Source organism: Cheilinus undulatus, linkage group 13 (genome assembly GCF_018320785.1).
Source record: "Cheilinus undulatus linkage group 13, ASM1832078v1, whole genome shotgun sequence".
NCBI lineage: Eukaryota > Metazoa > Chordata > Actinopteri > Labriformes > Labridae > Cheilinus > Cheilinus undulatus.
The window spans coordinates 40,482,770-40,771,127 of NC_054877.1; the positions used below are offsets into that span (position 1 = coordinate 40,482,770).

The following is a 288,358-nucleotide window of genomic DNA, read 5'->3' on the forward strand; positions in this document are numbered from 1 at the left end:
GTGTATCTTGTTCATTATTGCTGCTCTGTTTGTTTGTCTCTATCCCCTCACAGGGTTGGACTGTGACAGAAATTTGGCCCAGGCTGTGAAGCTAGTGCGAGGAAAACAGTATTTTATGAAACCTGCTCTTTGTACAGTATGAAAACTGACAATTTCTGAACCCGTTCACACATAATCAGTGCTGCAGTTCTGTGATGCAGCCTTCAAGTTTAGATACAGAAGAAGAGAGGCATTCAGACTTGATGGATTCATCTCACCACCAAAATCAAAGCAAATAATAGGAGATAGAAAACCCAACCTCTAAGCTGTACAGGCTGATATACTGTATATTTGACCTGATCCTTTCTCTTTCTCTTGATGCACACAGATTGTATGGATGTAGGTTTATATAGCTCATAATCATGCCATTTATTCTTCTAATTGTTTTCCTGCCTCAGTGGTATATTTGGCATTTTTCACTGAATATTGTTGATGATTAGTTGAGAGAGTATGATGCCCTCTGAGGTCACTGCTGTCACCACTGATTGATGTGTAGGGCTGTCCATGGTGCTGATCATGTGATTGCCATGATTTCATGGCTTAACGGGTTTAACTATGTTCTGACCGAGGTCTGAGAACTGTCCCACAGTCACAGCAAGACTGATATTTTTTTTGCTCCCTGCCCAGTCCACCGGCCCACCACGGAAATCCCTGGTGTCCCCATACGTCACTCTGCCTCTGCCTCACACCCAACACAGCTTAATCCTGGCACACACAGAAAGGCTCTTAAAATATTAACAGATTTGTATAATGTGAGACACCACACACATTGCAATATAATGACAGATTAAACCATTTTGCTCTAATAGTGTGTGGCAGTGGTTCTCGACATGGGGTCGGGACCCCTCAGGGGGTCACGAGACACTGAGAGAGGGTCGCAAGATGCCTTCCCAAAAAAACAACAACAATTTGAAAGTGATTCCAAGTTGTATATTTGAACCATTTTATAGAAGTTTATACCTAAATATAGCCAAATGTAAATAAAAAACGTGTTCATTTGTTGATTTACACTGAAATCAAAGTAATGTTTAAAAAATATATAGGATTTAAGTATGCTCAGAACTGTGCATGGCTGTGCTTATCTATGCTTCAACCACCTACAGTGAGGGTCTTCTGTCTTTGGTAACTTTATTTTGGGGGTCACAGGCTGAAAGTTTTGGACAGCCCTGGTGTAAGGTGTGCAATGAGATGACAGACACACCACACCACACACTAGCTGCATTTCCATTACCCTTAGAAATGCACAAAATCTTAATAGTGCAATTAAAAACTGGTAATGGAAACACCTAAATTTAGAAAAACCTCTCAAATATCGCTAAAACATTTTTATGCTCTCATGCTGTTTTTCAGACGTTTAAATAAATATATTCCAAAAGTGCAATGGAAGCACTTTTTCCGCATTTACAAGTCACAGGACATGAAGTACCGTATCACAGGATCTGTACACAAGAGGAGCCGAGACTTTTCTTAGCTACACACTTCTAGCCTTATATGTGGCTTTTGCCATACATACGGACTTTGCCTCTGAACTATTGTCCGTTGCCTTCATCTTTTGTTCAAAATTATCAAGGCAACCGCAACAGGTTTCAAACGTCCAGCTTCCTTGCAGCGGAGTCTTGTGAGATGAGATTCTATGAGAATTGCTAGTCTCATGCCCAAAACTCCCTTCACTGGAAATGCATACAAAGCGCAATTGTACTTAGCCGAAATTGAACAAATATCGCTTTTATGTTGCGAAAAACTGTGGAAACCCAGCTAGTGACATATTTATTCAACACAGCTGATATCCACTCTTAAAATATATATTTTCAGTTACAGTACAACCTCAATGGCTCTGTTCCACAGTGTAAAAAACACATCTTTAAGTCGTATAAATACATTTTTTTGAGTATGACTTAAGTTAAAATATATAATTTACACTGCAATGCCCCATAAGTTAGCAGAACTCAAAACATTAGAGGCAACTGATTAGATGAAAAATTATATGTAATAGTCACTGACAAAACTGTATTTGTTTAGTAGCAGGTATCCACTCAATATCCACTCAATTTAGATTAACAATTTTTTTTAGGTTTGTAAACTTTCCTACACTAAAAACACTACACCTACACTTATTTCTATCACATACTTAAAATCTTGCATATCGATACCACTCAAGGTAGGGCAACTTAAAGGGGACATATTTTACCCTTTTAAGACAAGTTTATATCAGTCTCAGAGGTCCCCAAAACATGCCTGTGAAGTCTGATGCTGAACAAAAACACTCCAATATAGGATTTTTGTGTGTCTAAAAACTCCTCTGTTTCAGCCCTGCTCAGAACCAGCTGTTTCTGTGTCTGTGGCTTTAAATATTATTGAGCTGTCTGAGTCCACCCCTGACTCCGCCCCTCTCAGGAAAATGGATGATCCTCCTCTTAGCTGAGAGGAGGATGAGGAGAGGAGGGCAGAGCTATCTTCCAGGCAGGGGGGTCCAACCAATCCTGTGGGTGGTGCTAACTCCCCACATGACATCACGAGGGGAAAATCTGAGAACGGCTTGTTTAAGCACACATTTTCTGAAATATGGAGAAAGAGATGGTGAAGGGAATGGATTTTTTTCTGGTACTTGGGGGAACTGTGGAAAGGCCAACAGCACACATTTTTGTTGAAAAGCCTGGAAAACTGATTTTTGCATAATAAGTCCTCTTTAACTAACTACAAGTGACAATAACTGAAAGATGCAAATTGAACCAGGAAGTACACTATGTTCAGTATACCATGCCTTCTATATTGTGGTTACTCCCTACAGGAAGGACTCGTCAAACTGAGTTTGTAACTTCACTCATGGTGTGTCTAATTCCCAAAGGTATTTTGGGAAACCTCTGCAAATTAGGGTATAATTTTCAAATAATTTGAGTACAATGACAAAAAATACTTAAATTAATTGAGTACTGTTTACTTAGAACTAAAAGTTTGTTCTATTAACTCAGAAACATAGAGTTGAAATAGCTGTTTTGGATGTGTAAGTCTACACAACTCTTTTTTAAAAACCTTCAGCTGTTCAGTTTTGCAGTGCACTTAACAATCTTGCTTATGTCTGCTTCAGTGTCTTTGGTGTTCCCCATTTCGAATCCTAAATATTGAACATGTTTAATATTTATGATCTCAAGTCAGAATGACTCAAATCATCAAGTCCCTGAAGCCTCCACAATCTCAAAAACTTGTCGCAGTGTTAGATCAAGCTAGTGAGTATTTAAAAGCTTCTGTCACCACAATACCACAAAATTAACAACACCATTACATCTCTAGTGGTTAGCATGTTGCCTAACAGCAAGAAGGTTCCTGGCTGACTGCAGGAGTGCCAGGATTCTCATGCGTACATGATGTTTTCATATCAGAAATAAACAGATTTGATTGAATGATTTATGCATTATAGGGGCATGGCTGAAATGATTGCAACCCTGCTATTTGTATTTGTCAATCACTTTGTCTTTTTCTAGGTTGATCCCAAGTTAGTTAAATAGAGTTTTCAGTATAGCAGACACTGTGAATGGGACTCAAAAGTACCCTTTAATACATGAGTGACTGAATTCGCTCAGGCCTAATTCAATATTTTCAACAGTTTATGATGAAAAAGGGGGGAAAGATGTTAAAAAGTGGTCTGTGTCGTTTTGTATCCAGGAATGTTTTGCAAAGTGAAGAAGCTTCTTGCAGTACACAGTGAATGAGGCGTTTTAAATCATATCAGGTTGTGCACTATTAGTGATGGTGGCACATATGACCATGATGGTCTGTTTCTGTGACAGAAGAATACAGTGACTTGGTCGTGGTCCACTTTACAGAGGAAAAATAGGTATTAAAGTGCATCACTGACACCAAATTTAAAGGTAGGTCAAATGTTAATTTTGGTTTTACTACATTTTGGTCCTTACCTACTCTCCAGGGCAACATCTGACTCTTTGTCTAAATATTTCACTGTTTCTTTAGCTGGCGGCTTAACTGTATTTCTCCAAGACAGAACCAAAACAATAAATTTGCAGAGAGGACAGTTTAATAATGAGCCGAAACTCAGAATACTGCTCCATAAAACAGAGGAGGGCTGCAGATTCCAGTCATAACTCTCCTTGGGTTCAACATTACGAGTCAACTTATTCACATCATTGTAGGAAGCACTGTTTGATACATGGTTAGCCAGCAATAAGAGAGGATATTTCAGGTATTTTTATATACTGCTTGTTTTTGAAGTGGGGTTTGGGGTGCTTGTCCATCAAAGTGTTTTTGCACACTTAATAGTCAGCAGACTGGAAAAGCTGTCTGTTTCTGCAGGAAAGTTAGGATGTATATGCTGCTACACATAGGGCCATAACCAACACATACTTTAGTGATCAATATGAGTGAATGCAGACTGTATTCAGACCCACTTCACTTTTTCAATTTTGCTATGTTGCAGCCTGACGCTATAGGATATAGCCCTCCAAACAAGAATAATGTTTCCCCTTGTCTAAATCCAAATGTCTGTGACAGCTTGGGTTGAGCTGTCTGGCTCGGTTGAGGGTGCTATGACACTCGCACTTGACAACTGACTGCAGTTGTAGTGTACATGCATGCGTTTTCAGAAGGTGTTGTTTTCCCTGTTTACATGAGGATGGAGACAGGGGGGTATTTTGCAAAAACACACTCTGGAGGCTGTTTCCAAATTGTTCCGTTTTCAGGCACCAGAACGCCATTCTCGTGTAAACGGACAGCCAAAATGCCACAAAAGTTTTGCATTTTCACCTGAAAAAATTGTGTAAACAGGGCCTGAGTACATACACAAGTGGGCCTGGACAAGAATCAATGTTGCTTGTGTGAAAGCAAGCCAGTTGGGGGGGGGGGGATCCAACATGGAGTGGTTCGAATCAATGGAATCTAGTGTGAAAACCACCCTTTTTCAGTCTGCTAGAGAACTACAGCTTTGGAGATTTATTTTCCAGCAAGACAATGATCTGAAGCATACATCAAAAGCTACACAGAAAAAGTTTTTGTCATAAAAGTCAAATTGTATTAACCATGACTGGAAGGTTAAATCAATAATGGGGTTAAACATCCAAGGGGTTAAATCTTTTACAGGCACTGTACTTAGCTGTTTGTTCCAAAGCTGGGAAACGGGCCAGTTAAAAAGCCATTTTGCTACTCTACCCAACCTAGAAACAATTATGCACTTTGCTGCTAGTTGTTTTGGTTTCCAACCCAAAACTCTGATTTCAAATTGGCGCCTAGCTGCTAAAATGGTAAAGTACTCAGTAAACAAGTTAAGAGAGTGAAAACAGCAACAGTTGGCTCTAAAACCCAAAGCTTGGTGTGCCTATTTGCAGACCCTTGAAAACACAATAGCTTTATCAGCTTCATGAAGCCTGTTGTTTTGAGTTTGTTTGGTTTGCCAGAGTCAATCTTATTCTTGTTTTTTCATGGCTGTGAGCTCCATAAACAGTGAGAGTGAGAAATCAGTTCTTTTGTGATGTGAGCTGATTGTTTTATGACGTGTTTGTGTTTTTATAGCTCCATCTGGACACCGTAATGGGCAAAAAGTGCAGACACATACTCATCGGCACAGATAACAAGGTGCTAACAACAAGGGCAGAGGTGTCTCTCTCTTCTTGGATCTCCCCTGATGCCTTTTCATCTGCGATTTCTCAGGAAGTCCATTACTATTGCAGACGGGTATCGTGCTTCTGCACCACAATCAATACTCCTCCATTAAGGTGATGAACGGTCCGTTTCCCCAACTCTCTGCAGTCAAGACAAATTCTCAGGAACCACTGATCCATATCAGTCAATGTGGGCATGACAGCACAACACCCAGGCAGTGTGAAGGGTAAAGAGAGTTTCTGACCGGGAAAAGTCTGAACAACTCTTCCATCCTCTCTGCTGGATGCCTCCTGTGTAATGCATGCTGTCTTTTACCTGAACAGCCGTCAGCTCAGACACTGACATCCATTCATCAAACGAAAAGTGAGGGATGCAGGCTATTTTTTTTATTTCGATCAACTCTCTGAGGGTAAAACCTATCTTCAAGGCCTAAATCTGAAATGAGAAGACTGGAAAATGAAGTTATTTTGCTTGATATTTTCTTTCAAAATATCTATACTGAAGCTTTTATTTCTCTTGCAGGAAGATGTGAAGCAGAGTTCATATCCACGAAAAAGAAAGGCTTGATATATATGGTCCTATAACTACAAACTGGTTGTTTTCTGCAGAAAAAAAGTAGCTTTTTCAGTTTGATTCCCTCAGATCATTTTGTTCAAGCAAAACATGATCAGGTTGGTAACTTTTCACCCTTTCCTGGCATCAAAAAGGAGACAAGGTTGCTGGCAGAGAACATATTTCCCCATAGTATTCGCAGCAAACATTGTTTTTCCTGCTTACAAGCTGACAGCAACACTCAATGTTCTAGTTTTAATTTATAAAATAAATGCACAGTCACCCTTCAGGAAAAGGGAATTAGCTGACTAATTTTTAGAGGGATGGACATGTTGTGAAATCTTAACAAAGGCAGTGACTTGTTAAATCAATAAAGTCAGTGTTTTAGTTCTCTCTGAACACTGTTTTCAGTCAGCTTAATAGCTGAAATGTTCAACTATCTTTTGTTATCTAAGGAGGAATGCAGAGAGCAATTACCGGCTGACTGACAGGCTCACAGCTCAACTTGTAGCTCAGCCGGCAAACCGTAGGATGTTCAAACAAAGCTTAAAGTACTTTTGGTGAAAGCTTTAAAGCATACATTTTATTAAAAGACGAAAAAATTGAAAGAGCGTACCTGCAGACAAATGAAAACAGAGGGTTGTAGAGAAGATTTGCAAGTCACTTTATCTGCATATAGACTTGGAACCTTGCATAGCAGATGGACCGGCCAGACTCCATGTCAATCATCAGGCAAATCCATCTGGCAAAATCTCCAACCAACAATGCCTGTGCCAGACCAGAAAACAGTTCTGACCAATCAGTGTCAAGTGAAGAGAATGAGGCGGTAGCTATGGGTGGGATTTGGTTGTACTAAGTCGCAATGGCTGTTGCTTGTGTAGCATTAGCTCGGATGTAGCTATAGTTAAGTGGCACATTTCTGCAGCACTGAAATCTTTACTCCTCTGCCGACCTGCTTTAGCCTGGGTTTACAAGAGTTATCGGGGATGGTGGGCTATGCACAGGGATCTAGGTTTAGGATGATGATGGGGGGGGGGGGGTAATAATAATAGCTTTCCATGATGGATAATATATTTGCTCTTCTCTCCACCTGTTTTCGGCATGATTTTGCAATTGTCATTGGTGGGGTTAAGTCAGGGTGAAAATCCCCTATTTTACCTGGGTCATTCCTGTTTGAAGGCTTTGTGCCCCATGTCCCAACCAAAACAATAAAGTGCCAATGCATCCCATTTTTAAACAACCCAATTGTTCCAGATTTCAGCCAATGGAAAAAGGGAAATACCAATACCAAAATGCAACATACCTGCAACACTTCGTCTGTATTTGTCTTTATAAAATATGTCAACCAAGACTACAACAAAATCACACACCATGAGCTTGTCCTGACAAAAAAGATGTTCTCACCCATGTACTTCATTTTGCTTACATACTTTCACCCCATGCTCTTGTAGTTCTCCTGTGATCATGTGATCTCTTGTCTGCAGGTGTTCAGGGATGTGCTCCACTGCACCTCCCTCCAGTGGGTGAGGGCACACACTGTCAGTCAGAGCAATTACTGCCTACTAGGAATGATGCACAGGTGGAGTATGTGGAATTTGCCGGTAATGCCTTGTCCACACCTAGATAAGGATTTTTATTATGCTTTCTTGCCTTCCATACCTACGTGAACAGCATTAAAATGCACCTTTTGGAAAACTCATTCAAGGAAGAACATTTTTAGAAATGGTATACAAGGCCTTTCCTGATAGAGACATTGTCTGGATGGGAGCATTTGTTGCTCTTAAACCTCTATGTACTTCTCAGCATTGACAGTGCCTTTCTAGATGTGCTGCAGCACACTCCACAGGCACTAATACAACACCATACCATCAGAGATGCAGGCCTTTTGAGCTGTGCTCTGATAACAAGCTGGATGTTACCTCACCTCTTTAGTCCACAGGACATGACATCTGTGGTTTCCAGGAAGGATTTCAAACTTTAATTCCTCTGACCACAGAAGAGGTTTCCATTTTGCCACAGTCCATTTTTTAATGAGCTTTGACCCACAGAAGACAGCACATTTCTGGATTATGTTCACACATGGCTTCTTTTTGGTATGGTACAGCCTGAGCCCTTGCTGTGATTAACAGTACAGAATCATGCCTGTTTTTAATGCAGCGCAGTCTCTGAGAACCTTTTGCTAATTGACCTAATAAGTTGTAAAATTCCCCTCCAGCTGCATTTGTGAAACCTACTTTTCTTGTCTTTTGTTGCCCTGTCCCTACTTTTTCGAGATGCCTTGCAGCCGTTAAATTCCAAATGAGCAACTATTTTTTATGAAAAGGTAAAATGTCTCAGTTTCAACATCTGATTTGTTGTTTATGTTCAACTGTGAATGAAATAAGGTTTCTAAGATTTGCAAATCACATCAGAAACCCAACTTTTTTGGAATTTAGGTTGTAGATGACATTCGCTTTCATTAGCAAACTTCTGCAGACGACTGCTTATAAGATGATGGTTGTGAAAAAATTGTCTTGCAACTGTTGAACCCTGTGGTGATGCTACACATGTCATCTGGCACCACATCAACCAGTAGAAAATGGTAATTCCTTAGTCAGGTTTCAGCCTGTAGGGGGCAGTCACCATGCATATTTGTAACACAAAATATAGAACTTAAATACTTTGTATTCAACCCCTGAGATTTGGATCCTAACTGACCAACAATACTATTAAATAACTCAGTTTTTAGCTGCTAAAGTGATCGTGGGGTTCAGTTGTTTTTTATACTGTAGCCTTCATATTATATTTTTATCCTCTGAGCACACAGAGGTCATTAGAAACTGAAAAGATATCCTCATGTGCATGCTTACCATTTAATGTCTTAGAATGCTAATATTTGCTAATTAGCAACCCTAAAGGACAGTCTGAGCTTATGGGAAATTGTGTCAGTAGTGGTGTAGTCATTAAGATTCATCCTCTGGGCTCTGTGAAGGTCAATATAAATTTTAATGGCAATCCCAGTCTGTGTCTTTTTGTTGTATTTAATGCAGGACCAAACAGGTTGAGCGACCAGCCAACAGGCTGAGACGATTCCCTCCCTAAGGCCATTCTGCTCACATGGTTAGAAATGTCCATGGCCAGGTTTCAGAGCCCAAGGTCATGACCATAAATTACTTATTTGGTCAGAACAAAACTACAGCACTGCTGCCACACAGGGATCTCTGTGGAGTTGATATGTTTTTCTTATGCCTGGCTGCTGTGCTATTTTCCCAAATTCAAATTATTTTAACAGAGATTTAGGAAAAGAGCACGCATTCATTCACCTGTGACTCACTGGCTTCACCTGTGGCTCTCTCTCCCTGTAAAAGACAAGATTATTTTTCTTTTCATGACATAAAGTTCAGCAATTTGGATGTAAAACTGCCTAAAATGTACAAAAACATGATAACCTGCTTCATCAGAAGTTTGTACAAAATAAGGGAGCCATTAAAATTCTATTTTACTACATGCTGCAGCATATATTTTTATCATGAACAACTGACAGTCTTCATCCCCACCAATCAGAGATGCTTTTTGACACTTAAAGATTTTAGTTATTGTTGGCAGGGATCACAAATAAACTGTGTTTTTCTTAAAGAGGTTGATGTTTTCTGTACATGAACTAATTTCATTGCTTCAGACTCAGGCAGGCCTGCAATGAAAAGTGTGTGGGCTGTGCTCCTCTGTTATAGATATCCAAATGGTGTAGTGCAGCACTGTCAAATAATGCAAGTAAATTAAGTTTAACCATAGTAAAAATATTTCTCATAAATAGGAAAATTATGCTGCAAAAATACATTAAAATGCAGAGATATTTGTAAAAAAAAATGCTGCAACATTTGTTACTTGGCTAACCAGTTAAGAGAGGGGACTGTGTAATATTCTTTCCGGGGGCCCAAAGTCCCAAGCTACACCCTGCTGACTATACAGCAAATCCTCAAATCTGCTTTTGAGATATGAATGGGGATTTTACTTCCAGAACTACACTCTTGAGCTCTATATGCGATATGTGAGGAAAATGCCCTCTAATATTACTGCACTTCTTGCACTTTATGCACACATGTACATGGTATATATGCAGCTTTGACACTTTGACCTGATATAAATACCTATGAAATTAACATGAAAACATAAAAATACATCAAGTACAGCCAGCTGCACTTTCTAAACAACAAAAATGAAAAGCCTGTATGTGGGAAAGGCTGGATGGTCATTACTATTGTAATATTTGTCATACAGATAGCAGCCTAAAAAGAGGGGAAAAACACTTGAGTGTTTCAGAAGGTCCTTCAGGCCTGCCTGACTACAGCTTCAACAAGCACGTTGCTATATGCAGGTCGGATCAAGGTCAGTTCATGTTCTTGCTAGTAATAAACCACATTAGTAAAGAAAAGAAAAGAAAAGTGGATAAAGACCCACCTTTTTAAGGAAACTTTTCCAAGTTGTTTGGTTTGGTCTGCAGAGTTCAAATCAAATCAACAAAGTAACTCTAATTAGTTTCAACCAAAGCAAACAGGATAAGTGTGAAAGCACCCTGGATTGTAATGCTTTGTCATATTTAACATATGAGGTATGGCTACTAAAAGACAAGCCTGTTATTAAAAATCTTCCCCTTCTGCATCAACATACCGCTGCATTCAGGTCTTCCACTGATCAAAGCAGTGCAGTAGGTCTTCTTCAGACAGTTGTTTCAGACCACCTGTTGTTCTTTTCTTAACTTCTGACACAGACTCAAAACGTGTTCCTGCCACACACTAGCCGATTTTTTTAATCTGGAACGATTTTTAAACTGTGGGAGACCACAGACTTCAGGACAATTCCCAAAGATTTTTCATCTTTGGTCCTCTGAACGCACACACTACACGACTCAGCCAGACTGTCAGATCACTGCAGACCACACACCTGCCGACCTGCCTACGACCTCGCATGGTCACGTGACTTCAGAAAAAACAAAACAAAACACGGATGTCGGTCAATACTGTCTCGCTGTCTCTCTACAGCAGGCTGTCCTGGCATGCGTTACAGGTGAAGCAGAAATCATAATCCAAGGGAAAGACTCGGGATGAAATCATGGCTGAAATTAAGTTAAAGTTGTGTTCATGGTTGTGAGTGTTGAAAGTACGTATGATCTGGCTGAAACACTAACCGGTCTGCTCGCTCTCATTGGTTGTTTTGGGTACTCCGTCAGCGGCACTACGACTTAGAATCGTAAATATCAAACATGTTTGATATTTACTTGGGGTTTTTGAAGGCAACGACGCGATTTGGAGCAGTAAAACAAACGTGTTGACACCATACACATGCAGACTACTCAGACAGTCGTTTGCGACGAAGCTCCTCTTGGGATACACCCCCACGATTGTCGGGGGTGGCAAATCTTGCCCCAGATCAGGCTTAAAATCCTGTAGTGTGTGGCCGGCTTAAAGCGCAGATTTGATCTTGGGAAAAAGAAAAAAGTCACACGGTGCTAGATCAGGTGAAACGGGTGGATGATCAAGCACCGTGCTTGGTTTTTGGGCCAGAAGCTGCTTTACCAAGCACATAGTGTGACTGAAACCAGTTTCCCTCAATTGTGGTCGCTATCATAGGACATTTTCTCTCAGTTTTTCTAGAACCTATTTGTAAAAGTGTTAATTCACCGTTCACCATTCTCCTCCAAAATGACACCCTTGATGTCAAAGAAAACAGTCAAAATGGCCTTGAATTTGGACTTGGTTTATTGTGCTCTCCTCGCTGATGATGGTGTTTTCCATTGCATTGACTGACGTTTTGTCTCAGGATTGTATTTAAAGTTGATTTCTTTTCATTTGTTCCAAAATGTCTCAACAAATTTGATTTGTTTTGGGGCAGCTTTGGCACAATTTTTTGTCATGTTCAAATTTTCTTGCAAAATTTGCCAAACTGTCTCTTTATCACTGGAGACCATTTCTGCTACCATTCTTACTCAGAGTCGACTGTCATTTCGAACAATTTGTGTATTTGTTGATGTTTTCAGAAGTTTTTGATGCTCATGGGCATCCATGTCCATCATCTTGGATATCCTCTCTGCCTCCACTAAATCTTTTGTTCCATTCAAACATATTTGACATGCAGTGTTCCCCATACACCTCAAGGAACACACACTTCAATCAGGGGAGCCTTAATATGAGATTAAAAATGATTTATTTTACAAATTTAATGAAAGAGAAATGTGCAAAGTCCTTGGCAATTAGACACCATTGTGATAACTTCTTGTATTTGACAGGTTAGCGAGGCAAAGGGCAGGAATAGGATGCCCCTCTATGGGGTCCAGACACTGGTGGTGGTGTTGAGAGATGCAGGATCAGATAAGGAGTAGACTTCTGAGAAGCTGGCCTAAGAACCAATGAGGTGGCATGGAGGAGGAGACTGAGGTTTGCAGAATGAGACGAGCAAGAGACCCTATGAGGATCTGGACTTGATGCTGATTAAGTGAATGGAGGTGGCTGGGGTGGAGGAGGGTTGCAGCGTCCTCACAGAGCAACCAGCCGACTGTGAAAGAGAGTGATTTAAAATCTGACAGGTGCATGATGATTGGTCCAACAAGGTTGTGGCAGAATCTGATTAGCTGAGTACTTAGGAGAGTGAACGCCCATAATCAGCTGATCATCAGAGCAGGAAGAGAAAGAATGGAAAAGGGACAGATATGAGTGAGTGTTGACTAAGGAATACTCAACATTTAATTGAAACACTCAGTGTGGCTGTGAACCACATGTTTTTTCCTCATAGGAGAAGTCTCATTCTTTGCCGCTGCAAACTTTTAGATAAACAGTTTGCTATCAAAGATGCTGGTTATACAACAATGCTGTGTTTTTTTAGAGCTTCGGCAAATTGCCACCCTAACCTCCCTCCAACCTGTAGCACATTATAAATACTCATCCCCACAAGGGCTTGGTCAGCTTAAAGAAAGCAAGGCCATCTGTCAGCTGATGCAGTTGCCTGTAGATGTAAATGTAGGCTTGAATAGCTACCTGCCTCCATGTGATTGACAGGCGACCTGGACAACCAGTGTCCTGCCTCCTCCAATGTCAGCTGGGATTGGTTCAGACCCTGTGTGACCTTCAGTGTTGAGCAGGTCCAGCTGATGATGATGGATTTATGACATAAAAGGGAAATAGAACTGCAGCAGCTGGAACCAGACGGTGTTTGCCGCGTTTGATAAATGACTCTAACAATTAATCTGTGTTGCTGATTAATTAATGTGTCAATCAAAGCATTGTTTCAGCACTGGAGGATTACTTTAAAGTATTCCTGTCTTGTGTTGTTGCAGAGTATTGGATTGCAATCCCAAAACATTGCTGTGCTCCCTCAGCTCCTCCTGAACCAACTCTTAAGCTTCAACTTATAATATCGAAGCTCCCAGCTCTGCTTTAAAACGCTGCATTAAAATCACAGCTTGCCTTGTACTGTTTTGCATTTTGCATGACCATATGGAGCGAACAGATTGATCAATGGCAGGCTGACGTCAGGATGAAGGATTGATTAGTTTAATCTCCAGCTAGTGTCAGATGATCTGAATAACAATAACAGCCGCTCTCGCTTTCTCTGCAGCCTTATTAATGAAAGTATAACGTTGCCTTTTCACTCTGCAGATATATTAAAGCTGACAGAAGTGGAAGTCTGACATCTAGCCGGCTGCGACCCTGAGTGAAGGTTGTGTTTCACTCTGGGTGAGAGTTCCCTCAACTGGAGTCACCTTTCAAAGTAAATGCAACAACAGTGCCACAAGATGGAAAATTGCTTCCTGTCAAAAAAGAAAAAAAAAAAAAAAAGGCGACTCCTGTTTAGGAAATGCCCTTCAGCCTCCTCCAAACACAGGCTGCACCACTTCACTGCAGTGCTGCTCTAAGAGCAAAACAGATTGTTTACAAGGATCATCATCAACAGTTACAACTATCCTCTGGTCCTACTCTTCAGACCAGTACGATAATTCAGCTGCTAATCAATACTAAATGGTAGTTTTCTGTGTCTTGTTGGTTCCTATCTCTCCTGAACAGGACAGTCCAGGCTGATGTGATCCTAGAACTGATAGCAGACTGCTTAAATGGAGAAACTTAAGGTTTACACTGAAAATAAAAAGCACTGTGTTTGTGCTGTGCTAACAAGCCTTTGAAATATAGCTGTGTAACAGGGTGGCAGCCATGATGGATGAAATAGCCCAGGGATAATATGGCCTCTATAGAGTGTGGATGTAGCCACTTTGACTTTACCCATTGTTCTGTAAATCCTTTCTAGAGTGGATTTTTGCTGTTATTTTTAGTATTATTATTATTTGGAACCAGAAGTGACCATATGGAGATGTTGTAAGCAAGCCAGGTATGACCAGAGATCACAGGAGAACAGCTAGTTCACACAGGAATAGTATGTCAACAGTGGACGATTTTACCATTTGGGCTTAATTTATCATCCATTCTGGTATAAGTCCATGATATTATTGCTTCTGCCATTGGGTGAGCACATTAGGAATTTAAAAGGTTAATGTTTGCTTAAAGGATCTGTGGTTTTATTTAAAATTCTTTGGCTAAATGTCCTCAAAAGTTAACTTTTCCTCGTCTATGGCACCATCATAGCTCCGTGACCCACTGACCTCTCGGTGACCCTTTGCTCTTGCTGCAGGATGAGACATAATGTTGATATAGTGATGGTTTTTTTTTGGAACTTTCTGATCGACGGGAATTGACGCGGTTTGGCAGTGGCAGGCGCTGAAAATAGACCTGCAGCGTATCTTGAACGAAGCGGAGTAGACTGGTGCTCCGAGGCGCCACTGCCCCACTGGAGCATGGGTAGTGGAAATGCTCTGATAGACTAGAGAGGGAGCTATGTGCTTAACGCCAGAGGTTCGAGTGCATTGGTGCGTGGAGCCCTGACCAGTAAAAATGTCGCTTCAATCAGTCTTTGTACTGGTTTTAAAGTTAGAAATCGGATCACTGAGCCTCTGCTTCTTGTTATCCTGGTTCATTCCACCATGATTTGGCTCACTGTCTTTCATATTGCATGACCTGCGGTGACCTTTTACCTTTGATGAGAGTTACGTTAGCTGGAGATGCTCGCTAGGTAGCTTGATGCAAGCCTCATATCACCAAGTCTAACGGCAAGCGTCAGATGGAGTTGTGTAAAGCACACCGACACTGGACTGTGAAGCAGTAGAAATAAGTTCTGTGGAGTCACAAATCACAGGAGGGTAAGTCTGGGTTTGGCAGACGCCGGGAGAATATTACCTGCCTGACTGCATTGTGCCAACTATGAAGTTTAGCGGAGGAAGGATAATGGTCTGAGGCTGTTTTTCAGGATTTGGGCCAGACCCCTTATCTCCAGTGATGGCCAATCTTAATGCTTCAGCATGCCAAGACATTTTGGACAATGCTATTCTTGCAACTTTGTGGCAACAGTTTGGAGAAGGCCCTTTTCTGTTCCAACATGGCTTTGCCCCAGGGCACAAAGCAAGGACTGAAAAGACATGGTTTCATGTGCTGTGAAACACCTTAAACACCAAAACTGCCAAGATGACACGCTCAGGATGCTATGACTTAGTCACAGCCATGAACCTGCTTGGCTTGCTTGGTGAGGAGGATGCTCCTGCTTCTTCTGTGGATGGATCATCACTGGATGTTGATGATGATGAGGTGGACAATGTAACCTTTGTACCAGGAGCTGAGGACACTTTGGAGGAGGAAGAGGGGATGTGGAGGTGAAGGAGGTACAGGGTGAGCCTTGCAGGGTTTTTTTTTTTGTTTTTTTGTTTTTTTTTGCACAGTGGGGAAAAAGGTGTGATATTTATTATATAACGCCAATTTTTTACACTCCCAGGCTTTGATAATCCCACCAAAAAAATATATTTTTCATTTAGGGGTTGGAAAATAATTTACTTTTTGTGATTTTTTTCTTATTTTTAAATCAAGTTCTAATCACAAAAGCACTTTAAAGGGGTTGAACATTTATGCAATCACTTATTTTACCATATTTATTTTTTAAATTGGCATTTCTTTGTTGAAATCTGTCAATATAGATGAACTTATTCTAAAGATGATTTGAAGAAAGTTATGGGGTCTTCATAAGAAACTTTGAAGGTCTTAATACCCTCAGAGATTCAACTCTCTTCAAATCAAACTTGACAGGACAAGAAGAACTGCACTCTGTCTTTTCTGACATGAAATTCAGCATAAATATTCATCAGCTTCTGTCAATGACTAACACCACAGTCAGACTGACATTTCTCCTTCACTATCACTTTTTTATTACAAGGTGTCCAAAAAACAAACTAGACAGATATTTGTAGGATCAGTCATGGATATGAGAGAATACATTCACACTGCAGGCGAAAGACACTGACAGAGTAAAAAACCCAATTTCATCTGAGATTCATCTACCTTGGAATTTAAAAAATAAGTCCTTAAAAATGTCATGGAAAGGGCTGCATACTCAGCCAAGACATGCCTACGCCCCCATTCTACTGTCCCTCATCAGCCACAACATCATTCAGCAAATGCTGCTTTGTAGATTTAATTATTCATAACCACTCAAGGTAGACTTTCCAGGAGCTACTACAGAATAAAGACATATTTGGACATGCAAATGACATGAGTCTGTATGTAACTGAGCTGGTTTTACGAAAACATGGTTTCATATTATTAAAAAAAAAAAAAAAAAAAAAAGGACGGTTTAGTCGCAATCTCAGACAACAGCACTAGTGTTACAACAGCTCTAATTGGCTTATCTTGTGTCCTGTTCAGTTCTAATGGTTAGAGGGAATTTATTAGATTTTTTTTTTTTTTTTTTTTTTTTTTGACAAAGTATGGTTTGAAATGGGAAATGAAGATATGTGGTTATGCAGATGACACAGGGAAGTATGTTACCGACTTTGTTTTATTACAGACACAGTTTATTTACAGTCTCAGGCAAATGCACTATATTGCCCACAATTCTGGAGTGTCATACAACGACTCTGTTTGGTAGAGCTGCACATTTTTGCTGTGGGCTGCTAATGGGCAGGGGGGCAGCAGGCCCTGGATATACTGGACCGTCATGATCGGAAACCCATACTGAAACAGACCGGGGGTGGAACGAAAACATCTTTTCTGTCACAGAAAGCTTTCAGTGTTGCTGTCTGCGCTTAGGAATGCTGTCTGTTTCTGGAAAACGTGCTGCTGTAGCTAATTTTAAGCTGACCACTGCACTAGCAGCCATTGTATTTAAGCACTCACACAACAAGAAACCCTTTCCCCCTTAACTTTCTTATACTCATGCTGAAGCAGGTCCCCAGAAGAGTGAAAACATGTGTCCCAACATGAAAAGCTTTTAGGGTTACATATAGAGATGTGGTGCAGTTCTAGTTAAAAGGATGCAATGCTAAAGCTATATCTGAGGTATTTCCAGCAGTGGAGGCAGCCAGTAGAGGGCTTTCAGTACAACTAAACCCCGTCCATAGCGCAACTCTGTATGTATGGCTCTAGTTAACACAGTGGAGGCAGACATTACAGATGGCTTTCAGTACAAGCAAACCCAACTCTTTATGGTTTGACTCTGAAAGTGGAAGTAGCATCACTCAGTCAGTCAGTCAGTCAGATACAGACAGAGCCATCTGCAGGGCTGACCTCAGCGGTCAGCCAAAAAAGTGCTCTGATGGTTTAGTTCCTCCAACCTTTTATAGGTCAAGGAACACCGGTCAAGATCCTTTGTGGACTCCTAACTCTCAGAAAAACCAGAATGATTTTCTTCAGCCAACCACTGGAGATCAGTCATGTCACAGAAAATGACATCACACCATCTGACCAATCAGCAATGGCCCAGATCGTCTTAAATGTTCTGTTTTTTTCCAGAACTTGAAAAATGCAGTTTTCTGTCTCATTTGGTTCCAGAGAAATGTCCCTGCATAATTACCAAGGTAGGATGATGAAACTCACACATTATAGAGGTGAACAGTAGTGCTAAATGGCATGTTAGGTTTTGTTTGTTTTCGATTTGAAGCAATAACTGAAATTATAGCAGGAAAAATGAGGAATCATGTTTTTACAAAAACCCATTTAGGGATTTAAAATGTCGTCCATGTTAAGACATATGCCCAGTTCATCTAGCGATCACACTAAAGGTATAGTCTTGGTAAATAACTCATTATAATGTAGGATAATAGCTCTCTGTTGTGTGGAAGGATGTAATGACATGTTTGGACCAAAATTAAAGATTACATTTTAATAATTTATACAAATTTCAAGGTATAAATCATAAAAAATGTGTGCTTTTTTGGTCACTTTATTGTATATGAGCCTTATTTTGGCTTAAATTCATTTAAAGATTTAATTTGTGTTGTTTTTTTTACATTTTCTGCTGGAAATAAAAAACAAATGTAAATAGTAAAATATCTGTGATTTTAATGAGTTAATTAGTTTTATAACAGTATAACAATTTTAATTTTTGTATTAAACTTAAATGGCAAGAATCGTTTTTTATTTTTAGAGTCAGCCTCGTCACTGCTAAAATGCAATATTTGTGAATATTACAGGTCTCCTGATGGAATTATGAGATAAAAGTAATGATACCACTATCACTTTCACAGTACTCTGAAGCTGGTCATGTCTTTCCTCTGTAAGAAGTCAAAATCTAAAGACAAACTCACCATGTCTTGTAAAATTTTGTAACTAAATAGCCTAATATTTAACGTGCAAGTAAACATTTATTAGACTCTATGTAAGTTTAATTTCCATTATTAGTATTTTATTATGCATACATTTCATGATTTTTTAAGGCAAGGAATCGTATGGTTACTTCATTGGCCTTGTTTTTCACCATCATCATCATAATAATATAGATATATGAGTGTCAAAAGTTTAAAAAGTCTTGGTATGTCCACCAATAATATTCTCAGGCTTGAATTTGAATTTCAAAGTATTTTAATCAGTGCCTTTAAAGGGTTAAAGTATGATTATTTTCTCGGTAGAGAACAGAGGAGGGGGGTTGACTGGCTGCTCAGAGTGACTCTGGTGCTTCAGTAATAAACAAATGTTCCTTGCGCTTGGAGAACAGGGGAAAGGAATGTCCAAAAAAGGGGAGAAACCCAGGCACTCCAAACACAAAAATACTAAAAATGAAGAAGGAAATACTTCAAAAAGCTTTTATTGTAATGGCCAAATCATTTTAAAAAGCCAACATGCTTCGACCAAATCGGTTTTCATCAGGGCTAACAAATATTTGTGGTGTGGTCACAACCCTATACAGACTGCAGCCAATGACAGACAGTCACACGAATCAAAGAGAAGAGAAGCCAGGTGAGAGTCTTCACACAGGGCTCCCTAATCAGGCATTATGGTGTGGCCTCATCAAATACAACAAGCATAAACAGAAATATCCAATGAATAGGTCTGTGAGAAACAGCACAAACACACTGAAATACATTGAAAAACATGGTAGATCCAAATCCTCATTCAAACCAGGCTATCTTAAAGCATCCAGCCGATGGATCCAGAAAGCTTCTCTTTGATTGAGCTTCTGTTTCCTCAATACTAGGTTTTCAATACTTTCAATGCACAGGAAAGAATCGTTGGCATTATAGGATTCATTAAATTATCATTTGGTTCATTGTTTAATTGTATTTTTGATTACCTAGGTTCATTGTGTGTCTTAATTTGTTGCTGATTACTCTGTAACTGGTTTCACCTGCATTGCCTTTCTCTGAGTTTGTTGCTCCCTCTAATTGGTAGTCACTGGTATTGGGAGAGGCCAGACCATAATGCCTGATTAGGGAGCCCTGTGTGAAGACTCTCACCTGGCTTCTCTTCCCTTTGATTCAAGTGACTGTCTGTCATTGGCTGCAGTCTGTAGAGTTGTGACCACACTATAAATGTTTGTTAGCCCTGACAGAGACCGATTTGGTCGAAGCATGTTGGCTTTTTAAAATGATTTGGCCATCACAATAAAGGCTTTTTGAAGTATTTCCTTTCTCATTTTTACTGTTTGTGTTTGGAGTGCCTGGGTTTCTCCCCTTTTTTGGACATGATTATTTTCTCATCTACAACTCAAATATGATTCTAAAGGACTGTTTGATGAAATCTTACAGGTTCTGGCCTCTTTCATAAGTAGCCCTGATTCAGATACAGATCTGGTCTTTGGCAGTGTAACCTCAGTCTGACTAACCACATCTAAATACGTGGGATGTTGACGCTGTGGCAGTTATTGCTCTACCAAAAGCATCATTAAAATGTCGCCCTCATTATTTCCGGCTCATACAGAAAACTGCTCCTCACTTTCAACATGAAACCGTACGCCGTGCTTCCTTCAGCTGTGGCCATGTTTACATCTGTAAATATTATGCTTTTGAGTGACTTCTTTGTTGTTCGAGGGTCAGTTTAAGGTCACGGCTGGTTCTGAATGTGACACAGACCACATTTAAAAAGTGAGCAGCCAGACACGAGGACAAAACAGATCTGAGCCACGATTTCAGCCTGGGCGTTCAGGTTTGCAGTGCTAATAGCCTCAGTACTCATGGGGATGCTACACTAAGTAGTCAGGCCAACATTATGTGCACTGTTGAAACATTGTGGACTTCTACTTCACAGAAGCTTACCTGAAATATATATTTTTCTGTTTCACAGGAAAAAAACACAATTAGATGTAGCGGAAACAGAAGGTTCTAAGAATAACCAGAATAGTCTCAGTATGTTTCCTCCCACACTGATGTAATGTGGGTGGAAATAAACATTGTTCCTCCCAAAGGAACACAAAAAGCCTTTAAAATTTTTAGCATTTTTTTTTTTAAATTGGTGTCTGGTGTAGTTGGATGTCTCTTACTTTAAAGCGCATTTAGAAAAAAACTTTAGATGTGATTGATGAGATATGATTGCACATTATTTTATGCATAGTGCATCTGTTTAAATTAATATTTCCAATTATGTTGGCATTGTTATGCTTATTACAATACCATTATCTTTGTCTGACCTTTGCAAAACCTAATCTTATCATCTCATTTTTAATACAACTCTCATTTTACACTGACCATGTATTTTTTGTTGGCTCTCATCTATTATGTGCTGGAGTAGCTGTTTATAATCTGCAAACATAGAATATTATTTTTAGTCCTTGTTGTGTATTTTTGTTTACGTGTGTGGTTTGCTCTACACTGCGTTTCATTGTGCAGCCCTGTATTACAATAAAGCTGAGCTGTGAACCTTGAACCCTGAAAACAATTACAATATTGTCCTTCACACAGCCTCATAAATCTACCTGCTGCTTGTTTATGGTGATATATGATTTGGTTGCTTGTTTGAAGCCGTGTTTGATCTTTAAAATATTCCCTATGCCAGCGTTGCCTTGATACTGTGTTATGGTGCTAAAGTAGTTTTTAGATCTGCAGTCATGCTGCCCTCTTCTGCCTCCACACAGTAATGAGATTATTCCACTGGTGTTTACTGAATTCATCCTGTTACCACAGACAGCACATCGCTCGTCACTGGACCTTTGATCATGTTCACACTGACTCAAGTATGTTTTTGTTGATCTTTTTAAACGACGTTTCAATTTTTTTGACAGATATGTGCATTTAAATGCGCGGTACTGTGGGAGAAATGCCACATCAAAGCAATACATATCATCTTCATCACACAGCAGCCTCTTCTCTGCTCTTGTCATTTATTTATTCTGCTCTTATTTCATTTATTTAAGACTGAAGAAACAACCATGGCAGCTTCTAAGGTGGACATTTCAGTACAGTGCCTGTAAAAAGTAATCATCCCCTTGGATGTTTTACCCTTCTATTGATTTATAAATCAATTATAATTATTATAACTTGGCTTTATGACAAAAAAAAAATTAAAAGTAAAAGTAAAAAAGTCAATTGGTGCTAGTAGTCTCACAATTAGTGAAATGGGGATCACCTGAGTTCAGTGAATGTGTCTCAAGTGGTTGTAATAAAAAGACTCCAGACTGTGTCTGGAAGGTCCAGTCACTAGTCAGTATTCATGGCTACCATTACACCAAGAAGACAAAGGAACACTCCAAGCAACTCAAGCAACAGGTTATTGAAAAGTATAAGTCAGGGGATGGATAAAAAAAAAAATCCAAGGCACTGAACGTCCCCCAGAGTTCAGTTAAATCTATCATCAAGAAATGAAAGGTTACATGTGTAACTTGCAAAGCAGATGGATTTGCCCGTTTCTGTGTTTCTCACTGGCCAATCCATCTTGCAAAGCTCCCGTCTGAACCGTTTGTGCCCGGTTTGAAAGTGACAGGACCAATCAGCAATGAGGGGCAGTACTTTCAGGCACGGCGGAGTTGTGACGTATGCAAGCAGCGACAAGAGGCAGGTGCAACTAAGGCGGAAGACATTAGCGTGGATGCTGCTAAAGCGCCAGTTTTATCGGAACTTGAGGACATTTCTTTGTTAAAAGAAGAACAAAGAACAGCAGTGAGTTGTGTTCTTTTCAAAAACGACAAAAGCTGCTCTGATTGGCCTGTAAAGATGTGACAGACATAACGTTCATCCAATCACCCTCCAAGTTTTTTTTTCAAATGCTCTGCCCTTTCCCAATCGCTATCTAAGAGGTTAGCACATGTGTAAATCTGCCTAGATCAGACCGTCCTCACAAACTGAGACACGGCGCAAGAAGGCCACTTAGGCCACCAAGACACCCATGACTACTCTGAAGGACTTACACACTTCATCAGCTGAGATGGGAGGGACTCTGCATATAACAACTGCTACCCAGGAGAACTCAGAACAAATCTTGGCCAGAGTTCAGGAAAAGGTGACACCATGGTCAAATGGAAGAAAGTTCTTTGGTCTGATGAGACCAAAATGGTAATTTTTAGGCATAAGACAAGACGTCATGATAGGTGGTCACTACACATCACCACAAACACACCATCCCCACAGTGAAGCACGGTGGTGGCAGCATCATGCTGTGAGGATGCTTCTCAGTAGCCAGCCCTTGAAGGCTTGAAAAGGTAGAGGGCAAAATGAATGCTGCAAAATAATGGAAAAACCTGGAGGTCTATCTTATTCAGTCGAGAGAAGTACGACTTGGGGAAAGATTTATTTTCCACCAGTGACCCGAAGCATACAGCAAGAGCTACATAGAAATGATTTAAAGACAGCAAGGTGATGTTCTGGATAAATCAACGCCCAGACCTCAATCCAATTGAGATTTTGTGGGTGGATTTAAAAAGGGACAATCTTGGGCAGTTTTGCAAAGAAGAATAGAGTAAAATTGAAGTGTCCTGATGTGGAAGCCTGATTGAGACCTATCCACACAGACTCAGTGCTGTGATTACAGAATGGTCACATCAACATTACATCATGCTAATGTTATGAGCAATATGAGTATAAAGTCATAGCTCCATATTATTACCTGAACATGACATATTGTCAGTATTAAAGTGTTTCAAGCATTATGCAAGTATGCTTTGTGATTGTCGATGGGTTCACCTGCCACTGAGGTTATATAAAGTCAAATCAACAAAGTTTTTTGTTTTTTAACCTTTGGTGTAGAAAGCGAGGTTGGAAAAGTTCATCAATTAGGATGTGGATATCTCAGGTTGCTCTTTCAGACATCCTGAGCACATCATTAAACCATACTGAAGTGCTGAATTTAAGGTCAGAATTTTACCACAACACACAAAAACTTCAGGTGAAAGTTTGTCTCAGCTCAGCATCAGAAACCATAAGGTGTCTCTCCGACTGGACAATCAGCCGACCAATCAGGAGAGCCCCTCATAGGGCCGTTTGAAAGTTTGGTTCTCTGTGACTTTCTGAACGCACCAGTACAGTTTCAAATACTGACTGACTTCAGTCTGAAACTGGAGAACAGGTCTGACATAACCCTGCACAGAAAATCATCAACTTAGCCTCTCCAGCACCATCTAGTGGAAAAGTCATAACATGACGGCCTGTGGAGTCACCTGTTCACACAGTGTTTGCAAAAAGGTGCTGCTTTACAGGAATTGTCTGTTAAAAAACACTCCCTGTATAATGTGTGAAATCAAGCTCTTCTGGAAATTATTATTCAAAAGTATGTGAACACCTGAAATTTTCCAAGTACTTTTTTGTACCTGTCTTTCTGGTTTCTTAAAATATCTAAGCCACTGGTGCCAAACTCAAGGCCCGGGGGCCAAATCTGGCCTTTATGAATAAAAATTTCCTTGTTAAATTATAAAAATCTGAAAAAGTAAAAAGTAAAAGAAGGTAGAAAAAAAAGTCAGGAAGGTGGGAAAATCAATTAATGTTGTCGTTTTATATTTTCAATTTTGCATCTCACAATTCTGACTTAAACTTATGATTAGGACTTTTTTAATGTTTTGACTTTCAAGATTCACAATTCAAAATTCTAAGTCATATTTTTACCTTTTAAACTTGTGATTTTGACTTTCTGTCTCATTTATTTGCCTTTTAAAAACATTATTTTGCCTTTAAATTTCATGTTTTGACCTTTTGAACTAATAAGTTTGACTTTATCTCAGACTTTGAGACTTTAAACTTATCATTTTCACTTTTTTTCATCTCAAAATGATTTATTATCAGTATTATTTATATTTTTTTCATATTTTACTAATGGTGAAAATGAGGTTGACTGTTTATGTTTAAATGCTGAGCTTGTTAAGCTCTTAGGTAAGGCCTAAATTCAGAATCGGTGATTGACTTTCACAGTCCTAGCCTAGACAGTCCGGCCCTCAGGACTTCTCTTTGGAGCAAATCTGGCCCTGGACTCAATATGAGTTTGACACCCCTGATCTAAGCTTTCCAACTGTCATAAACAGAACTGCAATGAACCTGAGACTGCTTGTTGTAAAACACTGGATTTCATATAAAGTAGAATTTTTATGGAAACGGTGGTTCTAAAGGCCTCTTTGATTCCTCTTAGATCTGTTTACGTCTGGGAAGTCATGGTTTGTTTCTTTGTTTAAAAGTCATACAGACTGTCTGCATTCCTGTTTCTATACTGTCTCTCTCTTATTGAAGGCTTTTAACGCTAGAAAAAGAGAACATTTGATTTAATATTCACTTTAAAGCTAAATGATTTAACCTAAGCTGAACTGTGCATGCTGAGGCGGCAAAGAGGCAATTACTTTTCAATAACACTTTATCCTTCATTTCCAGACTTTTTTTTGAAAGAGTTGACACTTTACTTTGTTAGATGACCTTAAAGTGAGGTTAGCAGTTACACAAGGCCAATCAACATCATCCATTTATCTCTCTCTCCTCTCCACTTATCCAACAATCCTTTGACCCCAGTCCTCATCTGTTCATCAAATACTCTCAATAATAATATTCTACTCTAAATCAATTTCTTTTTTGATGTGTTCTTTGTAAAGATGTACTAAACACTAGAGTTACTAAAGTGGGAGGAGAATAATCTGAAATATCACATAAGAGTGTTGATTCACCGTTGACCCTTCTGGAACCCACTCCTCCAAAATGATACTCTTAATGTCAAAGAAAACAATCAACATGGCCTTAAATTTGGAATTGCTTTATCGTGGTTTCTTCAGCCGTGGTGATGATGATGATGTTTTCCAATGCATTGACTGCCGTTTTGTCTCAGGATCGTATTGGAAGATCACATTTTTATTGCATGTAATCCTAAAAAAGTTGGATTTTCTTCAGTTTGTTCCAAAATGTCTCCACAAATTTTCTTCTATTTTTTCCTTTTGATCAGGACTCAGAAGTTTTGGGACAGCTTTGGCACACACTTTTGTCATGTTCAAATTTTAATGCAAAACTTTCCAAACTTTCTCTTTATTGATGGAGACCATTTCTGTTGTCTTTCATATGAGTGTTCAATCATTTTAAACTATCTGTTTAATTTGTTGAACGTTTTCATGATTTTTTGATGTGCATGGGCCCCCAGGACATTCATCTTTAACATCCTCTCTGCCTTCTTTAAATTTTTGTGCCATTAAAACCCACATGACATGCAGTCTTCCCCATACACCTCAGGTAATGTACCAAAACATTTGACTGTTTTGTTCAATTTCATCAAAAATGTCAAGTTAATGCGTGAGGATAAAAGTGAGGATAAAACATTGCAACCCATCATTAAAAAGAGAAGAGCCAAGCAGCACACTGATCTTTAAAATAGATTTTATTTACCATTTTGTAATTCAACAGTTTACGATATACAGCGGACAGGACTAAGACATTTCAATGGATTTTGGCCCTAAAGGTTGAAGAACAAGAACAGACATGGTTAGATAGATAGACAGATAGATATGATCGAGAAGAACTGTGTTCTCTTTTCTCACTTGTGCTTTTCCTCTCCACTCCTCCAAAAACAACAGTTTACATTGGCAAAGCAACAACACAGCATTTGTCCACTGACACCTGGACATTTAGGTTTTCTCTTTTTTTTTTTTTTTTCAAAAATGGAAGTGTGACTCATCTTTGTAGTTATATATTTATTTCCCATTGCTTGTAAAAAATAAAATGATTTCTTTAAAGTGCTGAAAAGTGAGATTATGCTTTTATGAGCAGTAGTAAGAAATTCAAGAGGTAATGTTCTGTGATGGACAAAGAACCACAGAAACAAGGTGAATCACAGTTTTGTCTTTTAGTACAGTAGAGCAGTTGTGCTGTGAATTTCTGTAGAAAATGGTCTGAGCCTTCATTAGTTCACGCTCCTCAACAAGGACAACTTTCTGCACTAAGACCTAGGTGTATAATATTGGCATGCGATATTATGTCAGTGTTATAGACATGAGTCCAATATTTGTGTTGTTTTCAGCGTATATGGAGGGCCAAGTGACTCTTTTGGCAGCCAGATAGTTGTTGATACTTGTTAATTATAAACTTGGCACAAAAAGTAAGGAAATTTGTTTAGTAGATGATCTTCTTGGTCATAATTATTACATCGTTGTCAAGCCTGTTTATTTCCCTTTTAAATGGTGCCACATCTCTAAGGATCATGCATTTGTGGGATGAGCAGCAGAGCTAAGTATGTGGGTTGAACCCATGAAAAACTTGTCAGATCCTTTCTGCCAATGACAAACAGCTGATTCTGCCATGACTACCCTTCAGGCGCCAATTGCAACATGTGCACTGGAACCTGAATATGTGCAGGAATGTTATGTTCAGCAGTGAGTCCAGATTCTACCCATGGCGTTAGCTTTGATCATAGGGTCAAAATATGGAGAAGATGTGGTCAAGGCTATGCTAAAAGCTGCACCGATGGTGCAACATCTTTTGGTGGAGGCAGTGTGATGGTGTGGGGTGGCATCTCCCTCACCGGTAAAATGCGGCTTGCCGTCATTGGAGGAAATCTCAATGCTGAGAGATAACCAGATGACATTCTGCAACCAGTGGCAATCCCATATCTCCACAGCCTGTGACCGAACTCTACCTCCAGAATTTGGTAGTGGAGAGGATGTAATGTCATGCCAGCAGTCCTGACCTCAACCCCACTGAACACTTGTGGGATCAGCTTAGTTGACTTTTGACAAATGCTGGTTGAAGAATGGGATGCCATCCCACAGCAATGTCTGACCAGGCTGGTGACCAGCATGAGGAGGAGATGCTAGGCTCTTGTAGCTGTGTTTGGTTCGACTGAGGCTCCTGTTTGTTTCATGAATAAATTTTTAACTTTTCAGTATGTCGTCAGACTTCAATCATCCAATCCACCAAACAACATTGATGGCAGAAGAAGCTGTTTGGCAGTGGCAGAGAAGATTTGGCACATTTTTCATGGGCGCAACCCACATACTCAGCTCTGCTGCTCATCCCACAAATGCATGTTCCTTACAAATGTGGCGCCATTTAAAAGGGAAATAAACAGGCTTTCCAATGGCATATGTAAATAATCTACCAAACACAAATGCCCTTACTTTTTGTGATAAGTTTATGTCTCATTTGCCAAAATGTAACAGGTTAATATTCTATCATTATGCCCCAGAGTTGAATGAAAACAGAAGTGGTGATTTAAGCACATTTATCCTATTTGCAGAGTCATTTTGGTGTTTTGTTTCACTTATTTCATAACACTTTGTAACAATTAGACAGAAAAAGCCAAGCTGTCTGTATAAAGGGCCACTTGATATTAAAGGTAAACAGCGGTGTACTGTATGTTGGCACTGCACTGTGTAAAATAGAGCTTTATGTTCATGAAATACTGTTTAATAAAAAGCATCTTCACGTAGCCGCCAAAGTTCACAGTAAAAACTAACCATTCTTCTGTAGTTCAAGTTTCAATCCAAAGCTTTTTGTTTGGAAATGCTTCAATATTAGCTGGCTTTATCTTATTTTCTTCTATGAATACACCTTCATAAACAAACATAAAGTAGTCATTGAACATGGATAAACAATGATTAAAATCTGAAGATAAAATATGTAATTTTCTTTCTCTTCTTTTAGTAAAAAAATGTTTTTCTTTTCTTAAAAGATAGACTGTATATTATTAGCAGAATAGGACTTGGCTAGTTCTGAGAGATTAGAGGTACATTGACATCAATACTGACACTACTCCTGCGCTACATGCAGGCTCAGCAGTAAGAGCTAATCCACTACACACAGAGTACACAATACACCTGACGTCATTTTCTACATTACACTACAAGAAAAATGACAAATCAAAAACAAAATGAAACAATACCCGCCCGCCCTCGACCCGAAAATAAAACACACGAACCCACCCGAAAAAATAAAAGCAAAGGTAAACACGCATACACACAGTCCGATTATATATTTTTACATTACTGTACAAGGGGAGGAAGAGCTGTGGGGCCAGCAGAGATGGTGAGGGTTGGGGTATATAGAGAGATAGCATGGTGGCTATAAGCTTCACTTACTACAGCATGAATACATGAGACACTCAATCACAAACAGAAAACAGTCTGAGCTACAAGCTGTCCCAATAAACACTGAGAAGAAGTTCAACATCATATAAAACCTCATTTTGCAGTTCCTCTGATCATAAATTCTACTTAAGGAAGCAATGCTATACATATGGATTAGTAGATAATGTTTCTGTGTCAATGTATTGTTTCATAGAGCACCTGGTTTTACAGTAATTTCATCACAAATAAAGGCAACTACAAAATTTGTTATGATTTTAAATGAAACAGGACCTCTTACTCATGACTACTCCTTAAAAATCTCCAAGCCAGTTCAATACAACATTCCTTTAAAACTTAAAGTCTGCTTAAAATGTGTGCTTGATTCAGAATGCTCTCTGTGCTTTTAATTATCAGTACCTTATTTAGGCTCTGTGCTTAGCGCTGACATCAAGTCATGTAGGTTTTTAATGCAGAAGTCGTGTGTCTACGGGCCTCTTAGTATTCACTTCACAGTCTGCTGTGCTTTTACTACCCTGAGTGTAAGCGTTACCCCATCTTGTGGAAGAATAGAGCAACTACACCTTAATGTAAATCCACTGTCCTCTTCAAAAACCATAATTGTTGGGGCAGAAAAAGAATGTGCAGATTTAGCCTGACATTGTGCTGAAATGTTTCAGAAAAATTCTAAAAAGCCTGGCGTCGTATCGCTGTTTACATTGAAGAAAAATGTAAAATTCTGGGAAACATGATTTAAAAGAGAAGATTGATACCACTGTCATGTCTGCACCGAATGTGGAGCAGGAGCTAGCATCTGCTTAACTTAGCTTAGCATAAACAAATCAAAGCATGGTGAAAAAGCTAGTCTGCTTCCATCCAAACATAAAACAATCAACCAACTTGTAGCTGTTCAGCGTAAAACTCTATCCAAAGATGAAATATGTAATTCAGCGGCAACTGGTTAGCTTAACTCTGCATAAAGAATGGAAACAAGGTGAGCTAGCTTGGCTCTGTCCTAGGTTACACTGAACCTATTAGCAAGTAGTTAGCTTAACAACAAGTTGTGCCTTACTGCATCTCTTTAAATAGCTAATCCTTGAGATTGATAACAGGACAATTACTTAGGGCAGCTGTTTGAAGGTGAAACACTCAATTTGAGAGCAGCTGTTTAGCTTAGCTTAGCATAAAAACTTCAGGCAGTATCAGCTAGCCTGGTTTTCCAAGTTATTAACATATCTAACCTTAGCTAAATCTTAAGTTTGATGACCAGGACAAAAAGTTAGCAGAGCTTTCTAAAGGCGAAACAATTAACCCAAGAGCAGCCGTTAAGCTCAACATTAAGACAAAAAAGAGGAGGAAAAGTAGGCTTGTTTTCATGCAAAGTTTCTTATTTAGAACTAGGACCTAGTCTGTTTAGCTTAGCATAGACACTGGAATGAAGAAAACTTACCAATCCTGACCTTAGTTAATGTAACCTCCTAGCATCTGGTTATCTTAACTTAATATCAGTAAATGTAGATATGCAAGCCTGGAACCATCCCAAGGTAAACCATCAACCTATAAGAGCATCTGTTTCAGCCTAGCTTAGCATATATGATGGAAACAAGACAGTAAAGTAAAACAGCTTTTTCCAGCAGGTGGTTAGCTTAGCTAGTAGGTTACAAGTATTGAGACAGGAAACAGTAGAGGGGATAAGCTAGCCTGCTTATGTCCCAGTGTAAAATAATCAACCTACCACTAGCTGAGCTTAGCATTAAGACTGAAAAATAAGACTCAGCTAGCCTGACTCTATCAAAAGTAACTTAATTAGCTTCCCAGCATCTGGTGTGCTTAGCCTAGCTTGAAGAATAGAATTGAGTGCCTAGCCTTGTCCAAAGATAGTACAGTTAACCTTTCTATAGTTGGCTTAGCCCAGCTTTAAGACTGGAAACTGGGAGAAAAAATAAGCCTTAGTCTTGGTTTTAAGGTGATACACTTAAGTATCTGGCTGACTTGAACTGGCATTAAGACTGTAAAAAGTTAAATTCTAACCTTGTGTGTGGGAGTCTAAAGGCAATGCCCACAGCTGGTTAGCTTGGCTTGTCAATAAGACTGGAAACCGGGGAAAGAAAGAGCGCTTGGCTAGGTCCATTAAATTAAAAAAGACGCTAGATAAACAGTAATTTCTGAGGCTTACAGGTGCTGGTATATTTTATAAACTATGGACTCCATAAGGCAAGCTTTTCCATTCCTCATCAGTGTTTGTTTTAAAATTAAGCTAAGAAGCTGCTCGCTATGGCTATACATCGACAAAACAGATATAACAATGATATCAATCTCCTCAACTCATAACAAGGAAGTAATACTGTAGTGACAATGCTTCCCAAAAAAAACCTTTGAATCCTCAGATTCTCAGTGTGCTGTTTTATTATGTTTATCAAGTAATATGTTCTGTGCTCATATTGGAATAAAACCCTCCAGTTCTCCATTTAAGTGATGTTTTGTCAGCTCAGAAACAAAGACATACTGAAACAAAAAAGAGCAAAAAAATCTGATGCAATCTCAAAAAATCCTCCCTGGCTGTGAAGCAAGCATCATCTCTCTACCACCTGAGCAGACATAGAAACATGTTATCACAGACAGCTGTCTACGACACACAGAAACAAAACTCTTTTCATGTATTTGTTCTGTATTTAGACTGCCAACATGCTGCTACAAATGTCCTGGATGCTCTCCAGTCAGACGCTTGTGGGAAACCCAACCCTGCATGCTAAAGAGCCCCTCTCTGTCCTGTCACACCCTCCAACACAACAGCAACAAGTCACAGATGAGGAATGGTAAACATGGTTAATTATGATTCTGTAGTTTTTATTTTTTGTACAAAATAAACATATGCTGTCTTTATAATTATTTACTAAGTTACTTTACAATAATGAGAGGTAAAAAGGAGAATTATACTGAGAGAACAATACTATACAGCTACATTTAAAACTACATAATTCACTTAAGTTGATTTTATTCTTCTGGAAACAAGCTGCATCTCTCTGCTTCCTGTCTAGTCACAGCTTGGCTCAGAGCTTAAAAATAAATGCCTGTAAATACATTAAAGGTTCCACTGACTGACACCACACCAGTCTGAGATAAACAGTATAAATGTTACCAAAAACATGTGCACGACTCAGGTAACTCAGGTTATGTTTTTGGTAACATGCCTTAATGGGGCAGATTGCTACGACCCACGGGAGACACAGACTACAACACTTATGATCCTTTCACCTGCTTCTTTTCCTCTTTCGTACACCATATCCCAAGATGCATTTCACTCAAAAAGAATGCCTGGAAGACGTAAGAAGAGATGGCACTTCTATGTACAGAGTTGCATCCACCTGCTTTGTGTTTATGTGTAGGTGTTTTTCAGAGAAAGTTTGGTGGTTTCAGTCCCTATTTTGTAACAGGCCACCTTGCAGAGGCAAGGTCTCCACAGGCAAGGAATGACAACAAACCACTTCATTTGGACCCTGAGAAATGGGCACTGGGATCTCTTCAGTCAAAAGACGGGAACAAATGCCTTGTATGTCTGTGTGAATGCAGAGGAAGATGGTACAGTACACTTTACTGACATTTCTATTGACATTTTTAACGTTTAAGCAGCTTTTGTGGAAAAGTTACACATAAAGAAGATTTCCACAGATGATCAGCCCTAAGTGTCAGTTGCCATCTTGTGTGTTTGTTAAATATTTGTGCTCTGTAGAACGATTTAAAGAAGGAAGCAGCATAAAAAAACAACAGGCTTAGTCTTAAGCTGAGATCAACTATGGTTGAGGTCACTGTGTGCTGTAAAATGTACAATAGTGTGAGTGTATGAGTGTGAATGAGTTTATCCGCCCCTTTTCTGGCCTGTCTCCACCTTTCAGCATCGTTACACTGTAAATGGCCAGTACAGGCACAGTTTAACAGCACCTCACGTCATTACAAGTCTCCAGCTGTCGATCACTGCTGCTAGAAAGTCACCGACTCCAATCACACCCAGCTAACAGAATAAAGGAGAACAGTGTGTGTCTCTATGTTGCTGCATGCACAAAACAAACACGTGCAGCATCACAATCTACTGTACCTCTAACTGCATATGAAGATGACATGTACAAGTTTTACAAAAAAGGAAAGGAAAAAACAAACTGCATTATTAAATTATGTGTAACAAATTAACAACCCACCCATACGCACGCACTGACATACACACAAATCTTTTGGATGATGACCCAATTTTTTCTTCCTTTCGTTTTTTTTTCTTCGTTTATCTAGAGACAATACACAGATAGATAGAAGAGGTTAGGATAGATATAATAAGCCCTTACAATATGTAAAGGTCTCCAGCGAATGGGATCTCCCCCACAGAGGACTGTGGGAAAGTGGGGTGAGGATGGAGGAGAAGGGAGGGGGAGAAGAGGGAGACGGTGGCGCTGACAGAGCAAAGGGTGCCGTCTATGCGCTGGGGTTTGGGTTGTTGTGTGTGTTGGTGGAGCCGTTGCTTCCCTGGATGGTGAGGCTGATCTCATCTTTTCTCTCCTTCTCCTTTTCTTTCTCTTTCTCCTTCTCTTCCTCCTTCTGCTCCTCCTTCAGCTCCTCCTTCTCCTTGAGGGGACGAGCCTCCACCGTGTCTTCAGAGGCCATGGGGGCGTAGCGGCCTGTCCGGTGCTCCTGAAGGGCAGGGCCCCACTTTGGATGTGATTTGCAGGCGTTCTTCAACCGCTGAGGAAGGAGATGAAAATGGGACATGTAATTCAGAGTAAGGCTGAACAATTAATCAGAACTTAGACTGAATTGCAATATATCATATTGCAATTCAGTCTAAGTTCTGAATTGCAATATATCCTATTGCAATTTTCAGACTGTAGAATGTGCAGTATTTCTTTAACCTAAAATGTATGTCAGAACACCACTTTAGTACTTTTTTCAGCAGTAGAGATGTTATGCTCTACATTTCTTTTAGAAAAACCTACAAAAAAATCCAGTTTTTCTCTATGACAATGAGAATGACACAATTCCCTTTGATACAACAATTTGTGGCAATATATTTGCAATTATATATTTAACCTAGATTAACTTTCCAAACCCTGCTGGATCGCTGACCATCTCAGGCGGTATCCCATGTGTTATGTACAATATCTCAGCAACCATAGCACAGATCTCTATAAAGCAAATTGCAACCTGAAGCTTTCCTTTTTGCTGTTCTACAGCTTCTAGAGTTTATATCCCTTCCAGAACATTTTTAGTCCAGGTCCAAAGCGTGGTGTTTACTCAGAGCTTTGATACCACAGATCCATATTGCTAAATCAGTGATAATATGAATATTTATTAATTTTTTTTTTTTTTTTTTTACAAAAAACATAGTGGTGCTGCTATCAGTCCTCTAGTTTGACATTGGAGGTAAAAGACAAACTTTCTGTTAGCCTGTCAGCCAAATCACAACGCCCCAATTTCTTCTACAAATGTTTTCTTTGCATAAGCAACCAATCAGGGCCAGCCAAAGATCAACAAGAGACAAGATAGTTATATTTTGTAAAAGTAAGAAAAAATAACCCTCTACAGCCGTACATCTGAGCTCCCAAATCCTGAATAACACATGGGTGCAAAATGTAAATTGCTTTTATGAAAAAGGAGAAGAGACTAAAATGCACCAATGAATCGCCAGGAGGAGGGATGAGGGACATCTGATGAAAACAGTTATAGTATTATCAAATACTCGTATTTGGACTCAGTATTGTTGAGAACTCAAATGTAAGCAATCATACTTGGTCTGGAGAATGTGGCATTGGTGCATCCCTTTAATACAGGGGTATTTATCACTTGCATTTGTTGAAAATAAACAAGTTGAGGAATTTAAAAAATAATCACATACTAAATTATAATTCTAGGGAAAAACTGCAATTAGATTATTTTCTGAAATCGTTCGGTCCTAATTCAGAGCAGACTAATTATGAAGGGAACTCACAACAGAAGTTAAAATTAATCTAATCAAGTCCAATCTTAATGAAAACAATACCAACACACAAGCTGACTCATGTGAAACTACAAATATCAACTTTACAAACATACCAAAATGACAAAACTTAGAGTTGTTTCAAACAGCTTATAGTCTCTTACCATTGGGGAAAATCTGCTTTTTGGCTTGAAACAAATGCACATATTCTTTTTGAGCAATTCCACTTGGAATTCTGAGGAAGTTTTCAGCATTTCCTTTTAAAATTGCTTCAGATGTTTTTGTTTGTTTTGTTTAATAATGCCAATTTACTTGCAATTCATAACTGTTGTGGTGATTTCTTCTCCCCTCATGAATGCTCCTTCTCTGTAATTTTAGGAAACACCTAACCTCCTAAATGTGAAGGATGTCTCAAGGACAAACCTGCAATTTTTTTTCTGTTACTAAACTCAGAACTGAAACATTTGTGCTTGGCCTTGTAGATCTAAGAGAAACATCATCCACTGATAAAACTAGAGATGTGAAAATATCAAAGTTTCATATCATGATTACAGTGACCAAAGTTATCATGGCTATCAGCACGGATGCATCACTTCAACAGCTGATCTATCAGCTGATATTGGACCTGTTAACAAACATTGGCCATTGGCCAAATTATGCTGCATGGACACATCCCAAACACCGACTCTGGACTGTCATGTCTCATGCAATGGATATGTAAAACGACAAAATGTTGATACAGAGAAATAAGCTATTTTCTGATTGTTTCACAGGAAACACATAGACACACGTATTTAGAGAGGTGCTGGACTTTGTATGAAGACTACTGAGGTGCTACTTCTTGATCCACTGAATGTTTGTCTCAGCTCCACCCTCTGTCAGACAGTGCAGACAGATGGACAAAGAGTAGGTTAGAGAGACAGCTACAGTCTCTTCCTCCTTAGAACTTGTTCTTTACATCACATGCAGACTTTTGGTAAACAAACCTGTGTTGTGTGCTGTCTGGACTTTATTTACCTTGATATTAAAGTACTGCTATGGCAAACACATTTAATGATAATCAAAATTTAAACAGTGTGACTAGCCATGGAGGAATTTTAAACATTATAACCAGTAACTTTCATTCCTAGATAAAGCTGCTCTAGATTGCATCAGCCTGGCATCAGCGTCTATTCATCAGGCTTCTCTCAGATCATATTTCCTTAATATCACTCTGCTCTGGATTCATGTTTTGGCCATCATTAAATTTAAAATCCCTTCTTTCCTATCCATAAGGATTTAAAAAGCCAGGTACCATCATGGTTTAGATTGTGAATGTTACTCCTTGAGAATGACAGTGTTGAATGTCCAAAAGTAGCATAGGAGCTAAAGCCTTTAATTATCAGAGCCATCTTCAGTGAAATCATCAACCAGTGAGGGACTGGGAGCAAGACACCCTCTCTACCTTTAAGAACAGACTACATTTCCTTTTGCAAAAAACTCACAGAGGGCCAGCATAGGCTTTGACCAGCCCCTTTTCTTTTACCTATTAACGGCTTAGTCTGACAAGTGGATTTGATGCATTGTGTTCCTGTTTACTGCCCTCTCTGTGTCTATGTGGATGTACTAGTATACATTATATTAAATCATGTCATTAACTTTGTATCTGAAGAGCTTGTTCGATCTTGTCTAGATGTTGATGCAGACCACCTACTGATGAAGACCTCCTCAACTCCCTGTCTGTAGATTTCACTGTTTCTTTCTCCGTTCATCTGCCAAGATGTTTTTCTTTGTCCAGTTAATGTTGGATCTCTCTGTAGCAAATAGTACAGTTTGAATCCATTCAATTTGTAAAGAGTCACCATGATTTGACCCTGTAGACACAAACTGACTGATGACTACAGTAGTTTTTAGTTAAAAGCTGTGGTAGAAGCAGGCTTGCATGTTTAATTTCATGTAAACATATAAGCCTGCCAAACATCCCATCCCATACAAAGCAGTATTGTTGTGTATAAATAGCTGTGGTTAATGGCTGTACCTCTCTGAAAGTGGCTCCTGGTGACCTGGAGATCTTGTAGAGGGCATAGATAGGTATGCAGATCACTGAGGACAGAGCCATGGAGAAACCGATAGCCAGAGACCAGCCAGGATACACATAGTCATTGTAGGTGATGGGCTTGTACTGGATCACTGTGAATATCAGGATGAACTGCAAAGGCACAAGAAGGGAGGGAATGTGTAAGAATTTATGGAGATTACGTTTTTACATACAGAGTGGGGGGAAATTGCTTAATTGAAAACACAGATGTAATCATCTACAACCCCAATTCTGAAAAAGTTAGGGCACTGTTTAAAATGTAAATAAAAACAGAATGCAATGATTTACATCAAATCAGATGTTGAAAATACTAGTTTAGTTTGAATTTGATAACAGCAACACATCTAAAAAAGAAGGGATAAAGCAGCAAACAGCTGAAAAGGTGTTACTAATAAAAAACAACTGGAGGAGCATTAATTACGTTAACTGGCAACAAATCAGTAACATGACTGGTATAAAAGGAGCATTTTAGAGAGGCAGAGTCTCTGAAGGAAAGATGAGCAGAGGTTCACCAATGAGCAAAAAGCTGCATCTAAAAACTGTGAAACAATTTCAGAAGAATGTTCCCCAATGTAAAATTGCACAGACTTTGAATATCCCACCATCTACAGTGCATAATGTGATCAAAAGATTCAGAGAATCTGGAGAAATATCTGTGTGCGAGGCAAAAAGACAGAAGGATAATACTGCATTGACTGCAAATCACTGCATGGGCCCAGGACCACTTCCAGAAATCATTGACTGTCAACACAGATGGCCATGCCATCCACAAAGCAAGTTAAAGCTGTATCATGCAAATAAAAAAATCCAGAAATTCTGCTGTCTTGTCTGTACCAAAGCTCATTTAAAACAGACAGAGGCAAAATGGAAAACTGTTCTGTTGTCAGATAAAAAACAAAACAAAACAAAAAAAAAACAAAAAACTTTTTTTTGGAAACTAAAGACGTTGTGTGTCCTGTGGACAGGAACAAAACTGTAGTCACACTACAGGAGAGGAGAGGGACCATCCAGCTTGTTATCAGCACACAGTTGAGAAGCCTGCATCTCTGCTGGTATGGGGTTGCATTAGAAAAGTGAAAAAAAGAAGAGGGGATACTACACAATGGTAACTATGGCCCTGTCTCTACCTTTTTGAGATGTGTTGCTGCAATCGAATTCAGAATGAGCTGATATTTTTTTGAAATGGTGAAAAATGTCAGTTTCAACATCTGCTATGTATGTTCTATTGTGAATAGACTATGGGTTTAAAGATTTGCAAGTCATTGCATTCTGTTTTTATTTACATTTCACACAGCGCTCAAACTTTTTTGGATTTGGTTTGTATTCTAAAATCTGTTTCTCATAACATGGCATCCTGTGAGCTCAACTTCATCAAAACACATGTCTACACCGTGATAGCTGGTGTTGAATAGGAATTCCCTTCCCTTAAGTTTTTATATTTTTATTATAAATGGCAGGTAATAATGATTAAAAGTCCTGACTGCTCCTGAATGTGAGCCTGGTCTTGGTTCTATCAAGGGCCGGGAGTGCCCGTCATATATCTGTGAAGTGGAATGAAAGCACGAACAAAAGTGTCTGAAATCTGACCAGTAATCCACAACAATGCATTTCTTGGTTGGCTCAGCAGCTTAGTGGGCTAATGCCACTGCCTGCTTGGGAAATACCACTGATAGCAGCTGCACGCGTCCATTTCCCAGACTGAAAGATTTTCTCTTAGAGTTTTATACTGGAAGCAAACTGCAGCCAAACAGATTAGCACTGATTGCAGCTCAAATGTAGGTCAGGTCTCTCGCAACGTCAGCAACAAATGAACCTCGTCAATCAACATGTTTATTTTTTTCCTGCATTAAATCTGCAAACATGTTTATGTATCCGGAGCTTGGTTACATTTTGATTACAGGTTAAATAGCTGAGACTGCTCTCATCGGCCGTGTTTGGATGAATGTGTGTTCTTACAGAGATAATGACGGGGGAGATGAATCTCCAGCACACTTTGAAGAAGAGAGGAGGAGGGAAGCCCAGCATCATCTCAACGTCTTTGAAGTAGTTCCTGTGGCCTGCAATACAAACAGAAACATTTTTAAAAACAATGTAATGTACTTAAATGTGAAAGAAGTTTGTAACACCAACAACCATCTGGTGTTTCTGCAATACAAACAATTATGAGACAATGAAAGTAAAGTGTTGGGTCAAGAACAAGGGAAGGGGTGGTTTTCTGTGGTAGTGTGATTTGTTTTGACCTCCAAAATCAAATCAGTTCATCATTGAATCAGAGTGGACATTTCTGCAAAGTTTGGAGAAAACCCCTTACAGCATTCCTGAGATTGTGCTAATGAGACCAAACGACCATTACCCTTGGCTTCAGTTTATCCTCGAGTTTAAGCTGCCATTGGTGCAAAGTTTAAGAAAACCTTAAAGCATTCTTGAGATATTACGCCCATATGTAAGGGATGCATACAAGGCCCAACAACCTTGATCGTCAACCTCTGAGATGGAATCACATCCTTGATCCAGAGTGGACATGTGCAAGGTTTGCAATAATCCCTCAAAGCATTCTGAAGACATCACATTTATAAGCAAAGGGTGAACATGAGGCCAAATGACCTTTACAGATGAGGACAAAACTACTAGCTCACTTTGAAAATGCCACTGTTAATTACTTCACTGTTATTTATGTGCAATGTACAATGAATTGATGATGTGATACGCTTGATTGACCCTCTGGGGTCCCTCCAGAAAAACTCACACTTGAGACCCTTGGGACCCAAATGGGTCCTTTCAGTAAAAGTGCTATAAAAATATTATCAATTAATATATTTTCCCATTGCTTAAATCTTTTAATCAGCTTTAGCCCTAATCAGAAATATAACGTTTTATTCATTTTTTTAGATATATTTTACATTTTTATGTAGTTGTCATAATAGCATTCCCTATTTTAACAAAAACAAAACAAAACAAAACAAAAAACAAACATAAACAAAAAAACAATACAAAATATACATTTTGAATTGCAGAGTGGAATATCTGAGGTAAAGTCTTTACAGCCTTGTAAATGTCAACAAATTACAACACTAATTTTGTTGCATTATTATTTTTTTGAGCAGTACAGGTTTATTTCAAAAACTCACAATTAGGACCCTGGGAACCAAAAAGGTCCCTGCTGAAAGAGTGCTAAAAATAATATGAATTAACCCTTTTTTCCTCTTTCAAAGCTTAAATCTTCTCATTAGCTTCAGTTCCAATTAGAACTATAAAGTTTTGATTCATTTTGTAAATATTTGATATATATAAAAGGACCCAATTGGTTCTGAGATTCCCCAGAGGGTTAAGAATGAGCTTCAAAATTCTTAAACTGCATGTGTTTTTCTGCATAAAATCTGCACCATCTACAGTTTTACACGTTCATATTTCAGCACCAGGGACCAGGTTAGTCATGTCTAGTTGCCTGTGGGATACTGTAAAGGTAGGGATTCTCCATACTATCCTCACCGGAGGGTTTAATCTTTGCAGCCATCAGAATTTACTGTTTCAGACACAAGTTTTTTCTAGAAAGCTCCGTAATAATTCCCCCTGTGCAGATTTGGGGGATGACTCTGGCATGAATTTTATCTTTGATATCAGACAATTGGACTGTCACCTGTATGCTGATTTGATTTTTTTTTTCTGATTGAAGTAACTGACTCAACAATACTAAAGAATAGGGATACAAATACAGTTTAGTTGTACTATTTTCATGTCACATAAATTGCATACTAAGTAATTCTTAATAATGATCCAGTATCTGATAGTATAAACTGTTATCCTGCAGGACTTACATTTGTATGTCTGTCACCACACATCTTTCACTTTTTTAACAGTGATAAAGTGCATATAAAAGGGGAAAATCAATATCTTAATTCAGCTCTGCAGCTTTTTAAGGTGCTAAGTGTACAAATAAAAAGAAAAAGAAAAAGGGGTTTCTAGTCTCAGAGCCCAGTGAGCTGTAAGCTGGACTGTGCCAAGATCTCTGCCTTAGTTTCAAATTTTATTTACTATAATATTATTTTCCATGGGCCTGTTTACTTTAAGTTCTTCAGTTCAGCTTTGATAGTTTTGATTTTAAGAAAATAAACAGGAATTCAAGCAGTGACGGATGTGTAAGCGTTTAATCCTCTCCTGTGCTTTCATTTTCCTTTTGTCTCTGCTTGACTCAAACACACCGACATTTACTGTACATTTACTGGAGTCGCTAAAGCACCAGCTGGGTGAAAATAAAGTTGGTCTTACCTCTCATGTTGTGCTGTGCTACAGCCAACATCTAGGCTCGAATTTACACTAAGTGTACCAAGTCTAACAGAGAGCAGCGGGAGCTGTGCCCAGTCTTATCATGGGTGTTCACTGAAACATTTGCAGAGCGGTGAGTGTTGCCAAGTTACACATTTCTTACAAGTCTAACTTCCCCTGCCAAAATATTGGTGGATAACTTGTACAAATGCAAACCAAAATAAAATAAATCCTCATTTCTTTTTAATCCAAAGAAACACTTGTCATGGCCTGGCACAGTGAAGTCAGATGAATATTTATGATGTCTCCCTTTGTGTTTTTAAATGCCCCTGCCACGCTCTGCTGTCTAGAATTTAGGAGATTTTCAATCAAATGAATTGTCTTCTTTACCAAACAGGATATCTCTGTTTACATTAAATTGATGATTAAGAAGTAATAAAAGAGAAAAGATTCTAAAAGGTGCACGTACACTTTAATTTAAAAATAGTGATAGTATTTTTGTAATACTATTACTATTTCCTAGCCTAAGTTAAAAACTCAAATTCTTACCATAAATGTACATGATGCAGATGCACATGATGCAGGAGATGATGACCAAAGAGAAACTAGCAGCATAGTTATCCATCAGCAGCAGCCAGTAGATTCCTGCCTGCACACAGAAAACAGAGAATGAGTTCACTTTGGGTAAAAAGACAGTGCTAAAAGACGTGATTTTAATGTGTTTTCTCTTACCTGTGTTGTCAGCGGCACTCCTAGTAAGAATCCGACTATCGCCACTGACAGCGTTACTACAGTTTTGTTCCTGATGATCCAGTCTGTGCCGATTTCATCCACGATGGCCGTCACCAGAGTCTCCAGCAGACAGAACTACAACAACAGAGGGGAAAGGTTTATGGATGGATAAAGGTGGGTGTCTTGAAAGGTTCCTCATGACTGTATTTGATTTTTTTTTTTCTTTCAATTCGACAATTTAGGCAACAAGCGGTACAAAAATGACATTTTTGACTGTTCAGTTTAAGTCTCAATTTACAGGCTATGATTCGATTCACTGATAGTTTATTAAAACGCAAAGACACTAAATCCCAGGCCTCCTGTGAAGACATTCTGACACTACATTTATGGAAATAAGTCTCCATCTCACACACACACCTGCCCAGGTTTTCCATCCTCACCTGAGTGCCCAGTCCCAGAAGGATGAGCATGAAGAAGAAGAGCAGCGACCAGAGTGGAGAGATGGGGAGCAGAGTGAGGGCTTCTGGGTAAGCCACGAAGGCCAGTCCAGGGCCGTGGTCAGCCACCTCTGATACAGGGACGTTCAGGTTGTGTGCCATGAAGCCCAGGATGGAGAAAATGACGAAGCCGGCATACACGCTGGTCGCACAGTTGGTTATAGAGATGATGATGCTGTCTCTATATGAAGGAGAAAAAACAGTCTGAGTTCAACATTTGGAAACAAAGTGGCAAGTTTAAACCAGTCCAGTGAAGCTTTTTGGTGTTTATTTTTCAGGCCCTGTGCAAAAGGAGCATGGGATTATAAATGAAAAGTAGCCCAAAAAGTGTTTTCTTTCATGTTTTTTTAATTGTATGCAAGTTAGATGAAAAGCTTCTGCTAATGGCTCCATTAACAGTGTGTATTTATAAAATCTATGCATGAATAGACCATTGTCTGCTCACCAAAGCAGCATCATGGCACACAAGCACAGTCAAAAGAGGCCCTTAAGAGTAAAATCAGTTAGATGCACTTTTAACATTCAATTAGGTATAACACAACTATTTCTTCAACTCACTAGGCAGGAACTTTTTCAATAATTTACAATTTGATTCCTGTAATTTCTTAATTTGCAAATCTTTTCTGTGAAATCTTCCTTCAACTAGGAGCCATACAGTCCATAATTTGATTAGCTGAGGTTGATTTGCAGTCCTAGTGACAACCCCATATTTCTTAGCAGTAACACAACTTCTTACACCAACTCTGGAAATACATTTTCATTTTGTAAGCTGAAAGTGCACGGCCTGTGCTATTAGGCCCAAACCTAGGCTTGTAGCCCAAACTCTGCAGGAGAAGAGGATGGCAAAGCTTTGTCTATTTGGAATTAGATTTACAGGGCACCGATTGATCTTGCAGTTAGGTCATGCCCCATGCACAGAGGCTATGGTCCTTGAGGTGAGTGCCCAGGTTAGACTCTAAGCCTTGACTCATTTCATGCTCTCTCTTTTCTCTTTCCAACTCCATCCACTGTCCCCTCTCTCTCCAAGAGGTATGAAAAGCCAAAATCAAAGCAACAAATTTGCACAAGTAACCTAAAATAATGATATAATTCTTAAAGGGTTGAAATTTCTATAACTTGGTGGCCTCACAGCTGACAATGCATATCAGAGCAAAAAACCAAGCCATCAGGTCAAAGGAACTGCCTGCAGAGCTCAGTGATAGGATTGCTGCAAGGCACAGTTGTGGGGAAGGCTACAAAAAAATCTGCTGCACTGAAGGTTCACAAGAGCACAAGCTGCACTTACCGATGTGTTTTCCTTGTGTTGTACTTAGTCTCAGATGCATGTCGTTTTGCACTAAAGCATCTGCTAAATGACATTGACATTGTTGCTTTGAACAACAATGATGCATAGGCAGCGTCATGCTGTGGGGGTGTTTTTCTGTAGGGAGGGGAGACTAGTCAGGGTTGCTGGAAAGATGAATGAAGCCAAGTACAGAAAAATCCTCAATGAAAACCTGTTCTGCAACACTCAGGACCTAAGACTGGGCCAAAGGCTCAGCTTCAAAAATGACAATGACCTTATGCCCACAGCCAAGACAACACAGGAGACAACTCTGTGAATGTCCTAGAGTGGCCCAGCCGGAGCTCTGACTTGAACTCTATTGAACGTCTCTTGAGAGACCTGAAAATGGCTGACAGTCCCAATCCAACCTGGATTGAGAGAAATTGCAAAGAAGAATGGATATTTCCCCAAATCCAGGTGTGTGCTGCTTGTTGCAAAGAGACTAGAGGTTGTACTTGCTGCCAAAGGTGCTCTAACTAAGAAGTGAGTGAAAAGTCTGATTACTCATGTCAATGTGATGTTTCAGTTTTTTCTTTTTTTAATAAATTTGCATAGATTTCTAAATTCAGTTTTCACTTTGTCATTATGGGGTATTGAATGTAAATTGATGAGCATAAAAAAGAACTTAACTGATGGTGGCATCAGGCTGCAATACAGAATTGAAAAAAATGCACCGTAGATCTTTCGAGATTTAAAAAAAAAGGCGAAAAGTAAGATCAGTTTTGATCAAGAAGACTCAAACGTTAGTGCTGCACTGTTGGAAATTCAAAATCCATTATAATTCTCTACTGTGCATATAAGGTATGTCAGTATTTTCATCAGTTGCATTTTAAATCAATTAAAGTATTGATAGTGAATTAATATGTGTATAAAATTTAACAATCCAGCTGTTTAAATTAGTTCAAAGAGAATATATTTGAATAAAAGTAAAAAGTAAAATGTGAGGACGTTTTATTGGCTAAAACTGGACTAAATGTTCCAAATTATCAAAAAAAAAAAATGTTGTTTTACAGCCTTCAGTGCTACCAGATCTGCCTCTACTGTATAAAAACAAGTTGATGTTGACTGAGACTGAGAATCGAAATGTCTGTTTGCTCTATTGAAAATGCAAATCAGTACCTTCAGGTAGTTTCCCTTAAAGCTAGCAGTCGTTGTGACTTGTGGCTGCTGTAGACGTGGGGAGAAACTGTTTCCATCTCTCCTCTCTGACTCAGATTGGACGTTGACTCTGATTCAACTGGGGAGTTGTGTGGTTGCACTGCTCTTTGTTTTCCCCACATTTCCTGTTTCCTGCGTTATCGCAGAGGATGTTTTTGATGACTTTGATTTCTCTCACTCTCTCAGCTCCATCAGTCAAAACTGCTGCTCGGTCCTTCGCTCTCTGCACTTCTGCTCCTGCACCGATTGGTGGTGTTACAGGAGAGCAGAGAGCGGCTCCACAGGGACCAGGGCTGCAGAACACAAGCTGATTAGGCCGTCGTGCAGCTGTGTGTGCAGATAGCACAACCTCAAGCTCCTGGCAGAGGAACAAATTATATCTTCATCCCTCCTCCTCAACCCCTCCACCCCCTCACCCCCCTCCCTCTGTCAGCATGCGTGGACAAGCTCGGGAGAGTAAGTGACATCTTTTCCTCTCCTTATCTCCTCCTCTGTCCCCTTTCCTCCATCGTAACCTTCTCCTCAGCCACTTACTTCCTCTCTTGGTGTTTGAGTCTCTCAACACAGGTCCAAAAACATTATCAGTGTCTCCTCCCTCTTATCTCACCTTCCCCCACCTCTCTTTTTAGACCGTACCCTTGAAGTTTCTCTTGACTTCCTTCACTTCTCCTCTCACTTTGTCCATCACTCTTTTGCCCTGACTCATTGACAGGCACTTCAGAGCCTGCATGACCTCAAACAACTTCTCTTCTTCTCACTGGTATTTCCTTTGTGGAGTTGTTTTGAACTATATTGGTTACCCTCCTTTTAATTTTTCCTCTTCATATCTCCTGTTTTCCTGCATTTCCTCTTCTCACTTTAGTCTGCCTAGCAACTCTGAGCTGTGCAGAGAATCATTTGTTGATCTGTGTTGCTGCAGCAGAATGGACTGAAGAAAATGTGCCTTGTCATTTTCAAACAAAGAAAGGGGAGGCTGTGCACACTGCAGCACAGCATGTGCTCTGTGTAGGATTCAGAAAGCTCCAGTTTGTTGTATTTGTGCTGTAATGTCTGTAGCTTTTAAAGCATGCTTCTTCTAAGTAATGCAATTCAACTCCTTTTAAGTTTCTTCTGTTTGCCTAATAAGATCCCTTTGACAGCAAGAGTCAAGAAAATACTTGTGCTGCATGTGTACAATACACTTTACTGTGCACTGTAAGACTTGAAGTGCTGCACACATACAGCTGCTACAGTAATAAATTAGAAACATAAGCAAAAACAATCTACATGTTCACACACAATCCAAAGGTACACAGAGTAGCTCATGCAAATTAGGTATGTAACCGTGCCTATAAAAATTATTCACCCCTTGGATGTTTTACCCTTTTTCTGATTTGATAAATCAATCATGATAAACATAATTTGGCTTTTCTGACATAAAATGAACAATAAACCTCCTTAATGTCAAAGTGAAAACAGATCTTTGGTTGCAAACACAGCACTTGGTCTATGTGGATAGGTCTCAGTCAGGCTTAAGGTCTGGGCTCTGATTCGGCCAATCCAGAACATTCACCTTGTTGTCCTTAAAACATTTTTATATAGCTTTTGCAGCATGCTCTGTGTCATTGTCTTGCTGGAAAATAAATCTCCCAAAGTTCTCTTGCAGACTGAATAAGATTGTCTTACAGGGTTTTCCCATATTTTGCCACATTCATTTTACCCTCTACCTTATGAGCCCTCCAGGGCCGGCTGCCGAGAAGCATCCCCACAGCATGATTCTGCCAATGCCCTGCTTCACAGTGGGGGTGTGTTTGAGGTGATATGCAGTGTTTTGTGTCTGCAAACACTTTGCCTTTAAATGCCTGCAGTGTGGGCAGCTTACCTGAAACAGTTGTTGTGAAACTTGTTATAGGATGCCATAGTGATGAGCCCGCCCCAGGCACAACCCAGAGAGTAGAAGATCTGTGACGCTGCGTCTCCCCACACCTAAAGACACAAAGCCACATAGAGTCAGTAGAAGTAAAAAAGAATAAGAGATATAGATTGACCTAATGTGGGTGAATACCTTTGCATCAAGGACCTTCTGCCACTGTGGAGTCAGGTAGTACTTGATGCCATTGATGGCGCCATCCAGGGTGATGCCACGGATGAACAGGATGGTCAGAACCACATAAGGGAACGTGGCCGTGAAGTACACAACCTACAAAAACACAGGTCAGGATGGGTCAAAACAAAACCTACCAAAGTACATCAGAGTAAAAATGTTTTTTTTTTTGTTTTTTGCAGGTCTTAAGCAGCTGCTAGCATGTACCCTACTCTGCTGCCACTGTCTGATATGGTCCTTTACATAATGGTGCACCTCAGAAAATTAGAATATCATGAAAAAGTCTTTTTTTTGCTGTGATTTAATTCAGAAAATTCAAATCCCATATATTCTGGATTTATCTTATTAAAAGTGAATTATTTCAAGACGTTTTTTGTTTTAACATTAATGATTATGGCTTACAGCTCACAAAAAATCGAAAATCCACCATCCCAGAATACTAGAATATCGTTGAAAAGTCCAGTTTCTTGTCAGTAATTTCTCTTATTCTGGTTCAGCACACACAACCATCATCACAGGGAAGGATGACTTGACTACTGTCTAGAGCAGTGGTTCCAAAAGTGGGGGTCACAATACAGTGGAGGAGGGTCACAGGATGCTTTCCATAAAACAAAGACAAATTTCATGTTTCAGGATTTAAAATCATTAATTTGATCTATTATTTAAAGAAATATTGGTAAACTGAGTTCAAATTAAAATCAAGACATAGTTATTAAGTAATATTTGTGTTTGAATGCAAATAAAAGTCATAAAAAAGACCTAAAATGCAAGTTTTATACATAATGCTTTTTGCAATATTGTGCTCTTTATCCCCCTCAAGGCAGGATGGGGTCTCTGATCTCTGATGATGTTTTTTGGGGGGAGGTCATAGGCTGAAAAGTTTGGGAACCCCTGGTCTAGAGGACAATCATCGAAACCCCTCACCAGGAGGGTAAGCCACAGAAGGTCCCCGCTGAAAGGACAGGCTGTTCTCGGAGGCTGTATTAAAGCAGATTCATTAAAAGTAGACTGGAAGAGAAAAGTGTGGTAAGAAAAGGTGAAGCCTTCAGAGGTACAAAAGCAAATTTAAGAACTTAGGGGAGCTTCATAAGGCGTGGACTGGGGTCGAAGTCAATGGATCAAGAGCCACCACACGCAGACGGCTCAAAGAAATGGACTACAAGCATCGTGTTCTTAGAATCAACTCACTCCTGAACCACTGACAATGCCATAAGCGTCTCATCAGGGCTAAAGAGAAGAAGAACTGGACCGTTGCTCAGATGTTTTCAGATTAGAGTAAACCTTGCATTTAATTTAGAAATCAAGGTCCCAGAGTCTGGAGGAAGTTAATCGAGGCACAGAATCCAAGGAGTTTGAGGTCCAGTATCTCAGTTTCCACAGTCAGTGATGGTTTAAGGTCCCATGTCATCTGCTGCTGTTGGTCTACTGTGTTTCATCAAGTCCAGAGTAAATGCTGTCAGCCATATACTAGCATCGACCAATTATTGACTGCATAAATGAACATAGTTTTCCAGATGGTAGACATTTCTGTGTTATAAATGACTTTTGATTGGTGTTTAGTAATTTTCTTTCATTTTGAGGTGAATTTTTTGTAAACTGTAAGCTGTGATCATCAAGACTAAAAAAACTCTTGAAATTTTTCACTTTGTATGAGATGAATCTAGAATAAATGATATGTTAACTATTTCATATCCTAGGTTTCTGAGATGCACTAGTATAACAAAGAGTTCTGTCTAGACCTGCCCTCTTCGTAAAGTGTGTTGCGATAACTGTGCTATTAAATGGCACAATAAAAGAAAGGTTGTTGGGTTTGAATGTGATTTTGAAAATCTTCAGACTTAGTATGTGTTATGTTCGTGTTTTTGAGGCCGACCTTTCCTGAAGATTTAACGCCTCTGATGAGACAGAGGAAGACGACTACCCAGGACACCGCCAGACAGCCCAGGATGGGAAGACGGACCTCTCCAAAGTTCCCGATATCATCAGAGATGTTCAACACATAATGTCTAAGAAAAACAGAGAAAAGAACTGAATTAGAGACTTACATGGGACTTTCTTATCACAAAGACAATTCAAAGGAAACTCATTAAAAACATCAACAATTTCTAGTGCCTTTATTTCATGTAGCATCATTACTCTGACTCATATTGCTTCATTATAACTAAATAGTAAAAGAGTTTAAGCAGTGAAAAAGAGGCTCAATTCCCAAATTGAATCCAAAGAGACAAGGACAATATGTAACTAAAATGATGCATTGTTTGCTTTAAACTGTCACTAAAGGCTGCTGTTGCAGTGAAAATAACACTAAATGATACCAGAATGATAAATATCTTCATATAATCGTACAGCCTACATATCTTCTCATCTGCCTCAGCAGTATTTCTCTCCTGATGATTACAGTATTGTCAGCACAAAGAGACAAAGCAGGATGAATGCAGGCTTCAACAATGTGGATGATTGTTATAGATCTGGTGGTTTTAAAAAGGTTTGCTGTAATCAGGATTAGAGTTTATTACAAGAGAGAGAATCAGAGCAGCTGATGTGCCAGAGATACCTGAGGCTGGAGATTACAAGCATGGACAGGATTAGATAAACACCTGTCTGAATATGGATTTTAAAGGGCAAAAAAAAACAAAACAAAACAGGAAGAGCCTTTATATTCTCCCTGATTGTTAGTGTTTTTACCATAAATGCCCTCATGAAATGAAGACATTTAACTCAGCCATTTTTTTACCCTCAGATATTATATTTCTTATCTTTAGGAGCACCTGGTGTCACCTTGAGTTTACCACCCAGCACTAAGAGCATGCGTTAGATTTTCAGGGGCCAATCCACCACCATCCGAGCAGCAGACCAGCTGCCTTCTACTGTTGCTTTGCCCTCTTTGCATCCAAAGGGGAACGCACAACTCCTCTCCCACCTCAGAAGGGTGATACAAGCCCTGCTCTCCTAAAACTGAATCTTTATGCTGAAGGACTTTTAACTTGCTGGAAGTGTGGAAGGAACATTAATGGACTGACCTCTGCTCACTCCTTGCTCTAGTCAGACATCAGATTTAAATTAAAACCCCAGCAGTTATGAGGATATGCTTTGACAAAAATCATTGAATTTACACTGGTATATCCTGACTGTGAAATAAATTTTGCTTCTTTCTTTGGCTTTGTGTTCAGTGCATAAGAACCAAGGTAGAGGGTCAAGTACAAAAAGAAAGTATGAGGTAAAGCTGTGTTGGAGAAAAACTGTCTTTTGGATGTTGTAAAATGATATGGTATGATTGTATCTATGGTGCATGGCTGATTTTTCAGGCTACTGCCAGAGAAAACTAAAATATTAGCATGCATTCATGACTTTATACCATGGTCTTGGTGAATACTTGATTCTGACTGGCTCTGGAAATTCCATAGGTGTCAATTAACTCTTTATATTTTGGCCCTTATAGAACTTCTCAAGTAGTTCCTGTCAAAAAGTCCTTACACCGTTCCAAATTAATACAGCCATTACATGAGAGGTGTAACCATGGTGATATGAAGCAGTTATATTCTCCGAGGACAAATTTGCAAACTAAATAAATAAACGAGAGAGTTTATGATTTGATTTGATTTATTTGGTGAATATTACAACTTTGATTACTGGGAAGCTGAAAACTCGCTGCCAAAGTTACACATATTGGAGAAACGATGGCCTAGAAGCTCACTAAAGTGACCCAGTTCTCAACCACTTCTGAGCTTATCTGAGCCAAACAGTTCATGACATCAGCAACTAGGAGTTGAAAGGTTTGTGCCTCCAAAAAAGCTTTTTTCTCCAATGATCACACAGCATAAGGTCTAAAGATGCTCTCATGTCATGGAACTTGTCATAAATTGGTCCAGTGGTCATCAGGAAGATGATGTAATCAAAGCTGTGAGCCTGGACGGGCGGGGCACTGATAAAAAAGTGTGCTGTTCAGTCACCTGAGCATCTCTGCTATGACCAATCCATTATTTCCTGAAGATTGCACACCTTATCAGGCAAAAATCCTTACATCGTAGACGGTACTTCTCATTCAAGACACTTTGTAATCAAACTTTGCTTGCTCCATTGACAATTTTACTCTTTGCAGGCAATTTAGATCAGTTTTTCTGCTTTTTAAATCTTAAAACAAGACATCTATGTGGTCTTTTTGAGGGAATGTGGCTTCTAATGAGTTGAACAAAACAATTTGACAAGAATTTAACATCCACACTTCAAACATGTGTTTTTCTTCTACCTTCAGCTCTCCATGGACTTTCTGCCTTTATAAAGGGATGTAAGAGAAGAGGAAAACAAAGCTTAACGCTGTAGAGCCCAACTCTGATTAGACCTACACTGATTGTTTGTGCCATTAAAGCCCCATTTCACTTTCATCTTGCTTTAAAGTCCATGGATGATTAGCTGCAAAAGAAACTCCTTCATCAGACTACTCATAAACATAAGGCAAAGCCACTATTTTATTGCTGTATATTTAAGATATTCTACTATAAACATCAATCCATGGCTGGCAGCCTAGAGTCTAGAGCCTCTGCCGTGCATCATAACCCTTTCTGGTTCCTGTGAAAGTGACTGTGGGATCAAACTGTGGCATCTGTCTAATAGCATGCAGAGTGTGACGCTGCAGGCCACACTTCCTGTTCACACCACATCCACACACCGGTGGAGAAGGCTGCTATGCTGAGTGGCCATCGGTATTAAATAATCCCATTCATCACATCCACGCCACTGAAACAGCAGTAGGAGCAAACTGGCCTTAACTGTCTAACACCAGGATGCATCGATATGTGACTGCAGGAGCTGGGGGTCAAACTCCTACCCTCCCGTAGAGATACCAGACTAGACTACCTACAGAGCCACAGCTGCCTGAGTGAACAAATTGATTACTTGTCAGAAATGTGAACGGAAAAAAAAAAAAACTCTGAATAACATTTTAATTAAACACTCACCATCCACTAAATCCATTAGTCTAAGATGTAAATGTTTTATGTAAATGTTATAAGTAAATCAGTTCACTCTGAGCTTAAAATTAACGTTTGATTTATTAACTTCTGCTCCACCGTATCAGTTCCTTCATCTACAGTTCATTAAACACTTCCAGGCAGCTGAAACAGAGGAGTTGATTGGTGTTATATATCTACAGTGCAGGTAGAAATCCACTAGATAAGTTACATGCAAATGGGCTGCCTTCAACAGATTTATTTGAAATAAAATACTTTATCAAACACCAGCCCTGCAACTGTTTAACCTCCTGAGACCTGAGCTTTGTTTTCAATGCATGTTTAGTTTCCCTCACTTATCTGGGAAAAGTAGGACTTCATAAGTTAAAACATCTGCCTTGTCTTTTGGTAGGGATTTCGTGAATTTACACAAAGTCCCTGAAATTTCAAAGAGATAACCTTAAAATTCTGTAAAAATTCTTAAGCATATTTTTAAGTATCCTATAAAAAAAACACCCCACAATTCTTCAAATATTCAACAGATTTTTCAGTAAAACACTATTATAAAGCCTATAAGAATTTCCACCCTAAAAAAATGAATTTTGATTCCTAAAAATTCCCAAATTTCAAAGTGAATTTCTCCCCAAAATTTCTTAGCAAATTCCTAATAATTTGCAAACAGTGAAACAAATTCCCTAAAAATTCTGTATAAATTCTTTACAATTTCAAAAGACTACCCATGGGGGAGCAGGTGGCCTAGTTGTTAAAGGCACTCCCCATGTACGCGGGTGGCCCGGGTTCAAATCCGGCCTGAGGCCCTTTACCGCATGTCTCTCCCCCACTCATGACCCTGTTTCTGACTCTATCCACTGTCCTCCTCTATCTAATAAAGGCACAAAAACGCCCAAAAATAAATCTAAAAAAAAAAAAAAAGACTACTCATGAAAATACCCAAATGCACAAATTTTCAAAATCCCCAAATAAATTCAAAGCAAATATCCCTCAAACTTCAAATAAGACTCACCAAAATATTCAAAAAACTCCCCAAATTCCCCTGAAAATACTTACAATTTTCAAATTCCCCCAAACTCCACATTTCCAAGAAAATGCCACTTTCAAACACTTTCAAACAAATAGTCATAAATCACAAGATTCCAAAACATATCCAAAACAAATTTACCCCAAATTTCCAATGAAACTCTCCAAAATATACAATTACCCTTAATGTACATGAAAATTCTTAGATAAATTCCATATAAATTCCCTCAAATTACAAATTTATTTCCTTAATTTCCATGAAAATGCACAAAAACCTTGAACCAAAATCCCCAAATTCACATGAAAATTAAAAAATAAATTCAAAGCAAAATTCCCCAAACTCCCAATGGAATTCTTTGAAATATACAAACATATCCCCTAAATCTCCAAAAAAATACAAAGAACAAATTTCAAACATTTCTACTAAATTGTTTAAATTTCTGGAGAAACAGCAGAAATGATCACTATGTTGTAGGAAAGTTAAATTATAATGTCCGCTTCCATGCAGGGTCTCAGGAGGTTAAAAAAAGACAACAGACCTGAAGATAAAAACTGTATTCTAGACAAGTTGTGTCTCATTTTTGTCCCATCCAAAATTTCATGTACTAAATCTAGAATCTTATCATATCATATCATATAACATCTCAGCAGAGGCACTGAATGAGCTGATGCTATCATTAGCTAATGGTGCATGGTTTGAAACTTGACCCTGTTAAGTGATAACTATCAAGTGAATGAGAAAACAGGGAGAGTATTTATGAATGCCTCTTTGAGTGGTCTGATGAGCATATTTTAACATCTTAATGACAAATTAAACAAAGAGGTATCCTTGAGGACAGCTATGAAGTCATTTAAGCTTTTATACGCTTTGCCTGCATGGAGAAATGCCTCTTTTAGTTCAGTATCCACTAGTTTCTCTGTTTACAAGCGCCCTTCAGGTGACTCACCTCATTTGACTGATTCTCTAACATTTGTGTTAAGTAGGTAAATTTGTTCATCTCTTTTACTTTTACACACCCTGAATTTATTATCAACTTAAAGACCCTGTAAAGTGAAATCTAAAATTTGTGTCTTAACACACCAGATATGTTGGAGTATGGTTGCTGTAAACATGTGAAAACACTGAGATCTACATGTGACTGAATTCTGGATTTAGACCGTTAGAAAGTTTTTCACCTCTTTCCTGGCTTGGTTTAATTTCGCAGGGGCCAATATGTGGACTGGTGATGTCACCGGCCCACAGTGGGGAAAGACCCCGCCCCTCTAACACTATGATATAAAATAACAGAGCAGTTCATCTCACTACAGTCAGTTAAATGCGTTTTTTTGTTCATTGAGAGGTAAATTTGCCAAATCTATCAGCCACAGTGAATCAAAGTATCATAACAGAGATTTGAGCCAGAAACAGAATTTGTCTCTTCTCTGGCACAGAGCCAGGCAGCTTCACTCTGATCATAAGGTCAAAATAAGGTCAAGGGACAGGTAAATGGCGTGAGTGCTTTCCTCCATTCAGATTGTAGCATTTATTAAATTTGAGAGAATCATTTTTCTCCTGAGTGGGTGTGGCTTCAGCTCATTCAACAGACACGCCCACACCATCCTGGAACAGATTTTACTACCTCATAAACCTATAGATGTCTAATTTGACTGAAATTTGACCTGGGGTTCACAATGCAGTCACCTGTCATCAAACCTAAATACAAATATATTTTCATTTTACGGGGTCTTTAAATATAAAGCATCTAAAAGTCATACTCCATCCACTTGTAGTGGCTGACAAACACGTTGCATGTCTGCCAAAGGTCTATTAGATACAACCCAGATTTAACCCTTTTTTCTCTTTTCACAACTGCCTTTATTTGCAACATGCCTCATGTTAACAATAAATATACAAAGTGTTTGTTGATTAAGAGCATGACCTCTACCTGACAGGTTGAGTGAGACAGTGTCACACGTTTACGTTGAATATTTTTTCTTAATTTTTGTGATAAATTCAGCAACCTTTCCTCCCATACTAAAATTTTCACCAATGCTCCTTTACAGTTCCCCAAACATCCTGATTCCTTTGTGCTCAGGAAAGCTGACGCTCTGACTCTGAAACCGCTCCAGCAGAAGAGAGCTTGAGCAGATGTGGCATGAGTACTCACTTATACAGAAACTGGACGCTGTGCCCATTTTTTTTTCTGTGGCTATGTTTGCCGCTTTTTGACTTTATCAAGTTAAAAAAAATGTTCCAATCTTCCTTTCTGTGTCATTGATGAACTGCTGCCAATACTACAGCTGACCCCAGCACTCATCAGAGGAATGAATTAAATTTGCTGGAAGAGGACAGACTGAGCTAAATGTCTGAGAAGACTCATAAACCCACTTTCCTAAAATGCTGGGACGTTTTGTAAAATGTAAATATAACGGAATGGGATGATTTGAATACACCAAAACCCTAAATTTAGAGGAAACAAGAACAACACACCCCAACAACGCTGACACAGATAAATTGAATTTTGGAGAATAGTATGCAAATTTTAGTGTTGAAACCAGCAATATGTTTTAAAAAAGATGAGATGGAGTCCTGCTCACCACTCTATCATAATTCTAACTAAACTTGAATTTGTCAAAGGAATGACTTACTAGCCTTTCAAAAGTTCAGTGTCATCCATATTTTAAATCACCTTTTTAATAATCTGTTGACCCTTGATTCTAGGCCACAAAGACCAAAAAACATACCATATGTACAGATGATTTATAAATAAAGCATATTTCACTGTCATTGGCTCAAAGGGCTTTATGCATGTGAACTTAATACAACATACAAAAATTTACCGTAGCCATTAAAATCAAAGGCTTTATGGCCTGTTTAGCTGTACTTTAATGTAATGACATCCATCTATCCTTGTGTGCTGTATGAACAGCTATGGCAGGTGCCTCTAAAACAGCCCAGTTACACAAATGACCTGGCAATCAATGACCTACTGCTGCTTTACAGTTACAATCTTTAAATAAAAGCCTTAGGGCCTTAACATACACCTGAGGCTACGTGTTTATGTGGACAGCACAGGTGTCTTTCCTATGGTCCATCTGATGCAGTTGTCATTTAACCCCATGCACTCATGTTGTTTAACAGCAAATGAGCTTGTTTATTCCCACGGATGTCTTAAATCAAGGAGTACTTCTTACCCTGAGGATGCAGAAAACAGCTGTGCCTTAAGCCGTGGGCACACTGTGCCATTTTCAACAAATTTAGACACAAATATTGAGTCTCATGACTCACCTTGAAGAAAACAGCCCCCAAAGCATAATCTATAGTCGAAAGTTGCAGTGTGTTTCTGATATTTAGGATGCATTAGAATAACAGACGTACTTCACAATGACTAAGCTTGTTCCAGATAAAGAGGTTGCACACCTTCTTATCAGTATAACATCCCTGTATATTTGCTGACATGTTTGAATTCGTCCAACAGCTCTCCTCAGTGTGTGCTACATGCAGAAACACATGCACAAGCCCACACTGATGTGCTTTTATGCAAAAGAAGTTACATTTATGATTTATCTTACACACTTCTAAGATGGCACCAACAATTGTAATGTTGCAAACAGCTATGGATTCAAGCAGTGAAAATAAGTTGATAAATGTTTACAGCTGACCTTCATTAGATGTTAAGCTCGCGACACGTAAATTAATAAATATAGATCCTGTCTGAAGATTTTAAGAATCAGTCAAGTTACACTTTTGCTCCTCATAACAGCTTGGTATTAAAGGGAATGACAATGACACTGTATGTGGTTTTACCATTATGCAAAGGTAGATAATTGCCTGGGGCCCTCAGCTCCAAGGGGCCTCAAGGTAAAGCTATTACAGATAGGGCTGGGCAAAACATGAAGTTTTTAAGCTAGACCAATATCTTGGATCCCTCACTCTTTACGGATTCCTCCCACTTTTTAAAATGTTTGAAACATATTTGTGCAATTTAGACAATTTTGTGTCTTTTGATCAAAAATATAAAAGTAGTAAAGTTTCTTAACCTTCTGTTCAGTGGATCAAAAAATAATGATTTGAAAAATTTTGGCACAAGTAATTTAGCAATTGCAAAGGCAATTTATTTGAAATGTTGCCAATGCTTTTGTACAAATAATAGAATATTTAGGAGTTTGTCTGTGATTTCTTGATAACTAAAAATTGGCCAATATATGGTGTCTAGGACTTCACTGTTTGATTTTACTATAACTATACAGATACATAGGCATAGCTCACATTCTCAGTCCTGCTGCTCATCCCACAAATGCATGTTCCTGCATGCCTACAAATGTGGCACCATTTAAAAGACAAATAAGCAGGCTTTCCATGAACCTGTAAAACTCACTCAGAAAAAGACATTCCTTGATTAAGTTCAGCAAATGTACAACAAAAGATGTTACAACAAACAGAACCATGTTAAAAATTGTGTTTTTTGACCATTTTTCATCATTCTTAGTTTTGGTGTTGTCGTTCACACTGTGATAACTCGAAGTTAATGAAGTACTCTTCAGTGACTTACTTCCAGTATTCCTCACTGGGACTGGTCCTTTTGGTGCGGTTCACCACTTCAGTCACTCCTGCTACGAGGCTTGTTGTGGCGTTAGCCAGGCTGGCGTTGAGCTGGCGGCTGTTTCCCAGCACCCCGCTGCACTCTGGCGTGTTCCAAGGGTTGTTGCAGTAGGTCCATGGAAGCAGGTTTGTCATAGACATGAAGAAATAATAGAAGGCGATGCAGATGACCACATTGTAATAGATCCCAATGTAGGTGGACACCACCATCATGCCGTAGCCCACACCTGAGGAGAGAAGGAAAAGGAAAATCAGAGAAATTATGAGGGCTGCAGCCTTTATGGCTGATGTAAAGACTGATCTTTGATTTGGCTCCTCTGATAGTGTTAATATGTGAATAGTGTATGAAATTATTTGCAGGTTGATAAACACAAAACAACTGCATAGCCGCATAAATCCTAAGTGACCTGTTGACCCTAAGTCCATCAGTTGCACTTGAGCTTTTGTCTTAACTTTATACCTTCTCTTGTTAGTCCTCCTTTATTTATTAATATATCTTGAGATTGTTGGTAGCAGAAAATCAGCCAAATCACAAACATTAATGTATGGGCTCAAGCTAGACATTTTTCAAAAAGAAGCACCTTAATGTAAAGGATTTCATCCCTGAAAAATCAGTGCCTGTATGTGGTCTAATCAAACAAACACTCTGACCTTTAAACATCGGGCTGATCTTCCACACTCCCAGACACCCCAGGCTGGCGAACTGACCGAAGGACAGCTCGAGGAAGAAGAGGGGAATACCGCAGAACACCAGCATGATGAAGTACGGTAACATGAAGGCACCTGGAGGGGAGACGACAAGACGGAGAGAATCACTTTCTGATGCAAATGACAAAAAAGATGGCAACATTGTCCCATATTTTTAAGGGAAAGAAAAAGAGTGAAAGAGAACAGACGTTCTTGTGCACACCTGCAAGCCTGCTCTAAATATTTGTTTAACAGTTGAAAGGGAGGACTCTTGCTTTGCCTCCCAAGGTACCTGACTCAGAAGGATCCTTCCTACCGCAGAAGGACCCTGGCTTTGAGAAAGACCTTATGACATGAACCTAATCACAGATAAAATAACTTTTAATGGACTGAAAAGCAAATGAGGGTGCAAATAAAAGGTGTAAAATGAGCTGTCTGTGAGATTTTAAAATGACACGAGACATTAAGAAGCAGCATTATACTTTTTTGCCTTACTGTGGCTGCAGGGAGATGCTGTAGTGATTTAACCAGTAAAAGAGACAAAGTATGTCATTAATCAGAATGGATGCATTAATGCTGATAGCACTGTATTTTTTTTTACAGCAGAAATAAAAATGTTTACAGTCCAGTTAAAAAAATTTGGTCTGTGGCCACAGTCTATGGAAAGCACATTATAAAGCCACATAGATAAAATCAAGAGCGAGAATCAGGAAAAAGCAAGAAAAATACACTTAAAGTTTGAATAAAAATGGTTGCAATTACATGTGGCAAATATTTGCGCACAGGAATTCAGTGTGGTGCAAAACACATAGACCAGAATGTAATTTTAAAACGACCTGTAGGATATCTTCAGTCCACAGAGAGAGAAATAAACTGCAGAAAAAAAAGAAAGCACACTAAAGCTCATCTGCTCTGGTAACCTCCCCTGAGTGAGCAGAGAGGTCACTGCATGTGCAGCTGAGTCCGCTCAATGGAGCAGCAACTCTCTGGTGGTTCAGACTGGACCAGAAACCAGACACAAACCTATGGGGAACGTCTCTGTGTGTGTGTTAGTGTGTGTGGGTGCATGTGTGTGTGTTTTTATACAAGCATCAGCATGCGAACTAGGTCGGTGCGACCAGCTGATACTGTGCAACACCATAACCTTATCATTGTGTGTGAGCTGCTGGTGAAGCTCAGCTCTCCTGTGTCTGAGGTAATGTATGGCATACATATACTGAGGCCCTGTATGGAAATGTACGTCTTTAAATATGTAATACTCGTGCAAACATTCGCTGTGCAAACATACAGAAGTAGGATTAATGCCAAGGACAAATCTAAAACACGAAGCTGTAAGACTTTAGCTTAGCTCACAAACTTTGAAACTGTCTACCACAGGAGCTGAGAACTTTGTTTGATCAGGAGTGTGTCAGTTTTAATGTAACAGTCTGAATTTAATGTCTTACATTTAATCTTTTACTGTAAAGTATTTTGTTGTAGATTTTTTTCAATTGAAGACATTGTCCTCTCTCATTCTGTCACCCACAGCAGCTTCTGGTGAAAAATATGATTGGACATCTGCAATGTTTCTGAGCATGAGTGCTTTTTGATTATTAAGACAATATAAGATAAATATGAGAGAAAAAGTCAACTTGATGCCTACAAAAGAAAAAACTGGAAGTAATAAATGTAATTTCCACAAAAATAACAAATATATCTCAAACTTCCATGTAAATAAATGTAAGATTATAGTCTGTTGGAGTTCAAAATTATATTTACCTCTAATTCCAGACTATATAATTACAATTAAACACGTACATGCCACTAAATATGTCTCTTTATGTGATGCATTAAGAAAAGATGCCATTTCCTCCTGAATGTAGAAGCTACTTTACAACTGCTGTTGTGCTTTGAGTGTAGAAATAAAAACATCCTTATTCATATCGACGATCTTCTGTGCACAGCTGTTTCCAGGCAACAGTTTCACAGATTACCTGAGTATTCTCCTGATCTGTCCTTGAAAACAGAAATGCTATTTAGTATGTAAAATCAGAGAGCAGTTATACAAAAGTAGAAATAAGTGTCTTCTCTAAAAGTTGATCATGAATTGGTGAAAAATGCACTGTTTGCTGCTACCTTTCCTTGATACCTTGATTTGAAAACAGTAGAGATCTCAGAGGGCTGTTAAATCACTGACAGACTGTATCTGGCTGTCGTTGTTCTTCCTTATTAAAATCTTGACAAATATTTACTGTTTTCCTTCTTATTTTAGGTATCTAATGTCACGTGTTTTTGTATTATTTGTCAGAAACTTTGTGGACTGTGCCGCAACACCCCTGAACACTAGACTTTTAAACTCATTGAGATTGTTTCTGGGTTAGAAAAAAAGGAAATCCTTTTTTTTAAAAAAAGAAGGAAAAATAAAATCTAAACAGCTTTAGCATAAGCTAACATAGCTTTGCTAGCTATGTAGAAAGCATCAATATGTAGGCCAATGTAGTTACGTTAGCTTTAGTTAAAGCTAATGCAGCTTAATCCAGTCACCGTACTTCTGAATATGGGTCTAGCTTTAGCAAACATAGCATGATCTACTGTGGCTAACATAGCTTTGCTTGCTTTAGCGTAAGCTATGTCAGTTATGTGGCTACGCTACCTATGTAGTTTAAAGTAGCAAATGTAGCTTCATTTGCTTAAGCTTTAGCTATGATAGTTATTTGGCTATTTCACCTATGTAGCATACCTTGCTAATGTTACTTTGTTAACTTCAGATTTAGCTACATTTTGTATGTAGCTAACAAAGCTTCATTAGTTTTAGCCTTAGCTACGTAAGCTACTTTAGAGTGTTTTTGTATAGGACAAGCTTTTTTCCTGTAAGCAGACTATTAACTCAGCTTTATTAAACATTTTGTTATCATGTTTTGTAGGTCAGATTTTTAACTTTTAAAGGGATATTTCAGCATTTTTGAAGTTCAGTCCTATGAGGTACCTAGCAGTCGTAATGGCATTAGCCTCCAGTGATTTCAGTGAGCATCAATGGACTCACAGGTTGTACCGGCCAGGAACCTAGGCTATACAGCACGACTGATAGGTACAGTTTCTATGGGGAATTTAGCAAGTTTTTAGGTGAAAAAGGGCCATAAAACAATGTTGGCTTGAATGTTTGCACTATCAAAAGAAAGGTTCTGTGTTTTTGTCACTGTTTTGCACTGCAGGAGCATGTCACAGGTAGGCAAAGCCTGCATTGCAAAATAGTGACAAATAGTGACACAGATACTTTCTGGGTAAAAAATAAAGTGCTTCAAAATGTTTCCTAATTGTTGTTTACCGGTTAATCCTTTAAAAAAGTTGTGTTTACTTTTTATAAACAAGGGGAAAACACAAATCACCTTAACGGCTAACTATTCATTGTTAACAGCCTAAACATCACAAGAAGGTGGGGTACTTTACGTTTTTTTAATAGCTGTAAAACCCCAAGGTATTGTTGGGAGGTTGATTCTTTTTTCCTGGTTCTATTAAGTTGGTTTGTTCTCTAAAGTGTTATAATATTAGAATAACTCTCTGCTTTAACTCCTCTTTATGCACTGTAAGTTTTAATGTGCACTTAAATTCTCTAATATATTCATGTTGGAGCAGGCAGCACTTCACGAACCTTCCACCACTTTCACATATTTACCTCCTCCATTTCTGTAGCAGAGGTAGGGGAACCTCCAGACGTTGCCCAGGCCCACAGCGTAGCCCACGCTGGTGAGGACAAACTCAATCTGGTTGCCCCAGTTCCCTCTCCGGGAGTTTTCATCCTTCCTCACTGGCTCGCCTGGAACTGCTCCGTTCTACAACAAAAGAAAGAGAGAGGGGGAGGTAAGTTCAGGTGACGGGAAAGCAAATGTGTCTTTGAGATAATGCTGCAGCAGCAGGTCCAACAGCAGCATTCAGCTCATTAAAACACACTGCTTTTAACCCTAGAACTCCTGAATGCAAGCTGCTGAAGAGAAGAGCATCTTAATGGGCGTATTTGTCCTATTTCACCAGATCAGATTCAGAAGTCAGGTGTATATGAAGTGGTATTTCCACCAGTGTTACCAGGGGGTAAACAATGAAGAAAATAATTCATATACCATATTTACGGTTATTGACTACAGATAACTATCTCTTCTACCATAAAGTGTAGCATAAGGTGGGAGCAGTGGAGCAGACAGGATGTAAAGTGAAATCAGCGCCTTAAGAACAGCCGATAAGCATTTGGTCTTGTCGTCCTGATTTGGAGCTTCTCCTCTCCTCTCCTCCCTCCCTCCATCACTCCATCTGCTGGCATCAGATGGTCCCTCTCTCCTGACCTCCTCCGTAACCTCAGCTGGGTCTGTCTGTCCGTGTTTTTATGGATGCACATGAGCATACTCGTGATCCAGCAGAAATATATGTTTAAAAAAATGATGATTTCATCATTTGGACTGTTTCAGTGGAGGGCATTTGTAGGGTAGAGAGGAGATCGAGGACCTGACAGTTTTTCCCCACTAATAAGGAGCTGAAACAGTGATTTGATCTACTTTTTGTTCTCACACTTTAGATTGACGTGGAAAGGATGCCATAGCTATTAGGACAGAGATGTAAAAGAATCCAACGGTAGCAGTGTCTCAAGCAACGACAGAACTAGCAGGTGTTCATGTGGGGTGAATTTCACATTTTTCAACTTTTCTTTTCCCCTATGGTCTTTATTGACGAGACAGCTGAGGAGATGGGACACCATGTGTCAAAAGCTGAGGCCAGGAGTCAAACCTCTAGCCGCTGCACCAAGGACTTTAGCCTCTGGTTTATAAAAGGAGCTTGGAACAGACCTAGAAGCATGAATACATGCATGTTTTTCTGCAATATGGGATGCCTGAGGTTTATTTGGCAAATGTTTTAAATCTAGTCTTGTTCTTTTTTTGTTAAAATGTTCTTTTTTAAAAGTAAATCAACAAACACTAAAAAAAAAGATCCCACTTGAGTCTAATTTAAAAAATTATTTTATATATAAATATATTGCTGGGAAAATAAGTATATCTCCTCTCCAAACAACTTAATGAAATCAAGTTTCTTGTCATTTTTCTCACCTTGAAGTCACATTCGAACACATTATGATTATAGTTTACACGCATCAGGAGTCTCTTGTGCTTCAGCTCCTCCAGGAGGAGGTCTCAGCACTCAGAATAGGACCAGAAACACACACATACATTAGGTGCAAAGGCCTACTGGTTTGATGTTTTGAGTTGTCTTCTTTGGATTTGCCCTGAGAAAAAAAAACATTGAAAAACCTGTAAAGATGTTTAATTTACCTCCACCTAAAAGTCATTTTCCTAGGCCTACCTTGAATAGAACAATGTGTAACATCCTTTGGTTAACTAATTAGGTTCTATACTGCTGGGTCAAACATGGATCATCTGTTTTTACATTTATTTTTGGTCTCTTTGCCTTTGTTGGAGAGATGAGGACAGTGGATGGAGCTGGAGACAGGGTTGAGAGAGGGGAAGACATGCTGTGAAAGAGCAACAGGCCAGACTTGAACATGGGCCACCTGGTACATGGGCCATGACCTCACTACTAGGCCATCTGCACCCTGGATTCATATTTTTTTCTAATGAGATTTGATATAAATGTTTCTACTAACAGCAGGCATGGCTGAATTTTCAGCCTGGCATTGTATCGTGGTTTAATTTGATGCAAATACTATCTCTGCCATACACAGACGAGCCGCAGATTTAACCTACCTAATAGCTCCTGCTCTCTCTGTCACACTGCTTCAAGACAAAGACAGACCAGCAGATGAATGAACTCCTCCTGGTCTCTCTTCACTCATCTCTGCATGTGTCTTGACAGATTATCAGAAACATACATCTGACACTCTAGCACTAACAACTCAGTCTCATTCAGTCTCCTAAACTTACATTTAGTCAGAGATTTTAGTTTCAACGATCTGTCTTCAGCTAGTCATATTTTCCTCCAAATGGATCAAGGCTGGAAACAAACATATTTAGTTCTATTTTGAGTTGACTAAATTAGCATTTCAGTGTTACATACATAAAACGGCTGCTTGAAATTGGCTTGAAAGAGGTTAAAGAATATAGAGAGCATGGTTTTCACAATAAGAAAAAAAAAATCAATGTTTTGCTTTGCCAATAAAAATTAATAAAATCATCCAATAGTGGGTAATTTCTTGTGGTTTTTCATCATTTCTAATGCTATCACAATTACAAAGACAGTATTGTTTAAAAACACTACATGGAAAAATATCTATGTAAGGAAAATTTTGACAACCTAACCCCAGTCATCCCTGTGGTAATGATGTCAAGATGATGATAAACCATGCAGTCACGTCATAAAATAACATTTTACTTAAAGACCCTGTAAAGTGAAATCCAAAATTTGTGTCTTAACACTCTAGATATGTTGGAATACGGCTGCTGTAAAAATGTCAAAACACTGAGATCTACATGTGACTGAATTTTGGATTTAGACCGTTAGAAAGTTTTTCACCTCTTTCCTGGCTTGGCTCAAATTGGGCGGGGCCAATGTGTGGGCTGCTGATGTCATGAGCCCACAGTAGGGAATGACCCCACCCCTCTAACACTACAATACAAAATCACAGAACAGTTCATCTCACTACAGTCTGTGGTTAGCTGATATCACTGCCTTCATTTAAAGTTAACAGTCAGTTAAATGCTGTTTTTTGTTCATTGTGAGGTAAATTTGCCAAATCCATCAGACAGTGGTCTATGGATCATTTATAAAGTATCAAAACAGAGAATTGAGCAAGAAAACAGACTTTGTCTCTTCTTCTAAAGTCAGTGTTAGGTCAAGAGACAGGCTAATGGTGTGAGTGCTTTCCTCAATTCAGATTGTAGCATTTTTTTAATCGGAGAGGATCTTATTTCTCCTGAGTGGGCGTGGCTTAACCTCATTCAACAGACACACCCACACCATCCTGGAGGAGACTTTACTGTCTCATTTTTCATGATTTTGAAGCTGCATTTAATAAACTTAGAGATGTTTTATTTGACTGAAATGTGACCTGAGGCTTCATGACACGGACCTGTCATACAACAAACATAAATACAGATCTATTTTCACTTCACAGGGTCTTTAAATAATTGGCCCAAGCACAATCACTTAAGGGCAGAAAGTTGCTGGCCATGCATGCCTGAATGTCCTCAAAGTGTCAAATTTGAACCACTGGCTGGAATCATCACGCTTCAATGATAGGTACACTATACTTAATATCATCTGCATAACATAAAAAATGTATAGGGTGGTTTGTCATGACATTACTCATTGGTAGTGTATACAAGGTGAAAAGAATAATGAAGGTCAGAGCACAGAGCCTTGTGGAGCTCCATCCTAAACATGTGCAAACTGAGACGGATGCTGATGAACTTTATGATTTAAATAAGTTCATTTCATACCAATTTATTGTTTTAATCTTTGTGACAGGATATGATGGTCAGTTATGTTAAAATATTAGGATCTAATCGGACAAGTAGAGAGAGATGTCAGCTGTTTGAAGCCTTTTTAAATAATTTATAAACAGTCTCAGTACTGTGGTGGACTCTGAAAATCTTAAGTCAACTGCTGTTAAAAAGAGAGTCACATAACTAATTGGCCAGCGCTCTCTCTAGGATCTTCCTGAAGCAAGAGAGGGCGTTTAAAGAAGAGGTCTAATTATCGCTGCTTTAAATAACTGTGGTGTTTTACCCGCTGCTTAAGACAAAGTGAGGTGTTAGCAGCCAAGAAAGTTTGTTGACACTGAGTAATTTTATTCTCTTTTAAGTAGTCGTATCAAAATGAAGTCTGAACTTCTAATGTGCAGACGACTGATACATCATTTTTATATTTCATTTTTAAATGCAGCTTTGCCTCAGAAGCCTGAAGAAGGCAATCTGTTAACATACTAGCATCTGATGTTAGTCACACACATAAAAAGCTTCTGTTAGTGATTGATCATTTCTGTTGTAGAAAATCTAAGATTAGAAAATTGCATCTTAAATCAGCAAAACCGGGTAACCTATTTTTTATGTTTGAAATGCAGAGAGCTGGTTCTGACTTCTGGGACTTAATGGTGTCTTGTAAACTTAAAGTATGCTTGCTAAGCAAAGATGAAGGCATGGTTCAATGATAAAAACCTTACTCAGTCATTTATTCACGCTGCCTATGTTATCAGGGAGCAGCAGAGCCTGATTTGAAGGGGCTCATTCATTGAATAGCCTCACGTTTCAATAAGAAAAGCCTTGAAAGGGACAAATATATAAAAATTCTAGTCATGAAAACACTCTTTCCTTTGCTGGTGTATGTTCATTTTGCATATAAAAATCTCTCATGCCTATAACAGCACAAAAAAGAGTGTGGCATGCTTTGAGCTGCTCAATAATGAGAATTGTCTGCAGCCTTGTTTGCACAAGTTTAGCAGCAGATTTTATATAAGTGCAGCAAAGTTGCTCCATGTTTTGTTCTAATTTTGTGAAATGACAGCAGGACACTGAGTCCCAGCTTGTTCAGACACAAACATACACTCATCCGTCCCAGATGAATGTGTTTCTTCCGTCACAGAGTGGGTTTGCGATCTTGTTCATCAGCAGAAAAAAGTCAACAGAAACAACCACAACAACTGAAAACAGCATCCACATTTTGCCCCCACGGTGCAGAAGTTCAGCTCTGAGGCTGAGCCAAGCGTGACTAATAAGAGAGAAAAAAATATCAGAAACAAGCACAGAAAACAAACAGGCAAATAATATTTTCCCCAAATCTCTTTGATTCTGGCTGTGCTCCCATGTCAAACACAAAGCCTTTCTCCAGCTTCCTCGACCTCTGTTAGAGCAGGAGTGGAGGCTGCAGGTGGGACACACAAGAAGAAGAGTAAACACACATGTTATTGGTGAGGAGAGGCTCAGAGTGGAGCCGCGATCGCAGCGGTGTGTCAGGAGAAACCCCCGGCAGAGAGCCCGCCAATCACAGCGGGGCCCGCACCGCAGCGTCTCCGTCTGGAGTTGACTTTGGAAAGAAAGGAGCGTCACACTCACACACAAAGCGCAGCTGTGTGTTGGCTGTACAACTTGTACATCTGACTTCACTATCGGCAGCCAGGTGTGTGCCTCTCTGAAGGTACACACACACACACACACACACAAACACGCCGGATGACAGCTTGGCGCAGGTCTACCAACTGACAAACAGTGGGAAGAGCAATGACCCCCGAATCTTTGGCATTCACTCTCTAAACCTCAAACTGACAAGTTTGGGACAGGAACATAGTGTTCAGCAAGATGTTAAACCGAGTGGTAAAGGGAGAGAATTCAAAGAGCAGAGGATATTCTTTAAGTGCAAATAAACCAACCTCGTTACTATTTCACATTCATAAAAGTCACTTAAATTTATGTCATGAAAATTTTGGAACTTGGACCCTAAAACATGATTGGACAAAGTGACAGGACACATTTTCCTAAGACAGCATGAATATTTGGTCATTTCTTGAGGAATTTACTTGTAATCTTGAAGAAAACTCCTGCACACTGTCTCCTTTCATCCACCTGTTTTCTTTCTGCTTATCCAAGGTTCGCAGTTGCAGCAGGCAACATTTTTCAACTCCTCCTGGGGGATTCCAAAGTATTCCCAGGCCAGATAAGATATACAATCCCTCCAGCAAATTCTGGGTCTACCCTGGGGTCTCCTTCCAGTTGGACATGCCCGGAAAAACCACCACAGGGAGGCGACCAGGAAGCATCCAAATCAGATGCCCGAACCACCTCAACTGGCTCCTTTCGACATGAAGGAGCAACAGCTCTACTTTGAGATACCTCCGGATGCCGGCACTCCTCACCCTATCTCTAAGGCCTAACCACCCTCCTGGAGAATCTCATTTCAATTGCTTGAACCCTCAATCTTATTTTTTTGGTTCATGACCATAGGTGAGAGTTGGAACAAAGACTGACCAGTAAATTGAGAGCATTGCCTTTCAGCTCAGCCCCCCCCTCACCAGGGTACCCCCCCCTTACGTGCAGTACAACGTCTGCAATACTGCAGATGCTGCACTGATCCGCCTGTTGATCTCGTGGCCCCTTACCCTGGGGTATTTGAACTCTGAACTCCTTCGCTTGGGGCAAAGACATTCGCCCCACCCAGAGGGAACAATCCACCGTTTTTTCAGCAGAGAACCATGGCCTAAGACTCAGAGGTGCTGACCCTCGTTTACACTCAGCCACAAACACTGTCTACATAGCTGAAATACAGTAGTATTATTAAGTACTAACGTATTCCGGGGTATTGCAAATTTGCCATGGTATTGCTTTAATTCACATCATGAAGACGGTGCTGTGTAATGAGCGCACTTTTTAAATAAATGCCTCAAGATTGTGTGTCCATTTCCACCTGTAGCACCACTGCCTGTATGTGAAGATGCTTCAAAAGTGATTCAACAACTCCTGTCAATGATGATGGGCTAATTTGGCAAATGAATGCATGCATATGTAGGCATACATGCTTGCACGCCATGGCACAGCACAGCAGGCACAGGGATAACACCACGTCTTTTCTTGTCAAACTGTTAAAAATGCACCAGCGGCTATAATGTGATCCACATGAACGTGAATTTAATAACACTTTCATTCTTCTTTCTGGGTGTAGATCAGTGAGGAGAAATGTTTATTATTAGTCCTATGTGCTGCGTTGTGCAGCAGCAACGCCAGACACAATAAAAACCATTGAAAGCTTAATAAACATTTAAACTTATCTTCACAATAAGTTGAGTTCTTTTTCAGGTCAAATGTCTGAGTTCCTGTCTTTAGTGCGAGCAGCAACAAAAAACATGCAGTTTTACCCCAGAAAGCTTTCCTTTTCCCTTTTTATGGGTGGTCTTGCTCCATGACATACCCAAATCAATGCAATCACCTCTTTTATGAGCAACAACATCACCCAAAGTCTTTTCTCATAACAGGTTTAATGTAAGTTCTTCTGGCACAAGTCATGAGTTTTAAATCATACTGTTTCCTGGATTTGGTACTGATAAAATCTGCCTTGCTATGTGTTTGATATGAAGACATTGTAGCTTTTTGGGGGTCATCAACGCTAGTCTTTGGACTATCATTCTTTATTTTAATGTCATTTTATGCACTCTGAGCACATTTGTCATACTCATCTTAATTATTGACAGAATCCTTTAAAATTACCTCACATCTGATGCTCTCCTTTGCTGATGTCTTGAAGCATCGGGCCCAAACCAATTGCCTATCTTTGCCTAAAAGTCAAACCAACACATTTAGACAGTGCTGTCTCTCTTTGAGGGTAAAACATGCCTGAAGATATGTGGGGTTTTTTTTTTACAGCTTTTCAATCCTATCAATCATTTGATCAATGGAGACGGCATCCTTTCAGAAAACATGTTGTCAGAAAGTATTAAAGTAATGAAAATTTTGACAGTAATAACTGACATTAAAGTACCGTGGAGACGTTTGCATCAATCAGAGTGATTTATTTGTGTTGTACTTACTTTAAAAACAGTCCATAGTCATTGAATCATGATTTAAAATAATAACTCCTCTGCAGTCATCATGATTTATTTGGTGCACTGATGCAAAATGCAGCATGCAAAGTAAATTCAAACATTTTCCAAACTCGTGCAGCACTGTCACTATCCAATTTTAAACACATATTTTATAAATACCAATAATAACAGTGTAAAGTTGACAGAAGTTAATATGATAAGCAAAATGATGTGTTTTATGTCTAAACTTTGTTATCCAAAGTTTCCACTTTATGAGCTTTGACCTTCTATGAATTAACTGGCACCAGATGTGCTCACTGTCATTGAAGCTGAAACAACTCTAAATGCATGGATTGGCTAATTGACAATACCTAATTGGCAGCTGTTTTGAACATTGATTGGTCAGTGACCTTTCTTTATATAATAGTGGGAGTATTTGATTATCAAAGATAGTGCAGAGAGACATGTGAATATGTTTACATGAACACTCGTCCTCTACAGTAGGTGGTGATATGCCTTCTTTCATTAAGTTACTGCTGGACCTTCTTTTGGTTGATCTGTTGAGTCAGATACATGCTTGCAGACAGAAAACTGGCTGTATGTTGAACAGTGAAGCCATGGTAGGCTCCTTTAGAGAGGAGATTGATCATTGAGCTGAGGATCTGCAAAATTTACCACTGTTTTCTGATGGTGGCATCAATCTACAGTTCAGGCTGATTCTGGGAGCAGGAGAGACATACCGGTAGGCCAAATATATGCAAACCAACGAAAACCACACTGCCATTCGTCTCCTTTCCTTTACGCTACACTCTGTCTTTCTCTGCTCTGTGTATATCTGTGCCCCAATTTGATCCGTACACTGCAGGTTTAAACATCAAATATCAAACCTGTGAGCCGTACGCAGCGTATTAGAAACAGGGAAACTCTTAAACTTGATAGCCCGAGTCATACACAAAGAGTCTGAGGCCCCAGTGCACGATGAAGTCAGTTACACCACGACTATCACCTGATCAGCACCATGGACAGCACTACAAATCAATAACCTATGCCAACAGTGACAGCTCAGAGGGCATTAAACTCTCTTAACTCATCATCAAGAAATATTCAGTGAAAAATGTCAAATATACATCTTAAGCAGGAAAACAAGTTACAAGAAAAGCCTTTAATATGATAGAATGATGTTTTTTTTTAATTGTTTTTTTAGATTTTTATTTGTGGGCCTTTTGGTGCCTTTATTAGATAGAGGAGGACAGTGGATCGACTCGTAAACAGGGAAGAGATTGGGGAGAGACATGCGGTAAAGCGCCACAGACTGGATTCAAACCTCAACCATATGCGCACCCCAACTTATGAACTTTTTTGACCTGTATGCATTAAGAGAAAGCAGGTTGAGGAGGGCTAGTTTTAGGTCTAATGAATGCATTAATCATGATGAACAACAATTATTTACATTTTCACACGTGGTTCTATGTGTAGGCTTTAGAAAAGCCTAAATTTGCAACAAAAAATAAGTGTTTCATTAAGTTGATTTAATGTTTTATCAGAAGACTGTCTTTATGACTTAACAGTCCTTTATAAATAAAGTTGTTATGCAGATAGTTATGCAGTTTTTATTCCTGGTCCTCACTTTTATTACAAAATGTTTCATATCTGGGTTTTTAATGATGTCCTCCTAAACTGACATCATCATTTTTGTGCTTAGAATGTTCAGCTAGTTTTTGTGATGTTGGAGTTGCACTGTTGGCTTGTTGTTTGGGTTTTGTCTTTCTTGTGATGTTTTGCCATTGTGTTTGTTGCTTTGTGATTGTGATTCTGCTTATTGTCAAAGCACTTTGTTAACCTCTGTTTTTAAAGGTGCTATACAAATAAAGTTTATTATTATTACTACATTATTATAGTTGTTACTGAGCTGTCAAGGCCAGAGTCACTTTTGGATGTGACTGATGTTGGTCATGATGATGATGAGGAAAACAGCAGAAATCAGGTACACAGGTGTAATGTGCAGGGCTAGATGCAATCTTATTATCATAACCAACTCTTAGTACCAACCAGTAGGCGTGCACTGGCATTGCACGATCTGCATCATGCAGATCTATTCCTGCTGCCATCTGCTGGATTCTTTTGTTAACTGCACCATGGGGGATATATGTTACAAGACTGTCGTCACAGGGTATGGGGCCGTATCAATTCTGTTAAATCTGTATCGATATGTGTTTCGGTAAGGTGCACATGATGATACATTGCCATATCGATTTTCTGAGTGCAGGCCTAATACGATCTATGATCTTTGATGGAGAAGCCACATATATGTCTGCATCTCAAAGCCCTGGCTGAATGTCTGTCCCAGTCCATCCACTCTGTAGAACAAGCTAAGAAGCTCTGCAGTGCGAGGAAAGTGAGAGAAAAGCAAGGAAATATTCCATTCACTCATTATAACGTGTTATCTATCTGCTTCCTTGTTGTCTTTTCATCTCATCATGAACACCAGAAAGGAAAACAGGAATGGGTTGACAAGGGAAAAACGGTGCACCACATCGCACTGCATTGCTTGCATGCTGACAGGACACTACAATTTGAATCAGTGGCGCTCGCTCGCCATTATTGTCCAAATCCCAAAAAATCCAAATCCTTTTAGATGAACTGTGCCCCTTTATAAACTCAGTGTTAGGCAGGCAAAGCTCACCATTGCAAAGTAACTATTCTCCTTTTCGCAGCATGAATTAAAGTATTGGCTGAGGTGGGGCCAGGGGTCCTCCTGGGGAGGTCTAGCAGTAAGGGCATTTTCTGTTTCCATATAATTGCCAGACTCAGAGGCAATTTCCTCAGGAAATGTATGCAGAATAAGAGCAGAGTCTGTTGAATCACCTCCTCTGAGAGTCAGGAACAAATGAGATCAGCTGACTCTGTTTTCTGTGTTTAAAACTAATAAAATAATGAGCACTGATATTCAACAAATGAGAGATTAACAGAGGTGGATGTAACTCTTTGTAGTGGCAAAATGAGAGAACTGCTTTCAGAGTAATTCATATTAGAATAAGCCATAAAGCATGACTTGATGTCAATTCTTTGCAGTATTATTTTTGAAAACACGCAGCAGACCTTATCAAACTTAAACTGGATCTTTAAGACACCATCAGATCTTCAGACCAGTAAAGATGCCATAGAAATCTAAATGGTAAACATTTTATTGGCCTAACCCTCTGGGAAAGAGTTAAACTTTGTGTCTTTCATGACATTCCTGTTTCCCTTGAAGGACCTCCATGTCTGCTGCTCTTCGCCCAGGTGCTGTAGCCTGTGGTGTTGGCTCCCACAAGCCCCCCGGTCAGGCAGTCAGACAGACAGACACTCCTCTCTCCATCTCTCCATCTCTCCGTCATGTGCTTCTCTGGGACCATCTGGGCTTTATATAAGACCACACATGTACCCCCTCCTCCCATCTCTCCTTCTATTTAGTTTGCAACTTTGCTCTCTTTCCAAGGTCTCTCTGCAGTCACAGCATTGACTTTGCTGTCGCTGCTTCAGGAAAATAGATGCCATTTAAAAGAAACAGACTTTTACTCTGGATTAGAGCGAGACAGGTTAATTTTAGAGATAGATCTGTGAGTCAATCTTGGAGGAGTCTCAGCACATTACCAGTGCTTCTTCCATAAAAACCTAAAATACCGTCATGCCAGGTTTCACAGGATACTGCTGCTTACATTTGGAGATCATTTAGACGGGCCAATGGGGATGCAGGTGTAACAAATGCTTTGACTAATGATATATGTCAAGGTGAGCATGAAGCAGAAGAAATTCACTGTTCTTGCAAATGTCTATTTAACAATATGAAAAACAGACATCAGTTTGCTAGATGAGTAACGAATTACAGTCTAAGTTCAAGTAAACTTTCAGTAAAAGCATCTTGAATGATGTGACTGAACTGATGATGAGATGATGTGAAAGATGCGACTTACTCTACAGAGAAGCCAGATGTCCACAGAAAAGATGGAAACATCAGCAATCGAGGAAACAATGCCAAACAACGTTACGAACAATTGAGAAGCCATCAGCGTTGGACATCTTCACTGATCTTAAGATCCAATTAAATTACAATTATCCTATGAACAATTCAATTCCATTCAGTATCACAGTCGATCTTGGTGGGTTGCATTAAGATATGCACCATATTGGATTGCCACTATCACATATGCCTGTATTTCCAAACTCTTATAAGCTGACACAGAAACTGATACTGCTATATATAACAAAGCCTTGCATTCATGCAGGACATAGTAGTCAAACGCCCAACCGTGATCAGCTGATGGTTAGCTGATGCTAATTATCTCTTCCCAGCTCCCATAGCCAACCACAACTCTTTCTCTCAACACAGCAGTGTATTTAAATGTGACGTACTTCTCTCTAAACTGTGTTTGCATCAATATTGAAGCACCACGCTGCTGCTGCTGGCAAAGCTTACCCTCCTCCACCCCAGACTCCTCCTTTATAGCATAAAGCATGTTGAACCCGCATATGGGCTCTGTGCACGAATCGCTTCCGTATTTGGCATTAGGTGGCTCCCAAACTTCCGGTTGGGAGATTGAATGCAAAAGAGAACCGCTTATAATGGCAGATTCATTGTGGTTACTCGCTGTTTGATGAGTTACTCAAGCTGACTGTCAATGATGAGTAAATTTAGCTGAAGATGTACAGTGTAGCACACAGCAATGATGTCCAGGAGTGCTATTAACCCATTTTTGAAAACATCATTTTAGCACATTTGGATGCCATTATGATAAAGATTATACACAGACAACAATCAAAACAAACAAAAAAACCTGACAAATAAACGCAGTATAGGATGGTTTAGATGACGTTTTGGCTCAGCATGTATCATTGGGTGGAGCATAGAGCCTATTCAGATTCATGCTACTATGGATTAATTACTTTTGAACAAATTTTCTGGATATTTTTATGTATCGTCATAAATATATCTATCCATATGGGGTTTTCTAGCCATGTGCTCCCTCGGAAAGTCAAAGCATGCTGCTTGACTAACCCAGCGAGCATCTTTTGTGCAGAGCCTTCTCCAGCAAGTAAAAAACATTGCAATAAAATGGTTAAATGTATAGCAAGTGTTCCTGACTGAACTGACAGATGATGAGCACAGAGCCACAGGTGTTAAGAATATATTTCTTTCAACAACTGCTCATGACTTGAAAAGCTAAAGAACCATGCAAAGGTAGGAGACTACCACATCTCGGCTGAGTTTGACAGCAGTATGACACAGTTAAACCTGAAAGAGGATGCGGTAGAAACTCTTGTCTTGACAGCTTTGTCCAGCAAAGCTGTGAGGGGCAAGCCTGTTAAACCTATAAAGGTGTAGAACACTTCTGCAATGTTAATGAGGAATATAGCAGTGTATAAAATCTGCAACTGACAGTGTGGCTTCATACATCATTCCAACTGAAAACCAAACTCCTCTCTGATTTCCCTATTTGTCTCCACTACTACTACACATCTGCAGCCTGCCCTGCTTGTACTTTTCTCCACATGGTGCCTAAAGGTTGCCTCTAAGGTTGCAATGTAAAAAAAAAACTACAGCAAATGCCAAGGCTTTCATCAGTACATCAGTTAACACTGCATTAACTTAGAAAGCAAGACTGGAGAATTTACTTAACTATAAATCTTTTTTTTTTAACCTAAAATAACTTGAATATGCTCACTGGCTGTCACATTGGTTTAGAGAGTTAATGTAGCTTGGCAGTTTGCATCACCCAGCTGTGAAAGTGACAGAATGACAGGAACTGAATGCTCATTTCTACTACATAAACCAGAGATGGTATACGTGCAGGGTTAGGCCTATTCTCATGCACACGTCATATGCTGATATACTGTCTATGTTCAGCTGACTTTATGATCTGAGCATGCAGCATTTTTAAAACTGTACATTCTTGCATGAACTAAGCTGCACAATCGATTCAGCATTTAAAAAAGATCTTCTTGCAGGTTTAGAAGAGGAGCGACAGTTTGTGAAGCAGCAGTCGACAGGTTGCTAACTCGTCTCCCTGCCAAGCTGAGTTTGCAGTCTTCCAGCACAGTGTATAAAGAGTGAGTAAAGAGAGAAAAAACTCATCTGTGATGTGCAGACTCAGACTTGAAGTGACATAAGTGGGGATCAGTGAGATTTACAACAAAAATGTGTCACTCTACAAAGGCCGTAGTGTGTCTGGAATGAATGCTTTAACGCCTGTAGGAGCTGAAGTTGCATGAGAGCTTTGCTCTCAGGTTTAACTGCTCTTATAGACGTGCATGAATGTTAGCAGCCAAAGATTTGGGATTAGAGTGAAAGAGGAAAAAGTAAAGGTTGTGAATAGGTCATTAATAGAAGGCGGACAACACTCTAGACTATTTTAGGTCACTGCAATGATTGAGGAGGGCATGACCTGTTTCAGGGCTTGTGCAAATCCTCAAGTATGTGGTGCGAATATGAATAAGTGTCTGATCCTGATAGACTTGGAGCTTACTCAGTATGGAATTGCATAACAAAAATGTTTAATATTTACACTTCTGGATCAGGCTGCCTTTGTAGGAAAACCTGCAGTAGCAGATGAGACCAAGCAGACCCAGAAGCATCCTCTACTACAGGGCTTCCTAACCATTTTTCCTTGGAGCACCCCTACTTGTTTTGAAGACAAGATGAGCCCCTTCATGACCCGAACAGAAAAGTTATAGCTTCATATTGATGCCAAAAATATACATGCATTTATTGTTTCATGGATAAAACCCTGGAAGTGGCTCTTCACGGGTTTTTCTTACCAAAAGAGCATTGTATAATCGGTTTATTAAGTGCTTCTTCATGATTTTAGATCTTTAGCACCCCCCTAGGGGGTCCCGGACCCCAGGCTGGGAACCACTGCTCTATTAAATGTTGCAGACTTTTAAAGCTCACAATCATGGCATAGAACATAAATACAACTGTTCCCTGAGCCAAGAGGAATACTAAAAAAAGAAGACCAGCTGTTGGAGTGATGCCAACAAAACAAGAACTAAGCCTGCTAAAAACATCGATCATCTACCATGTCTATTTTACTTCTGATCACGAAACTTTCTGTGAGATCTCATGTCTGTGGAATCGACGTTAGGAAATGATAACTACGGACAGACACTGGTTAACCCTTTAAGACGCCCCCGTAGGTCTTAAAGGGCTACAACATTCTGTCTGTTGTCTATTATTCAAAACTGTTAAGTTTTCATTTAAGGGGCAGTCTAGTGTGTAGTTTCTATGAGGCCTTATCAAACAGGAAGTGAGAGAGAGGGAGGCAGCGGCCACAGATCTGAATTATCAATCACCCATTTCAACAATGTGGAGTAATGTAAAAAATGAAAAAAAACTGAAGATGTTCCGGTTCAGTTTCAGCGTCAAAAGATATTTTTCATGCAAGTGCTTTCCACCAATTATGGCACAGCATTTTGGGGACAAACCCAGCGACATACTTCATGACAGCCCCAGAGATATGTAGCTCAAATTTCTCAGCCACCCCCTTGTGGCTTGCTGCAGTATAAACACCATAGGGACTGATCTCAGACAGAAACTGCAAACATTTAGAAGATAAAAAGATATTTAAAAAATAGTAAATTGTTAATTAGACCAAAATATGTTTTTATTTCAGCTTCTTTGAAAGTCTGGCCCTCACAATGTCTGTCCAGATGAGGGCTGGCCCTTGCATAAATGTAGTTGATGACTCCTGGTCTAAAAGTTTGGTTGCACTTTGTGTACATGGGCAGCCAGCATTTAAATCCAGCCACATCATGATTTGTTTCTCAGTTTCCCTGTATGTGCATACTTCTTCAGAATATATAAACTAGAACTTTGGCACAATCGAAAACTAATAACACTGCCTGTACAAAACTACTGGTTTCATTTTTGCAGCATCATTGACTCCATTTCTTCCTGGATGCGTTTCCTCCTCCTGTGTTACCTCTCGATGCTGCAGCCTCTCATCCTCCCTCCTCTCTCAGCCCACAGAGAGCACTTCAGGTTCTGAGACTGGCAGCCGAGAGCATGCACACACAAAAACACACAAACACGGGGCAGTATTGACTGACAGCAGCAAGACCCTTTCAAACCGACAGCTCCTGACAGCTGCAGACATTTCTGTAAGAGACACCGTCCGCTGAAGTAAAGCCAGGACTACAAACTTCCTTTCTGCTTATGGCAACACTAACTCACAATTCAGGTTTCCTTCCTCCTCTTTGATGATGACTTTTAAACTTTAGAGGTAGTTTGGACAGTGTCAGAAAGGAGAGGAGAGATGAATCTCTCCGTTTCTTCACTGGATCGCCCTCTTAGCTCTCATAAGTGTGTCAAATGTCTTCACACAGCTGTGATAGTGCAGAGCTCTGCTAAGGCCTGATAATGTCCCTTACAAATGCGATTCGTAATATCTTGTAATTGCTGACTGTGTGTGTCATTTTCAGTCTCAAAGAAACTTCTTTAGCGACGCCTCCTAAAGAGCCATGACATTTCACTGACAGCTCACTGCGCTCTCATGAGGATGCCGTCTCTCCATGCACGTGAGCACGTCTCCATTAATGTACATAGGAGAGGATTGTTAAAGCAGAAATTATGTCACAACACATGAATCTATGCATGCAGACAAGAAATGTGTCTAAAAGCATCAGAAGTAGTGTATGAAACCGTCTGTGGGGGGTTTATTTGAAAGAGTTTAACAAGAAAAACAGCTATAAAAACAATTTTATACAAGGTAGGAGTGTGATATTTATATATCGCAGGCATATGCACTCCTCACAGCTGATTTCCACAGTTAATTACACTGCTGTCATCTCACACGTCTATGACGTAGAACAGCAGCTCTTTGAGGATAATACTGTAGGAGTATAAAGATTCATAGATCCTAACATATCTATACATCTCCACTTCTAGATTTATGGATAAGCCAAATTTTAGACAAAATGTGGAGAGCCAGGGTCTGTTAAAGAAATCACCACTTCCAAACGAAACACCCAGAATGCCCTGGGTGATTCCTCGTTGATTTTAAGTGCCCAGACGAAGGTTAACCAAGATGAACTTCACTGTACAGCTTGGTAAAAACAGATGTATGTCTGATTTCTGCTCTATCGTATCAGCTTTAACCCTATTGTCAGGTGCTGACTGCACTGCTGTTTGCATGCTGGATAGTGTCGTTGCCTCACAGCCAGAAGGTTCATGGTTTAAATCCTGGTCAGACAGGGCCAGTTCCCCCTGTGCATGTCTCGGTTCTCTGCAGGTATGTGGCTTCCTCCCACAATCCAAAGACAGGCTTGTCAGGGTAAACAGTCACTCTAAATTGTCCGTAGGTGTGAGTGAGATGGCTTGTTTTTCTGCAAATGTTAGCTCAGTGATTCACTGGCGATTGGTGTACCTCACCTCTTGCCCAGTGACAGCTGAGATTGGTTCCAGCTCCCAGGGACCCCAAATGGGCCGAGAGATACAAATATTGGATGGATGTTGGGTGTTGTGACATTCTTGGCAGAACATAATTTGCAAACACTTCAGAGGTCACGGCATGACATTTGTTTAGCAGTTTAACAAAGTTTCAAACTACACACTGATAAAGGTACAAAATCTCAAACTTAGAGGCTTCCTGATTTTGAAGGCTGACAACTGAATGAGGGAAGGTTGAATTGCTGTATTGTAGCATCTAATCAGCAATAGTGACATTGGAAGTCATAGGTTTTTCTTAGGACAGAGAGACTTACGGTTTCTTTGACAACCAGAAAACATCATGATTCTCTCTGGTGCCTCATGCAAAAAGGGAAAATCAAAGCTTTTCATTATATTTTAGTGGCTAAAATACTGTGTAGAAGGGCTACTTGACTGAAATTGCAACTTGATCAATTGCCCAGCACTATCATGTAGCCTTTTGTGGTTTCAACGTTCAAAGTTCAACCTTTCTTTTTTATGTTGTGGCATGGATAAGAGACGTCATCAGCAGAACATCACACCTGATCCAAACGGCCATGTGTACCCTCAAACAAACCATGTTATGCAACATTCTACCACGTGACTTTATTTAGTTTAAAACAGGCGTAAGCGAGCCAGGGTCACATGGAGGAACCACTGCCAAAAATGTGACAAAATTCACCATTTTTGGCAACGGCACACTAACAAGTGATGTTGAACAGGAATGGAGCCTGAAAATGTGGGAAGATAAAAGGGATTACAAGAAAAGGTGGTATGGGGAGGATGTTCAGGAAATGTCATGTCAGGACAGAATGGTACATCTGTTTAAACACTGTAAGAGGAAGGGTCAAACTGCGTTGTCTCTCAAAGAGTATTACTAGACTGTCTAGCTGAGGTGCTAGAATGAAGATCAATCTCACTCAGAGTGGGAACAATTCAAAATTGTGACATGTCCACAGATGTAAGGACAGTTGGAGGTGCCTCTGCTGAAATATAGACCTCTGTTATACTACACCTGCACACTACAGAGCTGACCTTTGAAGCAGTCAGAGACTCATTTGCATTCACACAAGCAGTTCAGAATGCAACCTGATCTCCACACTGGAGCTGAATTTTAGGTGCTATGCAAAGCTCTGCTGAAGGTGAAAAGGACCACAGTTTGATGCATGTGCCTTTCTTACATCAGCCGGTGCCACGAGAGCCTCTGACAGCAAAACACAACATGTGTACAGAGGAAGAACTCTCTCAAACACGTCAAGATCTGATCAATTCTGCACAGGGAATAAAAACACTGACGTTAAAGAACAAAACTGCTGAAAACTCCCCAGATTTTGGAGTGAGCTGCTTGAACAAAAATGACCACATATTTCACCTTGACTTGACCAAAAATTTTCCTTTCAGCCCCCTAGTAAAATTTTATTGTGAGGTCAGGATGAGCTGATGTGAGAAGACAGTAAGAAACATTCCAAGAAATTCCCCATGGGATTGGAAGTGGTGATGAGATTTATAGCCTGCTACTCTTGAAGGATTACTGTGCAACTGGTGCTGTCCCAGTGCACGTCATCAAACAACTTCATTATGTTTTCTGTGTTCTTTTGTTGGCATTATGACTCTGTTGAACTACATGCGGCATGTTGGACTCTGTTACCTCACTACAATGTTGTTTTTGACATCATGTCCCGCTTCCTGAGACCCCCTGGCCCCCTCCTGTCTAACAGCGAAAGTCTCGTGCTGTGATGTGCTGGGAATGTCCTGGTGTGCACAAGTGAAAACAGACTGTGAGTTCGTTCACAATCCTTATTCATTTTACCAAAGAGACAAAAGAGGTTTTCACATATGTGCTCCTGAAAATTCCTAGATGATTCAGGTGGACTTCCCCTGAGATCCTCCTTATCTTATTTTCACACATGAACCTCACAGTGGGAAACTTTCCCTGTTGAACAGAAGAAGGGGTGGGGGACTATATAATGCTATGATGATAATATTTTGGTTAGATTAAATGCTATGTGGCATCCTCTGGAATCCACAAGAGTGTAGAAGGACACTCTTGACACCTTGCAGACGATAAGCTCTCATCTGGTCAAAATCTCATTAGTCCAATAACTGCACAGAGAGATGGGGGTGCGAAGCAGAAGGTGTGAGAATTGGGAGCAGTGACAATGCAAACAAAGCAATATGTTATTATTAAGTTTAATTCCTGTTTGTTTTATGTGATTATGCTCTATAAAATTGGAAACAGCACATGGACAACTCGACATGAAGGTGCAGGAAGTGTCTCCCTCCGTCACAGCCTCTACCCATGCTGCCTGTGTCAATATTGACCACCAGACATGATTTGGGATTTGTTTCAAGGGAAAAGGCTGTGGAATTAACCAACAGGCTAAATTTGAATGGTAAAAACATCTAACACAAGCTTCAAAATCACAGAGAATAAGGCAATGGGCACATCAGTTGAATGTGTCAAAACTGCCTCCTCTCAAAAGAGAGACAATGTTCTTACAAATCCTCACAAATTTAAATAAAATGTTACAACCTGAATGAGGGGGCTCATCTGCCTGCTCTACTGGACCTGTCGGCTCTCTGTTCGAGCCACCAGAGAGAAAACCTGAAAAAGTCTGAGTTCATTTTCACATTTAAAGACGTCAGGCTTCCCAATGTTTCATTTTCTATATGTGATGTGAGCCTACATTTCAAAACTGCACTTAAAAAAGAAATTTGGGTTGTCAAGCTTCTGCTTGAATTCCCTTTATGTACTGATGTTACTGATGGCTCTCTTTAAGAGATATGGCCATGGGGCACGGGTGGCTCCTTTCCTGCATGTCTCTCCCACATTCTCTCATCCCTGTTTCAGTCTCCATCCACAGTCCTCCTCTCTAAACAAGGGAAAAGGCCCAAAAATATATTAAAAAAGAGAGACACAGCCACAACCTGCTTTTAATCATCTATGACAGTTATCATCAACTGGCAGCCCAGGGACTCATTAGGATTATTAAATCTAGAAAATTTAAGAAGGAGAGTTATGGCATGCCATTGTTGAACTTTTTTTTTCTTACAGTTGAAATAAACCTTCATATTAGCGACTTGTCAAACAAGAAGCACACAGGTAAAGTATTTCATTAATTTGGCATGGTAAATGAAAACTTAATGAATGAATGTGAATGTTGAATGTTTCACAAAACAGTCTGGGTTTGCCCCTCTTGAATGCACTATCACTACTGTGTGTGAGAGTCTGCTTGGTCTATAGCAGCAGCAGCTTTAGCGCTCTCCACCTGCAGAGCTCGGCTGCTCGCGCTGCACCAGCGGAGGTTTATGTTTGAGGAAGAGATATTCAGCTCGTATTAATAATGCCTGGATATCCAAAATTAGATGACTGGGCATGAGATATAAACCTTAAATCTACAGTCTAGTCCAGTTTCAGGCTGCATGAGTGATGTAAGTCTGAGACTTGTAGCGCGAGGATCCTTCAGGAGAAGGAAAAGGCATATATCAAAAGATTGATCTTTGGATTTTATGGATCAATATTGTAATTTTCTAAAAAGAATCGATCTGAATCGGAGAATCGATTTTTCAACCTCGTCCTTCTGAGAATCTTCACAGAAAAATATGTTTCCTGCATGTGTTCCAGGACTCCGGAAATATGTGGTTAAAATACATCAATCACCCCCTTGTGGCTGGCTGCAGTATAGTTAATAAGGGCTGATCTCACTGTTCAAGGCAAAAGTTCCATTAATTTTGGATGGAAATAACAATTATTTACAAGTACATGTTAACTACAAAAATAATGATTTTCTATTGATTTCAGTTTATTGCAGCATTTTATAAAAGGCATTTTATTAAAGGTTGCAATTATTTTAGTATTCAAAAGTACATTGGAAGTTTATTTCAATGTCTAGCCCCCAGAGTATCTGTCAAGAAAAAGCTGGTCCTTGTGCAAATGGAGTTGATGAGTCCTGATCTATGAACTAGGACAAGCAAGATATCAGTTAAAACACATTTGAGCTGGTAACAGTGTTTGTTTGTTCCTGCTGTGCCAGCAATTAGCCTGCCCCCTGACATTAAGGTGCCTTGCTCTTTATCAGCAGGGATTAAACTGACATGTTCTCTGTCTCAAATCAATGTGTGGTACTTTTAATAAATAGCCCAGCTCCCTTCCAAAGAAATCTAGCCTCGACAGTGGTGATAAACTTTCTAAATCCAAAGTCACACTTTCAGTAGTTTCCAGCTGTTTTACATGTTAACATCAACTTCAACCCAAGCTTTAGACTTAAACTGTTCCCTCTAAAAGACTTGTCAGAGTGGTTTCTCTGCAGTCAGATCTGAGTACTTAAGGCCCTGATGCTTCTCATCCTTCCTCTTAAAATTAACATCTATTTGCACTTTGTCTCGTAGTCAAAGCTTGGTAATCCGTTTTCTTTACTTTAAATAACAATCATAAGAATGTAACCAGAAAGTGTAGACTCCCCTGAGGTGGTATGTGTAGTAAACCAATTAGCTTAAAAAAGCCTTAATATCCTTCCAGAGAGATGAGCAAAAAAACATGTTTTCATTTTGAAAGACTTCCACCCCGCTAATAATCTGGCCTTCAGTTATTCAAAGCGGCACACGTAATCTCCCTCGCTCCACCTATGCAGAGTTTAGTAAACATGTCTGTCTGCACTGACTGAATCCACTCGGCTATTATGGGACAAAAAGCCCACCGGATCCCCCCAAAAACAGGCCGCTCAAAGCTCTCTTTATGAGTGGGCTGTGAGGTGAGAGTAATAGGCCTAAAGACAGTGTCGACCGTGGCTTCTCAACCTGCTACCATTGGGGCCACATACCAAAGGATCCCATTGGGCAGGGGCTGAATAAATCCCCCTCCACGGCTGATTAATTGAAACCAATGGATGGGGTGTCAGGAGGAGGAGAGAGGAGGAGGAGAGAGAGAGTCCTGTGAGATGAAGGGTGGGATAGATGGCCGCACAGAAGCCAGGGGTCACCTAAAGGTTACATCAGTCCATACATTGAGGACACTCAGCACATCAGGAGTCTTTGGTTCATTCTTAATACCGAAGCAAATCTGGTGGTTTGGTTTTCTTTGGCCAAGAAATCAAAACTGGAAAAATTTTAATGTGCATGACTGTGGGTGTCATATAAAATCAGCTAAAGACTATAAGATAAAACAACAATTTTGAAATATTTTGAGGAGAAATCAGAAGGATTTTCCAGCAAAAATCATATTTCTATGAAGTGTTCAGGCTTTTACAACAAGACAGTCAAAGAAATGTGCATTAGTGATGTTCCCAGAGGCTGATATTACCGTTTATAAAATGATAATTTAGAATTAAGGGAGTCTGAGGTAAAGATTATATTCAGAAAATAGTTACACTGAGCACAGCACAAGTCAAGCTGGTTATACACCAGTTTAACAATGTCGCTATTTTCCAAATTACAGCAAACTTCACTGATCCTCCAAGATGCCATACACGCACTGTGTGTTTGTTTATATCCAGGCAGTAGCAGTAGTGGGAGAGCAGGTCTGTCAACAGGAGCTACAGCCCATTGGTGGTGGGTTGCTGCATTACAGCAAAGACACAACATTTATCAAATCTACCAAGCACATCCTTCAGCTGGACTTATACTTATAGCATAGGAGCAAAGCTACGCTGTAACGATCTACGCCACTGTGAGCACCACATACTTCACCACATGTAGCTCTGAAATACTCCACCTAAACACTACTCGGCAGTGTGATAACGGTTCTAGATCCCACTTCTGCTGCCACTTTTTCAACTTGTTTGTGTACAGGAAACCATGGCAACTGAAACCATATTACAGTGGGAGATGATTAGCATCGGTTGATCCTACTGCAGTTATTGCAGGGGAGATGGAAAGTACAACATCTGAATCAGCTGAGGCAGACCACTGAGAAGTTTTTGCACGATTGCAGCCACTGAGAGAGACATGGATGAGGAAATGCATATCTGGCATTTTCTGATGTCAACAAGTAGACTTGACTAGTTATATCGCTGTCTGTAGCCATTCATATCACTCTTGAGTAGTGCTGCATGATTGGGTAATAATGCATTATTGTGATTATACTGGACAATACTGTGATTTTTAAATGCAGCCTTTCATGCAATTCTGTAATTGCACACCCTGACATCACAATTGCAACTGCAATTGGATAAATCTTGTAGCACTAGTCTCAATTAGACACAATATTACTGTAGACTTTACTCAGAAACTGGCAGTTACACTTTGCTAACCAGCAAACTAATCACAGGGCTTGCACTCTGGACATATAGATATGGTATAGAAGCATAAATTAGGATTTAGTCTCCACATGTGGAAATTTTTATAGAGTGCAAAATCAAAGCATAGTAGATAAAGATGCACAGAGAGTGGAAAGGACAGATACCAGTGTTTAAAGGGGACATATTCTACCCTTTTAAGAGAAGTTTATACTGGTCTCAGAGGTCCCCAGAACATACCTGTGCAGTTTGTTGCTGAAAAAACAGTCCAACATAGGATTTTTGTATGTTTTAAAAACTCTCTGTTTCAGCCCTGCTTAGAATGAGCTGTTTCTGTGTCTGTGGCTTTAAATGTTACTGAGCTGTCTGACTCCGCCCCTCTCAAGAAAATGGATGTGGCTCTCCAGCTGAGAGGAGGATCAGGAGAGGAGGGCGAAACTTTCTTTCAAGCTGGGAGGGCCAACAGAACCTGGGGGTGGGGCTAACTCCCCACATAGATCATGAGGGGAAAATCTGAGAACAGCTTGTCTTTGCACACATTTTCTGAAAGGTGGAGAAAGGGGGTGGGGGGTGAGGTATGGATCTTTCTGATTCTTGGGGGGATTGTGGACAGGCCAGGGGTGCATATTTTTGTTAGAAAAGCCTAAGAAAAGTGATTTTTGCACAATATGTTCCCTTAAAAATCATAATTGAGTCGATGCCAACGTTTTTTTTAATCACTTCTTTGGTTTCAAGACTCCTACTTTGCCAACATTTTCTCTCATGTTTGACTATTAAAAACTGATTAGATTTAGTCCAAAGGCCAGCTCAGTCCATATGAATTTAGCCATATTTTGGCCACACTGTGCGACATAATCTCTGACCCCTCCAAGATGCCCTACATCCATGATTTGACAAGACCAGCATGTCAGAGTTTATCTTGCATTGTCCGTCTAGTTTGGCACCCTGACCTGATGTCAATAACATCCATCCTCACGCCTACCAATAGGAGAGCATTTGTATCATCATTTTTCAGAGTGACATAATTCAAGTCCCATATTGTTTTTTTCTTTTCAGAGCAAAAGACTGCTAGCATTACACCGGGCACTTCTGTTGTAGCTGGTGATCTTTGACCCATCTCTACGATGACCTGTGAACCCGCACACAATGTGTTGTCTGTGTTGTGGCCAGTCTGTCAGCCAAGACTGGACAAGAGTTTTGTTGGATAGTCTGACAAGGTGCCATCGTAACAGATGAAAAATTATAAAGTCTGAGCCGGCCTCAACTCCTCTTCTGCCCAGTAAAAAATCCTATGTTTGATTCAGCAGCCACATAAACGAGACATCTGTATAAAATTTACTGGACATGTCAGATCATAATTGACTTAAATGTGTTCATACCACATCATCTAGCTAATGGTTGATGTCTGTAAGCAAGGCCAAGATAAGCCAATACTGATGCAACACTGACGCATCAGTGCATCCTTAGTAAAAGCAAAGATGGAGTCTTAGGGATCAGGAAAGACTTCCTCTGATCTGTTTCCTAATGGCTGTAACTTCTAATCCCTGGTACATATAAATTACCATGCCAAGCATGTGAACAACACCGCTTATTTAGCAGGTGTTTTGGGGTATTTTTCTGTTAAGGAACAAGTTACGTAGGGGCCGCAGGTCATGGATCATGACTTGAAAGTGCTGAATGAAGGTGTGATTCAGATCAAATCTCACCAAAGATGTGAAACACCTTCTTAAACTATGTTTCCCAGAGGCACTTTGCCTGAGCTGTGGTGTGGAGGCAAATGCATGCCTGGATACTCCAAAGGGCCCCGAGTTAACATGCAGCATGACAATTCCCTTGAGCACACTTGGACACAATAAAGACTTCAGTTCACTTCAAGTGCTTGTTGGATTGTCAAACAGTATGTGAAACCTCTTCACCCTAAACCCTTCAATTTTAGAAATGGCTGGACCACGTCTGACAAAAATGTAGGGCTTGTCCGACAAACTTTAACAACCAGACATACTTGACAATCCCATGAGTAATTCCACTTCAAGTAGCAACTAGCCAGGCGTGCAAAGAGGAAAGGTCTGAAGCATTTGAACTTCATTCTGAAGCCATTGTCATTCCTCACACAACTTTTTCCATCACCTTTTCTGTGTGTGCAACAGAGTACAACAGCATGAATCTGAGAGGAGACTATTCAGAGGTGTCATCCATTTCCCTTCTTTGCTTTGACACCAGAAATGTTGTTCAGGCTTCAAACTCACAAAAAAGATCGATTCTGCTCCTGCTTGTTTCCTGGGAAGGCTTTAAATAAGATCATTAGTTTGAACACTATTACTTATCTAAAACACTCACCATGTTTACAGGTCTGTGCTTAGGCTGTAAACATTACTGACACCAGTCTACCTTGTTTAAAAGACTAAGTACTAAAAAGATAAGAAGAAGTTTGATGATTCAATCCTATTTTAGAATAAGATCTATTATAAGCAAAAGAGACCATGGCTGAATTGCAAAAATGCATTGGCAATAATATGATATCAAATGCTGCCAATGCATTTGTGCAATTTAAAGGGTCTGTATGAGTTTGGAAGCACTTTTGATGATGCAAAATTAGAAATTATCTAATCCTGTATGCAAAGGACTATTTTTGATGCTGTGGTATCCAACCATCGCTCATTATTATTTGGAATCACATCCAGGGGAAAAAAAAGAATTGCAAATACGTGCAAAGAGGGGTGAAAATATGTGAAAATTAGCTGAAAAGTTAAAGTTTAAAGGTCTAAAAGTAGCAAAAATGTGGAAAAAAATGGTGAAAACACTGCAAAAGTAGGTAAAAAATGGTTTAAAATAGGTGTAACAGGGTTAAAAAGTGACAAAAATGGGTCAAACAAAGCAAAATTAGTAAACAGCATACTCAGTCACTAAGCATATCTTAACCTATATAGATTGGTTGTACTAACTTTATATTGCCAGCTAAATGAAAGTGGCCCCACCACCCTTTTGGGGCCCTCAGTAGTGTAAGTTTGGACACCCCTGCCCTATGTAAAGAACCAACATGCCATGCATCAGTCCAGCTGGCATTTCATAAATCCTAATAGAAAGCTGTGAAAACACCGACTCTAGCTTCACTAACAACATGTGAAGTTTAAATCACCAAAGTGACAAGAAATCAGGGATGCATCACATCCACACTCAAGCAGTCCAACTCCTCTGTTTCTCTGTGGCTCGTCTACATGTTTTACAACTTGCTTTCCAACATTTTGGTCTTCTGTTGAGCTTAACTTGGTCGTTTAATCCAGTATGCAAATAACCTCCAGAGTTCTCTTGTCTTGCTGTCTGGCTGTGGTCCCATTCAATTTGTCTCTGTTTAGCAGCATTTCCCACAAGTGGAAGTGTACCCTGATCACAAATAGTCACTCAAGAGGCATTTAAGGTCAGTTTTTTTTTGTACTGGACCTTAGCTGCAACCCAATATGACTGAATAAACACAGAAATTTCAACTAAACAGTGTCAATCAAATCGGATGTCAGCTAGGAAAGCAATTCAGTTAAGCAACAGGTCAAAAGGGAGTAAACTGCTTTAAAAATGGACCTGTGAGCCTCACAGATAAATGCTTTTGAGGCCAGTTTGTGCAGAAGCCAGAATTCACAAGATTAAGTCTGTCAAATGAAATCCTTTGGGAATAATCTGCTCTATCTTGTGTTGAATAAAATCAACACCTTTTCACTGAAAAAAAACCACAGCCCATGAGGATCAAATATTTCTCTCTGTTCTCTAGTGATGGGAGCAGATCCGACAACCTTTTTTCAAAGCTGAATCTCCAAGGTTGCATTAAACAACTACTTTATAAACCTTAAGGGACAACAATCACTGCTGTTCCTGTCAGAACCTCCAAATCATTCAGTGCCTTACCTTGACACAATTCTCCATGGTGAGAAACTTGATGCAAGAGCAGCATCAGCCTCTCAGATAGTCCCAATAGCCTGATGTCTGACCACCTTCTCACCTTCCTGATACTTATAGCACAAAACTTACCACCCTGCAATCCTCAAATGCCTTCCCAGGGGTGTGGAGGAGGGGGGGTAGATGTATGGACATCTTTGTAAGAAAGAAAGGAGGGGGTGGGGTTAAAAGGGCCAAGAAGGGCCACTAAGGCTGGGTGTGGCTGGGGGCAGAGAAGAGGGGAGCATGCATTTGATGTGCTGAATCCACAGGGATTGGAAAATTCCTGCACTCATGTATGCATTTGCTTGAGTACATATGTTTACGTGTTCATGCATAGATTATCCTTCTTATGTGTGTACTTTTTTTGCATGCAGCTGCGACAATGTGAGAGTTTCATTTCAAGAAGGATAATCATAGATTGTCAGTGGATTTCAGCGCTGTTTCAGTATGTCAGCTCCACACAGGATCCATGAGAACATCATGCATCTATTATTATGGTTTGGTAACCACTGCAACTCCACAAAGAGGACCAATCTGTTTTGACAGTCTCTCTAAATGTCTATTGTCTTTGAGCGCAGGACGACAGCGCCCTGTCATGATGGAGATTATCTTTCACTGTAATTCAGAAATAGGCCTTTCTCTAATAAAACAATAGGATTACATGAGCGAGAGAGTAGGAAAGAGAGAGATTGGAAAAGACAGACTGAAATAGAGACGGTTACTGAGAACTCTTTGACAGAAAAACAGAGTGACTGAAGAGTGGAGAAAGAAAGAGTTAGAGCAATGAGGAGCAGAGATGGCTGATGTATGCAGACAGGCAGGCAGGTCTAGAGCTGGAACGGCTGCAGTCGTGTGCACCATCCTCACCCCTCCATCCCTCCGCACTCCCTCGCTTGTTCACTCATTTGCTTAACAAGTTCATTTGTGCATAGGCCTTCATCGGGTATGGCTGTCAAGTGATGCGCGAGACTGGCCTGCGGAACTGTTGGCCCTTGCAAGCTGTTCACCTGCATCCCTCGCCCCCCCCGAACACACTCCAGCTCATCCAAACACACACACACAAGCATGAAACACACGTGCACATATGTTTCAGCGAGCGCAAGCGCATAGACAAAGTGCAGGCATCCAATATGGCCAGTAGTGCGAGCCAATGATGTGTGAATACTGGGTTCAAGCTGCAATATTTCCACGACATCAGCTGTGGAAAAGAATAGAAAATGTTTTTTAATGTCTGTAGGACTAAAACACTTGGTTTAACTATCTTCAGAGATGTTCAAACTTAAATCGTTACATTTATAAGAGGGGATATGCGATATGTGATTTCATTGGTTCAATCTGCTCTGCTCTATTGACTGACATACATACATCTTTTGAGGCCAAATCAATAGATGATATCAATAATGGTTTTGATATAAGAAGAAGAGGCTTTGTGAGTAGAGCTGGGCGAAATGGCCTAAAATTTATATCCCAATATTTTTAGCCCATATCATGAGCCTAAAAATCATTTAATTCAGCCCTGCATTAAATGCCAAAGATAGAGTGACTAATGTAGACTCTCAGTGTTAGTTCATGCAGGGCATGGCAGTCAAACGCCCAGCAGTGATCAGTTGATCCCAATTATCGCCTGCCAGCTCCCACAGCCAATCACAGCTCTTTCTCTCAACACAGCTACGTATTTAAATATGACGTTCTTCTCACTAATCCTTTTTTGCGATTCATGCTCATGCACCACGCTGCTGCTGCTAGCAAAGCTTAACCTCCTCCACCCCAGCCTTCTCCTTTATAGCATAAAGCTCATGCACCCTCTCCCTTCTATGGATGAATTGCTTTTAAATTAATTGTACAGTATTCAGTATGCATTGTCATAAATCTATCCATCCATACGGGGTTTTCTAGCTATGTATTTCATGATAAAAAGGGATATATAGCTCAACATTTTCCTTCTGAAACCTGAACCACTGCCAGATGACAGATCCAGTGCTGTTTTTCCATCTAAACTAAATTGTCCATCAATGTACCGTCTCTCACTAACTCACTTTGGATGTTTGTTTACAATATTCCCTCTCCCTCATGCTTTCTCCCCTCTCCTTATGAAACAAAAATACATATGTGCAGAAGAGAGTTTTCTGGATGGGCGGGGGAGTGTGCTATCTGCTGTTAGAGAGGCGTTTGGAGAGTAGCAAAACTGCAGAGAGAAGTGCATGCTGACGGCTTAAAACTTCCACATAATTTATACTTGATCGGTGCCATATAGTCATTTTATACATCTCACATGACAATACACTGTGTAAACCCACTGTAAAAACACTGTAAACTGTGTAAACTGTAACCCCCCCCGTGTGATTATAGCTGACTAACAATTAAATAGTATAACTAGGTCAGTCACATGAAGTACCTCCTTCTGACATTTTTGTGTTGTTAGATGAAAACCACACGTTTTCTTGTTTCCTTGACTAATATGCAGCAGAGTGGGAAATAAGCACCTGCCACCAGCAAAATGCAGATATTTTTGAGCAGGTGAATTTGCTCAGATGACCAAACAAAGTGCATTTGAAACCTTTTCCTACTTGTTCCCACTGACTCCCTGTCCATTAATTTTTTAACGTCATGATTAATCTCGTGCTTTATTGTTCTTTACAACACACTTTGTTTAAGTGATGTCAGCATCTTCCTGCAGCCACAGTGATGTTAGATGAGCCCCTGAATGTCTCATTTTACTTTAACAAACTCAGACAGCTCAGGGGACAGTTCAGAAGTCATTTGCACCTTGTGTGTTATCATGTTACCTTTTTACTGTTAATTTTCATTAACATCCATGACAAATTCTTTTTAATGTGGTTAAGGCCATGTTATAATCTTCAATCTGCTTATAATAGCAGGTCCATACCTACAAAGGGATTAAATTACCCTTAGTTTAACTCAAAGGGTGTTTTCCTCATGCATTTAACCTACTAGTCTAAAGAGGAGAAAATACTTAAAAACCAGTCAAATTCCTCTCAGGGTCACTGTGTCAGCAGGTGTGATGTGAGCCTGACACTCTGTAAAAATAGAATTAAAGTATTTAGACAAACCTTAATAGTGCCTTTGTAAATGAGCATTTGATTATTCTTATCTTTGCTTTTAATACGTTAGTATTTTAATGCCATGAAAACAAAGTACATGTTGCTCCATACTGCTTATTTCATTTGTGTTTTTCATATAAAACTTGATGAAATTATTTTTAAAAATATATCACTTCTTTTTATTTTCAGCAACTTAAAAAAATTCCATAATATTACTGATCAATGTGATATTTGAGATCACTATAAACATATTATAGAATTGTTTTTATGACTTGAGTCACATTACACTAGGCTGCCACTCAGTCACAGATCTGAACACAGCAACGCCTCATCCTCAGGCTTGTTAATGCTACGGCCACATAAAGGGACTGTGAACAGAGCAGATGAGCTGCTGACTGTTCATTTTTCACAGCTTCACCAGCACATACGGGAAAGTGTGCTGTGAGTCACAGGCAGCTGAAGATGGTGAGCTGTGTTTCACATAGCAGCTGCAGTCGTAGGACAGAATGCATGTGACTGGGAACATCTTAAGAAAGAGTTGGTGACAAAGGTCACTAGGAATCCACAAGTTTCTTAGTAAAGATTCTAAAGAAACATTTCACTCCCCCTGCTTCCTCTAAGCATCCCTACTCCTCCGTGTGTGTCACAGTGACTGTGAGAGGGCTGCACCAGTGTGTGGTAACAGAGGAGGAGGTTTAGGTTTAGATAAACCGTGCATTCAGAAAGGGTTCAGGCACCCCTTTACTTTTTTATGACTATGTTCATTCTTATTCTCATTGATCTAGACTAAAATGTGAACTTTTTCTTTTGCAGCAGAGAGGTTATGCTCTTAACATCACGCAAATACTAAAGTGTGACTTTTTAGAACAATTTAGAAAAAAATCACCTTTCTTATTTTAGTATGTTCTAAATGAGAATGACATAAAAATGATCTCTCTTGACACCAATTTATATAGAATTTGTTATATATAATCATAATGTTGACATTTCTTGTCACCACTAAGAGGCGCTATGATAAGTGATTAATCTGTCCATATGAATGTTTGTTGGCATGGACCCTTCACAAACACAGGAGGTTTGAGTCCAACTGGACAATGCATAGCTGAGTTATAAACAACTTCCGGTTTGTCAAAAAACATGCATATTTGTCAGCTCACCACTGCCACATCTTTTGACTTATGAAAAAGTCTAAAAGAGCTTATCATCAGGGTCTTATCCAGCTCTAAGCCATAGGTCAAGTTGATCAGATGAAATCCCTCAGACTAGTACAATCATGTATGACCCCTGGAACACCCCAAAAACAGCCTGATTTTAGCTTATTTATTAAAAAGAAGTGGATTTTCTGCTAGAGTTAGAAACATATATATACATACAATATCATCTATTAACAGTGTTCCATAAAAGCACAAAAGGTGGCGCTATTTAGACAATTCCTGAGGGCCACTTTTGAAAATTTTTACCAGCCTTGCTGATACATATTTTTAAAATTTTTCATTTTTTGAGCATGTTTAGTGGCCAAAATGAGCCAACATGAGAAATATAAAAAACCTGAATGATTTCCATTGGGCTCTAGCACCATAAGGTGCCCGGGCCCCAATTATTTATTGATTGTTTGTTAAAAAAAACACTTCCCTTAAAAAATAATCGCAATCACAATTACATTATTTCTCAAATCGTTCAGCCCTTGTACCTCATCATGACAATGTGAAAACAGAATTTTAGAAATTTCTGCCAATCTATTATAAAGACAAACCAAAGAATCCCATTGGCATAGGTTTTAAGACCCTTTGCAAACCCTTGAAGTTCAGCTCAGATGATTCATATTTATCTGGAACTTTGCTGAGATGTTTCCACACATTGATTTGAGTCCACCTGTGGTCTACTTAACTGATTGGACATGATTTGGAAAGGCACACACCTCTCTATAGAAGGCCCCACAGCTGACAATGCATGGCAGAAAAAAAAAACAAGCTATGAGGTCAAAGGAACTGCCTAAAAAATTTGCTGCACTGAAAGTTCCCAAGAGCACAGTGGACTCCATTAATCTCAAACGGAAGAATTTTGTCAGAACCAGGACTCTTCCAAGAGCGATCAGGGAAGTGATCAGGGTAGAAGTGTTGTAGTGGGAGAAGTGACCAAGAACCCGATGGTCACTGTAACTCAGTGGTTCTCAACGGTTGTAGCCTCAGGACCCCCACAGTCTCTTAACCATACCACATTCCAAATTATTATGCAAACTGGATTTTAGTGTCATAAACTTCCAATTTTTTGTTTTTCAATGAAACTCATGGATGGTATTGTGTCTCAGGACTCTGTGGATCACTGAAATTAATCTCAGACACCTTGAATAATTAGTTTGCCAGCTGAGCCGGATTAAAGGAAAACTACTTAAGAAGGACGTTCCACATCATTAAACAGGCCACAGGTTTCAAGCAATATGAGAAAGAAAAAGGATCTCTGCTGTTGAAAAGCCTCAAATAGTGCAGTTCTTTTCATGACACCTGCTGGACTCCTGTGTCTGGCATATAATCAGATATAGTTGAGGAAATCATGGGATGATTTAACATTTTGCTCTGGCACATATTGATTGTTTTGAAATAACTCTAACTAGTTAGTTTATAACTTGAAGCTTTACTAGAAATAATAAAAAAATATTCTACAGTTGTTTCTACTTATTCTTGGCCTGTTATGATGTTATGTGTGTTTGCTAAGCTACTAATAATTACAGTATTTGTTTTTAAAGTCTTTTTCTCTCCCAGTTCTCTGTATATCAGTCACAAACATCAGCCTCCATCATCTTTCTCCATCTCCTCTTTGTCCTCATTGTTTCATCCCTCCTTACTTGAGGCAGCATTAACAAGAATCATCTCTGAGGATTTGCCCTCAATCCTCCTCACATAAATGCTGCTTCAACAAGAACACACAGAAAACACATACACGCAGCACACACGTGCCGCCTCGACAAGCATTATCAACCTTTCCTCTGCTAACACGGTGAGCGTGTTTCCTCATGAGCCTTCACCATCAGCTCTTTTCTCCCCTGGTTCTTGCCTCTACAAATCCATGACAAAGCTGATGAATAAGCTTCATCAGCCCTTTCTCCTCTCCTCATTTTACAGTTTAGCTTTAACTTTCACACCTCTCAGAAAAGTTGCACCGCTGCGCTGTAAATGTGTGCAGGTCAGAGCAGTGAGTCAGAGCCTTACTACTGATTAATGAGGGATGTTAAGAGAAAGGTTTAACTTTAAATCAAATACTATTCCATTTTTGGCATCAGTTAATATTTTATTGTTAATATTCAGACTTTAATCTCCCTTTTTTTCCATAGCTGTTACCTTTAATGTCTGAAAAGGTAGAAAGGTACTACAGTTTCTCAGGGAAAATGAAACCTTTTTCACCTATTACTATTATGTGATCCAGCTAGTGCCATAATTAAACCCTAATCAGAAAAATCTATAAAATATCTGCACAAAAAGATCTGTAAACACCATGAATAATACAAGAGAGCTGCCAAATTCTGAACTTTGTCTTTTTAATGACAGGATTTGACATCCTGGTTTCAGTTATGCACCATCGCCACTTCTGACTGATCTGAGTTTCTCTGTTCCTTTTTTCAGACAAAATATAAAAACTTGAGGAGGTTTCTGACCCTGTGTAAATCCACTCTTTTCAGCCTTTCCTCACAACACTTTGTTTTGGTGTCTCTTTAAATGCAAGTCAGCTCCTTCTAACTCGCCAACCGCCAACCGTGTGCTTCCATGGCCATGAGTGGAGATACCAGGTGAGTTCTTCACATTTTAAGTTTCAGTAGATACCAGGCCTGGGCAATTTGGTCCCATCATCATATCATTACTACTAAATAAAAAAAGATAATGCATTTAAATGCATTTTAAGGGGTTATAGCCCCCTTTTGCTCCTAAAACAAACCTGTGATGGCACACTAAAAGGCATGTCTGAGCATAAGATCACAGATTTTAGCACCACAGCTCACTTCTTTAAATCACCAAACAAGTAAATCATCAGTTTAAGCACATCTTTAAAAAAGTTGTTGAAGCCGTTGCTGCAGCAGCGCTGGTCTAAAGACAGCCGTCTTGAACTCAGTGGACACGCTGTACAAAGCAAACACTCGCTTCATGTTGCTGTTATTACAGACAACAAAGTTAAAATGGAGAGAACACACCTTTTACCTCATTACTGTGCTTCACCTCAATCACACAGATACAAACAGGTGACGTTAGGTTTGTTATCTGGCTGATCTGTAGTGTCAGAATGATTGTGTTGATGTCTGTCACATTTTTTTTGCTAACGGTGTCATTGTTTCTGCCTCGTGCACACATGCCTTTAAACTTGTGATAATGGTGTAGCTTAAATCAATTCGATGGCAGAAATTTTACTGGTGATGGCACTGATACTGGTTTACTGCTCACCACTAGTAGATACCAAAGTGTACATGCAATCACATTAAAATCTGGGGTTTGTATGATCTCTACGTAGATGGGAGAGACATCAGCAGCTTTTCAGAATCATGTAAACACAAAGGCTTATTAGGGTCACTTATAAGGGTCAATTGAAAAAGTAAAAGGGTTCTGTTCATGTTTGAGAAGTACAGAAGTCTGGAAGTCTGAAAACTTGAAAATGTTAACTTTATTAAGTATTAAATTTCCCACATTTAAAATCATAAATTTGTGAGAAACAAACTCAAAACACTCAACGTGGCCTCCCACGTGCCGTCAGTCACCCAGGACTTCCACTGTGTCCGTCTCCAGTCCGTCACGGCTACACTGCAGTTTGACTGGGTGCCACACCGTCTGTGAACACTCGCTGACTGTGTTTTCAGTGCGCAGCACGGAGCAGCACCACTGGACCGCTGGGTTCACACGGTAATTACAGAATCACGTCCAGTTGTGTGGCCAATTCAACTGAAGCGCTCAAAAATTAAAACTAGAAGAAATGAAAAAGGGGTCAACAAGGCCTCCAGCCACGACAGGATCTGCAAAATTAACAGGATAGAGGAGCTGTCAGTCAAAATATCCACACCCACACAACTCTGGGAAGAGGTCCAATCATGGTCTCAATCACACGCCATTTCCCTCAAGATCTTCACAATAAAGGCCCATAGCTGCTATTTTGCTCAAGTGCTTTTATTGTGAATGTGTACATCAGTAACTCAGGTGTTCTCAGTAGCAGCTTGGCACAACTCAGCAGGAGAGAAATGAAACTTTAAGCTACATTTGCAGTTACAAAGAAGGGATTTTGAAAAACTTTGTTCTGTGATCTAATGCTCAGACATAAGCGGAGTTCCATCCCAGGCATGTTTTTAGGGAGCTTTAATGTCAACTTTGGTTGATATAGAGCAGATATAAGAGATTAGCAATAATCAGAGTTATCCGTACCTGTGCCCATCACTGTTCCTGACCAATTAAACCACCTAGTAGCTGTTAGAAAACAAATAGGGAATAAATGAAGGCTGATGTATAAAGGTATAAAGGTGCATGAATCCTTTCACTCATGAGCACCAGTGATGCCATCCTTACTCAGCCGAACTGATAATCACCGTTAATAAACTGCAGAGCAGCAGCAGAAGAAAAACAACAGGCTCCAAAAGAAGGAAAAATAGAGAACCAGTCAGTCTCTGGATCGTGGGCAGATTCGGTTAATATGCTCTTCTTGGAGCGTGAGCGTTCTCCCACACAAACTGAGACTAACAAACAGGCCTCAAACTGCAGAGATATTCAAATCAAATAAATGAACATGTGCATTTTAACAAAGAAGAGTAGGTCAGTAAGTCAGCCAGTTAGTGAAGAACATTTGCGGTAAAAACTTGCTTGCAGCAGCAGAGGCTTTTAAATGGATCTGCCCTTTCAAACAAAGAGGCTGCTAAGTGAAGAAAAGGCAACACTTCTCTTTTCATGAATATTTATAACCTTGAATATGCACATATTGTTTTGAATAAACTGTTTTAAATCTTCTAATAAAGGGATGTTTAAGGGAGTAAGTTTTGTAAGTGCTTTGTTGCACATTTTTAGATTACAAACAGATCTGCTTCTACTCTGGCTGCAGGTTTGTCTGCTGTGTTTGGAATGTGGAAGCATGTGTAGAAATGCCTGTAATAGCAGAGAACTCTCTCTAAAAGGATCACTGATATCTGCATTTCATCATAGCCTCATTTTAGCTCAGTTCTTACAACTAAAACACTCTAATCATTAACGTAGTTGGTGTGAGAATGACCTTCCATAGTAAAACCTCTCAGTGCCAGAAGTGCATTTAGCACCCCACTAGCCTGAATCTGACGTGGCTTTCTGCCATTTCCCAGAGGAAGGCAGGTCTGAACCCTTCACAATAGTCCGGTTAGTTCCGGTTCATAATGAAGAGTTCCAGGAACTTGAATAATTGGGTAACCACACCAGAGTGGTACAGTCAAAGGTCGAGGCTCCAAAAGCAAAATCAGCAGTATGATTATCTTTGTGCAAACAGCATGCATCAAGGTAAACATGCCAGTGACCGTAAATTGGGTTGATTGATAAGTAAACATCCATCTGAACTTTTGGTTTCTGTCTTACTTACTGGCAGACTGTTGCTGAGCTTGCACAATTGGGAATCAATTTACAACTACTCAAGCTGATTTTTGCAGTTCCTTCATGGCCTTCAAGCACGCCATGCTTTAAACATAACCAGTGTTAATATAGACTGAAGTGTAGTCTGCTAACCTTTTTCATATGTTCATATAAAAAAAGGTACATTTAAGGTAAATATTAACAAGATCTTGCACCAATGTTTACCGTCAGCAGAAAGGAGAGAATGTAAGGTGAAGAGAAAAATACTGTTTGCATAGCTTATCCTGTTCTGGGTCACGTAGGACTGGAGCTTATCCCGGCTGCCATTGGGTACTTCCTGGAATAGTCACCAGTCAATCACAGGATTGACAGACAGAGACAAACGACCAGGCATGCTCAGACTCACACCTACGGGCAATTAGGAGTGACCAATTAACCTAAAAAGCATGTTTTTGGACTGTGGGAAAGAAGCCAGGGTATCTGGGGGGAGCCTTCTTGCTGTGATGCACCAGTGCTAAGCCCTGCACTGCTATGCAGCTTCACTGTTAAGACAAATGTTAGTAAAAGATGGGTTCTCTCCACCTAAAGTTTGATGTCTGTAATAACAAGTTGACTTAGCTGGGGGTTTAATATGAGGTAGGCTCAAGATGGCTTGTCTTTAGACCAGCGCTACTGCAGCTACTCACATTACAACTGTTTAAAGGTGTGTTTACACTGATGGTTTGCTTGTTAAAAGTCCATGATGATTATAATAAGCCACTGTGGGGATAAACAAGGTCGGGGAAACAGCTGTAAACTCTGAAGTTGCATAATTTTGCCAGTGCTGTTGCTTAAGCTAAGTTGAAACAATAATAACAAACACGGTACCACTGACAACTCCTTCAAAATAAAAGTCTGTAGTTGTGGTTTTCCCAGAGTGCTTTTATTGTGAAGGCCCTCATTGGGATATATGGTGCTTTTCACAGCTTTCTGATGCATCTCAGCAAACAAGGAGTAAAACATCAAACTACCGGTTCAGTGAACAATGAGACTCATAAAGACCTTTTTCTGTGATCTTATTCTCAGACATGACTTTAGTCTGTCATCACAGGTTTGTTTTTTGGGGGACTGTACCTGAACATACATTTAAATGCATTAGCCTATCTCTTTAAATTTTGTGATACCATGATATGATAAAACCGTTACCATGAAGGGAAAAAAAACTAGAGCGATTTGATATTTAGGCCATATCACCCAGGCCTAGTGTGAAGTACGTTGTGATCATGATATAGATAGGCAAACAGATTAGTAGGGCCAGTGCTACATTTGTGTCATAACTCCCGAAGACTTGAGCTTGGTTCATGTGTCTGCTTGTTGCTCCCTCCTGACGGGTTAAAATCACAGGGTTAGCCCTGAGGTTAGCTTCAGTAGAAAAGTCTCCCTTGAGTAACATTCAAGCCACATTCACATAGTGATGGCAAAAGTTGCCATGGAAAGAGGCCATCCCATTCATACACATTCAAACCACATACAACTGATGCAGCAGTGAGAACAAACTGGGGTTGAGTGTATTGCCTAAGGACACATAGACAGATGACTTTGGCTGCAACTGGCAGCCAAGGATTGGGCCCACAACCTTCTGGTTGCAAGATGGTCCACTCTACCTACTGAGCCACAGTCACCTCGTTATGCCCTGTTTTGTTTCTGTGACCCGTCACAGTCACTGATTTGCAAACAACTCTCGCCAAAGAACGGTAAAAAACAGACATTTTCCTCTTCCCATGGCAACAGGTAGTTTCTATCAGGTTTCTATCCATCCTGGAGACAGTGCACTTCCTTGTGCTGGAGACTAGGATGAACATAGAGTCATATATATGTACATAAACATCAGTTGTATAGCATAGTTTCACATAAGTAAGTAAGTAAGTTTCAGTGGTAACAAGGGGCTAAATCCATGGCATCTATCATCATGTCCTGCCTCCTGAGACCCCCTAACCCCACCCTCACACTACTAAGGCGATATGTGTCAACTTTTCAGAAGCTTATTGCCCAAAGATCTTCGGAGTGCATGTGTAAAAACTGTTTTTTCTTGCCTTGTTTGCCTGTTTCCCATCTTGGCCTTAAGGCAGGGTAAAAGAGGCCTGTTCACACTAGTCCTCATATTAGAGCTTAAACTCTACTCGTGTCAGTCCTGGTGGTTGAAGGCTTCAGGTCGGAAAATGTGGCTCTGTGTCACTGAGGGCCACAGCAGGTTGCCCCTGTCTCGACCCCCACATTCTTCAGAGGGTTGTTGTTGCCTGAGCAGAACTCTAAATACTGACCACTGCTCATATGTGCATTTTACTGTCAACCTCTACATGCACGTTACCACGACTAAAACAGTAAAGACTGAACTTTAATCTCTCTTTTTTCATGAACATAAAACTTGTGTCTGCTTGTTATTTATTTTGTCTAATCCTGCTGTGATGCATGTAATCCAGGTGGCTCTTTAAAGCCGCTGAGTGATAATGAACGAGCAGTTGGATTAGCTTCTGCTCAGTGTTGTGAAATGGGGCATAGGGTTCATGTAATGCATGACTAGCCTATTTGTTCACGTTTTATTACTGATGTTTTGACGGCTCTATCGACCCCAACATCCCCTCCATTGTTAACTTTTAAGCAAAAAGAGAATGAAAACAAATTACCCCTATAGATATGATTAGATAAGAGTCATAAAGCTTTCAATAAAACAGTCGGCACTGAATCACCTCGAGGTCTGACCTCATTAACTCTCGGTCAGTCTGTCTCTCTCTTCCCTCCGGCCTCCAGCAGCTGTCTGAAAGCCTCATTTTTAGCACCCTTATGGTGAGGAGCACCTTCAGAGGGAAATGCCTCACAGTTTCTTATTTCACTGTTATTTTTTTTTAATCTTTTCAAACATTGATATCATTAGAATCAGTCTACCTTCAGACTTCTGCCTAACATGTAGGATAAGGTACCACAAAGGGTTAACAAGGTATACATTTTCCAAGATTATTTCGCAGCTAAATTGGGCTACACAATAAATAAAGTCACTTGTAGGGAGATTTATGAAGGTAAAAGTTTTGAAGAAAGATGGAGGTAGTAGGGAGGGAGCAGCACAGCACACAGGCCTGGTAGGAAAGCTGTGACAGCATCAGCCAGAGTGGACACAAGCACACGGCAAACACACATCCAGTCTGAAACCTGTGCAAGTGACAAGCTGCCTTTACGTTTAGCTTAGCATAACGGGTGTGCCAACATGGATACATTTGGTTTATTCACTTCCATTTTGGATAGTTGTTTTTCATTTGGGCATAGCCAGATAATTTGTTGTTATTTAACTCCCATTCATAAATCCATCTATCCATTGTGTGAATATACCCTTTGTTGTTTTTGAGGTTTGGAGGACTGGGGCCGGTCTAATGTTGGGTGAAAGGTGGGGTGAAACCTGGACATACTGCAAGCATACACTGAAAAAATAGAAGCAGCCTCAATGTCTTCAGATATTTCACAACTGAAGGGGTTTCTTGAGGCCTTTACATGCCAAATACTGCCTTAAGTAACTTTAGCTCAATCTGGATACTAGGGATGGGGATTGAAACCCAGTTCTGTAAAGAATCAAACACCTAAAAATCAATAATGCTGATCGATACCCTTATCGAGTCTCACAAACAGTCATTATGTGGGACTCTATGATATCACTGTAAAAACATTTTGCAAGGGTAACATGAGCTTTGCTGTGCGGCAAATGACTTTAAAAGGAAATAAAGGAAATCACCTGGTTTACAGAGAAAAATTGCCCAGGACAGTATCTTACTACCATAAGTGGCAGCATGTATGTCTGTCTGTGTTGATTTGCACACCACACCGTTGCTCCAATTGTGCTCAATACCTCTCAGAAGGCTTCCTGGGTGTACTGGATGTACCATGAAAAAATAAAAATAAAAAAAATTCCACAGATTTTCATAAAATCCTATAATGTCAGAATTTGGGGACTTCCCCTGTGTTATGTAGCCACTGTGGAATGTTATTGCATCTTAGTGCCAATAGAGGGCACCAGGGAAATAGGCAAAGGTTGGGTGATAATGCATCAGGACTAAGAAAGCTGGTGCAGGACTGTAACTCTGGTGATCTGCTGAAAATGATGTGAGATCATTTGAAAAATAAAAGAAGACAGGATACGACGGAGGTTGCTGTCAGAAGATGGACTGACTTTTAAAAAAGCACTCAAGTCTGCATAAGCAATGGATGCAAACTGAGACACTGTGGATTTACGTGGCATGAAGGAGCATAATATAATGTTCGGTGAACAAGGTCATCGATGCACAACAAAAGCATCAGTCTGACACTGGAAAATGCTACAGATGCAGTGGAGAAAACCACCTGGCTTAAGACTGCAGGTTTGCCAATGAAAAATGTCACAACTGCAAAACGTCACGATTAAAATGATATATGGCACTTAATGTAATCCAGTGTAAAATCCAGTTTAGGTCTTTCAGGGTTAAAGGTTTGTGTTTTGTCATGACTCCTTTGTTTAAAGTCTATAACGATTTAATGAAGAGGGCTCTGGTGTTAAACGAGGTTTAGAGAAGCAGCTGTAAACAAGGGAGCACCGCTGCTAAAGCTAAGGTAGCAAAATCATAAACCTGCTATTTCCAACTATTTTTTCAAAATAAAAGTATTTAGATGTTATTTTGATTGAGCGCTTTCATTGTGAATACCCACATTGGAAAATGAGAGGTGTTAGTAGCAGCTTGAAGCACCTCAGCAGGAGAGAAATCAAACTTAAAACTACAGGAGGGACTTACAAATTCATTTTTCTGTGATGTTATGCTTAGACGAGTATAAGATCATCATCGTTTAAGATGTATGGGGGGGTTGTAACAACTGTATGTGCATTTTAATGCAATCTCTTAACTTTAATATATCACGATGTTACCTGGCTCTTCTGTTAACATGGACACCATTTCTCCTCTGGTAATACCTTTGAAAAGAGTAAAAAGACTCCTCAACACTTTAGACTGTATCATTCACACCCACAGTGAGGTGTAACAAAGGCGGAACAGTCACATCTTGAACACGCTGTCCAAGGAGGCTATTTTCTTCCACTAATTCAGACCATCAGTCCTCCAATCAGCTACGCAGCTCTGGACTCAGATAGCCAGTCAGCTGGTCAGCTATTGGTCCACCTCTGAGGCTGGACATTATCCGACATTATTTCTTGTAACTTATCAGTCAAGCTTACAATCATGCGTCCATCCAACCGTGCTCGATTGCCAGTTTGCTGTTGTGTTGTATTCCTGTGTGCGTCTGCAAGGCAGCTGTGAGCCCGCGAGCTAAACTTAGTGAAGTCAGAGAGATGCTGAGGGTTGGAGCCACCATGGGGAGATGGACTCACATACATGAACAAACACTCTCTCTCTCTCTCTCTCTCTCTCTCTCTCTCTCTCTCTTTTCCACATGTGTCTGCTCTCTTGCTTGCTAAGCCTTTGTGCAGTGAGTAAACACGGCTACTTTGCACTTCCGCTCCATAAACTACACCTGCACCCAGAAAGATGAAGATAGATGAGTTAGTGTGAGTGCGGGCCCCTGCTGGCTACATGTAATGTACTGAAGTGTATTAGTGATTGCCATAGCACTTAACAAGACATGTATAGATGCATCACACTACAGATGAGTTCAGAAACACTTCCTGGATAGAAGTAAAAAAAGCAGCACATGCTCTGTTCATCTGCTAATTAGGGTTATTTTAGGAGAATGTAGCATCACCGTGCCAAACCGATACTGCCACCGTGACAGCCTGCAGGGCAGACAGGCTAAATACATCTACATGTGTACTTAAAGAAGACAGTAAGAGAAAAAGGTAGGTGTTGGATGAATGCCTCCACAGCGGAAGAATTTGTACTTTTATACACAACAGGCCTCATTAGCTTTTTGGCACGGCACTCTGTGATCCAGAAAATCTGCTTATAAACAAAGAAATAATTTGGGTCAGTTTGTTAGAGCCATTCATTTAGGACTATTTCAGAATGAAATTCAAAATCAACTCCGGAGCAGTGCATCTATATAGGAGACATGTATGCACAGTTACGATAAAAACAATGAGTAAAACTGGCATAACTGAGCAGTAAAATAATGAATCATTTCCTAAAATTACAAAAAGTCAAAGCAATGACTCCTGCCGATGACTGGATAAGGAAATTTCATCCGATCTGATCCCTTCTTTCAGTAAAACCATGTCAAAGACAATTACCAGCACTCACTAAGAAATTACCAGATCCATCTGAACTCCTTATTACTCCAATGATTAGTGAAGCATGCCTTTAAATCACACATGACCTCAGACTATTGTCCCAACACGGTGAGGTCGGCCTACCACTGAGAAGTACGATGTGACCCGTGTACTGACAGAGGAAATGAAGGAGCAGTGCTGTGATTGGGGCTTCAGTCCTTTAAAGAGAAGAAAAGTTCTCCTGAGGCAGGATATTGGGTTGTTTTCAAAGAAAGGTATCAGCGGAGAGTCAAAGAGAGCAGAGACACTCGCAGAAGAGGGAGATGTGATACATGGGGAGCACACTGGTGCCAATTCATTAACTTTAAACTTTATATTTTCAAGAAATTTTTATTCATTTAGATTAAACAGAGTGATGCAAGATTGTTATTAATGCTACTTGGAGAATCAAGCAGGCTCTGTAAAGCATGCTTTGTTTCAGTTTGAAATTTTATGACAGTCAATTCCATTATTAATTAAAGCCTTACAAAATCTTCATAATTAGCATCACACTGACCGATGACCTGTGCACACTGAATATATGTGTCACAATAAATCACTTCCCTGCAATCTGCTGTGGTAATTTTTCTTAGAACTTTTATCTGAATATTACTTAACACAGTAATTTCCTGTCATTTATCAACGTTGATGCCTTTAATACCCGTCATTATATCCTGTATAGCAGGGATTATCAGCTGGAGGCCTGGGGGCCACATCAGGACCCCCATGTCTTCCCGTCCGGCCCTGGAAGATTCTTAAACTCGGAAAATTTCAGAGGGAAAAATATGTTTTTTTTATTGTTCAACCTTTTTCTTCTCCAAGCAATTTGAAAAAAAAAACAATGTTGTAAGTGATCATGTCAAAGTTTAAGTAAAGTAGTCGAAATACATTTCAAATACAATTGTTTCATTTTCTTAAGTTTGAAGTTTCCTGAACTCAAATTTATTAATCACCTTTCAAAACATATATTTAATGTGTACACTCAAAATTAAACTGGTTTGATGACACTCATTGAAATTAAATCCAGCACACTTTTTATTACTCAAAAATGTTAACTTAGGGTCAAACTTCCTTCGATGGCCTGACCAGACTAAATGGTGTACTGTGACCCAGAAAGTGCTCCAGCACAGTTCAGCACATCAACCCTGCAGTGTCGAAGTGTCTCACAGGCGAGATGCATCTAACTGAGCGAGTAACTTCACTCATGGTGCAAAAGTGTCCAACATCCGAAGGCATTCTGGGAAAACTCTGCAGATTAAGGGAGGATTGCAAGATGAGTATAATGACAAAAATACTCAAAGTGACTAAAATGTGTCTATTAACTCAGAGAAAAAAGAGCTGAAATATCTCATATGGACATTTAAGTTAATTCAACTCTATTAAGTGAGGTCAGGTGTCGGAAAATTAGATTGTCTCATTCTGATACTAATTTTTGGAACAAGATACAACATTTCCTTGAGAGCTTTACACTTTTGGACATTTAAGAAACATGATTTAGAACCTCCCTACCTCTTTTTGTGAAGGTTTCACATAACTCTATCATTGGAATTTCTCTCTCTCTCTCTCTCTCTCTATATATATATATATATATAAATATATATATATATATATACATATATATATAATTCTCTTTGTAATCCTCTGGGTTGTTGGCTTTAAAGGCCTTGTCTGTCATCTGGTTCTTTTAGTGATTTGCTGTCAGTCTTTTATTGGACTCTTTAATGACTCAATGTAATAGTAGATGAAAGCTGCCACTCAACAAACTCTCCGGAGTAAATAAAGGCTGAATGAGTAACTGAATTCATTTATGACCATCTTCGACTTGATGAGACTGTCAGGGATATAGTTGCTCTGAAATTTTCAGAGACATTTTTCATTCATCATATTTGAACCGCGTGATATAAGATCTAATGCTAACTAATGCTGTAAAATCAAGTATACCCTGTAATTCATGTTTTATTGTAAATGAAAAAATACTGGGGACTCTGTACCTCAGTTAAAGAGCTGGCTGACTGATCTGAAGATATGGTATGGCATAATGGGCAACCTGAAACCATTTTTCAATATTTGGCAGCCATTTTTGGATCATCTTATCCTAAAACATCTTCATTTAAAAAAAATAGCATCAAGGCTTAGCTAGTGTTTACACTTTAACCGATGACCTACACAAAATAAATTGTGTAATATTATTTAACTGTAGCTTTCTGAGGTGTTCCGAAATCAGAATATTATCTAACTTAACTTACTTATTAATATGAATCTTCATCTAGGAGGTGGAGTTGCTCTGCTGCACCTGACCGTGAGGTAAAGCTGTGGATTAAACCTGTTCAGGGGGGTCTGTTCATTTTCTCACCAACTGTGGGTTTACTTTGGGTAACAGAGAGCACGCATGAGGACATCGAGGCTGCGAGAGCTCAGCTGTGTTAGAGCAGAACCTGAATATGGTAATAAAGATATCCAGTAAAAACTAAGATTCTTTTCTAATGTAATCAGAATTATTATCATCTTTGTTGGTCATGTATACTTGTGAATATTAGGACTCTGATTATCTTTGCTCTCTCCAAATGATAATATACTGCTGTGGTTAGAGGAGCAAAAGTCTTGCTTTTAAATACCAGAATTATATGTTATGTAACTGTGTATCAGGTGGGTTCATTTAAATGAGGTAGATCGATTTCGGAGAATCTAAGAGCAGCGTGCAGACTATGAAGACAGGGGAGATAAGTAATCTTATTCACAGCAGAGTGGGTGTTGTGTTACAGGGTTTTTCTGACCATCAGAACGCTCTTTACTTTCTAAAGTGATCTACATTAATAATAATGGTGTTCTTTCATTATTAAATACATTTTTTTCTACCTTATGATTTTCTTCAACCCTTGTGTTTTTCTTTGTATCCGTTTGTTGTCCTTGATTTCAACTCAGTCATACAAGTTTAACAGTTTAATTTTACATTTATGGCTAGTACGCTACAATTACATGAAACTCCACAAGAATGCTCAATACTGGATTTCCTAGAATAACCAATACGCTGATATTTACAGATTCATTTTTGCTGATACTGATATCAAAACTCAAACATTCTTATAAATTTCAGACCTAAAATTAAATACCTTATACATGCTGGATCCATCTCATACTAAGGGGAATATTCCAAGACTATTTTTGTTTTAGTCTTGATGTTTAAGGCTCACAGTCCATAAAAAAAAAAAACACCACAGAATAATCTCAGAATAATAGAATATTGTCCTGTTTCTTGTCAGTTTTTTCTCTCACTCTGGTTCAGTACCACACAACCACAATCATGGGGAAGACTCCAGACTAGATGGTTGTCCAGAGGACAATCACTGTCACCCTCTATAAGGAGGGTAAGCCACAGAAGGTCACTGCTTAGAGGCTGAATCAAAGCATATTCATGACAAGTTGACAAGTTGGTTAAAAAAAGAAAGGAGCACAAACAACACGGATGACCTCAGCCTTCAGAGGATTGTCAAACAAAACAGATTCAAGATCTTAGGGGAGCTTAACAAGGAGCTGAATGAGGCTGGAGTCAGTGGATCAAGAGCCACCACACACAGACGGGTCCAGGAAACAGACTACACGTGTTAAGTTCCTAGTGTGAGCCTTTCCTGAACCACAGACATCATCAGCATCTCATCTGGGCTAAGGAGAAAAAAGAACTGGACTGTTGCTCAGTAATCCAAAGTCCTGTTTTCAGATTAAAGTAAATTTTGAATTTCAAGGTCACAGAGTCTAAAGGAAGACCTGAGAGGCACAGAATCCAAGGTGCTAAGTCCAGTTTTTCTAGTTTCCACAGTGATGCTTTGAGGTCCCATGTCATCTGCTGTTGGCCCACTGTGCTTTAGTCTGTCAGGAGATTTTAGAGCACCTTATGGTTCCATCTGCTAAGAAGTTTTATGGAGATACTGATTTCCTTTTCCAGCAAGACTTGGCACCTGCCCACAGAGAAGCTAAAACTACCAGAAACCGGTTTGCTGACCATGGTATTACTGTGTTTGTTTGTCCAGCCAACTGGTCTGACCTGAACCTCATAGAGAATCTCTGAGGCATTGTCAAGAGGAAGATGAGAGACTCAACAACACAGACTGAAGCTGAAGGCTGCTATCAGAGCAACCTGGGCTTCATAACACCCCAGCAGTGCCACGGACTGATTGCTTCTCTCATGTTTGCAAAAGGAGCTCCAACTAATAACTGAATAACTAGTACTCTTAATACTTTTTTTGGGCTGGTGTTTTTTGATATTCTAATATTTTCAGATAATGGATTTTTGGCTTTTGTGAGCTTTTGTAATCATCGAGATCAAAATAAAAAAGCCATGAAATATTTCCCTTTGTAGAGATGAATCTGGAATAAATGGAAGTTTCACTTCTTGAATGAAATCACAGGAAGAAAAAGAACTTCTCAAGTTTTTTTCATTTTTATAGATGCACCTGTGCATCAATTGTAAATGTTGGGAGAAAAGTATGTTTTCAGCGAGGAATGGGGCCTGCAAAGATGACAGAAAATCCTCTCAGCTGTTAAAAAAGAGGACAGATTTGTGGGTATAACAGTAAGTCTTGTCTGCATAAAATAAGCTAAAACGTGTTTGATCATAAACTGCATTATCACAGTGCATTTTTAAGTACTCTTAAATGTTTAATTAATAAGAGAAAGGTCATCAAAGTGCTTTAAGTTTAGTGTATTCACCAAAGTTTGAAAAATGCCTGGATTATTTCCTTCTCAAAGACTCACAGCGACACAAGCGTTGACCCGCGTTCACACGAATCAATCAACGGCCTCCCTCCTTCCTAGTTTTACAAACTTCAGTGGAACAGTGCGGTGTTGATGCTATCTTTAAAGCAGAAAAACAAACTGACTGGCCTGTGGAGATAAACTGTTTTCCTCTCTGTGTGCCGTTTGAGGTGAGTGAAGGAGCCACATCAGGTGAAATAAAAGCAGGAGGAGGTTTATTTCTGCAGAGTTTTGTCTCTGTTTGACATTTAAGATAAAAAAAAAAAGTAAACTGCAAAGATAAAACAGAAGATTTCGGTCAAGTTTGCCAGAAATCCTGCAGCCAATGTCTCTCCAGAATACCGCCAACCCCCCAGTATTAGACAGGCGTTTTAAGCACATTTTTCAGAAATTAAAGGTTTGACTTATTTGCAGCTATTGAAAAGAGGATTATGATTAAATTCATGAGAGATTTCTTTGATTGTGGTCGGTAATTAAGGACTAAATTTTGCACCCCTACACAAGTGTGTAATTATGTCCCTCCACAGTCCTGTCAGTCAAAGCTTTGGGATAAATACGCCGTGCGTTTGTCCACAAATCTAAACAGAGCAGAATCTGGGGATTAGCATGTGGACTGCTGCAGAGCTGTTTGTTGTGAATGATGCTTTGGGGAATTGTTCTCTCTCTACAGACGCACACACCTGCATCTGTGCTGCTGCTGCACCAACCCACACTCACAAACCGCACCTGGTGCTGACAAACACACAGCTCCAAATATCTCCAACCTTCCACCCACAAATTTTGTTTGTGAGCACTTCAAGCAGCTGAAAGCGTTTGTGTGCTCGCACCTTTAATTTTGGTGCATATGCCTCTGTGTTTGTGAGCGAGCTGACTCAGCCTTGACAGTAGCAATCGGAAACAGGAGACAAGGACTTGGCGAACAACACAAGCCAGCAGCAAGGTCGGATGCACACGCACGCACTTTTTGTCTTTACCTGCCATACTGGGAATAACAGTATATCTTATCTTGAACAGATCAGAGGATTTAATTGTTTCAAAGTGTTTCAAAGTCAGTCAACAGTTTGGAAAAGAAAGCAGAGCGAAGGATGTATGTGCCAAAGCGTGCGATTAAAGCGGATTGTTGGGGGGCGAAAGGGGTTGGAGCGGGGGGCATAAATATCAGCCTTTTCTGGACACTTCTGCTTTTCCACTCTGTCACTCTCTTTCACACACACGGCGGACCGGCCCACTTCCTTACCAACCCCATCTCTCACAGCGCTGCCCGGACTTCCCACTGCAATTACTTATAAAAACTTTTCAGGGCCGCCACACGTGGTCTGGTTTTTAAAGAGCTGCATCCCCCTCCTCACGTGGTGCGGGGGGTATTGAGTCGTCACAGACCCCCTGAATGATCACCGAAAAATAAGGCGGCGTAGACAATAGCTCGTCTTGATGAATTCAATTCTTTCAGGACCCTGTACCGTTGTCCAGGCAGCTCCGGGCAAAACAATCGTTGCTTTGATAGTCCAAGAAACACACACAGTTGCTCCTAGAAACTTCCTCTAACTACTTCCGAATCGGGATCTAAAGATAATATACATCTCACCGGAACTTGGGATACATTCACTTTTCTCATTCCTGAAAGTCTCCTCTCTAACTCTTCCAGCTTCCGGAAGTCGGCGTGAGGCGCAGCTAATAAAAACATGAGCGCACACCGGCTCCAGAAAGAAAACAAAAACAAAATGACAGCATGAACTGACCTGGTCTGCGGTGGAAGCGGCAATGGTGTTCGAATCGGACATGGTTTGACGCTGTGACCCAGTGGTGCTTCTCTGCTGGCCACTGTAGGCTCCTTCATTCACACCTTGCCTTTCAGTTCCGCAGCGAAAGAGGGGGGAGAAAACACAGTATACCCTCCCTTTTGCCCTGGCTTGATTAATGCCTGAATTACTTTCACCTCATTTCATCTGATGGAGCTCTGCTTCCTCTCCGCCTCTCTTGCTCATTCGGCATGGTAGCCCACTCTCTCTCCCCCTCTCTCTCCTCTAACTCTCCCCCCTCCCTTCCTTCTGTGATTCCAGCTCTACCTCCCCTCCATCCATCCCTCCCGCCCTCCCTGCTCTTACTTTTTACTCACCCCTCCCTCTCTTTCTCCTCTCACTCTTTTACTTTCTCCTTCTGCCCCTTTTTTCTGTCGTATTTCAGGAATATGCGCCCTCCCTCCCTCCTTCCTTCCTTCTTCTCCGTTGTCCCCCCTCCTCCTTACCCAACTCCCACCACCTCCCCTAAAAAAAAAAAAAAAAAAAAAACACAGGAGAGATCCCCAGTCTTTTCCCTCTACCTCCACAATGAATGGCTCGTTGTCACTCCAGCACCTAGGCTGAATACAGAGCAAGTAAGCGGGAGAGAGGAGGGCCGATGGGGGTGTTGGGATGCGGGTGATGCTGAACTTTTCGTTAAACTGGCCGGAGTAAAGTGGGGGGAGGTCTGGAGCACCCATGGGATATGGCCAAGCTCTCTCTCTCCTTCACTCTTTCCCCCAACAGATTAAAGTTAGAGACAAAAAAAAGTGAGGAGCCCACAAGAGAGGAGCCCACACGCCTTCCATCGGACCCCCAACCCCAAACCCACTGCCCCCCACCCCCTCATTCTCCCTGTCTCTCTTATTTCTTCCGTTTGTTTTCACGGGCAGCTGCTGCAACTCTGCAGACCACCAACAACTTCTCTTTCAGTGGCACTTGACTCTTCCAAATCCTCGTCCGTCTCTACATCCTGACATTGCCAATGTTGCCCCCCCCCAGCTCCCACCCACCCACAACCACCACCACCCTCTGCCGTGTCACACCGAGAGGCCGGCTGAGCCAAAGCCCACCTCCTTCGCCCTCGTCCGCGACGTGCTCACAGAGTTACAGCCTTTCAAATTCAAGCGCTTCCCTCCTGAGCCCCTGTTGTGTGGCAATCATTGTTGCGCTTGTTTGCCACCATATGGCTAATGGCCGCCCCCGACAAAAAGAGCGAGGAGAAAGCAAGGAAGTGCATGTATGACGATAAAAGTGCATCAACAATGGGGCTGAGTGATTGAGAGATCAACAAAAACATCACTCATGCAGCAGACTGAGACGCCGTCTTTCAACACGTCACTCCGCGTCAACGCTCTGATGGGGTGTTGTGCGACTAATGTCAAGAGTTGACAAGCAATTGGCGACCGGCCTAATGGGTGTTTGATAGCCGGGGACAATGACCGCTGCCGCTTGAGTGGAGGCCCTCCAGTTATGTTTAACATGAGACAAGCAACGCAGACAGGATGCTATTCATTTGTCTATCAATTCAGAGCATTAGAATCACACAGGGGATCCAATAAAGGAATCATTACCATATACCCGCCCTATTCAGAGCGTTGAGAGGAAGCACTGAGGGCAGTGAAAACAAGTGCTCTGGACAAGTATCAGACATGTTGACTCATTTATAACAGAAACCATTGTCTGACAGTGACGGCGGCAAATACACCAGAGATGCTGTGATTCCTCTTGAGAACTAAAATATTCAGATACGTTTAGTCCCAGCAATGTTAACTACATTGACTAAAACTGTGATAAAAAATGAAACCATTAGCTAAAAATAGATCACACAAACAAGTTTACTTTTCATCAAGGTGACTAAAATGAGACTAACCCGATAGTGCTGGACTGTTGGATGTTAAGGATATTTCTCCACTGTGGACATGAGGTATGCCAGCGTTTAACGAGGATCTCCTCTTCAAGAGGATCTGGTGGCAGATCTCTATGATGGGGCCTTTTGGGCTCATCTGTTGCAGACCTCTATCATGGAGCGAATTGACTGTGGGGCCAGCTGATTTACTCTAAGCATGCTATTGGCTAATCGCACTCTGCAAGCAGTTTTTTGGAACCCTCCTCCACCCAAGCTCCTCTTTTCTTCTGCTTCTGACTTTCACTCTGTTGTCATTGATGCCTGCTCTGCTCTGGGGTTTTTGCTGCTTCTCTCCCTGCCTCAGTCTTTCCTTGTAGAAGCAGGAAAGGCAGAAACATCTGCTCTTCATGCTTGATGCTTTCCACGTAGGCTTGCAAGGGGGATCCCAGATCGGTCACACCACCAAATATACAATAACGGCAATATGTGAGAGCTAATAACTGCTGACAAAGACAAATATTTAGAACTGCAAATCATGTGTGTTACTTGACAAAGGGGTCATGATTGAACTGCATTAAAGCCCAAAACTCAGTAACAGTTTAGATTACCAATATTGCTATCAAGTCTGGCAGATTGACAGATGATGTAAAATAATTTAATCATATCACAGAGCAAAAATGCACATCAGTTCTTGCAGAGGGAAACAGAGGTACCTCCAACTGTCAGCTTGGGTAAAAATAGACAAAAACTGGAGCTGTAGCCCCCACTCGTGACACTGGCTTTAGCTCCTGCGGGACAGATATCCTCCTCATCTGCTCAGATCAGCCAAAGTGGCCTAGCAGGTTACATGTACATATCTTGTTCTTCTAGACTGCACTTATAGCATCTCATTCTTATTGGTCCATTTTTACACTATCCCATGCTAATTTCACACCACTGCTAGTAAGTGTACCATGTCAATTTACAGTAACGTGTCACTTCAATTGCTACTGACTGCACAGACTATTTGTTATGTATCCAATTCAATTTTATTTAGTGTATGCTGCTTATTCTTATTCAATTCCATCATATTTTTATCACCTTCTCTTCTTTGTTGTTGCGACAATCCCAAAATCCTCCCTGGGGATCAATAAAGTAGTATCTTATCTCATTTTATCTAAACTTATCTTAACGAGCTGACAGCAGATTACATGACGATGTGTTCAAGGTCAGCTCAGTAAAATGACTATGAGGCTAACGTTAATGAGATATCATGATGTGTTTAAATAAGGGCTAATTATGATTAATTTAGGTTCAAAACTGTTGAAGAAATTTTGTAAATTGCTTTAATAGCATGGTTTATTGTCTTTGATTAAGCCACTGCAGAGTCTCCCTGCAGCCTCAGTGATGTAAAATAAGTCCACCACTGCACCATCATGTGTGGTTTCAGTCTAAAAAAATCACAGACAGCTCAGTGGAAAAGTCAAAAATTGTCTGCATATTGTGATAATAAACAATTACCTTTTAACGATTCTCTTATTTCCTTTAAATAACAAGTTCTTTTTCTGGGCTGATCTATCCAAGGTTCCATTTTTTCTTTCAAAATAAAAGCAGGTTGATTAAATCACAATATGGCCTGCTGCAATTTTCAAATCAAAGAAGTTGCAATATTTCTTTAACCTAAAATTTGAGTCAAAATATCAGTTTAAAACTTTTTTGCCAGCAGAGATGTCATACATCACATATCATGCTATAATTCAGAACCCATTTTTTAGAATAGTCTACAAAAATCCTACTATCTTTACTTTTGTACAATTTTCTGATTAAATATGAGGATGACATAAAAATTATCCTTCTCTTCATCACAATAATTCATTTCCAATTTGCAATAAAAGTCTAAAATTATAACAATTAGATATTTTTTCTAAACAAAATTCAGCCTTAGTTTTATCTAATATTGTGTTGGTTATAATATAAAATGATTTACTGCTTGTGTTTGTTGGAAAATACATAAAATGAGGAATAGCATATCAAATCACAATTGCAATATTAGAAAAAAAAATGGCAATATGTTTATTTTCCCAAATCGCTCAGCCCTAGGTTTAGTGCAAAAACTCTTAAATTAAATTTTTAAAAATTACAATGCCTAATAGTGGAATCACAAAGGGGAGATTAATCATGACTAAACAAAGAAATTGTGAGATTAATCGCAATAATCACAATCTTTAGGCAGCCCTAGTTGGAATCTCACAGCAAAAAAAGATAAATAAAAGGAAAGAAGATTCACTTTTGAACAACAAAACTGACTTTAAACAGTTGTGAAGACCAGAAAATGTATTGGGCTTTTTTCAGAAAATAAAATAAATGAAATTATGACCTTTTCAACGTTGTGCCAAATTCAAGTCAACTTCTACCACTTATGATAAAAAAATAGTGTTGTTTCGTGTTTGCACCAAACTATAGAAAGTTTCAACAGTACTGTCCATCAGGACTCAGATAGACAATGAAAACCAATCACTGTGTCAATATAGAAAAATGAACAATCCCCATTTAACTTTATTTTGAGACAGCCACCTGTGACATACACTTGAAGTGTTAACATTGTTTTTTACTTAGCTACAGATTTTCCAGATCCAGATTTCTTCCAGAGACCCCAGAGTAAAAGCTGCAGGTAATAGTCAGGGAAATTCACCAATAGTGAAACGATGGAGCTGATGACTTCTACATCCTGCTGCATCCCCTGTTTGATTCTCATGCATGTAATGAAGCTGTTTCAAACTTTCTTCTACTTTCCAGTATGATGGTTTAAGCTTTGTAGACATCCAACTACACATCAATACTCACTTTAAATCCCCAATTTCATCGTATTATCCACAGAATGAGACTCTGCTGCTTTATCCATCTTGGATATCTTGCCAAGATTACACTGACTTACACGGCGTCATTTTTATGTCATGGCTTGCCCCTGAGAGCCCCCAACTTCCTGTCACCACCACCATCAAAGAATGCCTAAGGGCTGAATTTTCAACGGTGTTTCAAAGGAGGTGTTTGTGTATCATGAAGCAGGTATGTAGGAGGTTTATCTGTAGCCTGAAGATGAACAATTCCCACACACTGCTCAGCATCATGACTATTAGAAATCACACACATCAGCCCTCACTGAAACCACTGTCACTTTCAGATAAATGGAGATCTGTACGTGTCTCAATCACTATCTTGGACATTAAGGTGGATCTAGACCTGAAATATTTGATCAGTTTAAAAGGAAAAGTGTCATGTTAATCAAGGTTTAAAACTAAATATCAATATGAACACAAGCTGCTCTAAAACAGAAAGGAGATACAGCAGTTACTTCTAGTAAAGGGAGAACAGAAAAATAAAGCAAGTGCCCCTTTTGATGCGTTTTCATACTACAGTTGACTCACATTATTTGGTGATACTGAATCCATGGTAAACTAACTAACATCAGAGCTATCATGATTGCTATTGAGAATTGAAAATACGCACGCTGTTGTATAAGAGGGCAAGAATGTGATGATAAAATGTGAACTGTCCACCGTCAAAACCAAGACACTAATTCAAAACCTGTAGGTTTCTTCAGCAGCTGAAGATCACTGAACTCTGAGTTGGGATTTAGATTTTTGCCATAATCGCCCAGCCCCAGCATATGGGTTAATATCTCTTATACTCAGATGTTTTTAAATTATTTACAAAGAGTAAAAAATGAAAGGAAATTTAAAAACTGAAGCAACTCTACAAGTTACTGCAACAACAGACACACTTCAAAATAAAAGTACCGTATGAAAACGCAGGTTGCCTAATCACAGAAACAAACTGATCAGGCTTTTACTTTGAAAAACCCAATGGAGGTTTACTAACCTCTCATGTCAGCCTGGAATGAATTGACAGATGATACACAGACAGCGGTGCAGAGATCTACAGAGCCCCAGACATGACATGGTAGGGAAAAAAAAAAAAAAAGTAATTGTGCGTACGAAATACTAATACATAGCCACAAAATATCAACTTGTGGCCACGAAATAAGTATTACGTGCACACGTAATACTAATTTGTGGCCATGAAGAAGGTATAATGTGCACACGAAATATTAAATAATAATAATAATACCATTCCTGGACAGCTAGGTAAGCAAATCAAGCGCACCTTCCTATCCTGGTGTCCACGTCGTACCTCCACCGGTAAAGCAACCTGGCTCTCAATATTCTGTTTAAATGCCTCTCAGTGGTTCCTTGCAATGCCAGGCTTTTCAGAATGTCATTGTAGCTCATTCCCAGCCTAAAATAAAATTCAATCGTACTATCCCTGTCCATCGTGTAGCTTTAGCCCCTCTACTGCTGCTACCTTAGACCTTAGAGAAGGTGTGCTCAATTTGCTTACCCAGCTGTCCAGGAATGATATTTCTATTATTACTAAGTATTTCTTGCGCACATTATACTTATTTCGTGGCCATGAATTAGTATTTCGTATGTACATTATAGCTATATTGTGGCCACAATTTAATTTTTTTTGACCATGTCATATCTGGGGCTTAACACAGTGTGGCTGAGGGTCACCTTATTGAAAAGACAATTTGCAAAAGACCAAACCAAAGATTTAAAACAATATCAAATATGTCTGATACTGTTGTAGCGCCAATACTGAAGACAGACTGCCTTAGACCTAAGGACTGAATTCACAGCTCGCTGCAACTTTAGCAAGAAACCATAAGGTGATATAAAAGGTTTTACTTCATATTTCTAACTAGCCCTTAAGTGCCATTATTTTCAAAATATTTTCAAAGAGCATAAAGACATGCTTGACCTCTTAATTGTTGTGTTTTGGTCTTAATACTGTAAATACAGTGACTTTGGTGGAAGGCAATGTTTGGCCAATCAACAGTTTATTCTCTCAGGCCTCTTAGAATTTGTTCACTAATGTTGCTGTCAGAATTAACGGCAGCAGCACAGCAAGAAAGCTGTGTGGAATTTCTGTTCATGTAAACTGTGAGACTATAATTCTAAAAATATCATTAAAAATTAAATCTTTTCAGTGTTGAGTCATCATAAATGTGTTTATGTCTTCAGGGCATTATTTAACTGCTATGACAAAGAGTTAGTAAAACACAGCCGTGTTTGTGTTTGTGTTCTTCTTAGACCTAAATGGTCGATCATTAGTTCCTCCACAGGGATCCAACCACTTCTTACTAGCACAGCCTTAGGAGGGTATGTTGGCCTCAGATTAGGTCAAATCTAATGAGAAGCTTCACAAGTGAACCCACCCACACATAAACACACTGAACCAGACTTGAATCATGCAGGCATTAAATACAGGAACGACTCAGTATGAATTTAATGGGGACAAACCCATCCTAAATGAATGCTTGTTGCTGCTGCAGCTGGCTGTTTGCAAAGAGGGATGGACTTATTTGGTTAACTAATTGGCCAATTAGGTGAGGTCATTTGACTCTAATTAGAAAAGCACAGATGCTTCTGCTGATAATAACAACGACTTGTTAAAATCCTCACTTGTCCTGTGCTTGCTACACTGGAAAAATGGCCTGTGAGGGAGAGTAACAACAGACAGAGGATTTTCACTGCAGTATGAAGGAACAGCAGCCAATCAACGTTACTGACACCAAGAGGCCGAACTGTTCTCTCACCTCACTACTAAAGTACACCTCCACGTCCACCCACTGCACACAAGCACGTCTTTATGGCACGCACAGGAGTGCTTATTAAGTGCTGGAGGAATTACATGAATCATGCAATCATGTCTGAGGGATGAGGATGGTTCAGTTTAGGTCTGCAGCTATCTTTGTGCTTGATAAATCTATCATGTTTTTATGGATTCTGTTCACACCACAGCAATAACAACCTTTTCTTTTATGCTTCTGTATGGTGAGGCACAAAGATGCAGTATTGATGTCTGACACAGCCTGATGAATTTGTGAATTTTGACATTTTTAAGAGCACCTAGCTCAAGTTTAGCTCAGATGCCTTTATCCTGAGGCTACCTGCCTCATCCCATTGGCTGCAGGTCTGACTCCAGATCCTGTCTGGTGCATGTCATCCCCTCACTTTCTGTCTCTCACTATAAAGTCAAAAAAAAAAAAAAAAAAAAAAAAAAAGGTTGTCAAAAAAAAGGCTGTCAGTCATTTTTAGCAGATGAGGTCTGAACACAGAGCTTTTATGAAAAATGCAAATGAAAACAAAATCTGTTTTCCAAGGATTTCTCCATGTAAACCTCCCCTTAATGTTGCCTTTGTTTTCAGAACATCTTACCTGTGAAATACTGAAAGCGTTGTTTGATTGAACATATCAAAACAGATATTGTGAAATTAGTTTTCTCTACTTTTTTTCAAGCAGAAATATGTGGCATTAGTCCATCTATATTTCACAGTATCCTCTCTGATTTCCGTACCATCGCTGTCAAATCAGATTTCAAACAGGAGTGTGCAGAGAGCGTTAGTTTGACTGCTAGCAGCTCTGCATTTGAACAAGCCAACATCAACAGACAAGAGCAGAGAGACAAACAATGAGAAGGGCACGGAGCAAAGCACTGATAAGGTCAGGATGGATTCCTCAAGGCTTTTCTGTCAGCTCCCCAGCACATGCCAACATCTATTACAGCTGAACCCGAGGCCAAACACGGCTATCGATCCCAAAGTCCATCACTAAACATACAACAACAGAGCAACAGATAGTGACTTTTAACAGCCTTTAAAGGGAGGGGGAGTGATCAAATTTAAAAAAAGGGTAAGAGACTTGGTTGGGAGGTTTCCCTTTTAAGCTCCAGCTCTGACAAACCAACTTCCTCACTGATGAGCGGAACAAATTTGAAGTAATTTGGAGATTAATGTAGCCTGGCTCCTCACCGGCCTTTTTACTAGAGTTTTAAATTAGCAGGTAATAAAATGTTCCTCAGCATGATTTCAGACACATCCTGCTGTTATGAGACAGCAGGGTGGAGTTTTAGCCATAGAAGTGGATGCAGGAGATGGATAGCATGGTAACACTGCTGCAAATTAAACCCCCATTAAACACCCATGTGTGCCCCCCGACATGAAACACCAGAGCTTGCAGGGAAACTGAAATCTTGTCCTCATGTAACTTTTAAACCGTTCACACATGACTTGATTTATTACATGCTGGCAGAAGAAAAACCTTTGGCTTGAGCAGAGTATCAGTGTGGAGCTGCCCACATGGCATCTGAGCCTGGCTGCCAGAGGTTGTTTTTGCATTGATGGAGTTGGAGCAAAGTACATCACAGTCAGGTGTAATGAAGGCTTTTACTAAAGGAGAAAATCAATGCTTAGACTGGGAGATGGTTGGAAATAACTGTTTTCGATCGGCCACTGGTGCCAGGCAGACATGACACAAATGGTGAAAAAGCCACTATCAGTACTACCTTGCCGTCAAAATAAAAGCATCCAACTGGTCAACAGCAGAACACTTCAGGAAACAAACTAGGGAAAATGAAGCTCTGTTCTCAGGTGTGATTTAGCATGTGTGTTTATCTTTAATGGCTACAAGTGAATGAAAGACACAATTCACTTTGACCCACTTTTAATGCATGCACAGCGTGCACATTATGTGATCTGTTGTGACCAAAAAAGAGCCACAAACACCACACCAACACCATGAGATGGATTAAATCTGTATATGCCCCCCCTTTGGTCTCCATGTTTAAAAGCAAGCGCATCTTTTCTGAAACATTACTGTCATAGCGCTGTTAATCCACATACTCTAACCCTGCTAACAACAACAATGGCAGATTACATGATTGTGTTTGTACTGCAGAAGCTGTCAAATCTTCTGCTCCTCTACTTCTACCGTGGTCATGAAGAACAGCAGACATCACATGTTCTTAGAACCATTGCAAAGTGCAACCAGATTTTTATCACTGTTAACTATCTGTGGAGCCAGTTGGTGAGTCAACTCTTGCCGAAGCCTGTCAGGAGAAGAGTAGAAACCTCTTTTCCACCTTTCAGTGTGGTTTTTTGCCCTTCTTTAAGTAAAGAAATGTCCCGTTCTCATAAAAATGCTGCTATTGCTTTATCTCCACTGTCTCTTCACTGGCATCCATTGATTACAGGCTTCCAGTTGCTTCAACTAAAATATGGTCATACATCACCAAATCAACAGTGGATCATTCTTTAGTAACAAATCCTCATTTGGCATATCTAACTTTAAGTTGGCGTTGCCTTAACACCTTGGTTCCCAACCTGGGGTATGGGACCCCCTTAAGGGGGCGCCAGACATTTCAAGGGGGGCACGAGGCTCTGTCTGCACTGAGGTTGTTAAAATTAGATTTTCACATATTAACGTAACTCATGGTATATTATTTATAAATAAGCCATACAGTGGTTGTTGGGTAAAAGAATTTGTGTTTATGGCTACTTTATTTGGATTTACACTATTAAAAATAAATAAATAAATAATTTTGGCCACAAAGTGTCACTACATTTTTTTTCTTGTCGGTCTAGCGGACCTCAAATTTTCTTAGATACAACATAAACAAAAAGAAACAAACAAAAAAAACAAAAAACATGTTCATCACTGTCTAAATCAAACTGAGTCCAATCCCAATAGAAACATTTGCATAGATATCATTAATGACCAGTGTATCTCACATTGAAGCCTGTAGACATGCTAATTATGTTTTTAATTATCCCTCTTGCTTTCTAGGGATATCTGCAAAGGTCACATTTTCAGGTAGCAAAATCCAGAATTGCTGGTAAACCTGGAAGAATCACATCTTTAATTCATTAGATGTAGGATCTTTGCCTTAAATATCTTTAACTAGTTTATGAGAGATTACTGATAGTTCAGGGGTTGAAATATCCAAATGTGTATGTTGTGGGTTTGGGTTTCTAAGTAGAGCAGGGATAAATGGACTGGGCTGGGGATCAGAGTGGACTCAGACATGAAGACCAGAGTCAGAGGAAAGAAACTAATCTCCTTTACTTTCCCCTCATTTCATCTCCTCTTTCATGTGATCCTCTCCTTTTTCAAAGCTCTCTTATCATTGTGGGCAAACAAATTCAAATATCACTCCACACTCATGACAGATATATATCTCTCAGGCCTTTCTTTTATGAGCTGAGGAAGTTTGGTGTCCAAATAAACACAATTAATATTCACAGTGTTGTTTTTAATGAAACTGTCTGTTGCCCAGTGCTTATTTGTGTGATTTTTCCACAGTTTGAAGGTAATGCCTGTAGGGATGAGTGGGACTGTCCATCTGTCTTGAGCCTACAAGTATTTTTTTTTATTGTTCACAACAAGAGCAAACTGGAACATGCTCCATCTGACATAAAAATTCATTTTTGTTGTCAGGATAAATCTGAAGAAGGTAGGAGAGTTGTGGTTGATCCACAATCCATAGTCTGGCAAACATTAACAGTGTTCAAGATAAGTTCTGGACATTTGTCCAAACCAGTTCAGACTACATAACAAGCAAACAAGTGGCTTGCACAACTTACAGTCTACTTTGAAGCGAGCACACAAATATATCCAACCAGCGAACCATCGACATGCATGAGACAAAAGGAGCAAACTCCAAACTCTCTGTGGTCGAGCAAACACAGATCACAGCCAGAACTTCTAGGCAGGTGAATATTGGCTGAAGTCAAGACTGGAAAACACCACAAGGGACCTCGAACGTAAACAAGTCAACTCTAATAGAAGAGGCGCACCTTTCTGCTGTTGTCTACTCCATGACAAAATCTTTATGCCATCTTGTCCTCTGACTGCAAAGCCATGTTCTTAAGGCATTTTTGGTATTATAAAAAACTCTAAGGATGATACCTCAGCCATGATGGGCCTGAAAGATATAGATCAATGGAATGCAGCTGAAGCAGTAACAATGATAATATGTCTATGGCAGTAAGAGGTACACCTCAACATTACCATCAATAAGACCCCACAAACAGACCAGGCGGTATGTTGGAATATAAGAACTATAACCAATGCGAAAAAAGCTAAAGCTAGCGGCATGACTGGCAAACCAGTCAACACACCATGGTTCATCACCCTAAAACAAAAATTAAACTGAAATTAAAAATAATACATGTCTGGGAAAAAAGTGATTTTTTTAATGTTTTGAACTCATTTAAAGAAATCTTTGAATATAACCATGATTCTTATATGAACATTTTTTCCCCCACTAGAGTATTGTGTAGGATGTGGCTCACTGTACAGACAGATCTCTATCAGGAGACCTGGGTGCCAGGACAAACAGGACAAACAAGTATCCCTACTAACCTCTGCTTTAAAAAAACATCAGGACAGCTAAGACAACAGATAAACTGTTTCTTTGACTTTGTGTTCATGTATGTGTCTGGCGGCGTCATAAGCGTTCTTTTAAATACACTTGTCTGTACGCAACATGTGATACTGGAGGACACCACTAGAGGGCACACCAGAGAGCTCAGGCCATATACAGCGCCCATAAAAAGTTCTTCACCCCCTTGGATGTTTTACCCATTTTTAATTCTATAAAAAAATCATAGTCAATATAATTTGAATTTTTTGTAAAAAAAAAAAAAATAACACCCTCAGTGCCAAAGTGAAAACAGATTCTACAAATTAATGTGAAATTCAGTGTGACTGATCTAATTCAATAGAGGTCCAATTGGTGCTAGTAATCTAACAATTAGTAAATTGGGAATCACCTGTGTGCAGTAAATGTGACTTTAGTATAAACGCACCTGTGTCTGGAGGGTCCACTGGTTATTCAGGATTCCCGGCTACCATTACACCATGAATACAAAAGAACACACCGAGAAACTCTGAGAAAAAGTTACTGAAAACCATTAGTCAGGGGATGAGCAGAAAAAAATCCAAGTCCCTGAACATCCCCCAGAGGTCAGTTAAATCCTTCATCAAGAAATGGAAGGAATATGGCACATGTGTAAATCTGCCTAGATCTTAAAAAATGAGTGACCGTGCAAGTAGGAGGCACGTATGACTACTCTGAAGGAGTAACAACAATAGTTTCAACAGCTGAGGCAGGAGAGACTCTGCATCCAACAATTGTTGCCCTGGTTCTTCACCAGTCAAATAGGGTGGCAAAGAAAAAGGCCACTGTTACGAAAACCTACATTAAATCTGGACTAGAGTTCACCAAAAGGCATGTGGGAGACTCCATGGACAAGTGGAAGAAAGTTCTCTGGTCTGATGAGACCAAAGTGGTGCTTTCTGCCATCAGACAAGACACTACGTTTGGTGGACACCAACCGCTGCACATCACCACAAACACACCATCCCCACTGTGAAGCACAGTGATGTCAGCATCATGCTGTGGGGGTGCTTCTCAGAAGCAGGCTCTGGAAGGCTTGTACAGGTGGTGGGTAAAATGAAATCTTCAGTCTGCAAGAGAACTAAGGCTTTGGAGAAGATTTATTGTTCAGAAAGACAATGACCCAAAGCAAAGAAATGGATTTAAGACAACAAGGTGAATGTTCTGGAGTGGCTGAGTCAACCCAGACCTTAATCCAACAGAGAAATTGTGGGTGGACTTGAACAGGGTTGTTTTCCATGCATCCCTGAGCTTGAGCAGGTGTAAAATCGCAGTTTCCAGATGTGCAAGCTTGATTGAGATCTGATTTTTTTTTCAAAAAACCCAAATCATGTTGACCATTGATTTATAAAGTCAATAAAAGGGTAAAACATCCAAGGGGGTAAGTACATTTTATTGGCATTATATATCTCTGGCCTAAGAAGTCAAAAACAGACTCCCAATAAAAGGCCAGCCATTTCATTTAAATGTCTATGATATAAAACCATTATAAGGGGGAGCTTTGAAATCTTATAATGTGCTCACAGTGAATCAGGCTTTAACTAACAGAGTAAATAAAACTGTCTTTTAAAGTCACTGCCTTGCAGCAGGAAGTCTTGTGTTTCAACAGCAGTGAATCAACCTGCTTTGCACTGAATGTCTTAGGGAGCCGACAGTAATGTCTGAGCTTATTACATCCTCCTGGATCTATATATCTGTCCCTTACAGCAATTAGGTTAATATCTGTTCACCTCTTGTTAGCGCAGCATGCCTGTGATGGGACGTCTGACTGTGAAAGGGGCCTCGGACTGAAGGAAGTATCGACAGTCCTGACTCTCTCTTCCCTCCTGAGCGGTTCACGTGAGGGAAAGCTAAGAGCAGAGGGCAGAACAGCTGAGAGGACATATTATAAGAGAAGTGAAGTGAAGACAGGATGACATAACTGAACGGTGGAGCAGCGAGGAGAGAACTTCACAGGATTAAGGTTCACATTATAGGACGAGCACCACGGGAGCCACAGAGCAGAAGAAAAGGGGAGAGGCACAAAAAGCTCAGTTTTGCAACAGCAGGTCGGCTTTGTCCGCTGCAACAAAAGGACAAAAATGTGTTGAAGCGCTGTTGAAAGGGAAAATCAACCTTTCTTGTTCAGTCCGAAAGAGCTCGCTTCTTAATTGGAAGTGAGGGAAGAGAGTGTTTCAGAGAGGAAAAATGGGGGAGAAACATCAGTGGCAAAGTGAGTAAAAAGAGAATGCAAAAAGAACAAGATACAAAGTACATGAGGGATGTTTGTCCTGCTGTCCAGCTGACCTGAGCTGAACACGACCCGACATGGCCACTCTGGGCACCCAAGGGAGAAAGACGAATGACGGAGAGGAAGACAGGAGAGTAGAAAGAGAGAACAGAGAGAGATTTCCAACGCTTGGTTTAACCTGAAGTTTCCATGATAATTTCTCTACCCATCCCTCACTGCTTTGGCTGGGAGGGCCCCAGCTGTTCGGTCTGTATAAATAGCGTGAGGCTTCGGCTCGGACCCCCGGGGAGAGCGGGGCTCATTGGAGAGAAGGCATGGGAACAAATCGGGCCGGAAAAAGCACACAACATACACATTTTGACAAACATATGGGACCATTGCTGAGGATGAAAGTGAGGAACATGTGACTTAAGTTGGCCTCACGTGGCAGAAGTCACTGTCGCGCTAGAAATGTGACAAGAGAAAGAGCAGAGAACAGAGAGGGATATGAAATATGTCTTCTTTGTTTATTCAGGTGATTAAATATGGTCCAAGATCCCGATCAAGGCTAAGGCAAAGACGTCATCCCCACAAAACAAAGAGCATTTCATCACATCGGTTAAACAAAATGAGGTTTTTAAAACTGCTCTGTTAGGCCACTTTTTACTTAAAATCTTATCTTGAGTCTTAGATATTCATCTTACTGCTGTTACTAAAGTCAAGACCTCTGAAGCCAACATAATCCAAAAGTCCTTAATGAGCTCAGAAAAAAGTGAATGTTTATGTCTCCATGATGATTATGCAAACTCCATCTGCTGATAAAAACCATGTGATATGATTCAGAGCAGCGACTAAATAGACCTTGCAATGACATCGTTCTTAAAGTTGTTTTCAGGTCAAACAGAGTGAGAAAGAGATGGATGGGTTTGACTCTGACTTAGAGCACTTAAAAGATATCTTTCATCCTCATCATCCTCATGAACCACGGTAATTTTTCACTGAAATTCTGCAACAGCTTTTATTTTCTGTTTTCAGATAAGTTTGTATAAACTGATTTTCTAAACATTCGATAAAAGCTCGACCTTTGACCTGCTTCACAAATAAAGGCAAATCATAATCTACAATCAGTTTGATGTCTTTTTTTAAAACAAAGCTTTATCTATCACTTTTCTGCAGCTTCTTGCTGTCAGTATCATCCTGGTCTTGTTGGGGAATAACAGCAACCACCTAAAGCTACAATGATATAAAATCATTGAGCAGTTCATGTCAATACAGTCTGCTGTTAGGGGATGTAACCGCCTGCACTGCAAGTAAACAGTCAGTTAAGTGCTGTGTTTTTCTTCATTGTGAGGTAAATGTCCCAAATGTAACAGCCGTGGTGGCCTAGGGGTCATTAAAAGTATCGTAACAGAGAGATTTGTGCCAGAAAACAGTAAATTTAATCCCCTTCCGTCTCTGCTCTGGCACGGATCCAGGGAGCTACGCTCTTAACGGAAGCATTTTTTTTTTTAAACTTGAGAGGATTTTATTTCTCCTGAGTGGGTATGGCTTCAGCTCATTCCACTGATGCGCCCACGCCATCCTGGAGCAGATTTTACTGCCTCATTTTTCCTGATTTCGAAGCTTGATTTTATAAACCTAGAAATGTTTTCCATGACTGAAATTTGGCCTGGTGGCTCATAACTCTGTAGCATATAGTAGTCATACAACAAACCTAAAAATACAGTTAAAATAGGGATGTGCACAGTTAAACAGTTAAATTTAAAATTAGACGCAGCAAGATTTACTAAATATGAGAAGCTCAGCGGTAGCTTAGCGGTTAGCGTGTGGTAAGTTTAGCAAGGTATGCTAGTTTTTTAATGTAGCAAATGGAAATACAGTGGTATGTCAAGGGTTGATCATGTATAACTCAACTAAAGTGCAAAGAGGCAGCATATCAAAGCACGATATTAATTTGCAAAAATGAATGAAGGCTGGTGGAGCTAGCTGCTAATGTTAGCCACACTGTGGCTAACAGCTATCAGGCTCACATCATACCTGCTGACACAATGACCCTGTGATGAATTTCTTTAGACTAGTCAGTTAAACGAAATTTAAATGAGCCTTTAGCCAAATGGGGAAATAGACACATAGGAACTTATTAAGTGAAACATGGAGTTTTTGTGGTTATAGAATGTTTTGGGGGGGGGGGGGTTGTAAAAATTTGGGGGAACTTAGATGGAAATTTGGGGGGAATTTATTTAGGAATTTTCATGGAATCTATATTTGTGCAGACTACTACTAGAAATAAAGAAATTAAGTTCAATGTTTCATGCTTAAAGGTAGTTTTACTGTGTAATACAGTACAATAGACCTATAGTCCTCTTATACAGACATAATTTGTGGAAGAATTCAAAAATGCAGACTGAACAATAGGTCAGGTCACAGTTAGGGCTGAACGACTTAGGAGAAAATCTATTTTTTTCCAGTATTTCAATTGCAATTTAATGTGTACTTATTTTTAAACCCTTCATCTTATGAGTTTTGCTGGAGCCTCCTGTCAGTGCTGTAAGTCTTAAATTCCTTCACTAAGGCAGCCTGTGTGGTTGCTCTTCTTCCTCGATGACTTTATTTTCCAAATAACAGCTGTTCCCCTATGGCCCACTCATGTCTGACCACACCAACATCCAACTTTCCCATTCTACACAGATTATTTCATCAAAAAGATGACTCCAACAGCGCTAAAGACTCCATGTGTGGAGAGACTAAAGAAGGAAAGAAAGAAAGAGAGAGAGAGAGGAGGAGAAGTGATAAATAACACAGAGGAGGTGTGTAACAGGCAGGAGAGGGCCGTCCAGCCCTGAGAAAAGCAGACCCCCCTTCGTCCCAGGCTTATAGCTGCCATTCAACACTCACACAAACACAGTGCCAGGGAGCAGGTTGGGTTCAAGCGCAACAAATTACCTAAATATGGTTCTGAAAAGGCCTTTGAAAGGAGTTCAATTGGAAAGCGTTGAAAATGATCATAATACTAAAGGAAACGGAGGGAGATTTAGGAGCCCTGTTGTGTGGACACAATGTCACAGCCCTGTCCATAATTTCACTGACTTCAGAAAGAGGAAGAGAGTGAAGTCTCCTTTTTTCTGACTTGCTTGTATTTTCTGAGCAGTCAGAGGGGGGGAGAGCCATTAAACCAAGAAAAGAAGGGGAGAGGAAGAAAATCAGAAAAACAAAATTTTCAGCTTGAGTGGTTTTTCCGAATGAAATCTAAAGGTCCAGAAGACAATGGCAGCTTTTTTTTTCTTTGCTGTTTGTGTGTGTACTGAGGGGGGTTGGTCAGTGGTGGGTTACCTTTTAAAGGGTGCCCAGCAGTGGACGTGTTTGGCATCCATGGCTCTTGTCGCTCAATTGTACGCTCGCCACAGTGGTTGTCGTTAAGTTGACGTTGGGCGCCGCCCGTGCCTCCTACGCCTGCTTGTAATTTTTTCCTCCTCATTCAGCGGGTCGGTCGGGGGGTTGAAATCAGAAATCACGTCTGACTCTTCTCCCCCCACCTGCCCTCGCAGCTCTCTCTCTCTCTCGGCTCACATCTGTTTGTTGGCCTCTCGCCCCCCAGGCGGTCAACACGGTTGCTGAGCACTGCTGTTAACTAAACTGGCTGACTGGCAACTCAACATGGTTCTTACATAAGTACACAAACCAGACATAAACTAGACAGAAACGTTCTGTTTTCACCTGTAAAAGGTGTACTCTAGTCATGTGGGACACCTCACGGTTAATCAAGAACACTGGGGGTGGAATCTATGAAATTATACTGAGCAATTTCATAACGGTGCATGTGGACGACGGCTCCAAAACAAAACACATTAAGAAAGAAAAGTAACTTTTTAAAACATGGCTCAGCATCCCCACTGAGACCAAAACCGGCCCCTGAGCCACAGTCTGCACTGCACAGTTTTGTCACAGCTCAGGAGCAAAAGTCACAGCCTTGAGTCACTCAACAGATTGTGTGCTTCTTACTGTTAAACCAAAATAAAATGGAACAAATGACGACACTTTTTTCCCCTTTTCTGTCTGAGTTTTGTTCTCAAAACTGCCTCTTAGTGCTTAGATTTTCTCTGTGTTTTTACTGTCATGTTTTATTAGTGGGTTTTGTCATGTTTATTATTTACTGGTATTGGAAACTGACTCAGGGGCTGCACTGAGTGAGATTGAGGACCACAGGAGGCCCCTGGGGCCGCCAGTTGCCCATCCCTGCTTTAGTTGCTTGCTCAAATTTCCTGCACTAAATGCTCAAATCATTCTCCACTTATTTATGTTTCTGTTAATTTTTCTCACTGCTGGCGTACAAAACTTACTCTGCATGCGCTCAGAACTTTATCTGCTACTGCACACTCAAAGCTTTCTCTGTGCATGCTCAAAACTTTTTTCTGTGCAATCTCGAAGGTTTAACTGTGTGCTCAAAAATTTATCTTTGCAAGGCTGAACTTTCTCTGTGCATGCTTGAAGCTTTCTCTATGCACACTCGAAACTTTTTCCATGCACTCTTGAAGCTTTAAAGCTGTAGTAAGCAATTTATATTTAGTGTCGTAGGCCCACAAAAACAACACAAACCGTCAGGGTCTTGTTATTGAAGCAATCTAACAGAATAACAAACTTCTTAAATGCCTCCTCGCACTGCACTCTCACTTGAAGAAAACCAGCAAGGGGACGATGCTCCAGCTAATGAGGAGGCTAGTAATCGCAGCCAAACACGGCTCAGGTCAGAGGGAGCATTCCTATTGGCCGCTGTTTTAGGTGCGCTTCCGCCTTTCAGCTCAGTAAGAAGTTGACACAATTGCGGAGTTACTGGCGGTGTTCGGTCCTATGTAGAATTTGTTCATGCTAAGACGAGGTGCTTTCTTGCCTGTGATTCAGCCATTGATTGACAGCTTTGCCACTGTCAGTATTCGATTCAGCGGACAGGCACATTCGTGAGGAGGTATGTGAGAAGAGGGGCGGAGCTACGGAGCTCAAACATGGAGAAGAACAGGAAGGGAGGGGGAGCAGAGTTGATTCTACATGGCTCTCATCGAATGTGACATACTCAAGCTTGAACTGTGCACTCAAAACTTTGTCCGTGCACTCTTGAAGCTTTAACTGTGCCCTTGAAACTTTCTCTATGCATGTTCGGATCTATCTCTGTGCTCTCTTTGCACGTCTAAAGCTGTGCACGCTCAAAACCCACTTCCCCACAACAGCACGCGGGCTCGATCATAAGGTGTATTGGTGTATCGGCCATGACCTACAGCTATTTGCAGTGGTGGACAAGATGCTTTTAAAGGTTTGTAAACATGTTGGAGCCTTCATTTTTGAGGGGTACCGATTTTTGCAATTGTTGCACCAAATTAAATGTTTTATAGTTAGTCTAGAGGTAGCTAGACCTTGGTCAGTGCTTCAAAGGCCTTGTAATCAGGATTTGAAGAGACGTCTGTGGCAATTTCAATGCCTCAATTACTTCCAGAACCAGAGCCACCAAATAAGTGGGCGGGCACTGTTGAGCTCTATAGGGAAAAGGTGCAGGATTGACCAATCATGTTTGCTCTGCCCTTTCTCGCTTTGATGTTCTTTAAACACATGTGAGAAATATACATTTCAGTAAACGTTGAAATTCTGCAGTTTTCTGATGAAACCCTAAGGATTTCAGGGGTTGTTTGCACAGAATATTTCAGTTTTGCAAGGTTTTTAGATGGCCCTAGGTCTTAATAGGTTAAAGAGCAGAAATGTTTTGAGTGCACAGAAAAAAAGTTTTAAGCGTGCAGAGAAAGTTTTGTACATGTGCAGAGAAAAATCAGTATTGGAAATGTGAGCAGGCAACTTGAAATTTGCAGAAAGCAAGCAGACATTCTTAGCACAAACAGGGAAAATGTAAGCTCAAGGAGGCAGTTTTTAACACAAACACAGGTTTCCATGTAAAATTTAAAGATAAATCTGAGCCCAAAATCAATAAATGCACTCTTGGCCTTAACAACAGTCATGTCACTTATTTTTTGTTCGTGATGAGGTTTGTGTGAATCTGTTATATGCATGTTGATGTGCTTTAGCGTATGTGTGCAGAAATCTGAAATATGTCTGTGAGCTTATGGTATGTGTGGATCTAATGTAAAGTGTGCCGTGTGCATGTGTGTGTATTTTGTGAGTGTGACCTCAGGGAGGTTGCGGCTGTGGGTTCCTCTATTCCTTCCATTTAGTTTCCACTTCACAGCCTATAGCACACATTAGCCACACAACCCCAGGGAGATAGTGTGTACATGCACGCACACACACACTCATACACCCACATGCATGCACGCACCCACACAGACACACAATGTTCCCCACATAGGGGGTTCAGGGTAGTGGGGGGGTGATTGCTGTCTTATAACATTCTTGTTATACAACAAAGTGACTTCTGCTGCTGCATTGTTGCACAATTAACACAGAAAACAGGCCATCAAAAATGATCAATATTTGTAAGCTGAACTCATGTGACAAATCCTAATTTGAACTGTTATATTTATGACACTCACCCACACAGCTGCCTATTTAAACTAGGATTACATATTAACTGGTACTTTTAGGTTAAAGTTGCGGGTGAAAAACAGTCTATGTTTAAATGGTGCATTGAAAATTAAACAATGAACAATTTAGTCAATTTAAAAAATAATCAGCCACTGTTATAACCATTGACATTTTACTGAAGTGTCTATCATGTGAAATTCCCTTTGGTTTGTCACCTTTTTAACCCTCTGAGCCCCATGCTATTTTTAACCATTGTGTCTTGCCTGGACTTATTGTTCTAAAAAGCTTGTAAAACATCAACCCTATGGTGCACAGTCAAGCTCTGAACATCCTTTTGTTCAGGACAACTTGGACTTTAAGAATATGTGTGCTGCAGTAACGTAAAAAAAAAAAAAGGCATTATAAAGACAAAAGAAAAAAAGAATCGGAAATTAAAACTTAAAAATCTTGATGTAATACAGACTGTAAATATTAATGATCAAGGGTTTTTCCCACAAAATTGCTTCCCAATCCTTCTGGGACAAAAAGTCTTCAAAATATTCACATTTTTACAAAAAAAAAAAAAAAAAAATTCTTGCTCTTTTGGGAATTTGAGTCATTTTTCAAAGCAGTTCTCTCCATTTTGAGTCATTCAGGCTCTCTTCTCCAGTTTCAAAGTGTGTGCACATGCACTGTTTGGCAAAGATGACAGAACAGCCTGACATTGGTTGTCACTGTCACAATGCATACTAGGATACAAACAGACAATATCATGACAGTATTAGCCACAAGCTGCAGGAACAATCGAAAAAGGGGTTATAAGCAGGGGTGGAGAAACTAATTGCATTCACTCAAGTTACTGTAATTGAGCAGCTTTTTTGTGTACTTGTACTTTTTTAAGTACTTTTTAAAATCACTACTTTTACTTTTACTAAAGTATATTTTAAGGGAAGTATTTCACTCAGTGACATTTCAAAAAGCATAAATTACTGAGTGAAAAATAAACACAAGCCAAAATGACGAGGTCTAAGCCTCCTGCCAACAACAAAAAAAAAGTTACAAGTTTGAATTCAACAACACATGGCGGTCAGTAGCAAATAGCAAGAGAATGATTCCACATTTCGTCCTATTGCATTTCACTTAAAGTTAAGTCGCACCTTATAATAATGTTGTTGGAGATCCATATTCTCTCATTTATATTGCACATTAAAAATGTTAAATGTTAACATTATAAAAAGATCATATTTCACCTTGAAAACCCCTTGGGGATCACAAGTAGCTACTTAGTACTCAATACTCTATGTCAACTTTCATTGACTTACTTTTTACTTTTACTTCAGTCAGGTACTTTTTCCACCTCTGGTTATAAGTGTAAAAAAAGACATTCAATGTCATTATTACGGGATTTAATCTTTAAAGACTCTGGAAAGTCAGGTAGTTCCAGGCTCGCTAGGAAACTTACTTTAAGAGCAACGGAGGCATGGATAGCATCATTAGAATGGCACAATGGAGGGCTCTCAGATGAAAAACAAGCAAGTGGCTATGATTTATGGTTTAAAAGTTATTTTAATTTGACTAACATGGATCGGCAACGCTGCAGGGCCTTTCAGACTGGCAGGGCTCTGTGCCAGTTCCTGAACTTAATTCTGAACCTACCAGCACCTTTAAACTGAAAAAAAAGAAAAAGGTTCGGAACCTGAAAAGTTGGTTCTCAGCTGGAACCAAATAATAGTTTGTTCTTCCTCGCGAACCGTGACAACATTAGTGGGCGTGTTATATTCTAGGTTGTGAAGGAAAAGGTGGTCTGCTGAGGAGACAAAATGTTAGTTGTGATCTGGGCATTAACAGATTTCCAGAAGAAGCTAGAGAGTAGAACAAGGAAGGGCAATTTATATGCCGAACCTGTGGAGGAGATGGCGAAGACTGGGTTCACCCTTTGCTAGACTAAACCATAAATAAACTCATCCCACTTTGGTTCCACTTTAACTGGTGTGACTGGGGCTGGTTCACCAGAAAGCACCAGGGCTCTCAGACTCCAGAATGAAGCCAGAGCCAGAACTGTGTCTATCTGAAAGCACTATCAGAGGGTTAAGAGAGGGCAAAAATCCAAAATGAAGCCAGATCAGTTTCACATGCAACACTGTGGAATTTCAGTTTGTGTCCAAAGAGAAATTAAGCACAATTAACTAGAGAAATTAAGATTAAACACATTATTTGGACTAATCATTTGATAGCCTTAGTCTGAAATTTAAAAAAAAAATGCAGGAGTTGAATATTTGTGGTAATGTGCAAAAGAAATACAGTCTTTATGTGTGCTGATGTGGCAGGTTTGCAGGTAAAGACAGGATTCACCAACCAGGATCAGAGACACCATTGCGACACTCTAGGATTGCGGGTAATGCAGTGCTGTTGCCTGAGATTGGGGATACTAATTATAATTGTCAAACCTAAGAAAGAGCATAGACTAAATGATGTGGTGCCTGTTGAGGACAGTAGGAAGGGGGCATGAGTTATCATCCCTTCCTCCCAGCCCTTTGCTTTAAGCACAGAAATAAGATAAGATAAGATAAGATAAGATAAGATAAGATAAGATAAGATAAGATAAGATAAGATAAGATAAACTTTATTGTCCCCCGGGTGGAATTTGTCATGGACATAAGTGCAGTGCAGATCACAGTCAATACATTCATCACAAGGAAAAGAAAACAAAAAAAAAAAATAAACAGGCAATACACAGACAGTGGTCCACATCGACCAAGAATAAGAGAGAGTTACAGGTAGAACATTGTATTGTACCTGCCCTGTAATATTGCACTGGCTTCACTGTGGTAAGCAGTATTTAAAATATATTGCACATTCCCCTGGTGCAAGATGATAAAATGCCTGAAGAGAGCACAATAAAATCCAGGCAAAAACAAAACAGTTGATTAGAGCATCCCTAGTAAAGAAAAAAGGGCAGGGAATAATAGGAATTTTGTGTTAGAGCATATCATAGTGAGTAAAAAAGTGAGTGAATCAGATTGAATGGCAAAACATCAGGAGAAAATGAGAAATGAATGCAAATATCTGGCGAGTAGTGCTGCTAAAACAGATAAGACTGAAAGCATGTGTGTAGTATATCCTTTTCTATAAACATAGAGTGTCATTAGAGCACCCTGTTGGTATCCCCCAGACTTTAAAATCCCACTAACAGTGGAAGCAAAATAACAGACGAACTTAAAAAGTCTTGCCAAACTTTGATGTGAGGCCAGAGTTAGCTGACCTCTTCCTCCGCTCAGCCTTCATGGTGATGGAGGGGCAGCGGAGGTCTGCACTGTCAGACACATGAAAGCACACTCAGTAGACAAACAAGCAAAACCTCCGTCTAACTCCTCCTTCACCTCCTCCTCTTACTCCCACATCCCTATACATCCACCCAAACAGCAGACATTATAAAGACGAGTCCAAAAGAGGTAACTAAGGACTTAAAACAAAGAGACAGCTCTCAGTCCAGTTAAGGGCTGGAGCCAGGGCACCATCTGCTCATCCGTCCAGTGGAAGCGGAGGCTTCCAGGGCGGTCAAAGACAGCGCTGGAAGATTGAAGAGAGGGGGCTTCCTTTAAACAAGCAGGGGAATGAAGTTTTGGACAGAAAGAGTCCTGGCAGAAGGCAGCCGGCTAAGCCAAGCGGTAGCAGGAAGCGAGCGCCTTGTGTTGTCATGAGATTTACGGTGACGGGTCCATCCACCAACCATCTGGGCCGGCATAAATAAATTTAACCAGTGTAAAGAGAGGGCAGGGACGTACAAACAAAGTGCCACTATGTGGAGAAAACAAAACGAGAGAAACATTTTTGCTCTTGAAACAGAGTAGAATCAAGGTAAAGTAATGCAAAGAGACAGAAATGCTCCAATCAGTTCTACCTTCTACATATAGGCGTCAGCGTCGATGCACAGACCTGATATTGAAACTAGAATAACCAAATAATTAAACTGATAATCCCAACAGAAAACAGAGCTGTCTGCAGAACAGTACAGCACAGTATGGCTGCCACTGGGAGCTACTTTTACAACATAGTTGCAACATAATGTGAGTGGTTGAACGTCATTATAATGAATCATTCTCACATTAAAGTGCTTCTCCAACTTTTTCTGACACAGTAGGTGCAGGGGACTGGAGACTGACCTGCGGCAAACAGCTTCTTACATGTAGCCAGTTCAAGGTGGGATGTTTACACCCCTATTACTCTTTGCTCTTCAATAGGAAACAGAGGCAGAGTTGTGGGGAGAAGTCATCCCACCAGCCGATGTATCGGCTGGTTTAATGGTTGGCCAGTCTATTTAGATTTGTAGAGAGCTGAGACCTCCTACAGGTGGAAGAGCAACCTGATAACAGGAGCACAATAGTCATCCTGATTCATTCAAATACAGGCTCTTACTGATAAAGTTTAACGGAGCAGTACAAAAAACTCCCAACGAGCACTGCAGCAAGTATCCTGCAGAAAGTGCAACTGAATTACACAATGTAATAATTCATTCATCACATGTAATTCATGGGAATTAGAATCATAACTATAATGACATAGAGATAACACTAAATATCAAGACTAGTCAACAGGCTTAACTGTGCAAATCTCAGACTTCAAATCAGTTGCATTATGCAACTAATGCAATTATTTTAACCTTGCAAAGCAGATGGATTTGCCCATTTCTGTGTTTCTCACTGGCGAATCCATCTTGCAAAGCTCCAATATGAACTGTTTGGGCCCGGTTAGAAAGTGAGAGGACCAGTCAGGAGTAAGAGGCAGTACTTTCGAGCACGGCGGCGTAAGTAAGCAGCAGCAAGAGGCCGGTGCAATTATGGCAGAAGAGATCAGCATGGATGCTGCTATAGTGTCGGTTTCATCAGAACTTGACATTTCTTTGTTAAAAGAGGAACAAAGAACAGCATTGAGTTCTTCTCTTTTTAAAACTGACAAAAGTCGTGTACTGACATGTCCACAGTCGCCATGGTTAGCGTTATGCAGCTTTCTATGGCGTTTACTCCTCGGTAGCTACGACATTCCATGTTTTGTTGCTCTGATTGGCCTGTAAAGATGTGACAGACAGAATATTCATCCAATCACCTGCTGAGTTTTTATTTCAAAGGCTCTGCCCTTTCCCAAACACAGTCTATGAGAGGTTTTCCAGATGGATGTGTGACACAAATCTGGCGTGTCAGGTTACAAATGTTTTATATTGTAAGAAAACACATTTCCCATCTAAACAGTTCTATGTTTTTAAGTTTCTCACCAAAACCCATTTTAAACACAACATATGACTTTACCTATAGTTATTTTACTGACAGGACCTGTAACGCATCATGACTAAATCATGCCAATGCTAACAGCTAACCTAAGTTAGTTAACAGGCTTTAATCTAACAGGGATTTGAGTTTCTTCTTGAGCCTGGATTGTAACCTGTTACAAGTTTAAAAATGGATATTTGCCTGGTATTTCTGTATAACTGTATCCATCTAAGATGTCTGTTTTGTTTAAATCTGTTTGTCATTGTGTGTATTTGTAAGTTTATGGCATCATTGCCTCAATATGTGCTTGCTCGTTTACTGTGGAAAACTAAGAAAATGGAATTTTAAAAAATCCTTTTTTTTTTTAAAGAATGGTCATAGTTGGACTTAGTCTTATCTTGCCCATTCACAAAAATATTGGCAGAGAGGTAGCTAGGTGCTTCCAAGTAACACACTTCTCTTGCAATCTGACTACTATGACCTTATCAACAGAAGATTTATTAGCACAAAGCAAAAGAAACAGTCATTATTTCTATGTAAAGCCAAAGAACCTTCTTAAAGGCCTGCATGGTATTATCTGTCTGATAAATACTTATGTGTCTCTAATTTAAAATGATCCTTTCTTGGCAAAAAGTTACACCCAGGCATAATATGAAAAGAGCCCAGATGGTGCACAGGGCATGGCTTTAAAATCACTCGTAACTTCCAGCTCTAAGTCGGGCGTAATGTTACACCTAAACCGAGCAGATTTAACCGCATGATTGGATCAGTGACTCCCAGCATTATTTCAAATATTTTTGATCATGTATTTCTAATAAATATCTATCTGCACATCATGATTGGCTTCCAATCAATCGGGGTATCTCTAGTATTCTCTGTCTTTATATTGATAACAGTTGTAACAGCCTGTAAGTCAGGACTAACAGAAAGAGTAAAGGGACCTCGGCCTTTTTGCAGATTGAGGTATCCCAACCAGAATCAGAACATCTCTGTGCAAGCATTAAACATTCTTATAACTCCAACACATTTGTTGCTGAATCTATAAAGAGTGTAGAAAAGGAAATCAGGAAATGGCTCGTAGTGACAGTTGGCGATGGGAGAGCAAGCTCTTAGTTTCAGCCCATAAATCTCTCCCTCGAACACAAACACACTTTCTTTCATTCTTTGATGACGTCTTTAAGCCATGACTGACACCACTGTGCACCGGCTGAAGACATCCGTCCCAGCCATTAAGGGCCAGTTGTGTGTAAGTGCCCTGTAACTGTTGGTGCTGTTACATTATCTCCCTTTGCCTCTGTGCCATGTTTACCTCCATAGATAACACGTGTATCTGCAACATGCTAACCTCGGACCTAGTTTTTACGGGAAATAAGTAACTGATAAGTATTCCCAAAAACATGGCTAACAAGACAGAAGAGTCCATCTTTATTCCCTACTTGTTAGTACAAAGGCTGTGCCTGTGTGTAAGCCTTGTTTGCATCTATATTAAAGGCTTTTTAAGATATAGAAAACAGGGTAAGCTCACGTTTTCATCCAGGTGTCTGTTCAGTTTTGAATTCCCTGCCAAATCTCGTGCATTGACCTTGGACAAAGAGCCACTACACGTTGGCCTGGGAACAAAACTTTCCAATTTCATGAGCAAACAGAGTCGTCACCTGCTACTGCTGGAGCCAAATTAAATAAAGCCATTTATATAAGTGATAAGAAGAGGCGCTGGGCTAAAGAGGGGGCTGATCTGTGTAGACACGAGTAGTGTGCAACCCATTATTTTGTCACATAAGACAGATTTTGCCATTTAATCCCAATTCCCTTTTAATGTTTCCACTTTTCAATCTGGCACCAAGCAAAACTCCTGAGGGTGCTTACCAGACTCTTAGGAATTGTAGAAGTATTTAAAAATATCTCCATTTCTGAGTCTATCCGGTCATGGTAAGTGCAGTTTTTAACCAGGTGAAGGTCAAGTCAGCGTACATAGTGCTGGACCCTGGTAAAGCATGAGCTGCTGGCAGGGGCCCTACCTTGCAAGGTTTCTTCAATTTCTTGCACATTACAATCACAAAAATAAAAAATATAACTAGTTCTTAATATGGCCTTTTTATACTGATTAGATGGTGGCTGCTTGATTCTGATGAGCTAGAATGTTTTTTTTATATTTAATTTTAAAAGACTGGCACATAAATTACAATATGTAGTGATAAATAACATCTTAAAAGACGGATTTATTGTAATATCATTGTCACAAAGAATTTGAGTAATGCCAACATTTTTTTATACCATTATCCCCCTCGGTTTCCATGACCCAATCGTGATGACCCCCTTAGGGTCAAGACCTCCTCTTTGAAAACCACTGAACTACAGCTAGACCTTCTACAGTATCCCAAAGACAAAGGAAACTAACTTTCAAATGCTTTATTTTGAGTCCTGCTGCTTTAAACTATCATGTTTAACAGTTTTGGAAAAGAGGAATAATTTAGCCAGCTGCTTCTTTCATGGCATAAGAAAGGAATCAAAGAAATGTGTGTGTTTATATATATATATTGTTTTTTGTTTGTTTGTTTTTTATTTTTGTTTTTTTGTTTTTGGATACACTGGGGAGAATAGGGCTTACATTGTGAATGCCTAAAGAGAACTGAAAGCAACTGTCACATTTATTAGGCATCATTAGTCTTCAAGTAGTCATTTTGTACATGCATTCCTGCGTGTTTCTAATGTACGTGTTAAATGCTGAATTTCACAACAAAGACTCTGAAGCTGTCATCTACCTCTAAGTCATGGTTTCAGACTACACTGGCAAAGCAGTGCAGCATTCCTTTAAATAAAATAAAGACTCAAGGCCTAATCTATAATTGCTCCATATTTTCAACATGGACTTCGGAGTTTTGTTTTAAAGGCAAAATCTACTTTTTTTTTTTTATCAGACCACTTCTGTCACATGAAAACCTCTGTGGATTTAGTAGCACTGATGGTCAGTTAGGGCCAGAATCTTGACTTTGATCATGAAGTAATTCTACAATTTGTGTACAGAATGTGTATGGTGACTGCCCTCTACAGGCTGAAACTGTAAGTTGCAATTGAAACTAGCTTAAATGGTAATGACATTATGGCTCATAATCAAATCTGAAAAAGCAGAATGGACTGAATGAAGTTGTGGCTGATAAGGCACAGCAGCAAGGAGAAGTGGCCATGGCTTAAACCTCTCTCTCCCACCTCTCTTCATGTTGATTTTGAAATTTCAGGGTAGATGAACCTCAGTGGGGTTTAGTCACTCTTAAACATGCAGTTTTGAAAATGATAACCTATCACAGGTCAGTTATTATTAATCCTTTATTTTTATTTATCAATCTACATCCCAACTTTTATTTTCAGTTTATACTTGAGTAGATTTATAGCCCAATGATCTTGCTTATAGTCAAACAAAGTTGGAAGCCCTTTATTTGAGTGGGCCCTAATTATCTTGTACTTTTTTTTAATTAATGGGAATTATTTATAATAGGAATATTAGTCATTATTTTACCTGGTGATAGTGTATTCATTATCAAGTTAATCCTTGTAATAAATAAACGATTTAATACATAAATGATCTCTTAATTAGGTAGTACTTTACCCAAACCCAATAATACTCTCTGGTAATTGGGTGGTATTTACACCTAACCATAACTTGCCCTTGGCCCTCTACTCAAAACTGTCTGGGTGGCAGCCTGGGCAGGAAGGGTCAATGAAACTTTATTTATCCTAACCCTAACCCTTGTAATACTGTGACAATTCTCTTGTAATAAGGTGGTATTTCATGCTGATCCCTACACTCTAACCCTAACCCTTACCACCTGACCCAAATCTTTACCCCCTAACTGTAACACTAATAATATTTTGGCATTTCTCTGGTGATAGGGTGGTGTTTTCAACCCTACCCTAATCCCAACACTCTAACCCTAACCCTCATAATATTGTTGAATTTCTCTGGTGTTAAGGTGGTATTTAACTTAACCCTCACTTGGCCCTCTACTCCAAACTGCCTTGGCTGTGGCCTAGGCAGGCAGAGTCATTGAAACATTCTTAATCCTGACCCTCTAACCCTAACCCTTTATCCCTTGTAATACTGTGGTAATTGTCTGGTAATTAGGCAGTATGTTACCCTAACCCTAATCCTAACCCCCTAACCCTCTTAATATGGCAACATTTCTTTGGTGATAAGGTGGTATTTTAACCTAACCCTCACTTTGCTCTCTACTCCAAACTGCCTTGGCTGTGGCCTGAGAAGGACTGGTCATTGAAACTCTCTTAATCATAACCCTAACCCTTGTAATGTTGTGAAAATTCTCTCATAAAAAGGTGGCATCTCACGGTAATCCTTACATTCTAACCCTAATCCTAACCCTCTAACCCTAACCCTCATAATATGGTGGCAGTTCCCTGGTAATAAGGTGGGACTAACTCTAACCCTAACCTCCTAACCCTCATAATATGGTGGCAGTGCTCTGGTAATAAGGTGGGATTTAACTCTAACCCTAACCTCCTAACCCTCATAATATGGTGGCAGTGCTCTGGTAATAAGGTGGGATTTAACTCTAACCCTAACCTCCTAACCCTCATAATATGGTGGCAGTGCTCTGGTAATAAGGTGGTATTTGACCTTAACCCTCTAACTCTCACCTTTGTAATAGTGTGGCAATTCTCTGATAATTTGGTGATTTTTCCAAGTAATTCCTTAGAAATAAGATAATTTTCTATACAAGTTGCTCGATAATTTCCAGGCAATTTCTTTATTTTGGTCCACTGAATTACAGTGAGTCCGTTCTGAATAATTTTAAGTTAATTTTAGGGTTAGGGTAAAAATAACACATAGTTTCAAGAGAATAGCCTCAATATTATAAGAAATGACTTATGATGAATACATTTATGACTACGTCAATACTATCTTAAAATCAACATATTTCTAAGTTCTAACTTGGTAAAAGCCAAATAATTACAATAAAATTACCACCTTATTCCTGAGAAATTACTGCATGATTACAATTACTACTATAAAATGACCAGGTAGTTAGGGCTCAATAAAATAAAGTGTTACCACATGTGTAATAAGAGTTACTGTACTTTTACATGGGTACAATTTACTTGTAGTCTTTTGTCCTCTGCACTTAAATCTCTAAAAATGTATCTGTAAAAGTTGAAGTCAAATTCAGACAGCTACAAGGAAAACACTAACTCTTGAATACTTTAGTAGGTGCATTCAGTCACTGTTAGCTTTAATGCCCCTAGTGGGCACTGAGGAGTATGACAGTCTCTGAAGAAGAAACTATGGCAGTTTAACTGCCTCTTTTATATGCAGCTCTGAGTGTGCCGCCGCTAGAAAAAAGATTCATAACTTCATGGTGACCAGAGAAGCACTGTTTCAACAACGAACAGGAAACAGAAAAGTCTAAAAGAGAAAAACAGTTCAAACCCTCCAGTCACTTCCATTTCATGATATTTTTATCAATCCAACAGGAACACCAAAAACGACCCAAACTTTTAAGCAACTCTCCAACAGTGTTTTTATGGCAAAAGATTGATTGACAATGAGTCACTGAGCCAAAAAAGAAATAAACACAGACAAACCCAAAATAAAGAAGTTCTCAGAACAAGAATCACATCACCATTTTTCAACCACCTTCAAATGTTATGAGAAAGCGAGAAGGGAGAGCGGGAGAGGCTGATAACGCCACTTTCTTAACTTCAGACGCTGCACACTCATTTTAATGTGGATATGCATCTCAAAAGGACAAAGCGGAAAGGGAAAAAATACCATCGGGGAGAGAAGTAAGGCTTCAAATGAGCGAGAATGTCAAGAGAGAGTTGGAGCTCGAAGTTTGTTTTTATCGCCGACTCAAGACGGACGAGAGAGAGAGAAAGAGAGAGAGAGAAGTGACCTGACTGCCAATGATGCCAAATCTCTATTTAAAGCTTCACCAACAGCACAGGCCCAGCACTGACACATTTACCTCCTGGCCTCATCTCTTATCAGCAGCCAAAGAACTCTGAAAACATGTTTATTGTTTCAAAAAGATGCAAACATCAGATTAACGGACTTGTGTGAGAGCACAAACCTGAGATTAGAGCAAGTTTAGTGTAATTTGGAGGCTTTTTAGGGTAATGCTTTGCTGCTAATGTGTGTTTACTGTTGCCATGTGGAACAGCAGGTGGTGACAGCTCTGTCTGCTGCACATAAACACCAACAAAGGGATTTTAAATCAAGAGAAAAGTGCAGGTTATCAGTTCAAACTTGTGTATTTTTGCAAGGTAAGATAAACAAGACTAAAGTGTTGGGTAATTAGAAGTTAGACTAAAAGATTTCAGTACTACAAGGTGTAGTAAGTTTCCAGGTAAGTCTCAAACAAAATGGGAGGAAGATTGTGATCGCAACCCCTCTATTTTGGAGTTTTTGAAGGTAAAAACTTTCAAAATAAGAGGGTAAAAGGGGAAGTTGAGACAAAGTTGTGATCCAGCAGTTGCATCCATGTGTAATATCTCTGTTCGTAAAAGTTCGCCTGTGTGCATGTTAACCAAACTAAAGTTAAACTTACCAGGATCCCAGCAAACTGCTTCTCTTCCATCCTTCAGGACCTTGTCGGCAAGAATCCCCTGCCTCTCTGCTGCCGTCTCTCTGCCTCTCTCTCTCTCTCTCTGTCTGGATGGACTCGTCCGCCTCTCGCTGTCACAGTCTGAAGTTTTTCTGAGGTGGCGTTCGCTCGAGTGTCTCGGTCCCCCCTCGTGCTGCTCCTCCTGTGTTGTTTTGCGAGTGTAGCTGGAGTGGCGTCGCTGCTTTGTGTTAATTCTGCCCTAATCCAGAAACTTTTCTATGCTGTGAAAAGGACATGTGACAGGCAGAAAAGGGGGTGGAGGTAGGAGAGGAGGGGGAGAGGAGAAAAGGGGGAGGCAAAGCAACACTTTTTTAGTTAGTCGTCCACTTCCCTGAGTTCACAACAACCCCCTCGTCGTTGCACATGACCTTCTTTAAGGTAAAAAAATAAAGTACTGTACACAACCAACGGTTGGCCCTTTGGAAGTTCAGATTATAAGAGAGCAAATTCAACAGAAACCTTATGCAGACGATGCAGGAGAGAATCTAGAAAACATGTAGTAACAGATTTGCATTTTGTAGCAAAGCAGCTGCCATAACAAAGTGCCCTTTTGTGCAAAGAGATTAACTGTTAGGGGAACGTTTAGACCGCCTAGTGACTGCTGCTGTATGAGGGCCAAGCTGGGACCAAACACTGAACAACAGGCTGGATTAAGAAGAAGGAGGAAGAAAGTAGACATGATTGAGTGACTTACATCTTCAAATTTAGCAAGTTCCTGATATTTCTTTGAAGTGAATACTCAGTCTAACACTTTTATACTCATTTGTTCCAAATTTTATCATCTGGGTTAACAAAACGGGAAAAAAATATATGATACACACAGAAACATGCCGGAACACACTCTCAAGCAGGAGAAAGATGGATTTATAATGAGCTGTATACATAATTATAAATGCCTCCCACAAAATCCCCCACAAATATGAATACAGGCTGTCCAATGTCCAATACACACATGGTTGGGAATACAGTAAAGGATTCAGGCCAAGAACATAAGTAAATAAATGTTTAGAGCCTTGCTTTATTTGGTGTTGAGCTCACAGAACATTAGTTTATATTAGGGATGTAACTGTTCACAGAGGTCACAGTTTAGTTTGTACCTCCGTTTCAGGGTCATGGTTCAGAAAAGCAGCATAAAGTCCCAGATTAATGATTCCGGGTTTCCCTGGAACATGAGATTGACTGTCAGGTTGGTGCAGTGTCAGCAGGACTTGTGCTGGACAGTTGTAGTGAAGAGAGAACTGAGCTGAAAGGCAAAGCTTTTGATTTACCTGTCGATCTACCTTCTAACCCTCACCTATGGTCAAAAACTGTGTGTATTGACTGAAAAATTGAGATCAGTGGGTGTCTGGGTTCAGCCTTAGAGACAGGGTGAGGAGTCCAGACATCCGGATGTAGCTACGAGTCGAGCCACTGCTCCTTCCCATTGAAGGAAGCCAGTTGAGGTGGTCCAGGCATCTAATCCGGATGCCTCCCTTTTGAGGTCTTCCTAGCATGTCAGGTGGAGACCTCAGGGAAGATCTTGAATATGTGGAGGGATTATATCTCCTGTCTGGTCTGGGAAGGTTTGGGATCCCCCAGAAGGAGTTGGAAAGTGTTCCTGGTGAGAGGGATGTCTGGGTTGACTTATTATTTCTGATTTATGAAGTGTGCCATGACATAGTCACACAGTTGTACGGACATGTTTGATGCAGTGGTTCAACGTGCAAAATCAGAACTCTTACATATCAGTGACAGACCCCAGAACAGCTTATGTTGACATTGGGATGATGTAATGGAGCCTGAGCAGAGCACTTAAAAACTCACTTGTAGCCTCTACTTCTGTATTCTGCACAGCATTTAAGATGTATGAACATCGAAAGTCTTCGCGTCACAAAGAGGGGATAAGAAGTCAGCAGGACTCCCTGCTCTTGCTACTGATATTAACTTTTCCTTTTTCCATGATTTGTTGTGCCTGCTTCTTCCTCTATTTCATTTCCTGTTTGAGGGCCATTAGAAAACAGTTAGTAAATGTTTGGCAAGTATTACTGCCACCTAGCTTGGTGGCCAAATCCTGCCAGGTGTGATTGCCATTTTTCTCCATTCAAACATATTTGTTGTGTGACCTGCACTGAATCATGGCCCCTATTAACTGTAGCAGTTTGGGACAAAAACAAAAACCAGTACATTCCTAGTTTATATAGTCTATCAGATCTTGTCTGCAGATTTGGATAATCAATGAAGTTACTCTGTTGCACCTCATATAGAAATGTTACTGCATCTTTATGATTGTTCGTGATATTGTGTGAATACTTGAGTAGAGTAAAACTCCCTTAATCCTTTAGCGCCACATGCTTCAGACAACACACTCTATGGCGTCAACATAAAACTAAACCTGTGATCAATATCTATCAATTTGTTTTAAAAAATGATAAAAGGAGACAGTCATGCATGAGTCAAAAACTAACACCTGTCTACTGTTGAGTAATAAACCTCCTTAATAGAAGAACTCTTTACTTCAGTAGTTTTATCTGTTAGTATAAGACTTTTTTTTCTTGACAGCCCCCTGATAAATCACTCTAAACTTGTGTAATTACATTACTTTGGCTCTGATATGCAGTAGAAAACAAATGAAGAGACACCACTGATAGAGCATCAGCACAGAGGCTGAGGGACAGCAGACAGAACAGGAGGAGCTGTCCACATCTACAGCGCAGGATGACTGGAAGTACGCTCAGAAGAATCTGTTACTATAAAGCTTTTATTTCTACCTTTACCAAAACCTCATCTCTAGACAGCAGCCAAAGTCATGTGCAGGACTAAAATTAAGCTGATGGACGCCTTTTAAGCCCACCAGTACTAATACTATGTAGTTTGTCTAGAGGCCCTATAATTATGTTGAGGCCGCATGATTATACTCATAAGCTAAGACGAGAAAAACAACATAAAAATACAAAATGTCTGATGACACAGACTTGGAGACTTAGAGTGTGAAAAGGTTGGGTATTATTTTGGCTTAGGTGTGGGATGATTAGCGTAAAAGTTGCATTAACTTGGAATTTTTGGTAAAACTGAACAAAAACGGCAGCTGAATCTTTTGGCGCATTAACTGAGGTGTGGAGGGAACTCCGCATGTCATGTGTGAATGGCACAAAAAGATTTAGTGAAGGCAGAGAGGATGTCCAAGAAAATGAACGTTCCGGATGCCCATGCACATCAGGAACTTCTGAAAACATTCAACCAATTAAACAAATCATTCACAATGAGCAATGACTCAGGATAAGAATGACAGCAGAAATTAATAAAGAGACACTTTGGCAAATTTTGCATGCAAATTTGAACATGACAAGTGTGTGGCAAAACTTCCGACTCACGTTTGGAACAAATTGAAGAAACCCAAATCCTCTGGAACACTGGTTCTCAACTGGTCTAGCCTCAGGACCCACCAGTCTCTCTTACGACAAATTGCAACCCAAATTTCCCAAAAAAATTCTACTACACATGCTTAGTTAATTGAATATGTTGCAGTTTGGGGCATGTTTGTACCAAAATGCATGATAGGACTAACAAAGTGGATAAACTGACACATTTTTCACCCTCTTTTCCCACCATTATGCGTACATTTTTGCCAGTTTTGCAAAGATCTTGAGAAATTACTTATCATGGGAAAAGTAACTTGATTAATTGCGAGAAAAGGAGTTAGTTGAAATGCTGACCAAACATTTAAATTTCACCAATTTCACAGTAAAACAGGCTCAATTAAAAAAGTATCGATGCATGTCCACTGAGGACTTCAGGACCTTTTTCCACAAATTTTTTAGACACCTATTCACGCCACAATGAAAACTGCTCTGCTGCCCATTTTGGGTCCTGACCCACCAGTTGAGAACCACTGCTCTGGAAGGGTTGATTACATGCAATGAAATGTGAATCTTCCATTAAGATCCTGCAATTGGAAAACACCATCGTCATCGAGGATGAAGAGAGCACAACCAAGCAAGTCTAAATTTAAGGCCATGTTGTTCGCTCTCTTCTACATTAAGGGTGTCATTTTGGAGGAGTGGGTTCCAGAGGGGTCAACATTGGATCAACACCGTTACAAACAGGTTCCAGAAAATCTAAGAGGAGAGTCTGTGTCAGAAGTTAAGGCAAGATCGACAGAGGTTCTGAGACAACAGAGACAACAGAAGACCTACTGCACTGCTGATCAGTGGAAGACCTGAATGCAGCAGTGTGCTGATACAGAGGGGGAGATATTGAGGGAGAAAAGCATTGAATAATGTTAATTTTCAGTAAAACTGTATTACAGAATAGGTCTCATTTATTAGTAGCCATACCTAATATAGGAGATCATATTGTCCCCAGAGCTCTAAAACAGTCCGCTGATTTGTTACGTTGTAGAAGAAGAAGAAGAAGTCAAAAAGTTAAAAATCACAGTGACTGACTGAAGCCAATCCGACACCATATCCTGAATTTGGCTTTGTCAGAGGTATTTCTGATACTGCTTCTTCTAAACAAGAAAAAAAAAAAAACAGTGCAATTACCGACTAACTGTCAAGAACATGTGCACCTCTGCAGGGCCATGGGCGAAAAAAGGGTGATCATTTTGGCACATTTCCAAAGCTTAAAGTTGTCTGGTATCCATCCAAAAACCCAACCTTTTTAATTTACACTCCTTAAGAAAAAAGAAAGTCTTCACACTGGATAAATGTAAACAAATAAATGAGGAACTGATCAGAAGAAGAAATAAAAACTTTGACGGACTGTTTGTCAGTAGAGTAACTGATCTGTCGACAGACTGAAGGACTAATCGATTGACTGTTCCTGCTTTAGAAAAGACATGACAACCATCATGTGATTATATAACTTGTTTGGCAGTGACACGCTTCAGCTCTTAGTTAAATACATATAAATAGTGAGAAAGTTCTATTAGTGACATACAGTAAATCCTTAAGCTGTCTTGTTGACACTGTAGCGGCCGTCCTTCAGCACTGACTCCATGAACAAAAACTCCAGACTGTACTAAAAGCATCCCAGCAAAAGCAGAGAAAGTTTCCATATATAGCCCCCATTCAGTGTCAGAAACATACATGAACACTGCCTCTCACATGTACAGGAGCCTCACAAGGACTCAAGACCGCCCCAGGACATTCATACACAGCAGGCTGCACATTGATGAAAAGGAGTGAAACTAGGTTAAAAAGCAGACCTTACCATCCACGATTCGATGTCTGAGGAACATAGAGGGAAACTTGTACAGCAGGGAGGAGAAGCAGCTCAGCCGTGAGAAAACTAACTGGTGCGCAGGCTGGAGTCTGGGATCAAGTCATAGTGCTCTGGCCCCGTCCCACCGGTTGACTCTACCAATGTATACAAGGCAAGGGCTGAGCCTAGCCTATTGGGCTGGTACAGGAGGAGTGGCAGAGGCTGCATTAAACTCACTGTGAAATCTGATGTGTCTGGTTGCTCTCAGGACAGCAGTCACGGACCTAAACAATCTGCTAAATATTGCATTAAATAACTATAATGTTGTAAAATCTGATGTAGATTTGTTTGCTGTGCCTGTTGTTAAGAACAGTGTCTTTCCTGTTGATGCTGAATTGATTCCTAAAGTTCCTCTGAGTATTTAAAGCTTTAAATCACCATATTCCTCTCCAATTCATTGTGTTTTTTATTTATTGCTCCACTCATAGATCACCAAGGTGCTCTTCTTTTACTGGCCCTCATCTGTCCCCTAAATGTACCCATAAAGCACGTAAAGCACTATTTACGATTATTACTTTCTCATGAAACCAATATTTGTAATCAATATTTATTAACAGTAAAAATGAAAATATTTCAGTGAAAATAAATAAAAATGTCACCAATAAAGGTGAGTTTTATCTCTGATGACTGTACACTTTTATCAGTTCATGTATGTATTAACCAGTAATATAAGAGCTACTTACTCAAGTAAAAGAAGCAATAACAGCCTCCTCACAGTGTTGATTTTGTCGATTAAAACTATGACTAAAAATGTTTGCTGACAGCCTTTATTTCCATGACAAAAACTGGACAAAGACTGACAAAAATAGATCTGTGATGACTAAAACTGACAAAAACTAAGTTTCTGTCAAGATGACTAAAACTAGACTAAAATGCAATGTCGTTTTTTGCCAGACATTCAAAATTCTCAGAATTTCTCCACTGTGGGTAAATCTGTCAAAAAACAATGATATTCTGCCTCAGCATTAGAAAGAAGGGACCCCAAGTTTAGCAGAGTGCATAGAACACACTACCATGATTTGTTACCAAATTTTGGCAAGACAATAAACACTTGAATTAAAGGTAAAGACTAAAATGTGAGGACTTTTTATGGACTAAAACTAGACTAAAACTAAAAAGGGTAGAGATGATTGAAATGTGACTAAAACTAAAAGACATTTAGTCCAAGGACTAAGACCAAGACTAAAATTAAAAATAGCTGCCAAAATTAACATAAAATTTAAGAAATGTATTTGTAAATTTTTTAGTGATTTGGTTTAAATTTATTTGGATTTTTTTTTACGTATTTTATCAAAATTTGGAACATTTATTTGTAAATTTTGGGGGATCTGATTCAATTTTTGGGGGGAATGAGCTTTAACACTTTTAGGCAATCTTATAAAATTTGAGAAATTTATTTTTAATTTTTTTGGAATTTGATTTGAATTTTTTTGGGAGGGCAGGTTTAATTTTTAGTGATTTTCATAGAAATTTTAAACAATACCTTGTAGATCTTGGGGAATTTGATTCAAATTCCTGTGGGAATTAGCTTTAAAACTTTTCAGTATTTTCATGGAATTTTTAAACTATTTGTTTATTTTGGAGGATATGATTCGAATTGTTCGGGAAAATTTGCTTTGAGATATTTAGGTGTTTTCATGAAAACTTGAGAAATTTATTTGTCCATCTTAGGGGAATTTCATTTGAATTTTTGGGGAAAATTTGCTTTGAACTTTTTTAGTATTTTGTAGTAGTTTGACTATTTCATTTATAATTTTATACTACAGCAGGTTTTAAGGTGGAATACCTCTTTTACCTGAAATCTGTTTGAAATACCAGTTTAAGGATTTTTTTTTTAGGCAAGGGTATTAGCCTATACTCTACACATCATGCAAACATTCAAGTTTAAATTTGAAGAATTCCTACTTTCCTTTTTTTTGTATACGTTTGTCTTCTTAAAAATAAGAAAGACAAAATCATCACACCCTTCAATGCAGTTTAGACTGAATTTGCAAAAGGAGAGAAAATAATTGCAGTTAGATATATTTTTCAAAACTGTTGATCCTTGGCTTAAGCTACCAAATTTTGTGTGTGTTATAACAAAGAATGGTTTATAAGAAGAGGAACTCAAAAAATAATCACTTGTTAAATTGCAGTGTTGGGGGGAAAATTCGCAATTAGATCATTTCCCAAATCATTTAGCCCTACTTTGTATTATCGAAGGAACTCAAACAAGTCACTATTTAATCCTCTTTAATCTATAATAGTTTAGTTTAGTTTAGTTTAGTTTATTTATTTGCACATGATAAAACAAATTGTGCAGGGGAGGTTAGAAGCCAAAAAGCCTTGTCAAGAAACCTCCCCCTGATATAACAGTAGTTAATCTAGGCAGCAATGCAGGTTAGAAAATAATAATTGTTACAGACTTAGTCACAGATTTTTTTATAACTTCTTAATGTACTCTTTTCTATTTTTAAGCTTTTACACTCTTTTTAAATTTAATTGTCTTGTCAAAATTGCATCAAACTTATATCTGTTTTTCATGTTTGCTGTGAGAAGAACTTGGAAGTGTCATGTTTGCATCTAAGGTGTGGCAAAATTCAAGTTTGGCTTCTTGGCACACCAATCAAAGCTTGTTATGTTGGTTTTTCAACATAGCAGCCATAGTTTTCACCAGGCTAACCAATCAACATGCAAAGATGAAAATGTTCTTTGCTTGCTCTCATAACCATAATAGCAAACATTAATTCAGGCTCAGTGGCCTGCCAATCCAAACACAATGATCAGAACATGTTTCAAGAGGCTTTAAAGTCATGACAGAAAACAAAGTTTCTGTCTGCCAAAACTGCAAACTTTGTGGTTACCTGGCTAACAAATCAACAGGTGAAGATCAAAACTGGTTTTATTTTTCTGAAAACAGCCACAATTGCAAATACTGTTCCTAGTCTTCAGTCTTTTTACGATATTTTCTGTCTGTATCTCGGTAACACTGAGAAGTAAGGTTAATAATAATAATAATAATAATAATAATAAATTTTATTTGTAATGCACTTTACATTTGGCAAACAAATCCCAAAGGTTGTCACCAAGATTACACAGTAAATCACAATTTCACCATTATGACAATATGAGCTTTACCATTAAAAATATCAAAGTGTGTATTTATCACAAGAGATGAAGTGTATTCATTTTTATTGATATTGACATAGTTATGGAAATTGATATTCTTACCATGCCCATTCCTAGTGTCACAAATTTTATTCTTGTTAGAAAATGTACAGAACTGATATGTTACCTATCGACATATTATAAAATCCTCACATCTACTCACACACATAAATAATATCTGCATAAGGTTAACAGAAAGATGTAAACACTGATTAAGACAGTGATTATGCTAACATTAACATTTTTAACCAGACTCCCTCTTTGCTTCTCTCTGCCTCAGTGTTTTCAGGAGTTTTAACCATGTCTTAAATCCACTGATTAAAAGTGTTCATTTCTTCGGCTCTGCACACTCCAGGGCTGTTTTTCTGCTTAATGCATGTCTGAAATGTCATGACACGGCTCCTGTCCAGCATATAAATAACAATAAAGGAGAGGACCAGCCAATCACTAGTCATGGCTGAGCAGGAACCAAATCAACTAATTCCTGTCTTTAGCCGGTGTATCAGTGCAGCTTTAGTGATCAGCACATTTCTTGTTTATCTTTTTCTTTTTGGGGGATTTATTTTTGGATAAAATCAGAGCGGACTGATCATTTCCCTGTGTTTGAAATTTTAATGTCTTGGGTTTGTGGCTGTTAAATGAAATTTCTTATGCGCAGAATGATTTACTGATTATTGATCTCACTGATTGGTTACGACAGTCTTTATCCAGGAGACTTCAGCGTTTCTCTGCTGCTAGTAAATTTAACTGTCGTTTTTTGACAGGAAATGGTTAAACAGGAAATGGATGGTGTAGAATACATAAGGTAGTATATGATCCACATTGTTTTCAGAGACATGGTTTATCTATGATCTTGGGCAACAGCACTACATTACCCACAATCCTGGAGTAACACAGTGATGTCTTTGATTGGTTGAACAACAAACTTTGGTTATCAGCTGCTATCAGTGAAGTTAAAAGTTGCTGAAAAAGTGGATGGTTACTTTTGATGTTGTGGTACTACCTGCAGTCACATGCATGCGTTTGAGGCATGTTGGGTGCTAAGGATTCATCATGGGGCCCAATGTACCACTGGTGGGGGGAGTCGGAGTCAAGCTGAACACACACACGTCATGAAGTAGCCAAGGTCAAGCTCGCTGGCATTGCTTTTAACCCCGATTATATGCTCGGAGATACCTGGCGGTTTTCGGCCCTCAGGACATCCCCAACACAACCACGGGTCTACTACCCCCCCTTATGGTACCCTATGTCAGTGGTTCCCAACCATTTCTCCTTTGAGCCCCCCTACTTGTTTCAAAGAGAAGCTGTGCCCCCCCAAGACTCACATGAGAAGAAATGTTAACATATTGTTGCCAAAAATCAACATCCATATATTTTATTGCTAAAACCCTAAGAAAATGGCTCTACACACATTCTCTAAACAAACAGAATACTGTATAAATTTAAATGTCATAACATGATCTTACTTCATATGTGAACATCTTACAGTCCTCCTTCCCACCTGATTGTGCCCTACAGAAGCTTACTTGCAACATCTAGGCCTTACTCCAACCTCACTTTTTGGTCAAAACAAGTCTAAAAAAATCTGCTCACCTGGCTTCAGATCAGCCAGTAGAAAATTTGGACCTTAACTGTACAACTGAATCCCCATATACAAAGATGTTCATCTGAAAATGTGGTCTGAGGGTTTAATTACCCTTTAAATACAGAGACTTGCTGCAGATCTAAAAAGCTAACCCAAGCCTGCACCAGTCAAACTAAGATGAATACAGAGACGGGGTTTACTATAATCTGCATGTACAGATTCTTCAGCATTGACCTCATGGCCTCTGCCTGAGCTTTGTTCCTAAATCTATACGTTTGTTCAACACCTCAGTTTCTGCATGGTTATGTGCTCAATCATGTGATATCTCAGTTAACACATGACATATGTCAAGAGGCAGTCTGAGCTAACAGTAACCTAATCAGCAGTCTAATTAGATTTTTATGAGACTACTTCTCAAGTGTAATGATGTTTAAGAAAACCATGTGAGCAGAATGTAATGAAAGCAATTAAGAAACTTTGAATAAGCACAGCTTACTTAATCAGTGAAACACAAGTAAATGAATGGTAGAATAAATCAAGAGCTTAATGATGTAGACAGTGAAAATACACCAACACCACAGAATCTTCAGCAACACTTGACTGCAAAGTAGACGTACCAAGAGCCTGGGTTTGATGTAACATTAAGCCACCACTCCTATTTCACTTGATCGCTACTTAAAATATATGTTAGTAAGACTTTTAAGAGGAGAACTCAAAATGCAAACTAGGGCTGTCACAACCAACATATTTAAACTTTGATATAAAGCTAGTAAACTTGAAACAACATCAGTACCTGTTTCAGTATCAACAAGAATGTCCTCGGCTTTCAGTGTTGGGTAATTTCTGGTTTAGTTACCTAAATTTACTCTGCACACCGTCAAATATGTTGGCAGTGTTTCGACAGACGGCGCAATCTCTCTTGCTACAGATTTCCGATCATTTGGTAGAGTAATTGGTCAATAAGCTTGGTTCAACCAGAACCTTAACAGACAATAACAGCAGAGAGAGAGAGAACAGCTGACGACAATCAAGTAGAAAGAAAGCACATGTGGTGAAATCAGAGGTTATTTTCTGATTGGTTCACAGTAATAATACTCTAAATAACTTAAAGGTACTTTGGCAAATGCAGGAAGTTTCTCAAGATAAACAGATGTGTAGTAATAGTGTAAAACTAAACATGCAGATGTTTGTAATCAAGTAAAAAGAGGAAGCACCACTTGTTACAAACAAAATCGTGATAACACACTCCGTCGCAGATGGCTAACTACTCAGCTGTCAGTAAACAAGCTTTATTTAGCTTTTCATTAAAATGCACGTCAAAGAATGTGACAGAGCAGGAGAGAGGTATTTTTGTGTTGGGAAATGGCATGACAGGCAAGAACATGTAGATCCTGTTAATTAGTGGTGAATAAAAAAATACTGGTCAAATTTCTGCCATAGAATGGATTTTTGCAATGCTGTGATCACGATTTCAAACTCATGCACTGGGTTCTACTGCATTAGTGTAACAGAGTGATGCATGACAGACAACAGCTCAGTCTGAGTCCAATTATCAGGATGTTTCGCTCTGACACGTGTAGTCTGAGCGAGGTAAAAACTGGCTTAGACTACTCAAATTCAGTTAGATTTTGGGCCAGCAGCAGCATCACAGCTCATAATCAAACCTTGGCCTGATTATGGTATGAGAATAGGGCTGAACGATTCAGAAAAGTTATCGAATTGCTTTTTTCTTCCCCCCAATACTGCGATTTAATATGGGATTATTTTGTGTTCCCTCATAGTACATATTTTTCAATAAATACAAGTAATAAATCATTCTATATTAGAATCTACACAATATTAGAATATACTAAGGCAAAACAATTCAAAACAAACACCTAATTGTGATTATTTTGGCTCATATTGCACATTTGGTATCAATTGCACTATTGAAGGGAATGATCATTTGCATGTCATTTCATTTTAAATAAGAGAAAATTACACATTAGTAAAGCAGGAATTTCTATTCTCAAAAACTGGAATGTCTGCATAATGTGCATAAAATCTTGCTGCAAAAAGGTATTCAACTGGTATTTGACACATTTCAAATTAAAGAAGTATTGCAACTTTTGTGATTTATAAATTGCAGCAGGTCATATTGTGATTTAATGTCATTTGTAATTAACTGCCTAGCCCGAGTCATGAACATCAAACGCTCTTGTAGTGTGAAATAATTAACAATGCATGGAAGACGCCCCACAACCACAATTCAACAAGACCAGCGTGTCAGAATTGCTTTTGCATCGTCGTTTTGTATGACACCCTGACCATCCTTGTCGGACCCACTGTATACAGGTGGGACAAGTCCCAGTCACTTTTCAGAATCAGTCATTTGGACCCCCACACTTTTGCCTGGTCACATCTGTTTGTCCACCCTGCACAATTTGAGAGTGCTTTCAGTCAAATCCAATCCACTTTCTCGACAACAGAATGATCAACCAGCCTCCAGACCAGGTTTTTACATCTACCATGCGTCGGCAAGATTTAACATTAAGCACTGCAGTGAGCTAAGATGTGTGTTCAGTTCTCTCCAAGCTTGACGTCTGTAATAACAGCAACATACAGCGAGTGTGCTCACACTGTATAGCGTCTTTGTTGGCCATTGTGATACTTAAGTATGCATTTTAATGAATGATCTCTTTTAATTTTATAATACTGCAATATAATACCACAGGAAGTAAAGGAAATACGGTGATCACGTTCAGGCTACATCACCCAACCTTATAGATAATTTGTTATTGTCATCAAAGAAGACAAAACAAAGATCTAAAGATATTTGGTATATACTCCCAAAGAGTTATTTAGCCGTTATCACTGGGTCATACAGTTATATTTTCAGAAATCATATGAATACAGCAGGTGCACACTGATCCTCTCTGACTCACTTTCAGTAAAAAGTTAAAAATAATTTGGTAAGGGTATCTGCAGTATGCCTTTTGATGCATGGACCTCCTTGGCTTTCCATGTCCTTTAGGTTAACTGAGTTCACAAAGGTTAAGTGACAGGCAGCTTGTAAAGAGGTGAAAGGGTGAGTGACAAATTTAGTAAAGGTTGAAAAAGTCACTCTGTTAACCCCTAAATGAATTTTCACATGCCCCACCGAAACAAAGATTTCTAAAGTCCTAAAACAAAAAGAAAAAAAAACACATCTAAGTTTCACAAAGAACATGTTCGGGTCAACCGCTGACCCTGATAATCCATCACAGCTATGGAGGTAGAGGTTTGATGTTGGTTAAGACACAGGAGTATGCTCCATAGTTACACTTTAACCACCATGAACCACCATTAGTATCTCTTTGTTCTGGGAAGAGGATGACCTGTTGAGTCACAGAACTAAAAGGTAGACTGCTCAGAGAAAATGAGCTGAATCTTTAAGTCTTATTTTGGAGGTTCTGGGGGGTTCTGAACCATGAAATGAAAAGACGATAAAAACGATAGAATTGGTACTTACTTTTCTTTATCTTAAACATGGATGCACCATCCCCTCCAGTCACGTGATCACCAAGCCTGTTCTGTATGTCACTCTGCATGCCCCCTCTAGCAGTAAGCAGTCTTTCCTCCTCTTTAGCATGTTGTACATACAACATAATGGGTTGGACTCACAACAGAATTGTTATAGCATGTTGTATAATGCAACATTATTGGATTGCAAAGCAGGCTGGTCTCTTATCAATCATCTCCATATGCAGCAGTATGATTTGGATATCAGCAGCTCTGTTGTGTCATGATAGAGAGCCCCTCCCTCACACTGGACACAGAAATGTAAATATGACAACCGTGGCTGAGTCTTTGTGCTGCATGTTTAGAGCAGGGAAACAACATATTACTCTCCTATGCTGGATACTAACAATAAGGCAATGCACTGGAAACATGCTGAATTTGGGTTTTAGTATAAATTGGAAAAAACAGGATTTTTTTCACATCTCCATTCGTATGTTTATTCCTGTAACCCCCACTCCTTTCTGCCTACCAACAGAGCGGGGAGACATGGCTGGAAATGAAAATGAAACTTAAGATTGAGCCCTGTAAGAGCTGATGATGTGACGACAGTGCACAATGTCACAAAACAATGTAATAAAAACTCGTGATGTAATAACCGGTCATGATGTAACAAAAAATGATACACACGATGCAACAACTTTTTATGCAGAATGGAATAGTTTATTAACATCTACGCAAGCAAAATGCTTTTCTCCTAGTAGTGTAAAAAACATATTAAATTATAGTCAGTCTTTTATGGATTAACACGCTAAATGCATCTCCATAGTGATTTAAACAATTTTAAAAAATTATCAATTGATATTACTTTTGCTCATACTGCAAATTTGATATGAACTGTTACATGAAGGGAAATTAACATTTTTATATGAAAAGTGTTGCTTGAATGTTTGCATACAGGAAGTGTTCCAGTGTGTGTTCAGTGCTGGTGGATTGAGTTTAAATCATGATTATGATTGAACCTCCAAACGTGCCGTGTTTTTGTCATGTGTTTTAGCCTAAATGAAGCACTAGCACCCTTTAAAGAAACAGTGCTAGCAGCGTTGTGCCTGAACACCACCGATGCTGAAATTACTCTATTCACGATGCACCATGATGCAGACGGGGATGACGGGACACTGCTTGTCTGTTTCCCCTCTGCAGCTGTACATACTGCAAATATACTTAAAGTGGCTCATTTCCTGTACAAACAGGGATGCTTTCAATGCATTTAAACCAGGGCTGGGCAATTAAGTGCAAATTAGATTAAATCGCAATACGGCATGCTGCAATTTTCAAATCGCAGACAATGAAATATTTCAAAATACCAGTCTGATAAAAACCTGTTTTCTTTTATGCTCTGCACATTAGGCAAAGATTCAGTGTCTTCTTTCATTTTTTTGCAAAAATTACCCCCCAAAAAAAATCTGGTTCATGTATATGATTTTCTTCAACAAAATAAGAATATTAAAAAAATGATCATCCCCGTCAGTTTATATCAAATTTGCGACATAAGCCAAAAACACAATAAGGTATTTTTTCTAAATCATTCATCCCTAGTTAAGCTTATCCAATAGTACGCCTTTTATAATACAGAATGATTTCTTGCGTATTTTTGTTGAACACATACAATGAGGAACCTAAAAATAATCGCATATTAAATATCAAGCGGTATATTGGAGGGGAAAAAAATCACAATTACATTCTTTTTGCAAATCGTTCCGTCCTAATTTCAACAGTAGTCTGTCGCCACTCAACCAATCATCTCCAGTGTTATTACAAGGCCGGTGTTAGACCATGGACGTACTCTTAAACTGCTCTAATGAATGCAGTCATGTGCTGTCTGCTGAAAAAATCATGGAAAGACTGAGCGAGTCAGGGGGAATTAGCAAAGAAGGCAGGGAAAAGGATGTTATGAAATTGTATATTGATCCAGTGAGGGTGATCAATGCATTCAGAATCTGCATTTTAAAGCCCTCTCAGGTCTCGTTTTGTTGTCTGATCATAACTGTCAGGTTTGATCTGGACAAATTTAGGCAAGGAAATCCTCTCAGTCAGTCTGTCTTAGCTAAACCTCTTTAAAGTTTTATCTTGGTGTCCTCGGGCCTTAGGGTCAGGACCTGGTCAGTTGACTTGAATATGTAACCTGCTGCTATAAGGTTCATGTTTACTTAATCCAGGGAAGGATTCAGAGCTGGTGCAGCTGCTCTCTAGCCTGGAAACACATTTAAATGTAAACTCATGTTTTATTGTCTGTGTTGGCTCAATTGTATTCAACATTTTATAGATTCACATTTAAGGATTTTTTGAATGTACAGGGTTCCAGGTAGAGATGGCGATTTACACCCATTAGACTGGGGGTGTGTTTGCCACGTGCAGCTGGCCATGTGTGTCCGCTCTGGCTTTCAAACCAGGCCTGTGTCTCCCTGCTGTCATAGCCCTGTCTATGTTCTTAACTTTTACCTCAATAAATCTCTGATTTGATTTGTTTTGTAGCTGAACTGAGCTAACAGAAATCCATGATAAAATGGTTCTGTAGAAATTAGGCGAGTTTTTACAAACCGGAAGTGGAACAGAAAACTTTATCAACAGTTGAAGTTTGGAAAAAAAAATATTAGATACCAATGTTTTGGCTTGTGACTTTGTTCAGGATCGTCAAGAAACAGACTGCAAACATATTCTACTGATGTGGATGTAGATTTCTGCTAAAACAAGGCAAATGTGGCTCTCTAGTGATTTTTATCCTGTCTAGTTCGAACCAGACGTGTGCATCTCATGGAAAGAAAAGGTGAGCCTCCTACTGTCTAGATTCTTCGCGTGTGAGACATGCATATCAGGCATGTGAGACATCACACTCATGCAGGCAGACTGAAATGCATGACTTGTTAACATGCAAGCAGAAAGTAAAACGAAGCTGTCGCTGCCAAGATGCACCAAGCAAGATGTGCCCAGGTTTTAAAGTAATTTAAAGTGCTCACTGATTCTTTTTCTCAACCGTGGAAAACAAGACATGGGACACAGACCTTCTTTAGCCCTCTATGTTTTCTGTCATGTGCTGCTTATCAATCTTCAAATCACACTTCTGAATAAAATAAGTGATGGTAATGTCTCCAAGAGTTAGTTGCACCTGAACTGTATAAATATAAGGACAGTTTCAACACGTCACAAAATAGTATAAAAACTTTCTATGGCCATCACCACATACTCCTTAGCAGTAAAAAATAATTTTCCACCAGAAGCAACAACAACTTATCCTCAGCTCTCATGCTCAAGCCGAGGTCAGACTACACATTTTTACCATGATTACAGTCCAGCCTGACAGTCATATGTTTTCAGGACCCGGTGGCTACGAAAGTTTGTCGTTTCGTCTCATGTAGTGTATCGTAGTAAAGAAACATCTAAAACACCTCATGACCTCCAGACAGAATGTCTAGCATGTTTGAATTTTGTCCTGCCTTTTCAGATGTGTTCACAAATCAATGCAAATGAGTACAGGGCACTCTGCATGTACAGCGGTCACAAATGTAAACAAACCAAATGGTTACCTGGAGTAAGAGCAAAGAAGTTGGTGCTGTGAGGGCTGCAACAAACAATTATTTCATCAGATGATTATTTTCCAGATTCATTGACAAATCATTGTTTTAAGAATGTTTTTATCCCATTATTAATAAAACAGAACAAAGATATCCCTACATTTTTATTAATCCTATTACATTAAACAACTTCAACATGCCAAAGAATACTCACAAAAAGTTATTATTGTTATTATTTCCTTATTATCACCACATTATTATCAGAGAAGTTCAAAACTTGAACAAATTTTACCAAGTGTCTGGGTGTCATTTGATTCAAATAAAGTCTAACAGCAGATTAGCCACTAGCCATGATGTAAATTAAATTATGTATTAAAGATTTCTCTTAAAATCAACTTTGTAAACTCATTTAATCTCCTAGTTTCGCATGACAACACTATGTATGGACAAATTGATAGAGTACAAAGCATTTGATAATGGATACAGGAGTAAAAAAAAAGAGATTTTAAAAGACATTTTTTACACTTTAGGTTGTAAACTATCTGAGATCTAAACAACATTTTCATTATTTTGTCAAGCCAGGACTTTCTGTCTTAAAATCCTTCTAAAACATCAACACTGTGGTGCACATTTAAGCTCTAAACATCTTTTTTTCAGGACAACCTGGGCTTTAACAATATGTTTGCTGCAGTAATGTCACTTGAATTAAAAGAAAAAGTTATGGGACTATAAAAACAAATGAAAAAACTAGATAGAAATCAAACCATAGATTTTATGTGTGACATGGTCCCACAGTTGGGGACCAAAAAATCCTTATGTGACAAAAGTCTTCAAAAATTCACAAGAACAGGATACACACCGTGGGACTCACCGAAACAGACATTGGCACTCACTGGAAAACTCCCTTTTCCTTTGTCTTTCTGCTTTCATCCCTTTATTTTACCTTATTTTAGTTATTTCTTTGTTTGTTTCTCTCCTCATTTTTTACCCTCCTCAATTTGTACCCAATTTGTTGTCTCTTTTTAATGTTTATTATATAATTTTCTAAATCAACACCACAACTTGCTAACCATTTATCTGTTGGTTTGTACACATTTGTTTGTATTCACTTATGGATGATTTTTTTTTTTTTAATCACACATTTACCACAAAAGTCCTTAAGCTTTTTTGAATTGACTGAATTGAGCCATCATTTAAAGCAGTTCCTGTCTGCAGAGATGCAGAGAGACACATCACAGGTTCTCTGTCTCTCCTTCTCTCCATCAGGAGCTATTAAGGCCATCTCTCCCATGATCTAACTGTAAAGACATGCACAGTTTGGCAGAGAATAATGTGATGACAAACAAGCCTGCCATTGGTTGTCACAGCCCATGTGACAACCAATGAGGGAAAACAATATGGTGGCTAATGCTAAGCTAGTGGCAGAAATAATCAAAAATGGATTAAAAGATGTTAAAAAAAGACATTAAATGTTTGAGTTACTGGTGTGGATTTAATCTTTAAAGACCCTGGAAAGTCACCCAGGTTTAAAGCTTGCTAAAAAAAAAGCCTCTTTAAGGGCTACCAATTCATGGGTAGCAGTATCAGAACAACACAATGGCTAGCTCCAAGAGGGAAAAAAGTGAGTGGCTACAATTTATGCTTCAATCGTTCTTAAACCTTCTACAGCCTGTGTTTTTTTTTTTTTTTTTTTTTTTTTTTTGTCATATACAAGAACTTAAAATTTGGTATGCTAACAAGATCTGTGACCATTGTAACAGACACAAAAGTCTGAGTAAGCTGTTCATCAGCTAACAGCAGCATCAAACTTTTGTTAGAGGAAGACAGTAATTAACATTTAAAACTGAAGAACTACATATTCTATTCAGCGGATGAAAGAGTTTGAAAATTGGAGTTAAATTTGTGAGGTGGCCAGAGAACCATTCCCCTATCTTTGGTTGCCTTTCTTTGTTTGCTTCTGGGCAAAATTTTGCTGACGTTAGCCAAAACAACTCTACTGATAGCTAAGTGCATTACCTTGTTTTTCTAATATTTTCCCCTTAGCAACTAAAAATAAACAACAGGCATGAAGAAGTTCATTAAAAAGTCAGCATGGGAGTAGTGTTATCCTACCTTTGTCTCTCATTAGCAGCTGTTACTTTGACAGGACCTTAACGAGTGCTGCAGTCTACAGATGCACAGGTGTTAGTAATTACACTAACGACGGCTGCTCCTATTCAGCTGCAATATTAAGTCATAACAGCGTGTCAGTAAGTCAACATTCACTGTTTTCAAGATTAAAAATTAGTGTGAGAAAATTTCAACCGATTATGAAACATGATGAAATTAACATTGATGGTTTCTACAAGGGAAAACACACCATCAGAAAGAAGCATGTCAAAGGCTAAGTCATTTTCCTCTGTCTAAAACAACCTGAACAATTAACCAAAACTTACTCCCCACAGTTTAAATTAGCCAATCACATCCTAGTCGTTAACGTTGTTCTATTTCTATTATTGACACATGTGCATCTGCTGTGAACCTCAGTGAAGCCGATTTTAGTCAACAGCCAGAATCAGTAATCAGAAGTCAGTGTGGATCAGCTTTGCAACAGGCATTGCTCATTTAGGTCCAGATGTGAACCCACTTATTATATCATGTTTAAGATGCTGCACTCCTCAGCAAACACCTTAACCAGTCAATGCAATGGGGCCCCCAAGTGGCTGCAGCGTACTCAGATCTATCCTGTTCTCCCTAACACTTCTCCTCTTTCCTCCTCATTACTTCACAGCAGAGTTCAACAGAACATCTATACATACTATAGGTGCTCTGTCACTAACTTAAGCTTTAGAAGAGAGATCTCCAACATGACGGGTCACTAGATGCTGCTATCAGAGCTGGACTGGGAAGATAATTTGGCTCTGGTACTTTTAATCTTGAACCTGTCAAATATGGCAAACTACATAATTTTGTCCCCTTTGATTAGTCGCTCTTCAAATTATCCCCGTTAACTATTAAATAGCTCAGGAGTGAGGGTCAAAGTCACATCTGATGGTGTGCATTCAGTCTGGTTTCACTGACTCTCTTAAGGTCAGAGGAATGTGGCGGTCATAACATCCCTACTGAGGAGGGGCATAAAAACTTTACTATTAAACAGAACGCTTCCAGCACTTTCTGCATGAATAGAATTGCACAAGTATGGAAACAGGTTGAGTTTATCCTTATAAATAAGGATACGACAATAACTCTGTCAACAAGTTGATCATACAAAATACAATAACAAGGACTGTCACAAAGCTCAGAGTCCTGTGTTAAAATCCAAAGATATAAGACATTGAGAAGGTTCATGCATCTACAAGACACCACTGTTATCAATCAGAATTATAAACAAGCCTTTTCTTTGCAGAAAATAAAAGACTTATATAAATGAGTGTCATCAGCATAAAGATGAAAACTTGCAATAGGAACATTATGACTGATACTGCTGATATAAAATATAAATGACAGTGGTCCCAAGACTGAGCCCTGAGGCATGCCAATTTTAACTTCAAGACATTATCTGATATGCCGATATTTACAGATCAATTTTAGAACAATGGTTAATATTAGAATATGTACTTCAGTCCTGGGACTTTAGTCCTTTGAACACATTTTCATATATAAGACTGAATAAAGATACAAACTTGAGTACTTAAAACAAATTTGAACATAAAAGATTGAGAATGAACAAAGACTAAGACCTGAACTGGCGTAGGTCTGCTGGTCCAGCCTAAAACTTTACAAGCTTAGTAGTACAAATTAGAGATGTTACTTTAATATTTTTTTCTTTCTGATTTGATTCCGCTACCAAGGTGTTGGGTATCAGCCAATGAGAACCAGTCTGATACCATGTGAACTTTCTGGACTGACTGTGCAGACTAGCAAACTATTTTACACCTATATTTGACTTAGATGATGGCTCAACAAATAGAATCATAACGTACAGCATCTCTGTGACCCAAAGTTGTTTTTCTGCTGATTATTGAGTTTTACTGCTAAATATTAAAATAACAATAATGCAGGGGCTGCATCACAAGCTCTCTCTATCTCTCTCCATTGTGCTATTCAGGCAGCATAACATGATTACGGAAAAGCCTGCCATTGGCTGACAGACACTCACAAAGGGTAAACAATATGACAGTTGGCATTCAAGCTAGCAGTAATAAATGATTAATCATTTAAGTCCCAAAAAGTCAGAGTTCCAGGCTCGCTGAAAACGCTGGGATTCAAACACATCAATAGCGTCAATGGGAAAGCACAATGGCTACCTTCAAGAGGAAAAACAAATCAGAGGCAATGTTTTATGGTTCAAAAGTTATTTAACTTTTGATAAACTGTGTCACTTCTTGTCGTGTACGACAGCACCAGTCTTGAAGGCATTTTAACGACCACATTCAGAGAAAAACTGTCGCACAGCCACCATTCTTTGCTGCTCTATAAACGGTAGCTTGTGCATGCAGTGTTTTCTGGCAGCAAAGAACAATTGGTTTTGGTTTACAGCGCTATCATTTAGCATCGCTAAACAAAGAAAAAAAAGTTACACCAAACGGTATCAGATCGGTGCATAAACTCATGTACTCGCCGATACCAATGCCTGCATTTTAAGCAGAATTTTAGATGCTGATATCGGACTCTGAAGAACTCTCATACAAATGCTAAAACTGGGCATAGAGGTCATATTTCCATGATGGCATCTGCCATCATTACATTTACGTACTTAAAGTAAAGTTTGAAGTTCAGCATTACATTTTTTTAATCTTTTAATTTTGCTTGAAACACTTTTTGTATGAAACCAAAACATACAGGTACATCTCAAAAAATTGGAATATCATGTTAAAGTTTGTTTTTGCTCGTGATTTGCTTCAGAAATTAAAAATTACATTCATTCAAGATTAATTTCATACAGAGTGCAACATTTCAAGACTTTATTTTATCCTTCACAGTAACTGCTTACAGCTCATGAAAAACAAAAATTCACTATCTCAAAATATTGGAATACCAGAAAACATCAGTCCAAAAAAGATTTAAAATACAGAATGAAGGCTAAAGGCTGAGCTCATCTCTGTTGATTGTGCTTCTTTTCTTACCACTCTTCCTTTAACTTTCCATAAATATGCCTTGATACGGCCTCTGAGACCAGCCTGCCCTTTCAGCAGTGACCTTCTGTTGCTCAACCTCCTTGTGAAGGGTGTGGATGATTGTCTTCTGGATGTTTGTCAAGTTAGCAGTCTTCCCCATGATTGTTGTTGTGTGTACCAGAGTGAGCTAATGAACGCGGAGGAAGCCTATTTTGAGATGGTGGATTTTTGATTTTTGTGAGCTGTAATCATCAAGATTTTAAAAAATGTCTAGAAATATTTCACTTTGTATGAGCTGAATCTAGAATAGATGAACATTTTAATTTCTGAGGTAAATCACAGGGAAAAAATGAACTTTAACATGATACTCCAATTTTTAGCTGCATCTGTATGTTTGGGTTTCATCCAAAAAATGTTTCAAGCAAAATAAAGAAATAAAAAAAAGATTTAATGCTGAACTTCAAACTTCTGCATCACCTGCAATCAGTTGTAATGATTGTAAATATTTTTAAGATTATACTAATATGCATGAGGGATTGTACCACTTCACATAGGTTAAAAGTTAAATCTAAGGACCAACTTCCTCTCAGCTGTAAGGAACTTAGGAGCTTACTGCCTCATTTTTGATGACAGAGTTCTTTGGAAATCATTTCAGCTGTTCAGTGTACCTGACCTGAATTTACCACAGCATCCGTTTCCTTTTTTAGGAAGTGCAGGGGAGAGAAATGCCAACAGATTTGTTCATCTGCAGCTGACCAAACTTTTACAAATCTGCTGTTGATCTGAATGAGTACACAAAAAGGAGGAGAAACTCAGTATCTTTAAAATGTGTCATGGATTTCATAAGGAAATGCTGAGAAGCTGACCACAAGAGTCAGTTAAAGTTTTCATATATCTTGTGAATACTGCAAGAATGCTGAAATGTTCTGATATGGCAGAAGTGTGTTGGTCCTTCCATCATTCATCTTCATTTGTAAACCAAATCATTTGCTGACAATGTATCAGAGGATTATATTAGATAAGACATTCATATAAAACATTTAAATTCAAGTCTTTCAGTTTGTCTTCTAGAGATTTTAACATTTATGACCTCATAATAAAATGATGAGCATATCACAGCTTTTAAAACGACATAGTTACAGTTCAAGTGCCTTTTATGCTTTCGGGCACATATGGATGATCCAACAGTGTCAGAGTCCCTTTTGGCATACTCAGAGATGTGTGCTACCTTCTGAGCATACGGTGAGCAAACAGAAAGCTCTTGGTCTGGATGAAAGAAAGGCGCTCCTGTGTGGATAGGGACACGCTGGGTGGGGGTGGAGTGTGTGCGTGTTGGGGGCTGGGGTTACTGCCATTCATGCATACACAACTTCTGTTGACATACCCTACTTCTAATATTCAGTCCAGCTACTGATATGGCCATGTAACAGGAATACTTCCAGACTTTAAGTTATTGATTAGTTTACTTAACTATTTCTGTTTGTCAGTTTGTACCATACAACACACAATTTTCATAAAAAAAGACTAACAGTAGCTTTTGTGACCATAAACTAACCAGATAGACTGTTTCACAGCAGCATGGGATTTAGATTCACCGTAGACAAGGCCGAAGGTCAGTATTGGATGCTGGTGATCTTTGGGCCCTCAGGTAGCACTGCATTAAAACCAGGCATAAATCTGTACTGGAAATCACTCAAGAACGCTTCCAGAAATCATTATTTGTCAACACAGTTCACCACATCCACAAATCCAAGTTAAAGCCGTATCATTCAAAGAAGAAGCCAATTATGACCAATATCCAGAAAAGCTGCCATCTTCTCTGGGCCAAAGCTCTTGAAAATGGACTGAGACAAAATGGAAAACTGTTCTGTGGTCAGATTATTTTAAAATTCGAAATTCTTTTCAGAAACAACAAACCCTGTGTCCTGTGCAAGGTTGTAATAGTTTTGGATTTTTATTAGTTTGAATTTTTATTTCCTTTTCCCCTTTTGTTTCAATTTTCAGTTTAGTTTTTATACGTTTTTACTGCTGTTTTTTAAGTTTAGTTTAGTTTTTATTTTGCCAAAATGCTAGGTTTTATTTTAGTTTTTATTAGTTTTTGTGCCAGTTTTAGCTTTGTCTGCAATGAGGCTTACCCAAAAGGTCAGTCTCCGATGGTATGGGGTTGCATTAGTGTCTATGGCGTGGGCAGATTACACATCTGGAAAGGCACTATCAATGCTAAATATCAAGAGGTTTAAGAGCATCAAATGCTCCCTTCCAGACAACCTCTCTTTCAGGGAAGGGCTTGCATATTTAACCAAGACAATGCTAAACCACATACCACATCCATCACAACAGCATGGCTTCACTGTAGAAGAGTCTAGGGGCTGTACTGGCCTCCCTGCAATCCAAACCTTTCACCAATAGAAAACATCTGGAGCATCACAAAACAGAAAAGCTGGCAAAGAATACCCAAGACTGTTGAGCAGCTAGAAACCCACACCAGAAAAGAATGAGACAACATTCCTCTCCCAAAACTCATTCAACTGGTCCCCTCACTTCGACTGTTGTTAAAGAGGAGAGGATGCTACACAATGGTTAACTTGGCCCTGTCCCTACTTTTTTGACGTGTTGCTGCCATCAAATTCAAAATGAGCTAATATTTTTCATGAAGTGGTTAAATGGTTCAATTTCAACATCTGATATGTTGTTTATGTTATATTGTGAATAAAATATTGGTTTATGAGATTGCAAATCATTACATTTTTTCCACATACATTTTATCCAGCGCCCCAACTTTTTTGGAATTGGGGCTGTAAAAAGATATAAATTTGAACTCGTCCCACCTGCTTTAAGGACAACAAACAGCCTCTGAACATAGAGCACTACTTTATGTCGAGGCCACATGCTCCCTATCAGTGATGCGCAATTAATCGAGTTTCGATTTCTATCAAAATTGTGGCTTCCTGCGATCAATAATTAAACAATAACTGTGCCCCATGCCATGTTATGCTTACTCTGTCTATGGGTTTTGTCATATGGTGGATTTTTCAGTGTTTGCTGTGCCATTTTTGCATTGAAACGATGTTTAGGTTAATCAATGATCATAACAATCAGAACTTCACATTTTTATGTTTTTAACCCATTCATGTTCATAATTTGCTTATTATCAAAGTGTTTAGAGTTCAATAAATGCTTGTGATTCAAATGTGTGTGTGTCATACAATAAATTAGCAGTAATCTCTATACCAATCGAAATAATCATAATCATGATTTTTGCTATAATTCAGCAGCCTTACTGATCATTATGAGGGTTTTTTTTGTGTAATGGAATACTTATTGATATAAAACATGATTTTATTAACCTTGCAAAGTCACAGTGTCATCAGGCAAACCCATCTTGCAAAGCTCCAACCCACATTTGTGCCGTACTGAACACAACAGGACAGGGCGGTGGCTAGGGATGGGGTTAAGTTGTTCTGTGAGCCATTAGCAATGGCTGCCTTCAGTGTAGTGGTTAGCCTGGATGTAACGATAGCATAACAGTAGTTTTATCAGAACTGTACCACATTTCTTTAATAAATAAAGAGCAAAGAACAGCAGTGAAAGCTTTTCATGACAGTAAAGGTGTCTTTGCTCTTCTGCCGGCCTGCTTCAGTTACTTTAATTTGTCGTATAAAGTGGCTACCACTATGGTAGCAATTAGCTTGGATGTAGCAGTAGGAGAGCAGCAGTTTAATTAGACATTGACCACATTTCTTTATTAAAACAAGCACAAAGAGCCACACAAATAGCTTCATTTAGAAGAAAAGATTTTTTGCACATCTCCCATAGGCTTTAGCATTAATTTTAGCCATCAACATACGTTGCCATTCAAACACTGTAGTAGTGCTAGCCTGTACAGCTTAGGTTAGTATTGGAGCTGCTACACATCTGCTACCTCATTTTGTCTTGTGGCTCTGATTCAGGGTTGCCAGGGCTGTGTGACAAAACCAGCCCAATGGCTGATAAAAACTAGCCCAAAACTAGCCCAAAACCAAGCCCAATGCTGAAATTCAAACGGATACAGTAAAACCTCTGCCACACTGCATATATTGCTTGATTGCCCGCAGACATTCTGCTTCTCTGTGGGTGGCGTGTATGTCCGTGTGCCATGTTCCATGTTTTCCTGCCTCTCTGCTGGTTGTTTTAGTTGTACTTGAGTGTAAATAGAGTAGTTTGTTCTGCTACAGAAATTAAATACTAATACACAAGACATAAAAAATGGGTCTGCTCAACCTGCGGACAAAAAAATCGACCTGCGGCAGTATGTTAAAAGTAGCCGAATATCCGCAGGAAAACCGCGGACCTGGCAACCCTGCTCTGATTGGCCTGCCATAAATGTGACAAAAAGAATATTTGATGAATTTTTTTTAAGTCCTGCCCTTCACAAACACCTCCAAAATATATCCATGCAATGAATATATCAAACTGCCTGGCTGGCAAGTCAGGCTGTACATTTTTTGCTTACATATTTATCTTGTTTAAAATAAAAAGCTGTATTTTTTAATAAAATAGGCTTTATAAGTCATGACAATAGCATATTCTCATTGTTGTCAAGACTTACTTAAATCCCTGTAACATCAGTAATTTAAATTGTGGTGTTAGTTTGCCAACACAACACATCCCTATCCTATTTACTTAATATAGTAGCATACGTTTTTTGTTCAGTGGTGTTTCAGTTAACAGTAAAGCTCAGCATCTCAGCTGTAAGTCTACTCCTCTGACAGGCAGCAATTCTTGAACACGGAAACACCCAGCCTGCCTCCCCCTCCTCCCTCTTTCCCCCTTGACTATAGCCACAACAAGGGGGAGACCCCCAACCCGTGCCACGTGTTTCTCCCTGCTGGCATTAAGTAACAGCTTTGTAACACCTCAGTGTCAATGCCTCTGAATGGGAGCATCTTTACTATAATGAACCTTAGACTTCACACACACGTTAAGTTTGTTTTTCCTCCGCAGCAGTTTTACGCGTATTTTTCAGCCTACATTTGACCCTTTACGGAGAAAATGTTCCAGTTATAGCTTTTTTGCATGTGGTCTGTTAAACATCGCTTATTAAGTAGATAGAAACCATAGATTACAAGAGTAGAAACCCATCTTTATGGGTCTGTCTCTGAGAAGAAGGAGCTGTCTTACCGTGCACGTGCGCTCTCGTCTCTTGTCTTTAACTCTTCATGTGTTGGGGTTTTTTCCGCCAATATTGCCTAAACAGAAGTTGCATCACCTTCAGTCTTCCGTCCCCCCTTGGTCACGTCTTAGCCTAACTCTCTTCAAGCCCCTCCTTTCTTAACTCCTAAAAAGGCGGGGTGGTCAGCAACATGTGAGGGCTCCTTGCTGCAACCTGTCACACACACATGGCGCGCGCACACCCGCTTCCTGCTGGGTTAATGAGCCTATGTGCCATTAAAATGTGCTCATTTACACTCCAATTACATATGAGGATATCTCAAGAGTGATTCTGTATTTTCATTTATAAATTAAAGCCTTAAAGGTGTCGTAAAGCAAACTTCAGCGCCATTGACATGAGGGTGTTGTGGGAGTGATTAAGCTGCTATGACAGTATGATGCCCGCCCATTCTCGTCAGAAAGCATTTTGTTGTTACTGGTAAGGTGCACATGTTCAGTAGGGGGATGAACGCATGGGTTGCCCATTCTTTTGTTATGAGAGCGTGCCGCAACGATCCCCCACAGTCACAGACTGTTGTGTATTCCTGCTGGATGGTGGGCTCAGTGTTTGCCATCAGATGTAATTGCCTCCAATAATGCGTGTAGAGATAATATTATGAATCATAAAGGCAGAGGTGATGAGTGGATGCGATGCTCCAGACAGGTGTGGTAGCCCTGGCTGCAGTGTGTGTGATAGATGGAGGCTCTTCATGTGACAAAGCGCAAAATGTGTGAATAATGACAGATGGAGCAGAGGGATGGATCCCGGACAGATGCTCTCAGGTGGGTTTTTTTTTTTTTGCATGCAAGATGCAGGCTTTACCTTGTTTCAGGAGCGAGTAGGTTGGAGGGCTGCTGGGTGCGCGGAGGAGGAGGAGTGGGTTGAGGAGGAGGTGGGGGAGGAGGAGACACGCATGCAGGCGTAGTGGTAGTCAGAGGCTGTCTGAGGTGAGAGGAGGGAGGTGAGGAGTTTAAGCATTTGAGGTGATGCTAAGTGTTGTTTGTTGCAGTTCCAAATAGTCAGATTTGAATGGAGTATGCATTTATATTTGCATGAGTTACCTGTTATAAAGAATGATGCCCTCAACTCAATTTGTTGTTTCAAGACTACAAAAATCAAGAGGGGTCTGGCTGCAGACTGTAGCTCTCAGACGCTTCCCCCAGCAGACTGTGAGACTCCGCCTCAGTCAGAATAAAAAAAACATGCTAGAACTTTCTAAATAAAATCAGATTCAACTTTCAGTTAGGTTACAGTAAGGATTGGGATACCAGAGTGAAAATAAAAAACAGAACTGCAAAACCTTAATGTACAAAACCTCTAAAGCTGAGAAACCAACCTAACATAGCTAAAGCTAAGCTCACAAAGCTCATGGACAGCTATACCAACAAAGCTATGAAGCTCAGAGAGCTATGTAGCTGACATAAGGAAAGCTAAAGCTCACAAAGCTCTTGGATAGCTTTACCAACAAAGCTATGAAGCTCAGAGAGCTATGAAGCTGACATAAAGAAAGCTAAAGCTCACAAAGCCCGTGGATATCTAGGCTAACAAAGGTACAAAGCTAACAGACCTATGTAGCTAACATAGCTAAAGCTAAATTTTCTGAAGCTTATGGATATTTATACTAACAAAGCTAACAGAGCTGTGTAGCTAACATAGCTAAAGCTAAATCTCATGAAGCTCATGGATATTTATACTACCAAAACTAACAGAGCTATGCTGCTAACATAGCTAAAGCTTAAGATCACAAAGCTAATGAATATCTATGCTAACAAAGCTAATAGAGCTATGTGGCTAAAGTAGCAAAGGCTCAAAGCTCATGGATATCTATCCTGAGAAATCTACAACGTTTATGTTAGCTACGTAACCTTTTTATCCACTTAGCCTAGCTATAGGATGACCAGATGTCCTCGATTTCCCAAAGCAGTTACCTGACCCCAGCTTGTGCCGTCCCTAGAAATGTCCCCAATTTTGACCATGAATTTTGAAAAAAAAAAAAGATTTTTTTTGTTACACTATAGACTGATTGAAACTGACGCTCCACTAAAACTCCACTCCTCCTCCAGACTCTGGGACCTTGAAGAGTGGAGAGACACAGAGTCCATGTTGCTTGTAGTCTAGTGTGAAGTTTCCAAAGTCACTGATTGTTTGGGCTGCCATGGCATCTGATGTTGGTCAACTGTGTTTTCTGAAGTCCACAGTCAATGCAGCCATCTACCAGGACATTTTAGAGACCTTCATGATTCCTCCTGCTGACAAGCTTTATGGAGATGCTGATTTCATTTTCCAGCAGGACTTGGCACTGCCATATTGATGCAGTAATTCATGCAAAAGGAGGCCCAACCAAGTATTGAGTACATAGAAATCAACATACTTTTCATAAACCTGACATTTCTGTGTGAAACATCCTTTTTATATTGATCTTATGTAATATTCTAATTTTTTGAGACACTAAATTTTGGGTTTTTATTATTTGTAAGCCATAATCATCAACATTTCAAGAAATAAAGGCTGGAAATATTTTACTCTATGTGTAGTGGGTCAATATAATATGTGAGTTTCACTTTCAGAAAAGAGTGAGAAAAAATATTGAACTTTTTCATGATATTATAATTTTTGAGATGCACCTGTATACATAATGTACCCTGGGTTAGACCTCTGACCTTTTCTGTTTCATTTATGGCATGTTTCTGTAATATTTTCAGTGTAGGCAAATTACAACACTACCGTTCTAATATAATATTTCACTTCTTTCAGGACACAAAAGTAGCTTAAAATGTTTAAATGTTGCACTTTCAATGCTTGGCATACATGAAAGCAGCTAAAAACATGGCATTTTAAGTTGCAGCTCTATGTGCAAGAATCCCTTCTTGCCCCCCAAGAGTAGTGCTGCATGACGCCATCTGCAAACCTACTATTGCTTTAAACTCAAACTAGAAGTGCGCACTGATGGGAAACTGATCATTAAAACCCTCCCCTTTTTCAACCAGAACTGTCAGCAACATCACCTTACTTCATCAGCTCCCTTTTTAATGACCACACCCTGACTATATAGACACAGGGATGCGGCTTTCCTCTGTGGTTTGTAGTTTAAGAAACAACACAGCATGTGAAGAACGAGTTATTCAAGCGGACAAACAACACAAAACCTCTGAATGATAGGCAGGGCTGAGCACATCTTTAAACCACGTTGGATTATGAGTATCTAACAGTGAGTCACAAGTAAACATACTTATGTCAGTCACCAAAGATCTGGTTCTCACACTGCAGTCCTGATTATCCATCAATGATATAATGGAAGGTAAAATGTTATATTGCTAATGTCTGTCTCATAAGAATTAACACCAAACAGCCTGTGGACAAACCTAATAACTTTCAGGCTTTTTATTAATCTATAAGAGAGTTATGTAAGTGAAAGGGCCCCCTAGTATCTGCTAAACTAACAGAGACTTTTCCCTGCCCTCTCTCTGACCTGCTTGAGTGTTTAAAAAGTGATAAGTCTAAGAGCAGACCCCCTTCACGTATACTTTCCTCTTTTTTGTTACTTTGTCAGATGTATATTTGTCTTTGTTCTTCTCATGCACATTCATTTTTTGAGTAGTGATATTTTTGTTTTGTTTTTTTTTTAGTTCCATAATGATATGGATTTTTTGGTGATTGCCTTGGTTTCTAAGGGTGGACTTTGACTTGTGACCCAGTGACAGTTGACAAAACCCAGAATCCCTTGGGTTAGGTAAACACGGATAAAGGGGCACACATAGCTTTGCCTCCTTGACAACATGCACATAAACACACTCAGCCTGAATACTAATATATTAGTCCCACTTAAGTGAAGAAGTAATGAGGTCATGTTACAAAATGGTTCAATAATAAGATTGGCTTTTCAACAGTCACACACTTATCTTCCTCTTATATAACATACCTACCTACACCTCATTCTGTTGGCTGGTTGTATTTAGCTGATATGTCAGTCGATGTTTTTTTTTTCCTTTTAAGCTACGTTGTGTAGATTTCTTTTGCACTAAAATGTCTTAAAAAAACATGACTACTATGTTGTATATTTTTATTTGTCATGGTCTTACATCACCTGAATCTGGTCAACTGCATACCTGCTATGGTGTCATTTGCCGTCAGTTTATAAAGTTTAGAATTAGGATCAGCTTTATCACCCCAGTTATGTAATATACATTATAGAGACAAAAGTATTTGGCCACACCCGGTAATTATTGAATTCAGGGGCTTCAATCAGACCTAACCTAGCAGTCTACATATGCAAACATTTGTAAGATAGATAGATAGATAGATAGATAGATAGATAGATAGATAGATTATTGTCATTGATAGTAAAAACATAATAAAATTTCATTTGGCAGTCTCCTCTGTAGCAGCAAACACAATCATCCAAGCAGTGAATAGAAATCTGCAGCCCCACATCGTCCTTCCCGCTGGCAATGGAGCTGGCCCCTGCGAGAAAGATGCTCCGTACGGCAAGTTTGTGTGGGGCCACCTTAAGCCCAGGCTCGTTTTCCCCACTTCCGCCTTCTTCTACAACGCCATCTCTGCCTCTTCTCCACCTGGCTGTAGGTGTTGTGCTGCCTCTGCGTCCTCCTCCTTTCAGTCTCCCCCAATCTCTGGATAATCTCCGGTGGGAAAGAAGCAGTCTCTTATAGACAGGATGTCAAGGTTTTTTGTCAGCTTTGGGAACGTTTGATTTGTGGACTCATCAAACTTTGGGAACATTTGATTTTTTGGAATCATTTGAATTCATGCGGAATTGTTTTGGGACATTTGATTTATGAACTGAATGAACTCTTTGGCACTTACTGATTAATGAAATCTTTTAAATGTTTTGTTGGGATATTTGAGGGGTGAACTGTTGGAAACAATTGAATCATGAACAGTGAACTGCTTGGACTTGAGGTTTAAATCAAAGAAGCTGTTTTACTTTGGCAGGCATCAACAGAAAGGTGTTTTTGTTGTTGAGTTATTCATCATTTTCTTTAAAGTTGAATGTTTTTCTGTTGCCCTAAATTTTGGTGAAAAAATTGAACATGTATGAGTTTAGCCTTCCTTTCTTTTGTTGCATGAATTAACATTTACTTTAAGCTAGAGATGCATTGATACCACATTTATTGGACAGAGTACAGATACTTACTTTTGGGCACTCACAGATACAAAAATAGTAAAAGAAAATGAGCACTTAGCACCATAACTGATGAAAGTGGGTTTTATTTTCATCAGAAATCCATTAAAACTCCTTTTGGCAATTTATAAAGCATAGTTTTCATTTTTCTGTACTTTAGTTATCCTTAATTTTTTGTCAAAATATCACCTAACTCGCTACTTTTGATCCATTTTAACAGCTTCCCTTAACTTGAACTAACTTAGGCTACTGGCTCAGACACCAGTCCAGCTACTTCCTTTTTTATTTGAATAAGTTCACCTCAAAAGAGGAAATCTAAAGGGACTGGCTGACTGCCTCCCACAGACTATAAAGTAAAAGAAGCTTTGTTAATCATTAAGTGCACAATAAAGTATTTATTAGTTCTGATAAGATATTGTTCCTACTTTAACAGTTAACAATGCACCTTTGCAGCGACTCCTTCTAAAGAGCAGTATACTTATTAATCCTTTCAAGGAATCGATGAAACATCCTGTAGACTTACTGTCATTTTATATCTTAGCAAAACTGGAACTTGCTGTTCTTCATTGAAGAATTAAGTTTCATTATCAAATGAAATCCAGACAGGTACCTTAGAAAAAGCCCAAAAGTTTCCTTAAAAGCACCAGTTAGCGTTTTTTGTATGTGGTGTTAATAATAGTATGTTTACATATCTATTGTAAACATAGCAATTTTGTCAACGTGTTTTGTTTTACATTTGTGATGAGGGCTTTATAAATTTGATTGTATTTCAGTGCTAGGAGTTTGACTGGCATAGACTGAAACTTTAGGCACATTGAGAGAGTCTGCTGAAAGTTGTAGACTGACAGAGAGCACAGGGCCCAGGTGCTGCCTGTCAGGTTTACTAGACAACCACTCCTCTAAGGTAAATTTCCCTTGACAAAAAGGTAATCTTAATGGGCCAAATGACCTACTCTCCTTAAATAGAAAACATAAAGTACTTGTCAAAATGTTCAGCACAGTGAACAAAATTAAACAAATTACCATGCTTAAACAAGAATTCAATATGCTGATTAAAGGATAAATCTTATGTGCAACACCAGGAATAACAACAAAAAACAATTTATACCAATGTGACAAGACACTTCATTGATCCTAATTAGAACCAAATGAAACATCAAGTAACCCAAACTACAGAAAATGAAATACTTTAGTAAAAAATTAACTCTGATCCTCATACAAGTTCGATGCCCTACCTAACAACAATGGCAGCACAGCCTAAAAAAAGGCAAAATAGCTATCATGCTCCCATTTCATCTCAAATAAAGGCTGTAAGAAAATGATCCACACCAGCAAATATAATGAAGACATGGATACAACCAGCCAAAGGCACAAGAGAGAGAGAGGGTTTTGATTAGTGGCTTTGGATGGCAGCTTATATCCTGACTGGGAGCAATGGCCCACGCTGCTTCCTTTTAGCAAACACAGAAAGCCACACTGTCATTTACCGACCCACCCCCCACCCCCAAAATATTACTGTCCCAATCCAGAGCATTTTACATACCACAGTGAAATAATAAATATCACTGATTTACCTCCCACAATCTTCACTCCACTTCAACCTCATAACGAGGATCCTGTAAGAACAGCTACTCAGTATAAAACTTAAGTGGAGGCAAGACAAATTTAAAAAATGCTATTTGCTAGGTGTAACATATACAATGATTTTCTGAGGTTTACCATTTCAAATGAAAACTATATGTATATATATATATATATATATATATATATATATATATATATATATGAAAGCTGTTGGCATCAAACAATCTACCAGCCAACAAACATCAGAATTTCAAGATCAGATAATAATGTGCATAAAGAAAAATATTGCCAGTCAATTGAAGAAAAGACCTTAACAGATAATATTTTTGCCATTATGGATTTTCCAAGACTTTTGTTGGTGTAATGAATTCATAAAATTCATCAATGAGAGTTTGCCTGTTGTCTAAGGGATCACACTCTGCACAAAAACACTCTAAGGGTGTACGTTCCCCACAACAGACAGCTCCTCTTGGGTTGCAGTGCTAGCATCTCTGAATAATATTTACAGATGACAACAAGTTAATGCTGTATGGCCTCACCTCTTGCCAACATCTCTGTCTGTCTTTTTGCGTCTAACTCCAAAAGGTAGATGATGTCTGATGACCAAATTCTTGTGTACCAATGTCATCTGATTCCCTTTAAAGGTTCTCAAGCTTATCCAAGAGAAAAATGGCAAAACTTCAATACTGAAGTACTGCTACCGATTAATTCTTCTTTGGCATTTTTATTTTTGATCAGTCTTTTTCTTTTGACAATCACATCAAAAGCTAACTAAATCATGTTTTTTCCATCTTAGAAATACTAACAAACTCAGATCACTTGTTTCCCCTGCTGACCTAGAAATGCTCATTCACGCCTTCATTACATCACGGATTGATTATTGTAACTCACTCTTCACCTCCCTCAATACGACCACACTAAATCGCCTCCAGTCAGTCCAAAACGCTGCAGCCAGAGTACTAACAAGGTCACACAAATTCTCCTACATCATTCCTGTACTCAAATCCCTTCACTGGCTCCCTGTTACATCCAGAATCAAGTTCAAGATCCTCACACTCACTTACAGATCCCCGCATGGTCAAGCCCCAGATTATCTATCAGAAGTCATCCACCCCTACCAGTCAAACACACATGATCAAACACACAAGAATAACTCTCTGTCCCACACACCCATCTAAAGACTCGGGGTGATAGAGCTTCTGAAGCCACTGGCCCTAAAATATGGAATGAGCTGCCCCTGTCTTTGCGCTCTGCAAGCTCTGTTAATGACTCTAAAAGTCAGTAAAAGACTCACCCGTTTAGACAGGCTTTTAGTTAATTGATTTTTCTTTGATGTAATGTGAAATGTTTATACTGTGTTGTTCTGTTGTTGCTATGACTATTGGGTCATGTGGTGATCTCATAATCATCACTTGTATTCGTTGTATTCTTTGTCTGTGTAAAGCACTTTGTGATTGCTGTCTGTGAAAAGTCAATGCTGCAATGAAGGAACAACCCAGTTACACCACAGCAGGTAGAGCATGGAGAGATTTGTAGAAATGTGGAGGACTGTATAAGCCATGACTTTTAAAAGTCAGTACATGTGGGTTCTCAATAAGCAATACATCATCATTGGATCAGTGTATTCTACTGTCTTGTATCTAGCTTTATTTGCAGGAAACTCTTCTTTACCTGCTTTTATTTAACATTCATTGAAGTCAGATGTATTTTGTGTTTTTAAGTGCCCGTTTTTTACAGTATGGGGTTTTTATACCTTTTTGAAAGGGGATTATCAAATAGTATGGAACACATCTTTTTTAAATGTCTTCCTCCATCGTGAATATTGTTCATAACTGGCGTTTTTTAAAGCCTTGGTATGCCAATTGTATGTTAGCATACATCAGAGACTTAAGGGTTTTTTCTTTTTTCAAAATCAAAGCCTTTGTGGATTTGCTGTAAACTGCAGTTCCTCAAATGTCCACTGGAGGCTTGCTCCAAAAGCAATCAGTCCCCATTAGATCTCATGTTAAAATGCCAAACTTAACAGAATCAAAGATGCTTACAGCTGTGTATTTATCACTGTGATGTTTGCTCTCTCACTGCCTTTTTGAGACGTATTAGACTCTGGATTTCTCTTTCTTCATGAAAATTGATGAGACTGGTTCAACATTTTTTGTTCATTTTATTCTGTCTACAGTTTTCCAGACAAATAATCCTTTAAGACTCTTTTTCATTCTGAACCATGAAGCTGAAGTTCCCTTCAGAAACACTGTAGCTTTCATTCACAGTCAAGGCGAATTTATGAAGCTGTTTTTGTATATTAGTATTCTCTACATGTGGCTTAGAAGATCAGTGTAATCTGCAGATGTGTGTACAGAATGATAGATAAGGATGGCAAGCTCCAGCTTGCTCAGTTTAAAGTTTAACTTGGCATTTTTCCAGAGACTGTCAAACAGAAGAAGAGAATGAATGACAAAGTGAATTAAACTTCTGTATAATATGCAAATTGGGATCTTAATTAACAGACAAAAATAATTGATTTGATAAAACTGATAATTTAATTTTCCTTGGTTTGCAAACATCTGGTTAAGGATAACAGTGGACTCGGACTGACATCTTTATAGAAAGGCTGATGAATCTATGTTGTGTTTATCAATGAAGCTTCACTTCCCTGCATGAATAATTCATTCTAAATATTGGTTTTTGAAACATTTTTCATGTGGACAGCGACTCCAACAACTGCCCAATTACAGTTTTCCATCCCTGTTACACGTATTACCGACACTCCCTCAAATCTAGAGTAGATGCTATTAAAAGAATACCTTTTTAATGAGTGAGCGCTATAGTTACGAAAAATAACTCCTCACTAAATGTGCAGTGTTACATGTTCTTAGGTGGTTTCAATTTGAAAAGGGAGGGAACCTCCGAGACGGCTTTCTCACTAGGGGCCTGGCCCGGGATCCAAGTGAACTTGAGCCCAAAGTCTGGTTCGTTTTGGTCAGTGTGAATACAAACGAACCCTGCCCGTTCTGATCTGGTCTCAGACGCAGTTCAAGTGGACTCTGGCACAGTTCGGATGAGTGTTATTTGAATTCTTAAGTTTAACAGGTCAAAATATGGGATAAAAATTCAAAATCATGAGTTCTAGAGGCAAGAATATGAGTTTAAATGTTAATTTTGAGTCTAAAAGGACAAAATATGGCATCAAAGTAAAAGTTAGGAGTTGAAAAGGTCAAAAACACGAGATAAAATTCAAAGTCATTAGTCTAAAAGGTCAAAATATGAGATAAAAAGTAAGAATCACAAGTTTAAGTCATAATTTTGAGATGCCCTCAGTGGGCCAGTTAGAATAAAAATATGATTTGATCTCACGGGCTGCGTTTAACTGTACCACAGACCAAATTTGACCCCTGGGCCTCGGGTTTGACACTCCTGCCTATCATCAAGGAAGAATTTCACTTTGAAAAAGTCAAAACTGGTCTCCTCCATTCCCAAAGCAGTGACATTTTGTTGTTCAGTGCTACAAGTGAATATCATGTCCCTGTACATTTTTACGAAATGTGATATAATGGGCATTTAAATAGGAATATAATTTTCCAAACACAATAAAACTCACTCAAAACTAACTCAGTCAGCTGTTAATTGTCTTTGAGCTTTTTTCAGTCAAATATGGTGGTTCAATGTTTGGAAAAGCAGCACATTCTGTTTTATTACATTTGACTCAGTGTCCCAAACTTTTTAGGTAACAGGGCTAAAACAGATCAAAGCCTCTGGCCTGCAGCTTTGTGTTACTATAACACATGACACATAGGAAAACTCAACAACAGGACTTGTTCGGTGCAAAGAGAGCCGATTTACAAAACAAGTAAACGTAACAGATGCCAGAAAGTGAATCGACGAGGACATCTAGTGGAGAAACCAAGAAACTACAAAGAAATGGCCTCATGCTTCTCTCTTTACATGGACCTTTATACTTCTCCAAAAGGTTGTGTGATTTCTTTCCCATTGGAGGATTTATCTAAGGGGTCTAAAACTAGAGTGACAGAAGTGTTTTTGTCTGAATGCAGAAATGTGTTATTACAGATGACTTTACACAAAACTCCCCTTGGGGGGCAAGATGTGATTTCTGCAATGAGAAACGCAACACAAAAGGCCATGTTGTGAGCAGTTTACAACTTATACTACTTTATACTTATTATAAAAGCATAAACATTCTTAACTATTAAGGGACTTTTGTGTCCTAAAAGAAGGGAAATATTCAGGCAAAAATGTTTAAAAACCTCATAGAGAAACAGCAGTGAGCAGGAACTAAAAATGCCTCCATCTAAATCCTGGAGGAGCCGTCGTTTATAGTCTGTATCCACAAAGCAGTCTGGTTTGGTTCAGTACGGTTTTGCTGTGGTGTAGCTCATTAAACTCTGATCCTACCATTTCCTCAGCTGAAGTTCACCTCTAGGTGGCAAAACAGTGTCAAAGGTCAGCAAAGAAAGTTGCAAAAATGGGCTAAAAGTGGCAAAACAGTAGCAACACTCAGCAAAAAAGTTACAAAAATGGGCTAAAAGTGGCAAAGCTGTGTCAAAGGTCAACAAAAAACTTGCAAAAATTGGATAAATGTGACAAAAAGATGTGGCAGAAATTGGCAAAGCAGCAAAGTGGGTGAAAAGCTGAAAAAAATTGGTTAAAAGTAGCACAACAGGGTCAAAAATGGCAAAAGAGTGGCAAAAATTAGGTAAAAGTGGTAAAAAAAGAAGTGGAAAAAATTTGCAAAAAGAGGCAAAAAAATATAGACAAAGTAGCAAAACACTGGCAAGTGGCTTGAAGAGTTAACCTTGCACATCGGATGGATTCGCCCATTTCTGTGTTTCTCACTGGCAAATCCATCATGCAAAGCTCCTGTCTGAACCGTTTGGACCTGGTTAGAAAGTGACAGGAGAAATCAGCGATGAGGGGCAGTACTTTCGGGCTCAGCTGAGTTGTGACGTAAGCAAGCAGCGAGACGAGGCCGGTGCAATTATGGCCGAAGACATTAGTGTGGATGCTGCTAAAGCACCAGTTTTAGCAGAACTTGACAACGCTTCATTGTTAAAAGAACTGAGGACAGCATTGAATTGTTTTCTTTTCAGCAACGACAAAAGTCATGTACTGACATGTCTACAGTCGCCATGGTCCACGTTATGTAGTTCTTTATGGACTTAAGCCTAGTTGGTAGGGGCGCAGGCGCAGCTTGTTAGGCTACGTCACGTGTTTTGTTGCTCTGATTGGCCCATAAAGATGTGACAGACAGAGCTTTCAACCAATCATCCTCACCAGTTTTTTTTCAAAGGCTCTGCCCTTTCCCAAATGCTTTGTATTGAAGGTCTTCTAGATGGATGTGTGAAACAAGTCTATCTGGCGTGTAAGGTTAATGAAAGAGTGGAAAACAGCAAAAGTGGCTTTAAAGTGGCAAAAATGGCATAAAAGTGGCAAATAAAGCAGCAAAATGGGTAAAACCAATAGCAAAAATGTTCAAAGGGTGTAGAGAGCCTTGTTTAGAGAATGAGCTGTGATTGGCTGAGAGTGAAAGAGACAGTAAATGCAGCTGGGAGTCTTCTTGCCCTTCATGAAGCTTCACACAGCTGAAGCGGTTGTTACGATGGATGACCACTAGAGGGCAGACTTTCATAAGCTGTCATGCAGGCTTTGACGGCACCTATGTCACAATAACATCACATGAATGATGCTAGAGCCTGTGTACATGGGTAAGGCATTTATGTCCCTCTCCGTTCTTCACATTTAACTTATTCTATAAACTTCATACCACTGTTTCCCAACCTTTGGTCCAGGCAACCCTAGGAGGACGCCAAAGATCTCATGAAGCTCTGTTTGCTCAGAGGCTGTCATAATTAGATTTCCTTATATTCAAAACAATAAAAACTAATTGAGAAATTTATACATGAGGTTTGAAATGATGTATTTAGACCTATTATGTTGGGATTCTTTCAATGAAAACAAATCAAATTTTATTTGTTTGGTTAATGTTTAGGGTCATGTATCCTGCTGATCCATGGCTCAACTAGTCTTAGGAAATAACACCAGGAACCTCAGCTTAAAACCATTTCAGCATTCATTTACAAAACTGATATTTAACATAGCGTTGCTGCTCTTGAAGTATTTATTTTACTGTGGCCTTCCCATGAAATCAGTCACTTTTTTTCTGCTTTAACTCAAATCTTTTTGCTAAATGTATTTTCTTTTAGTCTATAGATCTACTTATAATTATGTTTTACTCCTGTCAGTCAAATCAAAACAAAAATCATCTAACTTCTGTGTCTGTTCAACAAATTGTCACATATATAGCATCTTTGTGTTCCTGCCTACTTAATAATACAAAAGGGAACAAAAAAAAATCTTCTTGAACCTGCCCAGTCATCCTTATTGGTGGTTTTTACCATAAATGTAAATGATCAGATAAATGTATGTGACAAAAAATTCAATAAAATTAATAAAAAAACTGCTCTAGTGTGTTGTAAAAAAAAAAAAAAAAAAAACAAAAAGGCATGAAATCCATCTTAAAAACTCAGGACTCTGATACTAACACCTCACCTCCAGACATGTTGGACTATAGATGTAGACGTTCAGCCATGATGAGTGAGTACTGCTTGCTCATATTTGAGTTTCATATCAAGATGTGCAATCCTGGGGTTTTAACTAAAGAGATTCTTCCATATATAACTGACTATGATTCATTTAAGTAAAATGGAAAGGGGGGAGGTTTAGCTCAGTGGGTAGAGCAGGCGCCCATGCACAGCCTATAGTCCTCAACACACTGGTGGTGGGATCATTTCTCATCCTTACTTTTCAGTACATCTTCCCCGACTCTCACTATGTTTCCTGCCTGTCTTGAGCTGTCCTATCTAATTAAAGGGAAAAAGCCCCAAAAATAATCTTTAAAATTCAAAGGGGGCCTCACATTGCTGTTTGCCTGAGGCCTCCAAATAACAGCTTATCTGCTGATCTATGAACAAGACGTCTGGTGCCAAAAACTACCAACTCTATCAAAATAACAGCACTAATAAATACTCAAATGTATAAATTGGTAAAAACCAGAAATCTCAAAAGGGTTTATTAACTATTTCCCTGCAAAAAAATGGTAGAATGACATGTGGTTAGATGGAAAATGGTCAAATTAAACAAGACAATGTGAAAAGCTTCAACAGTCGTTGACTTTACGTTTTATCTCTCAAATGTACCATCATTCATTCTTTCTGTAAAACAACGGTGACTTCCTTTGAATTCTCTGTAAGAATAGTAGACTTTAAGCCAAGTTTCCTCTTTGCCTGAAATCCATTCATGGATACAGAGTATAAATATTGATTTTATTACAATAGCATTACTGTCATTTGTCCATTTATGATTCCCAAATTGCAGTACTTGCTCTCATCTTCTTGAAATGCTTAATTCTGTGCTGTTTTGCACCAACATGCCCAAGAAAAATCTTTGATCATGAAAACCTGTGTCAGGTTTCAGAGGCTGTTAATGACTGTCATTCAAATGTCAAATATCAGGACCTCTGGATTTTTGATTTGGAAGGAAATGGACAAAAAAGAGGAAGAAGGGTTATTTTTACCACTGTTAAAGCAGATGTAGCAGATGTAAAGTAGGATGATTTGTGCAGGTTGTTAAAGGCAATGACAAAGCGTCTATTTTTGTAAAAGTACTTTATTTTCTGAGCCCTTAAGCGCATGAAACAGTTGCATTTTGGGGAAAAATATACATCTCTTCAGCAGTTCAAGTACAGCAGTTCAACCAGTGGTTGTTTGGGTTTCTTCATCTTTAAAAAAAAACAAAAACAAAAAATAATAATAATATCTTGAATTTTTATAGCGCCTTTAAAGAAACCCAAGGACGCTTTACAGGAACACATACAAATACTCATATTCCCTTAGAAAACACATCAGTGTTGTTCCTCACATCCTTAGCTGTAAAAACACACTTTTAACACTTGAAGAGTGAGACTGAAACCAAGTTTTAGTACCTGAATTTGTTAATCTTGCTCTGGCAAAACCTTCACAAAACATGGAAACGTAGGCCTAGCTGAGAACACTTATCAAATCTAAAACATCTTTAGTGTAAAATGATACAAATTATCAAAAAAGTCATCAAAACCCTGACCTGATTTTTGTTGTATCAAAGATAAGAGATGTAAACATTACAAAAATACATATTTACACAATGCTGGGTCCTGCCCACAGTGAGTCTCCTCTTTGGGAAGAGTTTTTCAAGGAGCTCACTATCAATGACTTACTCCACAGACAGAGTCTGTCTTAAATACAGACTGATTTAAGTTATTCATATTCACAGATATGTACAAAAACACCTGAGTTTGACCTGCTGGTGAATAGGCACTTCTCAAACACGTTGTTCCTCTTTTAAGGCACAGTCTCATGTACAGGAACATTCGTTTGCATACATTTTGGCCTTTGGTGCTTCATCTGAGATGCCCCAGGTATCTCTCCGTGATGAAAGTTTTCTTTTACATGTGCCTCTTCATGTGGAGAGCCAGGTGGTCCGAGCGGGAGAACGCACGCTCGCACAGATGGCACTGGAAGGGTCTATGTCCAGTGTGCTTCCTGAAGTGACGGGTCAACTCATCAGACCTGGCGAACTTCCAGCCGCAGCCCTCCCAGTTGCAGTGGTATGGCTTCTCACCTGAAACAGACAGAAGTTTGCTTTAGCTAAAGAGGCTGAACGCGCACAAAATTAACAATAAAATTAAAGTTATGAGTTAAAAGAGGGGCTTTGGTGCTGTTCTTACCTGTGTGGGTCCTCATGTGGGCTTTCAGATGTGAGCTCTTAGTATAGGTTTTCCCGCATCCAGGGAACTCGCAGTTGTGCGTCGCGGCACGTTTTCTGGCCCACGACCTCCGGCCTCGCTTCTGTTTGATGCCCCCCACCTCGTCGTGCGCGTAAAACTCCAGCAGCGAAGGTGATGAAGGAGGAGTGAGCATCATTCCCTGCATAGAGGCTGGGTGATGCTGCTGGTGCATGCGCACAGGCTCTCTGTGCATGTTGTAATGTCCCTGATACTGTGGCACACTCTGGTGTGCGTAATGAAGTTGGTAGGGCGCGTTCATGTACTGGTTTTGGAGATGGTGCTGCTGATTAAGATGTGGGACGCTCATGTTAGAGTTCATGTGAGATAAATGACAGTCTGTGCGTGCCTGAGCTGCGGGGTGCTGCATGTGGTGCGAAGCAAACCCTGGAAGTGCAGCCTGGTGGTGCGTAAAATGCTGCGCAGCGCGCAGTTGGTGCCTCTCAAACGTCTGTCCCATAAAGTTCCCATCAGCAGCAGCAGCCATCATACAAGACTGACCCACAGGTTCAGTTTTGACTTTGTATCCCATCGCTGGAGGAGAGGAGGACACTTGGTGATGTTCAGGAGTAGTTGCATTCAACGCGTGTAGCTCTGTGTACTCCCGAGTGTCTCTCGTCTTGTCTGCGCTCTCAGGTGAGCCCTCCCCGGGATAGTTCATCTCTGGTGTCAGAAGCTCCGCCATTAGACTGCGAACGGGACCCGAGCCTGTAAAGCTGACGGTGCCGTGGTAGCGCTGGTGAGAAGAGGGAGGAGGGTGATCGCTGCAGTCTGGCACGGACGCACCGCTGCAGCTCTCTGGTGACTCCGGTAGAGAGTATGCGCATTGCTGGTGAGGAGAAATGTTCCCGTTTTCGCTGCCAACATCAGAGCCGATGGTGTTGGACAGAATGAACTCGAGGTCCACGAATTTGGCCAGCTCGTCGTCCTCCTTTGAGGGCAAGGCAGGAGACTGGACGATGCTGAACTCCACTTCGATGAGAGGGTTGGCATCCACCTTACACAACTGTTCAAACAGAAACATTTACGTTAGAAATGCAGGCAGTAGGAAAAAAATCATGATAAGATCTATAGTCAAAACAATGAAGTAGAGTAATCTAACTTACGTCAAACTGTTTTTCATCCATTGCCTGCACACCAGGAAACGTAATCGAAGGCATCACAACTTCAGCCACAGCCATGCTGAAAGATTAGAAGTAAAAAAAATTGAAAATCAAAACTTTAAACCCGAACAGAGACGCGCCTCTCTGTCCATGTAGCGCCTGTTTGGTCTCTGACAGCTGGAGAGCTTTTCAGGATTCAGAGTTTGAGTATCAACTGAGCTGCCTCTGAACCTCTTATACCTCCTCCACTAATACCGGGAGGTGTGGCCAGTACTGCCCACAATACAGTCCGTCTCTCTCACACACTCTCTCTCTCACACACACACACCTCCCCCACAGCAGGCAGTGGTGCAAACAAACATGAATGACATGTAGGTGCGTCAAGCAGGTAAGGCAGAAAAGTGCGTGATTTAGAAGAAAATAAAACGTGACCTCATGTAAACTAATAATTAAATTATAGTGTGAAAAAAACTGCTGACAAAATCAAGGATCTACTTTATGATCTCTTAACTTTGGCACCGTACTGGAATGTGCGTAAAATCTGCTTTTCTTTTCATTATTTTTAATTTTACTTTCTGCGTGACACAAAAGAAAGTTCATGTGAGGTGTAAATGGTGTCATATTTACTCGAGTGGCAGTGATTCAGTTTTATTTCCTCTCATGGGAAACAGAAATTTCCCTGAAGGCAGGTACAGGGGGCGACACTACACCTGGATAAAGATCTGGAGCAGGAAGGCCGAAATTCCCGTGCGTAAAAGTCACCAAAGATGCCTAAGCTTGCTGAAATTTACGGAGATATGTGAAAAACATTGTTAATTATGTTGGATCACAGGGCCATTGCTTACCTGAGCACAATAAAGTGTGTAAAGACTTTATTTTAAAGTTGATACGTTTCCAACAGTTTCGTCTCCGCCTCCTCCATTGCGCACACACACACATCATTTATTTGTCCTGGCTTGATCCCTGCGTGTTTGAAACAAACACGGAGGTGCGAATCGGTGGATCATCGAAACAACCTGATAACAAAGAACTACATGTTTCTTAATGATCTTCCCCCATCAGCTCTGCAGTCCCCTGAACCCTGCAGTCATTGCTATGCTAATGTACAGGAGAGAGAGAGAGAGAGAGAAAGAGGGGCCTGCAGGACAACTATAGACTGAATCTAAACTTTGGTTTACTGTAAAACATTTATGGGTTTATATATATGTGAACACGCTTATAAAGTCTTTCATGCTTTAAATTTAATTGGTGTTAATAGATATAGTATTAATTATAATAATAATTCGACTTTTACAGCACTATTCAAAGCAGGGTTACAAAGTGCTTGGTAGCATAAAAACAGAAATATAAGAAGATTAAGGACCCTGAATTACAACAGCAGGACATCAATAGAATTACCAAAACAACCAGTTAAGAATAAACAAGTTAAAACAGAACAAAATAAGATAAACTCAGAGCAAAACACTGACTGAATAAGTTAAAACGACCTGGTGAAAGCACACTTAAAATGCTTTGATTGTTCCAAAGAGTGGGGGTCCTGACTGAAAAGACTCCCTTGGTCCTCAGCCTTGATGCTGGAACAGCAAGCAGATCCTTGGCTGAAAATCTCAGGGTTCATTGGGGGAGAGGAGACTAGTGATCTACTTGGGGGCAAGAAAGGAAAAACCTTTTGAAGTTAACATTAAAATTGTATATTCTATTTACTGGGTACATTTTTTTATGTTTTAACTTGGCGGCTGTAGGCGGGAAACTTAACTGTCATTTTCATTCAAGTTTGTTCAATAAACATAAAAATATCTAAATAAAATATAAATAAAATAAAATATCTTCCAAGTTTAACTTTTTGTATCTTTTGTGCAAAGTTGTTGAATCCCCAAATGCTCCAAAAACTACATTTCCCATAGTAAAAGTCACAAGCCTGTAGAGTAAGATAAACTTCTTTCCTTTATTTTAGAGCTGATCTTAATTAATTTTATGTGAGAACTTCACCTTCAGTTCAGCCTATCCAAGACTGAGCTTATTATGATTCCAGCCAGTTCCCCCATTCAACCACAGATTGATATCCAGCTTGGATCAAATAAACTCATTCCCACTAAGTCTTCGCAAAATCTGGGTGTCATGATTGGTGACCAGCTAACCCTCGAGGTTCATGTGGCCTCGGTTGCTCAGTCTTGCCAAATCATTGCTAGCAGCCCCCCCTGCATGCACACTGAAACCTCTGCAGATGATCCAGAATGCAGCAGCACGTCTGGTCTTCAACCAACCCAAGACAGTCCACTGTTCATCTCTCTACACCGGCTTCAGCTCACACCACATTCAAAACTCCTACCATTGCTTACAAAGCAGAAGCTAAAACTGGAATCCCTCATCGAGGTCTACACTCCGTCTCACCCACTACGCTTGGCCAGCAAGGCACCTGATACTTCCCTCACAACAAGGACCAATCCTCTGCCCCCCATTCCCATCCCCCACCCCCACTCGTATCTAAGAACAGCTAATTCCCCCTCCCGCAGGACACACTTGGACAAAGTACACATGAGTTTTATTTGTTTTCACTGATAAAATCCCAACATAATAGGCCCACATACTCTTGCTTTTGATCTATAAACTATCCATTATTCCACTGAGTATTCTACTCTAGAAAAGAAATAGTGGTAAGAAAACTCAAAATCCTCAAGTTTAAAAAAGTTGTTAATTAACAAGAAATGAAAAAAGACTTTTTTAAATGTTAAACGTTGTAAATGCACATGAACCAAAACTTTGATTTTTTTAAGATATAAAGTCCAAAAGTTGAAAATCACACAGCATGAATGGACTTTCTTAAATTTTTACATCTTTTAGGTACACTGAATTTTGACATCAGAGCGATAGGGTCCTGCCCCCACCTGAGATCTTTGGTGGCCCCCTTCGCTGAGGGAACCAAGAGCAGTGGTTCTCAAATGGTGTAGCAATGCACGCTGGTGCTACAATAACTAATGCTACAACCACATTATCATCACAACTACATTAGAACTGGAGATAATCCAATATGAGTTTCAGCAGCTATTTTGCAGGGAAATGAATATGGTGTGGTATGGTGAGCAAAAAAAGTTTGAACACCACTGCTTTAGAGAACTCTGTGCACTTAGCCAGACTCTTATCTGCTGTTGTCCCCCAGTGGTAGAATAAGTCAAACCTGCACTGTTCCACTCTACTTCTGGGTTTTTTGTTGTTTTTTTTTTTGCACCCAGCTCTTTGTGAATGACCCAGCATTGAATACTTGGTCATAATTTGTTGGTATTTGATTGTCAGTGATGATGTTAAGGGCTCACAGTAATGACTGGCTGTTTCACTGCTGATATTTATCATTGTAAAATGAAAAATGAGCTATGTGCATTTCCCCTAAACCTGCATGGCAGCACCTATGTCCAATTAGACTTGAAGCACATAGTGGCTCTAACTGATGTTGTTTCCTCTTGTCTAGACCAGCAGTTCCCAACTGGTGGGTCGGGACCCTATAGTGGGTCGTGGAGCAGTTTTCAGCTGGTCGCCCAATGTGTGTCTAGAAAAAGTGGTGGCAAAAGTCCATGAAATACATGCAACTATACCGTTACTTACTCCGTTTTGTGATAACAGGTAAATTTTAATGTTCTGTCAGTATTTCAACTCATTTATTTTCTCAGCTCATTATTTTCTAGTGGTGAGATCCACTGGTCAAGACCTTTGCTTGTGTTGTACTTATGCTTAGATTTATGCTGCTTTGGACAAAAGTGTCTGATAAATGACACCAAACACCGTAACCCTGTGAATGAAAGATCCACCAGGCAGTAAAACCTCTCTTTGTATAAAAGTTTATTTTGTCATCCACCCTAGTTACTTGGTCAGCTGATATTGCATGGAACACATGACATGGTTCATTCTGTGTGTAATAATTCCTTGTTACTTTTTCTTTATTTTATTTCATTTAAAGAACGTTGGATATGTGTTAGTAACCCAACATAAAGCTGAGCAGAAATAAAAGAGACACTACATCATGTTCATATCCATGCAAACTAGCCTCTAAAACACATCAAAGTATCTTTAGTTTTTGTATAGATGTAGTTATAACATGGCTGTGCAAATTTGCATGGCACACCTAAACTTGCCCCAAGCCTTGCCACTCTATTTGTGAACCACTACACGACATGCTACACAACTACAGTTTTAGATCAGATTAAATTATTCTATTTAAAAAAAACGTTAGACTAAAATGCCCATAAATATAAAGCTAAATAATTACATTTTGGGCTCGATAAGCACCCAGATTCCTGCATTTTTTTTATCATAGGGAAACTTTGTTGGACATGTAATGCCTAAAATCTGCAGCACGTCCAAATAAAGTCATGCAAATGTTCCTCCTCTCTCAGCTCCTGCAGGTGCTGTGATTGTCAGTGTCCTGTAGCCCTCTGCCTTTATACTGCGTTATTTTTAACCCGCCACGCTTACGCAGAAATGACTTCCTGTCCTGTCCCCGAGCCAAGTGGAAATGGACTCAGTTTCCTGAGGAAAAACTTGACGCTCACTTCCTCTACTTTCACTTGGCTGAGGACGCTGACATGCTCATGTGCTGACTGAGTTTGCAGCTGGAAAACTACAATGCTTGCATTAATATCAAATCAGCAATCATGGTGTTTATGTAACATTTGCTTCACTTTCTGTCTGAATCCCTCAAGATTTTCTTTCTTGATATTGTCTAAGACATCCTAGAAATCATTTCCAGCATAAACTCAGCCTGCTGACAAATTCTGTGCTCAGAAGAAGGCCGTCTTCTATCTTGTTAGATCTCTGCCTTTATCAAACCGAGGTCTTGTAAAAAAAAACAAAAAAAAAAAAAACAAAACAAAAAAAACAGCTAAGACCAGAGAGACAGACAGAGATAAAGAACGGCCCCTGGCTCAGGTTTCTCCCTTTGTGTCTCTCTTTTCGGAGAGGAGGAAGTCTTTCAGCTCAAGTGTTTTCTAAACACAATTACTCCAGATTACAGTGAAGCAGAGAGACAGTCAGAGCTGAGGCATCTCATCCTGGATACGCTGAACTGTTTCCCAAAGTAGAGATAAAAAGGACTTTATCTTGTTCAACTGGTTGTAATTCAAACTTAAAGTGTCTCTTCAGCCATTTTCTCTTCTAATGTGTTTGCATAAGCCACTTTCATTATCTTGACTCCTAACCTTATCACTTTAACTTTTTTATATCAAGGTTCCTGTCTTATTTAATCTTTTTTTTTTTGGGGGGGGGGGGGGGGTCGGTATAAACCAACTGTTAGTCTCATCCATGGGCTCTTGCTGTTAATCACTGCTTCTTTCACAAGAGGAAATTAGACTGATAAATAAAAGATGTATTAACTGAAAAAAGCCCAAAATATTCTATCATCTGAATTAACTGAACAAAGTTGCTGCTGTTAAATATGACATGTAGCTTTAAAGCAAGCAGAGGCCTCAAAGGTTTCTACATTAAGCCATTTAAAAAGGATTAAAATGGTTATACGCATTTAAACGGCAAAATAACGTTAATTATAGAGAGGGAACAGATGATATATTTTAATGTAATACAGTTTAAATTGAACGTTAAAGTAGTGGCTTCATAACAAAAGCTATGAATTAAATAAACCAATTGCAGGTAATATAGTATGATTATGGAAAGTGTTATTATTAGAGCACCTTTAAGGCAATAATTGCATAATTTTTAGAATTACAGTTGTATTATTATCATTATTACGAAAAGTGAAATAAATCTTTTGTTGAAGTCCCTGTAAAGCCTATGCAAGAAGCTCTGCAGCAAGTGTTGAGTTCGACATTTATTTTGATTGAGTTCTGCCACCCCCCTGTTTCTACAGTGCCTATAAAACATATTTACCCCTTGGATATTTAACGCTTTTATTAATTTTATAAATTAATCCAGGTAAATATAATTTGGATTTAAATAAAAACTTTTAAATGTCAATGCAAAAACAGATTTCTACAAAGTAATGTCAAACTAGAAAAGCAGTCAGAGAGTGCAGACCTTTGCCATTAGCCCTATCTCCCAATAGTACAGAACCTTTTAAAAAATTCCTGAAACCAGGCAGTGGTTTGGCTCACTCCCAAAATCTAATCAGTTCTTCCTTCTGACATTTCCTGAAAATTTCATAAAAATCCGTCCATAACTTTTGGAGTTATGTTGCAAACAAACAAACAAACTAACAAACAAACGAACAAGCCCTCCTGATCACATAACCTCCTTATCTTTACAAGCCTTTCCAGGGCTGCTGAGAAGCATCAGCACAGCATGATGCTGCCACCACTGTGCTGCACAGTTGGCAGAAAGCACCATTTTGGTCTCATCAGACCAAAGAACTGTCTTCCACTTGACCATGGAGTCTCCCACATGCCTTTTGGTGAACTCCTTTGGTCCAGATTTGATATGAGTTGTCTTCAACAATGGCTTTCTCTTTGCCACTCTCCCATAAACCTTTGACCTGTGAAGAGCCAAGCAACAGCTGTTGTGTACAGAGTCTCTCCCATCTCAGCTGTTGAGGCTTGTAACTCCTTCAGAGTAGTCATAGGTGTCTTGCACGGTCCCTCAGTTTGTGAGGACGGCCTGATCTAGGCAGATTTGCACATGTGCCATATTCCTTCCATTTGTTGATGATGGATCTAAGTGAACTCTGGGGTTTTTTTGTATCCATCTTCTGACTTATACTTTCCATAACCTTTCCTCTTAGTCATTTTGGTGTGTTCTTTTGCCTTCATGGTGTAATGGTAGCCAGGAATACTGATTAACCAGTGACTGGAGCTTCCAGACACAGGTGTCTTCCTATTACAATCACTTGAGACAAGTTCATAATGCGGGCCATTAAAAAAATGGTCCGTGGGCTGCATTTGGCCCCTGGGCCATAGTTAGGACACCTCTCTTCTACCTTGTTATTAATGCTCTTAAGTTTATTTTTATTTGGTCTTGTACATGTGTAAGTGATGCCATCAGAGGGTCTAATTTCTCACTGTTTAAATGATTAACAATTTATCACAAATACCAATAAATTTCCTGACAGGTGGGTTTTAGGCATTGAAATAATAGTCCTTCTTATTGTGTATGATCTTGCTCTTTTTAATAGGCCATAAATGGATATCATTGTAAATCTTAGTATGTTTCATAATCAGCTCAAACCTCCCCAAAACATCACAGTAGGGACAGAGTACACAGTGAGGGAATCTCTTACAAAATCAAATATTTCAATGCACATGTCATGAAAAACAGCATATAAATATCTCTGCTGGCAGTGTCTAAACAGTCTGAGTGGTCTGTTAGCAGACACAGAAACAAACACGCACACACCAACAGCAATTATCCTCTATCACACACAAAGTGGGGGGAAACCCGGGTTGTTATCTTGGATAAATATGCCGCCTTGCATGGCATGAAACAGCAACAAAGTGATTAGAGGAGAAAAAAGAAAGTAGAAGTACAGCACGGAGACATGCTAGCCAGCTCCTGGAACCATATCACACGGAGGTGGGGAGGAGAGGAAGCAAGAACAAACGCAAACCGATGAGAAGAATCATGGGAAAAAAAGAATAGCAATAACATCAGACAGAGGCCGCGTTATCTGTAATTCTGCTCTTCCTGACGACTGAGTTTGACGCCTTCTGTGGTCAAACAGTCTGACTGTGGGGGGGCGGGGGTCCTTACATCAACTTAAATGGATTGGGCTGGAGTTGAGGTTGTTTAACAGCTATGGGAGTTAAAGCTATCAGTCTCCAGGGGGCAAAGATATCAGATGTGTCTGCACAGGAAACTTCCTGCACCTTTAACTACACATATATACTGTGTACCTTTTATGATGCATGGAGTCTTGCAGAAGGTTAATGTTGCAGCTACAGCTCAGTCCTTACAGTGTGTTTGTACTGAGATGGCATCATGTGGCTGATTGAACACAGTACCTTGTGTAAATGAGTCACTATTAAATAAACGATCATTGCCCAGCTGAAGTGTTTAGCTACCAACAGTGCTAAATGGTTTAGCCTCTTCCAGCAGGTCGGGTACTAATGAGGCCATTAGCTGTTAGCTGTTAGGCTAATGAGATCAGGTCCTGCTACAGTATGTACTTAACAGCATGTTGGCACATTTAGGTATCTTATGTGTGTGATCAGGATCAGAGGTAATTAGGAGCTGCAAAGTTAATGACGACCCGCTGAGACACGAGACTAGAGGCCTGTGCACACAGATCTGTTCATTTCTTCCCAAAGTGGCAACTTTAAAAAGAAATATGGTCGCATGGTGTCTGAATCATGCCTCCATGACAATGACGCTTCGTCGTCAACACTCACTCGTTGATTTCAACCATGATCGAATAGTTGGAGGACAAAGTGGCATTATGGATTGCAGATCTAAAAAAATAGGTTAAAAGATGCGTTGATTTTGCAAAGATCATTAGAGAGGAAGATATCTCTGACTGTCTCAGCATTGTATTTTCACTAATTCTTCATTTATCAGTCATTTCAATGTTATCAAATCATTTCAGCCTCCAGTCATTTAAACATTAGTTTTTTACAGAGCCCCTAAATGACTGCAACATTCAAAGTGAAATAAACTCATATCTTATCTTTATATCTCTCATCTTAACTCTTGCAGTGTGTTGATACCTCCTGAAATAGTTTCATAATTTGTCCTCAGATGGTCTCTCATAGCTCTTGAACTAAAACCTTTGACAGCACCGTTAATCTCTCTCCAAAGACTTCCAGTTGCAACTTGGATCAAAACTTGAAACCTTACTTATTGCTTGCAAAGCAGCAACTAAAACTGCTACCAATTTTTCAGCTTCTTTTCTGCTGTCTTGGGAATATGGGGTAAAATCAGACGCAAGCATGCATTTCCTTCTGTTTTTTTGCTCTTTTAAAAAAGGTCCAAACTGCTAAACTGAGCCACAATTATTATAATTATAATAATTATAATAATTATTGTAGTTATGATTATAGTCATTGTTATAATTATTTCAATAATTATAATTATCACAATTATTATTATTATCTTACTTTATTTTTATTATTATCATTGTTACCCTTGTAAAAGAGATCTCAACGTGTCTTTATCTGGTTAAATAAAGGTTAATGAAACAAAAAAAAAAAACATAACAAATGAAAATAGTTATTGTTGTAATTATAGTAATGTCAAACTACAGTGAACTGAAATAAATACAGAGAAATTCCAAAGTTCAACAATATAAATTAAATGATCAGTTAAGCACAGTAAGGTGATTAGCTGTTACATCATTGGTACATTTTTACATCTCTGCACATTGTAATTCTCTCAAATCAGTGTTCTCAACTGAATTCCCATTTCACAGTGCCAGTTCAATCTCACAAATGTAAGAAATACTGAAATTATAGAACTTTTTAAAGAATCTAATTTGTTATATGTTATGTTATTCTAATTAAAAACCTGTTGGTATAGTTGGTATATTCCTTGAATTGCTTTAACTGATTACTTTTGTTTCTTTTATTTAAGTGTGTGGATTTGTTCATGCACAGAGAGCATTTTGACTGTGAATTAGTAAGAAACTTTTTAAGTATTTGACAGAAGATCAGTGTCAGAGTTTGATATGCTATAATATAAATGTAAAGGCAGCTGCTGTTACTCCACCTGATCCAGCAGAACCGGTCTCTCCTCTCTATCTCAGTTTCACCTCTTTATTTCTCCTTATTGGCGTCTAGCAGAGACTGAGAGTCTGCCTGTTTTTTGCCACCAATTACCTCAAGGGACATTTACCTGTTCCACCTGTTGGCTTTTCTTTCACTGTGAAAGTCACACGTGTGTGTGTTTGCCATGGCAGTGCATGATTAACACCATAAACCTCAGAGGGTTATAAAAAGTTAGTGTTGAAGTTTAGAGACCAACCATGCTAATGAGATTGAAGTTGCTTGAATGTAAAACTCCTACAAACTACATTTACATGCATGGATTTAGAGTGACTTATAGAAGAGAGACTGTTTCATATTTGAAGTAATGTAGTAGGTTAAAGACTATAGAAGGTATTGTCTTAATAAAAAGTTCAGTACTGGTATGAGTAGATATTAAATTTCTGCCCATGTTACAACTTAAATGTTGCTGTAAATATTGGCTGTATAAATTTGTGGAGTTTTAAGTGGGACCAACAAACCTATGACAGCTCTTTGCTCATTCTCATTCCTGATTTAAGGAGCATTTTTATTTTTTTAAATTGGTATTGATATCTGTATTAGCCAAAAGGAGTTTGTAAATCTCAGCATAACAGATATCTGCAAATATCCCATATTTTGAATCCCTAAATAAGATGCTTTGAAGTCTTAGGACTGTGAAGGTACTGCGATCTTGCAGTCAGACTGATGCAGAAAGCTTCAGTGAACAATAATAATTGTAGACAGGACTTTTTTTGCACCTAGTTCCGTCAAGGTGCATGAAAAGGCTGAATTAGTATAGAGGTCAGGTACTGTAGCCTTCATAAAGCCACAAGAATAAACATAGGAGAAGTTTATAGACTGATTAAAGGAGGCCTGTAAAAAAAATTTTTATAAAAGTCTTTACAAGGTGTTTCTGCAACACCGATTTTTAAAAAATCTGAAATCCTATCCCTTGTTATTCTTTGGGCCACGGTTTGCTAGCAAAGTAACTTCCACCATCTCTAAAAGTTATGATGTAACTTTTACAGACAGACATTTTTTTCCACCATAATTTAAGGGCCACTGGAACAGGGTTGCTACTTTCTTCTATTAAAATAACTGAAATCCTGATAGGAACCTGGCTTATTTTAGTGATCCAGAACATTTGGCTCAGTTCAGTAATAAGAGTTGGCTCGTTCTGCTGCCAAGCAGCTCTTGGCTTTATCAATCAGCCAAATTTAGCAGCATTTTAGCTTATGATTACAATATTACAACTGCTAAGCAGATGCTTTTATCTAAAGTGCTGTATATCTGAGAGTAAGTAAAACACAAGCAAAGATCTAGACGGGATGAAACGATATCAGTAAAGTGCTTAAAGTCCAGTCGGATGCAGGTGCTGCTATGCAGTGGTAAAGGCAATCCAAATGATTGCTTGTGTGCATGCATTTTACTCCAAAATGTCTTGCAGGCTGGATAAAACCTGCTCTTTTGCTGGTCTGTAAGACACCCCTGAAGTTATCGCAGAGGAGTCCAGCTGGTGTCTCTGGCCATCAGTCACCGCTCACAGGGGTATAGGACCAAGGACCAAATGAATCTGACTTTGCTACTACAAGCACAAACATAGTGAGCACAGCAAACCCATCAATGGATTATGCTGCAGAGACAGGTGAACTGCTCCATGACTTTCATGCTCTCACCATTCACAGAAACAGATTCAATGGCAGAATCCAAGGCGTCCCTGAATGTCTGGATTTTTGTTTCAGCCCAGGAGGTAATGGTTCAGCCTCTTCTCTCAGCAAGTCAAGTCTCTGCTAGGATCACAGAACCATCTGCAAAGTCCAGATCTGTAATCTGGAAATCACCAAACAACGCACCACAGTTTGCTGCCCATTACCCGTCCAATGTACTGAAGAGAGTGGGAGCCAAGACACCCTTGCCCCACCCCAGAATCCACTGGAAAGAAGTCAGAGATGACAGCACTTCGCATAATGATTCCGGGCAGACATCAGCTGGATGAACGCTTTTGTGATCCTGCAGAGCCCCAGGAGGGCAACACTGCCCACTGAATGGAGTCTGGAAGTCAGCAAAGCTGCAAGCAACCCTCGATTGAATTCCTGAAAATGCTCTGTAGACATCTTGGAACGGAAACCTGACTGTTCAGGCCTCTGATGTTGGAGCAGCGGATTGTGGATCCTGTTCAGAAGTATCGGTGCAAATATATTGTCTAGCAATGTCCCTGTAGTTGTTAAACTGTTGCTCACTGCCCTTTCTCTTTAAGACAGGACAATTGCATTAGAAACTGCCATAACCTAAGAACCCAGGACCAAGAATGCAACAGGAAATACATAAGCAAATTTGCAGGGGGCGAAAGTAGAGGGATGTTTCTATCCTAATAAAGGTCCATGACAATTACAACTTCTGTGTAAGGAAACTGGAGTGAAGGTGTGAAAGCAGGTTTAAACTGGTGTCAACTGTTCACACAGAGGTCAAGCATGAACTTGCGAACCATTATGCTCTATTCTTTCCTGTAAAGGTCAAGAAACCCAAGAGGCCTAGGCATAAACTCTGGGACCTGATACTTCTCTCCCTTGTCTGACTTTGTACCATAAATAGCCTGCTTGAATCATTACAAGTGGGCTGCTGTTTAAAGGGAAAGTCTGACAATAGGTGCATCAGTGGAGGAGGTAACGTAGAGAGGCCTTGGTGCTAAAAGATGGTGTTGGGTTACGACTGCAGGAGCAATCCTTGTTCTCGTTGGCTATAAGCTATAACTCTTTATCCATTTTAGCTGCTCCATTTAGCTCATCTTTCACTGGCTGAGCTGTGAAACTATTTGATCCAGCCATGATACTCTAGATAGACACATGACAAAGGCACTGAATCTCACCTATTGTTGGGCTTTTGCAAGGGCCATAAGGAAAACATACGATGCCTGACATTTTTGGTTATTATTCAGCACATAGTAGTGTTCCTTTCTCCATATGTGTGGATTAAATGACATGTTTCAGGAACAAGAGAGACTAAATGTTGTTTGCAGACCTAGCGTCCCAGAACTTGGTTTGTATGAACCAGATTTATCAGCAAGCAAGTCTTGAGATTTCACGACAACCTGTTCACCTTTAACAAAGTCAGAGCCATAACAATCAAGGGAAATTCAAATATCTCTGATCGATGTCAAATGACGTAGTGTTTTCTTAAACACCTCACTTCTTCCTCTTCTGTCATGGGCCATGGAGAGCTAAAGAAAGCTGGTGCACACCGTGGGTGAGTGAGAGGCCAAGGGGTGATGTATTGTGTGTAGCACATTGTGTATTCTATGTCAATATGTTGTTTGGTGGTGTGCTAAGAGTTCAGTTTCCAGCGGGGCCACCCATGAAGGCCATAAATCTAAAAGGAGCAGGTTGTGCTTCTGAAATATGCAACACTAGTGAGTTCTTATTGCAGCTCTAATATGCAGACTTAGTCAAAATATACACTTATAAACTGCTTTACTCCCAGGTCTGTGTTTCTACAGTTGGCAATAATGGTCCGCAACTTTTGGGGGTCTATCAATACAACTCATCACTTGTCATTTTCCTTAATGTAGAGATTCCAAGAGAGGGGTTGCTACCAAAGCATGCCAAAGTTTTTAAGAGGACTTCCTGGTAAACATAAGGCTAACAATGAGTCTACACCAGATTTAAGACATTAAATATTATGAGTCATATCCTGTCCTTGGTCTTACCTGTGCAGCACGGGGCAATGAGAGAGCCACTCAGCTTCCTTTTGTCATATCCTGCCTGTGTGAGGGTTTTTCTGTTGTTACCTAAACTAAGGAAAAATACATATCAAACCTGGACACTCAAAATCAGGGGCGTAGCTAAGGACCCAAGTGAGAAAATTCCACAGGGACCCCCACAGCTGACCAGCCAAGCAGAAATTGTGCATTGTTTTATGAATATTTGTTATTATTTCCCTCCACATTAATTTGTGTCTTTTTAACTTTGGCTTTTGAATTTGGCTTTCTTCTCCTTTATCATTGTCATCCCACTCTCTATCCCTGCTTTCCTGTCCTCTATCATTGTTGGTTGGCCCCTCTACTCTGCCCATGCCATACCTTGTGGTAAACGGTCAGCATAAGGTGGTAAAGTCAAGTCTGAAAAGTGCAATGCAATGTGTCAATAGTAAATGCTGTGAATACTTGAAACGACATGCAAATGTAAAGGAACATAAGTACATAAGTAACACAGACTTTCCAACACAGTTTCCCTATGTCTAGCAGTTCCATCTTAAAACACCAACTTCATCAGTCTTTTTCCTATTTTCCATTTGGTTTGTTTACATTTGTGACTGCTTCTCATGCACAGCTCTGTGTGCTCTTCTTGGTAAAGGTCACTGACATCATGGATCAAACCGTGGAAGGTGGCTTTGTGTTTAGAGGTCATAAGGTGTCTCAGAAATGTTGTTGATTATCATTTACTATCATGAATTGACACATTTTTGGAGCTGCCAGATCCCAGATTCCTATGACGGTTGGGCTGGCTAAAAATGGGTTGAAAATATGTCTGACCTCTTCACACAATTAGACTGTCTTACTGCGTGTAAAAATACATATAATAGCCTACTAATGCTGAGAAGCACAGTATTTTTGTTTGCTTTACTGTATTAAATATACATAACTGTTCAAAACGTATAATGTCTAAATGCCATTAATGAATGGCCTGCACTTCAAATATGTGGCAAAAATGAATCATCAAATTTACACCTGGTCATACAGTGTTAATCTCTGGGTCCTTGTGTCTTTTATGTTTTTATGTTCTGGCTAGGAAAAAAACAGATTCTTTGGTCTATGCCTGACTGCAGTTGTGAAGTCAACAACCCTGTTTGCTGATAACCCCATATCCTTATTTTTCCAGGTGCTGTAAGTGAGCTGTGACTATGACTAAGATGACTTCAGTTAAATTACATCAACTCTTTCACCGAAACCAAAGAGCTAAACACAAACAGTCAACAAATGCTGTCACGGAGCTCTTATTTATGCTCTGTGCAGCACTAAACCTTCCAAATGTATTAGACAGTTTATAACATTTGCATAGCATCATGTTTTAACTGCTCTTCCTTTGTAAGAACAGTAAATATTGGCATTACGGTCGCTGCAAAGGTTGTAATCTCTTAGTTGATTCTGTACTGATAGGAGAATTCCTAAGAAGTCAGAACTGTTTCAATAAAGTTCAGTTCATAGAGACAATGGAGACAAAGATTACTCATCAAACAAGCTAATGGCTGGGAAGTGCAAGTCAGGTAAGGTTTGGACTCATTTAGAGCTAAGATAAAATAACTAAAACAAGAGATATTAGTTAGTTAAAGGTGCTCTTGAAGAAAGGGAAAGGAAATAGATTAACAGTCATAAATAGAAAATACAAACACTTTCAGGAGGATAATAACAGCAACAACTACACTACCACTAAAAATAAATACTTAGATGATACCTTTAACCAAAGTAGATATGGCATGTATGCAGTGTTGGGGATTACAGGGTACTGAAATTTTAATACATTTGTCCATAACACAACATTGCACAACTCCAATTCCAAAAAAGTTGGGGCACTGTGCAAGATGTAAATAAAAACAATGCAATAATTTGCAAAACTCATTAACCCAAACTTTATTTTTAATAGGACATGAGCATTGAATCAGATGTTGAAACTGAGACATTTTACCATTGCATGAAAACATCTGAGTTCATTTTGGACTTGATGGATCCAAGTGCACTTGAGCCCAAAGTCCAGTTCGTTTTGGTAGTGTGAATGCAAACGAACCGCGCCCTGCCATCAGGCCCAGGCCCATTTAAGGAGGTGGTCTTGGGCGTGATTCAAGTGGACTCTGGCACGGTTCGGATGAGATGTGAATGCATCCGTGCCCGGATACGGGACAGAGCATCGTTTCAGCTATATGACATCATCGTAAAAACTAAATTTTTTTCCACAGCGTGGCAATTTATTCACATTTTTCTGCAATAAAGGGTGGAAATCATCAGAATCCAGCCAATAAACAGTCTGTTGTGACTCACCTTACAGATGAACACAAGCTGGAGTAAGTGAGAGGAGGTGCAAAGGCAATAAAAGTCTCCTGCCACCTCAAAAACTGCTGTATCTGATCAGTGCAAGCCTATTTAATCCTCTGAGCTGCACCTAGATGTGCAGATACAAAGAGCGAAGTTGCTGGCATCTTAGAAAGTGATTTTAAATCATCCATGGCTGCAGGATGGACTTTTTTTGGCAGGGTTAACACAAAAACAATCTTCGCTTAGGTTGGCTGCCATGGTAACTTCTTCTTCTTTCTCCTCCTTGGCCGGGTTGTAAACCAGCTAGGTGCATACCGCCACCTGCTGTTTCAGACTGAGTACATACGCAAGTGGGCCTGGGCACGGATCAATGATGCTAGTGTGAAAGCAAGCCTCGAGGGGACAGGGGAAGGGGGAGGAATCGCGCCGTGGCACGGTTCGAAACAACTGTGCCTAATGTGAAAGCGTCCTAACACTACGATATAAAATCCCAGAGCAGATCATCTCAGTACAGTCTATTGTTAGCTGATGACACTGCCTTTATTGAAGTTAACAGTCACTTAAATGCTGTTGTTTTGATCATTGTGAGGTAAATTTGCCAAATCTATCAGCCACAGTGGTCTATGGATCATTTAAAGCATCAGGACAGATAAAACAGACTTTGTCTCTTCTCTGGCACAGAACCAGGCAGCTGCATTCTACTCATACGGTCAACATTCAGACTGTAACATTTTTTAAATCTGAGAAGATTGTATTTTTCCTGAGTGGGCGTGGCTTCGGCTTATTCAACAGACACGCCCACACCATGTACTGTACTGTGTCCACATAAACATGGAACCACTGAAACGACTGAAAAGTAGTACATGCCAAGCCTGTACGTGGCGCTGTAACGCTGCCATGGAAAAGTACCGAAATAGAAGAAGAATGTCACAGAAAACTAACACAAACTTCCATTTAGTTACCCTTCTGGTTGTTCTCTGCGTTGGATTTAAGAAAATATGGTGTATGTGTTTCGCGATGGTGGTAAAGGAGCATTAGATTTTTCTGTAAAAGCCACAACAAGCTCAGTAGCTTCTGCAGCACGAACACAACCGTGTAGTCGGCTATTATTGTTTTGGCCGAACCCACGCAGGCACCTTAAGGGTGCTACACTCTGTGTGACGTAATCGTTTCAAGAAAGATGTGGATAACAGTCCACACGGAGACAAAACGGTATTTATTTACGGATTTATGCACTCTGGGACCCAGTTTCAAAAAGTATCGTTTACAGTCACCCGAAACGCCATTTCTGTGTGGATGAAACGCCAATCCAACAAAAAAACTTTTGCGTTTACACCTGAATTCGTTTCCGTGTGGGCGCAGTCTAAATATGGTAGCATGAATGTAATTAGCCAATAGCATGCTTAGAGAGAATCAGCTGGTCATCAGCTGAGGGCTTAATGAGATCAGCTGATCTCAAGTATATGGCAGTGCTGGACTTTGTGGCCTGTCTGAACTGACACTATATGCTTGAAACATGGTACAAGATACGTGAAACATTAGAAGACAAAAATTAAAAGGTAAAATAGAAAAATGTCAGAATCAAAGATGCTCTAGGCAGAAAATCTACCTCCAGATGTGTTTGCCTCTATTATTTAAAGTCATGTTAAAGCTCATCAAAAACTCTATAAAATCAAACCTGTGTGCAGTTTTCCATCTCTGTTTCTCCTCAGACCCTGCAGCATGGTGTCCTAAAAGCCAGCAGACAGACAGGCAGAGCAAATAATTACCTTTCCCAGGTATCTGCAGTGATTGTTGGGGGCAGCAGGATGAGTGAAGAGGGCTCTGTGTGTGTCTTTCATGTTTTTGTGCATGAATGTGTGTCTGTCCCAAAAAAAGCAATGTCCTTTTGACCTTACGGCGCTGCAGACACACAGAGAGACGGTTTTGTGTCCCCAGACAAGAGGTCTGCTTTCACCTGAGCAGGCTTGGCCAATTACACCCTTCAACCCCCTCCAACAGAGACAAAAGAGGAGTGGAGCAGGATGAGTGACTGGGACCAGGCTGGGAGCCTCTTCATTAGAGGGGGAAGGGGGAGAGGAGGGGTGGCTGGGGGACCAGAGACAAGGTATTTGTGGAAATAGTCACTCAGTATGTTTACAGTGAAGTTGATCTGTGGAACTGTGGTTCAGACATTTAACTGGGCTACTGTCCTTGTCCCAGTATGCTTGTACAGAGGGTGAATTGATCTATTGACAGGAACAGGCCTGCCTCCACCTATGCCAGGTGGCAATTCTCCCTCTTTACGTTGGTTACTGTGGACTTTCTTCCTGTTGACCTTGCTAAGGAAGCAAGCACCTAACCAGTCAAACTTAAGCTTAAGTTTAATTGGTAATGCGTGTTATGAACTTCCAACAGCACCAGCATATTTGTGGTCGGTGATACCCTCCAGGGATGCCAGATTTGGTGAAATGACATTCGTGTGTGAACAGGTTCAGACTTTTACACAGGTTTGGTGTTGAAGAAGGAGTCATCTGGCAGCAGATCACACTGACTGATTATTACACACAAAAATCTGGCAGTGAATCCAGATTCCTTGTTCATGCTGCATGTGTGTGGTAATGGCAGTGACAGCGTGTGAATATCTCCACATCAAACATCAAATCTGACATTATATCTGCTTCATTTAATCTCACATGGCAGTGAGGGGCATCTGTGCACAAAGACCTTAGCACAAACATAACAGAGACTTCTGCTACTGTTTGATTGATGCACAATTAATTCAAATAATATAAATACCTGCTCTGGTATGGTAACTTTCCTTCTTTTACCTGCTGGCACATGTTTGTGTGGGGTGATTCATGATAAGTATTTGCTTGATGTGTGCCAGTATCAACACTTCAAAGTATTTGACAGCATCAGTTGTGACGCACAAAGCTGTGAAAGATGACAAAAGAGAGCCGTCTTAATGAAATGAAATTCTTGTGGGTAAAAATATTGAAAATTCCTGAAAGGTTACACAAAGGGATGAACTTTAAGGGATAATATTCTGTTGCAAAGGAAAGTTGTTTGCAGTGTTGGGATTAGAAAGGACACAGGATGTACTTTTTTGATTTGTTTTATTGTCCTTTTTATTGCTCAGGTAGGCAGGTTGATTCTTTATCTGTATTAAAGGGCAGTGCAGAACTCTCAATAAATTCACAATCTTTGATAGAAAACTAAGACACTTTAATTTCATTTAACTGTCACCTATAAAGTGTCTTATATAATGTACCACAAAAAAATCCTAAGGAGGTATTTTTTTCTAGTGCCATCCAAAACTTTTAAGACATTATACACTCATGGAACCGCTACCTGGCAGGCAAGTAAAGCCCTCTACTGCTTCACATAAAAGAGAAGGTGAAGGTCTTGGTTGCTGTCTGTGTCTTTTGGAAAGTTTTATTTTTATTTTCTAAAGAGAGACAATTGGTTTTCAACTGGATGTGACATCTGATGAGGAGACAAGTCTGTACTTCAGCAGAACCATATCTGTTGAAAAAAAGAAAGCAAAATAATGCAGTTACCTCCAATTTCAAAGCTACGTACAACGGCTGTGCTGTGATCCGCTGGTTAATCATATTATGAAGCTATCGCTCCCTCTCTAGTCAGTCTGAGCTGGTCCAGTCTTGTTCCGATGCATCCCCAGAGCTCCAGTACGCTCTGCTTTGTAAGAAATATACTGAAGGTCTATTTTCGGTGCTGGCTGCTGCCAAACTGTGCAAATTTGCATATAGCCTACAGTCTTCACTAAACCACCCCTTACACTCGTCCTACCCCTCACATAGTTTGTCCATGTCTATGTGTTCCTATAAAGCGTCCTTGGGTTTCTTTAAAGGCGCTATATAAATTCAAGATAATATTATTATTAAAACAATTTGATCCAAAAAGCTGGAAAAAAGTGCAAAATATTAATCAAATTAAAAAACACATCACAATGCACAGCTTTCCAATCATAATTAATCACTATATCCGCATTACGTCTCGTTCTGCAGCACATGCAAAAGGTCACTGGGTCAGAGCTACAGGCAGTGATAATTCTGACAGATATTTTCTATTCTAGTCTCAGCTTAGTCTTTAGATTAAATTGTTTTAGTCACATTGTACTGATTTCTACCCTTTATAGTTTTAATCTAGCTTTATTTAATTAAAACTCAGTCTAGTTTTAGTCCCTCAAATTTGAGTCTTCACTCTTAGTCCAAGCCTTTATCCACTTATCTGATTCTAGTACAAGGCCTTGTCTACATGGAGATGAAAACAATATATTTCCGTTTCCTTTTTAGAAAAACTCTGTAAACACGGGATCGTTTCAGGAAATATCCGCATAAGCACTGAACCACTGAAAATGTCTGAAAATGCTGTAGTATATATATGCCAACCCTGTAAGTGGCGCTGTAACACTGCCACGGAAATGCACCAGAAGAGGGAAGAAGATTACAGCAAACTGCCACAAATTTTCTCCTGGTTGCCCTCCTGGTTGTTTTCCGGGGTCGATTTATGAACATCTGGTGCCTGCTGTTCTTGGTGGTGGTAAAGGAGCATCAGATTTGGCTGTAAAAGCCACAATAAGCTTAAAAGCTTCCGCAGCACCAACGTGACCCTGTAACCTGCCATTGCTGTTTTGGTTCAACTGCGCATGTGGCGAAAGTGGGCTACGCTATGTATGACGTAATCGTTTCAAGAAAGATATGGTTGGCCATCCACATGGAGACGAAACGGTAAGCGTTTACAGATTTGTTCACTCTGGGAGCCAGTTTTAAAAAGTAGCGTTTACGGCCTCCAAAAATGCAGTTTTCGTGTGGATGAAACGCCAATATGACTAAAACTTTTGTGTATACTCCTGAATTCGTCTCCATGTGGGCGGGGCCTAAGTCATGGTAGTGTGGTTTGTCTACTCTGCCAAACCTGGGTCCCTGCTTTCTACATCTGAGAGGCAGAGTAGCTACAGATGTGTTGTATTTTGACAGATTTACCCACAGTGGAGAAATATCATGGATTTTGGATGTCTGATGAAAACGAAATTACATATTAGTCTAGTTTTAGTAATCTTGCTGAAAACTAAACTTACTTTAAGTCAGTTTCAATCATCAGAGATCTATTTTTGGCTAGTCTTAGTCGGTTCGATCTCTTGGAAAAAAAGGCTGTTGGCGAAATTTATAGCCATAGTTTTAGTCGAACAAATTAACGCTGGCTATAACGTTACTTTAACTTCTGAGATAAAACGCCACAGAAACAGACTCTTTTTAGCAAACATTAACTTTATAACTTCATAATGTACTCACCTGTGGGAGAAGCAATAAACTCATGGAATCATGTTGAAATAAATGGCAAATCAACCCCAAAAAAGCAAAATAATTCACTGTTGACATACTATTCCTGCATGAACTTGCAGTTCCTTGTAATTTCTGCCCCCTTGTGTCCTGCTGATCAGGTGCGTTATGTTGTATAGAAATATAGACACGCTTCCAGTGTGTAAAGTCACCCACTTTCGATCGGAGAAAAACCATGGCGCTAAAAGCGCAGCTGTATGTGGAAATTTTTATCAGCTTGTGACCCCCAAAATAACAGTGCCAGAGACCAGGGACACATTACTTACAATTGTGCACAAATCTTATGTAATTCAAATGGTTTTAGTTTTTCGATTTTATTTTTGCATGAATAAATAAAATATACACCATATTTTACATTCTTACCAGGGCAGTTCTGACAGGCAGGATGCAGCGAATCTGCTTAGGCAGATGCTAGTTTTCAACTCTCTGTGCCTCACAGAGCATAACTCGCCACTGAATGAGTGTAAATCATGACATGTAAATACAAACATTTAGCATGTTCATGCTCTTGCTGCGCTCTAAAGGATATGTGTGCTGTTGCTAGCTAGAACACCGCAGTAGAATTCAGGACTGACGATTGACGAGGAAATCGGGTCAAAATCAGGATGTTCTGTAGTCCAATCTGGCCTTTTACCAAATCCAGACCTTAGATGCCCCTAAACCAGTTTTATATTTACATACTGTTGTCACATCAGTCCTTAAAGCATTAATAAAAAGATAATCCTCTTAAACTGCAGCACTGAGTTTTTCTCTTAACCTTTTTTTTATGAAAACACTTAAACCAAACTCTGTGCCAACCTGCCAATCAATTTTGGATCCTGTTTCAGTCCTACTTATTTTTTAAGTAAGGCGTTTATTAAAAATGATCTATTTTCAATCGTCTTTGTTGTGCCGTCACTGTGAATGCTGCTGTAAAGTACATTAATGCTGCAGGCCTTTGAATACGCTGTCACGAAGATATGAAGCTGTTATTGAAGCCATTATGAGATTTAGGACTTGAACCGCCGCAGGGCCTCCTTCAAAGAGAGCAAGAGCTGCTGTTAGCTTCTCACAACCAATTTTATCACACACACAAGCTGACAAACACTCACAGTCACACACTGAACGAGGTAGTAAGTACACGGCATACTGTAAACGCTTTGATGTGCATTTAGGGACACAAAAATTAACCCTTGTGTTCCCATTTTCCTGATGTTTCCCAAGTTTTAGTTTCTAGTAGTTCATCTTCCTCTCCGAGTTCTTGTGCTTTTCTTTAGAACTGTTATCTTATAGAGTTTCCTGTCTCCTATTTATTTTATATCCTTTCATATCTCATGTCTAATTTATTTGGTTGATTCTCCCTCCACTGTGATTGTGCCTAACTGTCCCAGTCTCACCTGTGTCTGTCTCACCTGTATCGACCTATTCCCTGTGTAATTTTAAATCTGTGCTCCTGCCTAAATATTTTTCTGTCTCTAGTGGTTCCTTTCAGATGACTTTGTAATTTGATAAAATTTGAGTTTGTTTCTGATGAACTCTGTGTCATCATAGTTTTTATATTTGGAACTTTTGGCTTTTTTCTCTGTTTTTTTTTCTTTCCTTATGGATTTTGATGAACATCCACCTTTTTCACCATGAAACTTAAAATAAAGTTTAAAATGCTGTTGTTTAAGACACATAATTTACTAAGTTTAGTTATTTATTATCACTGGCGCAATGTTAGTTTGGTTTCCATAGCAACATCAGAAGCAGCCAAAGCTGTGCTAACGGACCTGCTACAGAACTTTCTACATGCTTACCACGAACACAGTTGCTTTCCCACTGTGTATAAAGAGACACTCACAGATCTCACTGCTGTTTTAAAACCCTCCGTCAACATCTGCATTTTGGATCAGACCGGGTTCAGGCCAATGGGACAACTTTGAGAAGGAAATGGACGTTACTGACAGGCAACGGGAGAATTACCACATGCCAGGAGATCATTTCTGTCTGAGTGAACTGTTTTCTCCTGCACAGAAGAGGACAGATGACTGTTTGACATGATGTGATCTTTACAGCAGTGTGTTTGCATATTTGTGTGGACGTAGATGTCCCTAAATTGTTGCATGTGGATGGGATTATTTTTGATGAGGAAAAACCTCCAGTTTTAAAAATATCCACCTACGTGTGGACAAGGCCTAAGATACCCTTATCTTCACTGTCATCAAGAGAAGGGGACTTAGAGTTTGTGGACAGGTCTTGATTTATCTCAGCTCATCTGTTAGTGTGTTTCTCTTTCTCAGACAAGTTTGCATTTTTATTTTAATTTGTCATTATTTGTGGCTAATTATGCAATTTACTACGTAGAGTTACACAGACAGGCTAATTCCTCTCTGCTGTGTAAACCTGCTCCTGAGGTGGTCTTTGGAGGTTTTATGCAGGGCTTAGCTGACACACATTCATCTCTGAGCTTTACAAATCAGGTTGACAAGTTTTTTCACCCTAATTTGTCTTCATATGTGCTCAGTGACTTCACTTCTGCTCTGGTTTAGAGGGCTAATGGGCTCCACTTCAGATAACTGTTGTTTGACCAGGTCTGTCTCCAGCCTTTAATAGTCTGTTTCAACAAGCAGAGCAATGAAAACAAACACAGACAAAAAGAGAAGCTATCTGCTCACAGGAACATACAAACAAATATAGATATTTCTCTTGTTTTGCTGCTACCATGCTGTGGAATTTCTGCTCTTTTTCTCACATAGAGGTTTAAAGGTGTTTTTAGTTTCTGGGTCATTCCTTAGGTTCACCCCCCTCCCCCACAGCATGTTTTCATCTCTCACTGTGGCAAAGAGCAAACCAACACTGACAGTGATGGATTATTAGAGGTAAACTCATCAATGAGGAAAGAATTTTAGAGGTTAATAGATGTTTGTCTGCAATATAAACTTCAATTCTTCTCTCACTGATCTCAAACTGAATCCAGTGCTAAATATTTAAAAAGATCAGTGAGTAGGCCTGAATGATGTTGGACAAAACTGACATTGTGATCATTTGTTTTTGCTTTTATATTTTTGTTATTATTATTTTTTTAATAATAAAGGACATCAAGCCAGATAAACATGTATTTTTTAAAATACAGTAGGCCTACACTAATTAAAATTTAAACAATTATCTGTATTTTCTCTTATTTTGGTCTGTAAAGTCCCTGTAAAGTGAGAAATCATCTGTATCTTAGTCTTTTTTTGTATGACAGAAGGCTGTAAAAAAAAAAAAAAAAAAAAACAATCACACATAGCATTGTTCAAAATGTCTTGGTTCGCTGAAGCATAAAGATTACCCTACACTGGAGATAAGGGGCCTAGCCCAAACCCTGAAAACAGCCCCATGCCATTATCCCTCCACCACTGAACTTCGCAGTTGGCACCATGCAGTCAGGCAGACAACGTTCTCCCAGCATCCTCCAAATCCACAACCTGACATGCCAGATGGATTTGTTTCACATATCCAGCTGCAAAAACCTTCCATAGACAGTGTTTGGGAAAGGGCAGAGGCTTTGAAAAAATACTCTGGAGGGTGGTTGGATGAATCTTCTGTCTGTCACATCTTTACGGGCCAATCAGAGCAACAAAACACGTGACGTAGCCGCTACCAAGGTGCGCCGCTACCGGCAGTAAACTCCATAGAGAACTGCATAACGCGAACCATGGTGACTGTAAACATGTTAGTACACGACTTTTGTTGTTTTTGAAAAGAAAACAACTTAATGCTGTTCTTTGTTCTTCTTTTAATGAAGAAATGTCGTCAAGTTCTGATAAAACAGGAGCTGGCAGAATGCACGCAAATCTCTTCTGCCATGATTGCACCGGCCTCTTGTTGCTGCTTGCTCATGTCACGCCCGAAAGTACTGCCTCTTACTCCTGATTGGTCCTTTCACTCTCTAACCAGGCCCAAACTGTTCAGATGGGAGCTTTGCAAGATGGGTTTGCGATTGAGAAACAGGGAAGAGGATGTATCCATCTGCTTTGCAAGGTTACCAAATTCAGGCATTGGGCTTGGTGATGTGAGGCTTGCATGCTGCTCCTTGGCCATGGAAACCAAACAGCAGCCTCCGGTCCTGAAAAATGAAGCCAATGCGGAAATTGCGATACTGCGAGTGTCCACTTGAGGCTGGCTGCAGAAGCAACGGAAGTCCCGTCTTCACAGATAGCTCGACAGGCAGAAGCTACATTTCTGTCAACCAGAATCCTAGCTAGCAGACAGGAAGTCGAGCTTAGTGGGCGGGCCGTTAGGTTAGGTTAAACCAAAGTTTGGTTGAGACAGCGATTTTAATATGGAAGCCGCCGTGTATTGGCTTCAAGAGGTATTTGAGTGCGCTTATTTTAAGCAGACGGCTGACATCACACAGGCTTTGTCCAATTCTTTCTACAATCTATGACAGAAACCTGTTCCATACATGAAATCAGCAGAGTGTGGCAACTTTTACGCACCATGGGCCTTAGCAGGCGGGATTTTACGTGGCCTTCCACTTCATGGCTGAGTTGCTGTTGTTCCTAAACGCTTCCACTTGCAATATCACTTACAGCTGACTGCAGAATATCCAGCAGTGATGAATCTTCACAAACTTTCTATTTGCAAAGGTGACATCATCACAGTACCACACTTGAAGTCTCTGAGCTCTTCAGAATGACCCGCTTAGTATCAAAAATGGAGTTTGCATGGCTAAATGCTTGATTTTATACACTTGTGGCAACGGGTTTGAATGAAACACCTTATTTCAATAATTAACAGGTGTGGCCACATACTTTTGTCCAAATAGTGCACCTTCAGTAGGTAAAGATATTTGTTCCTCCTGCAGCCTTTGGTTCAACGGACACCAAGACAATGATTAATGACCACAACCACCACACAGGACAGTTCTGATAAAAAAAAAAAAAAAAAAAAAGTAATTCTGTCTAATTTTTTAGATTTTTTTTTCATCTTCTGTTTTTTTTTTTTTTTTTTTTTGTATTTGTGGTTGTGGTTTGCTCAGTGTGGTCACCCATTACCATGCTCATTTCCTGTTGTTGTAATGTTTCACTGATTACATCCCTTACTTCTGCAACGTTTCAGATAAACTTGACCACGATGTCTTTAAAATACCTTATCAACGTACTGCTAGTATCACATCAAGAAGAAAAAAACTGAATACAATAATCCACAGAGTACCCAGGCACGAGAATGAAACTGGTGTAAAGGTTTCTTCTCGTTGCACATGATGCTTGGTCATGTTTTCTAAGAAACCTGTGTAGATTTGTGTTATCGCTCCATCCGTGGCGTACGTGCAGAGGGCTGGACACTTCTTCACAGCTCTTATCTCACTCTGACCTCTTGCATTTCCGTTAGAGAGAGGGCACTATCTCACTGAGCCCTCTCCTCTGTACACACTGTTAACCACTGATTAGACAACACCACAAGTCAAGAGGGGTCTCCTTACCCCTGGTGAACATGTGTCTGTGGTTCAGTTTGCCATTCTTATCACTGTTTAAGTTTTTACTTTTTTTTTTTTACATCTGTTGTAGCTTCTTGACGTTTACTGCTCCTTGGATGTTTCTTCCTCGTTAAACCGTCACTTTTGGAGGAAGCAGGAATGAGTCGCCCTATTTTGGTGATTAAGATCATTTTTCTCTGCTTGACATTAAGATATAATTTTTTTGCTTCTAAACTGGTACAGTTTTGTAGATTCTGATAAATCACCCAATGGCAGCTGTGTTTCAAACTATGCTTTACATGCATTTTACTTTTACCTTTTTTATTCCACTAAACTGTGTGCATGGACTGTTATTATTTTTACCTATATTTTTTGGTCTTAATATTTCCACCCTTTTTGAGGGTATTCCCTTACTTTGAGGGAGACTCATTTATAAATGTTACATATACATGTTAAAGAGCCTGAACTTCGTGTGCGACACTTCCCACCCGAGTATGTGATGTATGAAAAACAGACTTGACAGTAAAATGCACACACCTGTAAGCAAACTGGCCTGTGCGTACTAACGTTTAGGAAGCAGAGGGAAACTGGCAGTGCATACCGTGAGAAGGTGAATTGAAGCTAGTTTGTCATCTGAAGCAATAATTTTACAAAATACAAAACTTAACACCACTATCCACGTCACCTAGATGCTTTTATTTTTATGCAAGCCTACTGAGGAATACTCTTTCTAAAAGAAATTGCATTAATATTCATCTAAAGAAAGCCCTACCGTACATTTGATCATAGGCTGTATGCATTTAAGTGATACTGAATGTGAGCTGGGGGTCAGGAAGTGGGGTAAAACCATTAGGTATGAGTGGGAATGAAGGAAAGTTAGTACTTTGCTGTTATAAATAGACCTTATATATAAGAAAATTTTACATATACTGAGTACGATCCTCAAACTTTACAATAAGGTGATTTTTACCATAGTTTATCAGATTTACACGTTATGCAGGCAATCAATATCGCACTTCAAGGCCAGCTCAGACTGCACGAATTCAGCACGATTTTAGCCCAGCTGCAACGTCACAGCTCATCGTCAGGCCCGATTAAGAGCGTCGGGTATGACAAACCTACCTTGTAGTGTGACATGAGTAACAACACCTCCAAGATGCCCCACAACCACGACTCATCAAGACTAGCCTTTTTCTTGCATTGTCAGCTAGTTTGACACCCTGATCTGACATCGACAACATGAATCCTGACGTCTACCAACAGGAGAGCATTTGCTTCTCTTCTTTACAACATTTTTTACAAGAATTCCTTTACTCCCTTTAGAGAACTAATGTGTACATTTTATTTTATATACGTTATCACATGCATACCTTAAGTTCTATCTGAAGGAGAGCCAGTCCATATTGTCCTTCTCTTGATACATCCATACTTATCCATAATCCAATCCATAATTGTTTCTTATTTTCTTTTTTAGGAGCAAAAGACCGCTACAGTCCATAGACTGTCGAAAGAATTGGACAAACCCTGTGTGACATAAGCCGTCTGCTTACAATAGGCAGGCTCAAACAGCTCTTGAAGCCAATCCGTGACGGCTTCCATGTTGAAATCACAGTCTCAACCAAACTTTGGATCAACCTAATAACCCGCCCGCTGAGCATGACCTCCTGTCAGCTAGCTAGCTAGCTAGCATTCTGGTTGACAGAAACATAGCTTCTGCCTGTCGAGCTATCTGTCAGTCAAATGAGACACGCCAGTCAATGCACAGTGAGGTTTTTCCTAAATATAATTGAAACAATTGTGGTACAAAAAATATACCCCCCCATACAGTGAGAGGAAATGAAGACATTAGCTAATGAGACACGTTTGGTTTTTTGAACCAGGCTGTAAACCAGTTTATTTCTTGTGTAAAAACCGTCTTTTTAGCAGGTGTCCAGGCGGGACTTCTGGCGTTCCTGCAGCCAGCCTCAAGTGGACAGTCGCTGTATTGCAATTTTTTGCACTCCGCATTGGCTTCATTTTTGAGGACCGGAGTTGCCGCTTGCTACAATCACATAGAGCGCTCCTGTTGTAGAGTGATTGACACTCTTTGACCCGCCCCCCTGTCAACCTTCGAATTTGCACTCAGTCATGCAGAAAGTGGTGACGGCAGCATACAGTTAGCTGCTGGGATCACTCTTGTGGTGTGGCCAGGCTGTTGGCCAAGACGGGACAAGATTTAGGTCACATAGTCTGCCATGGTGCTATCATGAACGATGAAAAAAAATCGTGTAGTCTGAGCCGGCCTGCCCTCAGCCCTGCAGGCCTCTGTTAGCATTGCATCATTTATCTAAATGAAAAGAGACAGGAGTCCTGAGGAGTCTTGTTCTGAGCTAATGGACTGCCCACACAGCGGCAAGTTTAGGAGTATCCACAAAAGTATTTCATCATATCGGTGTTTCTTCCACATGGAACTGGGGTTTTAGGAGTCTGAAAACTTTATGAAACCGGGTCCCAGAGTGAAAAAATCTGTATATGCCGCTTGTTTCGTCTCTGTGTGTACATCCAAGTGCATTTTTCCTGAAACCAGTATGTAATAGCCCACTTAACAATAATAATGGCAGAATAAATGATTGTTTCTGTGCTGCAGAAGCTGCTGGGGTTATTACGGCTATGACGTCAAAATCTTCTGCTCCTCTACTACCACTGTGAGCAACAAATGGTCGTGGAGAACAGCATGTGTCATTAGATCCACCCCGGAGTACAACCAGGAGTTGGCCAGAAGAAAGTTACGGTAAGAGAAAGGTTTTTTGGGGACTTGGGCCATAATCATCGTCTCTGTTTTCTGGTGTATTTCTCTGGTTTGATGCCGTGTCCGCGACCTCTGGTGTAAATAAAGCCAGCCTCTCACACAATCAGAATATATTCTTAAAATCAGTAATAGTTAATTTATGCCAAGCTCGGCAGAATAAAACAAAATAACCCCCAAAATTCTTTGTTCATTGATCAGAGTTTTCTTAAATAATATCCTGTAAGAAGCAATCAAAATTCTGCTTAATATCCTGCAGAGATCTGACATTTAACACAATGTCCCAACTTCTTTGCGATCAAGGATTGAATTCTAAAACCCAAAACTAGTTAACATTACATCCAAATTGCATAATTTGTGCAGTTTCCTGTCAGATTCTCACAGTCGGGAAGGAATGTGGTGTGTTTTGTTTGAACAGGGTGTTCTGAATGTTTGGTGTTGCCATGACAACACTCTACATTAGATAACATTTAATACTCAAGTTGATTTGTTAATTTAGCTGTCACTTAAATGGAGATGAAGAGGGATTATATAATAGAGTATCTGCATAGACAAGTTTGATTATTTATGAAACACAATGTGATCAGCAGCGTTATGTGTATGTGGTTATAAATCTGGCTCTTCTCTGTCTGCATTCATTAGATGGATAAAACATTATTGCATAACCGTCATTTTTCAGATGACAGCACATATTCTTTAATGACTCATTAAGTCGTTCTGGCACCTGGCCATTAAACCTGAGCTGTCAACCGCAGCATGTAGAGCAACCACGTTTATTACAAGAAGAACATGAACGGAGAGTTTAGGAAGATGCCATCGTTTTTCTGAATACACACGAGCAGGTGTGAATAATGAGAAGCTGATTGATAAGGGCACTTCCCACTCTTTGTGGTTGCTGTTTTTGCCACTGAAAAAGAATCAAATTTCCACACATGACAGTAAAGTTTACAGCATGATCATTTTTCTGTTTTGACTGACACAAATCAAACTTACATGGTTTGAGACAACGCCTACCTTTAAATACTACTTTGGCTTTAGACTGATCATTAATGGCAGCTATAGTGCCTCTAAAAAGTAATCACCCAATTTGATGTTTTTACTGATGTTTTTATCCTTTTCCTGACTTTATAAATTAATCATGGTTAAAAAAATCTTTAATGTAATTCTACTCCAATTTTACTCCATTCTTCTTTCCAAAACTTCTCAAGCTCTGTCAGGTTGCACATGGATCAGGCAAAAACAGCCCTTTTCAAGTCCAGCAACAAATTCTCTATTGGATCAAGGTCTGGGCTTTGACTCGGCCACTCTAGAACATTCATGCAGTTGTCTTTAAACCCTTTCTGTGTAGCTTTCTCTGTATGCTTTGTGTCATTTCTGGAAAATAAATCTTTAAGCCATAGTTCTCTTGCAGACTGAATAAGATTGTCCTCCTGGATTTTCCTATATTTTTCTGCCTTCATTTATTGTCTACCTGTACAAGCCTTCCAGGCCTGGTTGCTGAGAAGCATCCCCACAGCATGATGCTGCCACCACCATGCGTGTGGTATGGTGGTGACATGGGGATGGTTCATGTTTGTTGTCTGCCAAACATAGCATCTTGTCTGATGGCCAAAAATCACCATTTTGGTCTAATCAGACCAAAAAACTTTCTTCCACTTGACCATGGAGTCTCCCACATGCTTTTTGGTGAACTACGGTTGAGACTAAATGATTTTTCTTCAACAGTGGCTCCCTGTTTGTCACTCTCCCATAAAGCTTTGACTGGTGAAGAACCCAGCAACGGTTGTTGTATGCAGAGTCTCTCTCATCTCAGCTGCTGAGATGAGAGCATAAATATTTTATGATAAAATTTGTACCCTAACAGTGGAAGGGATGAACATGAGGACATGACCTTCAGTTTATCCTCAAGACAGAGCGGATATTAGTGCAACTTTTGAAGAAAATCTCTCAAAGTTCTGATGAGTTATATTCAAATGCAAGAGATGAGCATTTCCTAGTGACACTGACCCCCAAAATGCATTATTTTGAAAGTCTGTCATCTACAAGGTGGAAGTTGAGCACTGCAGTGGTGGCAGGGCCAGAGTGGGACTCACTTTCATACCTGGTGTTTCATGGCTCAGCCCAGCCCTCTGTAGTTCACAACCTTTAACTGGAGCTGGATAATGTTAGCATTTCAAGTATTACTGTTAGTCTAAAATAGTGCACTAGTCTCTACGACACTGGTAATCATACTGTTTGACCAAATTTACGATTCGACACACAAAAGTTAAAGTTCACAGCATTTATTTGAACAATATGGGAACATAAAGAGTTAAAGTCCAACACCCAAACATAAGCATGATTGCACTATTCTCTTCAACATCACAATGCTTTCTTGTCAAAATAATCTTTAAATACTTTGTGCATGAGGAGTTAGGATTGTCTCATACTCTAAAAGACCTCCCATGATTTCCTTGTCTGTTACATTTGGCTTTTTTTTGTTGTCTCTTAAGTTAAATGCACATCAACAAACAAGGCCCCCTGAGGATCCCCAAAGCACCCAAACAATTTACCTAGTGCCTGAATCTTCACCCAACATCTAGTTTGTTCTATGGGCACAGTCATCTGTGACGCTTGTCCTGACTCATCTGTCTCTTACTCATACGCTTGACTGTCTTATGAAAACTGCAAACGATAAAGTTGTTAAAAGAGTGAAACATTTTCTAAAACACTACCTGTTGTGTCTGCCAGATTCAAAATAAGTGCGTAACACCATACATGAATTTATTTAAGAGAAGTGTGGAGAAACTTCGACACAGCCCCTGCATGTTAGCTGCACCATCAGTTGCCCCAGTGTGTGCCAATCTCCACATCTAGCTCGAGTTGTCCTTTTTCAAAAGCTCAAAAAAACGCAGCCCTTATGACTCACAGTCCACCTAGGCAATCAGTCTTTCATGTGTGACATCTGTGACATATCTTAGCATGATGGAACACAGGTCCTTGGAGCTGATACCTTGAGATGTGTCTTCTTGGACTGAAAAATTGCCAGTCTGTCAAACTTCCTTGTCTACATAGTCAACTGATGACATTAGAGCTCAGATTAGGCCCAAAAAAAACAGATGACTCACATGTTAGTTCTGACAGCTAACTTGAAGTTGCTGTAGATGTGCAACATCTACCCATGCTGGGACTAGATTAATTCAACAGATAATCTTTTCTTTTTCTGTAACTCTGTTTTTTGCAAACGTGCTATACAATGCACTGTGGGTTAGTTGATGTGCAATGTCCACTCACCAGTAAAAGACATTCGAAGACAATGGCCACACCCAACCCGAGGGAGAGATCCTGACCCACCAGTTTCATGCTGCCTCTTACTTTATTCAATGCATGTGTGCACATGTACGTCTATATTTAGATATGTAACACCACAAGATTGACTGACTCGACTCAAAAGCAGTTTGCTTATTCCAAGTTATGCTCTGTATTGCACATTTTAAATCTTGATCTGGCACTGCAAGCTTACCTGTGCCATCTTCTCCACCTGGTGTGCTTACAGCAGGGGTATCTAAACTAATGTGGCCTGCGGTCTAATTTTGATTGGCCTGCAGCAAATTCTAGAAATAGAATGAAATACATCTCACATTGGAATATTCATAATCAAAAAAATATCTGGTTTTATAACTCCCTGATGCAGCAAATAGCAGTACCAGTAATATTCCAGGGGCAGAGCCAGTGGCAGCTAGAGCCAAACAGCGCCCCCTGAAATCTGATTGGTATCCCCAGTAACGTAGAAATAATTGTATAATTGCCTTGTCAGGCTTTAAATCGAGTGTTGAGCATGATTCAAAGTTATCATGGTTAACTGAAATTAACTAAATAACTAAAATTAAAATGTAAAAGTAATTTTAATTAACTTAAATAAAATATAAAATGAGCTTTCAAATAAAAATGAAACCTAAATAAAACTAATATCTGTGCTTACAAAACTAACTAAAATAAAAGAAAAGAAAAAAAATCCCCTTAGTTTTTAGTCTTTGATGGCAGCATACTGACTGACATGTATGTCCAGGCCCAGAGAGAGTAAAATCCCCTGATTTGATTGGAAAAGACTTCACACAATGGTCATTTTGGGTCTTAAGTTGTATAAAAACATTGAAAGTCAATAAATGAAATGAAAAATGAGGAGCCCTTTTTGCTCTCGCCCCTGACAGCGATCTTATATTGCCGGAAAAACTAACACTAACACTAAAACTAATAAAAACTAAAATAAAACAAAGCAGTTTTGCAAACTAAAAACTAAACTAAACTAGCAACCCAACAGGAAAAACTAAGTAAAACTTAACTGAAATGTAAAACAAAAGGTAAAAACAAATAAAAAATAAAAACTAATGAAAAATCCAAAACTGTTATCACCTTAGCAGGATCTAGACTGATGGCCAGCTGAATTGCTCTAAGCACGCTATTGGCCAATCACTCTCATGCTGCCTTATTTAAACTGCTCTAGTCTGGCTATGCTCTGCTATTCTCTCTGCATGATACTCTTGCAACGCTCCTCCACCCCAGCTCCTCCTTCATTCTGCTTAATCAACCTCATATACCTCGTCCTGTGGATATTAAAGTAGCTCAACATCCTCATATATTCCTGTATGCGGCCCTCAGTTGAAAAAGTTTGGCACTGCAACAAGCTCAAATGTTGTTTTAATATTCTACTACAGTGTGGCACATCTGACTGCATCAATTTCTAGAGCTGAGGTCACTAAGTAGCAGACCGCAGGCCTGATCCAGACCCAAGTGTGATGTTTGAGTGGTGGTAGGACTCAGGTACGGAGACGGAAGCAGTTTTAAACAGTTTATGGTGCAGGTAAATACAGAGTGAGGGGGGTTCCAAGAGTCCAAGAGGAGGTGAGGGTGAGCTGGAGCTGGCTGTGGTGATCTGAGCAGGAGGCACTGGAAAAAGGAGGAGAGGCACGTTAGTAAATGACACAAGGTAAGTACAAACACTGGAGATAACTAGAATCATCAAAAAGATCACGAGAACTTCTCTGGAGGATCGGAGAAGGAGCCTGAAGCGGACGTTTACCGTGAGGTATGGTAGACAAGACTCAGGCGCTGTAGAGAGCTGCAGCTGGTCTTAAATAGCGTGAGTTGATTAGAAGATCCGCTGCAGGTGTGACTCTCCACAGCACCAGGGGGGCAGGGTGAAAGCCTCAGGAGAAGCAGAGGAAAGTTAGCGCCAGCAACCAGCTCCGGAAACCAGAAGTTTCCACAAAATAAAACACATAATACAAAATAAACACCACACCAAGTCCTGTCCTCCTATCTTGACCTGTGCAGATTTTTTGCATTGGTCATCTATCACCAGGAAGTTCTGAGGTTCAATCCCCAGATCTGGCTGTCACATGTCAATGTGAATATGGGCAAGAGACTTTATTGCTTCCACTGCTGTCAGTGGCATAAGAATCTGTTGACTGAAATCAGTCATTACCAACAGCCACTTTACATAGAGGCCATCAGTGTGAACATGGTTGAATAGTCAGAACACTAGAAAAGAGCTACACAAGCTCAAGTCCTTCTTTGCACACTGTTTAAAAAGTTTCTGAAAAACTTTTTAGCCATTAATAGGCTGTTTTTTTAATACTATAGAATAATAGTATTATAAAAATGGACTCAAAGAAATTTCAGCTCCAAAAGAAAACACTGCAAATTTAATGTAGTTATTGGCAAAAACACTGTTCCAAGAAACAAGAGCATGCTTTTTCTCTGCATCCATTGAGTTTACAATTAAATTTATCATTTAGCTAATGATTGAGCCTCACGTACCCCACACAGTCTGTCACATTTCTTCATTAACAGACCACACAGTTTGCCAGAGAGCAGATCGGCAGTTGTTGAATTTTTATCTTATTTGTTTTCCTCTATTCTATTGGTCGAGTCCAGAAATGGCGCCTGTGGTTAGCAGATAGCATCGCTCGCTGCAACCACATGAAGAGAAAAACCAACAGTCAATTACATCATTAGTGCCGATAGAGCAGGAGAGATGACAGTGTTCACAACCGCTGGGTTAACACGGCAGGCTGGCACACACACATACAGAGAAACGCACACCAACATTGTAAATTAAAACATAAATTGCTGGTCTCTATTGATAAAGCGAACTAAGTAATGAGATTTTTTTTATGGGTGGTGCGAGCTGAGCTTTGAGAAAAGACGAAAGACAAAAGCGATAAAGCTCCATCATTAAAAGTGAGTCACCCTGGCATGCTGAGAATTTTTTTTTATTTCTAAATTTGGCCATCCCTTCCTTCATCATAGTCACCTCTAACAAACACAACTCTCTTAAAGTGACTCAGGAGTTAGAATAATAAAGGCTAAAATAACAATACAGTTAAGAAACTCATTATCTCTCAAGCCTCAGTGAGTCATAGATGGTCACCTTGAACAATTTACAGTCACTTAATAGAGATAACTTTATCCTGCAGCCTGCTGTAGTCTATATAAGTAACCTTATAACTACAGAATATTTTACAGCACAGTATTCAGCCATCATAAGATAAAGTCCCTAAATGTATGCTCCCTGATTTTTTTTTAATCTAACTCACAGAGCACATGTTGCAAGAGCAGCTGGTGCACAGATACACACAAATGAACATTGACCAATGTTGATGTGTCTTTAAATATTTCAGTTTAAAGTTAGGCAAATTGTTTCTTAATTATTTCATTTTAAAGTTAGGTGGTTGCAAAATGAATATGGCATATTTGAGAAGGCTTTTCTTATGAAAGTCCACATCAGATTGCTTTGTTACTGCGCCAGATATATTGTGGGGTTGCCAACTATCACTCTAAGGTGGGGTAGATCTGTGGTAACAGGAGGCTTCTTCATTATTTCAATTTAAAGTTGGGCAAATCATTTCTTGATTATTTCATTTTAAAGTAAGCAGTTATTTTCTTAATTATTATTTTGAAGTTTGGCAGTTGCACAATAAATATAGCATATTTAAAACGGCTTTTCTTTGGATAGTCCACATCAGATTGCCTTGTTACTGCACCAGATATATTGTGGGGTTGCCAACTATCACTCTAAGGTGGAATGAGTCTGTGGTAACAGGTGGTTTCTTAATTATTTCAGTTTAAAGTTAGGCAAATCATTTCTTGATTATTTCATTTTAAATATAAATGAAGTATTTATGTATGGTCAGGAAAATCAAAGAAGTGATACATAAATGGAATAAGTAGAGACATATTTGTTCAAGGCCGCCCATAAGGAGGGATAAAAGGGAGAGCTCACTGGGGCCCAGCCAAACTGGGGTCCATGGATGTCAGAAAAATCAAGGTCCATCATAAGGTTAAGTTGGGATAACCAGAATGATACCCACCCTTATCAAAGCATTAAAAAAATGTAATTTTTTGCTCTAGTATAGGGGGTCTTAACTATTTCAACTGAGGGCCACATACAGGAATATATAAGGATGTTAGGGCCACTTTAACATCCACAGGACGAGGTGTATGACGTTGATTAAGTCAGAAGCAGAATAAAGGAGGAGCTAAGGTGGAGAATGTGCAGAGAGAACAACAGAGCATGGCCAGGCAAGAGCTGTTTAAAAAAAGGCAGCATGAGAGTTATTGGCCAATAGCTTGCTTAGAGCAAATCAGCTGGCTGTCAGCTGATGAGGGTTACATCATGCTCAGTGCTTGATTTAATGCCTGACAAGGCTAATAGACAATCATTTCTAGGTTTTTGGGGATACCAGTCAAAATTCAGGGGGTGCCGTTTGGTCCTAGCTGCCACTGGCTCTGCCCCTGGAATATTACTGGCACTTCTTTTTACTGCATCAGGGAGTTAGTAAACTATATATTAATATTTTGATTGCCAATATTCCAATGTTGGCCATATTTCATTTTATTTCTAGAATTTGCTGCTGGCCAATCAAAATTGGACCATGGGCCACATTTGCCCCCCCCCCCCGGCATAGTTTTTGCAACCCCGCTCTAGTACAATACAGCCTTTTTCAGAATGTAAACACCTTTTTCTAAAACAGAATTACATTTTTTATTAGTAATGTGAACCATGAGAATGGGCACACTGAACTGAACAATAAAGAAAGTGATGTCATACTTCATAGCTAAGCCATGATGTGCACAAACATCAGGATGCCAGAACATAAGGTAGAGATAGGTTTAATGGAAAATAATCAAATAATTGTGGAAAAAAATGTATTAGATGTGGCAAAAATGGTTACTAGTGGCTAGAAGGACTGGCAAAAATAGGCAAAAAAATGTTTAAAAAATGGGTTAAAATAGGGGTAAGAATTGGCAAAGACTTCATGATACGATAGTATCATGATATATCACGATATTGTGATATATTGCGATATCCTATACAGTTAGCTTAAAAATAAACAAATGAGATGTAGATTGCTGAGGGGACAAGTTCAGTCAAAACTATTTGACTGAAAACAGCTTTTCCGTTTCAATGTTGTTTTTAAAATACTGAAAATAAAATGCAGCGTTACATACACTGATATTAAAAATATCAAGTTTGTCACCTAAACTACTGTGACATTAAACTAATGTTGCAGAGTTATTGTTACTCTTTTTTTTCCTTGAACAGCACACTGAAATCATCCTAACCTGCAGTGCAGCTTACACTGTAATATGAGTAACAACTGAATAGATGGTGTGAAAAAAAAAACAAAAAAACAAAACTGTGCAAACATATTGCATGCATAACTGCACAATGTCACTGAATACAGATAAAAGAGAAGCTGGGGTGGAGGAGGGTTGCAAGAGCAGCATGCAGAGAGAGCAGCAGAGCGTACAGTGGCAAAAATGGGTTTCAAGTGGCAAAATGGGTTCAAAGTTGCAAAAATAAGTGGTAAAATAAGCACAAGTGGCAAAAATGGGTTGAAAGTGTACAACGCGGCTTAAAAAAGGCAAAATGGCTTGACATTGGCACAGATAGGTGGTAAAAATGGGTAAAAAGTGGCACAAATAAGTGGCAAAAATGGGTTTCAGTTGCAAAAAGTGGGAAAAATTTGTTCAAAGTGGCAACAAGACATGGGCAAAAAGTGGCAAAAAAGGGCAAGAGGCAGCAAAAACGGATTTTAAATGGAAAACGAATAACTGGGAGGGGAAAAAAAAGAAAAATGGGTTAAATGTGACAATAAAGGGTTGAAAGTGGCCAAAAAGAGTTTCAGGTTGCAAAAAGTGGGAAAATATGTTCAAAAGTGGCAACAAGAAATGGGCTAAAAGTGGAATGCACCAAAGGCCGCAAAAATAGTTTCTTAATGGAAACTGAATAATTGGTGAAAAGGAGGAGGAGAAAAAATGGGCTGAAAGTGGAAAAAACGGTTAGAAGGGGCTATAAGAAGTGGTGAAAATGGGCAAAAAGTAACACAAATAAAACATTTCAACAGCAGAACCCAATAATAACTTCACTCACTTTTCAGCTCCAAAATGAGGGAGCTGTTAGCCAAGACGAATGCTAGCACCACTGATCCAACATACATGGTTTAACATCATCAATAAATCATCGATACATCACCCCATTCTCTTGGGTTTTCAGGGGCCTAGCAAAATCTGTGGGCAGGCCTGTTACGATAGACAAGGAAAAATTCTTGTAGTTTGATCTGGCCATTATTCTGAATGCGTTGTTACATAAGTTCTTAATTACGCCTGCTTTAATTGGTCTGCTCTTTTTTATCATCCTTTTTTATTTGCTGTAGATCTCTTTCAACCTCTCCCTCCTTATGAGAGGCGCTGTTACGTTTCATAATTATTATATCAGTGTTATGTAACTGCTGTTATATGAAAAATCAGTGGATATCAAAACAAAATGCTTCATGGTGCTAGGCTAGGTTTACTTTCCCTGATGTATTTTACTTAAAAAATAACAAACCAGAGTTTGGAAGACAAATGGCATACTAAGACTCTTATGATCTTTGACCTTTATAGGAAACAGGAGTTTAAACAGCTGATTATGAATCGCATGGTGTTACAGTATATGCAGCAGTATGACTCATATATTAGCAATGTTGCCTAACAGAGGGAACGTCCAGCAGGCTTTCCATGTGAAAGTTTTTCTACAGACCGGAACGTTGAGTTGATGTTAAATCCTTTAAACGCTTGTAGTCGTATGTGTGCATGTGACTGTGTTTATTGGCATTCTTACTGGTGACCTGTCCAGCGTGTTCCCATGCCTCTGACTCAGAGCGTGCTGGGATAGGCCCTCTGAAGAAAATTCAATGAAAATTGATGAACAGGCCTTTACAATGGAAGTATGAGTACGTGACACGCACGTCATTCATACTGGTTCATTGTCTCAGCTATTAATTATTTTTGTTTGTTTAACGCAGGAGCAACTTTTCAAAAATCACTGGGAACGTATTCCACTCGACAGTTTCCATGCATATGATTTTATAAAAAAACAGAGCATAAATCAGCATTGGTTAGCACTGACACCTCACTGCAAGAAGTTTCCTGGCCAGCTTTGGTTGGACACGGCCTTTGCTTGTTGGGGACTCCAACATAATGGTAGCTGGGATCGACTACAGCCTCCCATAATCCAGAAGAGGATAATGGATGGATTTAAATACATGCTTTATCCCTTTTTTTTAACAAGTTTCAAGCTCACAAGTTGTTCTGTGCGAATGCCATATCCTAAAGACAGAGAGAGCCTGGTTAATATAACAAAAGACATGTACACATAATCTCCATCTGATACCACAGATGTGAAATGTGCCTGAGGCTGGTGTCACCTCATTAATCCTCCCCAGAGGAACAACAGCATACTGTGGTGGCTGGAACCTCTCTCTGCTTTAACACCTCAGGCTCTCTGCAGACAGATGGGACTCCATGCTTTCCTACGGGAGCTGGTCCACCGAGGAAACTGAACACCCCCAACGGACAGGCTATCACCACACAACGACGGTAACACAAGCCTGTCGCCTTTCACTGCTGTTGTTTTGTATGTTTGTCACGGTTTGAAAGATGAGGAGCAGATGATTTTGGATCGACTCCAAGGAAATTGTGTTGATGAGATACAGTAAAAGCAAATCGAGTGTTTGGACTGGATGACAGGGTAAGGTGGCTGTGAAGGGAAAAAAAGGGGGAGGGGGGGTTACATCCTGTTAAACCCTCAGAGGATCTACTGAGTGACAAAAATAGAGTCTCTTTCCGCAGCACAGCAGCTTACCTTCAGTTTGCTTAGTGTCAGTCATCAGTTTCAGAAGTGACACAATGACACAGTTACACTGTAAGTATTGACACATCTACTGGGACTAGGACTTCAGTTTTTGTTGCCATGGCATAGAAAATATAACAGTGCTGTCTGATTTTTACAAGTATATCAAAGTTTAATTGTCTGGTGTGTTGTAAGGCTAATAATGCACCTGTGTGATAAAACCCCTGAAAGGATATTTCATTATTTTTGAAGAATGCAAACAGGGAAACTAGGGAAACTAGGCTAAATAGTGCAAACCTGGCATGCCATATAGACTGTTTCATATATGCATTGCATGGGATATGTCACATTTATTTGGGAAACTCCCATCCAAAGCGTTATGGAAGGGCAAAAATTCTCAGAAAGGGATTGGACTAATAGTCTGCCTGTCAAATTAATATAAAAATTTCTGGATCCAGATGGTGATCCGGATCACTTCCAAAATCTAATCACTTCTTCCTTATGCCATTTCTGATATTTCCTGAAAATTTCATCCAAATCTGTCCATAAGTTTTTGAGTTATGTTGCTAACAAACAAACTAACAAACTCTCCCGATCACATAACCTCCTTTGCGGAGGTAATGAAGTAGCAGGCAGTAGTAACCTGAGCTCGACAGAAAGGCACTGAGGTAGACTGTGTAGAGTGGAGCTTGTTGGTCGATAAAACCCATGCTGAGCCTTGTTGGGGGAAGTGCAAAAACATCTTCTCTGCCAAGAAAAGCTTCTGCTTTCACTCTTTGCCCTTGTTTCAATAAAGAATTTGGGCCCAATTGTTATAAAACTGCCTCTATACTATAGCTACATTTAAGCTTATTACTACACTGGCGGCAGCTAATTCTAGCTTCCAGAGCAGCTAAATCCCACTGCGTGTATTGCAAACTCATGCCAAAGCAGGCTGGGACTAGAGCATACACGTCTTTTCCATTATGAAAAGCTTTCATTGCAGTTCTTTGCTCTTGTTTTAATAAAGAAATGTGGTCCAGGTCTGCTTAAAACTGCTGCTTCACTATGGCTACATCAGAGATGAATGCTACATAGACAGAAGCCATGCTAAACCCTGCTTGTAGCTGATTTTCTTGTCTTTTCACAGTTGTTTCAGATTTGAGCTTTGAAGGATGGATTTGCCTCATGACAGACATGGATTCTGGCAGATCAATCTGCTATGCATGGATCAGCGCTGCAGGTACAGTCACAGTTTCTCTGCGTAATTTAGGGAGTTTGAGGTAAAATGAACCAAAATACAATGTTGGCTCAATGCACACCATATCAAACATTTATGAAGCTGCTGTGTTTGATGCTGTTTTGCAGTAAAAGCTTTGGCTACGTGCTCTTTCACCTCCCAGCTCAGTTTTCCACATCAACAGCTGACACATCGTGACACATGGTCCGACCAATAGGGGGTCATTTTCACACTTGGAACAATAGCCTTGGCTGGCCTGTGCATCAATCCAACCCAGTTGCTTGCATCAGCTTTGAACAAGCCTTAACAATGATTACCCACTGCTGCTTTTATCCTGTCTTAAATGAATAGTGCTCAATTTTGATTGTTTTCTTAGTGTTTTCTATACTTAAGACAAGAAGACCAAACCAGTTGCGATTTGTGTTTACCAGACTTGGGGAATTACCACAAACAACAAATTTGTGCATGAAATACTTAGATGACCTCTACAAGTGTCTACCACTGTCTCTATGAGAGAAGAGTACCCAGCCTATCAAGAGGGGAATTTCAACCCAAATATCAACAGGTGACGAAATGCTGAGGAGAACCAGAGCAGCATCAGAGTGAGATTTACTGTGACAGGTGTCAGAGTTTCACCCAAACCTGACTGATGGTCTTGACTTTTGCCCTCTTGACACCTTGTATGCCCTGAGGACTGGAGCAACTAGACAGAGGACACCTCTTGGAGTGCAGCTCTGTCTTTTACACCCTTCATCCCCGTTCAAGGTGTCATCTCTTACCTGCATAGTGAGCCTTTGATCTCTGGATGCCTAAAATGAGTAGAAGAGGAAATCAAAGCAGTGATTTTAAAACAGAACACCAGAACTGGACTACTAATATAATTTTTATTCTGGCCACTTCCCTTTTTACCCTCAATATTCTTATATTACATTTACATGGTCGAGTTTCCATACTTGGCAGCATTCCAGTGTTATGATGGAGTGAAGATGTCTTCATAGGCGCTCCTTGTCTCATTTAACATTTTTATGATTAGCTTTTGAGGTAACTTGTGCAAAAAATGGCACAGGTGTCCTGAGCCTTAGTTCTATCAATCTGGTCTGGTACACACAACTGCAGTCATGGGGAAAATTGCTGACCTTACAGTAGTCCAGAAGACAACCACTGACATCCTCCATGAGGAGGGTAAGCCACAGAAGGTCATTGCTGAAAGGGCAGGCTGTTCCCAGAGTGTTGACTGGAAGGGAAAAGTGTGGTAAGAGAAGGTGCAAACGCAACAAGGATGAGCTCAGCCTTCAGAGGATTGTAAAACAAAGCAGATTCAAGAACTTAGATGAGCTTTACAAGGGAAAGGACTGAGGCTGGAGTAAGTGGATCAAGAGCCACTACACAGATGGGTCCAGGAAATGGACTACAAGTGTTGTGTTTCTATCGTGAAGTCAATCCTGAACCCTGGGAGAAAAAGAACTGGACCATTGCTCTGTGGTCCAAAGTCCTGTCTTCAGATGAAACTGTTTTGCATTTTACTTAGAAATCAAGGTCCCAGAGTCTGAAGGAAGACCTGAGATGCACAGAAGGTAAGGTGTATCAAGTCTAGTGTTTTCAGTTTCCACAGTCAGTGATGATTTGAGGTGCAATGTCATCTGCTGCTGTTGGTCCACTGTGTTTATCAAGTCCAGAGTCAATGTTGTCAGCCGTCTACCAGGAGGAGCTTTATGGAGATACTGATTTTCCTACTCCAGCAGGACTTTGCACCTACCCACAGTGAAGCCAAAACTACCAGAAACTGGTTTTCTGACCATGGTATTATTGCGCTTGATTGGCCAGCCAACTGGCCTGACCTGAACCTCTGAAGGCATGTCAAGAGGAAGATGAGAGACACCAGACTCAACAATATAGACAAGCTGAAGGCTGGTATGAGAGCAACCTGGTCTTTATAACACCCCAGCAGTGCCACAAACTGATTGACTCCATGACACATCACATAGATGCTGTTATCTGTGCGGAATGAGCTCCAACCAAGCACTGATTGCATAAATGAGCAGATGGTCACTGTTTATATATGTTTGTTCCGCAACCACTGACATCTGCATCGTGCTACTCTTTCTCTTTATTCTAATGATGTTTTAACGGGAAAGTAACTTTTATGTCATTGAATGTGAAGGATGCAAACCACCCTCATAAATGGAACCCAAACCTGTTGCCTTTTTGACCTTACATTGTTGTGAGTGCAGCCCCGTCAGTGATATGTTATCTTTTATCCGTGTTACACCCCCTCTTAACTCCCCATCCTCTCAGCTGTCAGCGTGTGACAGTGAAACACGGCGCTCTGGATGGAGTGACCCTTCCATCCTCTTTTTACCTGACACTTTGTATTCTTTAACTACGTAACTAATACCTCTCAGAGTAATAACCCTTCGTTTCCTGACCGCCCCCCATTCCCCATATTCACTTTTCTCTTTCACCACTGTGATCTGTCCCTCTCTCTTTCTTTCCTTTTGTTTTTCCTTTCTTCCTCGCTTTCACTGTCATCGCCAGCTGCTTTGTATTCTCAGGGATTCAGCTGCAGGATCAAAGAGGTAGCTGTCGTGTCAAAGCAGTTGGAAGTAAAGGAACCTAAAGCTCTAAAGTGGTCAGGTGACTTCCTTGAAAATTCTAGCAACATGTGCATGACACACACACACAATCACACAATACACTATATGGACAAAAGTGTTTTGCCACACCTGTTTGTTGAATTAAGGTGTTACAATCAGACCTGTTGCCACAGGTGTATAAAACCATGCACCTATCCATGCAGGTTCTATTTGCAAACATTTGTAATACTAAATGGGTCGGTCTGAAGAACTCACTGACTTCAAGCGTGGTATTGTGATGGATGCCACCTTTGCAAAAACTGTAAATGATATTATTAGAAAGTGGAAGCGTTTAGGAACAGCAGCAACTCAGCCATGAAGCAGAAGACTGAGTAAAATCACAGAGCGAGGTCGTCTGCTGAGGCGCATGGCCAGAAACAGGGATGAGGGAGTGGGGAATGGCATGCTTTGAAAGAGCCACAGGCCAGACCTGAACCTGGGATGCCAATGCGCATGGTGCACGGCCCAACCACCAGGCCATTCAGGCCCCTATTCAAACCTTTCAGCCTTTAAGTCATAGCTATAAATCCTGTTATTATTTTAGGATTATTTTTGGGCCATGTGCTCTCCTGACTCGGCTTAACCTGCTCTCTTTTTTGTGAGGTTTAGCACCTGGATCTAGTTTTTCTACTCTTATACTCTTATATACCATCCTCATACCATCTCTTATAATATCTCACATCGGAGCAGTGTGACCTCTGACTAAAAGAATGTAAAACTTTAATGATGTCAGCACAGAAAAGTGCCTGAAGATGCAGAAGGAAGTGAAAATCTGAGTCACCCAGATGTGTGATAACAAAAATGAAACCACCAGCTCTGTAATTCGCCCAAATCACGAAATTCAACATTCCTCACGGCACAAACTGAGTCACTCAGTGGACCGATCAGTTAAAGCCACTCCCCTACTGATATGCATCTACTAAAGTCTATTCAGGGATTATTTTGTCTGTAGTTGTCACAAAAAAGGGCACACATCCAAAATTACTTTAAATCATGAAGATCAATCGTCAATCTTTATTTATATAGCACGCAACAGGAAATTAACAGTTCACATCCCCATCCCTCTCCTCACCGGCTACCAGATCTTGACTCATTTTAAGAGTAGTGATGCAAACGGTGACTTGCTTTAACTTCATTAGATTTAGCTAAAGCTAATGTAGCTACGTTGGCTTACATAGTAGCTTTGTTTGCTTTTGCCACTGTAATTATGTAGGAACATTACCGACGTAGCTTTTGTAGTCGACCCAGCATTGGTAGCCTTAGCTACATTAGCTAGGTTAGAGTGTTTTCATTCCTGTAAGCAGACTGTTTCCTTGGATTATGTTTTGTAATAAGGCTTTGTAGGTAAGGTTTTTTTACTTTTTGGATAGCCTAACCTTTACTTTAACCCTTACCCTGACTCAAACCAATTTAATTTTGAAAGTTTTAGCATGTATTTCTGTTCTGCTGGAGGCAGCAACCCACCATACTGGTCTGCGAGGGGACCGTCTGGGGTCTGCAGCCAGACTGTCTTGGTCAAAGCTATGGCATAACTCATGTGGTAGGTCTGCAAAAGGGTAACTATGGGTTGAAACAATGCAGACTGCAAGCCCTGTGATTGGTTCCCTAATTAGAACTGGTCATTGCCAGTCTCCTGAGTAATGTCAACAGGTATCTTGTGTTTACTCTGGTGTGAGAAATGGCAACTATACTTGCCATCTCCTCTGATTTCCTCTCTTTTCATTTCTTTTTGTAATAATTGCAATATAATTATCAGCTTAAACTCCATTATAATACACTGAGTTTTAGACACCATGCTCCACTGCATACAAACTAGCAGGAAATGTGGCATAAAAATCACATGCCAAGTAGCATTTGGGTGGAGTATTGCATACCAAAATGGACATACCAATATTCAAGTATGTGGTGGTCATATAGACAGCCCACTATGGCATAGACTCAGCACAGAAGCATAAACCAGGCTAAAATGTCCTCAGGCCACAAACACACCCATTTCCTGTATTTGTAACCCAACAAGTCTTTTGATAGACAAGCGTACCGGGACATCATCATCGGTTTGAATGAAATAAAGTGCAGGAATATGCTCATGAGACAGAACGACCATTACTGTAATTGGTCCTCTTGTCCTTCACTGGGTCATTTTCTAAACAAAACCAGAGCTCTATGGATTCCTGTTCAGCTGCAGCCTGCACAAAAACAGCCTGATAAAAATCCATTTAATTTCAGACAGTAATTTTCCAAAGAGTTTTGAACCTGGAGCACTTTGGTACAAGTGCTTCAATCTACCATGAACAAAACGAAGCACAGCCACACTTCATGATGAATCAATGCTACCAAAGCTCATGGTGAAATCTATGAATAGTGCAACAAAAAGGACAGAATAATACAGTCATTACATCTCTGATTAAAGAGGCAAATATGAGTCTGGGCTGTCATTGTTTGAATAATTAATAATAATGAGGTTAGTGCTGTTGTATGTGCATGAATCCAACTGCAGTTTCTGCACATGCTAGAGTACTGCTGATCAGATTCTGATCTTCAGTCATCAGAAACTAACAGTTACAACTCCTCTGTCAGTTTCAGCTAATCGGCATTGTAAATGCATTGTTTCTATGCATTCTTTGCGGGTTTTCAGCTAATTTTCTAGTGAGTTTAGTTGAATATTCAGTGTCTTTTTATGTCAGCCCGGATACGAAAATTACGTAAATTAGACTTTTATATATAAGTGATACAAGGATATTTCTGTGTGCTAGTTTTCTTAACTAGAACCAGCACCTGGTGGTTAAATTACTTTCACAAGGTATACAACCACTAGAGAGTGAAAGTGTGCTCGTGGGCCAAGAAGAAGGGTCCACTGTGTTTTATCAAGTCCAGAGTCAACGCTTTCAGCCGTCTGCCAGGAGTTTTTCAAGCACTTCATGCTTCAATCTGCTGAGACACTTTGTTGTGATTCTGAATTCCTTTCCAACATGGCTTTGCACCTTCCCACAGTAAAGCCAAAACTATCAGAAACTGGTTTTCTGACCATGGTTTTACCGTGTCTGATTGGCCAGCTAACTGGTCTGACATGAACCCCATTGAGAATCTCCGAGGAAATGTCAAAAGGAAGATGAGAAACACTATATTATAAATCTTTTTTTAAATTAGGGTTTTGTAATATATTTTGAAAGTTGATTTTTAAGTTTTATGAGCTGTTAGCTGTAATCATCAAGCTTATCATTGTCAACACTTAAGTAACTGCCAATGCCGGCCTCCACTGCAGTGAATGAGCGTGAGTGCTTTCCAGTAAACTCTTTCTTCCATGGAAAATCAATCTTGGCAGACTGATAAGGAGTTCCTGCTCTGAACAGCAGATCTAAAACTGCTGGAAAGAGGAAGTTGGCAGAGTTTTAAAAAGGCCACAGCACACATTTTAACCTATCTATTCTCTCTGATGACAAACAAAAACTCAAACCTAGTTTTTACACCTGCAGAGGGTTCAAAGGTCAGTCTGCAAATGCTCAGTGAGCCTAAAATAGATGACATATTTCCATTATTCACCCTGCAGGGCGAAGAGGTACATGGAGTACATGACGCCCAGAAAAGTAGAACTCAATTATATTTTATTCAGCTTAATGAGAGTGGATGTAGGTTAGTGTTGCTTTCTTTCTCACATTGTTTTATCTGGGTGTGCCACAGTGTCTTGAATTCACCGAAAACTAGTTTGCATGAAATGGGTGACATTAAACAAGCGCATAAAACATGGCTGTCACTCAGACACACACAGGGTTTGTTTGATTGTGTGTTTCAAGTATGCCAGCTCTGTCAGCCATGCATATCTCTTCATTTTTCACTGGAACCTTCTGTTTGCTTTCTCGTTACAGAACAACTGAACCCCTGCAATTTTTTTCCATCATGTGTATGTCATTTTTACCAAAAACAAAAAAAAAAAGATAGAAAATTATGCAGTGTAACAAGTCAGTGCTGCGAGTAATCATCTTGTTGGGTTGAATTAGCTGTGCACAAAGTTATTTTGATGATTCAAGAAGGGATGACAATAAAAAAAGAGAAATGTTTGCCAAAGCTTGACCCACTTTAGGAGTAGTGATGCAAACAGCGACTTACTTTAGCTTTTAGCTAATGTAGCTACACTGGCTCACACAGTAGTTTTGTCTGCTTTAGATTATACTTATGTATGCACGTTACCTGCAGAGCTTTTGTGGCTAACATAGCATTGTTAGCTTTATCTTTAGCCTTAGCTACACTAGCTAGGTTAGAGTGTTATCATGGAGGCCACATTTTTTTCCTGTAAATCAACTGTTTATTAGTCTTATGTTTTATTATATATTTAGGTGAGATTTTAACTTTTTTGATAGCCTAACCTTTACTTTAACCCTTACCCTAACCCGTGCTGAAAATTTAATCCAATTTTATTTTGAAAGTTTTAGCATGTATTTCTGTTCTGCTGGAGGCAACATCTCACCATAGTGGTTTGCAAGGGGAGCGTCTGAGATCCGTGGTCTAGACCAGGGGTCATCAAGTACATTTGCACAAGGGCCAGATTTAGTCTCAACAGAAACTCTGTGAGCCGGACTTTCAAATACACAAAAGTTTAATAAATATTTTGGTCCGACTGAAATATTACTGTAGTAGTATTTGAATTTTCTTTCAAAACACAGGAATTTTTAGGCATTTACCTGTGAGATCTATCCCTATTATCTAAAATGCAGTAGGCCACACGGAGACAGGCCGGTCCACAGAGTTGGCTGGGCCCCTGAAAATCCCAGAGAGTGGGCTCTCACCAATTGTGATTTAGTACCAGTATTAACTCATTTTTGCCACTTTTACCCCATTTTTGATACTTTTTGCCTCTTTAACCAAATGTTTGCCATTCTTTAACCCATTTAAACCACATTTCTTGCACGTTTTATCCCTTTGGTGCCACTCTTTTATCCATTTTTGCCACTTTTCGTCTGTTTTTATCACTTTTTAACCCCCTTTCATTACTATTTTGCACTATTTTTGGGCTACTTTTGTCGTTTGTAACTAATGTTCCATACCTTTTGCCTCTTTTTCCTCTTTTACCAATTTTTGCCACATTTTGACCTCTTTTCACAACACTTTCTGCCAATTTTTTTTCTCTTTGTGCCACTCCACAACTCATTTTGCCACTTATCACCCATTTGTGCTATTCTCTAACCCCTTTTCACCACTTTATCTGGTCATTTTTGCAGCACTTCCGCCAACCTTAATCCTTTTTTAAAATATCTACAAATTATGACAGTGAAATTCTGTAAAAACAACAAATGTAAGTCATTCTAAAATTATTTCAATATTAATTGTGGGACAGATTTAACATCTGCAGACATTTAAAGCCAAAGGATACTCTTAAAACCACAACATCTTCTTTTCCTCCTTTTCTGGATTTAATGATCTTTCAGGGGCTGGACAGGAAGCTTTGGGGGGCCTGATATGGCCCCCGAGCCGCCAGTTGATGATCAGCGGTCTAGACTGTCTTGGTCAAAATCACCGTGTTGTACTTTAAGAAGTAAAAAAAGTAACTATTCATATATATTCAGAATTAATGTCTTATAGCAGTGGTTTCCAACCTGTTCACCTTCAAGAATTTTTTGAAAAGTCCTGCTTCAGCTACTATTTTTAGCCTGTTACCATGCTGACTTAGAGTAAAACAGCACTGTCATTGATTTGACTTCAAAAGTCTGGTTTCAAAACCTTTTGGTGAAGTCACTGAGACTACATCCATGTTTGTGGTGTTGGGTCACAAACCAGTCCAGCCACCCCAGTTACTTAAGTCTGAATCCAGTCCAGATCTCTCCATATGTGCATCATTAGAGATAAATAAGAATGTATGAGAAATATTTTTGTCCTTACAAAATACAAGTGAAAAGAACAGTTTCTACAAGTAGGGAGCTATGCAATCGATCCTTTTCTGGCTTTCATGATGATAAAGTTTCTGTCATTATGTGTGTTTACCTCTGTTAAGGATCAGGGGTGTCATTCTAATTACAGCATTGTCATTAACACTCAATGGGAACAAACTGTGACTAAAAAGAGCATGATTGTATAACAAGTTAACATCAACACTGAGGGAGATTTGCAAAGTTGTCCACAATGTTGGGTTTGAGTTTGCCTATTTGCTTGATTCACTTTCTTAGCTGTCAGATCATTGGTCACTCTGCCACTTCAAAATGTTTTTAATCAGACCTTTATATGTGAACTATGTCTGATACTTTGGTGTCATCTTTAATCTAAAAACCTGTCTCATATTTGCACATTTCTAGAGGTTACTCTACAGCTGCAGTGTGTGCTGTGTAAATCTAACCAATCAAAGAACATATGAGTCAGAGCCAACCTGCATCCTACTCTATAGGATGTCTATACTATGTGCTCCTTTAGGGATTCCCACGCATCACTGTTTGTCTTACAGCTAGACAAACCACTCTTGGAGATCAGGATTGCACTTCTTACAAAGACAAACTGCTTCTTTAGAAATGAAAAAGCTCTATTTTTTTTTTTTTACTTACAGCAAACAGTGATTAACGGTGAAAGAACAGGAGGAGGATATGAGAGCGTCTGGGTGAACTGAGCACTGTCTCTCCAAGATGACTGTGGTATCTGTGGTAGTGAATGGGCTTATTTATAAATCATACAGTCAAAATACTACCATTTACTTGCATTTTTGTTTGAGAAAAAGGACTATGGGAGGAAGTTGTGGTCAAACTTAGTCATTTGATTAAATTGCATTATTTTTTTAACACGTTAAGGTTTCAAGATTTATCACGAGCGTGAACGCTTTAGTGTTAACAGCCCTAATTATAACACATAAGTAGTTTTATAATGCATTATAATGCACCTATCATACTGTATTCACCTGTACCAATTTATAATGCTTCATATCGGTAATTGTGAGTAATTATAATTAATTACAACACCAGTGTCAATTATAAATCATACACATACTTGTGTCTTACTGTGTTGAAATTATACAGTTGGAAGTCAATACAACAAATAGTGGCCCTAAAGAATTTATATTTATTTCTTTATCATACTGACTAAAGCAAACAATGCCTACTTACAATGACATAACCAACTTTTACTGGATTAAATTTCCTCATAACAGGGATTTCATGACTACTTAGAGGCACCTATGACCACTTAGAGTGACTTAACTAGCATCACAATACATTCTAATAATGCTCAGCCTGTTTACAGCGTAGAAAGATGGGATAGAAGGTTGAAACAGAGTGTGTCTGTGAAATACACAAGCATCATCAGCTTGTACAACAAGTTCATGGGTGGCAATGATAGTCTTGATGCACTGATTGCATATTACCGGATCCACATAAGGTCAAAAAAGTACTATCACAGGTTATTTTTCACTTTGTGGATATGGTGTTTGTCAATAGCTGGTTGTTGTATCAGGTTGTTGTGAGTCACTGTGTGTTCCAAGAAAAGCTGCAGGATTTGCTTGCTTTCAGGATATCCATTGGACAGGCACTCTGCATGCAAGGCAAGGATCTGTCAAAGAAGAGGAAGAGGGGGCAGCCTTCACTGGATGTTGAAAGTAAGTTTCAACAGAAGAAACATCAAGATACAGCTAAGGCTAAGGCTATTCCAACACAGTAGGTGCGTTCAGATGGTGTGGGTGTGTGTGTGGCCAGTGGTTGAAAGGGAGTGGCAATGTTGCAAAAGCCCAAAATGTCAGGGCCAGACTGTCTTTAAATGCTCAAAGTGCAATGTTCATCTGTGCCTTAACAAGAACCACAACTGCTTCTGTGAATTCCATGAGTAAAAGCCAAAGGGTCCAATCAGGCCCACTGGATGACTTTTTAAAGTGTGAGAAAAGTGGACAGGGGCTGTTTGTTTGACACTCCTGTTCTAGTTGGTCTGTAGTTGGTGTTTCAGTGTAAATAGTTGTAAACAATTTTGTGGCATCAATAAAATTTTTAACCATCATTGCCTGTTGTCGTTAAATTGCATCATACCTAAATTTATATCTATTTTATGTGCTATAGACAAATTAACAATCTCCACTTAATTTAGCATCAGCTTGAAAGGAAAAACACAAATAATTTTTTATATAATTGTATCACATTCAGGCATCGAGGGGGAACATTAAAAAGGTTAAGTTGACTTTGACTTGTCCACTGAGCTGTCACTGAAATTTTTTTTTTAAATAGTGCACTAAATATGGACCTTGATTAATTGTGATTAACTCGATTAATCTTGACAACCCTAACATAGACTAAAGTCATTTAATCTCTTTTATGAGGAGTTGCCTCCCAAATTCCTTACACTTTCAGGAAAATATGATATTGGCAAGATGAGAACTTACAGTGGTAGGGTCCTTGATTTGAGAAAGTTAACCATAGTAAACTCTTGCAAGCATAAAATTCTTCATACACTGAGCTTGTTATTTTCGGATGCGTTTCTCTCAGATCGGATCGGAAAAAAACGTCACACACTTGAACCTTGCACACTGAGTCCGTTGCGTTTTTATTTGCTTTCACTTCAAAAATTCGTGGAATGTGGCAAACAGTATTTTCCGTCACTCCTTTAAAATCACTCTGGATCCATCCATCCTGAAAGAGATCTTTATACAGCACCCCCTCCCGCTTCACAGCACTGTGCCAAGTTGGACAGATGGAGAGCAACTCTTTAATTGACCTGTGAGGACAAATTTATTCCTTTGTCTGTTATATTTCCATGGTTGATGTCCTCATAATACACAGGCAAATCCCAGTGTTTAAAATGAGTGTTCAGTAAGAGAGAAGGAGAGAGAGGGGAGGGGGCGAGCGGCAAGCGCTGAGCTGAATCATCCATCACCATCTAAATGATTTGGACTCGAGCAAAATTCTAATAAAACCAAACCCCCTGAAAAAAAAATGAAGGACGAAAGTTTTGGCATCAGTGTGCAACCATGATTAGAACAACATGAGCTGAACTTTATTTTAAATGTGCAAAACATTCGTACGAAAGAAACAGACTCAGTGTGCAAAGGCCTTCTCTCTCCTCTAGAGGTCATGTCATGACATTCTTTCATTTTTCAGGTTAAGTTGCTGATATTTGAACCATCAAAGGGTGGTATAATCAGTATGTGGTAAGACAGAAAGCTGCTTTTACTCCTCATTTCTGAGAAGATTGGCCTTTTTTGTGTTTCTGTGTGGCAGGTTCCCTAGCTAATGCCCTGTGAGAAAGAGACACTGCGGTCCAGGGTGGAGTAATCACACTTCTAGGAGTGATTCTCAGCAGGGGGGACCTGGATGTTGTCCATCCATTCTGGACACACCTGAACTCAGCAAGGGAGCCAGCGCCACACCTCGTCTCACCAGGTAGAAAGAGGGAAGTGGACTCCACCGAAAACAGTGGGACTCTAATTCACAGCTTTACTGTTTCTCCGCCCAGAGGTCTGATTCCACGCTCATTAGAGCCTTTACCCTGTGATTGCAAGTGTAGAGTTGACTTCAGTGCATGCAGACTTCTATCATTTTTGCCTTCTCTCTGCTCTCCACCTGCCTTAGAGAGAATTCACAGAAAAAGTCTGTTGATTCACTTTAGTGAGTTAACTTGTTTAGTGGCAGTTAGTCTTGTATCTGAGCCTCTGCCCTCTCAGCGCTCTTTTCTGCAATGACCAAAACCCATTCACTTTAATCAATTACACTCACATTTTTAATAGATGTGCACAGGTTAGTAGAATAAGCCTTGAAACTTTATCTAGTTCACTGTAATTAAACATTTTATGTATGAAATCTGGGTTGACAGTGTGTGCAAATCAGAAATAGAAAACAACACAATGTGGTGAAAACGTGCAACTTTTAACTGTTGATTGGGCTCCCATCCCTCTGAACCAATATACTGACTTACAGTAAAATACTTTCTAACAGCTATTCATGTTCTTTTTTCAGGTATGTTTGTTTTTGTAATTTATGATGGCCAAAAAGATTACACAAAAGCTGTTCACGTCTATGTGTTAGAAAGACACACAGATCTACCTTTAAAATTCAACCAAAAACTAGTTAATTGAATTTCATAATCATTAATCAATATATCAATATATACAAAACTGGGTTTTTCACTTAAACTGGCACTGAAAGGGTTACATTCTTAAGAACTAATCAATATTCAACATTTACAATCAGATATGATCTTGATTTGAAAATTAATGCAAAAAAGTGGAGATTCTTTAAAGTCGTTTGTATTTTTACTGCTATTTTGTATGGTGTCCATTAGGAGTGGGTAAAAATATCGATTAATCGATGCATCGCGATACTTCCTCCCCCAATTCAATATCGAGTCAGCAAATCCTCTGAATCAATTCACCTCCTGGCCAGTGGGGGTCGCTGTGCATGTGATTCGTGTTGTATGGTCAGAGGACGCACTCAACCAAACAACAACTAACCATAACCATGTTATGTGAGGTTTATCACAATTTCCAAGAGGACAGAAATATTAATTAAGTTTACATGCACTTTACTTTTTCAGTGTTTATACAGAACTGTCATGTTTTTTACTTTTGTACTCCATATGCACAATTAAGTTATTATTGTTCAAATTTTTATTTTCAGATGTTTTATTGCTAAAAAATGTGAGGTGACCTACCACATATGTTTACATGGGCATGAAAATAGTTATTAAAAAATTGTCGACAGGTTATTTGTGTATTTCTACTTCTTACTGAATCAACATTGAAGCATTTAAATCAAAATCGAATCGATATCGAATCGAATCGCAACCTAAAGAATCTAAATCAAATTGAATCGAAAGGGTCTGGTGTCCATTTTGGCCACATTCACTAAGTTTAACAATAATGTAAGGGTTAGGGTTGCTTACATATTGAGGGCTGTCAAAATCATTTTCAAAGATATCCGATTTCCTTGCAGTATTTAAAATATAGATGTTTTTGTGTTTTTTACATCACAGACATCAGGGTTTTGCTTGTAAACTGGCATTCAGTGGGTTAAATTCCCCTCATAAAAATAAATTAATATTTGAAATATATGATCAGGTGTGATCTTAATTTTAAAAAATAAGGAAACAAGTTTAAAAAATAATAATGCATATAATTTTGTTGCTCTTTATCTATGCTGCCATTTTTGGTCACAAACACCCTGAGTGTAAACATTTATTTTACACCATTTGAGGGTTGAAATAAGCTACCTGGACAGAGCCTGAGATACTTTCAAGGCATCCTGATTTAGACCAGAGTAAAGCACTAATGCAGTTCTGCAGTTTACAGCTTCAGCCTGGTAAATGACAGGAGAATCTAACATTTACAGCCCAGGCTGTTTCTCTGTGATTGTAACATCAATGAGCATAAATGGCTTGTTTACAATGGGAATCCCATGGGCTTTATACACCTTGATTACAAGCTTTATTCATATTCAAATGTGGCCAGCTTGCAGTAAAAACAGGAGAGGTTTGGAGTTTGTACCGGTGGGATCAGATAAAAAAAATCCTCAAACATCTGATACGACAAGGATTAAAGGAATAAGGAAGGAAATACAACTTTTCTTTTATGGTGATGACACGTTTGTTTATTTGTGAGGCACTTACCAAAGTATAAGTCACAAAGTGCTTCACAAAGGCATGAATACAACAGGAAGGTCTTAAAATCTAAACTAAAATCAAATATTGCAGCTTTGAACATTTTAAAATACCAAGAATTCATTGAAAAAGTATGAAAATGGTGAAAGTAATCAAAAATGTAAAATCAAATCAATCATTTGATCATTTTTATGAAAAACCTTGGTGTGTTTTGGCCCCACACACTCAGCGTTAAGATTTATTTACACAGTTTGATCACTCAGATCAGCAAATTATCATGGTACAGTTCAGTTTATTAGCATAATACGTCCATAGCTTTATAAACACAGACCACTGGCTTTTAAAGTTTCAACCACAGCATAACTGTCAAAACAAAACCCTCTTCAATCACACACACACACACGCACACTGTGAGGCCTTTGCTTGTGATAAGACATCAGAGAGATTTAGTTAATTGCTTCACTGAATTCCTGGCAGAGAGGAAGTGTTTCTATAACTGCCAATCAGATGCCGGGGATCAGATGGCATTGCATTAAAATAAGAGGATCACAGGCAGATGATCGGAGGCCAAAAACAACGACTTTGCTTCCAAAGAAGAACAATGAAAGAGTTTCCCTTACATCCCCCCGGTGTTAGCTCCATGACGTCTGTAGCTGTAAATGGATCAGATCTGCTGCATGTGCAGAACATGCTGGAGCCTTGCTCAAAAAGTGAACATATCATAAAACTGACTGCATAGTAGATGTAAAAAGTCAGTGGGGGTTCTTTTCATGGAAACATTGCTTTTAGTAGAATCATAACGAGTGTCAATGAGGAGTCAAAATCTGTTGTTTTTTCTGAATAAACTCAGAAAGTAACATCTAAAAACGCAGAAACTGAGTTTTTCTATTTAATATGTTTTTAAAATCATAGTTATGAAACCATAAAAAGTGTTTTTGTTCTCACTCACCAATGAGGCCAATATATTTTTGGCAAAACCTGCATAGAAATAAAGCAGAGTGACTCATACATCAAATATCTGTGCTTATAAAGAAACAAGAAGCTACTTGGAGTGAAGAGGTGTTTGTTTTGATAAAGGACTTTTGTGAGGGTGCAGACATTAATCTGTACTAAAATCTGAATATAATGCTGTGAAAAAGTATTTATTTTTTTGTCTCACTTATATTTTCCAGATCATCAAATACATTTTGATATGACAATAATAACCAGAGTAAACACAAAATGCACTTTTTTAAAAATGATTTCATTCATTAATGGAAATGCTAGCCAACCCTACCTAGCCCTGTGTGAACAAGTCTAGGTACCCTAAACCTAATAACTGGCTGTGCCGCCCTTGGCAGCAAAAACTGCGAGCAGGCGTTTTTTGATAACTGGCGATGAGTCTCTCCCATCCCTGTGGAGGAATGTTGGCCCACTCTTGTTTGCAGACATGTTTTAATTCAGCCCCGTTGGAAGGTTTTTCAACATGAATGGTCTGTTTAAGGTTTAAGCATAGAATCTCAAATGGATTGAAGTCTGGACTTTGACAAGGCCACTCCAAAAACTTCATTTCGGTCAGGAACACCAGTCATAAATTTTACTGCTTTATTGCGAAATGGATATAGAGTTTTTCTTGCTGAGAATGCTCCACTCTAAAGATGCAGCCTGAAGCAGCGTGCTTTGACATTCCTGGGAGTGCGTGGCTAGGAACCCCCACATGGATAGATACATTAATGAAAATGCATATTGAATACGATAAAATTAGTTCAAAAGCAGTTAATCCATAACGGCATGAATCTGAATATGAGGGTTCAACAAGAGTTATGTTTTAAAGGAGGAGGCTGGGGTGGAGGAAGTGGCTTTGCCACCAGCAGCAGCAGCAGTGTGGAGCATCAGCATTAATGCAAGTAAGCATTAGTGAAAAGTGCATCATATATCCATGAACGCTGCAGACTGAAATTCATCAGTTATCACTTACCAAAGTGGAGCACAAGGACCGTTGCATCCCAGTATAGGAAAATGTTGTAGAAATAAAGAGGAATTAAACATTAAAAATAAAATAAATAAATAAAATGAAAAATTTAAGAATTATGATTTAAATATGTATAAGCTCTTGTTAGGTATTTTAACCAGTATGAACACATCTTTGTGCAATGATAGGATGGTTGCAAATTATAAAAATAATGTGTCAGAGTTACATGAGGTAGATGGAATTATTTAACATAATTTACATTAATTAGTGCAAATTTGCATATGCGATGAGACATTTTACCAGTCAGTTTTTATAAAAACAATATTTAAGTAAAGTAGTACAGAAAGAGATCAGGATATTTTAGCATTAAACCGGTCTAAGGTACTCGTGAATTAAAGTTCTTTATTCTGACTCTGTGACTTTTGAGTGGTTGCCATGGTGACAGCATACAGTAGAAGTAAACAAACTTTATATCCTTTAAAGTCAGCACTGTGGGGATTTAGGGTGCACCTCGACAAAAGTTGCATGAAAACTTCAGGTTTTTTATGAATAAGGAAAAAGAAATTGAACTACACAAAGTCATGTCCCAAGTCTAAACTGTATCTTTAAAATGTCCAATTGTTGCATCCATATTTAAATCACATTAAAAATGTTGAACAAATGCCCAAAGAAAAAGCTTCATATTGAATGATTATTCCACTGTTTGTATTTTAACACAGTATGATTTGAATTGCAGAGATTGCACCTTTAGACAGCTGAGATTTTACAAACACATGCTTTTCACTAACTCAGCTGTTTAGCTGGTATCACTGCAGATAGAGTTTAGATATTTTTCTGTTATTTGTTTAACTGTAGTGAAGTCACCTGCAGATATTATTCAAAGACTTTGAAGCGCATCAATGCAAGGCCAAACTTGTCCCAGGAAGACAACGGTTTGAACTGGTTCAAACTGGGAGGCTGAGCTGTCACGGACACTGGAAGTACAAGTTCAAACTGCAGCATAGCGCCCTGTTTCTGTGGGTGTGATCAGTGTCCGTGACTCAAGTTTAGGTTGACTCACACTATAGGTGGACTGGTTTAATGCCATTCCTCTTTGGACAGGTATGACTCAATTTAACAGCTGAAACTTTCTTAAAGTTTCATGAAAGTTTCAGACATGTTGGTGCTACGAGTTGCTCTATGACTTGATTGATATGAAAATGTAGGAATTAAATGTGTGTTTTTCTTTGTGTCCGTTATAGCCTGTGAAATTGCATGTTGATGCACCTACTGACAGATCATTGCCTTATGTGCTTGTTACCAGTGTAGGACGGCCAACAAACACTTTAAAACCTGAGTGAGTACAGAGTTCCTGCAAATGCATCAACTTTTTTCAAGCACTATTTCTAGCATCAGTGTTTTATTGATGGTCTTGATAAGAATCACAGCACCAACTTTTAACTGACATTTTAAAGGTGTGTTGCCATCGTTGAGCCTCCTGGGGCTGCCCAGTGGGCTTCTCAGCAGGGGCTACAATACCTGTCCTGCCCCTTTCCTGGGATCCCTCCTACCATAAAATCACAACCGTTATTCATTCATCAAGACAGGCGGCTCAAGTTACCGTCAGGTATTTAGGACAGGAATGTCCTTTAAAAGTATCCAGTAAAAATGACAACAATTAAACCCTCACCTGAGACGTGGATGGAGTTTGGGTGGGATGCAAATACTTTACCACATGTGGCTACACAGCGGGTTAGCAGCAGGGGCAAATATACCTGGACAACACCTTACCCCGTGGTGTTTTCTGCCCATCTCCTCTTATGGTTATTTTACATACTTGCACTAAGATAACTCAGTGAAAACTTAAGAGATCCACAAAATTGATATGCAGGACTTTTAATAGTAACTAAGTCTAACAGCTTACCCCCTTGAGGTCTAAGGCCACTTAAATATTCCCTGTCAAACCAGAGTATTGCTTGTAATCTCCAAAAAATAAGTTTTCTGAAAATCTGCACGGAATTTTAAAACGACACTCATTTACACACCAAAACCCTTGGCTCTAACTGTAAATCGTTTTCTTTGCTCAAAAATGTGTTAACATTAAAATATATATATATATCAAACAACAAAATCCATTAACATCCTCCTCTTTAAGCATGCCCCTCATCCACTGAGCCTTGGATAATGCGTTCGCAGTCACATAATTGTCTGAGTTCATGGCGTTTACTTTCCTTATGATCTAAAGTTCTGCTGTCCGCCTCGATGTTGCCTCTTGCCTCACTCAGATTGTCTGCCATTGTCTTTGTCATTGATCAACTTTAAAAACTTCTTCATCCATGAACTCATGTGAGGGCTAAAAAAGCTAAAACCAAGATATTTGTATCCCTTCCACCTTTCTATGTGCATTTAAGTAAATCACGCTGCACATGTCTTAAAAGGATAAAAAATGCACATCAGGTTGTAAAAGTAGAGGCACACCAGCATCCCATCCAGAATGTCACATCTGGTCTCAGTGGGTTAATTTAACCCTTTAAAGCAGTGTTACTCAACCCTGCTAGACCAAAGAGCCAATTTGTTGAAAAATACCTTTGTAAGAGCCACAGTCTAAGTGGTGTAAAGTGGCGGTAATGGGTTAAAGTGGCAATATTGATAAGTTAAAATGGCAAAATGGTCAAAGTGTGGCAAAAAAATGGATGAAAAGAATATTTAAAAAAAATAGGTATATAGTGCCAAAAATTTGGAGAAAAAGTGGCAAAAATCATCAAAAAATGGTAAAAACATGGCAAAAAATGAGTGGAAAAAAAGGCTAAAATGGGCAAAAGTGGTAAAAAAAAATAGGGAAAAAAGTGCCATCCAATGGCAAAAGGCAGCTTAAATGGGCAAAAAGGGGCAAAATATGCAAATAGCCAAAAGCAGGAAACTGGTGCAAAAGGGGCAAAAAGAAGCGGCAAACCTGGGCTTAAAATGCAATAAAAATTGATAAAACATAGAAAAAAGGGGGAAAAAAGGGAAAAATTGCACATAAAAGGTAATATATGGACAAAAAATAAAGGTTGACAATTAAAGCCAAATGTGCTAGAGTGGGAAACAAACTGATTAATGTAACTTGCAAGGGTCATTTCTGAGGTTAAGGTTGACCTTTTTTGAGGTTTTCCTGGGGAAAAATATTTCAAATGAAAAAATAAAAGAGCCACAAATCATCACAAATGAGCCACATGTGGCTCAAGAGCCACGGGTTGAGCACTGCTGCGATAAAGCCTGATAACTCAAATAACAGCTGGAGAATTCTCATTTGTTACTGAGATATTTTTTGACCCTTTTACTGAAATCCCAAAAATAGTAAAATTGCCATAAAAATCGCCATTATTATTTTTTTGTATGCTGCATTACACGTACCTTTCAATCGATTGTTCAATGGAAAGCATTTTTTTTCTAAAATCCTTATCAGATTGTATTCCAAAGGTTTTTAAGGAAATTATTGATCATGTTGATTGGTCAGAGGTCTCACAAAACCATGTATCAAATGTGGTATAATCAGTTTTAAAGGGTTTTAAGGTGAAATACGTGTGCATGATTTTATTGGAAAAAAACACCCTTAGTGTATTCAATAACTTTGTCTGACTAGGAAACTGATTACAATTTCAATAATATATTTCTGGAGTGAACTAAAAACTGCAATACTTATCTGCTTATACTGTTCTACATTTAAACGTTTGAATCCAACATTACCTTTTTATAGTGCAGAAATATTATGCAGAATTAAACCTAAAATACACTGTCACCATTGCAAATCCTGAAAATACAGCAAATCAAAGCAGAAGTAGATACTTGATTGTATTCTATATAAACTGGCATCTCTGTAAAATCTCCACTGTGCCATGAATGAACTGCCACAGTTTCATTTTTATTGTATTGATCTATACCCAATCCTGACACTAAAACAACAGATTTTAAAAATATTTTGTAAATTAATAATAAAAAATAATTAAAATCACATTAACATAGGCATTCAGGCCCTTAGCGATAACCGCTCATTTCTCTTCATCATTGCTGAGATGTTTCTACTCCTTGATTAGAGTCCATCTGTGGTAAATTAAACTAATTGGACATTATATGGAAAGCCTTTCTATAGAAGGCCTCACAGCTAACAATGCATTTCAGAGCAGAAACCAAGCCATGAGTTCAAAGGAACTGCAGAGCTCAGAGACGGGATTTCTGCTGCACAGGAGGTTCTCAAGAGCACAGTCCATAATTCTCAAAAAAGTTTGGCACAACCAAGACTCTTCCAAGAGCTGGTCGCCCAGCCAAACTGAACAATTGGAGTAGAAGCTCCTAAGTAAGATAGGTCACCAAGAACCCGATGGTCACTCTGACTGAGCTCCAGAGAGTTCCAGAAGGACAACCATCCCTGCAGCCTCCACCGATCCAGGCTTTATGGCAGAGTGGCTAGACAGAAGCCTTAGGTCAGTGCAAAACACATAAAAGCTCTGAATACTTATGTCAATGTGATTAATCCCATTTTTATTTTTAATTAATTTGACTGAATTTGAATGAGTTTTTACCATCAAAAACCTGTTTTTCATCTAGTGTATAGATGGTAGTTGACTAAAATTTTGTGGAACATGCAAGATTTTTGTGGGAAAACACTCTAGTGAGTGTAGTTAAAATTTCAAACGGAACAGTGATATGATATAATGATGCACAGACAGGATATGGTAGATTTGTGCAGAAATTATATTAGAATTTTTAACCTAAAATAGACAATCGGCTTTATTTTGCCCCAGACAGATTCTTTAAATGGCTCAAATATCATTTGAAATAGGATCTCTCTGAGGTCTCCTTAAATGACTGACTGTCCCAGTGTCTCTAAGTTGTGCTGCCACCCCTGAGCCTCCTGGGGCTGCCCAGTGGGCTTCTCATCAGGGGCAACAATACCTGTCCTGCCCCTTTCCTGGGGTCCCTCCAACCATAAAATCACAGTCATCATTTATGGATGGCCTACAGCTCCAGGTACTGATGTTTGTTTTGTTTAAATAAATTGTAAAATTCTGCCAGAACAATAGGAAGGAGATGACTGGAGTGTGATGGTGCCACTTCACCCAACCTGCCAAAGTGTGTCTTCACACCTCGTGTTCCAGCACCTGACCAAACCTTCGCCCTGGGCCATTGGTGCCACACCAAACCATCGACATTCCTTCATGACTTATGAGTGCAGTGGTAAGAGATGGAGATCTAATGTGAAGAGGAAACCCTAATGTCACTTTATGATGCAAGACTCTACATACTAGCATCTTATTATTGTCAAAGTGATACGTGTTTTGGAACATTGCAAACAGGAACATTTGGTGCATTTACATGCAATAAGAAAAAGATAATTATGTTTTTTTAATTCTCTTTGTAAATGTTTATCTGACTCACACCAACAGTATGGTCTGTCCTCTTTGTGAAGTGACTTGAGACCACATTGGTTCTGGAGTGGGGCTATATGAATAAAGACTAATTGAGTCATTGACCTGGAAGTCGAACAGCATAAACGCACAGGAGAGCAGAATTGTACCAGTTGTCTGTCATCATGTGTCACCATTGGCATGAGGGACAGTGTGCATTGTATTAATCCCAAATAGAAATTAAAAAAAAACATACAAAATTAACTTTACTGTTTGACATACAATTGTAAACTGGAAGTCAAAATGGCCTTAATGATTTTATACCATAGCTCCACTTGACCATGCTTGTAAATACACTTATCGTGCTATGCCTCACATTTCTGGGAGCCAATTTCCACCATTTAAATTTTTTAAAAAGGGGGGGAGTGGAGGATTGAGATAAGGTATTTATTAAATATCTAAAATCTTAAGTCAAATCTATGGGATAAAGAGTCCCAACAATGAGATTAAAAGTCAAATTTATAAGATAAAATGTCAATATTATGAGAAAAAAGGTACGATTATGGGAGAAAAAAAGCAATATTATGAGATTAAAGAGTCAAGATTATTAGAAAAATAGAATTTGTGAGATGAAAGTCATAATTATTAGATAAAACATCAAAATTATGATAATTAGCTGAAAATATGAGAAATGAAGTCAATATCATAAAATTTAAAAAATCAAGGTTATAAATCATTTTTTGACACAAAGGTCAAATTGTCATATAAAACGCCATGAACTTAAAATAAAGACTCAAACTTATGTGATAAAAGTCATAACCATGAGATAAAATGTCAAAAATAATAGAAATAGTTGAATTATGACATAAAAAGTCAAATTCATGAAATAAAAGTCAAGATAATTACATAAAAAGTCAATTGTAGGACAAAAAACTCAAACTGTTAGATATAAAAGTCATAATTATGACATAAAAGTCAAATTATGAGAGGGAAAAAAACATAATTATGGAATAAAATCTCTTGAGATCAGTCATAGTTATGACTTTTATCTTTGAGATAAAAGTCATAACTATGAGATAAAATGTCACAAAAAATTAGAAAAAGTCAAATTTTTGATGAAAAAGTCAAATCCATGAAATAAAAACTCAAGATTTTAACATGAAAAGTAAATTTTATGAGAAAAGGTCAAATTGTCAGATAAAGAATTAAAATAATGAGATACAAATTATAATTATGCATCTGAGTATGAGCTATAAGGTCCAAGGTATGAAATAAAAATCAAAATTTTGAGATAAAAAGTCAAATTATGACGGTCATAATTATGAAATAAATCTAAATTATGGAATAAGAGATGTAATTTTGACTTTAATCTTAATTATGGTTTACTATTCAATAATTTTGACTTTTTTATTGTATTTCAGTGTATTATTATGACCTTTTATGACATAGTTTCACTTTTATCTTATAGTTTTTGACTTTTCATTTCATAATTATTACTTACTTTCTCATCATTTCAACTTAAGACTTTTTTTTCATCAATACTTCATTAACTTTAATATTTTTTATTTTCTTTACTAAGAGGTGAAACTGAGCTTCTGTACATATTCAACCAAAACAACAATAAGCACAAAAAAAAAGAATCTGTTTTCACATTGCTTCTTGTCCATGTTTACTTAGAAAAGCTGGTTCATAAGAGTTTTTTTCAGTTGTATCTAACACTTAACAAATCAATACTAATTGGATGGATTCAAAGGTGTCTTCTGCAGTCATAAAAAGCGTGATTGCATGCATGCATGTGTTTGCTGTGGCTTGCACAGGCATGTTGTGGTGTGATGCATTCACGTGCGCCTCTGCGTGAACCCTCCCAGTCTTTAGCAGCCTTCCTTCACCTGATGCTCTACCTGTCTCATGCAGCGGGAGAGGAGTCACACTGAGGAATGCCTGTTGCCATTTAAGCTCCATTACTACCTGCTGCTGCCCTATTCTCCCTGCCCTCTATTGCCTGGGGTTCATATTGGATAAGAGCCGTAAAGCCCCACGTTTCATGGGGCTGGGCCGGGTGTAATTGGAGGGAGGCAGGCCCCTCATTCCCAGCACCGTGGGGGGCTACAATCACAGGCTTGCCCTAGCCTTTGGGCCGCTCCACCAGGAGCTAAAGAGGGTCTAAAGAGGGCACCGCAGGGGACGATATCAAACACCCCCAGAGTCCTGGGATAACAGCAAATAACACTGCAGGAGAGAGAACACACACACCAGCAGCACACAGTCACAGCCACTCTGTCTGTCAGGACTTGTTTATTGCACTGAATAATGCATTGTGCTCTGTAACGCAGCATGCAGAAAAAGGTGTTTTGGTGGGACAGGCATTCGGAAATTAAAGGGTCCCGTCTGAGAAGTTTGTTTATGCTGCTGATTTATGGTTCTGTGGAAGTTAAAAAACAGAGTAAGCAAGAAATCAAGATATTTATAACACAAAACATACCTATTATGTATATTTTAATTAGAACAATGCTAACTTGGTTTTTATGAATGTGAGGCACATTAACACTGTGCATGTTCCTGAATATTAATTTTCACCATCTAATATAAAGTTACTAAACTTTTTCAGCTCAAGACTGAAGTTAGAATTCTCCCCAGGAACCAAACTTCCAAAAAATATATCATTTATCACTAAAAGTGTGTATACTAGAGTAGAACAAACAAATAAAGAATTCTAAGCTGTTTTATTTTAAGTTTTGGACCTGTATAACTCATTTTCTTAGGCTTTTTTTGATGTATTTTGGGCACTGCCACTAATAATAAGATTATTTTGACAAGTGAATTAATCTGTGTACTATTTAATATTTGGTTTAAAAAAAAGAAATACAAAAAGAGTAACCAAATTTGTGAGAAAGCCAGTGAAATTAGTGGAAAAAGTAAACTACAGTATTCGTAGGTGACTCAGGTGACTATTAAACTAAAAAAAAACTTTCTCAAGAAATGTTTCTTTTTTTATTTTGTATGCCGGTTTTGAGCAAACACGATCTCACTTCCTGTACAAATACAAACTGACATCTGCAGGTTCCTTTTTTAGCTTTTATAATAAAAGTCAGTGTACAGGTTTAATAACCCCTGATGAGGCGCTTAGATCTTACAATTTTTTTTGTATCGTAAAATAAATTAAAATTAAAATTGAAAAAAATTAAAAACATAAAATTGTTTGGATTTGATGCTTTTTATTTAATTCATTATTTTTCTTTTTTTAATTTTGAAGCTTTCATTACTGAGCCTATAACCACAGTTCGTACTATGGGGGAGCTACAAGAGAGTTTGCCCCCCCTGGAAGGAGCACAAGCTCACCTGATAGCCTCAAATGAGGCATTTAAGAGGAGCTCTAAAAAGTTGTCATCATTTATTTATTTATTTGAATTTATTTAACAAGGAGAATCTCACTAAGGTCAAGAATCTCATTACAGAGCGCCCTGGCCGAGGCAGCATCACATTTATCAGACTTATAGACATGAAACATAAAAACTATTATAAGCACAAATCAGACAAATCCATGTGACAGAGCAATAAGTCATCAGTTAAAACATCTACAACCCGATCCATCATCCTCCAACACCTGCAATCTGCTTTTTAAAAGAGACCAGCTCTCCCATTCTACTGTAGGAGAGTCCAGGCAGCAGGGGCAGCACCTTTTACCTGTTTCATGGTGGATTTTGGGCACAGATAGCAAAAGTGAATTTTTTTACTGTGTCACAGAGAGAAGACAGTAACTTCCAGAACTTGTCACATTAATCTAATCACACAAGTATGATGGAGATTTAGAATAGGCTTAAAAATAAGGATACGTCAGTGTGTTTGTCTAAAAATGTACTTTTTAGAGGAAACTTAAATAAAATGTCATTTTTTCCTTTCAGAATGCTAACTGTTCAGGATTCCCCATACATAATACACTGTTTTTGTACAGAAAATCCTGCAGATAGGAGGTTTTGCACTTTGGTCATCGATATGTGGTTAAAGAAGGTCATCCAACTCGATCATACATGTGGTGTTTTACTTTGTACATTTTGATTTATTTTGGTAACTTCCGGTTTCCGGAGTCACTCCTGCTGGCCGCTAACTTTTCTTTGTGTTCCCTGAGGCAATCTCCCCTCCCCCTCCCCGGGTGCTGTGGAGAGATCACACCTGCAGCGAGTTCTCATCAAGAGGGACTACTTAAGATCGGCTGCAGCTCTCCACCAGCGCCTGAGTTTTGACTACCTTCCCTCGCGGTAAACCTCTGCTCCAGGCTCACACGTTCTCTCGAGAAACCTTCAGAGAAGTCTTCAGCATTTATTGTTAGATCTCTTGAGTTATTTCCAGTGCTTGTGTTTTGGTGATCTGTTCTAACGTGCCTCCTCCTTTTTTCTTCCAGTGCCTCACTCCCCGCTCACTGCAGCCAGCTCCAGCACTCTCTCTCACTCCGGACTCTTGGACTCTCATTCCCTGATTGTTTACCTGTGCAAATAAAACTGTTAAAACTGCTTCTCCGCCTCCACATCCTGGGTTCTCCACCACAAATCACACAACAATACAGAGTGCAATGATGAGTTAATGAACTTCATGGTAAACAGCATCCAAAGATTTAAGGCATTGAGAAGATGCATGCATGTGCAAAACATCACCATAATCAATCCAGTAGTATAAATATGTCAGTGTTGTTTTGTTGTTCCTTACATAATAAACCAGATTTTTTTTTTAACCATCTGTCCCCATGAATCAACAAAATTCCTGCTGTGGTCATTTATGAGAGGCAGTGCTGCACAGAAATAAGGCCTAGAATTGCATAGGTACCTGAACTTATTCTTGTCTTTGCCCCGTTCTATAGAGAATAAGACACGGGTTGATGAGATTTGCAAATCATTGCATTCTGTTTTTATTTCATTTACACAGCGCCCAAACTATTTTTGGAATTGGAGTTGAATTTAATCATAAAATGGGATCAAAACTAAATGTGTCATTGTCAAATTAGATTAATTCTTGCTCTAAAAATGTTAAATGAATTATCTATTGCAAATACAGGTGTTTTATATGGAATGATTACAGTTTACTTTATGCGGTAACAAATTATAGTGAAAATGTACATTATGAATGAGTAAAAATACAATTTGTTCTGTTATTTAATTTTAAAACAATAGATATTTTTATAAAATAAATATATTTCAATTAAGACCAATTTGTCAAGAAACAAACATGATTTGCAGTTTATAAATTTGTATTTATTAGCAGTTATTAATTTTCTCTCATTGCTGTTATTTATATTTGCCGATATTCTGGGATCCACCTGCCCTTCCACATGTGGAAAGCATCAAGCAGGAACACACACGCTCCTACTCTTCCTGTGCCTACAGGAAAAACCTGAGGCAGGGACAGAAGAAGCAAAAAATCCAGAGCAGAGCAGACATCAGTGACGACAGAATGACACGGGTTAAGTCAGATGTAGCATAGAGGAGGAGCTGGGGTGGAGGAGGGTTGCAAAAAGCAGCTTGCAGAGGGAGTAGAGCGAATCAGCTGTCCATCATCTGATGATGGCAGCGCTTGACTCTGTGGTCTGCCTGAACTATACGCTTGATTTCTGTTTGTACTGGGCACCTATCATCAGAGATAATATAACCTATCAGTCAAAATGACCTCTGAAGGTCTTCCTGGTAGGTTTGGAGTCATGGCTTTTCTGATGTTAAAGTCTGAATGTATTCCCTTGAACCCTAAATAAGCAAACAAGATATATCTGAAATGCATTTGCATGCATGACTGAAGTGACCTAAGATATCACGCCTACACATGAAAAAAGACTACAAGCTCCACATCTTCAGCCCAAACCTGTCCCTCCACATTCGTCCACAGATGGACAGCATTATTCACACGCCCACAGATAACAAAGAAGCTGCAAACTCAGGATGTGTAATCCAACGTGTCATTACTAAGAAACACAGAGCAAAGTCAACAGCAAAAGCTGCCACTAATCTCTCATGTGGGGATCAAGGTGTGTAAAGAAGTGCTAAAGTAACAGAGAGGCTGTAACAGAAACAATATACAGTACAGTAAGAAGTGTCAGCAGGAGAGGGCAGGGACTGCTCTGTGTACTTAGCAACACTCATGTATGAGTGAGAACGTTTCAGATGCATGTTTGTGTGTCCACATTTATTTTCACTGCACTGGTCGCAGTTTTTTTTAATGTGTCTGATTGTTTATGTACAGTATAGTACCTATAATTGTAGTTTTGTTATAAGGTGGATGTTGCAGTGTAAGTGTGGATAGTAAAGGGGAAATTTAGCACATATGCAACAGTTTTACCTTTCTGTTTGGATGTGAATGTAAATAGCTGTCTGTGTCCTGCAACTGTCCAAACGTGTGTGTGTGCTAGAGTGTTAGTGAGTGTGTTTAGTTGTGGATGGATGTTAATCCCGCTGTGTGACAGAACAAAGATCAGCTCAGGTGTCCAGCGGGTCATGTTGAGCCGGTGTTAACAGCCCGATGAAAATCACTGTGGCAGTTATCTGTACAGTCACGAACATGCATGCTGGGTTGAGTGAGGGGCACGGGTGGGATGACACACTGATGCTGTAGAGCAGGGGTGTCAAACTCAAGACCCGGGGGCCAAATCTGGCCCCGTGGAACAGTTAAATCCGGCCCCCAAGATTCTATTTCTATTTCTATTTCTGTTATAACTGGCCCATCAGCATGAGGCCTGCAGATTTCTTCAAGTATAAAAATGTAAACTTATTAGTTAGTCAAGAAAAAGTCAAGAATGTAGGAAAAGAAATTAATTTGTTTTAATTTCATATTTTCAATTTTGCATCTAACAATTAGGACTCAAACCGGGATTTTGACTTTTTATTTTGTACTTTGAGCATTTTACCTCATGATTTCAACTTATGTTATATTTTGAGCTTTTAGATTCATAATTTTAATTCTACCTTTTAAAGTGTTTTGTATTTTATCTCATATTTTCACCCCCCTTTGTTTGGCTTTATAATCCCATTGTTTGACCTTTTAGATTAACAATTTAAGAATTTGAATCATATTTTGACTTTTAAAACTCATAATTTTCACTTTCTTTCTGATATGTTTACCTTTAAAAACATTATTTCTCAATTTCAATTTTATTTTTGACCTTTTTGAACAAATAAATTTACCTTTCTAAGACTGTGAGCTTTTAAACTTATCTTTTTAACTTTTAACATTTCAAAATCATTAATCATCAGTGCTACATTTTATTAGTTTTTTTTTTTTCCTATTTTATAACGGGTGAAACGAGGTTGACAGTTTATGGTTAAAAAGGGGACCCTGTTAGGCCCTCAGGTTAGACCTGAATCCAGAATCCAGCCCCAGCTGTGATTGAGTTTGACACCCCTGCTGTAGAGTCAGAGGATACACTGGATCAAGCTCTCATCACTGAACAGCTTTGCAGATGGAGTTAAGAGAGCAGAGATGAAGTATTTGAAAGCTGAGCTCTTTGCAATCATCAAAACTCGAAAGACGTATGAAAATAGTGTATTTTACATTGAAATAAAGGTTAAAAATATTTTTTTTTCCCAAAGCTGTTGTTAACCTGCAAATATGTTTGTATTTTTGTGCTTTGCTTGGTGGGTGCACGCTCTTCCCTTTTCCAAAGTCTTAATTGGCAAAATGCCATCATTCATAATATTGTTAAATCAGTGTCATGATCAATAATACCCAACATGTTCTAGTAAGTTTGCTAATGTTTTAAGTTCCACAGGCAAAAACATATTTGGAAAAACTGCTTTAGCTTTATGTAGATCTAAATGGCCACAACAGACCCAAAATGGACAGTAGAAAAACTGAAATTGTGCACCATGTTGTGCTTAACATGACTAAATTAAGAAATATGTCTGTAAATAAACATTATATCATCAAGAACTGCATACATTTAAAGTGAAGTAAAACTGGCAGAGTTGTATGCTCTCATTGCATACCGCTTCTTTTGTCTGATCATAGATCAGGTAGTCCTTAGTCGTCAGATGAACTGAAGTTGGACTTTGGTGTGGTTCTTCAAGTTTCCTGACTTTTATGTCTCTTGGCTGAATGTAAAAGCATACCAGCGTCATAAAAGTTTGTCTCTTCCCACCACACACAACCTTTCTGCCTTCACCCTTCCTGCTTTTTATCACTGTCACTATGCAGTATGATATCTTTTGCCAAGAAAGCAAAGATGAAAGCTTTTTAATCCTCCGAAGACCATGCATGTACATAAGAGGACAATACAATTTAACTTTCCTAGAAATCATTTCTGCTATTAGAATTTTGCATATAATTGTCCAAAATGTCCATTCAAATATAATAACGTATAATTATGTAACATTACGCAAATGAAGCAAATACTCTGAACTATTTCTTGAGTAAACCACTGGGCGGAGTGACACAGTGCAGCAGCCATGTCTGGAGTGTAGTTCCGGCTTTGCATTTAGCTTTAAAACATCTCTGTCTCGTAATGTTCCATGATTATTTCATAGCGTGATGAATGTGCAGGTCACAACTTGTCCACAAGAGCGTTTTGGAGTTGTTGGATTGTGTATTTGATGAGTTTGATGAGGGAAAGCCAGAATACTGTCTTCTTACATTGAGTTGGCACAGCAGGTCCGAACTCAGCAGTGGCGATCTAAAAATAGCTTGCACTGACAACTGAAGGTAACGAACCTATTACTAAGACTATAGGGATTATGGCAATGGACGAATTTGCCAAAATGTTGAAGTATCCCTTTAAGGAAGGTAGTATTGGCATCGTCACTACCTGGAGCTTGCATCAACGGAGCCTGGGTCTGTTGAAGGTGGCATGCTGTTGAGGCCGTGTGGGCCATGTGATAAGATAGGTAAGAGGATGTCTGCGTGTTGGCATGGTGGGTTGTGAGACCCAGCGTGGAGGGGGGTGGCTCTGGGACGCTAGAGATAACTGTTCAGCCCTCTGGAGGTGTCTGCTCTTAACATTGGGGAACCACCAGGAGGAACTACTAGGAGGACTCCCAGTCACTCTTAACATCAAGGAAACCCTCAGGTAAGTTAGGTGCATCTCCGGTGACGCTCTTGATGTTGGGAGTGTCATTGGAGATGCACCTCCGGTGATGCTCTTGATGTTGGGAGTGTCATTGGAGATGCACCTCCGGTGATGCTCTTGGCATCGAGGAACCACCAGGAGGAGCCACCAGGAGGAATCACCAGGAAGACTCCCAATCACTCTTAACATTAAGGAAAACCTCAGGTAAAGTGCATACCACCTATTGGCACAACGGACAGTTTAACATCACATCCCGTGTTTCATGATTCAAGCTGCAGCCGGGACCGTCCATGACGTTACGCCAGCTGAGCTGAAACTTAAGTGGGTGTGGTTAAAGTTTTACTCCAGCAGAATTTACAGTGTTTTTACTCCAACTCTGGCAGTGGCTAGTAATAAATACACTCAAAAAAGGGCACATTTGACTATTTTGGAGTAAAATATTTTTTACTCTGGAAAAATTAATCCCCATATTTTCCTGTGTATGATCTGATGCTTGTGCCTGGATATTCAGGCTAACTTGTAACTGCTGTCAATAGAGGGTTTTGCTTTGATATCAAAAGTTCTAGTGCTATTTCCTATCTGGAAACCCTGTTATTATGTCTTTATGTCATGTATTTTTCCTCCTCTGCAGACCAGTAAAACTCTGAAAGAGGAAAATTAAAAACTGTGATCACCCAAGGACTTTAGGAAGGGGAAACCCAGAGAAGCCTGAGGGTATCATCCTCTGTGTGACGCCTCATCACTGATAACAATCAAACCAGGTCTGAGTCTGCCACCTTCTTGGTCTCCTTCTTCTTCTTCTTAATCACACAACCAGCTTGTCACAGCCTGAGCATATCAGTTTATCAAAACCATATGAAATTAAGGAGAACATTTTTAAGGTTTCCAAAATGTGTTCTCATAAAGTGACTGATGGATCGATTATCAGTCGCCTCTCTGGCTGACCTGCATTTTCTTCTGCACCCAGGTATCACGACATCTCCCATGATTCATTGCATTTACTCTGGAGTTAAACATCAGTTTTGAAGGGGAGTGTGCGTCTTCCAAGGAAGGAAAGACACAGGTTTTATCTTTGATTTCAATCATTTAAGGTTGAGAAAAGCTGGTATAGCTTGTTTTGCTCCAGTGTGTCAGCAAACTCCATCCTAACATTTTGGTGTTTTAATTTACCTGTGGAGAAATCACTCAGTCATTTACTGTCATGTTGGACACCAGAGAAACACTTAAAGCAGGCAGCAGGTGAGTAAACAGCCTTCACACCATAATTACTGCCATTTCAATTAAGATGCCTTTCTCGAGAATGGTCTCAAACCATTTAAATTCCTGCCACTCAGCACTATTTTTACCTGAAACTTTTTATAGACACTAATCTTATGTATCAGGAAAGCTTGCCAACAAAAGCAGAATGCAATTCAGACATATTAACAGAGGCATGTCTTTGCCCGGCTGGTAATACCTGGCCTCCGCCCATCCCCTGCTGTGCCAAATGGAATTCCTACCTTTGGCATTCCCATTGGCACAAACGTATAAACACAGCACATAAACACTTAAGTGTGTCCCCTTCTAACCCGAGCGCCTTGATCACATCCCAGGATGACGCTAATGACAGTGTTTAGTTTAAGCGAGTCAGCATTTCTCTGTTTTAGCTAACATCTCTCAGGAATTCAGCCAGAGGGGGGAATCCGCTGTCAGGCTGACTCAGAGGAACTTCTGATGAGATCTAAAGAGAAAGTAGGACTGGAAATTCACTGATAAGGAGCAAAAATACAGATAAAGTGTGATGTTCTTGAGTTTAAAATAAATGGGCTACACGTGGTTATCAAACAGACCGGGTGGATCCTAGAGCACATCCTTTTTATGCATTCTTCTAACAGGATGGAAATAAAGTAATGTTGGTTTAGCAAGTCGAACGAAGGTTCTTAGGTGTAAAGCAGAAAACCTTCCACATTAAGGATGTGAGACTCCTCCTTAGTGTCTCCTCACTCTGGGACGATTTTGGTGTCTAGGGTGTTATAAATGCCATGAGATTTCTCAAACTTCACCAGGTTCTCCAACCTTGAGTAGATCATACTCGTACTGTAAGTCCTTTATTGACCTCTAACAGTCCCTGGACTCCACATTGAAAACCGCTCAAATAAGCAATAAGATAAACCACAGCTTGGAGATTTGTGATAATGAAACAAGACTTGGTAAAAACCCAGTATATGGCTGACCGCAACTATCTGGGAAGCCTGACTGCCTGACTGGCAGAGTGATTTTGTCATTATTGTTATTTTTTGTGAGCCAAATTGATCGTGGCTTCTTAAATGTACATAGCTACAGTGCTTAACAAATTTATTAGACCACCTGTCATATTTGTTTTAAAGACCATCCAGCATCATGAAGAGAACATTTTTCTGTCACAGAAAGCTTTCAGCGTTGCTCTCTGCGCTTGTTTGGATGAGACACAATGTGTAGTTGAGACAGAAGCGCTGCTGCGGTTCAGTCCCAGCTAATGACTCCACTAGCAGACCTGCTAGTCATTAGCTAGTCAATTTAAGGCCTTGAGTTGTACTCAATATCTAAATTGAATAAACAAAATGAGAGGAAAAGAGTAGACTGTTTGAATTCATTTTTATTGCGTGTGATGCTGTCTATTATTGTTCCTTTGGAAGTACTGCCCCTGACAAGTATCCCATATTACTGAGAAAACTAAATCAAGCGCTAAAACTACTCTAAAATGAAACTTTTTTGGAAATAAAAAGTAAACTGGCATGAAAAACTAATTTAAAGTAGACTGATTTGAAAACATAAAGTCAAAATGAAAAGAAAGACTACTGAAAAATCCAAATCTATTACAACCTTGACTGGGACAAAGACAGCAGTCCAGTTTGAGCTCCTAATGAAGCTACAACTGTAGCTCAACCTGCCTGTGTGTATAAAAGTACTGACTGAGACTCTGTGAGGGAAACTGATGTGTGACAGGTGATCTTTTACACCACTACTACAAGTCCACAATGACTCTGTGACGTTTGCACAAACAGAAACATTTTCAAAATGAAACATAGACAGAAAATACATAATTTTCTCTTCATCTGATCAGGCTCAAGATATGCTCTTGTATTCATTCAAGTTCACTCTGATATTCTAAGTCAAATAAATATTTCTCACAGTCCAGACTCCACTGTTCACCTCAACCATGGTGGTAGGAAGGGGAGGGAAAACCCCTAAAATCCCCTCTTTCTGTGTGGCCTGTGAACCCCAGTTCAGCCAAGTCCTCGACCTTTTTACCCCTGGCCTCAGCAGACTTCAAAAATCTCAATGTGGGTGTCAGGTGTAGGTGAACTAAAAATAAAACAAATACATTATGAATGAACCAAATAAAGACACTGAAACAGCTAAAAGATGTGACTATTCAAACAGCATCCTTTGAAATCAAAAGAAACGTGTTAAGAGACTTGATCCCTCAGATAGGGTAGCGACAGTCAGTACACATCTGGTACCTACACCAGTGTTCCTGCAGACAGCCTCAAGTGGATGTGCAATGTCTCAATGTGTCATTTCCTGGACCAGCCGTTGCCACTTGGTTTTATCCCAAAATACTGTATTTAGTGTTCATAACAGAAATTCATAGCTCTACCATGAATCAGAACTTTCACAAACAGCATAACTAAGGTCATACCTCCAAGAGTTTTTTTTGCATGTGTGTTGAAATTTTTATTTAGATTCCATGGAAAAGGAGTCAGGCTCACGGTGTTGCAATGCCAAGGTGTGCCAGTGACTGAGAATCTTGGTTCAACTGGAAGTCCTTTGAAGGAGTTTGTAACATGGCTGTCTATGGTTTCTTTGTTAACCAAAAACCTGTTTACACATGAAAAAAAGCTTGGCATGGAGCTTTGTCTTTAAATTTAATGCTGGCGGTTGTTTTTCAGTATGACACTATCGTCAAAGGGTTCAAGGGAAGGGGTGTTTACATTTTGTTCATATTTTAAAGCCCTCTGAGAAAAACGTTTTATTCTGTACAACTCTGTAAATGTGATGTACGACAATTTTTGAAACCAAACTTCAAATCTGGAGACTGACTAATGCTAATCTTCAAACTTGATTCTGATGCTAACTCCTGCTATTTATACAATAAATAGACAATGTTATCATGTACCTTATAATAAACATGTAGATCATATTTAATGCATGCCTTTATCAACTATATAATGAGGCTTCATGCAGCACAAGGTCTGAAGCAACTGCCTCCTGCTGCTAAAAAGTAAAACTGCCCATGACTGCAGCTGACATGTGCTGTACTGCAGAAATGTGGCCTGAACTACCTTACCCTTTTATAAAACATGATCTCCTGCACTGGGGAAGCATTATAACATTTCAGGTGTTAGATGAAGTTTAAATGTTATCTGATTAGGAAAAAATAGCATCCTAAGTCAGATAAGAGTTCGGGCTACACTCCAAGAATAATTAGATGCTGATAGGGTTAACAAGTACATCAGATTCAGATTCAGATTCAGACAACTTTATTTATCCCAAAGGGCAATTCAGTTTTTGCAGTCTACCCAGACCATACATACAATCACAAACAGCAAACAGAGACAATAATAAATAAAAGTCAGTACATGACAGAGATGCTCATTGACACATCGACCCTCATGTGACCCTTTTAGTAACGACACACTCAGGGTCAGGCAGATTATAATGCACATTTAAGAATAGCAGCAGATAAAAAAGAACATAAATAAGATACCCAAAGGTGCTTTACAGATTCCATTATAAGTTTAACATTCATAGAACGTACGAACGAGCCACCAGAATTGGCACACAGTTTCAACCACCAAGTGGTTCGGCACCAAACAAGGAAAAACACGATAATACAAAGCTATCAGTCCATGAGACTACTATCAAGGTTTGACAGCCTGATGGCAGAAGGAATGAAAGACTTAGAATAACGGTTTGTTCCCCTACAGGGTGCGATAAAGCGGTGGCCTGAGGGCATTAAAGTAAACTCAGAGGCCAGGATGTGGTCATGTTGGGAAATGATTCCTTTAGCTTTCTTGACCACCTGTCTCTCCCACAAAGAGCGCAGATCTCTCTGCTAGACTCCGATTATTTTGGAGCAGGTTTTAACAATACAATACAGACTGTTTTTGTCTTTGACAGGCAGACCATCAAACCAACAGACAAAAGAGAATGTCAAAAGACTTTCAATAAAGGACTGATAGAAAATAGTCAGCATTTTGTCACAGACATTAAAGGACTTCAACTTCCTCAGTAAGTGGATTCTCTGTTGACCACGCTCAACAATACTCTCAGTGTTCACATCGAACTTAAGCAGAGAGTCGAACACAGTTCCTAAATACTTGTACGAGTCAACAATCTCAACATCCTTACCATGAATAGAGCTGGCTTTAGGTTTAACACAATTTCTCCTAAAATCAACAATAAGCTCTTTAGTTTTTGACACATTAAGGTCAAGGAAATTTTCATCCCACCAGTCGATAAAAGCAGGAAGGGCACTACCATGGTCTGACTCTGAACCTTGAAGAAGGGATAAAAGTGCTGTATCATCAGAGAATTTGACTAGGTAGCTACCCTCTTTATCAGACCTGCAGCTGTCTGTGTACAGAGTAAAAAGTAAAGGAGACAGAACACAGCCCTGAGGAGAGCCTGTGTTAGAGACCAGGACGTCCGACATGACTCCATGAACAAAGACCTGCTGTTTCCTATCAGTTAAGAAGTTCACAATCAATAAAAACTGATCAGGCAGTTTAAAACAGTGGAGAGGCGGTCAGTCAGAACGTGTGGATGCATCCTGTTAAAGCTGAAGAGAAGTCAGCAAATAAGAGTCTAGCATGTGACTTTGGCTTCTCTAAGCGCTTAAAAATGTTGTCAAGGATGAAGAGTTTGGCATCCTCCACTCCTTTACCAGCTTGTTAAACAAACTGTAAAGGGTCAAGATTTTCAAACACCAAGGACACAAGTTCATCTGTTAGAAAGAGGTCAAAGGTTTTCATTACCAACGACGTTAAAGCAACTGGTCCAAAGTCATTCAGCTCTTTAGGATTTTTGGATTTAGGAACAGGGATCATAGTTGAAGTTTTCCATATCACAGGAAGCTGGCAATGATCAGCACACGTCTGAAAAAGTGTAGAGAAAACTCCACTAAGCTGGTCAGCACAGTAACGAAGAGTGCGACCACAGATAGAATCAGGACCAGCTGCCTTCCTAATATTAGTTTTCTTCAATAATGCTGTCACCTGATCCTGACATATTACAAAATCACACTGAGGTACAAGAGAATCTCTCAGCATGTTAACATTACAAGTGAAGTCAGACCTTTCACTCCCAGAGACAGAGACTGAAAGTGTTAGAGCACTCAGCATCAGTGACTCCATTAATGCTGATGTGCTGCTTGGTCTCACCTGCATTCTTATTCATATATTTATAGATATATCCACTTCATACCTTGCCAGGCTGCTCTAACGTCACCAGAGCTGAACTGCATCTCTATTTTATTTTTATGATTGGTTTTTGCTCTGGCTATTTCTCTCCTCACCTCTCTGGAGACAGCCTTTTTCTCCAGAGGGTCTCCTGTGTAAAAAGTCCTTTTCTTTTTGTCGATAGCCGTTTTAAGTTCCTTAGTTACCCGAGGTTTGTTATTTAGATAGGTAACAACCTTTTTTGTTGGTAAAACAGAGTTTACACAAAAAGAAACATAAGAGGAGACAGTGTCACAAAGTTCATCAACATCTTCACAAGAATCATAGAAGCAATGCCAGTCCGTGCATTCAAAGCATGCCTGAAGAGACGAGATACTGTCCTCAGACCGGATTTTAACCTCCTTCTCTCCACACTGAAGGTGTCTGAAGGATGGTTTATACACAGGCAATAAAAGAACACTATTATGGTAAGATGCACCGAGAGAGGGCATCGGCACGGACTTATAAGCGCCGCTCAAAGAGCCATAACATAAGTCAAGGGTGGAATTTTTTTATTAGTCGTGGCGCAAGTCACATACTGTTTGTAGGTCTTCAATGTCCTGCTCAGGGCGCAGTGATTAAAATCACCAAGGATGAATTTAGGAGCATCCGGGCAGATCGAATCTAGTCTGTGTGTTACATCCGCGATCAGCTGTGCTGTTGCAGATGCGTTTGCTCGCGGGTGAATGTAAACAAGCGTGAAAAAAAGTTGTTGAAATTCACGTGGCAAGTAATAAGGGCGCAGCGAGACAGACAACAATTCAATATCAGGGGTACATAACGTTTACCGGACCACAACGGTGTTACAGTACCTCTGCTTAACGTAAAAGCACACTCCTCCTCCTCGGCTCTTCCCCGTAGTCTCCTGGGACCGGTCCAGCCAAAATGGGCTACCGAACCCACTTATGGACAGGTCCACGTCCCGGTCCGTTTCACTGAGCCAAGTTTCAGTGAACGCTAACAGGCAGGTTTCCTTGATTTCGTGCTTGAATTTGGCCCATGTCTCCAGCTCGTCCACCTTGTTCCTGATGGACTGGACGTTGGAGAGCAGGACCGTAGGCAGCGGAGAAAGCCGGCAGCGGTTGTCCAGGCTCAGGCACTTTAATCTCTGACGTACACCTCCCCTCCGTCCTCTTCTGCGTCGGGTGGAGAGATGGAGCCTTTTCTGGGCTGTACGGACTGAAGAGTTCTGCTGGTATTCCCACCGGGACGTCTCCTTTAGCTGAGGTCCGCAGAGAAAGTAGTAACTCTCGGCTGAGAGCGATGGGCTCCCAGGGCCGCTATGGTGTCCAGCCGCTCCATGACAAAGAAGCGCCCATGACAGTGTCACAAGGCATAAAAGTGCATATAACTGTGCAAATGAGCCCAAAGTCCACATACTGAGACATACACAAAGCACCACGCACACACAGGACGACTTAAAAACATTTTAAAACCAGCTAAAATCGCTTAAAAAATGTCAAAAAAACAGGTAAAAGACAAGCCAGGTAGAGGTGCTTCGGGTCGCACGCTGTGAAGCACCCCGGATCTTAACCAGGTTGGTTAAGATGCAGAATGAGGAGAGTAGAGCAAACACCGGACACTGAGTCCTGTTTCTCTGCAGACACAGATATCTGAAAATGTTTGGAGGACATGTTGGAGGGTTTGGAGACATTCGGGAAGTCAAGTCAGACTTATGTTAAATTCTGCATTGATTTACTGTCAGGCAGATTCATACACAAATGTGATGCACAACTTCAATAACTCCTCAATAAACCAAATCAGGCTAGGAAGAGAGACAAGTTGTCTTTTTAAAAACTATTATTTGTGATGCCTTAAACAACCCAAATCTTTTTGATGGCTACAACCCCAGTTCCATAAAAGTTGGGGTGCTGTGTAAGATTTAAATAAAAACAGAACACAATGATTTGCAAATCTTATAAACCAGTTTTTAGTGTTATACACAAGACCAGACCATCCAAGCCCAAGACTTGCCCAAGACCAGAGTGTACCGAGACAAAGACAAGACCAAGGCAAAGGGTGAATATTCCTCTATTCCTCCCAGCATTGGGAGTATTCTCGCTACAATTCACTGTTTTTCTCTCTGTTACACTCTGACTAGTCTCCTCGACTTGGCGTGTGTCTTTCAAACTCTATGAACTCCAAAACTTTGAATAACAACCATAGACTGTAGAAAGAATTGGACAAACCCCGTGTGACATCAGTCGTCTGCTGACAATAGGTGGGCTAACAGTTCTTGAAGCCCATTCGTGGAAGCTTCCATATTGAAATCGTGGTCTCAACCGAACTTTGGATCAACCTAACGGCCCACCCACTAAGCGCGACTTCCTGTCAGCCTGCTAGCTAGCATTCCAGTTGACAGAAACGGAGTCTCTGCCTGCTGAGCTATCTGTCAATCAAATGAGACGCGCCAATCAGCTTTCATCCTAAATATAATCCAAACAATCGTGGTACAAAAAAATTCACCCCCCGTACAGTGGGAGCACAATAAGACACTAGGTAATGAGACATGTTTGGTGTTTTTTGAACCAGGCTGTAAACCAGTTTATTTTGTGTGTCAAAACCGGCTGTTTAACGTGTGTGCAGACGGAACTTCCGGTTTTCCTGCAGCCAGCCTCAAGTGGACACTCGCAGTATAGCAATCTTTGGCACTTCCGCATTGGCTTCATTTTTTTGGACCGGAGGTTGCCGCTTGATAACCACACACAAAAAACATGCTGCTGGGATTGAAGTTACTCATATCCGCCATCTCCTGGTGTAAAGTGGTAACAGCGCAGACCTCCGCCATTAGCCCTATCTCCAAATAGTAAAGAATCCTTTAAAAAAAAATCCTGGATCCAGACGGTGATCCAGATCAGTCCCAAAATCTAATGAGTTTTTCCTTATGCCATTTCTGACATTTCCTGAAAATTTCATGAAAATCCGTCCATGACTTTCTGAGTTATGTTGCTAACAAACAAACAAACAAATGAACAAACCCACCCGATCACATAACCTCCTTGGCGGAGGTAATAAAATGGACTGATGTCCAGGTTTTTGCAGGGGTAGCTATTTGTTGTTTTAGCAAGTGCTTCTCCTTATTATCACATTAATGAAGTCAAAGAATAGCAGATCGGTGCTGGTCTCGACTGGACTTGATGGAAAATCCCAAGTTGGCCAGTCAGAGACCGAGACGAGACTGAGTAAAAATGCTCTTGAGGTCAAGATAAGACCAAGTCACTCAAAAAGTGGTCTTTCTCGAGTGCTACAAAACTGTGCACAGCTACAGTGAAAAGGCAGGCAGGCGCTGTCTACGAATGGAGGAGCTTGCTGGTGGATCAGTCCATCTTATTTCTGTTCAGAAATAACTCTGAACACTTACTTTAGGCCTCATTCACCTGACAAATCTAAATAAACATCTAATTTTCAGATGAATAATTCCTACTGGTCAGTGGCTTTTAACCCTTTATCTACTGAGTTTAAAATGGCGATTTGGACACATTTTGTTATTATGGCTCTAAGTCTGAGAGCTTTGGTCCCTTTTTTCCCAGTACTTGAACTTGTCTTTTCAACATCTGGTTAATGATTATTGCACATTATATGGAATTGTCAGCCGTTTAAAAGAAGAAAAATACAGAACTGGTGTTGAATGCCCATGCCATATGGTTGCGAGTGTGACGGGGTCGGTTTTTACGTTTTTTTTTTTTTTTTATCCGTGCTGTGTTTTTTTTTTTTTTTTTTTTTTTAAGATTTATTTTTGGCCTTTTTGCCTTTATTTGATAGGACAGTGGATAGAGTTGGAAACAGGGGAGAGAGCGGGGAGAGACATGCAGGAAATAGTGCCACGGGCCGGATTCGAACCCGGGTCGCCTGCGTACATGGTATGCGCCCTAACCACTCGACCACCGGCACGCCCCGTGCTGTGTTTTTTATCAAGTATTTTTAGTGTAGTTACATATCCATCCGCCTCTGAAGCCTCCCTCTAATGACTAACTGGAGACCGGTGTGCGCAGTCAAGGCGCACCCAGCTGAAAAGGCCAGCAGCACAGCAGACATGGAGCAGAAGGGGAGCGCGGGTGAGTGCAGCAGCAACGCGAGGAGCCACCCTGAGCCTGAGAAGACCCAACCGTCCCAAAGTGCAGCAGCCGGGAGCCGTCTGCGAGTTCGGTGATAGGGGAGCCGCGTGGAGACGAGCTGGTGGACAGACGGGAGGGGGAAGCAAGGTTGGATGACAGAGGGGTGTAGTTTCGATGCACCCCTCTCTCAGTTAAGTACCCCCACATAGGAATGGGCGATATCCTATCGTTTGCGATATACTGCGAAAAAAACTTTCCACGATGAGAAAACAGCCTTTAACGATAATAATGATTATCTATGGTTGATGATGTATGTGTCTGCGATCGTCGCGCACACATACGTCATCAACTGTGCCGCACTCGTAACTCACGTGCAGAAACGTAACAAACATGGCCGAAGGCGGAGATGAGACAGAGGATGAGTTTGTTAAACGAGGAGCTACCTCTATTATCTGTTAATGGTTTGGTTAGAGGAAATCAGACGTGGAGCAGACAACGGTAATTTGCACAGTGTGCTTTATTTTACGATCCCCTATTCCTCCGTTTTACAGCCGCGGAAATTACGCACGGTCAATAACGGAGCGCTTAGTCTAATATTTAGAAAGATGTGAGTAATAAACTCGCATCTCATGTAGATTTCCTATAAGGTTAGCAATATATAACATTTACAACAACATAGAATGTACATGATATGATAGATAACATGATGCATATTTATTTTGTTAGGTGCATAGGTGTCTTTAGTACACACCTCACAGACAGACAGAACGACAGAAGTGTATGATGGAGGGACAGATAAACATTAAAGCACCAAACTGTATTATATCTGAAAATGTGATTATAACTACTACTACCACATTATAAGCTTAAGTGTTATTATACATCATGGACTTAATAAAACTTAGTTAAAAATAATTTATCAAATTTACTTATTCTTATTTTTATTCCTTTAACAACAGAAGTTTTAACTTGGACTTGCATTAATTGACTTATCTCTGTAAAAGCAAACATGGTGGAGCCTGGCAGCTCTGCTCCACTGAAGGAACCTCCAGACTTAAAAGAGGATATCAGACTGTATTTTACATTTACACACTAAAGATAGGGGCAAACTGGACAAAAAAAGACCATATCCTGGAATGGCCATATGGAGGTAAAATAGTGCTGTAAATACTTATAGTTTAGGGTCAATTTTTTATGCTGACACTTAAATTTTTAATAATCTGCCAAGTTGGAACATTATTTGTACTATTTCCAACTAAATTTCTCTTTGAATCTCTTAAATGTAGAAGCAACATAGTTTTTTTTACTAAAATATCCCTACATTCATAGATATCTATTTATATAAATATAGATATATTTATATATTTATATGTAGCTGGTGTAGTTAAGCAGCCAATTTGATACATTTTTCCTAGTCAGAAAGGCTGTGTTGAATGGTGCTATTTTTTATCGTGATTTATATCGTTATCGCAATAAATACAGCAAAATATCGTGATAAATTTTTTAGTCCATATCGCCCATCCCTACCCCCACAAGAAGTTTTTATCTCAGCTTTAACACTTACTAGCGCAGCACTGTTTAGTTGTTTAAAAGGACCTTATTATCCTCTCTAAGACAACAGAGCCACGCCGCTCCCTGGGCAGAGAGGAAAACCGGATGGGGAGTTGCCACGGGACGGCTGCTTGGAGAAGAGCTGGTGGATAGACGTGAGGGGAAGCAACGTTGGATGACAGAGGGGTGCGTTTGCATGCATCCATCTTTCAGTTAAGTACCCTCACCGGACCTTTTGCATGGACTCTTAGCATTAATTACCCAGGCACTGTTTTAATTGGCATAAAGAACCTTTTTTATTGCTTTTATTATTGGACCTCTGTTATCTCCGTTTTCTTTTATCTTAGCAGCTTTTAATGGAGTTAGGGGTATTTTAGGGTCTTTTGTGGTGATTTGCTTCTGTAAGCTGGTGTGTTTTAGAACTAAATAGACACTATTTTTAGGCACAACACAGAACCACCGTGTGTTTGTTAATTTAACAAAGTAAACTTGTAAATGCAGTGATTAAGGGAAGTTTCTGTGCTTAGAGTGTGTTATTATTTAACTACTAACATTTATATGGGTTGTGGGACTGTGGATGGACTGAATTGTGGCAGAGGAACCATTTTGAAAGAGAAAAGTGTCTGACGTCTTGTTTCACCTCCCTTAAGGGACTGGGGAAGACGACCAGCGACAAGAGGATGTCTCAGGAGCCGAACCACCATAAAGACTGTGGGGTCGAGGGGTTTTTAAATTTGTCTTTGTAATAAATTCTTATTGTGGACATTCTAACCGTCTCAGCCTTTGTAACTCTGCTCCTACCTGATTTCAAAAGGACCTGTGTACAAATTCCCTTGGAGTCCTAGGCTCCTTCCTAACCTAGGTGGCATTGTCGGGTTTTCAAGTAACTAAATTTTAACTTTGCCACACAAGTACCGTAATGAGCCATATATGTGTGCATGCCCACAATTCTCAGCTTTCCAACGCCATTGGAATTTTTCTGATCGGACAGACTTTGACAGAGTTACGGTAATAATACTACAGACATATAAAACATGGCGTTGTCGCTATGGCAGTAGGTAAAGGGTTAAATGCATACAAGGATTTATTTTTAAAAGTAGTTAGTTGAACAAATTTAAGATTTTTGAGTGTTGTGCTTTGAAAATAAAAAAAAAAAATTAAATTAAAATTAAAGAGAGAATGCTCTTCAACTGTTCAACCTTGTCATGGTGTTTTAAAATAGATTTTGAGGGTCTTGGTCTTGTCCCGGTCTCAGCTTGTCGCAGTCTCATTCTTGACTCGGTGTCGACCCCCAAAAGTCTTGGTCTTCTCTTGGTCTCGGCGCACTCTGGTCTTGGGTAGTGCGGTCTTGAGTATGCCTACAACCTCATTTTGTCTTGTCACTCTGATTGGCCTGTACTAAATGTGACAGACAGAATGATACTCCAATCACCTGCTTGACTAATTGAGGGAGCAACTTTTGAGGGGATCCCTCTCCACCAAGTAAAACTCTATGTCGATTTTGCAATAAAATGGATAAATGTATGAAGATTGCTCCTGAATGAAGTGGGAGAAACTTAGCATGGATTCCAAACAAAGGCTCGGATCTCAGGAGGTTAAAGTCTGAAGACGCTGAGTGTCTGTTACTGAAGTATGAAGCACACTGCTACACAGTAAATTTACCTGACTAAATTCTACTCAAATTGAATACAATTTTACTCATTTGGTCTATTTGGAATAAAACTCACTCTACCTGCAGAGTAATGTTTTCAGAGTTGTTTTTACTCTAAAAGGTGTTTTTATTTAACTCTAAATGATGATTATGTGCTCCATATTTAACAAAATAAAAACAACTCTCAAGCAACTGTATTCACGACAGAGTAATACAGACCTTAGTTTACACATTATGGAGCTTTTTTTCTCAATACAAAGGGATATTTAGTCCTTTCAGAATTGTTTTTCATTTCTTTTAGAAGTGTTCTCCACTCCTTAAGGTACAATTTCTCCTCCATTTACAGTACAGTTGTGTAACGCTTATGTAGAACTGTATCTTATTCTAAATAGATTGATCTTCCTCTTTATAAAGAGCTACATTTTCTTCTTAATAGATAATTCTGCCTTTAAAGCTATAAAGGGCTTGACAACAAAAGAGTGTTTTTTTGCTTATACATATTAGACATAGTGTTCTTATATTACAGAGTACGAGATGAGGTTAGGTTAAAGAAGTTTATTTGACAACAACAGTGCAAATTATGGTGAGCTGGCTGCTGGTTGGCAGAACCAATGGCAGTGAGATGGAGCCACTGCAAAAAAAAAGAGGACAAAATAGTTTTACTCCAGCAGAATTTACTGTGTTTTTACTCCAACCCTGGCAGTGGCTGGTAATAAATACACTCAAAAATGAGCACATTTGACTATTTTGGAGAATTTTTTTTTTCCCTGGAAAAGTTACTCCCCAGATTTTCCTGTGTATGATCTGATGCCTGTGCCTGGATATCAACACTAACTTGTAACTGTTGTCAATAGAGGGTTATGGAAATCGTTGATTTTGCTTCGATATCAAGAGTCTTAGCGCTATTTCCTATCTGGAAACCCTGTTATTTTTATGTCTTTATGTCATGTATTTTTCTTCCTCTGCAGACCAGTAAAACTCTGAAAGAGGAAAATTCAAAACAGTGATCTCTGTGTGACGCCTCATCACTGATAAGAACCAAACCAGGTCTGAGTCCGCCACCTGCTCGGTCTCCTTCTTCTTCTTCTTAATTACACAACCAGCTTGTCACAGCCTGAGCATATCAGTTTATCAAAACCATATGAAATTAGGGAGAACATTTTTAAGGTTTCCAAAATGTGTTCTCATAAAGTGACTGATGGATCGGTTATCAGTCGTCTCTCTGGCTGACCTGCATTTTCTTCTGCACCCAGGTGTCACGTCATCTCCCATGATTGATTGCTTCTACTCTGGAATTACACATCAGTTTTGAGGGGGAGACTGCGTCTTCCAAGGAAGGAAACACCCTTTTTTTTTTTTTTTTTTTTAAATATTTATTTTTGAGCATTTTTGTGCCTTTATTATATAGAGGAGGACAGTAATTACTGCCATTTCAATGAAGATGCCTTTCTCGAGAATGGTCTCAGACCATTTAAATTCCTGCCACTCAGCACTAACATTTTTACCTGAAACTTTTTATAGACACTAATCTTATGTATCAGGAAAGCTTGCCAACAAAAGCAGAATGCAATTAACAGACAACAAATTAACAGAGGCATGTCTTTGCTGGGCTGGTAATACCTGGCCTCCGACCATCCCCTGCTGTGCCAAATGGAATTCCTACCTTTGGCATTCCCATTGGCACAAACGTATAAACACAGCACATAAACACTTAAGTGTGTCCCCTTCTAACCCGAGCGCCTTGATCACATCCCAGGATGACGCTAATGACAGTGTTTAGTTTAAGCGAGTCAGCATTTCTCTGTTTTAGCTAACATCTCTCAGGAATTCAGCCAGAGCGGGGAATCCGCTGTCAGACTGACTCAGAGGAACTTCTGATGAGATCTAAAGAGAAAGTAGGACTGGAAATTCACTGATAAGGAGCAAAAATACAGAGAAAATGTGATGTTCTTGAGTTTAAAATAAATGGGCTACACGTGGTTATCAAACAGACCGGGTGGATCCTAGAGCACATCCTTTTTATGCATTCTTCTTACAGGATGGAAATAAAGTAATGTTGGTTCAGCAAGTCGAACGAAGGTTCTCAGGTGTAAAGCAGAAAACCTTCCACATTAAGGATGTGAGACTCCTCCTTAGTGTCTCCTTACTCTGGGACGATTTTGGTGTCTAGGGTGTTATAAATGCCATGAGATTTCTCAAACTTCACCAGGTTCTCCAACCTTGAGTAGATCATACTCATACTGTAAGTCCTTTATTGACCTCTAACAGTCCCTGGACTCCACATTGAAAACTGCTCAAATAAGCAATAAGTTAAACCACAGCTTGGAGATTTGTGATAATGAAACAAGACTTGGTAAAAACCCAGTATATGGCTGACCACAACTACCTGGGAAGCCTGACTGCCTGACTGGCAGAGTGATTTTGTCATTATTGTTATTTTTTTGTGAGCCAAATTGATCGTGGCTTCTTAAATGTATATAGCTACAGTGCTTAACAAATTTATTAGACCACCTGTCATATTTGTTTTAAAGACCATCCAGCATCATGAAGAGAACATTTTTCTGTCACAGAAAGCTTTCAGTGTTGCTCTCTGTGCTTGTTTGGATGAGACACAATGTGTAGTTGAGACAGAAGCGCTGCTGCGGTTCAGTCCCAACTAATGACTCCACTAGCAGGCCTGCTAGTCATTAGCTAGTCAATTTAAGGCCTTGAGTTGTACTCAATATCTAAATTGAATAAACAAAATGAGAGGAAAAGAGTAGACTGTTTGAATTCATTTTTATTGCGTGTGATGCTGTCTATTATTGTTCCTTTGGAAGTACTGCCCCTGACAAGTATCCCATATTACTGAGAAAACTAAATCAAGCGCTAAAACTACTCTAAAATGAAACTTTTTTGGAAATAAAAAGTAAACTGGCATGAAAAACTAATTTAAAGTAGACTGATTTGAAAACATAAAGTCAAAATGAAAAGAACGACTACTGAAAAATCCAAATCTATTACAACCTTGACTGGGACAAAGACAGCAGTCCAGTTTGAGCTCCTAATGGAGCTACAACTGTAGCTCAACCTGCCAGTGCGTATAAAAGTACTGACTGAGACTCTGTGAGGGAAACTGATGTGTGACAGGTGATCTTTTACACCACTACTACAAGTCCACAATGACTCTGTGCCGTTTGCACAAACAGAAACATTTTCAAAATGAAACATAGACAGGAAATACATCATTTTCTCTTCATCTGATCAGGCTCAAGATATGCTCTTGTATTCATTCAAGTTCACTCTGATATTCTAAGTCAAATAAATATTTCTCACAGTCCAGACTCCACTGTTCACCTCAACCATGGTGGTAGGAAAGGGAGGGAAAACCCCTAAAATCCCCTCTTTCTGTGTGGCCTGTGAACCCCAGTTCAGCCAAGTCCTCGACCTTTTTACCCCCTGGCCTCAGCAGACTTCACAAATCCCAATGTGGGTGTCAGGTGTAGGTGAACTAAAAATAAAACAAATACATTATGAATGAACCAAATAAAGACACTGAAACAGCTAAAAGATGTGACTATTCAAACAGCATCCTTTGAAATCAAAAGAAACGTGTTAAGAGACTTGATCCCTCAGATAGGGTAGCGACAGTCAGTACACATCTGGTACCTACACCAGTGTTCCTGCAGACAGCCTCAAGTGGATGTGCAATGTCTCAATGTGTCATTTCCTGGACCAGCCGTTGCCACTTGGTTTTATCCCAAAATACTGTATTTAGTGTTCATAACAGAAATTCATAGCTCTACCATGAATCAGAACTTTACAAACAGCATAACTAAGGTCATACCTCCAAGAGTTTTTTTTTGCATGTGTGTTGAAATTTTTATTTAGATTCCATGGAAAAGGAATCAGGCTCACGGTGTTGCAATGCCAAGGTGTGCCAGTGACTGAGAATCTTGGTTCAACTGGAAGTCCTTCGAAGGAGTTTGTAACATGGCTGTCTATGGTTTCTTTGTTAACCAAAAACCTGTTTACACATGAAAAAAAGCTTGGCATGGAGCTTTGTCTTTAAATTTAATGCTGGCGGTTGTTTTTCAGTATGACACTATCGTCAAAGAGGAGTGATTTATCAGAATAATTGGTTTTGGAACTGTAATCTCTACTTGGCATTAAGAAAGGGTTGAAGGGTTATGTCTAAAAGTATTTTATTAGGTAAAATAAACAGCATTTTTGTGCATAAGATATGGTTTTCAGCTAGCTGTCTAAGATGGTTGAAATAAACAGTGACTGCTTGTCCTATGGGATCTTCAGTGCAGCAGACAGTGACATGGTCTGGAGGTAGGAGTACAACTCTAGGAGTTTAGTCTTCATCCATGTTTTAATACAGTTTCACAGCTGGAAGTGCATCCCACCATTGCTCCTTCTGAAGATCACCACCTGACCTGATTAAACAAAATGAAAGGCACAAAAGAAATCAGAATACACTGATCCACCGTCGAATGCCTGTAAATTCAACAGTGTGGCTGTAGATTATCTGTGCTGTATTTCAATGGCCTTGCTGTTGTATTTACCACTCTGACATATTTTTTACATAGATGAAGCTGCCCTCTTATCTATTCAGGGTCACAGGTGTTTTCTGATCACTTCCTGGGAGTAATAATGTGGGAATGAACTCAATGGATCTGTAAATAAAACAAAGGGGCTTCTAACCTCCAGTGAACGCATGCTATGAAGACATCAGTTTGCAAATTAAAATCTATTGTGTCTCTAAACCAACATCTAATACACGTTGTCATTTATTCTATAGCAGAAAATCATGATAGGAAAAGGGTAACAACTAAAACCGGCTCCTCTTTCTGGTAAGTGTTGTTTCCACATGACTTTAAACCACGTCTGTGCTAAACAAGCTACATAGGAGAATTTTACCTTCTCTAATTAGCTGGTAAAATGACTGTAAAACTAAAATGTGATCTGAGTAAATCATCTTACAAATGCAAAACAATTAGAAAATGTTAACTAGGAGCTGCAAACTCTACCAGAAGCTTCTCCGGGCAGCACCGCTATGTTTAAATGCAGCCCCCCAGCAATGTCGCCACTTTGCTCGGTGTAATGTGTACACAATAAGTCCAGGTTTTCACGAAGAAGCGTTCCTGGGCTCTGGAAAAACGCTTCATAACGGGTGTAATGTCTGTCCAGATAGTCCTGAATTTCCCCAATAAATCCCCCTAACTTGGGGTAATGAGCCCTCAACAGCAGTGACATTTCCACGGTCAACAAGGCTACGCTACGCCGCGGGCTAGTAGGCCTCAATGGAGCTAAATCATACAGTAGGTGATATTTATACAAATAGTTACATTTCTCGCTGTGAGACAATATGGCATAATAAAAAAAAAGGACAGTTACCTGTCCAGGAGAGGAGTAGTCAGCCCTGGATCTGAAATGAAACTTCTCAGCTCCCAGGCTACTTCAGATAGCATGCTGCGCCAATATTTACTCTCGTTTTATTTCCTGCTCAGTCCTCTTCTCTCCAAGTGTTTGCAGTGTGTCAGTCGCGTTGTTCCTGGTATGCTGATAGCTGTGTTAGCAAAAGAAAAATCTAGAATATTGTCTCTGTTCCCTGAGTAGCTACTGTTAGCCATTTTCAGCTATCGGCGGTGTTTACTCCTCCAAGCGCGTTCACGCAGGGAAAGCTCCTCGACGAATCAGGGCGAGGGAGTAAGCTCTGCCCCTCAACCAATCAGGGTAGAGAAGTCAGGCGAATCTGATTGGTCGGTGATACCTGGAGCGGTGGAGAATTTTTGACTGCTGATTACTCAGGCATATGGAACCGCAGAGAATAGTGCCATTTTACTCCTATCATTAAGAGCTTTATATGGATGTATGAACATTTGATCTAAATAGAAAAGAAAAAAATTAGCATTGGTTAGCAAAAAGTTCCCTACTGCATCTTTAACTGAATAATGGTGTGATAATAAAAACTCTTTTAGTTTTCGCTCTCCTTTTGCTTTGTCAAAATCCAAAAATTTAAATAGTAAACTTTATATTTCAGTTTTTGGATTTTGACAAAAATCATGGAAATCCATCCTACAGTTACTGTGATATTTTACTAAAAACAAGAAGATGTCTGTCTTATGGTGATCTGCAATAAAATTTGGAACCACCACACCAGAATTTCCAGAGTTATGTTTGTAAAAGAAGCTGAACAGTATTTTAATTTTTGTACTTTAAATGCTTGGCATGGTTATAAGCAGCAGAAAAAGAAGGGAAAAAAAACATTCGCTAGTCTGTCGATACAGAAATCACCCCTTGTTGACTACGGCAACTCCATGTGGACAAACCACAATGTGGCCGAGTTGATTGATATTTTAATCATTCCTTTTAAGATGGATATTCTTGTTTTTTACTTAAAATGACAATTTTTCTAAAGTTCCTCTTACTTTTTACCATAAATAGTGTTTTTAATATAATTTTAAAACTATTTAATACTAGAAAGATTTTATTAATGAAAAATATATAGGTCAATAAAAGCAAAGGATTACATTTTTAATGTGTAATTTGTTCTTTTTATAAATAAATTCTTTGTTCTCTCTCACTTGTTAAAATATTGTTTAAGACATCAATCATAGATTGTCCTTCTGATAAACAGAAAAAGCAAACAGCGAGTCATGGCCATTTCAGACACAGTAAATGCCACGGAATTAAAATATTTTATTCAAAATGATGTTTCTCACACCCTCAGCATTGCTGCGAAACATACAGAGGTTTGAAAGCAGGTCAAAGTATGAATAACATTACAACACTGAAGTTAGTGCTCAAAGTTAGCAACGTAGAAAGCTAACCGGTTCGCTATCCCACGGTGTGAGCTTCCAGCCAATAAAAATGCGATACCTCATCACAGCCAATCACATCGTGCTACGTCATCAGCAGGTGCAGGCCCTCCGGACAGATCTGGCAGCCGGTACACATCTGGTACTGTGGCTACCCGATCTATCCCGGAAACCCAATTTGTACCGTACATGTGCAAACACGAGTCTACATCTGCTTGGCAGCCTATCGAAGCTAGGTTAGGTTTAGCATTTTCATTTCCACTGGTTGGATTTAGGGGTAGCTCATTGGGGAAGGTTTGTATTTCAATTAATTAGCTTCCTGGGGTTAGGTTTAGCATTTATATTCCACTGGTTAGGGTTAGTGTTAGAATTAATTTATGTAGATGTGTTTGCATATGCGCAGTATAAATCGGGTTTCCGGGACAGATAGGGTAGCGACAGTCAGTACACATCTGGTACCTACACCAGTGTTCCTGCAGACAGCCTCAAGTGGATGTGCAATGTCTCAATGCGTCATTTCGTGGACCAGCCGTTGCCGCTTGGTTTTATCCCAAAATACTGTATTTAGTGTTCATAACAGAAATTCATAGCTCTACCGTGAATCAGACCTTTCACAAACAGCATAACTAAGGTCATACCTCCAAGAGTTTTTTTTGCATGTGTGTTGAAATTTTTATTTAGATTCCATGGAAAAGGAGTCAGGCTCACGGTGTTGCAATGCCAAGGTGTGCCAGTGACTGAGAATCTTGGTTCAACTGGAAGTCCTTTGAAGGAGTTTGTAACATGGCTGTCTATGGTTTCTTTGTTAACCAAAAACCTGTTTACACATGAAAAAAAGCTTGGCATGGAGCTTTGTCTTTAAATTTAATGCTGGCGGTTGTTTTTCAGTATGACACTATCGTCAAAGGGTTCAAGGGAAGGGGTGTTTACATTTTGTTCATATTTTAAAGCCCTCTGAGAAAAACGTTTTATTCTGTACAACTCTGTAAATGTGATGTACGACAATTTTTGAAACCAAACTTCAAATCTGGAGACTGACTAATGCTAATCTTCAAACTTGATTCTGATGCTAACTCCTGCTATTTATACAATAAATAGACAATGTTATCATGTACCTTATAATAAACATGTAGATCATATTTAATGCATGCCTTTATCAACTATATAATGAGGCTTCATGCAGCACAAGGTCTGAAGCAACTGCCTCCTGCTGCTAAAAAGTAAAACTGCCCATGACTGCAGCTGACATGTGCTGTACTGCAGAAATGTGGCCTGAACTACCTTACCCTTTTATAAAACATGATCTCCTGCACTGGGGAAGCATTATAACATTTCAGGTGTTAGATGAAGTTTAAATGTTATCTGATTAGGAAAAAATAGCATCCTAAGTCAGATAAGAGTTCGGGCTACACTCCAAGAATAATTAGATGCTGATAGGGTTAACAAGTACATCAGATTCAGATTCAGAGTCAGACAACTTTATTTATCCCAAAGGCCAATTCAGCTTTAGCAGTCTACCCAGACCATACAGCCAACCACAAACAGCAAACAGAGACAATAATAAATAAAAATCAGGACATGACAGAGATGCTCACTGACACAGCGACCCTCATGTGACCCTTTAGTAACGACACACTCAGGGTCAGGCAGATTATAACACACATTTAAGAATAGCAGCAGAGAGAAAAGAACATAAAGATACCCAAAGGTGCATTACAGATTACATCATAAGTTTATATTCATAGCATGAATGAGGAGCCACCAGAGTTAGCACACAGATTTAACCACCAAGAGGTTCAGCACCAAACAAGGAGAAACACAATGATACAAAGCTATGAGACCATGAGACTACCGTCAAGGTTTAACAGCCTGATGGCAGAAGGAATGAAGGACTTAGAATAACGGTTTGTTTTCCTACAGGGCGCCATAAAGCGGCGGCCTGAGGGCATTAAAGTAAACTCAGAGCCCAGGATGTGGTCATGTTGGAAAGTGATTCCACCTGTCTCTCCCACAAAGAGCGCAGATCTCTCTGCTGGACTCTGATAATTTTGGAGCAGATTTTAACAATATTGTACAGACTGTTGTTGTCTTTGACAGGCAGACCATCAAACCAACAAACAAAGGAAAATGTCAAAAGACTTTCAATAAAGGACTGATAGAAGATAGTCAGCATGTTGTCACAGACATTAAAGGACTTCAGCTTCCTCAGTTAGTGGATTCTCTGTTGACCCTGCTTAACAATACTCTCAGTGTTCACGTCAAACTTAAGCAGAGAGTCGAACACAGTTCCTAAATACTTGTATGAGTCAACTATCTCAACATCCCTGCCATGAATAGAGCTTTAGGTTTAACACAGTTTCTCCTAAAATCAACAATAAGCTCTTTAGTTTTTGACACATTGAGGTCAAGGAAATTTTCATCACACCAGTCGATAAAAGCAGGAAGGGCACTACCATGGTCTGACTCTGAACCTTGAAGAAGGGATAAAAGTGCTGTATCATCAGAGAATTTGACTAGGTAGCTACCCTCTTTATCAGACCTGCAGCTGTCTGTGTACAGAGTAAAAAGTAAAGGAGACAGAACACAGCCCTGAGGAGAGCCTGTGTTAGAGACCAGGACGTCCGACATGACTCCATTAACAAAGACCTGCTGTTTCCTATCAGTTAAGAAGTTCGCAGTCAACAATAAAAACTGATCAGGCAACTTAAAAAAAGTGGAAAGGCGGTCAATTAGAACGTGCGGTTGCATCTTGTTAAAAGCTGAAGAGAAGTCAGCAAATAAGAGTCTAGCATGTGACTTTGGCTTCTCTAAGTGCTTAAAAGTTTTGTCAAGTATGAAGAGTTTTGCATCCTCCACTCCTTTACCAGCTTGATAAGCAAACTGTAAAGGGTCAAGACTTTCAAACACCAAGGACACAAGTTCATCTTTTAGAATTCTTTCAAAGGTTTTCATTACCAACGACGTTAAGGCAACAGGTCTAAAGTCATTCAGTTCTTTCGGATTTCTGGATTTAGGAACAGGGATCATAGTTGAAGTTTTCCATATCACAGGAAGCTGGCAATGATCAGCACACGTCTGAAAAAGTGTAGAGAAAACTCCACTAAGCTGGTCAGCACAGTAACGAAGAGTGCGACCACAGATAGAATCAGGACCAGCTGCCTTCCTAATATTAGTTTTCTTCAATAATGCTGTCACCTGATCCTGACATATTACAAAATCACACTGAGGTACAAGAGAATCTTTCAACATGTTAACATTGCAAGTGAAGTCAGACCTTTCAAACCGAGAGAAAAAGAGATTGAAAGTGTTTGACAAATCAGCATCAATGACTCCATTAATGCTGATGTGCTGCTTGGTCTCACCAGCATTCTTATTTATAGAAGCCATTGACTTCATACCTTGCCAGGCTGTTCTAATGTCAACAGAGCTGAACTAATTTCTATTTTATTTTTATAATTAGTTTTTGCTCTGGCTATTTCTCTCCTCACTTCTCTGGAGACAGCCTTTTTCTCAAGAGGATCTCCTGTGTAAAAAGTCCTTTTCTTTTTGTTGATAACCGTTTTAAGTTTAGTTACCCAAGGTTTGTTATCTGGATAAATAACAACCTTTTTTGTTGGTAAAACCGAGTTTACACAAAAAAAAACATAAGAGGAGACAGTGTCACAAAGTTCATCAACATCTTCACAAGAATCATAGAAGCAATGCCAGTCCGTGCATTCAAAGCATGCCTGAAGAGATGAGATACTGTCCTCAGACCGGATTTTAACCTCCTTCTCTCCACACTGAAGGTGTCTGAAGGATGGTTTATACACAGGCAATAAAAGAACACTATTATGGTAAGATGCACCGAGAGAGGGCATCGGCACGGACTTATAAGCGCCGCTCAAAGAGCCATAACATAAGTCAAGGGTGGAATTTTTTTATTAGTCGTGGCGCAAGTCACATACTGTTTGTAGGTCTTCAATGTCCTGCTCAGGGTGCAGTGATTAAAATCACCAAGGATGAATTTAGGAGCATCCGGGCAGATCGAATCTAGTCTGTGTGTTACATCCGCGATCAGCTGTGCTGTTGCAGATGCGTTTGCTCGCGGGTGAATGTAAACAAGCGTGAAAAAAAGTTGTTGAAATTCACGCGGCAAGTAATAAGGGTGCAGCGAGACAGACAACAATTCAATATCAGGGGTACATAACGTTTACCGGACCACAACGGTGTTACAGTACCTCTGCTTAACGTAAAAGCACACTCCTCCTCCTCGGCTCTTCCCCGTAGTCTCCTGGGACCAGTCCAGCCAAAATGGGCTACCGAACCCACTTATGGACAGGTCCACGTCCCGGTCCGTTTCACTGAGCCAAGTTTCAGTGAACGCTAACAGGCAGGTTTCCTTGATTTCGTGCTTGAATTTGGCCCATGTCTCCAGCTCGTCCACCTTGTTCCTGATGGACTGGACGTTGGAGAGCAGGACCGTAGGCAGCGGAGAAAGCCGGCAGCGGTTGTCTAGGCTCAGGCACTTTAATCTCTGACGTACACCTCCCCTCCGTCCTCTTCTGCGTCGGGTGGAGAGATGGAGCCTTTTCTGGGCTGTACGGACTGAAGAGTTCTGCTGGTATTCCCACCGGGACGTCTCCTTTAGCTGAGGTCCGCAGAGAAAGTAGTAACTCTCGGCTGAGAGCGATGGGCTCCCAGGGCCGCTATGGTGTCCAGCCGCTCCATGACAAAGAAGCGCCCATGACAGTGTCACAAGGCATAAAAGTGCATATAACTGTGCAAATGAGCCCAAAGTCCACATACTGAGACATACACAAAGCACCACGCACACACAGGACGACTTAAAAACATTTTAAAACCAGCTAAAATCGCTTAAAAAATGTCAAAAAAACAGGTAAAAGACAAGCCAGGTAGAGCTGCTTCGGGTCGCACGCTGTGAAGCGCCCCGGATCTTAACCAGGTTGGTTAAGATGCAGAATGAGGAGAGTAGAGCAAACACCGGACACTGAGTCCTGTTTCTCTGCAGACACAGATATCTGAAAATGTTTGGAGGACATGCTGGAGGGTTTGGAGAAGTCAAGTCAGACTTATGTTAAATTCTGCATTGATTTACTGTCACGCAGATTCATACACAAATGTGATGCACAACTTCAATAACTCCTCAATAAACCAAATCAGGCTAGGAAGAGAGACAAGTTGTCTTTTTAAAAACTATTATTTGTGATGCTTTAAACAATCCAAATCTTTTTGATGGATACAACCCCAGTTCCATAAAAGTTGGGGCGCTGTGTAAGATTTAAATAAAAACAGAACACAATGATTTGCAAATCTTATAAACCAGTTTTTAGTGTTATACACAAGACCAGACCATCCAAGCCCAAGACTTGCCCAAGCCCAGAGTGTACTGAGATAAAGACAAGACCAAGGCAGAGGGTGAATATTCCTCTATTCCTCCCAGCATTGGGAGTATTCTCGCTACAATTCACTGTTTTTCTCTCTGTTACACTCTGACTAGTCTCCTCGACTTGGCGTGTGTCTTTCAAACTCTATGAACTCCAAAACTTTGAATAACAACCATAGACTGTAGAAAGAATTGGACAAACCCCGTGTGACATCAGTCGTCTGCTGACAATAGGTGGGCTAACAGTTCTTGAAGCCCATTCGTGGAAGCTTCCATATTGAAATCGTGGTCTCAACCGAACTTTGGATCAACCTAACGGCCCACCCACTAAGCGCGACTTCCTGTCAGCCTGCTAGCTAGCATTCCAGTTGACAGAAACGGAGTCTCTGCCTGCTGAGCTATCTGTCAATCAAATGAGACGCGCCAGTCAGCTTTCATCCTAAATATAATCCAAACAATCGTGGTACAAAAAAATTCACCCCCCGTACAGTGGGAGCACAATAAGACACTAGGTAATGAGACATGTTTGGTGTTTTTTGAACCAGGCTGTAAACCAGTTTATTTTGTGTGTCAAAACCGGCTGTTTAACGTGTGTGCAGACGAAACTTCCGGTTTTCCTGCAGCCAGCCTCAAGTGGACACTCGCAGTATAGCAATCTTTGGCACTTCCGCATTGGCTTCATTTTTTTGGACCGGAGGTTGCCGCTTGATAACCACACACAAAAAACATGCTGCTGGGATTGAAGTTACTCATATCCGCCATCTCCTGGTGTAAAGTGGTAACAGCGCAGACCTCCGCCATTAGCCCTATCTCCAAATAGTAAAGAATCCTTTAAAAAAAAATCCTGGATCCAGACGGTGATCCAGATCAGTCCCAAAATCTAATGAGTTTTTCCTTATGCCATTTCTGACATTTCCTGAAAATTTCATGAAAATCCGTCCATGACTTTCTGAGTTATGTTGCTAACATACAAACAAACAAATGAACAAACCCACCCGATCACATAACCTCCTTGGCGGAGGTAATAAAATGGACTGATGTCCAGGTTTTTGCAGGGGTAGCTATTTGTTGTTTTAGCAAGTGCTTCTCCTTATTATCACATTAATGAAGTCAAAGAATAGCAGATCGGTGCTGGTCTCGACTGGTCTTGATGGAAAATCCCAAGTTGGCCAGTCAGAGACCGAGACGAGACTGAGTAAAAATGCTCTTGAGTTCAAGATAAGACCAAGTCACTCAAAAAGTGGTCTTTCTCGAGTGCTACAAAACTGTGCACAGCTACAGTGAAAAGGCAGGCAGGCGCTGTGTATAACTTTCCAGCAGTTAAAGTTGTTCTGTTTACATTACCTTAAGTGGTAGGTGTATTTTATTTTATATATGTTTATCAAACCAGAACGAAAGTCATTATATTATTTCTCATTTGCTTTGAGGTTTGTTTTGATTAGAGTTTCCCGATCTCCCAACTGTGTGTGAAGTGGACAGGGTTTGCTACAAAAGTAAATTTAATCCTTAGGTTTCATTTTCACTTTATTGTTCATCAGGACTGGTACGCCTCGTCGGTGAGTGACTATATGCTAGTATTGCTAGTGTCTCAAACAGGGATTAATGCCACATGAGCGATTGTAAACTTACCTTAGTTAATTCTGGTTTTTGTTTGTGTTTACATTGCAGGTTTACAACCTAACTAAGGTCTAACTACTTTTGTAACCATCAAGCAAATGCGCGGGCGTTTGTTGTATGTGTGTGCAATAAACGTAAAAGGAGAGACCTGAGTTGTATCCGCCGTACCTGTTCTGATAACCCTTCCAGAGGGGAGTTTGTTAAGCTATAGCAGG

General features: G+C 39.6%; 2 protein-coding genes and 1 long non-coding RNA gene across 12 annotated transcripts; 1 reads left to right on the forward strand and 2 right to left on the reverse strand.

Annotated features, from left to right (window-relative positions):
• Positions 1–26,282: 26,282 nt before the first annotated feature.
• Positions 26,283–171,850, reverse strand: slc6a9 (solute carrier family 6 member 9). 5 transcript variants are annotated; one of them, XM_041803126.1, is made up of 14 exons: positions 171,797–171,850; positions 144,462–144,739; positions 61,976–62,132; positions 58,288–58,419; positions 57,587–57,863; positions 48,944–49,076; positions 47,032–47,166; positions 46,849–46,952; positions 42,449–42,686; positions 42,009–42,143; positions 41,826–41,925; positions 38,970–39,070; positions 36,954–37,124; positions 26,283–33,705 (listed from the first exon to the last, which is right to left on the reverse strand). In XM_041803126.1, exons 2-14 carry the CDS (start codon positions 144,489–144,491, stop codon positions 33,439–33,441), a joined length of 1,980 nt encoding a protein of 659 aa, XP_041659060.1. In that variant the 5' UTR covers positions 144,492–144,739; positions 171,797–171,850; the 3' UTR covers positions 26,283–33,438. The 5 variants fall into 5 exon arrangements, with proteins under 5 accessions (XP_041659060.1, XP_041659061.1, XP_041659058.1 ...); XM_041803127.1 differs by lacking the exon at positions 171,797–171,850 and adding an exon at positions 163,653–163,760; XM_041803124.1 differs by lacking the exon at positions 171,797–171,850 and adding an exon at positions 157,982–158,128.
• Positions 171,851–186,218: 14,368 nt separating this feature from the next.
• Positions 186,219–188,676, reverse strand: klf17 (Kruppel-like factor 17). The gene is made up of 3 exons (XM_041802407.1): positions 188,488–188,676; positions 187,325–188,387; positions 186,219–187,218 (listed from the first exon to the last, which is right to left on the reverse strand). The coding sequence occupies exons 1-3, from the start codon at positions 188,560–188,562 to the stop codon at positions 187,043–187,045; spliced, it is 1,314 nt and encodes a 437-aa protein (XP_041658341.1). The 5' UTR covers positions 188,563–188,676; the 3' UTR covers positions 186,219–187,042.
• Positions 188,677–214,902: 26,226 nt separating this feature from the next.
• Positions 214,903–256,087, forward strand: LOC121519604. Of its 6 annotated transcripts, none has more exons than XR_005992719.1 (8): positions 214,903–215,100; positions 217,550–217,693; positions 228,514–228,613; positions 229,996–230,088; positions 241,889–242,125; positions 247,455–247,549; positions 251,248–255,835; positions 255,979–256,087. It is a non-coding gene; the product is annotated as an uncharacterized LOC121519604 (long non-coding RNA). The 6 variants fall into 6 exon arrangements; XR_005992721.1 differs by having other exon boundaries at positions 251,256–255,835; XR_005992720.1 differs by having other exon boundaries at positions 241,889–242,050.
• The last annotated feature ends 32,271 nt before the right edge of the window (positions 256,088–288,358 follow it).

What these genes read in the sequence shown, in the direction of transcription:
- klf17 (XM_041802407.1), bottom strand. Translation starts at nt 188,562, where the DNA reads ATGGCTGTGGCTGAAGTTGTGATGCCTTCGATTACGTTTCCTGGTGTG. An exon ending in TGGATGAAAAACAGTTTGAC is followed by an intron (nt 188,388 to 188,487) that starts GTAAGTTAGATT and finishes CTGTTTGAACAG; the next exon opens with TTGTGTAAGGTGGATGCCAA. An exon ending in CCACATGAGGACCCACACAG is followed by an intron (nt 187,219 to 187,324) that starts GTAAGAACAGCA and finishes TGTCTGTTTCAG; the next exon opens with GTGAGAAGCCATACCACTGC.
- slc6a9 (XM_041803123.1), bottom strand. Translation starts at nt 111,803, where the DNA reads ATGTCCGATTCGAACACCATTGCCGCTTCCACCGCAGACCAG. An exon ending in TTCTGGGACTGGGCACTCAG is followed by an intron (nt 42,144 to 42,448) that starts GTGAGGATGGAA and finishes CTGTTGTTGTAG; the next exon opens with TTCTGTCTGCTGGAGACTCT. An exon ending in TCTCCCCCGTCATTATCTCT is followed by an intron (nt 37,125 to 38,969) that starts GTAAGAACACAC and finishes GTGCCTTTGCAG; the next exon opens with TTCATCCTGATATTCACAGT.